We start from the raw sequence: 244,496 nt of genomic DNA on the forward strand, positions 1-244,496 counted from the left end.
TTGTTGGGTTTGCCTTGCAGATGCGGTACGGCGACAGCGTACGGTGTGGATTGTCGGGCACTCCTTCGTCCACTGGGCGGGAGAGCATGCCGCGATCCGGCCTGGGGGTCAGCACCTGGGTCTGCAGCACTTGGGCATTCACGTGTCCTGGTGGGGTCAGCGGGGCATGAGGTGGCATCAGCTGTTACCGTTGCTGGCTGACTTCTGTCGTCGTCCTCGTCGTCCGGATGTCCTGCTGCTGCATTTGGGTGGTAACGACGTGGATTCCCAGACGGGGAAGCACCTGATTGACACGATTCTGGGTGATCTCAGGATGGTATTGGAGTGGTTCCCGGGCACGACGCTGCTGTGGTCGGACATTATTCCTCGACCACGCAGGCTGGAGTCCCGGAGATGGACCAGGGGTCTGTGCAAGGTCAACCGTCAGGTAGGGCGATGGGTGGAGTCTAGGGGGGGGATGCAACTACGACACGACTGGGTGGATGTGTCATGTTTAGGTTTGTTTGCGAGGGATCGGGTACATTTGTCGGACGTAGGCTGGGATTTGCTGTTGGACGATTTCTCGTCGGGTTGTGAGCGTTGGGCGCTATCTTAGTCGCAGCTCTGTTCATTGGGGGGGGGGGGGCCTGTAAGGGTTTACAGGCCCTATGGCGGTATCTCGAGCTACTGGCTGGGCTCATCAGGGGATGAGCGGTGGGCCGGCTGGGAGCCGTGCCTGGTGGGTCAGGTGACCCGGGTTAGTGGGGCATGTGGGGGACATGCCACCCCCCAGATTCTTGCTTCATGGCGGGGTCGGGGGCATAACTTGTCTTTACAGTAGCTCGAAATAATTTGTGTTATAATGTTTATACTGTTTATGCATTGTTATGTTATTTAACAACCTGTTATGACCAATAAACAGGGCTGCGGCTATTTTCACCATAATTATTGTCGAGTTTTTGTGGGATAAGGTAAGGGAGGGGTTAAAGGTTTGAAATATATGTAGGTAGCGGGCCTATCCAGATTCCGCTGTTATAGGCAGCCCGAGAGCTCGTCTCGATGGGTGTACCTAACGTGGAGCTGGGAGGCCCGCGTGGTAGCCCGTCGTCGACGCGGGGCCGTTGGAGGGATCAGGAGGCAGGGGATTGGTCGGCAGGTCTTCCTGCCGCTGGGAAGACCTGCCATTGGTTAGTCGTGGCCGTGGAGGGAGTCGGGAGGGGGGAGGCTTTATAAATCGGGCCTCGGAGGACTAAGGGCGTTTCTGGTCCTCCGAGGCGGCTTTCCCGCCCGCCCACCCTTTGGCTTTTGGGTTGAGAAGGGTGAGTTGGGATATTTTGGCAGTATCTCGAGCTACTGGCTGGGCTCATCAGGGGATGAGCGGTGGGCCGGCTGGGAGCCGTGCCTGGTGGGTCAGGTGACCCGGGTTAGTGGGGCATGTGGGGGACATGCCACCCCCCAGATTCTTGCTTCATGGTGGGGTCGGGGGCATAACTTGTCTTTACAGTAGCTCGAAATAATTTGTGTTATAATGTTTATACTATTTATGCATTGTTATGTTATTTAACAACCTGTTATGACCAATAAACAGGGCTGCGGCTATTTTTCACCATAATTATTGTCGAGTTTTTGTGGGATAAGATAAGGGAGGGGTTAAAGGTTTGAAATATATGTAGGTAGCGGGCCTATCCAGATTCCGCTGTTATAGATTTGTCTACAATCTTAGTACACTCATGGATCACCAAAGTAAGCTTTGGAGGGAATAGGTAAGAAACCAACTATTACGTATTGTACAGTTTTTAAGAGATAAGGAAACGGTGCAATCTGAATAGGAATAAACACACAAAAAATAATAGCTGGATTTAATACATACAGACTTGAACGTCTTATGTCTTTAATACTTATTGTAGGTACATACCAGTGGAACACAGCAGACATGCTATTGGCTGAATATTGCCAAGGAATCTGTCACAATGGACTATATTGCAGGTTAATAGTATTAACCTAGTCCTGCCCTAGCCAGCTAATGTCCTCTTCTCTATAAAGAAAATAGGAAAGAAAGTTTTTAAAGAAAACAACAATAATTTTATCACTTACTATTCACGATTGGATTTATTTGTGCAAGTAATTAATTTAATACACAACTAAAATATATAATGTATGGCACCCTTCTTTCACAGAAGATAACTAAGCACCTCAAGAAGACCCTAAATGTACAGTGGTTGATCCTACAAAAGCAGAGGTGTGCAAAAAATTGAACACAGGAATAGATCTCCCCAGAATTAAGTTAAATATCTTGAACCATATTTTATTTTATTTTTTATTTTTTGCAGTGTGGGGAAAAATGCCACAGCAAAGGAATTTAGTAGAATAGAAGCCAATGTTAATTTCAGAAACTAGTCTTTGAATGATCACTGCAGTGAGGCACTATCTAACTTAAAGACAGTCCACACATGGCACCCACACACTGTTGCAAAGGCATTTCTCATCTTGGATCAAGGTGTAACAAGAAACCCCAAACTAAGTGCATGAAATAGTTACAGTTTAAGATCATTACTGCCCAGTGATTTAAAGCAACTTTCAAGATCTTCATCCGTTACTTCTTCTAAAAGAGCTGGTTTCCACTTTGGGTTCTGGTCTTTGTCAATCAGCACTAGAACAAAATGTAGTATGATTAGTAATAAAAATGAAATCTAAAACATACAAAATTTTAGTATGGTAAACTATCGGTTGTACAGGTAACTTCTTGCTTTACAGCAGTGAATCAGTATGCAAGAACATTAATTCTGGATCATACGAGCTGAAGCCACTTTAATCTATTTTGCCCTTGTCATGGTTGGACTATTTTTTTTTTTTATTGCTCTCATTTAATCTACCAATTAAATCAAGAAACTGTCCAAAAGGCTTCATAATACTGACACCCTATCTTTAGAGGTTCAATTGCTGAAGAGGCTTTATAATACTGATGCTGATACCCTTTCTAGCTTTGTGAAGTGGGTCCTGGGCACGCCACTGTTAGGTAAATGACCCACGTGCTTTTAGCCTTTGCATCCGATGCGGCGCTTGTACCTGTCCGCCAGCGTGCCAGCTTAACTGAAATTTTTAAATTGTCTGGTGGGCCAAATTGTATTACACTGCAGGCCAGATTTGGCCCGCAGGCCAGAGTTTGATATGTCTGAATTAAACAGTTTGTACTGGTACTTTATTGTTCCATGTTGTACACTATATGACATAATAAAATAATGATTTCAAATGTCATATTTTCTTGCTTCTTCCCTACCAGAGATCACTGCACTCATTTGGTGGCAACATTAAGAAGTACATGTCATACACTTTGAAACGTATATATTAGATTTCCAGTGTTGGCGCATTTTCAAGAGAAAAAAAAAATAGCTGCCATGACTTATGAATCAACCCTCATAGACTAAGGCCCTAAGGGGCAAATTCTATAAGAAGCGCCCAAAAGTTAGGCGCGATTCAAGTAAAACTGTCTTTGGAGGAGCAAACCAAACCACTCAATGCCCATTAGCCGCTAATTAAGTTATATGCAGAACTTAACATTGTGCATACAACTTTACGGAATTATAGGGAATATGTCTGGGTAGATAGATGAAGGTTTACAATGTGAGAAAAATGGTAGGGAATTTTGGTTTAGCCAATGCCTTTTCTGTTGTAGCTCAAGGTGAATTACATTCAGGGACAATAAACATGCTCCTGTCCTAAACAACATCACTCTGTATCTAAGAGAAGGGAGGGTTAAGTGAATTACCCAAGAAGGGAGAGGCAGGAAAATTGGTTCTCATTAGAATACTCCTGTTTTCTTTAAAGAAAAGAATTTCTAAAGTATTCCTCCTCATTCTGTTATACTGTTTCTATTAGCCCAGAGGACCAGAAACAAAGAGCAATTTGATAAAGGAAGCACTGCAGAGTGGAAGAGGCTAAAGAGTGGTGATTACAGAAACTATGGAAAAGCTGCCCGGGAGAAAACTAGGTGAACCACTTTGCTGCAGGTTAAGATGGAAGCAGGAGACACTCCCCATCTGTTACTAGAACTCCTCTTCCATGGGACCATACCAGTCTTGTGGAAAGTGAACCACTCAAGGTCAAGCAGTGGAGGCTGGAAAGGAGGCAGCAAGCATGCTAATAACTTAACTGAGGCTCTTCATTAGACTAAACTGAAAGGCTGGAAGAGAGAGAAGCTTGGGAAAAACAACCAACTTGAACTTTGAAAAGGAGAAGGCAGTCCCTGAAGATTTAAAATGACAGTTAAATAAAAAGGCAAGCTGTATCAAAGCCAAATGCCCTTACAAGGCTGAGCTGGGATGACTGGTATGTTCATGCTTTTCAAAGGAAAGCACCACTCTGAGAGAATTAGAGGCATAATGCCAGAGGAACTAGGCAACTGTGCCAGAGACAGTGACGGCAAAGCCATGGAATGCTGCCAAAAGAAACAGCAACAGAGGGACAAGGGACGCACCTTATAAGCTTCAGACTAGAATCTAAGGGCACTGACCTTGGGGAACCGCAGCTGGGTCTGGAAAGAACAAGTGCCAGTCATAGGAGGACTACAATGAAAAGGGGTGATCACATGTTGCTTTAACAGGCAACCTTATCTATTTTGGTGAATTCAATTTATTTTGTTTCAAATTATCAAACATGTTTTTTTTTTTTTTTTTTGGGGGGGGGGAGGGAAGAGGTTCCATACAACAGTACTGCAAGTTTAGCAGAGATCTTTCAGGTACAGTGCAATCCCTGATTATACAGAATGCAAGGATGTGGAGGGGCATAATTAAAAAATATATCTAAAGTCCCCTTTTGGCCTAAGGCCTTAAACGTTGAAAGTAGAAGCAGGGAAAATGTCCATTATCAAAAAAAACATCCAAAGGAGGGTCTGTCAAAAAGAACACCAGTTACAGAATCCACCCCCCCTACAACGATTCGGGCAGGAGAGAGCCCACGCCCTCCTGCCCTGGCGATCCCCAACTCCCCTTCCCCCCCCCCCGCCGATTACGATGGGGCCAGGAGAGAGCCCAAGCCCTCCTGGCCTGGCGACTGCCCACCCAGCCGATCCGATCGGGCTAGGAGGGAGCCCAAGCCCTACTGGCCCGGCAACACCCACTACCCCCCACCCCCACTAAAATACAATCAGGAGGGATCCCAGGACCTCTTGCCCTCGACGCACCCCTACTCCGACCCCTCGATCCCCCCCCCAACTTAAATCGGTGGCCGGACGGACGGGTGCCAAGCCCGTCCATCCAGCAGGCCAGCCATCCTTTGAATGGCTGGCCTTAGGGCCTGATTGGCCCAGGCAGTTCAAACCCCGCCCACAAGTGGGGGCCTGAGGTGCCTGGGCCAACCGGAATAGGCGGGGCCTTAGGCACATGGGCCGGGTTGGGCCCATGTGTCTAAGGCCCCACCCACAGGAAGGGCCTAAGCCAACTGGGCCTATTCCAGTTGGCCCAGGCGCCTCAGGCCCCACCTGTGAGTGGGGTTTGAGCCTTCTGGGCCAATTGGGCCCTAAGGCAAGCCATTCAACAGATAGCTGGCCTGCCGGATGGGCGGGTTTGGCACCCATTCATCCGGCCACCGATTTAAAGGTAGGGGGGATTGGGGGGGGATCGAGGGGTCGGGGTGGGGGTGCATCGAGGGCAGGAAGGCCTGGGATCCCTTCTGCCCGTATTTTAGTGGAGGTGGGGGTAGTGGGTGTCGCCAGTCCAGGAGGGCTTGGGCTCCCTCCTGGCCCCATCGTAATCAGCGGGAGGGAGGGGGGGGGAGAGAGTGTGAGGAGGGTTGGGGATCGCCGGGGCAAGAGGGCTTGGGCTCCCTCTTGCCCCGATGCTGTCGGGAAGGTCGGGGTGTCACCTGGCAGGAGGGCTTGAGCCCCCTCCTGCCCGATCATAATGCTGTGGGAGGGCTGATCGCTGCAGGAGAGATGACTCATCTCTCCTGCTGGCGATGGTGATCGCCCACCCCTTCTGAACTGCGGCACTTCAGGGTGAGGATCGCCGGCAGGGGAGATGCCCTGCCGCGATGCTCACCCCGAAGTGCTGCAGTTCAGAGGGGAGTGGGCGATCGCCATCTCTCCTGCAGCGAACATTGCAGTAGGGGGTAGGCAGGTTGCTGAGGCCGCTGAGCTGCAGCGATCAGCTCTGCGGCCCCTTTTCGGCACTTATGCCTGTTTTGACTTGGTCTAAGTCAAAACGTATAAGTGCCGATTAGGCAACCTGCCTAAAGTTTTGGTTATACCTGCTGCACGCCTAGGTCTAGGTCGGCCCACTTCCCGCCCACCACCCGCCCTTTCTCCTCCTCTAAAAATGCCTCTTTTTGCTCTATGCATTTAGAGGCAGGGGAAAGGCTTAAGCTGGTTTTAGATATGTCTAAAACCAGCTTTGATTATGGGTACTTGGACGATCAGGATTTTTGATAGTCCAAGTACCCATTTAGGCAACTTTTTAGATTTTTTTTATTTATTATTATGAGCCCCATACTGTATATACTGTATAATTGTGTACTCTGAATTCCCATCCTCAAGTAAAGCAGGAAGTTACCAGAAAAACACAAGCAGGACCGAAATCACAGTTATAAGGGTTTCCTTACCTGCTCGAACTCCTTCGTAGAAATCATGGCCTCTCTGCAGGATAAGAAGATACAGCACTACTTTAATAAATCACTGAGCACTAAACAGGGCTTTCATTTTATCCAGAATAATGCTGCTTTGCATTTCTAATGCCATCTTTTCCCAGTCCACTTGCAGTGGTGCAGAGGTACATATAACTTTCCCCCTCCCAATTCAAGGAGGAGACAGTAAGCATTATGAACTGGAAGCTAGCTCTATGGGACAACTTGAAATTAGTAAAAGGACTAGTGTTACCACCAGCTCAAAAGGTTAAAGGGCTCTCTTACTAAACCATGCTAAGAAAAGTACTTAGTGCATCCTTAAATGGGACTATCCCATATGATAAGCTCATTTTAGTGCAGCTGTCAAAAGATGCCTTCCTTAAAAAAAAAAAAAATTACTATGGCTCCTATGTTATGGATGCACTGACCAGTTAGCATCGTCGTAATGCCAGCGCAGTATGTGGTTAACGCATCCACACCCATTCTCTGACCTTGACATACCCCCTTCCAAAAAATATAACAAATAAATACTGCACTCCTAGTATATGTAGATGGAAAAACTAAGATGGATTTTTTTTTTTTTAGCTTAGTTAGGCCATTTTTGCTGAGTTAAGCACGCGACAGAGTCTAATGCAGATTAGTAAAAAGGACTCTAAGCAAATGGAGCTGGGGGCACATCTTTCAAGGCATAACTGCTTGTGAAAATGAACACACTATGCAGTAAACAGCTTCTCATACCTCCATGGACAGAACAGGCCTCTTACCATGCAAGCCTGGCTCAGGCGATATTCCATTGTCAGTACGTCTTGTAGCGTCATAGAAACACCCTCCTTGAGTTGTCTGAAAGTCATCTTTAAGGATGTGGGAGACATCTTTTTAAGAGTCTGTCAAATATATATAACAGTAGTTAATTTTTTTTTTTTCTAGGTAAAATTTGACAAAAAGCAAATTATTCCCTGTTCAGTGGACTATGGTTTCTGGATCACACGCTGGCAGCACTTCTGAATAGAAACTGAGCTACTAACTGTGCACTGGCAGCACCTACATTAGTTGGCCCAGCAGTTAGTTTTAGCTCCGTTGGGTTTCCAGTTTAATTGGGACTGGGATTTGGCAGCATCAGCCTTTATTGGCAACTATGGGGGATTTTCTTCCCCCTAATCCCACTACCAACTCAGCTCAGTCATGCAGCAATGATACAGCCACTTGTTGTCACTACTGCAATGAACACTGAAATTCTCTTTCCACAACATCCCCACCTTCAGCTGGCCCAGGGAAGAATGTAATTTAATTTGCACGTTTATATCTGTGTATCTAAATGTCCATTCAAAGTGGAGTACAATAATAATGAATGCATACTCTCAAAAGCACATCTACATACCTGAAAATTCAGATACTAAGGTCAAGCTACTGTAAAATATTTTGTAATTTTATTAAAGCTTAGTGTATGCTAATTAAAGAATGACACAGTGACAGAACTCATCACGGTTCCCGTTCCCACAGATAACCGTGTCATTCTTTAAGGAGAGGGGGAAGAATCAGAGTATGAACATTTAGTGCACATTTAATTTTATTAATTGGCTTAATCCGTCCTGTTAATTGAAAGTGCCATAAAAAAATGAATCAGCTGGTGGGTGCCTACCACTTTGAGGTAGGCATCTAATCCCAGGCACTACCAACAAGTGGACCTAATTAAAGGTGGATTCCAGGCATGGTATAACTTGGGCATCATTAGGGACTTGCAGGCAAATTCTATAAGCACCCAAAAGATAGGCGCCGAATTAAGCACTGTTCAGCGCAATTCAAGTAAAATTGGTGCTGTTTAATGAATCAGCCTAAGTGGCACCTATTTTGGAGGCGCCCAATAAATAGGCCAGCTCTAGGCACAACTAAAAGTTAGGTGCCTAAGTGAGCACTTAAGCACGCTTAACACCTAACCCGAAGCCATGCCCACGCCTAACGTGCATTGCGCCTATTTTTTTGAAGGCCGCCTAAATTTTTAGAGGCGCCTTATTGCAGAATCGCTCTCTTGGTAGGCGCCTAACTTTCAACTATTGCTGATTAAAAAGCTTAATTGAGCTTGTTAATCAATTTAGATGGGCTACAGTAACTTACAGTAGGTGTACTCATTTAGACCAAGAAAACTCTGGCATAAATTGAGAGTGCACCTACGGTTTCAATGCGTACTGGTACCTAAGACCATCTTATTGTAACTTTACATTGCTATTTATCCCCAAAATGGTCCTGTCGGACATTACCTACTAAAATGTACATATTACATTTTCGCTCAGCAAATTGTATTTCTATACTATTGCCTCCTGAGGTCTCTGATCTCTGTATTTCCTCTGAATATCTACTTATTGTATTTCGCTGAATGTCCAGCACTCTTGATTGTAAACCGCCTAGAAGTCGTAAGATTGTGGTGGTATAGAAGAATAAAGTTATTATTATTATTATTAGGCACTGCTAGGCACAATTCTATAAACAGCGCCTATCAGATGATTAACAATTGTGCTCAGTAGCGCCTAGAAGTTAGGCACTGTTTATACAAGGGTTGATTCATGTCATGGCAACTATTTTTTTCTCTCTCAAAAATGCGCCAACACTGGAAATCTAATACAGTAGATATATTTGAAAAGTGTGTGACATGTCCTTCTTAATGTTGCTACCAGATGAGAGAGGAGTGCAGTGATAGGGTGGAAGCAAAAACCATGACATGAAACCATTGTTTTATTAACAAGTAATAAATGTTAGCTGTTTCACTAAACCAAGCGCACAATCAGCTTGAGAGCGAGTATGTTTAACTTAACATCCTTCAAAGTCTCCCAACACTGTAAACAACTGTCTGCTGTGTGGGCTGTAGCACTGTCACGACCCAGGTGGTACTGCAGAAATGGCTTCTAATACTGTGCATTCACAGAGTGTCCTTCACGAACTGAAGAATACACAAAACCACCTGGGAGACTGCTTTGAAGGATGTTAACAGTTAAAGCAGGGGTGTCAAATTCAATCACTTAAGGGAGTCGAAATCTAAAACATAGGCTAAGTTGCGGGCCAAATTTTTAATTAGGGCTGCTTTTATTAAGGTACGGTAACCGATTTAGCATGCGTTAAATGTGTACCTTAATAAAAGGACCCCTTAGTCTTAGTAGAAGTATAGGGTTACAACCTGTCCAACCCATGCCGGCACTGTGATGTAAACAAAATAAATTTTAAAAAAGACTTTTCCTCTCTCTGTTAAATTCTAGCTCACGTTCGCAGTCTAACACCAGTTCTGGCAGGATACACATTTCAAATCTGACATAACTCAGTTGCCAGGGTCTCCTTCTTTCTTCTTCCCTCCCTCGGAGGTCTGGCATCTTTCCTTTTGGCCCAAGATTTGGAGGAGGAAGAAAATAGAGAAGGAAGATAACTAGGATGGAGGGAAAGTGAATGGGAGGGAAGGAGGGCAAATAGAAGAAAGCAGGTTGGATGGGAAAGAGAATCGGCTTCCAACAACCATCACTCATTCACACACAGACACAACCTCATTGGGGCACAAGCCACTAACTCAAGCCACTAACTCAAAAATCCATACATTGCAGTCACCCACCAACACAAACCACAGGTCACTAAACAAGTTTATCTTTGGTGCTTTTCAGGGTTGGGTTTTTTTTAGGGGGAAAGGGGAGGAACTTATTTGTTTCCTGGACTGCGCCCCACAATGAAGATGTTATAACTCAGTTCCCATTAGGCACCGACCATCTGCGTCAGCTATGGCTCCAGGGGATCCCAGCAGTGATGTGTGCCTCACAGCCTCCCCCTATCCTTTGTGTAGCTGCATTGAGTAATCCCAAATCAAGCAAAGGGGTGCCCGCGCATGCTTAGCACCCGGGGCGAGACGCCTGCGGCCCTGCTTTCCCGGGTACATATATAGAGGACGGGCTGGGCCAGCTGGAGCGTGTGCTGCAGGCTTGGTTATCATGGGCTTCGTGATTTCTCTGACTCGGGCAGATATGGTTTGCGGGCGCTGCTGGGGGGGGTCATCTTTGTGATGCAGGTCCTGGGCACGCCACTGTTAGGTAAATGCCCCATGTGCTTTCAACCTTTCCATCTGATGCGGCACTTATACCTGTCTGCCGGCGGGCCAGCTTAACTGAAATTTTGAAATTGTCTGGCGGGCCAAATTTTATTACACTGCGGGCCAGATTTGGCCCACGGGCCAGAGTTTGACATGTCTGAGTTAAAAAGTTTGTACTGGTATTTGTGTTGTTCATGTTGTACACTGTATGACATAATAAAACAATTATTTCAAAAGTCGTGTTTTCTTACTTCTTCCCTACCAGAGACCGCTGCACTCATCTGGTGGCAACATTAAGAAGTACACGTCATACACTTTGAAATGCATATATTAGATTTCCAGTGTTGGCGCATTTTCAAGAGAAAAAAAATAGTTGCCATGACTTACAAATCAACCCTCATAAACTAAGGCCCTAAGGAGCAAATTCTATAAGAAGCGCCCAAAAGTTAGGTGCGAAATAGGCACCGCTCAGCGCAATTCAAGTAAAATTGGGTGCTGTTTAGTGAATCACACTGAGCGGCACCTATTTTGGAGGCCAGCTCTAGGCACAACTAAAAGTTATTGTCATGCTCTGTGGACACCTGCACTGCAATCCCACAGGCTGGTAATCAATGTTAGAATTGCAAGCAAGATGTAAGTACCTTATCCTATGTGATTCACTTTTGTCCAATGGACCGTTCACTTTGCCAAGATGTTTGGCAAAAAATCTCTGCAATCTTGTCGACCACTACACCCCTTACTTTTAAAAATGTTATCTGGAAGTCTACTGGTGAGGTAGATGATGTCTCATTTGACAATTCCTATCTATTTGACCTTTTTATTTCCACAGCCCTGCATTAGACAGTAAGATAGTGAAAAAACTCTTCTCAATTCCATGCTTCCTAATGGTGGAACTCAATTTGTTTACTGAATAAATATAAATGAAAAGGTATGGTGGCCTTGTTAGGCCACACTTCAAGGTAATATATAGAAATAGAACAAACACATAAAGGAAAAATATAATACCTTTTTTATTGGACTAACCTGCCACTCCTCCCTTTTTATGAAGCTGCATTAGGGTTTCGTTGTTTTTTTTGCTGGCCGCAGCGGTAAAAACTCCAACACTCAGGATTCCTATGAGCATCTGATCTTTTACCACCACAGCCTACAATAAAAATCCCTAATGTGGCTTCAGAAAAGGGGTGGGTGGGAGTTAATGTAGCTTATGATTAGCTTTCAAAGGTAACCTCTTTATGATCTGAGAAGAAGAGATTACCTTTGAAAGCTAATCATAAAATACATGTTAGTCTAATAAAAAAGGTATTTTTTTTCCCTTTATGTTTTTGCTTTATTTCTATATATTACCTGCATAAATATGAGAAACTATTAAATCCTACTCTAAAGATAAGTTGAAGCTGGATTATGTTTCTCTGTAATTCGCTGTTTACATTGTATCAGTTGCTGTTGCTAGGTACTTGTTTGGTTTTCTGTGTTGTTACTTTGAAATCTTAACAAAAATTGCCAAAAAACAGAAAAAAAGTGGCAGAAAATTATGGACCTTATTTCTTTATGGGCGATTGGCAACTCTTCAACTAGTGGCAGGAGGCACTCGACAGCAATGGTTCACAAGGCTTTCACCAGTAGGAAGAGCTGTGTAGCAGAGCTAATAATAATAGTTCCTAGGTATTTAATATATATTGTTTGTTCCTCAGATATACATATTTCCATGATAGTGTGGCAGAGCAAACTTTGGATAGGAAGCAGAGCCAAGAGCCATTATTTATTGAAATAGTCCTATATGGATCTGAATCTCTTGAACCACCGAAGAGATTGTGCAACAGATCGCCCGAGGGTGCAGCAACTGAAAGATGATTCCTGGGCTGTACTTTCCTTTCAAGTGCTCTCAGCACATTATTATAAAGCTGGCAGCAGTAAGAGGCTTCTGGCCTTTCAAACACATCTCAGTTGTAAACACATTCCAATTCACAGCCTCACAAGCATATAGATAAATAGAGGTGTAGGCCCAAGCTTTCGGAATCAAAATGTTCTGGCAATAGCTCTTCCCTCCAGGTTCAGTCACAGCACAGCTTCTAAAGCAAAGTCAGATTTTCATATGGATCTCAGTCATGGTCATCTGTTCTCCCAACAAACCTTTGCTTATGCATTCACAAAGACATTCCCTTTGCTGTCATTATGTAGCATTTCTCCTGGCCTCAACTCTTCACCTCCACACAGCATGAGAACCTCTTTTCCTTCACTCTGCATCACACCTCTGGGTCTTGCATAAGCCTGTGGGCCTTGCTAGATCCAAGATGAAGTTCTCAATCTCTCACTTTTCAGATCTTCACCTTAGGAATCCTAGTGAAGGACTTGGGATTTAGCAAATGCTGCTCAGATCGTAGCATTTTCTACAGGAGGATTCAACCTCAAGTTAGACACCTCAATGCTATGAACTTTGTGCCAATTCTATGATGACATTTTGATGCCAAGATTGTCTTATAGAATAATAGTGTAAGTTGGCATCGACATACCAACTTTTAGGTGTGCTGTCATTTGCCCTTTAATTGTAATATTTACAGAAAAAGAAACTTGCATTCTATTTGCCAGAGTACAACAGAAAAAAAAGTACTCCTAAAAATAAAACAAAGGCATTGGGACAGTGCAGGACGTGAAAATGATTTAAATACATTAAAAAATAAATTATACATTAGTCCATAATTATGATCAAGACATAAAGCTTTGCCGTCCTTTGTGGACACTGCTAAGCCTGTGCACACAAGAAATGCTGCGTTCTAAATATTTTGCCATCTGCTCTTTGCTAATTGTGCTTCCTATATGCAGAGTTGTCAGTGTGTTCCCATTTTTGTCAGTGAGGTCACTGCTACATTTTAGTCCACATTCTAAAACAGAATAGATTTTCAGCACTAATTAACAATTACGTTACTGTTTAGGATCCATCTCACTGAACTCATGTTCTGCTGTTTTGGTTCACTGGCAGTACCCCATGTACCATGGTCATGAAGAAGCCAGTGAGGTAGCAGAGAAAACCAAAGTGACATCATACACATCGCTAAAAATCTATTCAGTCCCCCTATCTAGAATGACAGATTGTTATCCAGGTACTGCTCATTTATTTATTGGGATTTATTAACCACTTGTGTGAAGAGATTCACCCCAGGCGGTGAGATTCATTGAGTTCTGCCCCTCCCAAATTGTGGGGTTATGTTTGCTTTCCTTGGCTTTTGGAACTTAAGTACTTTTATCATATTCTAGACATTCTCATTCTACAGCTTTACCATCTGCCCAGATATTACAGATTCTGCTCCTTACTTTAGCGGAAATTTAGATTTGGCTATAGACTTTAGATTTATTGTTTGACAATTCTAAACCCAAGGCATTTCACAGAGAGAGCGTTTGCTCATGACATGATTTAACACTGCACTATAAATGTGACAGTGAATGGGTCAGATTTATAGACAATACTAGTAAGTGCAATGAGGACCTGACAGGTGTCATGTTCACTGATAAAACTCTGCCCCCAGGAAACAAAGATACTAAAGCCTTAGTGCAGCACATGGTATGTTAGAATAGTATGCTAAGCTGCACTGCAGAGAACTCTCCTGTGAATACTAAAAAAAAAAAAAATTAAATTCTGATAATGTAAACCAGGGCTCTCCAAAGTACGGCCTGCAATATGATTTTATCCGGACCGTGGAAGAATCATGTGGACTAATTTTCCAATGAGAATCCGCAAACACAAAACAAGGAACATGGAGTGTTGCTATATTTCAAATGCATTAATTAAAATTATGTTCAAAATATATTGATATTCCATATTATGTTAATATTATTCACAACTTTATTTAATACTTAATCATAATTGTACACTTCGTGGTATTTCTTTGTACTTGTTCGGCCTCGATTGACAGTGTCAATTCGCAATATTGTAGGTAGGTCTGTAGCTGTGACTAATCTTTAAATTGAATCTGGAAGTTCATTACTAGTTGTTTATAATATTTTCTGCTTTCAATAAAACTCATATCTAGAGTTAATCATCTTTTCTTTTTTTTTTTTTACTACGGCCCGCTGAAAAGTGCTGAAGTACCAAATGTGGCCCTCGTTGCAAAACGTTTGGAGACCCCTGCTATAAACTAAAAGCATGCAAATTACTGTAGCACTAAAAAGTGTGTGCAGACAGTGCACGGTGTTGTAATCTGCAGTGGTCTGACAAACTGCACAGATGTTTCGAAATCACAAAACAAAAAACATATCAATAAAAGTAGATTCCAGGTAATCTAACATGCTACTCGCATCTTAAAGTGCAAAAAAGAAGATGCTGTCATATTTTATCTATATATACACTGCTTCAGATAATCATTTAAGGACATAATTATCAACATGGGCTACCTGTATGATGTGTTATTTTACCACTAAGTAATGGGAAGATTGAAGGAACCAAGTGAAGAGCGCAACCTGCAATCAGATGGCTGGACACATTGAAAACCATGGAGATGACGCTGGAGGACCTTACCGGACTAGCACAAAACCTATTTCTTTTTTAGATCTGTAATTCATCAAGTCACTAGGACTCAAACATGAGTCAAAGGCACCTAACACTGCTAATTTAGCACGGGTCCTATTTTATGCAATAAGACCTCATTATTAAGGGTTCATACCGTATTTCTCCATATACAGGCTGCAGCCTATACATGGGTTTTACAAACCCGTGTATGGGGCGCGGCCTAGTTAAATGGGGTGGCCAATGCAATTTTAAATCATCCCCCCACCCCCAGTACCTTTTCCAATCATCCCCCCCGTACCTTTTTCAGAGCCCCCTCACTGGATGGCAGATGGAGCACGGCTCGAATCTCCAGCAGTGCATGGCAGGCAGCCGCGATCTCCTTGGCATCTGGCCGGTACCCGCACCGCTTGCTGAGTGGCTGACGTCAGTTCTCACAAGTGCCGCAAGAGCTGACGTCGGTCATTCAGCAAACGGTGCGGGGGCAGGCCGGATGCCGAAGTGATCGCGGCTGCCTGCCCTGCACCGCTGGAGACCCGAGCCGCGCGCCATCCAGTGAGGGGGCTCCAACAAAGGTATGGGGGGGAAGGGAGGGATGATTGAAAAAGGCAGGGGGAGGTACCGGATGATAATCCAAGGCTAATACCATGGGGTGGTTTATCTTCCGGTTTTTAAACATAGACCACCCTTTTCTGTGGCCTATGCAGAGGGGCGGCCTATAGGCAGGGAAATACAGTAATAGTAAAATAACCCATGTTAATTATGTCACTCCTAAGTTAATTATGTCACTCCTGGTTTTGAATAAGATTTCACACTGAGCACTCTAATATATATTTTATTATACACGTATATATATTTTTTTATTTTTTGATGAATAATTTACAATTACATTCACTTTATTTTGATATATTATAAGTTAGGTGAATTTATGAATATAATTTTTCTCCAATTTATTTATTGTTTTGAACTCCTAAGTCATCTCCATAAACCCCCTGCCTTCTGTAATGCCCCACAGCATTGCTCCTGTATGTGCCCCCATTTTCATTTAGGTGTTCCTCTTTTTTTTTTCCCAAAATCTTTATTCATTTTAAGAACCAACACAAAGTGTTGTCAAAATAGACAGCACTCAGTTCCATCAATTGCTATAACAAGTACTTATCCCTCCCTCAAGAGAAATACAAATGATCAAGGTAAACAAATTACAATTCAAAAATAAATTTACATATCCCCCCCACCTTTCCTGGATGTGTATAATCGGGCAAAACTAATGATCAATCTTTACAAAATTTTGTTAATGGGTCCCAAATTGCTTTGAATTTCTTATTGTGTCCTAATTGTATTGCACTCATACATTTAAATAGGTCTTCCTTTTAAATTTCTATTATAACCTGCTTGGAGCTAGGAATTTTCTTTCCTATTGTATTGGTAAGAATTGCATTTTTGTGCACCTAGAAATCACCTAGAAACTGACACCTAGAAACTGGTGCACCTAGAAATTGACAGTATTCAGAAATTTAAGACAACTCATTCCGATTTGATTCAAATGTACATGGAAATTCATTAACTTTGGATGACATTCTGGCTAATGTCAGGAATCGAAGTGCTAATGCCAAAATCCAAATTATTCTCTGAAAAAATTTGGAATTGTCAGTCACTCAAGTGAAGTTACGGCATTTGGCACCTTTCTCGTATGTGTTGGTAAAACGCTTCAGGACGCGCCTGGTAGCTCCTATGGTGCTAAAGCTCTGCAATATGCCTTCATTCAGGCTTCTGCCAGCAAAAACAAAGAGCAGTTTGTTGATGATCTTCAAGGTACTTTTTTTTTGCTGATTTTTGTCTGCTTCTTCGGTGTAATGTGCCTCAAAACCTTCTCAATTCTCCTGGTTTCTCTAGTTAGGTCCATGGCAATTTTAAAGTTTTCTTTATTGTAAAATGTTATTTCTAAAATTTGATACACTGCTCTTCTAAATATAAGACAATCAGAGTGGGCAAAGTGTAAAACTAGTCACACAAAATCCCATTTCAAATCCATTGATAACAGAAGTAGAACAAAATTGAGAAAAGAACATATGCCACCTGTAATAACCTTCCTCTAGCCCTACCCCACAGGAACTTGAAGCATAGAAACACAATAGCAGATAAAGACAATGCAGTTGAATTTTTACCTGAGACAAATATTCTATCAGGCTTGATTTTGCATCAATGCTTTGTCATAAAATGAGAAACTAGTCACGGCTCACCAAGTCTGCTTCAAATGCTCAGGAAGAGATTATGATTTATCCTAATTACAATTGTTTGCTAAATTTGTAAATTCAAATTTGGAAGGTTTCTAAGGGGTTCTTTTATCAAGGCGCGGTAGGGGTTTAACGCGCAGAATACCGTGCGTTAAACCGCCTGCCGCACTAGTCGCTAACGCCTCCATTGACCAGGCGTTAGTTTTTTTGCTTGCTTTTTGCTTGCCGTGGGGGTTTGCGCATGATGAAATGTCCGACGCGCTAACCCCACTAACGCGGCTTGATAAATGTTCTGACTTAACATGAAACTTTATTTTCGTACACATCCAGGAAAGGGTGGGGGGGGGCTATTTCTGTCCTAATTTGGTCTTTGAATATTTACATTTAGGATGGGTGGGAGGATGGGAGGAGATTACTAATTGAATAGGGTAAGGTTATTGGGAAAATCTATGCTTCTGTGTTTTATTGAATATTCATTGGGTGGGTGGGTTAAAATGATTGGTTATGTATATTTGTAAGTTAAATGTGCTTTCATTGACTTATTATTTGTGATATATTTGTGTATTGCACTATTGAAGTTTGGAATATCAATAAAGAATTTTAAAAAAGAAACTTTCAGTGCAGTAAACCATTCTGATTTCAAACACTTTGTGCCTGAGAGTAAGAAACTTGTCTGTGGGTCCCAGAGAAAGAAGGAATCACTGCTGCTGATTTTCAAAGCCTTTTTCTGTCCAAAGAAAGTTGGTTTGAAAGCTGCAATTGTATCACATATAAAACAAGGACATGTAAAAGCAGAGGGGGGGGGGGGTTGCATAGCCTTAATGTTAACACTAGGCGTGAAGGTGATGGATGTTTTCTTTTAAGATTTGAAAGCAATTCAACAAGCTGAATGCTCGGGATCCTTCCCTCCATGTTTAGTTTCCTCCTGATTTTCCTGGGTGATCCTTCCAAATCTCATCTCCGCTCCTCTAACCCATACACATTTCTTCTATCCCCCCGCTAATAATAATAATAATACCGCAATACCGTTAAGTTCTATGCGGTTTACAATAGATTAAGCGAGGTACAAATTGATTGAATTTAAGAGGGGAGAAGAGGAGAGTTAATAGGACCGAAAATGCGTTGTTGAGCAGAAAGAGATTAACAGGACAGAGGAAACACTATGGAGGAGAAAGAAGATGAGTGGGTCAGTTGTCTAGATACTTTAGGAACAGTTGAGTTTTTAGACATTTTCTGAATTCCTCATAAGTAGTGGGCGAAAGCAGTTGATCTAGGTCTTTACCCTACAATGCTGCTTGATGTGAAAGAAGGTGTTCATGGTGTTTTTTTTCAGTTTACAACCTCTAACTGGGGGGGGAAACAAAGTAGGAATGAGAGCTTCTCTTGTGTCTGTTGGCAGAGAAGGAGAAAAGGTCAGTTATGTATTTAGGGGCAAGTCCGTTTAGCGCTTTAAAGCGAATTTAAACTTTATGCGTGCTTCCATCAGTAGCCAATGTAACTGCCGGTAGTAGGGTGATACATGATTGAATTTCTTTAGTCCGAAGATTAGTCTGACCGCTGCATTTTGCATTAGTTGTAAACGTCGCATATTTTTTTGGGAAATGGCTAAGTAGGCGATGTTACAGTAGTCAAGTTGACTTAGTACGAGGGACTGGACCAGGGTTCTGAATGCCGATGTATCGAAATAAGCCTTAATAGATCTGAGTTTCCAGAGAGTGAAAAAACCCTTTCTGATTAAGGAGTCCACCTGGTCTTTCATGGTTAGGCATTGGTCTAGAGTTACGCTTAGTATCTTTATGGTGGGCTGGATGGGGTGATTAAGTTCATTGATGCATAGAGGTGTTTTGGTGTCAAACGGATGTGGTGAAGCAATGAAGAATTTTGTTTTTTCTGAATTAAGTTTGAGCTTGAAGTTTGTCATCCATTGCTCCATCATGTTTATGGCTTCTGAAGCCTTGGGAATAGTTTCCGAGATAGAGTCAGCAAATGGCTCCAGCTACCAACAGTAGGAAGTATTTGGTTGTACGAGGTAACATTTCAAAGCACTAATTAATTTGCATTATACAGATATTAGCAATACATAAATATAGCATGTTTGAGTACCTAAGGCCGGATGCTCTAAAACTGCCATTAAAATCCTGTGGGTTGCAGTAGTCCTGATAAATTGTCCAATTTGAAAATGGCGATTGATGTTCAAACAATTTCACATGTAAACGTCGTAATCCCCTCCAATCAGTGATTGGAAAAAGCAACTGACGCATGCGCAGAGCAAGCAGGGGAAGCCCAAACAACTCAGTGGCAGTGGAAATCCCGAAGCAGTCTCCTGCCACTCAGCTGTTTGGGGCAGGAAGAATAGTTTTTTAAAATTTAATCAGCACTGATGTGTATGTGTTACACATGTACATCTGTGCACGTTAAAAAAAAAAAATTCATGCCAGGACACCCCTATCCAACAACAACCCTCACCCCCCACCAAAACTTTAAAAAAAAACTCCCAATATTAGTGATACCCAATCCCACCTGCCAGCAGGCCCACCTCTTCAAAATGGCAGGCCTTCCTCATCCAGGTGAATCCTGGGATGCACTGGGAGGTGCCTAAAATTCTAATTGGTTCAGTCACCTAAGGACCCTCCCATCATCAACCTTGAAAACCATTTCCGGTTCAGGCAGATCTCTTACATCTTCTTGTGTAAAGACTGAAGCAATTAATTCATTCAGTCTCTCCTCTATGGCCCTGAGCGCCCCTTTATCATCCAATGGTCCCACGGATTCCCTCACAGGTTTTCTGCTTCCAATGTACCTAAAAAATTGTTATGAGTTTTTGTTTCTTTTGCAAATTCATATTCTTTCTTAGCTTTCTTTATCAATGCCTTTGCATCTAACTTGCCAGTGCTTGCGTTTCTTCTTATTGTTTTCATTCGGATCTGTCCATCTGGACTGGTCTAGCAGGATAACTTATAAAGTTACCCCAAATGATATGCACATAAAAAATATATGCAATGACTAGGTGATATATGCTTTTATGCAATCCACATGTGGTGTGTGTTTGGGGGCACAGTTTAGACAGAGCATGGGTGGTGTCATGAACTACATGCATATTTTATAATATATGTATATAAGCACGTGCTTCACCTGTGCACTTTTACACTTGCTCCTGAACAGGGGTAAATACACACAGCTGCATGATTTCAGCAGCTTTTGTGAGGATATTTCATATAGGCACATCGTATGTTTATAAAATAGGCATCTACTTGACCTCTCAATCTAGGTGGCTTATCAAATTACTCTTTTAAAGTTGCATGGTGACTGTTGACTCAAGAATGACATGGGGACAAATTTTTCCCCATTCCCGCAGGAACTCAATTTGCCCGTCCCATACCCGCAAGTTTTATCGCTGTCCCTGTCCCATTCCTGTAAGCTCTGCCTTAACCATATAAGCCTCGAACACTTATGATTTTAAAGTGTTTGAGGCTTATGCAGATGAGGATGGAGCTTGCAGAAATGGATCAGGGACAGGAAAAGAACTTGCAGGGATGGAATGGGAAAATGAGTTCCTGCGGGAATAGGGAAAAATAAGGAGTCACCAGGCTGTAGGCAGCAGGGTGGTACATATGAGTATTTGTCAGAACTCTAGTCAATCCTATATAATAAAACCCTAAGCGCGCATGCGCAATTAGGGTTTTGTGATACATGCCGCCGTGTTTTCAGATCCGTGGCCAAATTCTATTTTAGAACACGGCGGCAGGGAACAGCATGGCGAAGGAGAAGGGCAGGCAAAGGAGCAGGCAGGTCAGAGAGCGACAGCGACAGGATGAAGGCATTGGTGACAGTGCGCAGCTGGCGGTGCTTGACGATCACCAGGATGACGGCGTAGTTACCCAGGCTGGAGAGCAGGAAGATGATGAGCAGCACGAGCACCTGAGCCACCATGGCCAGTCCTTGCAGGAGGAGGCCCCCACCGCCAACCGCCAATGCCTTCCCGGTCTCCTGAGCCACGTACTCACTGCCCCGATTGCTGGCCGTGGTGGCCGCTACTGCGCTCAGGGTGAAACCGCCCAGTACTGCGTGGATCAAGGCTGGGCTCGGGGTCAGCTGTAGTGAGTGCTCCGTCAGGTTGGGCGGCGAGGCAAGGTGCACCTGCGACTCCATCGGGCGCGGTGACGGCAGGACGCGGGCGCAGGGAGGCAGCATCACACTCACCGTGGCGGATGCTCGCTCGCTGTATTGTCTAACTCCTCCCCCTCTCTTTCTTCCGGGTGGTTTGGACAACTGGCAACGTAGACAGCTGTTGCCAATGCAAACGAAGCTTCTATTACCGCAGGGAACTAGGGCTGGGGTGGGAAGGAAATTGGACCCAGATAGGAGAAGGCAGGAACTCAGTTCAGGTAGGTCGTTACTTCACTGCCTCAGGTCGATTAGTACACACTACTAATGCCGTAAGAGGGCTGCATTGAGAACCAACTCAGAAAAGGCTATTGTAACACCTTTACAAAAGTACAAGTATTGATTAAGGTTTAATAATGTATTGATTATCCTCTATATTAAAACCCTAAGCATGCATGCGCACTTAGGGTTTCATGTTCCCAGCCACCGTGATCTCTGGGTCTGTGCCGAATTCTGTTTTAGAACACGGTGGCAGGGAACACAATGGCAACTCCCCCCTCCCGACCTCACTCACCAAGCCGCTCCTCTTCAAAGCAGCCTGCTGAGGTTCGCCGGCTGGCTATAGCGAACCTCGCAGGCCACTCTCCACCTGGTAGCATGTTCCCTCTGACGTGATCACTACATCTAAGGCAAGGCAGATAATGGGTTGTATCAACAGAAGTTTTGTCAGCCGAAAGCCTGAAGTCATAATGCCGTTGTACAGGGCCATGGTGAGACCTCATCTGAAATACTGTGTGCAATTCTGGAGGCCACATTACTGTAAAGATGTGCGCAGAATTGAATCGGTTCAGCGGACGGCCACCAGGATGATCATGGGGCTCAAGGGTCTCTCGTACGAAGAGAGACTGAATAAATTGCAGCTCTACACTCTCGAAGAACGTAGGGAGAGGGGAGACATGATTGAAACATTTAAGTACATCATGGGATGTGTTGAGGTGGAAGATGATATTTTCATTCTCAAAGGACCCTCGGCCACAAGAGGGCACCCGCTCAAACTCAGGGGCGGAAAATTTCATGGCGACACCAGAAAGTATTTCTTCACAGAGAGAGTGGTTGATCATTGGAACAAGCTTCCAGTGCAGGTGATCGAGGCAAACAGCGTGCCAGACTTCAAGAATAAATGGGATACCTACGTGGGATCCCTACGAGGGTCGAGTTAAAGAAATTGGGTCATTAGGGCATAGACAGGGGGATGGGTAAGCAGAGTGGGCAGACTTGATGGGCTGTAGCCATTTTCTGCCGTCATCTTCTATGTTTCTATGTATTAAAGAAATTACAATTTTGCATGAGGTAAAACTCTTTATAGTTTATAAAACTTTCCTTTAACAGTTAAAAGGAAAGATATATAAACTATAAAGAGTTTTACCTGATGCAAAATTGTCATTTCTTTAATAAGACATTAACTATTTTTTCTGCGGCCCTCCAAGTACTCTATTTTTTCTGCAGCCCTCACATTTAAAATTTAATATCTTTTTTTTCTCAAAACTGGCACATTTCAGTCACTATATTGAAAATAAAATCATTTTCCCTACCTTTGTTGTCTGGTGACTTTATTTTTCTGTGCTTTCAACTATGTTTCCAGGGCCTTTTTGTCCTTTGACTGTTTTTCTCTCCGTCTTCACTTTCTGCCTTGCATCCATCTTTGGCATTAACTTAATGTTCAATTTTTCAGCTTTCTTTTCAAAATCTACATTTCCATATCTTACCTTCCCTTCCTATCTCTCTCTTCTTCCGTCCTATTTCCATGGTCTGGCATCTCTTTCCTTCCTTTCTCTCCCTCCCTCCTTCCTTCCTTTCCCCTGGTCTGGCATCTGTCTCCTTCCCTTCCCCCATGCCCTGGCATCTCTACCTCCCCCTCCATGGTCTGATATCTCCTTTCCTTCCCTCCCTCCCATGAACTTGGCTTCTTCTCTTGTTCCTCTCCTCTCCTCTCCCTTCTCCTTCCTTCCCTCTCTTTTCCCAATTGGGTGCAGCAGCAACAGAAGCAGCATTTCCCTTCCCCCTTTCCTGTGCAGAAGAGGCATTTCTCTTCCCCTTTCCCTCCCTCTTTCCCTGTACAGCAGCAGCAACAGCATTTCCCTAGGGTCCCCCTTTCCTATGTAGCAGAAGCATTTCTCTTTCTCCTTCCCTTCCGTTCTCTTCCTTGTGGAGCAGCAGCGTGTCTGGCCGGCTCGTTCCGTTCAAAGCCACGGGTGGCGGTTCCTTGCGCTGCGTCTGAAACCTCTCTGATGTTGTGACGTCAGAGAGGCTTCCGATGCAGGAGTGGATAGCGCGAGGAGCCGCCAACCCGCGGTTTTGAATGGAACGAGCCAGCCAGACACGCTGCTACTCCAAAAGGAAGGGAAAGGGGAAGAGAAATGCTGTTGATCGTGGCTAGACCGTGGGCCACAAATAAAACCTGGAGAACCACATGCGGCCCGTAGGCTGCGTGTTTGAGACCGTTGCGTTAATATAACGGGCTTAAACACTAGTTACAAACATAAGTAGCCCCTTAAGCACAGATGCGACTTCTTATTGAGTACTGATTAGCTGAAAAGTACACAACATGATTTGATGGGACATAGGCTGCCAGTAGGATGGAGTTTGGGCAGACATAAATCATACATAAATCATAGACTACTACTATAGAGCTGGTGTAAGCAATCATATCTTACATTTAAGTGTGTTTTGGGCCAGGTGCACTCATATTCTAAAATTAGAAGTAGGTGCCTACTTTTGTTTTTAGAATAGGCCCAACATAAGTGCCATAGCAGCACCTTTGGTAGGTGCCCTGTTGTAGAATTACTCTTATAAAAGCTTCACTCAATAGGTGGCAACCAAGTTTATTCTACCTGAGAACATATGAGCCTAACTACGGTAAACAAGACTTTTATTGTCTATCCAAAGGTAAAATATTCATTACATCCGGCTGGATGTAATCAACATGCGCAGATCCTTTTAAAAAAAACAAAACCCTGCATCATGCATTCTGTCTCTCCTTACTTATGCTGTAAAAAGAGAAAGTTTTCACATTTTTTTCTAACAGACTAGTAATAATCCCACTAACAGTGAAGGCCAGTAGCTGCTCTCTACAATATTTAGGGTGGAAATGGAAGGCGCAAGCCAAAATGGTTATTTGGCAAAGACTTGCAAAGAAAATAGCTCTAGTGTCAGATACCTCTTGCTTTTAGTCTCTTATGGGTTTCCCGATCCAAGGATTTATGACATAATACAAAAAAAAGTTAGCTAGGGGGAAAGAAAACCCTTGACTATATTATAAACTGGAACAAACAAGATCTGCAGGGCAGACTTTACCCTCCAAGAATTCCAGGAAAGCTGCCAAGTTCAGGTACTGTCAAATGTCTATACTTTCTCTGCTAACACAGGCTACCTGGAACACTTTTTTTTTTTTTTTTTTTAGTTTATTGTCTCCATTTTCTTAACGGTCAAATTAGCAACCTGCCAATGCAGTTACATCCATTTATAAATAGATCCAGAAATGCCTTCCAGCAAACACAAAAATCATATCAATGTTACAGCGCTGAACCCAGAAACCTGATTCTATAAATGACTGTGTTCGCAGCATATAATGCACTGCATAATTGATTTTTAAGTGCAAACCTGCAGATATTTTCCTGGAAGCATTTCATACTTCATGTGCTTCTTGTACGCTCACTATCTGTCTCTCTATTGGCCTACTTAGATTGTGGGTTTTGATTGGTATTAGGGGGGGGTAGAACATCACATGACAATGAAATACCTACAGACATGATCTGGAGTTCCTTTCTAGATCCAGAATGGAATACCTACACCAAACTCTACAACAAATACTCTAAATCTCACTGCATCCTAGATACGTGCCCTCCGGAGATTATGAAAGCGGCACCACCAGAATTCAAAATATCACTATTACACTACCTAACCCACAACCTAAAAAATGTGACTTTCCTCACTAACAACGGCCACATAATAATAACCCCCATCCCAAAAAATAGAAAAGAATCCTCAGCGCTAATAACAAATTACAGACCAATAGCATCTATCCCATTCATTGTAAAAATCATGGAAGGGCTAGTACACACCCAACTAATGGACTACCTTAATCAATTCTCTCTCCTGCATGAAACTCAATCCGGCTTTAGAACCCTATTCAGTACAGAGACAGTAATCGCTGCCATCCTAGACTATCTGCGCCTATTATTTAGTAAAGGCCTCAACGCCCTGATCATGCAATTCGACATGAGCTCTGCATTCGACTTGGAAGACCATGAAAAAATGATGCAATTCTTAGACGCCATTGGTATCAGAGCTGAGGTACTAAACTGGTTTCGTGGCTTCCTCACATCCCGTTCTTACCAGGTATGCTTTAACAACGAACACTCCGACACCTGGAGCAACTCATCCAGAGTGCCACAAGGGTCACCGCTTTCCCCACTGCTTTTCAATATCTACATGTCCTCATTAGGTGTGAAACTAACCCAACTAGGAATAAAACTATTCAGCTACGCAGATGACTTTACGATCATCATCCCATTCGCCAACTCCATCTTGGAAACCATTCCCAAGGCATCCGATGCCATAAATGAGATGGAACAATGGATGACAGATTTCAAGCTCAAGCTCAACCCAGAAAAAACAAAATTCTTCGTTGCCTCCCCTCACCCGCTTGACAATAAAACCCCACTATGCATCAATAAACTCAACTACCCTGTTCAGCCCACCATGAAAATACTAGGTATTATTCTAGACCAATGCCTAACAATGAAGGAACAAGTGGATTCCCTATTCAGAAAAGGTTTCCTTACTCTCTGGAAACTCAGAACCATTAAATCGTACTTCGATACGTCAACATTCAGAATTCTAGTGCAATCCCTCATACTGAGTTAGCTTGACTACTGCAACATTGCCTATCTAGCAATCTCACAAAAAATATGAGACGTCTCCAAATAATGCAAAATGCTGCGGTCAGACTTATCTTTGGGCTGAAGAAATTCGACCACATGACACCCTACTATCGGCAGCTGCACTGGCTACCAACGGAAGCCCAAGTAAGGTTTAAATTTGCCTGCCTCTGCTTCAAAGTACTATACGGCCTGACCCCCAAGTACATAACGGACCTTTTCGCATTTTCTAATAACAAACTCAAGAGAAACACACACCCAAAACTCATTTCCCCTCCACTTAGAGGCTGCAAAATGAAAAAACACCACGAACACCTTCTCTCTCACCAAGCAGTCCTATGGGGCAAAGACCTAGACCAACTGCTTTCGCCCACTACATACGGGGAATTCAGGAAACGCCTAAAAAATACCTGTTCCAGAAATACCTAAACAAATGACCCGCTCTCCCTCTCCCTCCCCCCTCCCTATTCCACCTGAACTTACAGCACTGTTATAAATATAATCTGTTATCTTCATCTTATCGTAACTTTACGTTGCTATTTATCCCCAACAGGTCCTGTCGGACATTACCTACTAAAATGTACATATTACATTTTCGCTCAGCAAATTGTATTTCTATACTATTGCCTCCTGAGGTCTCTGATCTCTGTATTTCCTCTGAATATCTACTTATTGTATTTCGCTGAATGTCCAGCACTCTTGATTGTAAACCGCCTAGAAGTCGCAAGATTGTGGCGGTATAGAAGAATAAAGTTATTATTATTATTATTGTTAATCAGAAGGGAGGCGACATGATTGGTGTGGCTGTTTTCTGTCTTTAGGCAAGCCAGTCATTTAAAGCGTCAGAGTATTGACTAATATGGAATATAGTACTGATTATTATTTTCAGGTGGATGAAATGCCTAATGAAAAGTATTGTATGGATATGATTTTTAGGGGTATGATGATTAATGCACAATCTGTTAAGACTAAGGTAGGCTTGCTGGCTACTCTTTTCGCCAATTTAAATTTAGATTATTTATAGGATAACTGAAACTTGAATTTTCCAGACTCTTGTGATTTTACTATGTCCTATAAATTGTGTTATTAGCACTGGCCCTCATAAAGATAAGTGAGGAAATGAAATTATGATTTTAACTAGGAACAATATAGTTGTACAGATGCATCAATTTAATTATTTGAGCAGCAGGGGGCCTTATTGATATCCTGTCAGGGGTGGAGTTTGTGGATGTTTTATGTCCCTCCATTCTTCATTCATTAGAGGATTTTATTAATGGCTTGGTATATTGGATCTGGCTTGTTGCCATGGGTGATTTTAAGTTTATATAGCAGGTAGTGCATGTTGGTTCAAAAAAGCCTGCTTGGTTTAATATACCTTCAGGTGTGCCTCAGAGCTCAACTCTATTTTTTCTTTTGTTCAATTATATGGGTCCATTTTGTGATATTCTGTATGTAATGGAAGTAAATTTTAGGATATATCCAGATATATTGGGATTTTCCCAATTATAGATCTTGAATTGTTTTTGACTGCAGTGAATACTTGAATATTAATTGTTTCTCCATGGCACAGGTTAGCCATTATTTGGGGAAAGTTTGAGGCAATCTAGAGACCTAAATGCCCTTTTTAGGGCTACGTAGTTTTATTCTATTTTTAGATACCCTCCCTTTTGTTCTTTCCCTATATGTTCTCTTTCTTACTTGATAAATTATAGTTCTATCCTTCTTCCCTTTTTTGTTCCTGTTTGTTTTGGTATTGTTTTAAAATGTTTTAAATAATGATTATTGTTTTAAAGGATGTATAGTTACCCCCATATATGTTTTTAACATAATGTTCACCACCTAGAAGGCCGATTGGGTGGTTTAAAAATTTTTTGAATAAACTTGAAACTTGCCTATTCTATAAAGGAAAATAGAAGTCTACTTTCATTTAAAGAATACTAGTGTAACAAGAAAAATACACATACATATGTATGCTGTGTGTGAGCCCTTTTGCCAGCCATAAAGATAATGTAATGCTCCTGCTCACATTGTTTAAAAAAAGGAATAGAGGGGAGGAGCCTTAGGGGTCTGAGCCAAACGATCCTAAGGCCCTGATTGCCAATCAGGGCCTTAGGCCCCTCCCTGTGCATTACATGATGCACCGGGAAGGGAAAAGCCTGCCATTTTGGACTGACAGGCCTCAGAGCAGGAGGAACAATATTCCTCCTGCTTTCAACTTCTAACAAAGGTACAGAGAGAGTTCAGGAGGTGGGGGGAAGTTTGGTGAGAGCATCTGGTATCAGGAGAGAGTGGGTCTCTCTCCTACCTTTTTATGGGGGGGAGGTAAAGGATGGATCATGGGGGGGGGTGCCTGGGGCAGGGGGGCCCTTCGTTGGCAGGAGGGAGTGGGCATCCCTCCTGCCATTTTTGCTGTCACGGAGGTGGGGGAGGTGGAGTTTGCCTGCCTCTCAGCTGTTCAGGCTTCCCCTGCCGGCTCTGCACATGTGTGAGAGTCGCTCTCACAGCGATTCATTGGTGGGATCGATGATTAAGTGGGCGATGATTGGTAGGAATGGTGATTAAGACCAACCTCCTCTCAAATCATTTGCATGCAAACTTGTTTAAGCATTGGTCGCTCTTTTGGAACTGGCCAAAAATTGGACTTCAGCAGACCCACGCGGTCTTACTGACCCTGTTTAGTGTATCTAGGCCTATGACACCATGTGATATACTGTGACGGAATCTGACTGAGGTTTTGGGATACCTACTAAGAATTTGGCACACTTCACACAAGTTGATTATTTACCTTTTGCTAAGAAATGTTACTCAATTACATTGAAGGGGCTTCCCCAGGAATGGACTGGTGAGCTGGGACAGGAGGGATCCCTCCCATCTCCTGTCCCAGCCGACTCTGACAATTTTTTTTTTACCACCCTCCTGCCTCCCTCTGAGTACCTTTATGAATCCCTGGTGGTCCAGTGGTGTACCGGGCAGGCGTGAGCTTTTAGCCTTTAGAGCCACTCACTAAATGGCTGCCACCAGTTCTCGTGGGACTCGTGAGAAATGGTGGCAGAAATTTAAGGAGTGGCTCAGGGCCAGGCGGGGGCGCAAAAAGCTCATTCCTACCCGGTACACCGCTGGGCTGCGAGAACTCGAGGCAGCCATTCAGGGAGGGGCTCAGTGTGGGACAGGAGTGCAGATAGCTCACTACTGCCCAGTACACTACTGCCCAGTACAGGGATTCAAAAAGGTACTTGGGGGGGGGAGGGGGCGGGAAGGAGGTAAAATATTGTCAAGTCAGCCGGGACAGGAGGAATCCCTCTTGTCCTATCACTGGACCACCAGGTCATACAGCAAGCTCGGTGGAGGCCTGCAGGACATCAGGAGAGAGAAGGACAGGGGGAAGATCCTGGCCAGGCAGGGAGGGAGGGACAGGACAGGGTGGAGAGCCTGGCAGGGAGTAATGGGGGCTAGGTGCAGAGCCTGGTAGGGAGTGAGGGGGAATGGGTGCAGATCCTGGCAAGGCAGATGAATATTAATATCTCCCCCCCTGCTTATATTCGAGTCAACTTTTTTTCCTCCTTATATTTGGATCGCCTTATATTTGAATATATACGGTAATCATTTCTATAGTACTAAGCCCCCAAAACATTTAAAGCAGAATTTTAGAAAAGACTAGGGCAGAAAGTTTAAGCCATGAAAATGTCTAGGACAGGTGGAGGTATGTTGGGTCAATAGAGGAGTGTGTCATGATTGGTGAAGAGTCCTTGACATATATCCCCAATTTCAGAGAGCATATCCATGTAAAAGCACTGCAAGATGATGTCCAGACTTAAACCATTTATAAAAGACTTGCGAGAGCCGACAGAGTCTAGGAGCCTGAATGCTTTGTCTACCAGGTTTGTCATCTCCAAATCTTCCTGTTTCCACATCTCCCACCTGCCCTCTGCTGCTCATCTAATATCCTGCTGCCTTGCATGCCCCCACAACCTCCCTGCTACACTTTCTCAAACCCACCAATGAGCCCTCTCTCTGATCCTGCCCCATCTGAGCTACTATCATTGTCTGCCCAGTTACCTCTCACTCCCTAGCCCCAAGTGTGCTTGCATAGAAACATGATGGCAGATAAAGGCCAAATGGCCCATCTAGTCTGCCCATCCACAGTAACCATTATCTCTTTCTCTCTTTGAGAGATCCCACGTGCCTATCTGAGGCCCTTTTGAATTCAGATATAGTCTCTGTCTCCACCACCTTTTCTGGGAGACTGTTCCATGCATCTACCACCCTTTCTGTTAAAACGTATTTCCTTAGATTACTCCAGAGCCTATCACCTCTTAACTTCATCCTAAGCTCTCTCATTGCAGAGTTTCCTTTCAAATTAAAAAGACTCGACTCATGCGCATTTACATTACGTAGGTATTTAAACGTCTCTATCATATCTCCCCTCTCCCGCCTTTCTTCCAAAGTATACAGATTGAGATCTTTAAGTCTGTCCCCATAAGCCTTAAGATGAAGACCACATACCATTTTAGTAGCCTTTCTCTGGACCGACTCCATCCTTTTTATATCTTTTTGAAGGTGCGGCCTCCAGAATTGTACACAATATTTTTAATGAGGTCTCACCAAAATCTTATACAGAGGCATCAATACCTCCTTTTTCCTACTGGCCATACCTCTCCCTATGCAACCTAACATCCTTCTAGCTTTCGCCGTCACCTTTTCAACCTGTTTGGCCACCTTAAGATCATCATATAAAATCGCACCCAAGTCCCGCTCTTCTGTCGTGCAAATAAGCTCTTCACTCCCTAATCTGTACCGTTCCCTTGGGATTTTGCAGCCCAAATGCATGACCTTGCATTTCTTTGCATTAAATTTTAGCTGCCAAATTTCAAACCATTCTTCAAGCTTCGCCAGGTCTCTTCATTTTATTCACACCATCCGGGGTGTCTACTCTATTGCATATTTTCATATCATCTGCAAAGAAGCAAATCTTACCTGACAACCCCTTCATCAATATCGTTTATAAAAATGTTAAAAAGAACAGGCCCAATAACAGAACCTTGAGGCACACTACTGGTAATATCCCTTTCCTCAGAGCGATCTCCATTGATCGCTACCCTCTGTCACCTTCCACTCAATCAGTTCTTGACCCAGCCCATCACTTTGGGACCCATCCTGAGGGCACTCAGTTTTGCTAAAATCTAAATTCACCACATCTAGTGCACATCTAGTGCACATCCAATTCTCCTGTCACCCAATCAAAGAAATTGATCAGATTTGTCTGACAAGACCTACCTCTAGTGAATCCATGTGAGGTAGTGTCAGAGTTCTGTTTGTGTTGAGTATTTGTGCTGTGTCACATGATCATATTCATAGTTTTGGTGGTAGGGAGGACACTGGATGTTGGTGTAAGGGCACTTCCAATGCCACCAGCCCTTGCCTTGGCATTTCTTCAGAGTTCCTGCTACTTGCACTTAAGGTCCTGCCCATTTGAGGGAGGAAAAATTTTAGATAGGTTCAAAGGAAAATTGAAAAGTTTCTTATTTAAAGATGCCAAACCTATATAACCTCCAGATTGTTTCATATCCTTGTTCTTTTTGCTTTCTAACTGACCTGTTCACTCCTGTTGTTTTTACTATTTATGTCTTACTTTCCTACAACTATTGTAGTTTCTCCCTCTTTCCACATTGTTCTGTAAGTCCATTAGTATTTTCGTCCTCGTTTATGTTCGTTTAATTTAAATTTTTGTACATTGTTTAGCAGTATGCTAAGCGATCAAATCAAATTTTAAATAATCTTGAAAACTTGAAACATCATTCAGGAGGTCACATATCCCAACCCATGTCTTCCCTTTGGTGTCATAGCTCTGCAACACAAAACAGACGTTTCTGTTGTTTCATCACCTCCTGCATAGGCATTTCAACCTCCTCAGGGGTAATGTTTCCTTTGTAGGTCACTAGCTTCTGCTTTGGAGCCATTACAATGGTCCTTCTACCACAACTAAAAGAAGATATGTTACAAGGACATCTAGGTGTGAGGGTAGAAAATGTTGATAATCAAGACATCAATGATTAAAACAAATTTTATGTTGATAGGAATAAGCAGTGGATTTTCCCAAGTCCATCTTAATAATGGCTTATGGCCTTTTCTTTTAGGAAATTATTCAAACCTTTTTTTAAACCCTGCTAAGCTAACTGCTTTCACCACATTTTTTGGCAACGAATTCCAGAATTTAATTATAAGTTGAATGAAGAAATATTTTCTCTGGTTTGAATTAAATTTACTACTTACTTCATTGCATATCCCCTAGTCCTTAGCTGGTATGATTACTTTTGAACATTTTCTGTTCCAAATATTTCCTGAATTCATTATTCAGCCATCTCTTTCCTTAGTCCAATAAGAAACACGGGCCAGAAATCAAGCTTAGGTCTAACAAAAAATTAATAAGATAGTTTCTACAATCATATTTTTATTATTTTTGTAGCTTTTCAAATTGTGCCATCCACTTGATAAGTAACCTAATTGTTTTTCAAGCCTCACAGAAATAACTAATGACAAAAGGAAAATATCTCAAAGCTCTTGAACTTTCAGTTGACATATAAACAGCAAGACTCATTTTTTAAACACTAAGAAGCATGGTGAACTTATCAGTGTAAAATCAAATGTACCCATACACATCAACTCAGTAGGTGCAGCAGGTACTTGAGCACCCAGAACATGACCATCCTAAGCCAGAAACGTGACCACACCCCCTTGAGCTCATATCCTACCCACTGACTCAGAGTCAAGCAGAGAAAGCAATAGACAGGACTCAAGGGGACAGGGGCTCCAAAATTGTGTCCTGTGCCCGCACATAGCTTGCTACGGCCCTGACCCATAACAATGAGTAAACTCCTTCACTGTATCCAGAAATGTTTGGTTGCCGATGCAGCAAAGAGTCCAATTCAAAATTATTTTCATAATACATCAGATTTTGTACCATGTCTCTCCTACTGTTTTTCTAAGGGTTTTTTTGAAATCTATCAGCCTAAAAGAAGTTTGAGATCAGAAAATAGTATGATATGTTCAGAGGCTAGGCTGGCAATCTCCCATATTAAGATGGGTGTGGCCATGTTGTCGGTAGCGGGTGTAAAGCTTTGGAATGCACTGCTAAGAATCTTGCGTTTCTGTACTGCAAGGATGCATTTTAAGAAAATGTTAAAAACCCAATTTTTGTTAATGCTTTCTTGTGTTGAGATTAAATTTTTAGAATGATCTGAAAATGTTTTCTGTGCCTGAATGCTTATTAAAGTATGGTAGATTTGTAATATTTGAAATATGTATGTTTTGTTTAACATTTTATGTCTGTTATTATGTAAACCGTATAGGTAATATATGGTATATAAATTTTTAAATAAATAAAATTTGGATACCCCACATTTCCAACAGGTCAACCCGGCTTACAAAATAAATAATTTGGCTCCTACAGATGTACCAAAGAGAAAGATGATCCTTCAAGTTAAAAAAAAAAAAAAAAATTACTTTTCCAAATAGAATAAAGAAAAGGGAGAGATCATCAAAAACATAAGTCAATTGAAGCTTATTAAACTTACAGTTTGTGTTACTAATATTAAGATATAAAACTGCAAACAGTACCATGGAGTTAAAAAAGAAAAAAAAAATCAATCTAGAGTAAGAATAAGTTGAAATGCTCCCTGTGAACTCTATTAAAAATGTAGTGTTGCAAACAAAACTGTTGCTGAAACAGTTATCTTAAGGTTAGACTCAGCGCAATTTCACAGCATAGTCAGAAACATTTCAACTTAAATCCAAATTTTATATAAAATGCTTACTGGTATTCGTATTAAGCAATGTATCAAGTTGAACAAAATACGTTGAAAGGCTTCAACAAATTTTTCAGGATTTCTCAGTATTCACCGAGCACTAGCAAAGTGTTACTTTTGTATGTGGTTTTACTGCTTGAGCCTGAATAAAGCTTCTGCTATTCATAAAACGTACGTCCAACACTGTCAAATGAATTTTAACCCTGTTCAGCAAACGTCAACTAAGAAAGAAAGAATGTTCTGTTTCCATGCAGATTCTCAGTCTTTACAAGCTAGACAGCACATTGTGATGGTGAGATATATTTAATCTGTTCTTTACAAAAATCACTTCTTTAAATTTGGTGACGCATTTTGTGAGAAGCTCAAATAAAGATCTGACACATTTTTTAACTCAGAGAAACAGGATTTATTATCTTCAAAAGTTAAGTTCAGTTGTATAAAAAGAAACAATCCTTAACCCTTCATTTTTGTTTTCACTGAATCCATTCAGGTCTCTGTTTTTTGTTTTTTTCTTTACTGGTTACCGAGCAACTACACATACTTACTAAGAATGCACAGGAAAAGCAGACTGTTCACTTTAGCCAGTGTTCAGTCCTCAATGTTACTAGCACAATACTTGTGAAAAGTCACAGGCAGACAGCAATGGAAACTAAGTCCTCTGCTCGGTGCAAAAACAGTAAGCTCTGAATTGTAGCAGCCCAAGCTCTCTCACAAGTCTTTCATATAATCAGCATGTTTTATCTGTATTCTAGAGGATCACTTTGATAAGAAATGATTGCGTTAAATTCCATAGCCAATCATTTTTTTTTTTTTTTTTTTTACTGAAGTGTTATTCCTTTTCTTCTTGCTAGATGTTCAAGGCCCAACTTTCAACCCTAGAGAAACTTATCTTTTAGGCTGATATCTGTTTGGCATCGGCAGTGCTTTCTCTGCCACAATATATCACACAGGGTAAAAACAAAGAACCTGATAATCATGTCTATGGCTCCCTCTATTAGTTTCAAGTTTTATTTAAAATTTTATTAATCGCTTAAATCATACTTCTAAGCGATGTACATAGCTAAAACTTTAACAACTTTCGGGGAACAGTACAAACAATATATACTTGACAAACAGGAATTACGCAACATAAGGGAAAAAGGGTAAGAAATACAATAAATGATAGAAAATAAGAGAAATAGGGAAAAAGACAACAGGGAGGGTGATGCAGAAGAGTTAAGGGAGATCTGAGGCCAGTGTTTGACGGAGCAGTCCAAGTGTGGTGAGCTAACAGTCAAAAGCATCTTTAAAAAGAAAGCATTTCAACTTGCTCTTAAATCGATCTAGGATGCGTTCCTTCCTTAAGTGAATGGGCAGGGAATTCCACATTTGTGAGCTGTGACAGAGAAGATGTATTGATGATGCATGTTGATGATTTTAAGGGAGATTGTAGTCCACAGTATCGAAAGCGGAAGAGAGATCAAGAGAACAGAATTATGGTGATCCAGGTGGTAAAGAATAGAAGTTGATATACCTATTAATGAGTGTTCCGTGAAGTGCTGTTGCCTGAAATCTTGTTTGATTTGGATGTAGAATGTTTTGTTTTTTTTCTATAAATTCCAAAATTTGATTGAATACAGCCCTTACAAACTATTCTAATTCTTATGAAATAAAATCAATCTGATTCTTTTACTAATCTATGTTGATATCTCTTTTCTATTTTCCATACTTTTGTCCCGTTACTTTAATCTCACCGACATTCTTCCTTTTCTTTTCTCTACTTTTTGTTGACAAGGTTTCTCCTACTCAATCTATCATTTAACATGCACTCAAAATAGTGTACTATGCAATAGATCCCTATCCTGTATGACTTATCAATTCTCTTTATTGAAATATTATATATATATATATATATATATATGTATATGTATATAAGAACTAGTATTTTAGCCCGTTACATTAACGGGTGCTAGCTGTCTGTCTTTCTTTCCGCCCACTTCCCCGTGCAGCAGCCATAGCAGCATTCCCTCCCCCTCCATGTCCCTGTGCAGCAGCATTTCCCCCACCCTACTTCCCTGTACAGCAGCATTTCGATCCCCCCCACTTCTCTGTGCAGCAGCCACAGCAGCAGCATTCCCTCCCCCACACCACTTCCCTGTGCAGCAGTAGCATTTCCCTTACCCCCCCTTCCCGCGGTCCCGCCCCCACACACACACAGTACCCTGTGCAGCAGCACCATTTCCCAGCCTTCCCTGTGCAGAAGCAGCATTCCCCCCATACACACACACTTCCCTGTGCAGCAGAAGCAGCATTCCCCCCATAAACACACACTTCCCTGTGCAGCAGCAGCAGCATTTCCCGACCTTCCCTGTGCAGCATCAGCATTTCCCCCCCACACACATACTTGCCTGTGAAGCAGCAGTATTTCCCGGCCTTCCCTGTGGAGCATCAGCATTTTCCGCCGCCCCCTTCCCAGCTGCCGCATTGAAATTAATAGAAAAGCGCTGCACCGCGCTACCGCTGGCTTCGGCATCTTCTATCCACTGCAGCCAACCCTAGCGGAAACAGGAAGTAGTCAGAGAGGGCGGGCCGCAGTGGACAGAAGATGGCAAGGCCAGCATTAGCGCAGTGCAGCGCTTTTCTCTTAATTTAAAGGCGGGTGAGCCAGACAGAAGGAGGAGGCTTTGGCGGTGGTGGTTTGGGCAGTGAGTGAGGGCAGGAGGGGGGAGTCGGTGGCTGTGCTGTTTTTCCGAGTTGTCTGGCCGCCGCATCCGCACTCCTGCTTGCCACGGACCTACTGATCACAGATCAGAGATCACTGAAGCATGCAGGTAAGTGCACATGCGCGGCTAGGGTTTTATTATATAGGATGGAAGATTAGATTCTTACCTGGGTAATCCTCTTTCTGTTAAAGGACATAGGAATCTGTACTCTAGGTGAATTACCTCTGGTTGTGAACGCTTGCAGAAGGATGTCAATCACATCTTTCAGCTCCTCCTCCTTCACCAGTGGAGTACTGTGCGCTCTTCAGTTTGTACCAAAGCAATTGATAAACAGAAGAAAGTAGAAGGAGGGGCACAGGGAACATCCCCCCAAAACAGTACATTTCTGTTCTGCTCTGTAACTCATGAAAAAGAATAATTAGCACAAATTAATAACATAGGTGTACCAACGAACCATCCTACTGTGTGCAACATGAACACATATGGAACTTAGGAACTCAATGACTTATTGCTTTATTAGCCATACATGATTACATGTTCTTCCAACTGACAGGAGAAACACTCCAGTTCTAGACTAGATTTATCCAAGGAAGGAAGCAGGTGCATTGGAAATTAACAGGGCGGGCTGTACAGACTTCTATGTCCTTTAATAGAAAGAAGATTATCCAGGTAAAAACCTAATTTTCTATTCTGTAGCAAGGACATACTGTCCTCGTTCAATCCATTATTCTTTCCAGACTGGATTACTGTAACTCCATCTACCTAGGCCTAACAAAGAAAAGCCTTCATAGACTCCAGCGGATTCAGAACACCGCGGCTAAACTAATCTTCACAAAAAGCAAATTCGACCACGTCTCTCCACTTCTGTCTAAGCTTCACTGGCTCCCAGTAATCCTTAGAGTTCACTACAAATGCGCCTGCCTAACCTTCAAGTCTCTATACGGCATCCTTTCTCCCCTTTTTCCACTATCTTGGAACTTCTCGAATTCCAACACCATCAGATCTACTCAAAAATTCAAACTATCCTTCCCCTCTTTAAAGGGCATATACCATGCAGGAAAATTAGGGACATCCCTCTTCTTCAGGATCACCGAACTCTGCAACAGCTTTACTATCCCGCTTTGGAGTCTGACCTCCCTCCAACTCTTCCAAAAACATTTAAAAACATGGCTTTTCTCTAAAATGTAACGATCTCTCCCTCTTCGATATACTAAGTCTCTCTAAACTTCTCTGTACCAAGTTCTTCTACTTTTCTTTGGAGTTCCTTTCTATATCAATTCCTTTAAACCGTGCCGAGCTCTACTTCTGTGGAGATGATGCGGTATACAAACTTAAGGTTTAGTTTAGTTTAGTTACTCTAGGTAACATACCAAAGCAGTGGCAGACGCATAAGGTGGGACAGATGAGCCTGCCCGCAAAACCGAGAACCTAAAAGTGGTGTTCTCCCGAGCCAATTCCACTCTGTAGAATCTTGTAAAGCTATAGAGAGTAGACGAGGTAGCTGCTCTACAGACCCCTTCAGGTGGCACTGCCCTGGGTTTCCACCCAGGAAGCCACCACACTTCTATTCGAATGAGTTTTGAAACAAATAGGCAGTTGTTTGCCACAATGTATAGGCAATGTATGTCAAAATCCATCTGGCAATAGATGCCTTGGAAGCTGGTCTGCCTCTTCTTGACTGACTGGTTAGGACAAAAGATGGCTGGAAAGACGAAAGTCAGTGTTCCATTCCAATTAGTGGAGTAACACTCTCCATACGTCCACTCTCTGCAATATCTTATCTTGTTTGGTCAAACCAGTAGACGGATTTCTTGGTTGAAGTGGAAAGTTGAAACAACCTTTGGTAAAAAGGAAGGTACCGTGCGTAGGACAATTCTGGACTCCATGTTCCTGAGGTATGATTCTCTGCAGGAGGGTGCCTGCAATTCCTAGACCCTTCTCGCTGAGACTATTGCCACCAGAAACACTGACTTCAACCTTGAGATCTAGAAGGGATGCCTCTTGAATGGGCTCAGAGGCTTCCAAAGTCCCTTCAGGATGATATTAAGATTCCATGTCAAAAAAGGGTGGTGTAAAAAATAAAATAATTTCTCCTACTGTTGTTGTCTCCCTCCCTCCATGCTGTGCCTTGCCTACTGGCCTGCCCCCCCGGTGTTATTTTCGGGCCAGCTCCCTCTTCCTCAGTGCTGCAGTGTACAAAGCTGTAGGCAGAGGCTCCTACGTGCGTCCCGCGCCTCATCTGGAAGTCTTCCCTCTGACGTTGCGATGTCAGAGAGGCGGCTTTTGGTTCAGGTGCAGGACGCATGTAGGAGCCTCTGCCCACGGCTTTGTGCACTGCAGCACTGAGGAAGAGGGAGCCGGCCCAAAAATAACACCGGCCCGAAGACAACGCCACATTGATTGCACCATGGACTGGCAGCTGAAGAGCACTGTCTGGGGACCGATGCACGTGCTGGCCCTGTGGACCGGCAGGAAATTTCTGTGGACCGGCACTGGTCCACAGACCGGCGGTTGAAGAACATGAGAAACCTCTGGATCTCTGTTCTGGTTCTCTCAGCAAGCTACTCCTTCACATAGACACCTATGAGGATATTTTATAATATGGACATTCCTTTGCTGTCACATAGATATTTTATAATATGGTCTGTCCTGTTCATAGTTTGCACATTTCAGTTTGTAAAATGGAGGTTCTAGCTGGACATAGCCAAAACTTGGACATTCATTTTCATGTATTTCAGAACAGGCTGTATGTCAGCGGACCCTGTTCTAAACTACATGAGACATGGATGTCTGTATCTGACATACAGATTCTGATATCCATATTTTGAGTTCAATGTCCTTTCTAAAATTCCATTCAAAATGTAATATGCACATTATTCCTTGATACATGTTGAAATACACATATTTGTTTGCTATAAGCAAAACTAGATGGAATGCTCACCGATGAGTAAGATTATTGTTATATAAACCCAAAAATCCCCCAAAATCGATTGACCCTCTCTGAAACCAATGTCTGATTCTGACTGCCACATACCAGAATGTGCACAGATGCATTTCTGACTACTCACCCTCTGACTAGAGGGGAAAATGTACAGGAAAAGTAGGGTTAGACCAAATGTTTTTCACATAGGAGGAAAGATGAACCAGAGATAAAAATAATTTAAAATTGTAAAAATAAAAAAAAAACAACCTCCCCCCCTAAATACTGACAATGGGACTCATTTTCAAAACATTAAGATGTCCAAAAAATGGCATAAATCGGCAATAATCGAACATTTCCCAAGACGTCCTGGATGGAACAGCTGTCCGGAGCTAAACCTGTTTTTAAAGCATCTAAGTGCAAAAAAGGAACCCAAACAGACTATATGACCGCTGCAGGGATTAAGTAATGACCCCCACACACTTCCCCAGTGGTCACTGACCCCTTCCCACCCCACAAAGATCTGAATGAAACAGTACATACCTGTCTGTAGAACAGCAGCACCTGGTATGGGAAAGCCTCATGGAGCAGCACATATGTATCTTAAGTAGTCTGGTGGGTGGGCTAGTGACCCATACAGAGGAGGTCCCAGATCCATAAGCCACTCTAACCACTACATTTATGGTAGAAAGAGTGAGCCCACCAAAACCCTACTATACTGCCATATAGGTGCCACCTACAGGCATAAGGACTATTAAGAATGGTAGACAGGTGGGTATAGTAGGTTTTGGGGGAGTTTTGGAGGGCTCACCATAAATTATAAGGGGGTTATGGTGAGATATACATCTGGCACCCTTTCAGTAATATTCACAGCCGTGCCCTCTAAGGTGCTCTGTTGGCACGTCTGTTAGGCCAGTCCATTACAATGTTGCCCCCCACCCCATGTCCACATGGTCTGGATTTGGGCATTTTTGTGGTCAAAAATGATTTTAAAAAAAATTAAGCTTCCTAAGGTTGGATGTCCTGACGGCCAGGACATCTAAACAGGCGATAAAAAAATATGGACATCTAGCGGTTTCGAAAAAGCAGGTTTTCAGCATTTAAATTTTGAAAGCACTTCTCAGGACGTCCAAACTGGACTTAGACACACTATTAAAAACGCCCCTCCATGCCTATATAATTGTGTCACTATACAGCTCAAGTTAGCCAGTTGGATGCTATAACGTCCACTAAAGAAAGGCACAATTAAGCAGATGAACCTGACACAGATCCATGTTTTGGCATGAGTGTCTGCCTCAGGAATCCCAGCCTCTAAGTCTTGCAATTACGGTAGATAAAAATACATAATTTCATTACGTCTCTTATATATAGGTCTGGTAATGTATTTATTTATTCAATTACTTTTTGATTTACCACTTATTGATTTAATTATATATTTTTCATTCACCTTAATTGCAAGACTTAGATGCTAGGACTCCTGAGGCAAGTAGTCATGCCAAAACATGGATTAGTGTCGGGTCTATCTGTTTAATTGTGCCTTCCTTATTATAAGATCCAATTGACTAATTATGCAATTCTTTGGTGGATGTTACTGCCCCCCTCTTTTACTAAGGTACGCTAGCTGTTTTAGTGCACGCTAAACGCTAATGCATTCATAGAATATAATGGATGCGTTAGCGTTTAACGTGCGCTAAAACGGCTGGCGCACCTTAGTAAAAGGACCCCTGTATTATATGGACACTGCCAGGCTTTAGGGTTTGTTTAGTTTGGTGGTTTGTTTGTTTTTTACAATATTTTGATGATTAAAACATTTTGATATAAATAATTTTTCTTCTTGTTCCTCTTTCCTCCTTTATGGATAACTTTAGGCCCATCCCTACTTTTGCTTTATTCTAGAGGAGAACACAAACAGGCAAACAGAAGAGTCCCTTGCCTTGGGATACAAGCAAAAACGACAAAAAAAAAAAAGCAAGGGGGATGTCTTAACAGCCAAAACAAGTCTATATTGAAAATAGTAGGTCCCAATAAAGACTTGTTTGGGTTGTTAAGACATTCCCCTTGCTTTTTTTCGTTGGTTTTGCTTGTATTCTAGAGAAGAAAATTGGACAGGAGTAGGAAATCCACTAACACTATGCTTGCATGGATCATCAGACACTATTTCTGGCCTATCAGTTTCCTTCTGCCTTTTTTAGCTTCAACTCAAATCAGAAATGGTCTCTTCTATAGCTTCAGTAAATGAAAAGTCCAAGGTCTAGGTTTTTCCCCTTCCTCACAGTGAAATACTTGGCCAGGAGCCACAGATCACAGCTTCCTGTGGAACCCAATAAACTAGCAGGCCAGTAGGGGCTTTTAGTGGTGTAGAAGTGGGGGGATAAGGGGAGGGCAGTCCGCCCCTGGTCCTGGCACCTCTCCTCCTCTCCACTCCTTCCCATTCTTCCCTCCCGCTGCACGTGTGCCTTCACTTCCCATCCAACGTACCTCTAGCTCTTCGCCAGTGTGAGCAGCAACTACCAGTGTCGGCTCTCCCTCTGATGTCACCTCTGGATCCCACACCTAGGAAGTGACATCAGAGGGAGAGCCGATGTGGGCAGCAAGTTGATGATTCTGCTCGTGCCAGGAAAGTTAAGGAGCTAAAGGGGGGGGGGAACGAAGGAAGGGAAAGAGCAAGGGGGGGGGGGGCAGGAGAGGCACTACCGCAACGGGCGCCTCTCACCCTTGCTATACCACTGGGTGCCTTGATGTACAGATGATAGTATTCCCTGCACCCCTCCACAACCATCGGCTCAGAGAACAGAAGCTAGATTTAAAATCCATATTTTAACTAAAAGCACAGTAGCTGTATCAGTTAAGTAACTTACCTCCAGCTGTTGAAGTGCGAAAGATGATCCATCCTTCTTCAAATTTTCAACTATATCTTCCACACTGTTGGCTGAGAATAGACTGACAGTAAAAGGAAAACACATATAATTAGACTGCTGAAATGTGATTAGCATATCTTCCGCATTACAGTGTCTGTACATTAACAAAGGATTTACAGAATTTGTTGCTTTCAAAATAGGCCATAGTATTCAATATCTATGTGAAAAGTACTTATTTTTACCATCTGAAGAAAAAGGATCTCATAGTTTCAAAATTTCAAATATATTATAGCTTTGGATAATATTTACACCGTTGCATAAAAGGTAACAACTTACAAATCCAGTTTTCTCTAGGACCATAAGAACTTAAGAACAGCTATACTGCATCAGATCGATGGCTACAGCAAGTACCTAGCAAACACCCACATTCCATGCTACTGATCCCAGGGCAAGCAAGAACGTCCCCGTGCCTGTCTCAATAGCAGACTATGGACTTTCCTTCCAGCATCTTGTCCAAACCTTTTTTAAACCCAGATATACTAACCACTGTAACCACATCCTCTGTTCTAAAGCTTAACTATTCATTAAATGAAAAAAGAAACATTTCCTCCTATTCATTTAAAAAGTATTACCATGTAACTTCATTGTGTCGACCAGTCTTTGCATTTTTTGAAAGAGTAAAAAAAATCGATTCATTTTTACCTGTTCTACACCTCTTTGAACTAGAGAGTTGCGCGGGGACAGAAATCCCACCCGTCCCCACCGTCCCCGCCAAAGTACCACCCATCCCCACCCGTCCCCGTGAGGAATCCCACCGTCCCCACCCGTCCCCGTGAGGAATCCCCTCCATCCCCACCCGTCCCTATAAACTACAGAAATTGTTATTTCATTTAATTATGCTACTAAATTAAAGGCTCTGGGAGAAACCCATTTACAAATAAGCAAAAAGACTTAATTAATTTGGAAATATTAATTGGGAAGAATACATACTTTGTAAACGGGTTTCTACCAGAGCCTCAAGTTTCAAGTTTAAGTTTATTTATATTTAATGGTTCGCTTAATAATTCTAAGCGAATAACATAACAGTAAATATTGGGATAAGAACAGTTAAAAATATTTTTACAACTTAAAAACATTATTAACTTAAAAATAAAAAAAACATGGTCATGACAAACTAACAATATAGACAATACTGGAATGGTTGGAAAAAACATAAGGGGGTAAAAGTTACAAAATTATTGTTTCCCCGCAGGGAAGAGAAGAAAACTGGATGGGGTAGGATGGAACACTGGGATTGGGGTATAAATAAAGTAAAACCTTTTCACATTTTGATTATTTTAAATTATCGAGGAAGAAAATTCCTCTTTAAAGATTGAAAGAAGCTTTAAAAAGAAATGTTTTTAGGTTGGTTTTAAATAAAGTGAGGTCTTTGATGTTTCTGATATATAATGGAAGAGTATTCCAAATAAGCGGGGCCTTGACTGAAAAAATATTGTGACGCCTAGTTCCTATTATTTTCAATGAAGGGACCATGAGTAGCTCCTGGGTGTTAGATCGAAGATGACGATTTGAAACGTGAGGGATTAATAGACGATTGATAAACTGAGGTTCATGTGTAGTTAATGTTTTGAAAACTAATAATGCTATTTTATATGTTATTCTTTGATTAATGGGTAGCCAATGAGATTCTATCAGATATGGAGTCACATGATCATATTTCTTTCCCTGATGTATTATTTTTATGGCGATATTTTGTATTATTTGTAAACGTCTTTGTTCCTTGTATGTAATGTTTAATAATAGAGAATTACAATGTTACTGTGCCTCCCTTTCTCCCCCCTTCCAAATTGGTCTGGCTCCCATCTTCTTCCCTCCGCTTCCCCCATAGTCTGGCATCTCTGTCTTCTTCTCTGCCAGCATCTTCTCCCCACTCTCTTTTCCCCATTTCCTTTCAGCGTCCTTCTCCCCCATCTTCCCCATGTCCTGTCAGCGTCCTTCTCCCCCCTCTGTCTTCCCCATGTCCTTTCAGCATCCTTCTCCCTCCCTCCATCTTCCCCATGTCCTTTCAGCGTCCTTCTCCACCCCTTTGTCTTCCCCAGGTGCTTTCAGTGTCCTTCTCCCCCCTCTGTCTTCCCTATGTCCTTTCAGCATCCTTCTCCCTCCCTCCATCTTCCCCATGTCCTTTCAGCATCCTTCTCCACCCCTTTGTCTTCCCCATGTGCTTTCAGCGTCCTTCTCCACCCCTTTGTCTTCCCCATGTCCTTTCAGCGTCCTTCTCCCCCCATCTTCCCCATGTCCTTTCAACGTTCTTCTCCACCCCTTTGTCTTCCCCAGTGCTTTCAGCGTCCTTCTCCCCCCTCAGTTTTACCTTAAGCGCCTTTTGTTCTCCACTCCACCTTTTCTCCCTTTCTCCCTCCCTGCCATTTACCTTTGTGGCGCTTACCCGCCCGACTGACAACAGAACAGGCCCGGTCCAACAAACCTCCCTGCCCTGTAGCTGCAAATCTAAATTACCTTCTTACAGCAGCTGAAGTATTGAAGCTGCTGTAAGAAAGTAATTTAGATTCGCGGCTACAGGGCAGGGAGGTTTGACGGACCGGGCCTGTTGTTGGTCGGTCGGGGAACCTGGCTGGCTATGCTGCACCCGGGGCGGACCGCCCCCCGCCTTGTACCACTGCCTTTTCCCTGCCTGCCCTGCCACAGCACACAGCCGACCGGAAGTCTTCACGATGTCAGCGCTGAAGTCGGAGGGAGGGAGGGCTTTGCTTAAGCCCTCCCTCCGACATCAGCGCTGACATCTGGAAGACTTCCGTTTGGCTGTGTGCGGCAGGGCAGGTAGGGAGACGAGCCTCGTGGCTGAATACATCCAGCCCCGCAGGAACCCCGCGACCCTCGGAGGCGTCCCCACGGGATCCCCGTGACCCGAAGGGTGAACCCGCAGAATCTCTGCGGGTCCCGCGGGATTCCCGTCGTCCCCGTTCCCGTGCAGCTCTCTACTTTGAACTCATTGCTGCATGCCTTTAATTTGTAACTCTCTGATAGAACTATATTCCTCAGCTGTTAAAAGACCTATTTTGCAACTGGATTTCTACTTCCCCACAGGATGCCGAGTCTCTTTTCTTCAGCATCTGCCTTTGATATCTGTAAAAGGATAATGAACGCAGCTAGATACAAGCTATCTCCCACTCTCCTGTACATTATCTTTAGTGAAGGCTGTAGCAGGAACCGTGCACTTGTGCTTCTTTTGTTAATTCTCACACAGATGAAATCAACCCACTATAATCAATTGTAGCACAATGGAACCTCAGAAGATCTGTGCTGCTAGAGCAGTTTTCTTCAACCTTTTTACACCTATGGACCGGCGGAAATAAAATAATTATTTTGTGGACCAGCAAACTACTATAACTGAAATTTTAAAAAAACCCGTCTCTGCCCCGTCCCCGTGAGCTCGGTCCCTGCAAACCATCTGATCCCATCCGCACAAGCCTCAAATAGTTATGATTTTATATTGAACGTATTTTATTAAAGTATAAAAAGAAACAATATATACAAATAATACAGAGCAAGGATCATCAAAACTCCTGTCTCCCCTCCCCTTCACATATATCCCCTCTATCAAGAAAACTGAATAAGCCAAATTATTACAGAATGCTACACAGAAATATCATGCTAACAGAATACTGCAGTCACACATAACAGGAATAGTGTTAGGGGAATGCAACTAGGGCAACTGTCCCCTGGTCAGAGAGAGCCCTATGCCAGCTGGAATCTAAAGAAGCACTGCCTGGGCTTTGCAGTCCCCAGTTATGTCTAACACCATTCTAGAGCTGCGATTACAGTGAATAGCGATATTTGTCACAAAATAATATTAATTATCTCCCTATTAGTAAGAATAGATAGAATTATTAAAACATAAGTTCAACAACAATAACAGAATATCACCACAAAATTATCTGCTACATTATCTACTGCAACTTATTACATTTTTAGACAGAGTTTCCTAGCTATGTCACTGCCATAGATTTATTAATATTGAAAAATGGTTAAATTTGCACAAATTTGGAAATGTGGAAAATAAAGCAGCTTTAATCATATTTGCAATATACATGCATTTACTCTTCTGTGTAAGTAATGGTTAACAGAACATTTGTTGCTTTATTTCATGCCAGTGCTACTGCAGAAAAAGATGACCTAAAGTTACTCAAATTCATTTTTCAGATTAAATGCAGAATACCAGCAGATATAACTTATTGCTCTAGCAAGTTGTGTCACTTCTTTTTAACTTTATTAATTGCAATGCCTCCTAGAACATAGAAGCATCTGGTGTTAAATTCTAATTTACCCATGCAGCCTACTATACAATGTCTTATGACATCCATCAAGGTCAACTTTATATATACATATTTTTTCTGTGTTATATTATTAGTTACTTAGGGGTCTTTTTACAAAGCATCACTAAAAAGTGGCCTTTATTTGATATATGATATACTGCAATTTTTAACAGGAAAAGTTAAGTCAAAGCGGTTTACAAGAAGTAAAAACAATGGGCAACGGTTAAAAATCAATAAGACGGGCAAGATAAGACGACGTAGACGAATGAACAGACAAGGGAAAGGTTTACAATATCAAAGAGGAATAAAATCCAAAACAGGAAAAAACAAAAGGTGAAGGGATTTTTTTTTTTAAAAGGAAGAATGAAAAAAAGAGAAAGAAGCTATAAGAAACTTAATTCAAATGCCATTTTAAAATAATATGTTTTTAATTGCACTAGGACATTTTAGTGCAGCAGTAAAATGGATAATTTTCAATTTTTTGTATTAATGGCCATGAGCTAATGTTGCTTTTAGTGTCTGGCCATTAAAAAAAAATTAGCACATCAGCACTTACCACTAAAGAGTATTAGGAATTGAGGTTGATGTTGGACAGATTTCTATAGTTTGTGTCCCACAGATGGCAAGAGACTGGAAGAAGATTAGCCAAATCCAGCACAAGAGAACTGAGGTCAATACTGGACAGACTTCTACAGTCTGTGTCCCACAAATGGCAAGAGACAGGTGAAGTTTCAACACCTCCAGTGTGTTAGATCAAGTGGGGGTGCTGTGTAGCTTAACGGCAAGGCATCTTGACTGGTAAGTTGAATACTGGTCACCAATACTGGAGTCTTGGTTATAACCATATACAGTTATCATCCCCATCAAATTTGGCTGCCTATATAGTTAGAATCAAGTTTCAAGTTTCAAGTTTATTCATTATTTGATTAATCGCCTATCATAATTACTAAGCGATTTACATTTACATAAAATACATAATAAAATGATTAACAATTATATAAAAATCATTTTAAAAAACTAGACAAATTTGAACAGGGAAACATTGGGATAGAGGGGGAAGAAATACAATTTATAATAGAAAAGGAGGGACCTATAAGGGTAAAAACACAAAGGACAAGGAAAACAAATAATTATTTGGAAATAGTATATATATATATATATATATATATATATATAGCTGACTAAAATGAAATGGAATGGTTGTGACTTCACAACTAGCAATTAAACATGGGTGGCATGGGCCTGTACAGAGTGGCAGGCATGGCTCTGGCCACTTTGCTAGGCAGACAAGATGGACCGGGAGGGTATTTTTCAGCCATCATTTACTATGTTGCTGTTTTGTATCCAAAAAGGGCTCACACGCTAATTACACAGAAATGTAGTTGTGCTCATTACCACAGATATGCCTACTCTCCATCCCCCAGCAGTAAAAATAAACATTTTTAGAGGGTGGTATGTGTATGTTAACAAAGAACTTACTGCAGGATGCCTAGGCACATCCCACAGTAAGCTCTTTTAAACTGCAGTAAGCATGCACTAGCGATTACTAGTGCTGCCCGATTCACGATTCGAATCGATTTAATAAAAAAAAAAAAAATCGGCCTCTCGATTCAATGACCAACCCTTCCTAATCAGGAGCGGCAGCGCTGCCTCTTGCTGGACGTTTGCTGCCGCTCCTGCTTGAGGGAGGGTCAGTCGGAAAGGCCTGCATGCTCCCCCAGCTTCCCTGCTCTTACCTTAAGCAGTTAATACAGCAGCCTGCAGGATCGCTGGTGCTATAGTGATCCCTGCAGCTGCCCGTCGTCCTCAGCAGCACGTTCTCTCTGCTACGGTCCTGCCCTTGCTCTGACGTCAGGGGCAGGATTGCGACAGAGAGAACGTGCTGCTGAGGACAGCGGGCAGCTGCAGGGATCGCTATAGCACCAGCGATCCTGCAGGCTGCTGTATTAACTGCTTAAGGTAAGAGTAGGGAAGCTGGGGGAGCATGCAGGCTTGCGGGGGGAGCAGGCCTTCATGGCGGGGAGGCAGGCCTGTGCAGAGGGAGGAGGAGGAGGAAGAGAGACTTTGCGGTGGGGAGGCAGGCCTGTGAGAGGGAGGAGGAGGAGGAGGAAGGAGTAAGAGAGGTGAGGGGAGATGCCAGACCTGGGGTGAAGTAAAGAGAAGAGAGAGACCAAACCAAAAAGAGGGGGCGTAAAGCAGAGGAGAGGTGCTGGACTAATGGAGAGAGAATTGCAAGACCACAAGGAGAAGGGTACAAGAGGGACAGATACTGCTCCAAAGTAGGTGGGCAGGGTGCAGGATGGCAGAAGAGATGGTAGGAGAAAGCCTGTTCCTGGGGAAGGGGATACAGGAGGTAAGGAAGAGAGAAAGAAGAAGCTGGATATGGGGAGAGACATGAAACAGAGATAAGATGCTGGGCATGGAGGGAGCATAAGAACAGAGACACAAGGGGGACACTACTGAAGAGGAGAATAGGAACAGGGACACAGAAGAAAGATGCTGGATGAGCCTGAATATGGATGAGAGAGCCTGAAGAGATGAAAATTAGGATGCCCAGAACCCTTGGAAGGGCGGGATCTATTCAAAGGCAACAACTCGGGCCTGTGATCCTCCACACTGGCCATAAGGTCATCCAGACCCTGGCTGAACAGCAGCTGTCCCTTAAAGAGCAATCAGCTCAAGTTCACTTTAGAAGAAGAATCGCCAGACCACTGCCAGATCCAGAGCATCCTGCGAGCCATAACAGAATATTTATTTATTTTAGCATTTATATACCACTTATAGCCTAAGTGGTTTACTTTCAGGTACTCAAGCATCTCTCCTGGTGGGCTCACAATCTACCTAATGTACCTGGGGCAAATGGGGGATTAAGTGACTTATCCAGGGTCACAAGGAGCAGCATGGGATTTGAATCTACAACCTCAGGGTGGTGAGGCTGTAGCTCTAACCACTGTGCCACACACTCCAGAAAGCTTAGCAAAGACTTTCAAAATGTCATACAAGGCATCAGCCATATAATCCAAGTTACAAAGCACCACAGTTTGGAATAGCATGCCCAAGCCACTAAGAGGCTGACGCCACCTGAACACCAGCGGCTACTAGATCAAACAAACGCTTAAGGACAAAACCCACACTGGGGAGAGAAGTGCGCTTGGTGATCTGTGCCAAGGAATCCACCTTTGGGGGAGCAAAGCGCTTGTTAAAGGCATCCACCAGAGAATAAAGCCGCACCATGGCACGAGCACAGCACAAGGGACCCTCAGGAGTATCTTTGATGTCCGTAAGAATCCAAACAAGGTCAGGATGATCAGGAAAAGAGGCAAATTGTGGCTTCAGGTCACTCATGAGGGAACATTCTGCAGTGACAGGCAGCTCAGACTGTAGCTTTAATGCCTGTAGAGAATCAGAGATCAAATCCACAATAAGCATGTGCTTGAAAAATCTGCCCCAAACTGGAGAACCGCCAGATCTGCCACAGCTGCGGCCGCCATGGTGCCCTCCTGCAAAAACAGAGATATGCAAAGTGAATCTGGAGCAACTGCAGGCAATTCCCACGTATCTGCTGGCACACCCTAGAGGAGGCAATAGAAAAGACCCTGGATCACAGTTGCAGTGGTCCCTGTGCACAGGACAGAGGCCAGCAGAAGGGAGACAGGCAAAGGACCCCCCCCCAAATTATGCCTGATAAAGCATATCAACAAAATCTGGGGAAATCCTTTCTCCATGGTGGGAGCCAACCCCTGCACTCCAGTTGAGAACTGTTTGGAGGATTTACTAGGTTTATCCTCGAGGCTCGCTTGCATTTCACCATAGCATCGCCTGTACACTCCCCAGGGCGCCCCCCCCCCCATGCCATTTCTACGGGAGTCAGGACAGAAGGTGCTAGAAACCCCTCCATGGAGAAGCTGAATACGGCTGTGCATCCGACAGCCATCCACTCAAATGAGGCAAGAATCCATGACATACTGCCATGGGGAGGTCATCTATGTGGTTTTCTTTCAAAAATGAAGCTGGCAAGTATAAAAAATAACTTTAAAATCAAACCTGGAAAAATACAAGATGGCCACCATATTTGATTTAAAATGAATAAAGATTTATTTAAAAAAAAAAATTGCCCTGGAAAACCAGAGAACCCTCAAAAAACAGCAATTTTAGGATTTATGAAGTGGGGGTAAGGCATGCAGGGAAAGCACTTAAAAACCCTTTTTTAAAGAAACCCCCCCTCCCCCCTAAAATCTCTGATTCAAGCTTTTAGCTGGTACTCAGAAACATGTGCTGATAGGAAAACACTGCAGATAGAGCTGACACAGCTCACAGGGAGATCCTGTGTCTCAACTTTCTGGAAAGCTTAACTTTGAATCTTCTGACTGCCCCACTGGCCTGACGTCCACAGCTAGTCACCTCCGCCATCTTTGGACACACCAAGCAGCGCACCTGGCAGAGGAACGCAGTCTGGCTCTGATCCCAGGCACGCCTCCTCGGAACCACCCTGCTGCGCTTGATCCATTAGCGGACAAACCTGGGGTGGGCTATCTCTCAAGGGAGCTCCAATCTGATGTGCACACTGTCCAGAGGGCTTACTGACAAGCAGGGAATCCTCCAGAAGCAGACTTTTCCCAAAGATCTGTGATCTCCCGTAGTTGGGAGCTGTCTCCGCAGGGAACTTCCACAGCATGAAGGCGAAAACCGCGAACACAAAGAGTGAAATTACATGAAATAAAAACACGAGTAGAAAAAACCAAGCTGGCTTGTAGGAAGAAAGACTGAGGTTACAGGGACAGTAATGAGGTAAGAGGGGGAGGGGTTTAAGTCTCTGAAGTTTGAGGTTTCCTACAAAGTCCTGGCAGGTAGACGGAAATAACCCCAGTGGTCCCCAGAATAAGTGGGATTGTACAAGAACTTTAGCATTTATAAGCCAGCTGTATACGTTTAGGCCTGCCATTAATTTGCCTAGATGTATGAACCTAGTGCTGAAAATCAAATGCTAAATTCCTAATTTTCTTAGCCTAAATCCACCTGTTGCCATTCACTTTATATGCTCCTAAATTTAAGTGTTTAGTGAAATTTTAAGTACAATGCTATGCACTCAGTTACAGCACATTTTCAAAGATGGCAATTAATGACCATAACTCTCAAAAGGATCCTTTTACTAAGCTACATTAGACACATGCCTAACATAGTAAAAACAAAAGCCTAATGTAGGAGGAGCTAATGTGCTCCGCATCAGTTTTGAGACATGCACACACTAGTTATTTTTATAGGCGTTTTCATTTTTTTTTAAAGTGTGTGTCTGAGGCAGAGGAGAATTCCTGTGCCAATCATGATTTCATAGGAGGTCCTTACTAACTGCTACCTTGATAATTTTTTTTTTTTTTTACATGGTCATGCACTAATGGCAACATTAGCACACAGCCGTTAATGAAATAAATAGAAAACAGAGGGGTTATAACTGCAGAAAAGTTGCTTTAGCAAATGGGAATGACCTGCATAACGTGCTAAGGCCATTTGTTACTACATCTTAGTACAAGGATCCCAAAGTTAGGAGCATAAATCCTTTGAATATCAAGGTCATTGTTTGTAATCTCAGATCTCAACAGCACAGGGACCTAGAAAATGCATCAGGTACCATACCTGTTTATCTTGTCCATGTGCTCATCAAGAATGAATGGCTTTCCTTGATCAATTTTGCTCTGTTATAAATACAATGTGAAATGGTTAAACTGTGCTTTAGACTCCATGAAAACCTTCAAAGCCTAAACTAGAGTGTTTATATTCCCTTATGACCCTGGGCAAATCACTTAACCCTCCATTGCCCCAGGTAAGATTTAGATTGTGAGCCCACTAGTGACAGAAAAAATACCTGCATAAGTGCCAACTGCTTTGGTGTACCTACAGAATGGCAGTATATCAAATCCATAACTTAAGAGGCAGTTAAATAACAGGATTTGGTTTTATGAAATAGTCCAGGATTTTAATTCAGAATTAACAGCATAGTTTCAGTTTATAGACAGCATTTACCTCATAACTAAGCAGTTAACCTAGTATCGGGGCATAAGGAACCAAGGTCAGTCTCAATTGGGGGCATCTTACCTCTTAGTCAATACATGGCTACCTTGATCAGAGGCCTAGTAACTCAGAAAAGTCATCCATCTATAAATCAAGACTGATTCAGAGGTTCAACAAGGAATTGCTGGGAAAACCAGTGTTCTTGGTTGAGCAGAGTTGAGCCACTGAACCTGAAGAGACCTATGAGTTCCTGTGTCTATGTATCTGTTTACCTATTCCTGTAAGTAGAATTGTTTAGTGAAGTTGGTTTAACTGTCAGGTGTTTCCTAGAAGACTGATGTAACTGGATTAACTGATCTGGACTGTTTTTGTATTCTCTATGCTATATAATTTTACTGTGCAAAAACATAAGTCAGGCTGCTGTCCTGGCTATGTAAACATCTCTAAAAAAGCCGTCTGTTTGTACTATAAACTGGTGTTGACTCATATTCTGCAGGGAACTCTGTATCAAAGGCCTCAGAAGTATCCTTCCTATAGCTTAAAGGATAAATATTTTAGAGCCCCTTCTCTAAGGTAGAACTCAGGACAGTATGATGCAAATGAGAAAAGGCTTCTTCATTAGTCAAAGCAGAGGAAATATGTCCTTTCACATTTTGAAGGGAAGTTTAAGGGATATAGAAGCACATACTCAAGGCAGTAGGAAGAGACCTGATGCCCAGGAGCATCTGTCCTACTCTTGGGGAACTCAAGTGCTGAGGTGGAGAAGAAGGACTCATTTCCAGGTACAGCTCTAAAAACAGGAATTGATGTCAGATACAGACTGACCTATCCACTCTACCCTATCCATTCTATCCACTCTATATGCACTGCTTCTAATTCTTTCTCATGGATATTAATTGTGGATATTCCAAAAACTTGACTGGCTGGGGTGCCTCCAGGATCAGATTTGTGAACCACAGAGCTAGCTGGGGGGTTTTAATGTGAGATTTAACACCTCTGTATCGATTCCCTGTATGTGGCCCTATTTTCTTCCTTGCTACTGGGGTTTGCAGTGTGGCATTCTCTTTTACTGAAGCAAAAACAACAACAAAAAAACTCAGCAGCTAATAACTTTAATAGCTTTATTTATATTCCGTCATACCTTTCAGTTCAAGATGGTTTACAACAAGAGAGACTGCATGAATGCAGCTAAGTTACATCATTAGTATGAAGTAGGAGGAAACACACAGGGGTGCAATGTAGTTATATATAACATGAGCATGCCGGAAGGCATAGAGGAAAAATGATTAAGGAAGTTAAACAAATTTGTTAAATAAATACGTTTTCAGCAATCTTCTGAATGATTGGTATGACAAATGGTTAAGGAGTAAGTCACTTAAGAGTATTGCTCCAGATTCCTGCTTGGAAGGAAAGTGTCTTGTCGAGAAATTTTTTGAATTTGCATCCTTTGGGAGTTGGAAAGGTGAATAGTAATGTTCTGCGTGAGAAGCGAAGTGTGTCTTGGAGAACAAACTGATTCAGAAGGTAGGTGGGTACCATGCCGAATAGTGTTTTGAAAAATTGTTATATCTGGCCGTGTATAATACAATGAAAATTCTTCACAAGGATCAGGTATCAATCAAGAATAACCCAGGTGATAACGTTTTTTTCACCCTTACTTCCCTGTGCACAAGAAAGAGCTTTTTCAACAAGTTTATTTGCCCTCAGAGATGCCACCAGAAGATCAACATATCATATCTACTGGCTTTATGCACCTAATCGTCATAGGGTCAAAACATTTAGTGTGTGTCTTTTTGTTTATTTTTAGTTTTTAGTTGTTTTAACCTTAAAACCATAAATATTTTAAAGAAATTTTTTAAGTATTAGAATACTTAGCTGGCTGGTGGTAGATGACTAGTAAGGGATTAATGAGCCAACATGTTTCACCCTTCGGGGGGGTTTCCTCAGGGCTACTATCCCTTATTTCTGCCAATAGTTCACGACATGACCACCCAGTCAAACTTGTACTGGGTGGTCATGTCGTGAACTATTGGCAGAAATAAATCAGTCGTATGGCTGTGTTCTGGATTGTTCTTAATCTTTTGGTAGTTTTTTTGGAGGATCCTAGGTAGATGATGTTGTAGTAGTCCAGTGAGCTTAGGATTAGTGATTGTATTAATAGTCTAAAGTTTCAAGTTTTATTAAATTTTAATATACCGACCATCAACAGGTATCTAGCCGGTTTGACCCTATGACGATTAGGTGCATAAAGCCAGTAGATATGATATGTTGATCTTCTGGTGGCATCTCTGAGGGCAAATAAACTTGTTGAAAAAGCTCTTTCTTGTGCACAGGGAAGTAAGGGTGAAAAAAACGTTATCACCTGGGTTATTCTTGAATAGTGTTTTGAAGCATGGGCAACTGAATTTGAAAATTATTCTGGCCTCAACTGGTAGCCAGTGCAGTTTTTTGAAATATGGGGCGATGTGGTCTGATTTTTTTTCAGGTTATAAATCAGTCGTATGGCTGTGTTCTGGATTGTTCTTAATCTTTTGGTAGTTTTTTTGGAGGATCCTAGGTAGATGATGTTGTAGTAGTCCAGTGAGCTTAGGATTAGTGATTGTATTAATAGTCTAAAGTTTCAAGTTTTATTAAATTTTAATATACCGACCATCAACAGGTATCTAGCCGGTTTACAAGTTAAAATAGGATAAAAATAATACTAATAAAAGTAATATTTAGAGTGGGGACGTGAACACTGAGACTTTGACTAGACATACTAGATAGTGATGGTTAGAAAAGAAGGGAAAGGGAAAAGTTACATTATTAGAAGTTTAAAAAAAAGAAAAAGAAATGAAGAGGGAGAGGATAAAACATTAGGGATGGGATCGCTTCTTGAAAGCGGTTGGCGTGTTTAAGAATAGGTTATATTCAAGAGCAAGAGAACGCATCTTGAAATAAGAATGTTTTTAATTTAGTCTTAAATTTATTGAAGTTGAAGTATGGTTTTATCGTACGTAGTTTTCATAGTAGGTAGAAGCATTTTTTTTTTTTTTACTAAGATGTCAGTGTGGGCGTCAAATGTCAGTTGCTGATCTAAGGTCACTCCAAGGATTTTTACAGTGGGGTTAATAGGAAAGTTTCTCCCTTGTAAGCTGAAGGATGGTTCTTTGTATTTGTTTGTTGGGGTGGCCATAAATATTTTAGTTTTTTTTCAGGGTTTTGTTTTATGGAGCAACATAAAATTAAATTGAAAAATCCTAATTTTGACAAAGAAAAGTTTTAGGGCTATTTAATATTTAGTTATAAGAAGCACAGATCCCAGTGAGCTTCACCTTCAGCCTCATAAAGTATCCAAAATGTCTGCATATTTTATCTACATTATTGAAGTACTTTAGATCCCCCAGGGATATTCCAGGGAATTTGCCAGAGATAGCCATTACTTTTATTTACAAGAAAAAAGACGACATATGATATTGCTACTGGCTTCTCTCTCCCTCTCTCATTAAAATCTTGGCTAACAATCTTCAGTTATAACTTGGAAAATTTATGTTTCTGTTGATCAATCCAGACCAAACTTGATTTATTGAAGGATGCTCTTCAGTTAATAATTCATAGAGGCATAACTGATAGTATGAAAATATTTTGATTACCTCTGTATTCTAATACTGATGAAACATCCTCTGGTCTTCTCTATTTTCTACACTCAAAATGTTTTAATACTTCTGAATATATATTTTTTTTAGATCAATTCCAGTGGGTGAGATTTTATTGCTGTTATTTTGCTCTAATCCACTCTGTACAATTTTAATAATTGAAAGTAGCAAACTATAAGCTTGAATATTAAAATTAAATTCTATATTCACAGCCAAAAGTTCACATTTTAACTAATGGCTTGCTCTCCCAATTTTTCCTATAAGTTGTGCCAGAAGCTCCAGTTCACTCACACATTCATCCATTTATGACCATCTTTGGGAGAAGATGACTAAAGTTACCAGAAACAAAAAAATGAGGTTTTAATGAATTCTATTAGAGCAAACAATTTGTGATGCAATAATCTAAATATCGGCCTTTTTAAGCGAAAAAATAAGTTCAGATTCAAACATGCAATTCGTTGACTGCTTACGAACCCATGACATGAAAAATCGGCCATTCCCAATGCTTTGGATCCACTACTTTAGTTACCTTTTCCCAGAGACAGTCGCATTTAATTCTCAAGGAGAGGAGAAAAAGATATAGCAACAGAAGCCGCTCTTGCCAAGCTGATTTCGGTGTGTGTGTGTTTGGGGGGGGGGTTAACAGTGGATGCTTTTTCTGCTGCTCTTTCCAAGTGAACATTTGGGGTTCCTTTTACTAAGGCACGCTAGCCAATTTAGCACACGCTAATATGTCCTTAAATATAATGGGCGCGTTAGCATTTAGCATGTGCTAAATTGTCTAACGTGCCTTAGTAAAAGGAACCCCAAATGTTCACTTGAAAAGAGCAGCAGAAAAAGCATCCACTGTTAACCCCCCACCCCCACAAACACACACACACCGAAATCAGCTTGGCAAGAGCGGCTTCTGTTGCTATATCTTTTTCTCCTCTTCTTGAGAATTAAATGCGACTGTCTCTGGGAAAAGGTAACTAAAGTAGTGGATCCAAAGCATTGGGAATGGCCGATTTTTCACGTCATGGGTTCATAAGCAGTCAAAGAATTGCATGTTTGAATCTGTAACATTTTTTCGCTTAAAAAGGCCGATATTTAGATTATTGCATCACAAATTGTTTGCTCTAATAGAATTCATTAAAATCTCATTTTTTTGTTTCTGGCAACTTTAATCACCTTCTCCCAAAGATGGTCATAAATGGATGAATGTGTGAGTGAACTGGAGCTTCTGGCACAACTTTGGTTGATCCTCACCCCAATCTATTGTTCGACTGAGTGCCCAAGGAAAGGAGGATCAGCAAGAACTGAATCCAGCACATTGTTTTCATCCCTACAAGATGAGGCGCACATTTGTTTGGGCAGGAAGAGAAAGGCATGGGTGGATACCGGCTCTCAACATATTCAGAAACTCCTCCCCCCTTTCCTCAATTCTCCCACAGAATATAAACAATGTGGCCCTTCAGCCAGAATATCTTCCATACACCTGGCCTACAAAATAAATGAGGAATCAGTCTGCTGGCCATGGAATTACCTTAGTGTGATAGGAGCTCAGGACATCAGCAACATCTTCTTTTGAAGGAGACTTTAATGATGTCAATTCTTTTTCCAAGGCAGGCACCTTGCAAGCACAAATATCAGGAAAAAGAAGAAAAAAAAATCAAAACAAAATATAATTTTACAAATTTCTTTTCAAAGTCAGAAGTAGAAATTGAAACAACTGCAGAACACACAACAGTGTAATTTGAGCTAGTTACCAGTAGAAATATATTCAACTGATCACACTATTTAAAGGGACAAGTCTGTTAAAGGGTGCCCCATTTTAAGCACTTATTCTATAACAACATTTGGACATGCCAATACTATTACAGAATAATAGCTTAAACCCAAATTTGTGCACCTAATTTATGCATGACCACATATGCCAGGTCAATGGGCACACTTGAGTGTGCTGTATGTGTAACTTGTAGTGTTCAACATAAGTAGCAAATTCCAAAATAATTCTATAAAGGAGCACCGTAACATACACACACACTTTATAGAATTATCTCCCTTCCTTTATCTACTGCTGGCAATGCAGACACAGTGAGTAAATGTTATTTGATTGATGGCAGTTCATACAGAAAGGAAGGGCATGGGAATGGCAGGAGGATACTGTACATGCAAGGACTGAGTGTGCATGGCCATCACTGTACTTGTGCTCCCTTGAGATTCTGCTACTAGTTTGTAGGGGACTCAGCTCGTGGAAGTCTGACCTCCAGCCGAGCTCCACACTTCATTCCATATCCTCCACTTCCTCTTGAGACCCATCCTTTACCTACCGATTTCTATTTAGAAACAGAAACATGACAACAGATAAATGCCAAATAGCCCAACCAGTCTGCCCATCTGCAGCGTCCCCTATCTCCTCCTCTCCCTAAGAAATCCCATGTGCCTGTCCCATGCTTTCTTGAATTCAGAGACAGTTTTCATCACCTACCACCCTTTCTGTAAAAAAGTAGATTACTCCAGCTCCTGACTGGTCTCCCTGCTAGAGCTTGGTCTCTACTCCTTCAGTGCAGCTTTGGGTTTGCTCTCCTTATTGTTTCTTTTCTATGCTTTGGATTCTGACTCTACTCCCCTCTTGTTCCAGCATCAGTCTCTCTGCAAGTATCCAGCCTTGCTCCTACGCCAGACTTCTTGATAAGTGTCATTGGCTCTTGCTACTTGCTTTCTTAGTGTCCAATGCTCCTCCCTGGGTCCCAACTCTCAGGCAGCGAAGATCTGGTGGCTGCCAGTACCAGGTGAGCTCAACAAAAAGGGAAAACAGCTGTTGCAGGCAGAGTGTGTGTGTGTGTGTGGGGGGGGGGCATATCAGTTGTGAGCCTTGTAATAGACTTGAAGCCTGCTTCTTACTCTTGATCTTTCTAACAGCGATTCATTACAGCTGCTGGCTACAGGCCCAAATGTGCTACAGCCCAAATGAAGAGAGGAAGCGTAAGGGAAAGAAAGAACATGAAAGATGCAAGAAAGGAACAGGACAGAAAGGAAAGGTCACATGAGAAGATGGAAAATTAAGGGATTATTGGGGGAAAAAAGAAGGTAGAGTGGGAGATGGGCAAGAGAGGGATGGGAAAAGTCAACCGGTAAAAGTGGAGAAAGCAGAGGAGAAAATGATGGGCAGTATTAGAAATTAGAAAGTCATGGGATAGAGGGTAATGGTTGAAAGACAGAAAACAGAGTGGGTTTAGATTGAAAATATTCTCAAAGGAGAAGGGTAAATAGTGAGGTCACCAGGGATCTGTATTGGGACCGCTGCTTTTAACATATTTATCAATGATCTAGAGATGGGAATAACTAGTGAGATAATTAAATTTGCTGATGACACAAAGTTGTTCAAAGTTGTTAAATCACACGAGGATTGTGAAAAATTGCAAGAGGACCTTGTGAGACTTGGAAGACTGGGCATCAAAATGGCAGATGCTGTTTAATGTGAGCAAATGCAAAGTGATGCATGTGGGAAAGAGGAACCCGAACTATAGCTATGTGATGCTGGGTTCTGTGTTAGGAGTTACTGCCCAGGAAAAGGATCTAGGTATCATTGTTGAGAATATGTCAAAACCTTCAGCTCAATGTGCAGCAGCTGCTAACAAAGCGAATTGAATGTTAGGAAATATCAGGAAAGGATTGGAAAACAAAGATGAAAATGTTATAATGACCTTGTATCGCTCTATGGTACGGCTGCACTTTGAATACTGTGTGCAGTTCTGGTCGCCATATCTCCAAAAAAAAAATAGCGGAATTAGAAAAGGTACAGAGAAGGGCGACAAAAATGATAAAAGGGATGGGACAACTTTCCTACGAGGAAAGGCTAAAGCATCTAGGGCTCTTCAGCTTGGAGAAGAGAAGGCTCAGGGATGATATATTAGAGGTCTATAAAATAATAATTGGAAAGGGTAGATGTGAATCGCTTGTTCACTCTTTTCCAAAATTATTAGGACTGGGGGGACATGCGATGAAGCTACTAAGTAACTAAGGCAGTATATCAAGTTTAATAAACAACAAACAAACCGGAGAAAACATTTCTTCACACAACATGTAATTAAACTCTGGAATTCATTGCCAGAGAATGTGGTGAAATCAGTTACCTTAGCGGGGTTTAAAATAAGGCTTGAGGACATCCATTGCTTATTCCTAGGATAAGCAGCACAGAATCTGTCTTGCTACTTGGGATTTAGCTCGGTGCTTGGGACCTGGGTTGGTCACTGTTGGAAACAGGATACTAGGCTTGATGGACTTTCGGTCTGTCCTACTATGGCAATTCTTATGTTCATCTTAAGTGTGAAGTACCTGCCAGATACACTCCAGCAATTCCATAATTTGACTTCCCTAAGACTTATGAGGATGTAGAAGCTCACCTTGCAAAACAGCAGGATCACCACTGACAGGGAGGAACTTAGATGAAACATTAATAAGATGGGGGTTTGATACAAACAGTTGAGGCAGGAGGGTACTAAACAGAGAAGACATGTAAAAAAAAAGAAATAAAGAGGGAAGAATAAAAGATCTGGGGGGGAGGCAGTTAAAGTGAAGGCTAGAACGACTGGAAGACCCGACAGGATGGAGGGCAGCCTCATTTCTGTACTTTGACATCTGGTTCTCTCTTTATTAATGATATCAAGATTGATCCAATGATGCTACAGCAATATAAGAAGACAGGTGAGGTGTAGATGAGGAGACAGACAGGGGACTTCTATGTTATTAGTATTAGAGGGTCAGGAGCCAGAGAAATGTGGATAAAGCCTACAAGGTGCAAGCAACCGATGCAAGGAGGGCAGGAGAAAGGACAGTTGCAAATACAGTAAAACCTTGGATTGCAAGTAACTTGATTTGCAAGTGTTTTGCAAGACAAGCAAAACATTTCATTAAATTTTAACTTGATATACAAGCAATGTCTTGCAATACAAGTACATACAGTATAGATGCGTCATATCATAACTGAGCCAATGGTTCTTCTCTCTCTGATGCTGCAAGTGTGTAGTGACTGTTCTAAACAAGCAAAGTCTTGCAATACGAGTACATACAATATACACGCGTCACATCATCATAACTGAGCCGATGGTTCTTCTCTCTCTGACGCTGCAGAAGTTTAGTGACTGTTCTAAATGAGCGAGATCTTGCAATACAAGTATGTATAGTATTTTGTATTAAAGGTTGTGGAAGAAATCGTCTGAGTTTCCATTATTTCTTATGGGGAAATTCGCTTTGATATACGAGTGCTTTGGATTACAAGCATGCTTCTGGAATATCAAGATAGGAAAAAGGTGTGATTCAAACGAGAAATGTCAATACAGCAGATTAGCTTTGGAGAGTATAAAGAGGTTTCAGGGTCCTAATGGTTGTCTTTTAGTGGTATGCCCGATAAACAGCTTAAAATACACACAATCATAGAGAAAACTGGATTCTCTGTAAGCCTGATACATTTTATTGGCACTTTTTCAGACTGAGCTTGATTAGAGACAAAAATAAAGCTACTTCCGCCCTGGCAACAATTTCTACATTGCCAAATACCACAGGCATTTATTTTCACATCATAAATTCATGTACCAGCACAACAGATCAAATGTTAAACTGGACTCAAATGGTGGTTGTTTTTGCCAAGTGTTGATAGTACTACATATTATACACACACACGGGCACAATTAATTCCTTCCACCATGCACCTAAATCTAAGTGGACAAGCAACACGTAGGAAGGTCACAAGCAAATATCTGCCACTGAAGTAAGACTTGAGCTTCCAGTCTTTTACTAGAACCAATAAGCCACAATGGACTGGCCTAGATACATTTTCATTTTTAGAAATTTATATTGCATAAATGTCTAAATTCCAATTTTACTAACCCAGGAAATACACTTCTAATGCTAAAAAACATACCTTGGGCAAGGAGCTTGGGCATGTTTTGAGTGGAACTAGGATGGGCCTAAGCAACAAAAGGTCAGTTCTATAATAGGACATCCACATTTACTTGTCAGTTGAATGTATAAAATGTACAGAATACCATTTTTGTCTTCACCATCTCTCACAGGAGGGTGTTCTAGGCATCTACTGCCTTTCTATGAAAAGGTCAGAAAATACTTTTTCACAGAAAGGGTGGTGGATGCCTAGAATGCCCTCCTGCAGAAGGCTGTGAAGACAAAAATGGTGACAGAATTCAATTATGTGTGGAATAAACACAGAGAATCGCTATACAGAAAAAGGAAGTAAAACTTAAATGGCCTCATAGCAGGCATGAGTTTTGACAGCAGCTTCAGAGGTTGGGAAGGCCAATGCCGGGCGGACTTCTATGGTCCAGGACCCGTAAATGGCAAACAAATCAAACACACACATAAAAAAACAACTCAAATTAGGATCAAGGCTGGAGTAAGCTTCAATAGCAATTCCATTAATTGAAAAGTAAGACCAGTGCCAGGCAAATTTCTATGGTCTGTGCTCCAAAAACTGGAAGGGAGAAATGAAGATTAAGTATACCTGTGTGTACACTTACCCATGAAAATGACAGCATGGAGTTTAAATGCTGTTCTACAAGAGTGTGATAACTGGCATAGTATGTACACACAAGGGAGGTTTATACAGTAAAACAATGGATTGCAAGTAACTTGGTTTGAAAGTATTTTGCAAGATGAGCAAAACATTTTATTAAATTTTAACTTGATATACAAGCAAAGTCTTGCAATACAAGTATAGTGGTACCTTGGATTACAAGCATAATCCGTTCCAGGAGCATGCTCGTAATCCAAAATGCTCGTTTATCAAAGCGAGTTTCCCCATAGGAAATAATGGAAACTCGCTTTGATATGTTCCCACCCACCACCCCCCGAGGCCAGCAGCGCCCCCCAAGAGAACTAGCATTGCTCCCCCCGAAGGCCCCCCCCCCCGTGAACCAGCACCCTCCCCCCAGCGGTCCGGCACCCCCGCCGCTGCCATCGGGCACACCCCTCTGCCGCGACCTGAGGTCCCCCAACCCACCCGAACCCTCTTCTTACTTTAGTGTAGCCTCTGCACCGGCACCGGCACCAGTATGTCCTGTGCGTTGGTGCCGGTGCCCGAAGATCTGCCTCCTGTGCCTCGAGGCCCAGCACAGGAGGCAGATCTTCGGGCACCGGCATCAACGCACAGGACATGCTGGTGCCGGTGCGGAGGCTAAACTAAAGTAAGAAGAGGGTTCGGGTGGGTTGGGGGACCTCAGGTCGCGACAGGGAGGTGCCTGATGGCAGCGGGAGGGTGCCGGATCGCGGGGGGGGGGGGGGGGCTCACAAATCGAGGCGCACTCGGTTTCCGAGGTGCCGATTTTGCGAATGTTTTGCTCGTCTTGCAAAACACTCACAAACCGGTGCACTCGTAAACCGAGGTACCACTGTACATACAGTATATACACATCACAACTGAGCTGATGGTTCTTCTCTTTCTGACACTGCAGGAGTGACTGTTCTAAATGAGCGAGGTCTTGCAATGTAAGTACGTATAATATTTTGTATTAAAGTTTTTGGGTTGTGGAACGAATCGTCTGAGTTTCCATTAATTTTATGAGGAAATTCGATTTGATACACGAGTGTGTTGGATTACAAGCATGGTTTCAGAACAAATTATGCTCATAAACCAAGGTTTTACTACAAGTGTAGACAATAAGTGGGACATATGCACTTAAGTGGGAGCTCTGCTTAACATACAGCATATTGTACGAGTCTCTCCCACATGTACACGACTGCAGTTATACCTATGACTGGTGTAAGTGCGGGCGCTTAAAGGTTAGGTGCATTGAAGCCGGGTTACAACAGTATTCTGTAGTGGAATCCAACTGCCCAGAAGCTATTACAGAAAAGGCTTTCTCCAAAACATGTATTCTCCATTTGAGAAGGGAATGTACATCAAAGGTGACATGCATGATACACTTAATTACTTGTACACTTTCCAACCATAAAAAAGAAAACAATTCTTCTCTCTCATATCAAGCTGCTTTATCTTGGAATTCTTTGGCATTATCTACAACACCTCTTAAAAATTATCAGGTGTTCCACAAGGCTTTTTAAACATTCCTATTCCATAAATATATCTTACTGAAGTCATAATTGTAGTTTCATTTTTTTTCTACTGAAGTGTAATTTCCATTATAATAAATTTATAGCTCTTGGTGTATTGTTTTAACCAGTTATTCTTTTGTAATCTGTACAGAACTTTTATAGGTAGTTGTGGACTATAAGCTTGAAGTAACATAACACAAACAAAGTATTCAGAAGTGGCGCCCGCCCACGCAGAAGCACTTGTGCACCACTGGCCCCGACATGCCGGTAATAACATAACATAACAGATTTATAGACCGCATAGCCATGAGTTCAATGCGGTTAACAAAAGATTATGGTATAAAAACAAAAACAAAGAATATTGTAAAAATGCGAGAATATCTAGTTGATCAAAAATTTAGAGAAGAGGAAAGTTTTCAATAACTTTCTAAAGTGTTCAGATGAAATGGATCTACCTAACAGTAATCGGAAATCTTTATCATAATACGCCGCCTGAATTATGAGGAGACAGTTTTTGGTTTTATTTGGTTTTGGGGTTTGCTTGGTTTTTGTTTTTTTTACCAAAACTGAATCTGTAGCCAAAATTCACTGCTTGATTTTGGCCAAAGCAATACTGGCCCTGGTCCTGAATAGGAAAAGCACCCATTCCCTCCATCCTCTGATGCACCCCCAAACCAAAAGAGCTCCCACTTCCTCTCTCCCCTCCAAAGAGAAAAGACGACCCCCTCTTGGACCCACTCTTAATACCGTGGTGGCAGCCAGCAGCCCTGCGAAGCACCAGCGACCGGCCAATTAGGGAAGTATCCGGGCCCAGGAATTAGCATGCTTGTGTGCTGCGGGCCCCAACAAGCAGCAGGCAGCCATCCACCGACCTCCAACATTTAAAAGTACTGCCGGGAGTGGGGTGGGGCTGGGACGGAATTTAACGGTGCTGGGGGCTGGGATTGAATTTAACGGTGCTGGGGGGGATATGTAAAAATGATGATTGATTAGGGGGGGGTGCTGGGTCAGAATTTAAAGGTGCTGGGGGCTGGGATTGAATTTAAATGTGCTGGGGGGTATATAAAAGTGATAATTGATTGGTGAGGCTGGGACGGAATTTAAAGGTGATGCGGGTATGTAAAAATGATGATTGATTGGGAGGGGGGGTGCTGGGTTGGAATTTAATGGTGCTGGGGGGCTGGGATTGAATTTAAATGTGCTGGGGGTATATATAAATGATGATTGATTGGGGGGGCTGGGACGGAATTTAAAGGTGTCGGGTATATATTAGTATACAATTTGGTTCAGAATGAGTTTTTTTCTTGCTTTCCTTCTCTAAATCTGGGGTGAATCTTATGGAGTGAAAAATACAGTATTTTGCTGCTACTGTGAATTTTCTTATTAAAATTAGACCAACCTGCCATCTAGTTTTAGGGATGCAAATTATAGATATGTCTGTAAGATATGGAGTTCAGCAGCTGAAATATGTACCTTTTCCGACTCCACAAAGTGGGTGGCAACTCCTGCTCTCTGCACATCTCGACCTTTCAGACGAAATCCTGTCAGTGCAAGGTAACAGCCAAGTTTTCCAGAGAGCCTGGGCAGAAAGTAACCTCCTCCCACATCAGGAAACAGTCCTGCAGTGCAAAGGCAAGAGAGCAAGAGGCTCATTAGCTTAAACCCAAGAAAATCAACACAAAGGTTTATAAATTATATAAAGGGTTCATAGACAAAACCGCGGAAGACAAAGGCGTGCGCCGACATCTGAGCGCAATACGGAGGTGCGCGCCGAAGAAAATGACAGTTTTTAGGAGCTTCGACGGGGGGTTTTGTCGGGGAGCCCCCCCACTTTACTTAATACAGATCGCAGCGGCGTTGTGGGTGGTTTGGGGGGTTGTAACCCCCCTCATTATACTGTAAACTTAACTTTTTCCCTGTTTTTAGGGAAAAAGTGAAGTTTTTAGTAAAATGTGGGGGGTTACAACCCCCCAAACCCCCCACAATGCCCCCACAACGTGGCGCGATCTGTATAAAGTAAAGGGGGGTTGCCCCCCCACACACCCCTGTCGGAGCCCCTAAAAACAGTTATTTTCTTCAGCGCGCACCTCCGCGCTGCGTTCAGTTGTCGGCGCGCGTCTTTGTCTTCCGCGGTTTTGACCTGACACCATATAAAGAGCAATATCTAGAAAACACCTCTTAAAATGGAGCTAGAGAAACTATTCATTTTATCTGCTAAGGAGCTACACCTTAAAAGCCCACCCTAGGCTTAAGGGAGAAAGTTTAGTGAAATTCAGTTGAAGAATTTTCTAAGCATGAGCTGCAAGCTACCAGAAGAAATGTTTAGGAATGCACACAAATTTTATGCTTGCATCAATGAGAACAGTGAGGTTCTTCAGAAAATTGTCTACTATCCTTAAATTTTAGACTCATTCACGTTCTAGGCGTACAACTGAAATGAGATATGATTCAGAAAAATCAATGTCCAGCACAAGAATGTGCTTTCTAAGAATATAGAAGTGATCCAATACATGTCAACTTCCAGATATACTTAAATTTTTTAATATTTAAAAAATTTTATCTCATGGCCTCAGATCCACCACTAATTACAGTCTTACAGCGGGAAGAATTACATGGTTTCTCATCATTGGCCAACTAATAATCTTCTTAGAGAATATCTTTTACTTATGCTCTAAAAAGACTATTAGTTGGCCAATGATGAGGAGCCACATAATTCTTCCTGCTATAAGACTGTAATGAGCGGTGGAGTAGTGGGTCTCAGGTCATTAGATATAATTTTAAAAAATTAAAAAATATAACTATATCCGGGACATTTTTGGTAATAGTTTTAGTAGTTCCGGAATTATTTGGGATTTATAAAACTGACATCAATATTTTGGACCTTCCAGATAAAGGCATACAGCTGACTGGAAACCCTTATCAATCTTTTTATGGCCACGACCCTAAGGTCACAGCCAAACAAAATTCTGTGCCTCCCCAGAGGTGCATAATAACAATACATGTATGGAGAGCCCACCTAATCCGTGATCCCATTTGGGGTTCTGGCCCTATTGAAGACTCTTGAACATGAGACATAAGAGGAGTATGTGGGTGTGAGCATGCACCGAAGATGGAGGGTACTATAGAAATGGATGTAAAGCCAGTAGTCAGGAGCAGCAGCATAGGTTATGGAGACTCTTCCTCTTTTCATGTTTTTTTTCTGTTTCAAAGTTGAGGTGTGGGGGGGGGGGGACTATTACTTCAGCACTACACATGTTCTGAGTTACCCTGAACTATGTCTCAGGAGGGAAAGATTGGGGGGTGGAGAAGGGTGCTATAAAAGATGGATGGAAGAAGAGGGGGAAGAAAGGCAGAGAAGAGAGAAGGAAAGAGTTAAGTGGGAACAGGCAACAGTTTCTTTTTATGGGTCCCCACCACCACCATCATCATGACAAATTTGGTCCTGTTCCACTAAATTTTCAGAGAGAGTTGCCAGTATTTTGACCCCAGAAAGACATTTATATATAATTTTTCCCCATCATCTGTAAAGAATAAAAAGTGCCCTTAAAAGCATAACATGGGGACTACAATTAATTAAAAGATAACACACTTTAGAGTTGGGCATCACCAGTGTGAATCAACTATAGAATCATGGTTGCATTAAAAAGTTTGTGCATATATGTATGTCTCCTAATAGCCAAACTACTCAGTTATCACCTTCTGGTGTATTTTACTATTGTGATTTTGTCCATTTTTTTGTTAAATTTTGTTTATCCTTTCATTCAAAATCATTACGTGCTGCATATGTTTGAGCCAGCAGTTTGTCTAAATTTCCTCATAGACATGGAATATTCTCAGAATAATGAGTGGCATATGTGTTTATTAGTAGACATTGTTCACATTTGTAAATGATTTCAGTTTTCAAAATATGCGATGTAGTTCCAAGAACTTGGGGGGGGGGGGGTTAATTATAGCACTAATGCTATCCAGAAACACAGATTCAATATTAGTTTGCTCACAATCCTCCCATAACTATTGAGATAAGAGGTAGCTTCTTAAGAAAACTTTAACTCTTCCTGAGCATAACTTTGCTGATTTAAACCATATGTGAATAAATGTAAATGCCTGCTAGACCCTTTTCCATCTTAGCTATTCATTAACATATCCTCTCAAGCTATTACGTGGCTGACTGCCTTACTTAATTTCTCTTTAGAAACAGGTCACTTTTCACATTCTATGGGCCAAATAACACTTTCCCCGCTTCTAAAAAAAAATGATCTAGATCCTACTGCCTCATCCAATTACCGTCCAATTGCTAATATACCCCTACTGACAAAAATATTAGAATCTATTTTTAACTAGTCAACTTACTGATTATCTTGACAAATTCTCCCTTCTCCAGCCATTACAACATGGCTTCTGCTCCAATTTTAATACTGAAACTTTATTGATTTCTCTTCTCTCTAAAATTCAACAAATCCAATCCCAAAATAAATATTCCATCCTACTTCAGTTTGACTTATCTGCAGCATTTGATGTTGTTCAACACAACATCCTTCTTCAGTTGCTTTCTGATATTGGTCTTCACCAAATTGTTTCCAATTGGTTCTCCAAATTTCTTCAATACCATTCTTACTCAGTATATTATAAAGGTAATACATCTACCTCCTGGCAATCTTCTTGCGGAGTCCCTCAGGGCTCCCCGCTTTCAACAATATTATTTAATCTTTACATGACTACTCTTAATAGCTTTGAGCTGTCCACCCATGAAACTCTACTTACTTATGCAGATGACATCTTTATTTTGATAGAGATAGAGCTGGATATTACTGACTTAGCCTCTAAAGTAAATCTTGAGCATCTCCAAAATTCAAATGTGGGCCCAATCTGTTCAGATGAAACTTAATGCGTCTAAGACAAAATTATTGTGGCTAGGCCCTAAACTTGATTGTAGCATTGATATCTAGCTCAGTAGCATTGATATCTGGTTCTCTCCTGCAAATCAAGTTTTCTGCTAAGATCCTGGGAGTTCTTTTTGACTTATCGCTTTCTTTTAAGGACCAGATCAGCTCTGTGATTAAGAAATGTTTTTTCAATCTACGCATGTTGAGAAAAGTTAGACACCTTTTCCATCAACACCACTTTTCAAGTTTCAAGTTTATTAGAAATTTGATGAATCGCTTATACGTGAAATACTAAGCGAATTACATTAAAATCCAAATTTATGCATACATTAAAATACAAAAGAATGATAAGAGCAAATCGAAAAAGGGGTTAGATCTACAGACTAACAGAAATAACTGGATGTGGAGGGATGAGGGGATAAGGTTACAATATTAATAATTTTAAAAAGAGGAAAACAATAAACATTTTGGTTCAATCGATTATTCTCTCTCATCTCGATTATTATAATGCCCTTTACCTTGGTATTACAAAAACCTGTCTCTCCAGATTACAATTGGTCCAGAATACTGCTGCCAGGCTGATTTTTGGGAAGTGTAAGTTTGATCATGTGACGCCACTGCTCTTCAACCTTCACTGGCTCTGGGTGTATTTTAAAATCCAGTTCAAGTGTGCCTGTGTTGTTTTTAAAATTCTTCTTGGCATTTTTACTCCCTTAGTTCCTTTATCTTGGAATCTATAGATTCTCTTTTGCAAGAGGCGATCAACAACTTAAGCTTTCCTGCCCATCTAGTAAAGGTATTAAAAGAACCAAGATTTTTGGCCTCTCTCTCTGTCCTTCAAGTTCACACAACTTTGGAATGATCTTCCACTTTTCCTGAGAAGTTCTGGTTCCCTTTCTTCTTTTTGTAAGGCTTTGAAAACTAGTCTGTTTACTAAACACTTTGGTAATTAATCCTTTTTGAGATCCATTCAATGTGTTTCTTTCAGCTTAATCTAACTATTTGAAACTGAGTCTAGCTCTCTTAGATTGAAGTCTTGGTATACAAAACCAAGTATTAGATTAGATTCATCTGAAGTCTTAATTATGTGTCTTTACTAAGCTACATGGAGCTGAAACTCTCTTGTATCTGTACAACACTGTATACATCTAGTAAATAAGTTTCTAAGGTTATTCGAGGCTTGATATACCATCCACTACCGTGCATATCTGAGTGGTTTATACTAAGTAAGCAAATTATGGTTTATAGTTTGAGGTAATTTCTACAATGCTGTTAAGTGTGATACAACAAAGTAGCTTACATGTTTTATAAAGCTAACATTTATAAAAGAAAAGAACTCCATAATTTGAAGAAGAAGAAAAGAAGCTAGAATGTATCAGATTCATGAACAAAACAAGACAAAGTGAATGCTAGCTTGAGAGACAAGGGCTGAAACTGTTCAGTGCTGAAATATCATAAGCCCATTGTATAGGAAAAGAATGCAAGGCTAAATTAATAAAATCAGGAAAATGAAAACAAAGCTACAACAATAAAAGACAACAGCTCCAGCATTATGGAACTCATTACCTTTGGCAATCTGTCGTTTTTGGGACCAATGGAGGGGCCGTCTGAATGCTGTGCTTCCTGGAATCTCTGTATTAATTTCCTTTTAGGTTTGTATGCGTAGGTCCTTAGTATGGCTGGTTCCAGTCTATTAAGATTTACATTCCTTTCTATTCTTTTAAGTTGTAGATTGTGCAGTGCTTTGATCTACTATCATAGATAAAGGCGGTATAGTAAGTCTGAAATAAAAACATAAGAATTGCCATCTCCAGATCAGACCCTGGGTCCATCAAATCCGGTGATCCGCACATACGGAGACCCCGCCAAGTCTACCCTGGCATAGTTTTAGTCCCCATATCACTATATGCTTCTCAAGGGAGATGTGAATCTAATTAACCCTTTCCCGTATCACTCTATGCCACTCTTAAGGAGAGGTCGTGGACGTGATGGGCCGCCGCGGGAGCGGACCGCTGGGCACGATGGTCCTCTGGTCTGACCCAGTGGAGGCAACTTCTTCTTATATGCATCTAGTTTACCCTTAAATCCTAGAACGGTGGATTCTGCAATTACTTCCTCTGGGAGAGCATTCCAGGTGTCCACCACTCGCTGCGTGAAACAGAACTTCCTGATATTCATCCTGGACCTGTCCCCCCTCAGCTTCAGTCTATGTCCTCTTGTCCGTGTCACATCGGACATTGTAAATAACTGCATTCCCTGCTCCATTTTGTCGAATCCTTTCAGTATTGTGAAAGTCTCGATCAGATCCCCTCGCAGTCTCCTCTTCTCAAGGGAGAACAACCCCAGTCTCCTAAGTCGTTCTTCATAGTCCAGGTTCTCCATACCTTTCACTAGCTTCATTGCTCGTCTCTGCAGTTTTATATCCTTCTTTAGGTATGGAGACCAATGCTGGATGCAGTATTCCAGGTGCGGTCTGATCATGGCTCTGTAGAGCGATATTATAACTTTCTCTGATCTACTCGTAATTCCCTTCTTTATCATGCCTAGCATTCTATTTGCTTTCTTCACCGCCGCCACCGCACATTGCGCAACGGTTTCAGGGTCCTATCTATCAGTACACCCAGGTCCTTTTCCTGTTCAGTCTTTCCCAGAGTTACACCTGACATACTATACTTGTGATCTTTATTTTTTCTACCTAAATGCATCATTTTGCATTTTTCCACATTAAAATTCATCTGCCATTTATCTGTCCACTTCTCCAATTGATTCAAGTCGCTCTGGAATTCCTGGCTGTCCTTCTGCGATCTGATTGCCCGGCATAGCTTTGTGTCATCTGCAAACTTGATGATTTCACTGGATGTTCCTTATTCCAGGTCATTTATGAAAATATTAAATAAGATGAGTCCAAGTACCGAGCCCTGGGGTACACTGCTAGTCACTTTTTCCCATTCTGAGAACTTTCCATTTATGCCCACTCTCTGTTTTCTGTTCTCTAGCCATTTGCCTATCCATCTTAGTATATCTCCCTCTATTCCATGGCCTTGTAATTTCCTGAGAAGTCTTACATGTGGAACCTTGTCGAATGCTTTCTGAAAGTCCAAGTGTACAATATCCAGTGGTTGTCCACTATCAATTTGTCTGTTCACTGTCTCAAAAAATTGACGAAGGTTCGTCAAACATGATTTCCCTTTCCTAAACCCATGTTGACTGGCTCTCATCAGGTCGTGTGTGTCTAGGTGCCGGACTATGCTATCTTTAATCAGCGCCTCAACTCTCTTTCCAGGGACAGACGCGAGACTCACAGGTCTGTAGTTGCCTGGCACTCCTCTCGATCCTTTTTTAAATATCAGTGTGACGTTCACTATCTTCCAGTCGTCCGGTATCTGTCCTGTTTTGATTGACAGGTTGGCAAGTTTTTGCTATAGTTTTCCGATTTCAAATTTCAGTTCTCTTAGGACTCTCGGATAAATTCTGTCTGGTCCAGGAGATTTATCACTTTTAAGTTTGTCGATCTGGTGGTAAATCTGGTCCAAGTCCACTTCTACTGTGGTGAGGCTGTCCTGTATGACTCCCTTGAACACTTTCACTGTGTCAGGTATTGTTGCAGTGTCTTCCTTTGTAAAGACAGACGCAAAGAAGGAATTCAGTCTGTCTGCAATCTGTTTGTTATCCTTGACGCACCCTTTTCCTTCCAGGTCGTCCAGCGGTCCCACCGCCTTCCGTGCGGGTTTTTTCTCTTTTACGTATCTAAAAAAGGGCTTGAAATTTTTGGCCTCTCGCGCTATTTTCTCCTCGTAGACCTTTTTGGCAACCCTCACCGCCTAGTGACATTTTTTCTGATCATCTCTATGTTTGTTCCAAGCTTCGGATATTTTTGTGCGTTTCCACGTCTTAAAGGAGTCCTTCTTTTCATTTATGGCTTCCTTCACCTCTTTGGTAAGCCTTGCTGGCTCTCTTTTGCCTTTGGTTTTCTTTACTTTGTTAACAGACAAGCTTATGTTGCTTACATCCCAAATCCTGCCCACCTCCAGCGTCCACGTGCCAGTTAGTAACTATTTTAGAGATAGGTAGCTAAAGATCAAATGCCTTAGGATTGAAGACACACTTTTTTACTATCTTATTTATTGGGATTTATTAACTGCCTTTATGAAGAGATTCATCCAAGGCTGTATACAGCAAGTACAATTCAATATTAAAAACGTACAATTTTGTTAACAGCATAACATAATAAAAAGACCAAATATAAACATAAATACAATGAACGAAGTAAACTAAAAAAAAACAGCAAATTGAAACTTAATAATAGAACTACCATAAAACAGATGCAGAAGTATACAAATAACAGCACTGAAATTCAAATAGCAGAGATATAATACGAGGGTAAATCAAAAAGTAAAGGCAAAATACATTGGATGGCTTTAATAAAAGTAACCGTGAGCAATTAAACAAGATGATGCATTTGTTGTATCATTCAACTAGCTTCTGCTTTTCTACAGAGAAGTTTTTCGGCTGCTTCCGAAGCCAGGTGAGCACCACTTACTTTACATGCATTGTCTTTTGTTCTTTGGGTCACAGTAATGCACCCATGTCTCATCACCAGTGACAATTCTCTCCAGAATACTCAGATCTTCTTTGTACCGTCTCAGGAACTGTGTCGCAACCTCCACAAGCTGGTGCTTACGTAGATCGGTAAGCTGTTTGGGAAACCATCATGCGCAGACTTTCCTTTATCCCAAGCCATCATGCATTAAGGCAAATGCAGATCCACAGCTGATATCCAAATCTGCAGCCAATTGAGACACCATTATCTATCGGTCTTCTCTAATCAAGGCATCCACCCTGTCAATGTGCTCTTGTGTGTGCAATGTTGATTATACCTGTTCTTCCTGCGTTAAACCTTTTGTATGCGCTGCTTACAAATTCAGGACCTGTCTGTGCAGCTACTGCTCCTGCCTCCCTCTGCAGCCCATAGGTCTGACATTCCTGAGGAAGCTTAGCCACCCATTAGGCTGCAGGTGAAAACAGAACTGAAGGTTGCTAAGCAAAGGCTGATGTACCATAACCTATTGTTCCAGTCTCTTTTGCAGCTTATTGGCTGCCTAAGGAAGAAAACTTGCAGTGTAGCTAAGAGGTTCTAAGAGAAATAGGCTGAAGGAACAGATATCCATTTTCTATAGAGAAAGCAATAATTGTATGTTTGTCACTGACTTGGATGAGAAAAATTGACTTACAACTTATAATGAAATGGGGTAAATTTTTGGTGCAAAAAACAGATTTAGCTAAGTCTGGAGTTCAGAAAAATCATTATCCCAGGACAAGCAGGCAGCCTATTCTCACATATGGGTGACATCATCCGCAGAGGCCGGATGCGGACAGCCTCGCAAGCAGACTTGCTTGTAGAAACGTAGAAGTTTCGAGTCAGCCAACCGTGCATGCATGAGTGCCTTCCCACTCAGCGCAGGGTGAGTCTCCTCAGTTCTCAGTTTTCCACGGAGTCGAGAAGTCCGTCTTTGACATTCTGCACCAAACTTTTCTTCTTCGTGCCTTCTCTCATTGCAGTTTGTGTTACTTTTCATCACGAATCGCTGTTATTTCTTTTCTTTCAATTAAAAACCTAAAAACTAAAGACTTTATTTTTTCTTTGTTTGACTGGCGTGGCAGGCCGCTTGGTCGCAGCCTGCGGGCTTCGACTTCACTGCGGCCATTTTTCCTCCTATGTCCCGGCCAACAATAGGCTTCAAGAAGTGTAGCCAGTGCCAGCGTGCGATTTCACTCATAGACCCAAACCGTTGGTGCCTCAAGTGCCTAGGGCCTGACCATAATCCTAAGTCATGCAAGTCACACCTTCGACCTTGAGTGCAGCCTCAGTCCCATCTTCCAACGAGGGTCCTCCTGCTTCCATGACTCCGACCTCGAGCTCATCAGACCTTCCTCATTTGGGATGTCTCTACCCTCGAGTAAACCTGCTATCTCTTCCCCTGAGCTTCCCTCAGGTCAGATACCTAAGCAGAAGGTTCCGGCGGTGGTCCTCAAGCTGTCCAAGACTTCTAAGTCGAAGCACATTTCCACTGCCACTTTGGAGCCTATAGCCACAGCAAGTGGTCCAGTTTCAGACACGGATCCACCTTTGTAGGCTTCCCTCCAGACCATTTTAGAGCAGCAGTTTGTTCAGTTACTGACCAAATTTGGGCCAACACTGTCTTCTCTAATCCAGCCTGGGTAATCAGCAGTCTCCCGCGAGGTCGAGCCTCTGCCTATGCCTCGAGCTGAACCTTTACACTCTATGCAAGGAGCAGAGTCTTTGCAAGTGTCTGGTCTGGCATCTACACACTCTATGCAAGAATAGATTCTTTGCGAGCGCCTCGACAGAAATCCTCACACTCTTATACAAGGAGTAGATTCTTTGGGAGTGCTTTGAGATTTCTCCATCAAACCTCCTGAGTTTCGATCTACTGCTTCTAGCCCTATCCATTCGCCTGTAGCATTGCCTACTTCCATCTGTAGGGTGAAGTCTCCTCAATCCCTGCTTCCACACACCACTCTCGTCGGCGATCGAGGCCTTCATAGAGACATCCATCCAGGCTTAGGTCTACTTCCAAAGAGCAATCTTCCTCGTCTAGGCCTCATTCCAGACCTTCCAGCTCTTCCAGACCACCAACTCCTCAATCGAGGTCTCCGCTTCCAGACTTCGAGGACTCAGCTGCTTCCTTTGCCTCATCCAAGTCTCCATATTCTTTTGATGGCCATTTCTCCAGAGAGGCTTCGCCTTTGACCCAGGCCACCTCGAGGTCCTTGAGTCCCTCTTGGGGCAAGGCCTTGGCAGATCAGCTGTCTTTCTCTGCTTTTCTTCGCCAGATGGCTGATGACCTAGAACTTCAATTAGATGCTGGTTCCAAGTACTCTAAGGAGTATCTCGAGGTCATGCATCTCCCTCAACCTTCTGCAGAGTCACTTAAGCTTCCTCTTCACAAGCTTTTGTCTCAGACTTTCATACGCTGCCTGGAGAGGATTCCATATACCATTCCTGCTGTTCCAGGCAAATTGGACTCCAGGTATAGAACTCTACATTGTAAAGGATTTGAGAATTTGCAGTTGTCTCATCAATCCCTTCTTGTGGAGTCCTCCTTAAAGAGATCCCATCCTTCCAGAGTCTATGCTACTGTTACTCCTGGAAGAGAGGGGAAAACTATGGACAAGTTTACTCGTCGTCTTTATCAAAATGCTATGATGTCCTCCAAAGTCCTTATTTATAATTTTAACTTCGTTACTTATCTCAAATTCCTCATTGATCTCCATCCCAAATTTCTCAATTTCCTGGATACACAGAAGCACTTCGAATTCCAATAAGTTATTAGTACTCTGTCATAACCCAGATTGCATCTTCTTCAGTCCTCTTATGATGCCTTTGAATTATCAGCCAGGGCCACTGCTTTCTCTGTAGCAATGTGTCTCTTGGCCTGGCTTTGCACCATTGACTTGGACCCTAATCTTCAGGACTGCCTGGCTAACATCCACTGTGCAGGCAATGACCTTTTGATGAATCCATAGAGGCAGCCACTAAGAAATTGTCTGAACATGAAAAATCTTTTGCTTCCATTGTCAGACCAAAGCCTAAGCAAGCTCCTGTGAAACCTTCACGCCTTCCTCCAATTTTCCAGAGGCGTTATACTCCAAGGGCGGCTCCTTACAATCGAGCACCTCCCAAGAAACAGCAGCAAGAGAAGCAACAGAAACCTCAGCCTTCTGCTGCACCTAAGGCTGCGTAGCCTTTTTGACTGTTTAAAACAGAGCATAACCGCCATCGTTCTGTCTCTGTCCTCTCTTCCCCCCATTGCAGGTCATCTCCATCATTTTTATCATCAATGGGAGACCATTACATCTGAGCTCTGGGTGCTGTCAATCATCAGGGAAGGATACTCTCTTCATTTCACTCAGGTTCCACCAGAGCTTCTTCCAAGAGAGTATCCTTCCAGTCCATCCCAGACTGCCCTTCTTCTTCAGGAAGCTCAAGCTCTGCTTCGTCTCTGTGCCATCAAACCAGTTCCTTTGGAACAGCAGAACAGGGGGGTTTTACTCCCATTACTTCCTAGTTCCGAAGAAGATGGGCGATCTGCAACCCATTATGGATCTCAGGGCTCTCAACAAATTTTTAGTCAAAGAAAAATTTTGCATGTTGTCCTTGGCGTCCCTTTACCCTCTTCTAGATCAGAACGACTGGTTATGCTCTCTGGATCTCAAGGAGGCTTATACTCATATTCCCATTTATCTGGCCTCCCATCAATATCTCAGATTTCGGGTGGGGAATCTATATTACCAATGCAGAGTGCTACCCTTTGGCCTGGCTTCATCTCCCAGAGTTTTCACCAAGTGCCTGGTGGTGGTAGCAGCACCTCTAAGGAACCATGGTCTTCAGGTGTTCCCCTACCTAGACGACTGGCTCATCAAGGATTCAACATCTAAGGGGGTTATTGTAGCGACCCAATGGACTACGTGGTTCCTACAAGGCTTGGGATTCAAAATCAACTTTCCCAAATCCCAACTTCAGCCCCCTCAGAATCTACAGTTCATCGGAGCTGTTCTGGACACTATCCAACTAAGAGCATTCCTTCCGCAACAACATCTGGAGGCTTTCTTCAACTCTGTCATGCAGTGTCTTCTTGCTCTTCAATCTCAGCGAGACACATGATGGTACTCCTAGGTCACATGGCCTCCACAGTACACATGATTCCTTTTGCCAGACTTCACCTCAGAATTCCTCAGTAGACTCTGGCATCTCAGTGGACGCAGGCTTGCGACCCACTCTCGACACATTACAGTCACTCCTTCATTGAGACAGTCTCTCCACTGGTGGATGCTCTCTTCCAATCTCTCCAGAGGCTTGCTGTTTCAAACGCCCCCTTATCAGAAGGTCTTCACAACAGATTCCTCGACCTACGCTTGGGGGGTTCATCTCGATGGTCTCCGTATTCAAGGCCACTGGACCAGTAGGGATTGTCAGTGTCACATCAATCTGTTGGAACTCAGAGCGATCTTCAATGCTCTCAAAGCTTTTCAACATTTTCTTAACGACCAGGTAGTCCTCATTCAGACGGACAACCAAGTCGCCATGTACAATGTCAACAAACAGGGAGGAACAGGATCTCTTCCTCTGTGCCAAGAAGCTCTGAAGGTTTGGGACTGGGCAGTCCTCCACAACACCTTCCTCAAAGCTGTCTACATTCAAGGGGAGAAAAACTGTTTGGCGGACAAATTGAGTCGTCTTCTGCAACCTCACGAATGGTCTCTCAATTCCTCACTTCTTCATCACATTTTTTTCGTAGTGGGAAATGCCTCAGATAGATCTCTTTGCAGCTCCCCACAACCACAAACTGCCCCAGTTCTGCTCCAGGACATATTCTCCTCATCACCTCAAGGCAGATGCTTTTCTACTGGAATGGACAAATCTTTTTCTCTATGCATTCCCTCCACTCTCAAGACTCTTGCCAAGTTGAAGAACTATCCTGCCACGTTGATTCTGATAGCTCCTCGGTGGCCGAGACAACCTTGGTACTACCTTCTACTTCAACTCAGCAGCAGGGAGCCATACCTTCTACCAGTTTTTCCGTCTCTGCTTACACGAAGTCAAGGATCTCTACTTCATCCCAACCTGCAGTCTCTACATCTGACAGCTTGGTACCTCTCAACATAACTCTAATTCAGTTTTTTCAACCTGTAAGAGAAAGCCTACCACTAGACAATGCTACCACCAAAAATGGACTAGATTTTCTACATGGTGCATCTCTCATGATAAGGAGCCTCAAGATTCCTCCTTATCTTCTGTTCTAGATTATCTTTTGCACTTATCCACCTCTGGCCTCAAGTCTACATTGATCAAAGTCCATCTCAGTGCAATTGCTGCTTTCCATCAGCCTATTGAAGGGAAACCCCTCTCTGCTCATCCGGTGGTTTCCAGATTTATGAAAGGACTTTTCAATGTCAAACCTCCTCTCAAACCGCTTCCAGTGGTTTGGGATCTCAATGTTGTTCTTGCTCAATTGATGAAGCCTCCATTTGAACCAATGTCTACGGCTCATCTTAAGTATCTTACTTGGAAAGTGGTTTTTCTCATTGCCCTCACATCTGCTCGACGAGTCAGTGAGCTGCAAGCATTAGTTGCTGATCCATCTTTCATAGTTTTCCATCATGACAAGGTGGTTCTCCATACTCATCCTAAATTCTTACCTAAAGTGGTTTCAGAATTTCATCTCAACCAATTTATTGTACTTCCAGTGTTTTTTCCAAGACCTCATTCTCATCCTGGAGAATCAGCTATTCATACTCTGGACTTCAAGCGTGCTTTGGCCTTCTACTTGGAACGCACCAAACCACACAGAACTGCTCCTCAACTTTTTGTCTCCTTTGATCCAAACAAGTTGGGACATCCAATCTCTAAGCGTACCATCTCCAACTGGATGGCTGCTTGTATCTCTTTCTGCTATGCCCAGGCTGGATTACAACTAGAGTCGAGTCACAGCCCACAAAGTCAGAGCAATGGCAGCTTCAGTGGCTTTCCTCAGATCCACACCTATAGAGGAAATTTGCAAAGCTGCTATCTAGTCCTCGGTTCATACTTTCACTTCTCACTATTGTCTGGATGTTTTTTCCAGACGGGATGGCATTTTGGCCAGAGAGCATTACAAAATGTATTCTCCTAAGTTGCCAATGCTCCCACCATCCCATTTCTGGTTAGCTTGGAGATCACCCATATGTGAGAATAGGCTGCCTGCTTGTCCTGGGATAAAGCACAGTTACTTACCATAACAGTTGTTATCCAGGGACAGCAGGCAGCTATTCTCACAACCCACCCACCTCCCCTGGTTGGCTTCTCTGCTAGCTATTTGAACTAAGGAGACTTGCCCTGAGCTGGGCGGGAAGGCATTCGTGCATGCACGGTACGGCTGACTTGAAACTTCTACGTTTCTACAAGCAAGTCTGCTTGCGAGGCTGTCCGCATTCGGGCTCCGTGGATGATGTCACCCATATGTGAGAATAGCTTCCTGCTGTACCTGGATAACAACTGTTACGGTAAGTAACTGTGCTTTTTGGGAGTGAACTAGGAGATTTTCCCAAAAGGCAGTGTCTATGTAGTTACTGCTCCTGCCTCTCCCTGCAGCCCACTGGTCAGTCACTCGTAAGGATGCTTAGCCAGCCAATAAGCAATAGGGAAAAGTGGAACTGAATGTTGCTAAGCCAAGTGTCTCTGTAGCTACTGCTGCCATCTCCTAACAAATGTCCGAGGGATACACTAACAGCACAGGATTTAAAAGGTTGATATCGCATAACTTATTGGGTCTGTCTCCTCTAACAGCACAGAAGCCAGAACAGCTGCAGTGTAGATAAGGGGTTGTCAGGGAAAGAGAGGCTGAGGGAAGAGATATGAGATGTAAAAGGGAGAACAGAGCTGAATGAAAACTGGGGGAGGCACGGACAATGATACAAAGATAACTGCAGCCCACTAGTTGCAGGGAATAGCAGCAAGGTTGATATCTCAGTTTATTGTCCTGTCTCCTCTGCAGCTTATTGATAATCACTCACCCCACTTTTCCGAGCAAAGCTCGGTATTCCAGTTACTTGCTATTAATTGCCATAAATTAGCACCAATTGGCATTTAAACATGTATACGCCTTTAGTTGTTATTTTATAAAGTCTGTGTGTTAAAGCTGGCATGCGCAATGGCAAGGTTGGAGTGGCAGTGGGAGAGGCATAGGCAGGCCAGGGGTAGGCTTGGATTAGTGCACGTCTAACCAGTATCAGTTAGGCACTCCCATTTACACCTGCCCTAAAGCAGGCATAAATGGGGCACCTAAAGTTGCACATGCTAATGCACACTTAAGTTAATATTCTATAAGAACAACTGCACACGCAATTTTCCTTTTAGACTTCACACTTAGGGATAGATTCACTAATCTCCTTTGCGTGCCTGATCCGTGGCCGATCCGTGCAAGCCTGACCAATTTACAAAACCAAAAAGTTAAAATGAGGGCGATCGGAGGAACACCCCCCTCCGACTGCACGGATTGCTACTGTGCGATCCCAACGCATGTGCATACCATCTGAAATTTGGGGCAGAGCACAAAATCGGGGCAGGAAGGAGACAGCAGGAGATCGGGGCTGAGACAGGGCAGCAGATCGGGGCAGAGAGCAGGGCTACCCTAGCTGAGATAATAATCAAGCACCTTTCTGACTTCATATGCAACTTTCTTTAAATGAGTCCCCTTATTTTCTAACTCCTATGTCTTACCTATCTTTAATGTTCCATCTTTGCTTACACCTAGTCAATGTTTTATTGTGTATTGTGTCACCAATGTTCTGTAGCATACTATGCCTTATTGCTATCTGAATATTTTTATTGCTTTGGCTATTGCCTATGTTTGATCTATTTTTGCTGTACAGTCTTGCGTGAATTCCTTCAAAAAGGTGGTAAATAAATCCTAATAAATAAAGTGCCACTGAAAATGACTGGTTAGGCCCAAACAGGCAATTAAACCAGACAGACAGGGTCCTTGTCTTCTTTTTATTTAGCAAGTTTTATGCTTGTGATTATGTTGAAAAATTCACAAATAATAATAATACATTAATTCTAGCATCCTCTCTCAGAAAACTGCCATAACATGTTACTTGGATATACCCAGCAGATCCTAAAGCAGTCCCCCACTAAACCCTACACCAGGGATCTTAAAGTCCCTCCTTGAGGGCCGCAATCCAGTCGGGTTTTCAGGATTTCCCCAATGAATATGCATTGAAAGCAGTGCATGCACATAGATCTCATGCATATTCATTGGGGAAATCCTGAAAACCCGACTGGATTGTGGCCCTCAAGGAGGGACTTTGAGACCCCTGTCCTATACCCTATTTACACCTTTCAGCACTCAAAGTGGTAATCCTGCCAGTAAATCATGGAAACAAACATGTTTTCCACGTTTTCTGAATGCCACTCATTCCACACATTATCCCATCTGTTTGCTTTTCTGATCTGCCAGAATAATTCCTAATATGTCATTTGCCTCATAGGACACTGCTCTAATACTGATCTGAGTCAACACACAATTCAGCTTTCTTCTTCTTAGCATCTTACTTATGGAACACATCCGTTTGGAACGTTCACCGACAAAATTCAAAGTTCTTTTGAAAACCCATTTTTTCAGCTTGCTTTTGGATCACTTGGAGATTGATGCTTGGTTCGCCTGCGTATTGATGCAACTCCAAGTTTGTCATACTGTTATCTCTCTCTTACTGATGAGTAGATGTATCCTATCCTATTTTAAATGGATTCATTTCTTGTGCGGTTTTTGGGGGGGTTTATGATTACTAATTTTTTTTATTGTTGTAAACTGCTATGATCCACGATCAGAAACAACAGTATATCAAAGCATGTCAAATAAACAAACTGATAGGTTCCATTTTCTGACTTCCTACTGTATTCCTATATATAGAACTGTACTTGTTCACTTTTAATTTCATCTCCTATTGAGATGCCCAATTCGCCACTCTTACAGGATCCTCCTGCGATTTCTCACAATCAGATTTATTTTAATTACTTGATAATACATCAGGAGAGAGGCACACAGAATCAATTATTTTTTGCTTTAACATACTGTACTTCCAACATACTGTACTTACAAAGTAATTGTAATCATATTATTAGAGCTATACAGCCATGAGCTGTATAGCTCTAATAAAATGATTACAATTACTTTTCAAAAAATGTCCATCTTACATATCCCAAAAGATAAAAAAAAATATAATTATCTACATCAGGGCTGCCCAAGTCCGGTCCTCGAGATCTACTGGCAGGCCAGGTTTTCAGGATATCTACAATAAATATGCATGAGAGAGATTTGCCTGCTCTGCCTTCTTGGTATGCAAATCTCTCTAATGCATGTTCATTGTGGATATCCTGAAAACCTGGCCTGCCAGTAGCTCTCAAGGACCGGACTTGGGCAGCCCTGATCTACATCTCTCCATTCTTGAAAAAAATCTAACATTCAAATCTAGAATGATTCATCTAGTTTGTAGAACCTGTGGGCAAGTTAAATGCATGCCTACTCAGCACTTGGGTTTCAAATAGTCATAAGAGGCCCATCAACCCCAATGGTCCTGGTATTTCATCCCGTTTCATGTTTCTGAAAGAAGCCCATGACAAAACAGATTATTTTTCAGAGAAGACTAAAGTTCCCTTCAGAGCTCTTAAAACGGATTTTTTTTTCCCACACAGGTCTTGAAAAGGTTATATTAAGTAAAGCCTTTTTTTTTTTTAACTAATGTATAATTTGCACTGTAGAAAGCTTCCCAGCAATCTTGTTTCCAAAACAGATTCCCATCCATTGAAAGCAGGGGAAAATAATCAGTACTCCCGCTCTCTACTTGCAGTTTTAAATGTTTTATGCAATGCATCTACTAGCATCTAACCCCAAGTTTCGGCTTTCTTGTCTTTCAGCTACTGTCTCTATCACATTTTCTACATTTTAATTTTGCCATATGCCATTGGCCATACTTGTAGAAATCAACAAAGTCATCAACAAGTGAAAACGTTTTGTTTTGGTTTTTACCTATGCCTGTCTCTGGCATTGCAAACAGTGTCTTCTCCGTCGCAACTCGGAAATGCCCATGGACTGACAGACCAACACCCTAGAAGAGATATATAGAAGGGGTAATATATTTGTTCATTCACTCTGTTAACATTTTGGAAGACAGACAGACATTGGGTCTCTTTTTGGACTGGTGCTCTTGTTTATCTGTCTATCTGGTCAAAAACATGCAGGGAGGATAAAGTTAGATATATGCCCAGTCAATGTGTAGGATAAAGGACAGTTAGGCTGAGAAGAGTGGATCCAAAGTTCTCAGTGTGGGAAACATAATTGAGAGAGAAAAAATAAGTCCTCCACATACTATTTATGAAGGGAATGATGTCTGAGACAGCCCTGGTAGAAAATTGCCCCTCAGAGTAGATAAAGGTATGTGTGGCCTTTCATAACACATGTACTTTTAACTTGATGAAAGACGGGAATTTAAAGGTCATGAAAAGAAAAAAAAAAAAATGAGCAAAGATTTTAATTTTCTAAAGTACATAGGCTATTGGGACCGCCCCAGTCTACTGCTCACAGTATCTAGTAAACAATTTTCACATGGAAATGATCCAAGTAGTAGAAATGTTTAATATTAAACAGTTATACTGATAAAAATGTTACATTGCCACTATGTATGACCATGCAGACCTAGACAGTATCAAACTGTTCTGAGCTATTCATGATTTTGTATGTCATAATATGCCCGAATGCTTTGACTGACACTGAAGTTGGACATATTTTTCTAATTATTTTGATCCAAGTATAGTTTCTGCTTTCCTCTTAACTCTTAACATTTTTTTCACTTCTCCTTTCTTCAATCTATTTTTGCCTCTCTCCAGATTTAATTCATTCTTTACTATTCAGTCTTTAATGTCCCTCTTTTTACTGCATCTACCTACAGGTTTTCATCTTTCCCTCACCCTGACTCTCCTATTCCTCTTTCTTCCCAGTCTTTCACTAACTCCATTGTTATCTCCCCTTCTATCTAGTGTCTCCCCCTCCCTAACCCTTCCATCCAACATTTGCCCTCTATAATTCTCTCTCCCTTCTATTCAGTGTGTATTCTCTTCCCTCCCTCCTGCTACTACTGCTGTTTTTCCAGACCAGCAGCTGTAGCAAAGTAATCACATGGCCACAATCTTCCAACACACGCTGTCAGTTTTTTCAGTCCCCTGCTTCCTCTAACATCAACTTCCTGTTCCAGGGCAGGAGACTAGCAGAGCAGACATGTGCAAAACTGCAGCCACAGGACCGATAAAAGTTTTGATGCTGCCGGTCTGGGGAAGCAGCAACCGCAGTGGAAATGGCATCAGGAGGGAGACAAGGAAGGTCCTATTCCTCACAGGTTCTCAACATGTTGTAGAGTTCATTGGGTGCCAAATACTTCCTGCAAAGGTCTTGTGTATCCCTTGGAATATGTGTACCACATGTTGAGAACCTATGACATAGATTGCCCAGCAGTCCGCTCCCACAGCAGCCCCTAGGTCAAAGACTAGTGCCCTAACTGAGACCAGCTCTACCTGCGTACGTTCTGGTTCAGCAGGAACTTGTCTAACTTTGTTTTGAATCCCTGGAGGGTGTTTTCCCCTATAACAGCCTCCGGAAGAGCGTTTCAGTTTTCCACCACTCTCTGGGTGAAGAACTTCCTTAAGTTTGTACAGAATCTATCCCCTTTTAACTTTAGAGAGTGCCCTCTCATTCTCTCTACCCTGGAGAGGGTGAACAACCTGCCTTTATCTACTAAGTCTATTCCCTTCAGTATCTTGAATGTTTCGATCTATATTAGAAGCAGTGTGGTCTAATTCATCACTTGTATCTTCATTATTATCATCATGCTGTCCAATTACAGAGAAGGCTATTTCTACTGGACAAAACAGTTGATCCATATCTTCACCAATTAATAGGTTTACAAGCTTGTGAAAAGTCACAACTGTGAACCTTCTACTCTTTACCAAACTATCACAAAGTCCTATAAACCAAGTGTAAACACCTTGCCAAAGATGCTCAGACTACAGAGATGTTTTTGAAAGTCTTAGGAAATTACCAGTGAAGCACCCTGTAAAACTTGCTGAAGGTGCACAACCTGTTGTGTATGCAAAATGGAATATTTAGTTAACATCAAGAATATTATTATTATTACTATCAAGCATATTATTATTATTATTATTATTACAGTGGGCGTCGTCTCAGACATAAGCTCTGTAAGGAAATGAGGAGATTGGCATCCAATGGTATTATAAAAAGCTGGAGGAACCCACAGACTAGGTAAGCTCCACAGTAATAATGCAAAAAAGATGGGGGACTGCAGATCTTCTTAGGCACAAGGGATCTAACTCCTTAGTTGGTTATGTTTAAGCCACGTAAATTTAAGCAAATTTTCAACCAGAAATTAAATGCACTTTATCCAGATAAGGGCCCTATTTACTAAGTATTTCCTCATCAACATAATATGGGAGAAAATCTTTCACAAACAGGAAAATATTCAGGTTGATTTGAAAATGTAGCCCCCTAACCAACGATTGTCATTTGCAATAATGGAAAATCCCTTCAATACTATATCATACCATACAATTTCTTATATCCTACAAATTTCAACAAGTATTCATTGCGGCTTGCAATAGGCGCCCTAAAGGTTACAGTACAGATACAGTAGGGTTCACTGAGTACAACTGAATATTAATCATACAAGTTATAATTACATTAAAATACATATCTAGACTTCAATACCTTCCAGATCAACGCAGTTTATATCATCAAGAGACTGTACATCTACAAGAGAAATATCATCTTCCTTACTTTCCTAAGAATTTTACAAAAAGAGAAGTCTAATAGTTTTCGGAAGAAGCATGTCTAACATTTTCCTAAAATGGTAGCAAGAAAAGATCCGATGTAGACATTTTGGGGAGTGTGTGGCGCAGTGGTTAAAGCTACAGCCTCAGCACCCTGATGTTACGGGTTCAAACCCATGCTGATCCTTGTGAACCTGGGCAAGTCACTTAATCCCCCCCATTACCCCAGGTACATTAGATAGATTGTGAGCTCACCAGGACAGACAGGGAAAAATGCTTGAGTACTTGCATACATTCATGTAAACTGTTCTGGGCTCCCTTGGAAGAATGGTATAGAAAATTGAATAAATAAATAATAGTAGGTTATTCCATATTTTGGGACCCCGAAATTTGAAGGTGGACTCCAATAATTTTTTTCTGGTGAACTTGTTGGAGAGCGAGAAAGGGTAGCTTGGCGCACTGTGTTGTTCTGGAGTTATACGGTCGAGTCACATTATGTCCACCTGCTAATATCCAGAATAACTGCTTCTGGCAACACAGAAGGCAGCCAGACACCGTGGGAGTGGCTCAGTAAGAATCTGGATGGTTGCTAAAGGTATTTTGAGTCCTGCACTCTACAATACATCTGACAGTTGCTGATGGATGCGTGGTAGTGGATCCTGTCTTCAAACATGTCGAATAAGGTGTTCCCAAATGTGCTCAATTGGGTTAAGATCTGGGGAATTTGGAGGCCAGGGAAGTAGCTGGAAGTCTTGGGCATGATATGTAAACCACTCATGAACAATTCTGAAGGTATAACATGTCACAATGTCCTGTTGAAAGATCCCATCTGCCATAGGGAAGACCATCATCATGCATGGGTGTGCTTGACTGGCAAGGATGAAGAGATACCCATATCGGTTGGGATCATAGGAGCCAGTTCTGTGGGTGCCTGAGCACCCCCAGTATTGAACAAACTCCTTCACTATGTCCAGGAAGAGACCATTTCCATTGTGTTTAGCACCCCCAATAATTTTGCAAAGTTGGCTCCTATGGTTGAGAGTGCCTTCCAGAGGTATCAAGGGACCCAGACCATACCAAGAAAACATTCCTCAAACCATAACGCTGCCACCATCATCTTGTGTACATCCAACAATGGTTGCTGGGTATTTGTTCTCGGTGGTTTCACACCTGACATGCCAATGTCCATCCATTCTCCAACTCAAAACATGACTCATCGGAGAACCCTCTGACAATCAGTGCAAGTCCAATGTCAGTACTCATGTTCAAACTGCAGCCATTTTTTGCAATGAACCCTCGTGAGCATGTGTACAGTCATCAGCTGTCTGCTCTGGAGCTCCATTCATTACAGGGTTCGCTGCATAATCGTTTTGGACACACACCTGGAAGCCCCCCCATTTTGTTTGGATGGTAAGCTGCTCTACGGTAGCATGCCGATCAGCCTGCAACAACCTGAGCAGCTGATGTTTACCTCTCACATCAATGGCTTGTGCTGCCCCATAGTTACCACATTGGGTCGAAAGGGTTCCATTCGTCCACTCATGGTACACTTTAACCACTTTAACCACAGCAGCCCATGAATAGTTCACAGACTCTGTCTTTTTTGAAATGCAGACACTCCTGGCCTGGTAGACGATGATCATGCCTTTTCCAATGTCTGAAAAATCACACTTTTTTCCCCTTGACAGCCACAGTTGCTCTATTGGCAACTTGCTGACATCCCACCTTATATACCCATGAAGTCTGCACATGATATGTGCATTCATTCATTGGCTGAGTTCCTGATGTCAGTGAATTTTTAACAAGAAACAACCACCAAATATGTCAGTGGAAATGATTCAACCTAATTACTATGAAGTGCTCAGAACCTTAGAAACATAGAAGATGACGGCAGAAAAGGGCTACAGCCCATCAAGTCTGCCCACTCTGCTTACCCACCCCCTGTCTATGCCCTAATGACCCAATTTCCTTATCTTGACCCTCGTAGGGATCCCACATGGGTATCCCATTTATTCTTAAAGTCTGGCACACTGTCTGCCTCGATCACCTGCACTGGAAGCTTGTTCCAATGATCAACCACTCTCTCTGTGAAGAAATACTTTCTGGTGTCGCCATAAAATTTTCCGCCCCTGAGTTTGAGCGGGTGCCCTCTTGTGGCCGAGGATCCCTTGAGAAAGAAAATATCATCTTCCACTTCGACACGTCCCGTGAGGTACTTAAATGTTTCGATCATGTCTCCCCTCTCCCTACGTTCCTCGAGAGTGTAGAGCTGCAATTTCAGTCTCTCTTCGTACGAGAGACCCTTGAGCCCCAAGATCATCCTGGTGGCCGTCCACTGAACCGATTCAATTCTGCGCACATCTTTACTATAATGTGGCCTCCAGAATTGCACACAGTACTCTAGATGAGGTCTCACCATGGCCCTGTACAACGGCATTATGACTTCAGGCTTTTGGCTGACGAAACTTCTATTGATACAACCCAATATCTGCCTTGCCTTAGATGAAGCCTTCTCCACTTGATTGGCAGTTTTCATGTCTGCACTGATGATTACTCCTAAATCTCGTTCTGCTGAAGTCCTAGTTAAAGTTTCTCCGTTCAAGAAGTACGTCCTGCATGGATTTCCGCTTCCGAGGTGCATGACCTTACATTTCTTAGCATTGAAGCCTAGCTGCCAGGTTGAGGACCAACTTTCCAATGTAAGCAGGTCCTGCGCCATATAATTCTGTAAACTGCATTCACTTACTATATTACATAGTTTGGCGTCATCAGCGAATAGTGTTATTTTACCTTGAAGCCCTTGAGTCAGATCCCTTATGAATATGTTGAAAAGGAGTGGACCCAGGACCGAGCCCTGCGGCACCTTAATGGTAGAGAGAACACAACCGGCGACACACCCCTAAATGCGCCTCTCTTAGTCTTTCACTGCATTTTATAATACTGTTGTACTTTAATGAAACAAATTTCCTGCGTGCGCTAAAAACGCTAGCGTACCTTAGTAAAAGGAACCCTTAATCTTAGTATCAGATAAAAGTCCTTGTGAGTTCTCTCCTTATATGGCCTTGTGGACAATGAAAGCAATCTTAAACAGAGTTCTACTTTTCATTGGCAACCAGCGTAGCTCTCTCAGTAGCTGACTTGCCCTCCCAAAGTGACCTAATAGAAAAATTAGTCTAGCCACTGTATTCTGGAGTACAGTGGTACCTTGGTTTACGAGCATAATTCGTTCCAGAAGCATGTCGTAAACCAAATTACTCGTATATCAAAGCGAGTTTCCCATAGAAAGTAAGGGAAACTCGCTTGATTCGTTCCCCCCCCCGAGGCCAGTGGCACTGCTCTACCCCCCCGAGAATCAGCATTGCTCCCCCCCGCTCACAAAGGCCCCCCCCCCCCGCATGATCCGCCATCACCCCCGCGATCCGGAATCCCCCCGCCGCAATCCGACATCCTCCCCGTATCCATCACCCACTCGAACACATCACTTACCCCCCAACTGGCACCTGGCTCTGGCACCAACGTACAGAACATGCTGGTGCCCGAAGATCTGTTGTCCTTTTTGCTGGGCCTTGAGCATCTGCGCATGCTCAAGGCCTTAGTTCCTGCTCTCTCCGAGGATGTCGGATCGTGGCGGGGGAGGTGCCGGATTGCGCGGGGGGGCGCTCGTATATCGAGGCACGCTCGGTTTCCGAGGCACTGATTTTGTGAATGTTTTGCTCGTCTTGCAAAACACTCGCAAACCGGTGCACTCATAAACCAAGGTACCACTGTAGTTGCAATCTCTTATATTCCTTCTCAGTGATACCAGAATACAAAGAATTGTAATAGGGAGAGTAACAGTCTGAACTTAGTCTATAACTAAGCTAGCTTAAAAACAGACCTAATTGTTCTTAATTGCCTTAGTCTGAAGAAGAATTTTTTTTTTTTTTTACCAAGGAATCAGTCTGGGTTTCAAAGATTAGGTAAGAGTTCAGAAGGGCTCCTGGAGCTTTGGTTGATGAAAAAGAATAGCAGATTGAAGAGCAGATCATGTGGTGAAAGACTCAAAGATAGTTATTATGACAAGTGATTCCATTATCAATGCAAATAAGCAGATGTTCTATTCCAATCTATTCTTTGAACAGAAGACATGGTATTAGCTAACACTTAGGTAAGGAAACAGACAAAAACTGACAAAAATCAATATTCTTCTTAGTAGTAGCATTATTCTTCAAGTGATAACACTGTGTTATAAATAAAACGACATCAAGCAGCTGGCACTTGCAAAGCTATAATGTACATCAGAGATGACAAGAGTATGCTAAAAATAGTTCATATGTAGTTTATACAAAATATTTTTCATTAGTGCACACAAACAAATACACAGCAGAGATATGTGACCGTCTCTGAAAAATGGGGACTAGAGTCTCTGATCTAAAATGTTGAGAATGGGCAATTTTTCACATCATGGGTCCATAAGCCATCTAAAACAGTAACAGGTTTGAAATTCTGTAATTATTATTATTTTTTTTATATAAAAGGATGGCGTTTGTACTGTTGATTATCAATTCTTCACTATAACAGATTCATTAAAATCTCTCTTTTTCTTTTTTTTGTTTCTAAAGACTTTAGTCACCTTTTTCCAGACGCTAGGCCTTCACAGCAGTGGCGTAGCCAGAATTTGATTAGGAAGGGTTTGCTGTATAAGAACTCAAATTAAGGCCCCCTTTTATCAAGCTGCATTAGGGCTTTTTATTGCTGGTTGCTGCGGTAAAAGCTCCGACCCTCATACAATTCCTAAGAGCGTTGGAGCTTTTACCACAGCAGCTGCTGATTTTTTTTTTTTTTTTAACCCCCTCTAACACGGCTTGATAAAAGGGGGCCTTAGAATTTTGGAGCACTATTAAGCTTTAACACTCCTGAATTTTTTCTCGCTTTCCCGCCTTTATGAAGAGATTCATCCATGATGCTTACTGCCAAAAAAAGGCACACAGGGTCTCCAGGGTCCATTAAAAATCCCTATATTTACTGGAGATGTGGAAATGAGCAGATTTGCCAGAACTTTTTTTGTGTCAAATGCTTAACAGCTTGATATCTCTAGTGTAGCCAAATTCATATTTGAGTTGGTGAATTCTAGTACTCATGTAATATAGTGTCTGGACACTAACCTTTGACCATTGCTCATGGAAATGCCACAATACTTATACCACTGGATAAACATAGTTATAGTAAAGAAAGGAGTCTAAGGAATCACTTAAAGGATTGACAGGGAGAATCTCTGATGTCTCCTGAGTTGTATACTTTTTTAAAAAGAAGTATCATACATTTGATTCTTAAGTGTGAAAAGCATCTTTAATAAAAAATTTTAAAAAAATCTGTTTTAAGGACCTCTATGTCGTTTGGCCTGCCACATAAGGATGAAAACTTTAAGAGCTTCAAAAATTGCCCCATCTCAGACCCTAAGCCATCTGGTGTCTGCTGTTTGGTCGACAGTCTGTAGCTTTTGCCATCAGGTTATCCAGACCCTTGCCAAATAGCATCTGCCCCTGAAAGGGAAGCCTGTTCAGCATGGTTTTAGAGGCAGAATCTCCTGCCCACTGTCTAATCCAAAGCATCCATCGATCAGAGATTGCAAAAGCTGAAACCTTTCTTATAACTCTGATAATATAGAGAGCGTCTGCTATATAATTCACCCCAGATAAGAGCATTTGGGGGATCCTCGTCATCCTCCAGGTCAGAAGCTTGAGACAGGCAGGTGTGACAAGCACATGCCACAGAGGAAGTCATGGTTGCCGCTTTAATCCTTAGGGCCAAGGCTTCAAATTGCCCCTTGAGGAGCAAGTCCACTTTAGGGCCCATAGAATCCTTTAAAAATCACATCTCCTTCACTAGGCAGGGATGTGCATTTGGTGACCTTCGCCACTAGCAAATCCACCTTCATCTGAACAAAGAGCTGCTGGAAATCTGAAGCCATCAGGTAAAACTTGGCCATAACCTTAGCCACTCGCAGAGACCCCTCTGGAGACTCCCAGTGGTCAGTGACAAGCTTTGTATTGTCTGAATGCAAATGAAAGCACACAGTCGGAACAGAGCTACTAGTAACTGAGCACTGGGACAAGGGAGCTAGAGGAACTTCCAGCTTCAATTTTCTTAGCGAGGTGGAAAAAATGCCCAAGCACAGAGGCCTTGAAAATCTAGGGCACTATGGGGCCTTCCCGTTAGTCCAGTGCCACTGCTGCTTTTTGACCACCACTCTCATGCAAAGAACTAAACTCTGCTAGCGAAACTTCATCCTTGAAGTTTTAAGTTTAATGATAATTTGATATATTGCCTATCATAATACTAAGCAATTATACAAAATGAAATAAAATCAGGAGATACATGTCAACATGATGACAAAGACAAACCAGACTGACATGGTACAAAAGGACTGGGGTTGAACTACAATGAAATATAGAAAAGAAGAGAGTACAAAAAAGGATAGGACAATAGGAGGGGAAGGGTTTCAAATCAAAAAGATGAATCTGAGAGCAAAGGAACTGGCATCAGTGTTCAAAGGCATCTCTATACAGAAGACTTTTTAGTGCTCCTTTAAATTTATCTAAGCTTGCTTCCTCCATAAGGTAAAGGGGTAAAGAGTTCCACATGATGGGAGCAGTAACAGCGAAGGAGGTCGTTCGGCGAGTACCAATGTCTTAAGAGAGGGCACGAAAAGTAGGCTTTGAGAAGAGAATTCTGACTGGAGTGTGAGGAATAAGTAGCTTGTCAATGAAAGCTGGTTCTCTGGATTTAAGTGTTTTAAACATAAGTAGCGTGATTTTAAAGGTGACTCTATGCAGAATGGGAAGCCAATGGGCATTTTTAAGTAAAGGGGAGACATGGCCTTATTTCTTTGAGTTTGAGATGATTTTGATAGCGGTGTTTTGGATAGGCTGAAATCGTCTGATTTCTTTTTGAAATATTCCTTTGTACAGGGAGTTACAGTAGTCAAGTTTTGAAATTACAAGAGAGTGAATTAAGATATTGAGAGAAGACGGATCTAAGAAGCTGGCTAAGGATCTAATCATTCATAGTTTGTAGAAACCGTTTTTTAACAACATCTATCTGTTGATGATAATTTAACCTTATCAATGATTACACACAGGATTTTAGTAGAGCAAACCTCATCAATTGGACAGTTATTGATACAAATAGCTGAGCATAAGTGAATGCCTTCCTTCCATGGGAATAAAGACAATTAGTTTTGAACAACAGTGGCATGGATTTTTCATCCTCCCAGTCTATCAGCCTGAAAGCACAGTTACTTACCGTAACAGGTGTTATCCAGGGACAGCAGGCAGATATTCTTGACTGATGGGTGACGGCACCGACGGAGCCCCGGTACGGACAATTTTAGAGTGATTGCACTCTAAGAACTTAGAAAGTTCTAGCTAGGCCGCACCGTGCATGTGCGAGTGCCTTCCCGCCCGACGAAGGCGCGCGGTCCCCAGTTAGGATAAGCCAGCTAAGAAGCCAACCCGGGGAGGTGGGAGGGACGCAAGAATATCTGCCTGCTGTCCCTGGATAACACCTGTTACGGTAAGTAACTGTGCTTTATCCCAGGACAAGCAGGCAGCATATTCTTGACTGATGGGTGACCTCCAAGCTAACAAAAAGCAGGATGGAGGGAAGGTTGGCCATTAGGAAAATAAATTTTGTAATACAGATTGGCCGAAGTGTCCATCCCGTCTGGAGAAAGCATCCAGACAATAATGTGATGTAAAAGTATGAACTGAGGACCAAGTAGCAGCCTTGCAGATTTCCTCAATGGAAGTGGAGCGGAGGAAAGCTACAGACGCTGCCATAGCTCTAACTTTGTGGCCCGTGACAGAACCTTCCAGAGTCAGGCCCGACTGAGCATAACAGAAAGAAACGCAAGCAGCAAGCCAATTGGATAGAGTGCGTTTAGATACAGGATGACCCAACTTGTTAGGATCAAAGGACAAAAACAGTTGAGGAGATGATCTGTGAGGCTTAGTGCGTTCAAGATAGTAAGCCAGAGCACGTTTACAGTCCAAGGTATGCAAAGCCTGTTCACCTGGATGAGAATGAGGCTTTGGAAAAAATACAGGTAGGACAATGGACTGGTTAAGATGAAAGTCAGACACAACCTTAGGAAGAAATTTGGGGTGTGTACGGAGAACCACCTTATCATGATGAAAAACAGTGAAAGGTGGATCGGCCACTAGTGCATGCAGCTCACTGACCCTCCTGGCAGAAGTGAGCGCTATAAGGAAGACCACTTTCCAAGTAAGAAATTTGAAATGCGCTGAGGCCAAAGGTTCAAAAGGAGGCCTCATTAAAGCAGAAAGAACCACATTGAGATCCCAGACCACAGGAGGGGGCTTGAGAGGTGGTTTCACATTGAAAAGGCCCCTCATGAATCTAGAAACCAAAGGATGAGCCGAGAGGGGTTTTCCATGAATAGGCTCATGAAATGCAGCAATGGCACTAAGATGAACTCTGATAGAAGTAGATTTAAGACCAGAGTCAGACAAGGAAAGAAGATAGTCCAACACCAGTCCCACTGCTAGAGACATGGGATTATGGTGATGTAAGAGGCACCAGGAAGAAAACCGAGACCACTTCTGTTGATAACACTGGAGCGTGGCCGGTTTCCTGGAAGCATCAATGATAGAGCGGACAGGCTGAGAAAGGAGTGAATGAGCCGAAGTCAGCCCGAGAGATACCAAGCTGTCAGGTGCAGAGACTGTAGGTTGGGATGCAGTAGGGTCTGCTGATGCTGAGAAAGCAGAGAAGGCAACAGTGGAAGAAGTATGGGATCCCTGGAACTGAGTTGAAGTAGAAGGGAATACCAATGTTGCCTGGGCCACCGTGGAGCGATGAGAATCATGGTGGCTCGTTTCCTCCTGAGCTTGAACAATGTCCGCAGCATGAGCGGTAGAGGAGGAAATGCATATAGGAAGAGATTGGTCCAATCCAGGAGAAATGCATCGGGTGCCAGACGGTGAGGAGAGTAAAGTCTGGAGCAAAACAGGGGCAGCTGATGATTGTGAGGAGCTGCAAAAATGTCCACCTGAGGAGTGCCCCATTGAGCGAAAATGGACTGGAGAGTCAAAGGGTCGAGAGCCCATTCGTGAGGTTGAAGAATTCTGCTGAGTTTGTCCGCTAAGGAATTCTGTTCCCCTTGAATGTAGACAGCCTTCAGGAATAAGTGGCGAGCTGTAGCCCAAGACCAAATCCGTTGGGCTTCTTGACACAACAGGCGAGAGCCCGTCCCTCCCTGTTTGTTGATGTAATACATTGCAACTTGATTGTCTGTGCAAATGAGAAGTACTTGAGGAAAGAGAAGATGTTGAAAAGCCTTGAGGGCATAAAACATTGCTCGGAGTTCCAGGAAATTGATGTGGTGCTTCTGTTCCTGGGCAGTCCAAAAGCCCTGAGTTTGGAATTCGTTCAGGTGAGCTCCCCAGGCATAAGGGGAGGCGTCTGTGGTGATAACAAAATGATGAGGAGATAGATGGAACAGTAACCTCTGGATAGATTTGAAGATGTCAACCACCAAAGAAGCGACTGTCGAAGATACGAGGTCACAGATATGTGTTGTGAGCAAGGATCCATCGCTTGTGACCACTGGGTCGCTAGAGTCCATTGCGGAGTACGCAGATGGAGACGTGCGAAGGGGGTGACATGCACTGTGGAAGCCATGTGCCCCAAGAGCACCATCATGTGATTGGCAGAGATGGTAATCTGTTGAAACACCTGCCGACAGAGATGAAGGATGGTCTGAAGGCGGTTGGATGGAAGAAACGCCCTCATCAAAACAGTGTCCAGAATGGCTCCAATAAATTTAAGTCGCTGGGTCGGAATGAGGTGCGACTTGGGTAGATTGATTTCGAACCCCAACAGTCAAAGGAAGTGAATGGTCTGATTGGTGGCAAGCAGAACCGCCTGAGGTGAATGAGCCTTGATCAACCAGTCGTCCAGATAAGGGAAGACTTGAAAGTTGTGAGAGCGGAGATAGGCCGCTACCACAATCAGACATTTGGTGAATACCCTGGGAGAGGAGGCCAGGCCGAAGGGTAGCACCTTGTACTGATAATGATGTTGATTGATGAGAAAGCGCAGATATTGCCTGGACGTCAGATGGATAGGAATATGTGTGTAAGCCTCTTTGAGATCGAGGGAGCATAGCCAGTCGCCCTGAGTGAGAAGAGGGTAGAGGGTGGCAAGAGAGAGCATTTTGAACTTCTCTTTGACCAAACATTTGTTGAGATCTCTGAGATCTAAGATGGGTCTGAGGTCTCCGGTCTTTTTGGGAACTAGAAAGTACCTGGAGTAAAATCCCTGACCTCGCTGATCTTGAGGAACTTCTTCGATGGCATTGAGAAGAAGGAGGGATTGAACCTCTTGAGCGAGAAGGAGAGACTGAGACTTGTTGGAAGCAGACTCTTTTGGGAGGCCGAACGGCGGAGGAGTCTGAAAATTGAGGGAGTAGCCGTGGGCTATGATCGAGAGTGAAAAATGGTTAATCGACCTCCTATGGGCTGTGGGAGAGGACAGGAGGGAGGAAGACTGGCAATGCCCTGGAGAAGAGAGTCAAAAGGGCTGAGTCGGCTTAGTCTGAGTGACAGGTTTTATGGCAGGCGGCTGTTGTTGGCGAGCCTGTTGTTGCTGTTGTCATTGCCTCCGAGGTTGAGGAGGATGAGGCTGAACTGGACGAGCAGAAAACCGCCTCTGATATGATGGCTGCTGTCTAAAAGGACGAGGAGGAGGAGGTTTCTTCTTATTTTTTAATAAAGTATCCCACCTCGTCTCATGGGCAGAAAGCTTTTGAGTGGTGGTATCCATAGAGTCCCCAAACAGCTCATCCCCTAGGCAGGGAGCATTGGCGAGGCGGTCCTGGTGGTTAATATCAAGGTCTGAGACACGAAGCCAAGCCAATCGCCTCATCGCCATAGACATAGCCGTGGCTCGGGATGTGAGTTCAAAAGTATCATAGATGGAACGGACCATAAACTTCCTGAGTTGCAAAAGACTGGAAGTGCATTGTTGAAATGCAGGAAGCTTGCGGTCAGGAATATACTTTTGAAAAGAGGCTACTTGCTGGATTAGATGTTTCAGGTAGAAGGAGAAGTGAAACCCATAATTACCTGAACGGTTAGCCAACATTGCATTTTGGTAAAGTCTTTTACCAAATTTATCCATGGCTTTGCCCTCTCTGCCAGGAGGGACAGATGCATACACGCTAGAGCCAGCAGATTTTTTGAGGGTTGGCTCCACCAGTAGAGATTCATGGGGCAACTGGTGCTTGTCAAACTATGGAATGGGAATCACTTTATAAAGCGATTTCAGCTTTCTAGGAGCTCCTGGAATGGTTAGAGGAGTTTCTAAATTTTTGTTAAAAGTTTCCCTCAAGATGTCATGAAGAGGTAACTTTAAAAATTCTTTAGGAGGTTGGTCAAAATCCAAAGCATCGAGAAATGCCTTGGATTTCTTAGAGTCAGACTCAAGGGGGATTGAAAGGGTGTCTGACATCTCCTTAAGGAACTTAGTGAAGGAGGAGTGCTCTGGCTTACTAGCAGGATCCTGCACCGATGGATCATCCTCATCTGATGAATAATCTTCGGTACCGAGGGGGTCATCGGAATCATCCCACAAATCAGGGTCCCGTACCGATAGGAGATGGCCCTGAGAAAGGGGAAGAGAAGATTCGGTATGCTTGGTTTTGCGTACCAACTTTCCTGACCGTGTCGACACCGTACCCGGTGACTGTACAGCGGTACGGGTGTCAGAGAACGGTACCAGATCAAAAGCGGAATAAGCAGTACGCCGAAGCGACTTCGGTTCCGCCGACAGAATAGGCATAGATACAGATTTGTGCGGTGCCGATAACGTCGATGCCGATAACATGGGCTGGTCGACAATCGGTGCCGAAGGCTCAGTCGGTACCGATACTGGAAGGCTCGGAGTCAGCAGAGCCGGGAGCAATTGTTGTAATTGCTTCTTAAGCTGGACCTGAAGGATGGATGCTATTCTCTCATCCAAAGACGGTCCCGATGGCACCGGTACCGCTTTTTTCTTGCTCGGTACCTGCGGTGCAGCTCGACGCTCAGGCGAAGTCGATGCCGATGAAGAGGCAGTAACTTCTATGGGAGTGGAGCGTTTGCGGGGCCGACTCGCAGTCTGCAGGACTTGGCTCACTGCTTGCTCGACTGGCGGCCCAAGGACAGTAGGGGATGGCTTCTTAGCCGGCTTACCTACAGGGTGTGACACCGAGGAAGGATCTTGCGGTGTCGAAGTCACCGGTGCTGATTTGGTGGAAGATGTCGGTGTCGATGTCGGGGGTACTTCCATGGCGGCACCGAAAAGAATCCGCTGTTGAATTTGGCGGTTCTTTAGAGTTCTCTTTTGAAGAGAACTACAGCGGGTGCACGTTTCTGCCCTATGATCCGGACCCAGACACTGAAGGCACCACTTGTGCGGGTCAGAGAGGGAAATAGGACGTGCACACCGCTGACACTTCTTAAAACCCGGTGAAGGGGGCATGAAGGGAAAAACGGCCGTAGCAAAATCAAAGCCCGAGGCTTCGATGGTGCCAACAGGCCCCGCCGGGGCCGACCGAAAAAAAGTCAAAAAAATAGACCTCTTTTTTTTTTTTTTTTTACAAAAGAAAGAAAACAAGAACGTGAAATGTTCACGAGGAAAATAAACGCGCGAGCGGGAAGGCGAGTAAAAATAGAAAAATTTTTCCAACAGCCGTTGGAACACGCATCTTCTTAGCTCCGTGGAAACTAAGAAACTGGGGACCACGCGCCTTCGTCGGGCGGGAAGGCACTCGCGCATGCGCGGTGCGGCCTAGCTAGAACTTTCTAAGTTCTTAGAGTGCAATCACTCTAAAATTGTCTGTACCGGGGCTCCGTTGGTGCCGTCACCCATCAGTCAAGAATATGCTGCCTGCTTGTCCTGGGATAACCTCCTGGTCCAAGCCTGTATCCTCGTCTGGCAGGGGCACATTAGGAGGAGAGCTCCCCCTGTGCCACTACTTCTGGGGTACTGCAAGCAGATGCTGAGGACCCTCAACAGTTCAAATAGGCATTCCACATGAGGCTCACAAAATCCGGGATGAAACCTTGTACTAGGTGGTCTGGAGGACCCTGGCAGGGTCCCCCCTACCAGTCCTCCTGGGCTCCAAGGCCCCCACATGTCTGCGCTTGGCCAATGCACCTTCAAAGGGCTCTGAAAAGGGACTCTTCCCCTGGGAATGTGCCTCCTGTGTATCCCCAGCTCTGGAGGAGGAGGCTGAGCCCGAGTATCCTGCCCCTCCTCCACATGCTCTGCTGCACGAGGGACATGGATGCTTTTCAGCAGGCCATCCAGCGCAAACCTGGCATGATATAGGGGTAGGAAGAGTACCAATGAAAAAAAGATAGACCTGGGATTATCATGACACATTTTTAATTATATGCAATATATAGAACCACCAATATAAGCCAAAATGACACTGAAGGTGATTATTTTTTCCTTTCTCTATTTCTCTCTTTTTTTATATAAACTTTGGCTCTGGATTTTTAAATTGAACACAATTGAACTCAATGGTCTAAACCAGTGGTTCCCAAACCTGTCCTGGGGGACCCCCAACCAGTCAGGTTTTCAAGATATCCCTAATGAATATGCATGAGAGAGATTTGCATACCTGTCACTTCCATTATATGCAAATCTCTCTCATGCATATTCATTAGGGATATCTTGAAAACCTGACTGGCTGGGGGTCCCCCAGGACAGATTTGGGAACCACTGGTCTAAACAAAGCTCCAGAATGGCAGCATTTCTATTGATTTTTTCAATTTTGAAAGTAATACTTGAGTTTTCATTTTCTAAAGTAGTTCTGTAAGTCTGAACACTGAAGATGGTTTCTGCAGTCTTTTTGTGCCTTCTTCTGTACCTCCTTAAGAATTGATAATGAGGCTTCAACACGTGTACATGCTGGACATCATGTCGTTTTTTAAGTAAAGTACTCCGCTCTATTCACTTGTCGCTCAGAACCGGCAGGAGTTTGTAGCCTAGATAAGGTTAAAATATGTGTTACAAGATGGTACAAGTATTTAGCTGGTCTTTTTAAAAGAGATAGTAACTGTTTGGCTTTTTATTTTCTAGCGTTGCTAAAAAGACTCTTCCCTAACGCAGTGAGGATGTTATTTGATCCCGTGAAACGTAGGCCATGTTGGACTGAGAGTAGCAAGCAACAGTCCTGGTTCTTAAAGAGCATAAGAGCAAAAGCTAAGTACTTTAAGTTCTAAGAGTTCCAAAAGTTTGAATGGAAACAAACAAAAACAAAACATTTATAGCACAAATGCATTTTTGATACAGCACTTTAAAGCAATAGTACACTTTTTTGCACTAGTGCACTTTCTGTCGGTTCTGAGTTTCTGAAATGAACTGTAAGGTTTAAATAGTTCTAAGTAGTAATGAATTATAAAGTTTTTTAAAAATAATTAAGTATTTAAAATAATCGAGTTTATTATAAAGTAAATAGTAAAGTTAGGTACGTTTTAGCATAAATTAATTGAAGATTGAAAAGCAATTGAAGAAATAAAGATTAAGGGCTTCTTTTACTAAGCTGCGCTAGCGGTGTTAGGGTGCGCTTAGCATGCACTGCATTGCCACGCGTGCTAGACGCTAACACCAGCATTGAGCTGGCGTTAGTTCTTGGCGTGCAGCGCGCGCTAAAAATGCTAGCACACCTTGGTAAAAGGAGCCCCAAGTCTATTGTTAGAATTAAGGTAGGGAGGATGGTTTCAAGCCAGTGATGTTAATATGAGTAAGAGAAAAGAATTGTCTTTCTCTTTGAAGAACCCTGAATGGGTGAAAATTCAGTAATCTGAGGCTTGTTCCCATTTATATGAAAAGAGAAAAAAAAAAAGAGAAATAGAGAAAGAAAAAAAAGAAAAATAATCACCTTCAGTGTCATTTTGGCTTATATTGGTGGTTCTATTTATTGCATTTAATTGATAGGTAACCATCAGGTTTTCTTTATTTTACATTTTTAATTATGCCACTGAACTGCTGGGAGATATGTTGATAAATAAGTTGAATAATTAAACTATAAACTTTCTTATCCAGCCCTTTGGGGGGGCAAGCCTTCTGTGGGGGTACAGGCCTTCAGGGAGGGTGCAGCCTTCGGGGCAGGGGGGCCCTGGTGTAGAATTACCCGGAGGGAGGGAGGGAAGGAACAGAAAGGGAGAGAAGGACACAAGGGATGGTGTGGAGAGGGTGGGGGATAGAGATACTAGATAGGAAGGTAGTTGGGAAAAGAAAGAGAGAGCTGGTGGACCCTGAAGTGGTGGGGAAGGTGAGAGAGAGGCTGGATGAAGGGTAGTTGAGAAAAGGAGAGATGGTGGATCTGGGGATGGTGGGTTCCATCATTGCAGCTGCAGAGATGGAGATGAAAAAAAGGAAAGATGCCAGACCTCTGGGGGAGAGAAGGGAAACGAAAGGGGAGGACAGAGATGGAAGATGGATGGTTAGCACGGTGAAAGAAGAAAGAAGGAGACCCTGATCAGCAGACAACCAGAGCCTGGGACCAACATGATTTGAATAATGACCAGACAATAAAAGGTAGTAAAAAATATTTTATTTTCTGCTTTGTGATTACAATATGTCAGATTTGAAATGTGTATCCTGCCAGAGCTGGTGTTAGACCACGAACGTGAACTAGGATTTATCAGAGAGAGGAAAAGTCTTTTTTGTTTATTTTATTTACACCATAGCGCCAGTGAAGTTAGGAGAGGGCAAAGGGGGTGAAGAGGCTATAAAATAAACTCACCAGGATGTCTGAAAAAAAACCCAACAACAACCAAAACACCCAATTGGGCAGGAAAATTGAATCAAAAAATTGATTCAATAGGCTGAAACGAATCAAATTTTTTTCCTAAAATCAGGCAGCACTAGCTACTAGAAATAAGCAGCACTGTACATCAAAACATAGAAGAGACTATCCCTGCTCAAAAGAGCTTATAATCTAGTCAAGACCCCCAAAATTTCCAATCAGGTATAAAAGGGACACTTAGGGAGGACAAGACCATAGAAGAGAGAGTGAATTCATTATTTGTTTTGGCCTTTACCAAAGAAAATGTAAGAGATCATCTTGTATCAAAAATGTTTCAAGGGTCTGTAGAGGAACTGAAAGATCTTGATGAACCTAGAAGATGTACTGAGCCAAAATGATAAATAAGAGTACTAAATCACTTGGACTGGATAGTATACACCCTAGAGTACTGAAAGAACTTAAACATGAAATTTCAGATCTGCTGTCATTAAAATCATCCATAGTACCTGAAGATTGTATGGTGGATAATGTAACACCAATTTTTAAGAGGGTTCCAGGTGTGATCTAGGAAATTAGAGACCAGCAAGCCTGATGTCCATGCCGGGCAAAATAATAAAATTACTGAACACAGACAGACATGGTTTAATAGGACAGAATTAACATGGATTTAGCCAAGGGAAATCTTGTCTCATCAACAAGCTTCATTTCGTGGAAGGCAAGAACATGTGAATAAAGGTAAGCTGGTTCATGTAGTGTATCTAGATTTTCAGAAAGCTTTTGGCAAAGTCCCTCTTGAGAGGCTTCTGAGAAAATTTAAAAAGACATATAGAAACATAGAATATAGTAGGCAATGTTCTGTTGTGGATTAAGAACTGGTTAATGTTTAGAAAACAGAAGGTAAGTTTAAATGGCCATTTCTCTCAGTGGAGTGTGGATAATGGCATGCCCCAGGAATCTGTACTTGGACTGAGGCTGTTTAACATATTTATAAATGACCTAGAAATGGGAATGATGAGCAAGGTGATTAAAATTTGCAGATAACACAAAACCATTCAGAGCTGTTGAAAACATATGCAGATTGAAAAATTGCAGGAAGACTTTAGGAAATTGGAAGATTGGGCATCCAAATGGCAAATTAAAGGCCTCTTCTATTAAACAGCGCTAGCAGTTTTCTAGCATGGGAAGCTGCACTGAATGGCCTGCGCTGCTCCCGATGCTCATAGAGTTCCTATGAGCGTCGGAAGCAGCGCGGGCCATTCAGCATGGCTCTCTGCGCTAAAAACTGCTAGCGCAGTTTAATAGAAGAGGGGGCAAATTTAATATGGACAAATACAAAAGTGATGCATATTGCAAAAAAATAATCCAAATCATAGTAACCTGATGTTAGTTCTACCTTAGAAGTCAGCACCCAAGAAAAATATCTAGGTGTCATCATGGACAACAGGCTGAAATCTTCTGCCCAGTGTGTGATGGCAGCTAAAAAAAGCAAACAAGTTCAGTAAGTTCATTTTTTAATTCTATTAGTACTCTGGGATGTATATCATCTGGTCCAAGCACTTTGCCACTCTTCAGTTTGTCAAATTGCCCCATTACATCTTGCAGTGTTACAGAGATTTGTTTCAGTTTCTCTGATCCATCAGCATTAAATACCATTTCTGGCACTGGTATCTCTCCCACATCTTCCTCGGTGAAGACCAAAGCAAAGAATTTATTTAATCTCTCCGTATGGCCTTGTTTTCCCTGAGTGCCCCTTTTACCCCCTTGATCATCTAGCAGTCCAGCTGATTCTTCTCCTAGATTCTTGCTTTTAATATACCTAAAAAAGTTTTTACTACATATTTTTACCTCCAATGCTGCCATCTATTCAAGGTCTCTCTTTGCTTTCCTTATAAGCACCTTGCATTTGACTTGCCATTCCTTATGCTATTTCTTATTTTTTCAACTGGATCCTTCTTCCACTTTGTGAAGGATCTTCTTTTAGCTCTAATAAGTTTCCTTTACCTCACTTGTCAATCATGTAAACTCATGATCAAAAGTTACTGCAAGACTTTTCATATAAGGTTTTCTAAAACTGCCACATGATATGAATCAGTGTGGTACTTTTTTTACCTAGAAAAAATAAATAAATTCCTTTAATTTATTGGATTTAATTTAGGATTAAGTTTCAAATACTCTGCAAACACAGAGAGCTTAGTGTTGAGAGACAGGAGATCCAGAGGGTTTGATGGAGTTAAAAATAATGGCCGAGTCAAACCAACCAATGCAGCAATAAAGATACTAAAGATAAATGCTAGGATTAATCACTGAGGAGCCTCAAAGCACAATGAAAAAGGAGCAGAAAGTGTATTCTGAAATTCTATTATACAAAGCCTATTTATTTAGAAATGGAACCAATCAAAACTCTCATTTACTCCAATATCAGATAACAAGTACTCGTAATACAACACAGTTGACTAAGTTGAATACTGCAACAACAACAAAAAAAATCATGTGAAATAATGAGCAGCCCTTTGTTTTTCTGATTAGGGATGTAGCTAGACCTCAAGTTTTGGGTGGGCCACTGGACATACTGGGTGGGCACATATAGTCTCCATATCTCCCCCAGGCAAACTCAAGTCCCACCAGCTGCAAGGATCTTCCAGCAGCAAGAACTTCTTCTCGTTCCAACCCATGGCTCTGTCTGTGTGCTGCTGCTGCCCTCTCCATGCATGAAACTGAGCGCATGTGATTGGAGGCAGCCAGTGTGATGCCAGTGCTTGGACAGTGCTTTGGGCTGAAGCTAGTGGGAGAGTGAGAAATTCTTGCTGCTTAAGGACCCTTGAAGCTGGCAGGGCTTAAAGATCCCCATCAGCCATAACAAGGACATGAGAATTTGGGATGGGCCTGAGCCTAAGGTGGGTGGACCCAGGCCCACCAATGGCTATGCTACTGTCCTGATCTAAATTAGCCTGAATAAAGGTGACTACCCCTAACAAAGCCATTGCCATGCTGTAAACCCATCATCTGAAACCAGTTTGATGTGAATGCAATACATTTATCTTCTCCGAGAACTCTGAAAATTGAAATGTTACTAATCAGCTTTGAGATAAGACAGATTTGACCACTGGTCAAAAATGTGATGTGATTATTCAACTTATTAGGGCTTTTTAATCAAGGACATTTGTATTTCCCATGTGTAGGAACAATACCATATTCAAAACTAGTGGAAAGCCATTACTCTTTAGACAGGGTACCAAAAGATTATGGGGAACAGGCAGTGAGTGACCAGTACATAATAGTAACAATGGCAGGTTTATCTGGCAAGCCATCAATTACTAGTATGATTACTTCCCTCTTTCACTTCATCTTTTTTTTTTCTTCCTATAGCAGCCCATTCAACTTGCCATTATTCATCTTTCAAGGACAAGCACAACAAGTTTATTTCCAATATCGTTTGTTGCTGTCAGGGACAAAATAGTATTATCTGATCAGGAATAACTAGCTTGGAAACTGCAAAGCTACTGCAAATGGAAATACATTAGAGAACTGCAAGCAGCAGATATCACACAGAGCTTTCAAGATGCTTCTAATTCCATTATATTTTTAAATGTTAACAAGCAGCTTAGGTTAACCCCATTCCATGCTCCACTACTTTCAATGCAAATTATTTTTAGCTGGAAATGATTTGTCATTTATTAGGCAAATAATTTTTGCTTAATGTTATGATGCTAGTTAGTGGACTTTTCAGGAAAGACCACACAAGGTAAAATTCTACCTTTTCTCTTCTTCAGTAGATTAATGGCCTCGAGTCTGCAGAAATTATTTGGTTCCATATGAAAATATGATTCATAATTACATCTCCCAAAAACACTAGAGTTAAAATAGCGGTCTCAAACTCAAACCCTTTGCAGGGCCACATTTTGGATTTGTAGGTACTTGGAGAATCGCAGAAAAAATGTCTTATTAAAGAAATGACAACTTTGCATGAGGTAAGTACCTACAAATCCAAAATGTGGATTATCTGAAATTATCAGAAGCAATTAAGGAAAGATTTATAACTTATAACTGTTATAGTTTATAAATCTTTCCTTAATTGCTTCTGATCATTTCAGCTATACACAGTTGAATGCATTGCAACATGTAGAAAATGAAAAACTATCAAAGTATCAACTGCAAGAGACAAGATTTTGGACCAACTATTTTGAGGCCCTTGGTATTATAAAGCAGTGTTCTTCAACCGCCGGTCCATGGACCGGTGCCAGTCCGCAGAAATTTTCTGCCGGTCCACAGGGCCAGCACCTTCATCGGCCCAAGAGATTGTTCTGTAGCCGTGGGTCCTCGGTGCGATCAATACGGCATCTTCGGGCCAGCTCCCTGAGTGCTGCAGTGCACAAAGCCGTGAGAAAAGGCTCCTACCCGCGGCCTGCGCCTGACCCGGAAGCCTTCTCTCTGACATCGCAACATCAAAGGGAAGGCTTTTCAGATGAGGTGCGGGACATGCGCGAGGAGCCGCTTCCCACAGCTTTGTGCAATGCAGCACTCAGGGAGCCAGCCCGAAGACCCTGCGTTGATCGCACCGTGGACCAGCCTAGAGCTAACACTGGGGGGCAGGCCAGAAGGCAAGGCACACGGAGGGAGAGAGACAACAACAGTAGGGGAAATGCTTTTATTTAGTGATTTTACATCTGCTGTCTGTTCAGGAAGAAATGCATTTGTTTGTTTTTATCTGGGGGTTGTACTGCTTGCAGAGTCCTGCATCTTAGGGTTTGTTTGTGAATATTAGTACTTTCAGTTTTTGGTCCTGCATTTGCATGAGGTTATCTGTTTTCTGGTAGGAATGAATGTTGAAAAGCATACAGTGTGCTTTGTGTATTTTAATTTTGTGGTTAGCCATTGTGTGTTATTAATACGATTATATTGTATGTGTGTATATATGTAAATGGATGGAAAAAATGGTGTTACAATTAGTACTATTATGGGGGCGGGGTCTGGGGCGGAGATTGGGTGGAGATGGGCATGACTTAGCCAAGTGTTCTTCAACTGTCGGTCCGCAAAATAATTATTTTTTTTCCGCCGGTCCATAGGTGTCAAAAGGTTGAAGAACACCGGTATAAAGAATGATTCTTTATGAAAAACTTGTGCCTTAAATGTCCGGCGGTCACGTTTGCAACCGCCTTCAGCTCTCACCTCCTCCAGCACCGGAAACATGCACAAGCTGCACTGCCTCCAATGGTTAACTTACATTCTGGAACGCCTGCCTGACTGCTGTAATCTCACGCAAGTGCTTTCCTGCGTCTATACGCGATTGTCCTCTCCACTCCACTTCATTCTGATTCTTCCCTCTCTCGTTAAAGAATGACACGGGGATGGTTTCCCGCAGTTATCCGGGGGGACGGGGATGAATTCTGTCACCGTGTCATTCTCTACTTGCAAGTTAGCTCCACCGAGAAACCTATGCAAATGCATTACAAGGAGCTCATTAGTATTAAAACAAACATTTCCGGCAGGTCTGCAGTTGTCAGCAACTTCCCCAATAGGAGTAATTTGCTTGAATTTGAGCAGTTTGTTTGAATTTTATAGTCTGATGTATGTGTGTCTCTCGTGCCCAACAACTGTGTCTAAAACAGACATGTAACAAAAAAAAAAAAGACTTCTGAACTTTTTGCAGAAAAAAAGAGGCTTCAGCTGAAGCTGGAAGGTTTTTTTTTTGCCCTTGCTGCTGCTTATTGGAGCTCCATGATCACAGCCCTGCACTGCACTAGGCCTGTGCACAAGAGCTGTGCCTAACACTCAGCTCTTGTGAACAAGCGCCAGACACAGTTCCTCCCCCCTTTCACTGCTGTATTCAACATAAACGGCATGCATATAATGTGCATGCTATTTGTGCTGAACATCGCCCAGAAAATGAAACTCGCTCCCAACCTGAATGCCAGAGCTCTGTGCATCCAACCCTATAGCCAATCCAGCTCTAAATATCTCTTAGCAATATCACCTACAACTATGAGGACTGTGGCTCTAAGGCGTTTACTGTACATTCAAGAAGCATTTTCCAAAGTGATAAACACTTTCACAAGCTTCAAGTGGTTAAACAGCACCGTTTGTAGTAAAGGAGTCCGGATATTAGCCACGTCGTCAAACAATTTACTCTAGTTATGCAAACATACACCCAAGCATTGCATACAAAGCAAGGTTTTACCAGAGCTAGAAAGTATTAAGATTGGCAAAATTGTGCTGATCTGTGTATGCCAAATCAAACACTTCAGAAAACTTGCTGGAAGGCAGCACTGCTATTGTAATAAGATTTTCATGATACATTACGGTTTGGTGGCAGGGTCCTGATGTTTAACACTGTAGTTTACCTGACGGACAATGCAGCATTATATTCATACTACACTTAGCAATTTACGACCAACAGAAAGTCATGTTTCCTACCTGACCCACATAATTTTAACAATGCTAATCAGTGAACTGTGGGACTACTGAAATAAATGTTACCTCAGACAAGAGATTTTCCCACAGAATACTCAAGGCCACAAAACCCCACTGCATTTGATAAAGCAAATCAAGTTTTGGCAGAAGAGGAGTTTAATTTGGATCAAACAGCTCCAGGGAAGAAATTACTCAAAAATTAAGGGCACTACACAGCCTACAGGCAGCCCAAGTACACACCTACCTAGTTTTTGATACCAATGTGCCTACCAACGGAAAACCATCATAGCAGCATTCAGTTCTCCATTAACCCAAAATCCAGGTGTATATATACCACATAGAGCACTAAAAAAAAAAAAAGCAGCCAAATATAACAGTGGAACAAATGTAAATTCGTACCAAAGTTGTAACAGCTAAAGTTAAGTAACCAGCACAAAATATGGAAAATAAGAGAAAGGGTTTTATCTGGACACTGCTCAAATTGTATTGAAAGTCCCAATGCAACAATGTGAGGTCAGGAAGGAAAGAAATCGGTCCAAAGGTTTAAAAGTCCAATCTGGTGTATGATCCAAAACACCACGTGAAAAACGCACAAAAATTGCTCAAAAATGTCCAAAAGAAATATGAAACAAGAAACCAAAAACAAAAGTTCACATCAAAGTCCAATAAATCACAAAGTATCTACTTAATTGTAGCTACACCACTGGTATGTTGGAGAAAGAGTACAGAGGTAGCATTCTGAGATTGAAGGAGAAATGAAAAATTGTTCAATCACTGAAGACGGGATGGGAGGAGGACTGGCCACAGTTGGAGGAAGTTAGGATACAATGAAAATGATATAAGGCAGATAGGCTGATGAAAGGGGGCAATATAACATAACATAACAGATTTATAGACCGCATAGCCATGAGTTCAATGCGGTTAACAAAAAGATTATGCAATAAAAACAAAAACAAAGAATATTGTAAAAATGCGAGAATATCTATTTAATCAAAAATTTAGAGAAGAGGAAAGTTTTCAATAACTTTCTAAAGTGTTCATATGAAATGGATCTACCTAACAGTAATCGGAAATCTTAATCAAAATACGCCACCTGAATTATGAGGCGATAGTTTTGTTTTTTATTTGGTTTGGGGTTGTTTAGTTTTTTTTTTTTGCGGAGGGGGGGTTTTACCAAAACTGAATCTGTAGCCAAAATTCACTGCTTGGTTTTGGCCAAAGCAATACTGGCCCTGGTCCTGAATAGGAAAAGCACCCATTCCCTCATCCTCCGATGCACCCCCAAACCAAAGGAGCTCCCACTTCCTCTCTCCCCTTCAAAGAGAAAAGACGACCCCCTCTTGGACCTACTCTTAATACCTTGGTGGTCTAGTGGTGAGGTAAGGTAAGAGTGATCTCCAGTCACTCCTGCCCATTCTACCTCCGTATTCAAAATGGCTGCTTCCAGAAGCAGTCTGATGAGATTGCCATGGGGGAGGATTATATGTGTCGGCATTACAGACAGTGTGCTAGCCTGACCAGAGTGGCAGCAAAGGCCTCTGGAATATTATATTTAAAGCCTTCCCTTCCCCACCATACTCACAGCTAATTCTCTCTCTTGCCGGCATTAGGGGAGAAGGTTGGGCTCCTGCAGTCCCTGCACCTCCCTTTCTTTGCTCTCTGTCTGCTGCTAACCTGGAAGCCTCTCCTCTGCCATGTCCTGCCCTGACAGAAACAGAAAGTTATGACAGAGGATCGCACATCTCCCCCTCCCCTCCACCGACAATTGCGGGTCCCCAAACCAACCTCCTCCTCCTGATAATGATGGCCGCCCCTGTGACAGTGACGCATCCAGAGAAACTGGAGGGATGTCCACTCACCTGCCTCAGCAACCCCACTGTGCATCCATTCCACTTGCCACCCCCCCCCCACCTCCCTGACTCTTCCACCGGCACTCCCCCACCTTACACGAAGATCCCCCACAAAGACCCCAAAAGACAGTCCTGGTGGGCTAGGTCAGCTCAGCACCCTTCCAGCCTCTCCCCCAAACCTCATTGTAGAAGCCAGCAAGAGGGATGTCCACTCCCTTTTGCCAGCAGGCTCACCTCTTTGAAATGGTGGGCCTTCCCCTTCCCTGTGCATCCTGGGATGCACCAGGGAAGGTCCTAAGGCCCTGATTGGCCTGCATACCTTAAGGCCCTCCTATGGGAGGGGCCTTAGGTATCTGGGCCAATCAGGGCCTTAGGCCACGTTCCCAGTGCAGACAGGAAAATACACTGGGGAGGGGCCTAAGACTCTGATTGGTTTGGGTACCTAAGGCCCCTGCCTAACAAAAGAAGCTTTTAATCATACACAGTAAGTGTTAATGTTAATACTATTAATTCAAGAGAGGAAAAAGGATCTCAGAAAACTGCTCAGTCTGATATGGAATTGAAATAGTCAGACTTATCAGTTCCAGATTTCAATCATTGATCTATCCCAAACCTCACTTACATAAAATATTGACAGTACAAGCCTTAAAAAAACAAGAGGGAAAGATGAGTAGGACAGATTACAATACATATCAAGGGCAGTAAAAGGGAGAGGAAAACAAAATTTTATAAGAGGATTAAAATAAAGAAACTAAAAGGCTAGGAACTAATCTTCAAATGCTAACAAGAAGTAAAAAGCTTTTAACTGAGAGGAAGCAAAGGTGAAATTTCAAGCATCCTCTACCACTGGACAGCCCTGGGCATTTTGCCAGACTTGCTCAGTGGTAGCTATGCCCCTGATTTTGAGACAGGTCACCAGACTTCTCCCTCATGCACTAAAATGAACTGCTCACTTATTATTAACTGTGGGAACAAGTGTACCATATGCACAACAGAAATTTGTAACTTTACTCTCCCTCTCTTATCTTCCTATTGGCAGCAGGAAAGCAAGATTTCCTTCTATTTGTTTCATTATCACATGTGATACTCCCTCCCAGAAATCTGTCAGGATCCTCCTGTTTAGTTGCTGAATTGCAACCAGCAAGTTTAACCAAATAAATGCAAAATCATATAAAAACCCAAAATCTAGATAAAAAATCCTGGTGAAGAATTAGCAGACAAACATACCCTAGCTTTTCTCTTAATTTAACTCACACTGTCAGTGGTAGCTTTTTACCAGCTATACCTGAATGTATTTTCCTGTCCCCAGAAGGCATACAATCGAAAGGCAAAAATATTATTAATACATATTATTAATAAATAGGTCTCCCTGCATAAAAATGGACTTGTGGTAAATATCGTGTTAGCATGCATAACACGGCAGCATCTTTTAAAGTTTAGCCCTTAGTTTGTACCTTATGCGTGACAAGACACAATCCACAGCTTTTAACTTCAAAAAAGGAAGATACGACAACATGAGGGACATGGTAAGAAAACGTCTCAAAAATAGGATAGCTGAAATAGAAACGGTAGAGCAGGCATGGTCTCTACTAAAAGCACAGTTACTTACCGTAACAGGTGTTATCCAAGGACAGCAGGCAGATATTCTCACATGTGGGTGACGTCATCTACGGAGCCCCAGCGCGGACAGCTTTTCAAGCAAACTTGATTGAAGTTTCAAGCTTGCTATGCTGCACCACGCATGTGCATGCCTTCTCCCTCCACTAGAGGGCGCATCCCCACCTCGTGGTCCTCAGTTCCATAGCCAGCAAAGAAGCCATCCCCGGGGAGGAGGGCGGGTTGTGAGAATATCTGCCTGCTGTCCCTGGATAACACCTGTTACGGTAAGTAACTGTGCTTTATCCCAGGACAAGCAGGCAGCATATTCTCACATGTGGGTGACCTCCAAGCCAACCAAAAAAGGGCAGGTGGGAGGATGGCAATTTAGGAAAACAGATTACGCAAAACCGACTGGCCAAACCGGCCGTCGCTTCTGGACAACGTATCCAGACAGTAGTGGGAGGTGAAAGTATGAACCGAAGACCAAGTGGCAGCCTTGCAGATGTCCTCCACCGGAGTAGACCGGAGGAAAGCGACAGAAGCTGCCATCGCTCGGACTTTATGTCCCGTGACCCGACCATGCAGCGCGAGACTAGCCTGAGCGTAGCAAAAAGAAATACAAGCAGCCAACCAGTTGGACAAGGTGCGCTTGGAAACAGGACGTCCCAACCGATTAGGGTCGAAGGACAAAAATAATTGAGGAACCTTCCGATGAGACTCAGTGCGTTGAAGATAAAAAGCCAACGCCCTCTTACAGTCAAGCGTGTGAAGCGCCACCTCGCCAGGATGCGAGTGGGGCTTCGGGAAGAGCACCGGAAGAACAATGGACTGATTGAGGTGGAAATCAGACACAACCTTTGGCAAAAATTTAGGATGGGTGCGAAGAACCACCTTGTCATGATGGAACACAGTGAAAGGCGGGTCCGCAACCAAAGCCTGCAGCTCACTAATCCGACGAGCGGACGTGAGCGTAAGTAAAAAGATCACCTTCCAAGTGAGAAACTTAAGAAGAGATTTGTCAATAGGCTCAAAAGGAGGCTTCATCAGCTGAGCCAAGACCACATTGAGATCCCAAACTACAGGAGGAGGTTTCAGAGGAGGATGAACATTCAAGAGACCCCGCATGAAACGAGTCACCAGAGGATGAAGAGAGAGAGACCGACCCTCAAGATGCCGATGGAAGGCAGCAATAGCACTAAGATGCACCCGAATGGAAGTCGTCTTCAGCCCAGATCTGGACAAATGCAACAAATATTCCAGAACCGGAACCGAACTCGGATCCAGATGGTGCGAGGAACACCAGGATGAAAATCTGGTCCACTTCTGGGAATAACAAAGCCGAGTCGAGACCTTGCGCGAGGCTTCCAAAACCTCCCTGACCGACTGAGAAATAGAAACCGAAGTCAAGGGGAAAGGAACCAAGCGGTCAGATGTAAGGACTGAAGATTGGGATGCAACAGCGAACCCCGACTCTGAGACAGCAGAGAGGGAAAAACAGGCAGAAGCAGAGGCTCCCTGACACTGAGTTGAAGGAGCAGGGAGAACCAGTGTTGACGAGGCCAACGAGGCGCAATGAGAATCATAGTGGCTCTGGTCGACTTGAGATGTACCAACGTCCTCAAGATCAGAGGGAAAGGAGGAAACGCATAAAGGAACTTCCCTCCCCAGTCGAGAAGAAAGGCATCGGCCTCAAGACGGTCCGGGGAGTACATCCGAGAACAATAAAGGGGCAGTTTGTGAGTCTCTGGGGAGGCAAACAGATCACCTGAGGAGTCCCCCAGCGGTCGAAGACCTCGTGCAGAACTCGGGAGTTTAGCGACCACTCGTGCGGCTGGAGAAGACGACTGAGTTTGTCGGCCAGACAATTCTTCTCTCCCTGAATGTAAACCGCCCGAAGGAAGATGTTCTGGGAGACCGCCCATTCCCAAAGGCGCAGGGCTTCCCGGCACAGGGACCAAGAGCCCGTTCCCCCTTGCTTGTTCACATAGTACATTGCCACTTGGTTGTCCGTCCGCATGAGGACTACCTGATCGTGCAGCAAGTGGCAGAATGCTCGAGCCGCTAGAAAAATGGCACGAAGCTCCAACACATTGATGTGACAAAGACGGTCCTCCGCCGACCATAGACCTTGAGTCCGCAGACCGTCGAGATGAGCCTCCCACGCGTACTCCGAAGAGTCCATGGTCAGGACCTTGCGATGCGGAGGGACGAGAAAGAGCAAACCCCCGGAAAGATTGGAAGAGTTGGTCCACCAACAGAGCGAACGTCTCAAGGAAGGAGTCACTGTTATAGGACAGGAGACTGGATCACGATCCTGACGCCACTGGGAGACCAAGGTCCACTGAGGAAGCCTCAGGTGCAAGCGGGCGAACGGAGTGACATGGACCGTCGATGCCACGTGGCCGAGAAAAATCATCAGGCGCTGTGCCGATACTGAGGGCAGCAGCGAAACCTGGTGACTCAATCAAAGCAGGGCCTCCAACCGCGGCGGTGGGAGGAATGAACGGAGGCGAACCGTGTCCAGCACGGCCCCGATAAACTGAAGGGATTGAGCCGGGCACAACTGAGACTTGGGAAAGTTCACTTCGAACCCCAGACGTTGAAGGAAGATGATAGTCAGTCGGGTCGCTGAGATAACCCCCTCCCTGGAAGAGGCCTTGATCAGCCAATCGTCCAGGTAGGGAAAGACCTGCAGACCCTGAGAACGCAGGGCCGCCGCGACCACCACCATGCACTTCATGAAGACTCGAGGGGACGAAGCCAAGCCAAAGGGGAGGACCCGATACTGAAGGTGCCATTCCCCCACCTGGAACCGTAGAAACTTGCGGAAGGCGGGATGCACCGGAACATGAGTATAAGCCTCCTTCAGGTCCAGAGAGCACATCCAGTCCCCTTCTTCCAACAGTGGGTACAGGACCGGAAGCGACAACATACGGAACTTCTCCCGGACAAGGAACTTGTTGAGCTTCCGGAGGTCCAAAATGGGGCGCAAGTCCCCGGTCTTTTTCGGGACTAGAAAATAACGGGAGTAAAGCCCCCGTCCCCGTTGATCTGGGGGAACCCGCTCCACCGCCCGAAGGCTCAACAGGGCCTTGGCTTCCAAAAGAAGAAGGGGAAGCTGTGCTCGGTTTGACAGAGACGCGTCCGGCGGATTGTCCGGCGGCGTAGTCATGAAGTTTAGCGAGTAACCCTCCGAGATGACACGGAGTACCCAAGCGTCCGAAGTGATCAAAGTCCAGGCTGAATGAAAAATCCTTAACCGACCCCCGATGGGGAGCGGGGTCGGTGAGAGCGCGGAGGGGGCCCGCCCCCATCCGCTCAGCACGTCAAAAAGACGGCGCCGGCTTAGACGCCCCTTGCGCCGGAGGCTTCTGGTGTGGTGCCCTGGCCTGCTGAGGCGGACGCCTGGGAGGAGGCCTGGAAAACGCCGGGGTAGACTTTTGCGGATACCGCCGCTGCGGAGGTCTATACGGCTTCGGAGCCAACTTGCCCTTAGGGTGGACCAAGGAGGCGAGAGAGCGCTCATGCTCAGATAGGCGTTTAGTCGCTGCCTCCAGCGACTCATCAAAGAGTTCCGAGCCGACGCATGGCAAATTGGCCAGACGCTCCTGCAAATTCAGGTCAATATCCACAGTGCGCAGCCACGCAAGACGGCGCATTGCCACCGCAAAGGCGGACACTCGTGACGACAATTCAAAAGCGTCATAGATGGCGTGAAAGAGGAACAAGCGCAGCTGAGACAAGGTCTCCATAAATTCACCAAAGTCTTTCTTATGCGAATCCGGCATAACCCCGTGATAACGTGGCATCGCCTTCACCATCTTGCGCAGGTAGGAAGAGAAGGTGAAAGCGTAGTTAAGCACGTGGTTAGCCATCATCGAATTGTGATAGAGGCGGCGCCCAAACTTATCTAGGGTCCGCCCCTCACGCCCGGGCGGGACCGCAGCCGAAACCCGAGAAGGCTGGGACTTTTTCAGCGCCGACTCCACCAGTAAGGACTGGTGGGACAGCTGCGCCTTCTCGAAGCTCTTACAGGGGACCGTGCGGTACTTTGACTCCATTTTTGAGGGAACCGCCTTGACCGCATAAGGGGAGTCCATGTTCCGCAAGAATGCCTGATGTAAAATCTTGTTTAAAGGCAGACGTGGAGACACACGTGGGGGATATGGCAAATCTTGCTCCTCCAAAAACTCCTTTGAGTATTGGGACCCAGACAAAAGGTCGAGGACCAACGCCTTCCCCATGTCCATGACAAATCTCGAGAAAGAGGAAGGTCTCGAGGTCGGGGAAGGAGAGCGAGAGGCCCGGCCCATTAAGAAAGATGGAGAAGCCTCACGGGAATACCTGGGTTCCCGACCGGTACCAGACTCCGAGCCCCACGAAGCCACACCACCGGACTTCGTCGGGGTTGGCGACCTCCGATGCCCCGAGAAACCCCTCGGGGAAGCCCCTGGGATACGAGGCACCAAAGCAAGCTCCATCCTCCTCGGGGAGGAGTCCCTCGATCCCCTGCCCTCCGAGGAACGCACAAGCCTCGGGTTGTCCAGCCGGAGCTCCGAGACCGGGAGAGCCTTCGATTTCCTCGCCGCCGAGGCAACCCCCGAGGACGCTTAGGCTTACGGGAACGATGCTTCGCCCGAGGCCGACCCGAGGCCGAGGATCCCTGGGAGGACCTCGACGAGGAAGAAGAAGAGGAAATCCGTCGAACCCTGCGTACCTTGTCCCGAGGCCGCACACTCCGCTCAGGCTGGTCGACTTCGAGGTCGAGGGCAAGGTTGGGGTCGAGGTCGGGACCCCCGGAGCCGAGGCCGAGGCTGCTGGGGCCGAAATCGGCTGCAGATGGGCCAGGGCACAGGACAGCTCCGAGGCGATCATCGCCCGGAGCATGTCCTGAAAGACGGGTATTGCCATCATAGATGGCATGTCCGAAGTTGGTGGGTGCTCCCTCGAGGGCGACCTCGGCAACGAGTATTCCCGTGGGGCACCCGACTTGGACACCCGGGGCGGGGCCGAGGACGACCCACCCGCCCCCGTCGAGGATCCCGAGGAAGGCTTCTTCGAAGACCCTGGAGCTGAGGAAGGAAGCGAGGACTTACCCATTGACAGCTTCGAGGTTGACTTTGAGGAAGAAGTCGGCCGCGGCGAGGTCAAGGGAGTCGAGGCCGAGGTCAAGGCTGGGGCCGAGGCCAAGGCCAACGTCGAGGCCTTCCCCGCCGCGGGATCCACAGCAAAGAGCTCCGCCATACGGGCACGCCGGCGGCGGAGAGCACGAGGTTGAAACGTTGAGCACCGAGTGCAGGAGTCAGTAGGGTGATCTGCACCCAGGCAAAGCAGGCACCACCGGTGGGGATCAGTAATAGAGAGCAACCGATCGCACCGGGTGCACTTCTTAAAGCCCGTCAGGGGACGGGACATGTACTCAAAAAACGGCCGGGAACGAGCGAGGTCCCACGGCCGCGGCTGCCAGGAGCCCCCGGAGCCGAAACAAAAACTTTTTTTTTTTTTCCCGACGATAACGAACACACGAACTAATAAAAACAACAAATCACGCACAGCGACCGAGAAAACACACCCAGCCGCGGTGTCAGAAGGCAAAAGGCACGGAGCTCAAATTCCACAGGGCTTCTGGCTCCGCGGAAAAAACTGAACTGAGGACCACGAGGTGGGGATGCGCCCTCTAGTGGAGGGAGAAGGCATGCACATGCGTGGTGCAGCATAGCAAGCTTGAAACTTCAATCAAGTTTGCTTGAAAAGCTGTCTGCGCTGGGGCTCCGTAGATGACGTCACCCACATATGAGAATATGCTGCCTGCTTGTCCTGGGATAAAAATACTATCATCGAAGCTCAGAATTTATACATTCTGCAGATAGTCAAGGGAAGGAAACATAAAGGCAAAGGAGAACCAGCTTGGCTAACCAAAGAGGTAAAAGATGCAATAAGAGAAAAAAAGAGCTCATTTAAAATATGGAAACGCAAGAAAGCAATCGAGGCTTGGAATAGCCACAAGGTCGACTAGAGGAAGTGTCACAAGGTAGTTAGTGAAGCCAAAAGGAATTACGAGGAAAGGATAGCGCAGGAGGCCAAAAACTTCAAACCTTTCTTTAGATACATAAAAGGGAAGAAACCGGCCAAGGAGGCAGTGGGCCCTCTCGACGATCAAGGAAGAAAAGGATACATCAAAGAGGACAAACAGATTGCAGACAGATTAAATTCCTTCTTTGCGTCGGTCTTCACCAATGAAGACACCACATCAGTACCTGAGCCAGTGAAAGCATTCAAGGGAGTAATAGAGGAGAGCCTCAACACAGTAAATGTGGATCTGGACCAGATTTACTATCAGATCGACAAACTAAAAAGCGACAAATCCCCTGGCCTGGATGGAATTCACCCGAGAGTATTAAAGGAGCTAAAGGTAGAAATCGGAGAATTACTGCAATCGCTCGCTAACATGTCAATTAGAACTGGAAAGATACCAGAAGACTGGAGGATAGCAAACGTCATCCCAATCTTCAAAAAAGGATCAAGAGGAGAACCAGGAAACTACAGACCTGTGAGTCTCACATCAGTCCTTGGGAAGATGGTTGAAGCATTGATCAAGGATAGCATAGTCCAACATCTGGATACCCATGACCTAATGAAAGCAAGTCAACATGGATTCAGGAAGGGAAAGTCATGTTTGATGAATTTACTTCAGTTTTTTGAGACGGTGAACAAACATACTGATAGCGGAGAACCGGTGGATATAATATACTTGGACTTCCAGAAGGCTTTTGACAAAGTTCCACATGAGCGACTTCTCAGAAAATTTCAAAGTCATGGAATAGAAGGGGACATACTAAGATAGATAGGAAAATGGCTGGAAGAGAGAAGACAGAGGGTGAGTGTAAATGGAAAGTTCTCGGACTGGGAGAAAGTAACTAGTGGAGTGCCTCAGGGCTCGGTTCTTGGGCCCATCTTGTTCAATATTTACATAAATGACCTGGAAGAAGAAACAATAAGTGAAATCATCAAGTTTGAACAAAACTGAGTCGGGCAATCAGGTCACAGACGGATTGCGAGGAACTCCAGAAAGATTTGAGACAATTGGAGAAATGGGCAGAGAAGTGGCAAATGAAGTTTAACGTAGAAAAATGCAAAGTGATGTACCTGGGCAGGAAAAACAAGGAGCACCAGTATACCTTATTTGATGCAACTTTGGGCAAAAGCGAACAAGAAAGGGACCTGGGGGTAATGATAGACAGGACCCTAAAGCCGTCAGCTCAATGCGCAGCGGCGGCAAAAAAAGCAAACAGGATGTTGAGCATGATAAAGAAGGGTATCATGAGTAGATCTGAGGATGTAATAATGCCGTTATACAGAGTGATGGTGAGACCACACTTGGAATACTGTGTCCAATATTGGTCTCCCTATCTAAAGAAGGATATAATACTACTGGAGAGGGTGCAGAGGAGAGCAACGAAAATAATAAAAGGTATGGAAAATTTGAGCTACAAAGATCACCTCAGAAAACTGGGACTTTTCACCCTCGAGAAGAGGAGACTGCGAGGGGATCTGATCGAGACTTTTAAAATACTGAAAGGATTCGACAAAATAGAACAGGAAACACCTTTATTCACATTGTCGAAGGTGACTCGGACAATAGGTCATGTACTGAAGCTGTGGGGAGACAGGGCCAGGACAAATGTCAGAAAGTTCTGCTTCACACAGCGAGTGGTGAATGCCTGGAACGCTCTCCCAGAAGAGGTTGTGTAAGAAACCACCATTCCAGGATTTAAGGGCAAGTTGGATGCATATCTTCTTGAAAAACACATTGAGTAACTAAGGTATTCGCCAGGGTAGACCTGGCTGGGCCTCCGTGTGTGCGGATCGCTGGACTAGATGGACCCATGGTCTGATCCGGTGCTGGCATTTCTTATGTTCTTATGTTAACATAAGAATGGCAATACTGAGTCAGACTGATGGTCCATGTAGCCCAGCATCTGCTTTCAGCAGTGGCCAATTCAGATCACAAGTACTTAACAGAATCCCAAATAAAAACAAGATTCTTTTTTATTTATTTATTTATTTATCATTTTATAAATAATTATCAAGTATAACTTGTACAGAAAGCAAAAATTTAAGTTTAAGGATACAAAGCCATAATCATCATATTAAAGTCCAAAAATCAAAGAAACAAATGAATAATACATATCCATATTTCAGAGAAAATAAAAAGAAAACTCCATTATATTACTTAAATTTTAACTCAAGTCCACTTTGAAGATCAAGATGTACAAAGGACAGTTTAAATTAAGAAAGAAAAACAAATAATGCTGAAATTAATCTAAGCTGAGCTCAAAGTTCCCTAATAACTTCCCATCTAGGGCTAGATCTTATTGTCCTTTTCTTTTTCCAAGCGAGACAGCGACAGGAAGGTCACCAGCTATGAAGGATCAAAAAAGACAAATTTCTGAGAAGAATAATACACTATGCATTTACATGGGTGACGTAAATAAAAAGTTGCCCCAAGGGCCAACACCCCTGACTTTAATAGTAGAAATTCTTTACGACGCCTCTGGGTTTCTCTGGCAAGATCAGGATACATTTGTATCTGCATTCCTAAAAATGTTTTCATTTTATTTTTAAAGAAAAGTCTCAGTAACCAGTTTTTGTCCGGGGCCAATGCCACTGTTAATAAGGTTGCTGGGACTGCCTTTTCAGTATTCGAGGATTCCAATATAGTGGACACATCCAAATTTTCCTGTTCAACCTCTTGCTGTTGTTTCCGTTGATTAGTAGGAAGATAGTAAACTTGTGTAAATGGTGGTATCATATTTTCAGACAAACTCAAAATTTCCATTAAATATCTTTTCAGCATCTCCCGAGGTGTAATCATCAAGACCTTAGGAAAATTAAATTTACCAATCTTAAATTATTTCCACGGGAAAAGTTTTCCAAGGATTCTAACTTTCTTCTAAGATTGGTATTGTCCTTAATTATTGTTTCATAAATTTGTTTGGTCTTAATTGACTCCTGGTTAATGCTGACAATCTCTTTTCTAAGCTCTGTTGTTTCCTTTTTTCCTTCTTTTATTTCTTTATCATGATGTTTTATTTCCCCTTCTATTTGATTTAATTGAGGTTTTAACAAATTAGGAATATTAGCAACCAGGTCCCAGATAGTTTCAAGTGTTACCTCTTGGGGTCTCTGAAGATGAAAAGAAGAGGCTGCAGACTCTTCTCCCACTGGTGAAACTGCCTGTTGAGCACTCTCCTGGATCTGTCCGCTCTCCTCTGCTGTCGACTCCTCTGTTTCTTCAAACAGACTCTCTTGAAAATGTGGAGAGTCTGGATCCCTGCTCCCTCCATGATTGACAACGGCCTCCAGGGCTGAAGATACTCCTTCTTTGGAGAGTTCCCCCTCCCGCAGGGAGCTGGTAACCTGAGGGCGTGGAGGCGGAGCCCTTGTGTCGGGGCTTAGCGTGGTCTCAAGTCCCTGAGAGATCGCCTCCGTTCTGCCCGTTTGGGGCGTCTCTAGCAGGAACGCCTCCGACTGCAGGGAACTCTGCATGCGGCGAAACAGCTCCTCAATGTTTCCCAAGCTGGGTCCGACGGAGCTCCGCGAGGCCCCAGCCATGCTCCGACCCCTCCGCTTGGGCATTCTGCCGAAAATTCAACGCGGAATCAAAAGTAAGTGAAGAGCTCACCAGCGCGTGACGCTCAGCTTAGAGGTTCGGCAGCCATCTTGATCGCAGCGGCAATTCTTATATTCTGTAGGCAGGGTGTTCAGAAAATCCCACACTTCTTCCAAAGGATCGCCAGCCAGACTCTCTTGTATCCACTTAGTTCAAGATCCCTTTGCTTCCAGCTCAAAAAGGTCTTCCACTTGCCAAGGAGATGTTCACAAGCTCTTCCTTGTATCTTCCTTTGCATTCAAACAAATATTTTTACATACACCTGCTGGATTGTATGGCTGCATTCTAAGGTAGACTTTCTTCAAGGTTTGTCTCATGAGAATACTAGCCTCAACTGTCTTGAATCTGGAACACAAGTGACCTCAGTCCATCTCCTCCTCATCCCCTAATTTTTAAAAATTTTTAAAGATTTTTTCCAAGCTACCAAAAAGGTAATTTTAAAACATTTTTCCCCTTCTCTTCCCTTCTTCCTCACCAACCGAGCGCCCCTTCATCCCGCTGTTGTTTTCCCTTTCGCCGTCTCTTACAGGTCACTCCGCCTCTTCCTGCCGTCTCCTTTCAGACCGGGGTATTTAAAAAAAATTTTTGCAGATTTTTGCAGGTACCCCTTGGCCACTGATAGAGGCTCTAGACAGCCCCTACTTTCTTCATCTCCGACTATACTGATGCACTCAGTCATTACTCGAAAATGGCGCCGAAAGCGTACAGCTCTTCATTCATGCTACCAATCCCAGGGAAGCAGTGGCTTTCCCTATGCCTTTCTTAATAGCAAATTATGGACACTTCCTCCAAAGACTTGTCCAAATCTTCAAACCCAGATATGCTAACTGCTGCTGCCATATTAACTATTCATATAGGCCAAACTCATCTGGAGACACTACCCTGAAAGAGACCTGGGGAGAATTATCATCTTTGAGAATCACAAGGTAGCCAGTCACTGTGCCAAAGCAGCTGGGAAAATTATTAGCAAGTTGTATGCAAAGAGAGAATCACTAGTAGTGCCTCTGGCAAGATCCCCTTTGTGTTCTATGTTCAGTTCTAAGGACCATATCTACTATAGGTCACCGATTAAATAGAGGTTATTCAAAGAAGGACCAATAAAATGGTGCATGACCTGCACTACAAGACTTATATAAGACAGAAGGATACATTCTGTACAGGAAAGATCAGAAAGGAAGATAATTTATTTATTAGGTTTTATTTACTTCCTTTGTGAAGAAGTTTATACAAGGCAATGTAAAGCAAGAAAAAGCTTTACATATTCACACAATTACAGAAATGAACATTCAAACAACAAAACACATTTTGGTATTGTATGCCACTAACAATGTCAACACATTAAAAGAGCTTAATAGGCAGCATAGGGTATAAGCTAAGGGGCTGTTTTATTAAAGTGCACTAAGAAATGGACTTAATGCATAGCCATTAAAAAAAATATATAATGTTGAAGCTCTTATCACCTCCTAGTTAGAGGCAGTAAAGGCTCCTGTGTTAAAGTCTGTGTTACTCTCTTAGGGGCTGATTCTACATGTCCCAATTGTAGGCGGCAGTGGTAGGCATCCTAGAGCCACGACAGGACGCCTGAAATATAGGCCAGCAAAATGCTAGCCTACATTTCAAATCTGAAAAGTAGACGCGGCTAGCTGAGCTGATTGTGGCACGGGAATCCCCGATCAGCTTAGCTGGCAGGACTCCCCAAAACCACGGCTTTGGGGAGTCCTACTGGCTGAGCTGATCGGGGGTAAGAAACACTAGACATGATCTCAGCTAATCATGGCAGGTGTTTCTTACCCCTGATCAGCTACACTGGCAGGACTCCCCAAAGCCATGGTTTTGGGGAGTCCTGCCGGCTCAGCTGATCGGGTCCCTTCAATCCCGCGATACCTTACCCCGAACCCCCAAACACCTCCTTACATCCTACCCCAACCAACCCCCCTGTATCTTTTGAAGATTGCCAAGAGGGATGCCCAGTCCTACCTGCCAGAAAGCCCGCCTCTTCCAAAATTGGGGGCCTTCCCCTTCCTGGTGCATCCTGGTATGCACTGGGAGTGGCCTAAGACTCCGATTAGCCAGATACCAAAGGCCACTCCCATGGGGATAGGGTTGGATGACATTGGGTGTTAGGCTGGAGGGAGGAGGCATCCCTCCTGCCGAACATGGGTGTTTGGGAGGTAAGTGTTGGCGGGTGTTAGGCAGGAGGAAGTGGGTGCTGGGGAGGTCCTCTACCACAGCCGGATCAACTGATTACATCAGGGGTATTTCCCCCCGATCAGCTTAGCTGGCAGGACTCTCTGAAGCCATGGTTTCAAGGAGTCCTGCCGGCTCAGCTGATCAGAATTCCTGTGCAGGAACGACAATGGAAGTAGAGGGAAACCAGAAGATGAGCTTTCCAGTGTTCTGCACAGACTGTCATATGTATGACTACCTCCCCTCGGGGAGACAGTCATATGTATGCGGTCGGTGTCAGGAGCTGAAAATCTTGAAGAAGGAAGTAAAGCGACTAGAGGACAAGATACAGGTGCTAGAAGGACTCTACACTACTGAGGACCCAGTCAGGACAGCTGAAGACTTCATGAACGAGAGACACATTGAGGAGGAAGTCAGGGAACTCGAGAAATTCATTGAGGAAGCCTACAGGAGGAGGGTGGAAGAGAACGAACTTCAGATGGAAGATGAAGTTACACCAACACCAACATGGAAGGGAGAAGAAGAAGCAGATGACCTCAAAGAAACACCCACAGAGGAGCATCACACGAGGGGGAGAAAATGGCTGGTCGATGCCTAGTAGAAGAAACAGCGAAGCACATCGAAGACATAGAAGAAGAAGCAGCGAAGTACTCCAAGGACATTGACCTGAGACCGAAGCGAAAATTAAAGAAGGGAAAGTCAGCGATCCTAGTGGGAGACTCGATCCTGAGGCATGTGGACAGCCATGTAGCAGGAGGGAGAGAGGATCGACTGGTGACCTACCTCCCAGGAGCAAGAACCAAGGACATCGTAGACAAAATTGGAAAGATCCTGGACGGAGCGGAGATGGAAGAGACCACAGTATTGATCCACATTGGGACGAATGATGTCAGCAGGAGAGACTACAGAAGAAGCACGCTGATTGAACAGTTCAAGATTCTGGGAAGGAAGCTGAAGATGAGGACTCAGAAGATAGCATTCTCAGAGATCCTACCGGTACAGAGGGCAGATGTGAAAAGACAGGAGGAACTACAATCAATAAATGCGTGAATGAGGAAATGGTGTGAGGAAGAAGGATTCCACTTCGTGAGGAACTGGACAACGTTCTGGGGCAAGAGCAAGCTCTACAGGAGCACCTGAGAACGGCGGGAACTAGACTTCTAGCAAACAACGTCAGGAGAGGAATAGAACAGGCTTTAAACTAAGAAGAAGGGGAAAGCCGACAGTCGACCAACCGTTGACGATTCGGAAGAAGGTATCCCATGAAGATACTAAAGGGAAAAAAGGCTGGGAAGAAACAATGGTCAAATTACAGGAGTTGACTAATACAGAAGAGGAGGTTAGAAGTATTGTAGCACAAGAGAATAAACTAAAGATCGAAGCACAGGGAAAGGAAATGAAGACAAGAAAATACCAGGATCTAAATTGCATATATACTAATGCAAGGAGCCTAAGAAACAAAATGGGGGAATTGGAATCCATGGCCAATGCAGAAGACATAGACATCATTGGAGTCTCTGAAACGTGGTGGAATGAAGAAAACAAATGGGATACAGCACTGCCAGGGTACAAGCTCTATCGCCAGGACAGGTCAGGACAGAAAGGAGGTGGAATAGCCCTATACATAAAAGAAAGCATACAATCGACAAAAATGGACAAAGCAGAGACGACCAACAACCTGGAATCGCTATGGGTTAAAATACTGGGAAGGAAAGGGCCAGAAATAAAGATGGGTCTATACTATCGTCCACCCGGGCAAACTAGAGATATAGATGAAGAAATGGAAGACGAGATGAAGCGTGAATGCAAAAGCAGTAACACGGTTATTATGGGAGACTTCAACTATCTTGGGATAGACTGGAGTCTTGGAAGCTCAAAATGCGCTAGGGAGACAGAATTCCTAGAGGCTATACAAGATTGCTTCATGGAGCAGCTTGTAAGAGAACCGACGAGAGGAAATGCCACTCTGGATTTAATCCTAAATGGGTTAAAGGGACCTGCAAAGGAATTGGAAATAGTAGGACCGTTGGGAAACAGCGATCATAATATGATCAAGTTCAAGGTCGAAGTAGGAATACCGAAAGGAAATAGAACCATAGTGACAACTTTCAACTTCAGGAAAGGAAACTATGAAGCAATGAGGAAAATGGTAAGGAAGAAACTTAGGAACATTTCCAGAAAATGGCAAATGGTAGAACATGCCTGGTCTTTTTTCAAGGACACTGTGAGCAAGGCGCAAAATCTGTATATCCCCAGATTCAGAAAGGGGTGCAAAAAGAGTCGAACAAAAGACCCGGCGTGGATAACTAAAATAGTGAAGGAAGCAATAGGCAATAAGAAATATTCATTCAGGAAATGGAAAAAGGACAAAACTGAGGACAACTGGAAAGAGCACAGGAAGTATCAAAAAGAATGTCACCGTGTGGTTCGAAAAGCCAAAAGAGAGTATGAAGAGAGGCTAGCCAGGGAAGCTCGAAATTTCAAACCGTTCTTTAGATATATTAAAGGGAAGCAACCAGCCAGGGAGGAGGTGGGACCGCTGGACGATGGAGACAGGAAGGGAGTGGTGAAGGAAGAGAAAGAAATAGTAGAAAGACTTAACATGTTCTTTTCGTCTGTATTTACAAATGAAGACACATCCAACATACCGGAACCTGAGCAAATCTTCAAGGGAGATCAAGCAGAAAAATTAACATCCATGGAAGTGAGCCTGGAAGACGTACGCAGGCAGCTAGAAAAACTAAAAACTGACAAATCCCCGGGTCCGGACGGAATCCATCCAAGGGTTCTGAAGGAACTAAAGGAGGAGATAGCGGAACTACTGCAGCAAATTTGCAATCTATCCCTGAAAACAGGCGTGATCCCAGAGGACTGGAAGATAGCCAATGTTACGCCCATCTTTAAAAAGGGATCAAGAGGTGACCCGGGCAACTACAGACCGGTGAGTCTGACCTCGGTTCCAGGGAAAATGGTGGAAGCACTTATAAAAGACAACATTGACGAACATTTTGAAAGAAACAAACTTCTGACAACCAGTCAACATGGTTTCAGCAAGGGGAGATCGTGCCTAACTAACTTATTGCACTTCTTCGAAGGAATTAACAAACGGATGGACAGAGGTGACCCCATAGACATCATATATCTAGACTTCCAAAAAGCCTTTGACAAAGTACCCCACGAACGCCTACTTCGGAAACTGAAGAACCATGGGGTGGAGGGAGATGTACATAGATGGATCAGAAACTGGTTGGTGGGTAGGAAACAGAGGGTGGGAGTGAAGGGCCACTACTCGGACTGGAGGAGGGTCATGAGTGGTGTCCCGCAGGGCTCGGTGCTTGGGCCGTTGCTATTTAATATATTCATAAATGATCTAGAAACAGGGACGAAGTGTGAGATAATAAAATTTGCGGACGACACCAAACTATTTAGTGGAGCTCGGACTAAAGAGGACTGCGAAGAATTGCAAAGAGACTTGAACAAACTAGGGGAATGGGCGACAAGATGGCAGATGAAGTTCAACGTTGAGAAATGTAAAGTACTACATGTGGGAAGCAGAAACCCGAGGTGCAGCTATACGATGGGAAGGATATTACTGAAGGAGAGTACCCAAGAAAGGGACTTGGGGGTAATGGTGGACATGACAATGAAGCTGACGGCACAGTGCGCAGCGGCCGCTAAGAAGGCAAATAGAATGCTAGGCATAATCAAGAAGGGTATTACAACCAGAACGAAAGAAGTTATCCTGCCGTTGTATCGGGCGATGGTGCGTCCTCATCTGGAGTACTGCGTCCAATATTGGTCGCCGTACCTTAAGAAAGATATGGCGTTACTCGAGAGGGTTCAGAGAAGAGCGACACGTCTGATAAAAGGGATAGAAAACCTTTCATACGCTGAGAGATTAGAAAAACTGGGACTCTTTTCCCTGGAGAAGAGGAGACTTAGAGGGGATATGATAGAGACTTACAAGATCATGAAAGGCATAGAGAGAGTAGAGAGGGACAGATTCTTCAAACTTTCGAATAATAAAAGAACAAGAGGGCACTCGGAAAAGTTGAAAGGGGACAGATTCAGAACGAATGCTAGGAAGTTCTTCTTTACCCAACGTGTGGTGGACACCTGGAATGCGCTTCCAGAGGACGTAATAGGGCAGAGTACGGTACTGGGGTTCAAGAAAGGATTGGACAATTTCCTGCTGGAAAAGGGGATAGAGGGGTATAGATAGAGGATTACAGTCCAGGTCCTGGACCTGTTGGGCCACCGCGTGTGCGGACTGCTGGGCATGATGGACCTCTGGTCTGACCCAGCGAAGGCACTGCTTATGTTCTTATGTTCTTATGGCAGGGGCTCTCTTAGCAAGGATACGTGGCCGAGCCACCCATCTTTGCAATCAGGCAGATGCAATTCTCTAATTGGCGTCAGATGACATAGGTGCCAGTTAGAGAATCGGGGGGGGGAGGGGGGGTTGAGGGTAGGGCATCTGTCCTTTCAAGTACACACAATTCTGTATAGATGTTGGTATGAGATTCTCAGCCACTTCTTAGGCAGCCGACGAGACTAATGTCCTATACAGAATCAGGCCCTCAGTGCACACAAATGTCAGCGTGCTTAGCTGAATGGCACAAACGCCAATTCTCCATCTGTGACACACCCCTTCCCAAAAAAGTTTAAAGAAATACTTACTGTGCAATTAAGGCACCTGGATAGCATGTTAGGTGTGCTTCGTGCCTAACATAACTGAGTAATAGGACCCCATAGACACTATGAAACCAACATTCAAAATGGCACATCTAGCCAGCCAATCAGGTTTTAAGGATTAAACTGTGGTAATCCTGAAAAACTGGCAAGCGCCTCTAGGAGAGATGTAAGAAGCGCTTATCAAGCAGGTTTCACTAAAGAACCAGAAAAACATTTTCCACAAAATGAAACACTGAAGGCAAGGGGTCATCATATGAAGGTGAAAGGAAAAGCTGAAAAAAATGATCATGGAAAAATACTTTTTTATGGAGGATGACAGATAAGGTAAGAGTTAAACATTGTGAGAGGAAAGAGGGAGAAGATCATAAAACAGAATAGAATTTGAGGGCAGACCGAGTGAACCCTCATCTGCCGATATCTACAGTTCAACACCAAAACATCCACAAGCCACACCTTCTGAACCTCTCCAAATAACTCTTGATTCATGCTCATACTCTTAAGTGGAAATACATTATTCATATGTTCCATTCTCACTCCCTGCTCTGCCCAGCAATATTTTATCTTGACAACTGTTTGTCTCTGCACTGATCTGTTTTATTCTGGTAAATATGACCAGCAGCAGCTCCTAAGACAGATGGCAGAAACAAGATTAAAAACAGCTGTGCATGCTGAGGCACAGATTTAATAATCTCATGCCCAAAGATTCAAAACATCGTTAGGCAAACTTCTACTTCTTGTAAATGCTGTCACTTACTGTAAATGTTTTGCCTAAATGAAGTACTTATAATGAAATGATACACCCTTTACTCTATTTTCTCTCTGATTCCTGAAAAGGATATTCATACATGCTGCTGGGGCCCCCCCTCTTTTTTTTTCCATTTCTGTTGTGATTGAATAGTGAAAAATATAGTTTTCTGTACTACTTTAGCTACATACCATGTTGGAAATCTCCCAGCATAAAAGGGAAAATATCTATTGTGTACATCCATCGTTCTTCCTGTACACTGCCTTGGGCAATATCTTCTTTTTAAAAAGGTAATAAATAAATCCTAATAAATAAATAATATGCCACAGCAATGATGGCATAGTATGGCTAAAGGAGAATGCTCATACCAGTTCTTGGAGTTTTAGGTCAACTAATAGAAATCAGTAAATGTGAACTTTTGACAAAGATGTTTATTTTAGATACTGTTTATTTTACATCCTGTCCTGGAACCACAGTTTCCTTGAACTACAAATCTATAGCTTCCACTAATAAGTCTTGGGGTCTTTTTATTAAACTCCACAGAAAAGCAAATTAATGAAGGTCTATCTAAATGTGGAGGATAGTGTCTCAGAGCACCACTAATGGGATCATGATGGCTTTCACTCTTAATTTATGTGGTGATGATTATCTTTCATCGACACGACCCCCACACTTATTACTAATCTATTGTAGCTAATTCAGAAAGGAAGTAAGTTCTGGGCCAGTCAATCGCTGCCTGGATGGCCTGGAACTTCCTCTCAGACATCAGAATTGAAGTCGGGGGGGGGGGGGGGGGAGGATTGTGGGCCTGGCGCTTGTACGTACCAGACCTGACTTGGGGAAGCAGGGAAAAATCAGCATGGTGGCTTGAGGGGGGCAGGGAGAGAGAAAGAATTGGGAAGTGGAGAAATTGGCACGATGGCTTGGGGGGCAGGGGGAGAGAGAAAGAAAGACAGACAGGCAGGCAGGGGGAAAGAGAAAGAAAGGCAGAGGGAGAAAGAAAGAGAAATAAAGAGGGGGCAGGGGAAGAAAGAGGGAGACAGAAAGAAATGGGGGGGGGGGCAGAAAGAAAGAAATATTGGATTTACAGTCAGAAGAAGGAAGTGCAACCAGGGACTCATGAAATCATCAGACAAAAAGGTAGGAAAAATGATTTTATTTTCACTTTAGTGATCAAAATGTGTCCATTTTGAGAATTTATATCTGCTGTCTATATTTTGCACTATGGCCCCCCTTTTAGTAAACCGCAATAGTGGTTTTTAGCGCAGGGAGCCTATGAGCATCGGGAGCAGCGCAGGGCATTCAGCGCAGCTCCCTGCGCTAAAACCCATTATCGCGGTTTAGTAAAAGGGGAGGGGGTATATTTGTCTATTTTTGTATAGTTGTTACTGAGGTGACATTGCATATTTTAAAGTCATCTGCCTTGACCTCTGAAAAAAACCCCGAATACAAATGATGATTAACATTTTCTCCGTGTACAGTATGTTTTTTAAAATTTTATTGTTGGTAGATCATTTTGACTTGGTCATTTGAAAAGTAGCTCGCAAGCCAAAAAAGTGTAGGCACCCCTGCCTTACACTCTAATAGCTAGTGTTACCCCCCTTTGGCTGAAGTAACTGCAGTGAGATGCTTCTACCAGTCTGACATCAGTCTGAGGAAAATTTGGCCCACTTCTCAATGAAGAATTCTTTCAGCTGTGAGATGTTTGAGGGTTTTTTTGCATGTACAGCCTATTTCAAATCACCCCACAGCACCTCAATGGTATTAAGATCAGGGCTTTGACTTGGTCACTCCAGTACTCTCCATTTCTTAGTTTTCAGCCAGTTCTTGGTGGCTTTACTGGTATGTTTTGTGTCATTGTCGTATTGCAGGGTCAGTTCCGCTTCCGCTCTAATTTTCTTACAGATGATCTCACATGTTCCTCAAGCACCTTCTAATACACGGCAGAATTCATAGTGGATTCTATAATGGTGAGCTGGCTAGGTCCTCCTGCAACAAAGCATCCTCAAACCATGACACTTCCACCTCCATATTTCACAGTTGGTATGAGGTTCTTTTCCTGGAATTCTGTATTTGGTGTACATCAAACATGTCCTCTTTTCTGGTGTCCAAATAATTCCATTTTAGACTTATCTGTCCATACTCTATTCCAAAAGTCCTGGTGTTTGTTTATGTTCTCTCTGGCAAACTTCAGTCTGGTCTTGATGTCTCTCTTAGAAAGCAAAGGCTTCCTCCTTGCACACCTCCGATGCAAGGTAAATTTGTGCAGTCTCTTTCTGATTGTAGAGGCATGCACTTTCACATCAACAGTAGCAAGATTCCACTATAGAGCCCATGATTACATTTTAGGGTTTTTGGAGACTTAGCATCTTGTGGTCTGCTTGGGGGGGGGGGGGAGGGAGGTCAACTTGCTTGGACGGTCAGACCTGGGCATGTTGGCAGTTAATTTGGAAAGTCCTCCATTTGTACACTGTTTTCCGGACCATGGAATAGCTAATATCAAATTCTTTCAAGATCTTTTTAAATCCCTTACCAGACTTATAAATTGCTACAATCTTCTTTCTGAAGGCCTCAGATAACTCTTTTGATCTCACCATGGTGTTCACTCTCACCGCAGCAGTCAAGAGCATACCCAACAAACTGTCTGAAATTTAAGTAGAGCAAACATTAAAAATGCTGAGTAATGATGTTCTAATCATGTGCACCTGTGATATACCTGTGTGTGATTTGAGCCACTTTTAAGTGGGAGGATATGAGGGGGTGTCCTAGTTTATTCCTCAATTAGAATATACATTTTTGTGGATATCTTTTGTTTCATGAGAAAATCAAGGAAAATTTTTGTTGTTTGCCTGCAACTTTATTTTACAGAGATAAATAATAATAAAAAAAAGATTCAACATTGATATGTGAACATTTCTGAATATTTCATTGGGTGTTCTAATTTTTTCACATGACTATATATATGGTGAAGGCATATGCTGGAGGGCTGCACTCGTCTTCCTTGGGCCTCCCTAACTAGGCTGTACTCAGGAATTTTATCTTTCCTGGACCATGACCTCCCTGCTCTGTATGATGGGATAAGTTGGTTCTGTAACTTCCTATACACTTCCTCAAGAGGGTCTTAATAAGAACATAAGCAATGTCTCCGCTGGGTCAGACCTGAGGTCCATCATGCCCAGCAGCCCGCTCACGCGGTGGCCCAACAGGTCCAGGATCTGTGCAATAATCCTCTATCTATACCCCTCTATCCCCTTTTCCAGCAGGAAATTGTCCAATCCTATCTTAAACCCCAGTACCATACTCTGCCCTATTACTTCCTCTGGAAGCACATTCCAGGTGGCACACGTTGGGTAAAGAAGAACTCCCTAGCATTTGTTTTGAATCTGTCCATTTTTCAACTTTTCCAAATGTCCTCTTGTTCTTTTATTCTTTGAAAGTTTGAAGAATCTGTCCCTCTCTACTCTCTCTATGCCCTTCATGATCTTTTAAGTCTCTTATCATATTCCTTCTAAGTCTCCTCTTCTCCAGGAAAAAGAGACCCAGTTTCTCCAATCTCTCAGCATATGAAAGGTTTTCCATCCCTTTTGTCAAACGTGTCGCTCTCCTCTGAACCCTCTCAAGTAACGGCATATCCTTCTTAAGGTACGGCGACCAAAATTGGACGCAGTACTCCAGATGCGGACACACCATCGCCCGATACAACGGCAGGATAACTTCTATCGTTCTGGTTGTATACCCTTCTTGATAATACCTAGCATTCTATTCGCTCTCTTAGCGGCTGCTGCGCACTGTGCCATCGGCTTCAAACCAATTGCCCTTAATATACAAACTAATCTTTACTGCAAATTATGCCAGCTCACAAGCAGTGCACTGGCGATAAATTGTAAATTCTGAATATTGTTTTTCTATTAATACAGTATTTTCTACAAAACAGTCTTTACTGCTATCGCCTAAGTACACTATACAAAAGGAAACAAATAAAGCAATGAATTTTTCAATGGATGAATGCATTAATCATCACAAACATATGGGTGATATGGCAGACCTTTAAAAACCATCTTGGTTTTAAATTCAGACTTCATTTGGTTACAATAAGGCATATCTGCCTAAACGTCCATCTGATATTAAATTCAGGCACCAACTTTGTAACTTTGATCAAATGAACAAACCTTCATAGTAGCCTCACTAAAAGAATAGTTTACTTACCCCTCCCATTGTAATCCCATCAATAAGAGCCACATATGGTTTTTTGCATGTACCTAGCACAAACATAGGTTATAGTCAGTTACACAACATATAAAGTCTGTCAATTTTGACATTTTTAGTGTACTTGTGGGCAAGTAGAGAACACATTAGGGGTGGGTGGGACTTATTTATTCTATTTAGTTAGTTTTTTAGCCTGTCCTCCCCAGAAGCTCAGAACAGGTTACAATGATAAGTACATAGTAGTTTTCAGGATCAATAACATACATGACATTTTACAGCAGGGGTAGGGAACTCTGGTCCTCGAGAGCCGTATTCCAGTCGGGTTTTCAGGATTTCCCCAATGAATATGCATGTGATCTATGTGCATGCACTGCTTTCAATGCATATTCATTGGGGAAATCCTGAAAACCCGACTGGAATATGGCTCTCGAGGACCGGAGTTCCCTACCCCTGTTTTACAGGAAGAATAGTGAGCTACATGATCAGTACACAAGCGTTACAGAAATTGTGACGGGACACGCTAATACACATGTTATGGGGAAGCAAACAACACACATGTCTTAGTGAATCTAAGGGCTTCTTTTACGAAGCCGCGTTAGCGGTTTTGGCACACGCAGCTCTTTAGCGCGTGCTAAACCCGTGCTATGCGGCTAGAGCTAACGCCAGCTCAATGCATCTGTTAGATGTCAAGGCAGATGACATACACATCTGTTATATGAAGTAACTAGCATTCTACACAAGTGTGTCAGCTGTTGCACAAATAAATTATATCAATTTTCAAAGCAAATTCTTTACACAGGTTTGTTTTGAAAATTACACAGAATTATACCTGTTACTTGTGGAGTAGTTTTGTTATTAAATTTACACATTCACACTTTAAAATCTAAAAGTATGTACATGAATTACAGTACTGCCCTTCCCTACCTCCTATAACAGTGTTACTTAACACAGGATATACGAGCCTCTTGTTGAGGGTACATGACACTGCACGGGTCTTCCTCCTTAATGACCACCGCTGAGGATCCCATGCACTCCTTATTGCCTGCCCCCCTCCACTGAAGCTGCTACCGCCACCAGGAATTCCATGCCTTCCTTCCTGCCTGCCCCCCTCCACTGAAGCTGACCCAGGTGGCTTCCCTCCAATGTCATAGCCATCGTCGGAGGGAAGCCTTCTGGGTCAGCAGGGGATCCCATTTACCTCCTTCCAGGTAGGCTGCTCCTTGCTGCCTTCAGCGGCACTTGTTGCAGGGACGCATCAGTGGCTCTTTCACGCTGCATGTGGCTGATCCAGAAGCCTTCTCTTCGACGTCAAAGGGAAGGCTTGTGGGTCAGCCTGTGCAGCATGTAAGAGCTGCTGCCCGCGTGTCCCTGCAACATATGCTAATGAAGGCAGAAGGAGCAGCCCAGCTGAACGGCCCTGAAGGTAGCGAGTATGACCCTGGAGTGAGTAAGTAAGGGAGAGAGGGGACATGATCTGGGAGAAAGGAGGAGGAGAAGGAGCGCATTGGGACATGGGAGGAGCATGATTTTAAGACAAATGCTGGAAAGCAAGAGGCGGGGCATGAACTGGGGACACAGAATAGAGGGGGCACTAAAATTGAGCATAGAGAGAGGAGCAAGGTAGAGATGAATGGGAAAGAGTATAAGAAGGAGAAATATTGGATATGGTGGAAGAGAGAGAACAGAGGGACAGATTGAAGGGGATGCAAGGGGGAGGAATGTTGGACATAGTGATGGAGGGACAGATGTGGCATGGTGCTGGAGAGGGGTGATAGAAGGAGAAATGGGCATGGGGGCTGGTGGGCAGTGGTGAAAATGCTGCACATGATCTGTGGGATGAGAGGAGGAGAAATATTGGATGTGGCAGAAGAGGGGGTGGGAGAGATGGACCCTGGATCTCTCTCTCTTTTCTTCCCATTCCCTTTGCAGCAAGAGAGAGAATGAAAGAAACACAGATGGACAGTGAGAGCAAGAGTAAGACATGTTGCCAATAGGGGTGGAGGAGAGAGGAAGAAAAGTTGGACTCATAGAGAAACAGAGAGATGTTGGTTGGGGAAGGAAATGCGTGCAAGAGGGAGAACGAAAGAAATATTGGATGCACAGTCAGAAGGAAGTGCAACCAGAGACTCATTAAATCACCAGACAACAAAACTATGAAAAATGATTTTATTTTCAATTTAGTGATCGAAATGTGTCAGTTTTGAGAATTTATATCTGCCGTCTATATTTTGCACTATATTTGTCTATTTTTCTATAGTTGTTAATGAGGTGACATTGCATATTTTAAAGTTATCTGCCTTGACCTCTGAGAAAACCCCCCAAATATAAAAGATAATTAACATTTTATCTGCGTACAGTATGTGCTTTGTGTTTTTTTTATTTTGTGGTTACCATTATGTATTAATAAGAAAAATGTGTATATGAAAAATGAATGGAAGAAATTGCATTACAATTAGTGCTAGTATGGGGATGGGTTCAGGGGCAGAGCTTGGGCGGGGATACTCGGTTGATATTTGTTAGACTTAGGTGGTACTTGGCTTGAAGAAGTCGAGAAACACTGCTCTAGAACACCTCTCCCTAATAAATATAAAAACTGTTGGTCTTATACATATTGGAGGTTATTAATTTATTGTGTTGGTCTTACACACACTTACATATTAGGAGGTCAATTTTATAAAAGCATATTTCTGTAGTTAAAGCACCCACAAAATGACTTATTAAATTATACAAAGTTACCTGGAATGCGTTTCCGGAGGTTGTGATAGGACAGAGTACACTACGGGGTTTTAAAGAAGAATTGGATAAATTCCTGAAGGATGCGGGGATTGAGTGATACAGATAGAGGTAGAGATGGGATTATGAAAGGGTATAGATAGAAGCATAAAGGGGAATAAAGGGTTTTAGACAAGGATCACCTTACAGGTCATGGACCTGATGGGCCGCCGCGGGAGCAGACTGCTGGGCGCGATGGACCTCTGGTTTGACCCAGCGGAGGCAACTTCTTATGTTCTTATCCATAGGGAATGTATAATCTATCATAAATAAAACCCTAAGCGCGCATGCGCACTTCACACTCTGTGATCTCTGCGTCTGTAATCCGTAGCTCGGTGGCTTCGCATGCGCAGTAGAAGGAGTCGGCGGTGGTTTCTTCTGCACATGCGGAAGCACCTTAAGCATGGAGGCGGTGACCACGGAGGTGACTCCTCCTTCCCGCCCTTACAGCGGTCTCAAAATCACAGCCCCCCAAGTACTGTTCTGCAGCCCGCGATCTGGCTGGCTTTTTTACAGTCCCTTGCTGAAGTTATTTTTAAGTTCAAAGCCACTGCTGCGGGTCCTCTCACGAGCTGCACCTGCGTTGGAAGCCTCTTTGGCATCATGTCAGAGAGAAGGCTTCCGACGCAGGCGTGGATCGTGAGAGGAGCCGCGGCAGCAGCTTTAAACTCAAAAATAACTTCACCAAGGGACTGTAAGGGAGCCAGCCAGAAACAAAGAGAAATGCTGCCGCACAGGGAAGGGGGGAGGAATGCTGCTGATGCAGCTGCACAGGGAAGTGGAGGGGGAAGAAATGCTGCTGCTGCATAGGGAAGTGGGGTTGGGGGAGGGAAATGCTGCTGCACAGGGAAATGTAGGGGGAGGGAATGCTGCTGCTGCACAAGGAAGTGGGGGTGGGGAGAGGAAAAGGGGGCCAGGGAGTGAACTTGCTCTGCTTTGGGGGGAGGGGTGTGCTGGGTGCAGGGAGCAATCTTGGTTTGCTTTGGGGGGGAGACAGAAGGGGGCCATGGAGAAAGACAAATAAAGGCAGGGGGCCACAGAGAGAGAGAGAGAAAGAGACAGAAAGACAGACAGCGGGAGGGAGAGAGACGACAGAAAGAAAGACAGACAGCGGGAGGGAGGGAGAGAGACAGACAGAAAGAAAGACAGACAGCGGGATGGAGAGAGACAGACAGACAGAAAGACAGCGGGAGGGAGACAGACAGACAGAGAGAGAAAGACAGACAGCGGGAGGGAGAGAGATAGACAGACAGACAGAAAGAAAGATAGACAGCGGGAGGGAGAGAGACAGACAGACAGAAAGAAAGATAGACAGCGGGAGGGAGAGAGACAGACAGACAGAAGAAAGAAAGACAGTGGGAGGTAGAGACAGACAAAAAGAAAGAAAGACAGCGGGAGGGAGAGACAGACAAAAAGAAAGATAGACAGCGGGAGGGAAACAGACAGAAAGAGAAAGATAGACAGCGGGAGGGAAACAGACAGAAAGAGAAAGATAGACAGCGGGAGGGAAACAGACAGACAGAAAGATAGACAGCGGGAGGGAGAGAGAGACAGAAAGATAGACAGCGGGAGGGAGAGAGAGACAGAAAGAAATAAAGATAGACAGCGGGAGGGAAACAGACAGAAAGAGAAAGATAGACAGCGGGAGGGAAACAGACAGAAAGAGAAAGATAGACAGCGGGAGGGAAACAGACAGAAAGAGAAAGATAGACAGCGGGAGGGAAACAGACAGAAAGAGAAAGATAGACAGCGGGAGGGAAACAGACAGAAAGAGAAAGATAGACAGCGGGAGGGAAACAGACAGAAAGAGAAAGATAGACAGCGGGAGGGAAACAGACAGAAAGAGAAAGATAGACAGCGGGAGGGAGAGAGACAGACAGAAAGATAGACAGCGGGAGGGAGACAGACAGAAAGATAGACAGCGGGAGGGAGACAGACAGACAGACAGAAAGATAGACAGCGGGAGGGAGAGAGACAGACAGACAGACAGAAAGATAGACAGCGGGAGGGAGAGAGACAGACAGACAGAAAGATAGACAGCGGGAGGGAGAGAGACAGACAGACAGAAAGAAAGACAGCGGGAAAGAGAGAGACAGACAGACAGAAAGAAAGATAGACAGCGGGAGGGAGAGAGACAGACAGACAGAAAGATAGATAGACAGCGGGAGGGAGAGAGAGACAGACAGACAGACAGAAAGATAGATAGACAGCGGGAGGGAGAGAGACAGACAGACAGACAGAAAGAAAGATAGACAGCGGGAGGGAGAGAGAGACAGACAGACAGAAAGAAAGATAGACAGCGGGAGGGAGAGAGACAGACAGACAGAAAGAAAGATAGACAGCGGGAGGGAGAGAGACAGACAGACAGAAAGAAAGAAAGATAGACAGCGGGAGGGAGAGAGACAGAAAGATAGAAAGATAGACAGCGGGAGGGAGAGAGACAGACAGAAAGAAAGAAAGATAGACAGCAGGAGGGAGAGAGACAGACAGACAGACAGAAAGAAAGATAGATAGCGGGAGGGAGAGACAGACAGAAAGATAGACAGCGGGAGGGAGAGAGACAGACAGAAAGAAAGAAAGAAATAAAGATAGACAGCGGGAGGGAAACAGACAGAAAGAGAAAGATAGACAGCGGGAGGGAAACAGACAGAAAGAGAAAGATAGACAGCGGGAGGGAAACAGACAGAAAGAGAAAGATAGACAGCGGGAGGGAAACAGACAGAAAGAGAAAGATAGACAGCGGGAAGGAGAGAGACAGAAAGAAAGAAAGAAAGAGACAGTGGGCGGAAGACAGACAGACAGAACGAAAGATAGACAGCAGGCGGGAGACAGACAGAAAGACAAATATTCTAGCACCCGTTAATGTAACAGGCTTAAACCATATTGTCTAATAATCTCCTCCCTCCATATCAGGGCTGGAAAACCCCTTAATTTAAGTCTTACATCTGAATTTCGATTCCCACAATAATCACCCACCCTCAGAATTCATGGTAACTCAGAACTGCTCTCCTACACCCTCCGCCTCCATGATTAACAGATTTCTCTGGTAAGTTAGTTACTTCTTCCATTAAAGGCCAAAGTGAAGAGTTAAGCTTTCACCTGCTTCCTGCAGTAGAGATAGTCATGTGTTAAGTAAAGTCTTTTAGGAAGTGCATGCCAGAGGGTGGGGGATACTGCGGAGAAGATTCACTGGCAGATATCCTATTGAACAGTGAGCTTGTAAATTAGAAAGGAACATTCAACCTATTTGGACTCATGATGAACTACATAATGTATTATTTTATGCAGACAAATCTCTGCTTTTTGTTGAAGTCACAAAATATTCTCTCCCTGCTTTATTGGGGGAAACGGATAACTTTGCAAAATTTTAGTGCTGTAAAATAAAGATAAAACAGAGGTAGATATGAGCAAGGCAGATATTCCTCATAACTTTCCCTTCAAAATTGCCCACACTAGATTCCAATATTTAGGTATTTGTATTTCAGATAATTTAAATACACTACAAGGATAGTTCAGATTCATAAGCTGTTTGATGGATGGCATCACTTAATACCAACATGATGCATAGAGTGGCATTTGTAAAGAAGATTCTTCTACAACTTTTATTTTAATTTGCCCAGCTCCCTTTTACAATACTGCAAAGTTACTTTGTGGCACTCGATAAAATGCTAAGTTCCTTTATTTGGGTAGGAAACCTAGAGATGCCTTAAACAACTTAAGCTATTCCCTTTGCAGTGAGTTTTCGGGCTGCCCAACTTAATTCTTCACTATCAATAAGTAGTACTTAAAGCTCTGAAAGACCATCAGGGTCACCATGCACAGACTTGTTTCAACTCGCTTGGTACTTTCTTTCATTCTCAGGTAGATTATTGAACACCCCTTGTAACTATAAACAAAATGCAATACAATCTGGTATTTAGATCATACTGGATGCACATGTGACAAGATCTGGCAACCATGGTGGCTGCTGTTGGAGGGGGTGTGGGGGCACTGGAAGCTCTGGAACATCTATGGTGGAATTGTGAGAGGAGCAAAAAATTTTGAAAGCAGTTTGGGGATAGATTCAGGGGTCGACGATTAACCAATGGCATAATTCCCCTCAACTCTGTTAGGATCTGTCCCAGAGGGGTTTTTTGAGGAGCAAGGCCAAGGATCTAAAATATTAAGTGTGTGGCGCAGTGGTTAAAGCTATAGCCACAGCACCCTGAGGTTATGGGTTCAAACCCACGCTGCTCCTTGTAAACCTGGGCAAGTCACTTAATTCCCCCATTGCCCCAGGTACATTAGATAGATTGTGAGCCCTCCGGGACAGGGAAAAATGCTTGCCTAAATACATTCATATAAACTGTTCTGAGCTCTCCTGGGAGAACGATATAGAAAATTGAATGAATTAGTAAATTATTAACAGCTAAGATGACCATTACCAATGTCTGGAGGGATGCACAGGATCCCTTGGTGCATAAATGGAAAATGGTTTAAGATGATTTTCAGAGTTAAAAGAATGGCTGTTGTAAGAGGTTAGAGACAAATATGAGAATTTTCCCAAAAGTCTTCTGGCGTAGACCTCATACCATTTTGGTCACTTTCTTCTGAACTGCTTCAATTCTGTTTGCTCAGTGAGAGATATGGCCTCCAAAACGGAACACTGTTTTCCAAGCAGGGCCTCACTAATTACACGTACTGGCGCATTATCACCTTCTCTCTTCTGCTGGTAATGCCTCTTTCTATGAAGTCTAGCATTATTTTGGCTTTGGTCATCACCATGTAACATAGTTGTTTCACCATTTTGAGACCCTCAGATACTATCGCCCCAGGTCCCTCTCCTGGTCTGCGTTCAGCTGCTCTTTCCTCTCATCTTATACATCTCCTTTGAATTTCTGCAGCGAAAACTTAATCACTCTGCATTTCTTCACATTAAAGCTTACCTACAAGCATTCTATATTTTTGTAAATCACTTCTTATATCAGCTCTCTCTGGGATATCTACTCTGATCATTTACAAAAATGTAAACTCTTCCTTCCAACTCTTCAGCAATATTGCTCACAAAAGACACTTACAGGGGCATAATCGAAAGGGACGTCTAAGTCAGTTTACGTCCATCTCGCAAGTCGTCCAAAATAAAAAACAGCTTAAGACACATTTTTGAAAAATACGTCCAACTTTTTTTCCATTTCAAAAATCGTCTAATTATACGTCCTGCCGATCTGATCGTCCAAGCCGCTAAATCATCCATCTTTATACCACATAAGCATAACATAAGAACATAAGCAATGCCTCTGCTGGGTCAGACCTGAGGTCCATCGTGCCCAGCAGTCCGCTCAAGTGGCAGCCCAACAGGTACAGGACCTGTGCAGTAATCCTCTATCTATACCCCTCTATCCCCTTTTCCAGCAGGAAATTGTCCTATCCTTTCTTGAACCCCAGTACAGTACTCTGCCCTATTACGTCCTCTGGAAACGAATTCCAGGTGTCCACTACACGTTGGGTAAAGAAGAACTTCCTAGCATTCGTCCAACTTTTCAAAAAAAGGGTGCCATGTCTTCTCCTCCCTACAGCTCCCTTATAGGTTACGGTGAGCCTCCCCAAACCACCTCCAGAACCCCTAGACCCACTTATCTACTACTCAATAGCCCTTATGGCTGCAGGAGCCACTTATATGCCAGTACAAAAGGGTTTTGGGGGTGTATAGGGAAGTGCACATGTTTAGGTATCAATGCAGTGATTATAGGGGCTTAGGGACATGGGTCCTCCTTTCTATGAGTCCCTAACCCACCCCCAAGACGACTTAAGCTGCCTCTGTGCTGGATGACTAGGCTTTCCTATGCCAGGCGGCCAGGTGATGATGGTCTGGAGGCGGAATTTTAAAGATGTGATTAATAATTTTATGGGGGTGGTGGGGGGGGGGTCGGTGATCACTGGGGTAGTGTGTGGGGGTCTGTGTTATGTGTTTTCAGTGCTTATCTGGTGGGTTTAGGTGGGTTTTTGTGACTAAGTCACAAGTTCCGTCGATCGTGGGCTGTATAACTTTCGGTTATACATGCTGTATGACTAAGTCTAAGACGGCACACGTCCCGCCCAACTCCCGCCCTCGACACTCCTCCCAAAACGCCCCGTTTAGCTTTGGTTGTTCAGTGGCACTATGAAGGCCTAGATCATTTAGAAATACATCCAAAACCCGTTTTTAGTATTAGCACTTGGACGTTTTTTGAGAAATGTTCGTCCAAGTGCTGACTTAGGCCGGTTTTTGGACGTATTTCTCTTTCGATTATGAGCCCCATAGTAAACAGAATTGATCCCAGGACAGATACCTGAAGAACTGCACTCACTCTTTTTTTATTTTGAGTGAATTCAATTTGCCACTACCCTCTTACCTGTTAATTAGGCAATTTCTAATCACCTTGAGACCTATTCCTAGGCCGATCGGTATATTCATAAGCCTCCTATGAGGAAAAGTATCAAGGCTTTCCTGGAAACCAACTAGATCACATCCAGTGCATGATGCCCTCATTCTAGTTTTCTGCTCAGCCAGTGGAAGAAATCATCTAATTTGGTATTTGTGCATTGCGCTATGCCTACAAAGGTTCAAGGCAACTTACAGAAGAAATGGAGAACACCTTGGAACACTGCAGAAAATCTAAAAACATTGCAGAACATATTTTGGCATGATCTTCCTTTGTTAAAATCACATTGCCTCAGAACACTCAAATTCTAGAAAGTTCACTCTTCCTTAAGCAGTGTCTCCATTACTTTTTCTACCACCAAGGCAAGGCTTATCAGGCTGAGATTTCCCTCCTCTTCTTTGTTTGCCACTTTTGTGAAAAGGGACAATATCAGCTCTCTCAATCCTGTGAAAATTCCCCCATCTCCAAAGAAATGTTAAACATAGCCTTTAGAGAACCCCCCTCCCTCCCGAAACTCTCAGAGCAATCTCAGTATCCTAGGATGTACTTTATCCAATCCTCCATGGATTTTCCCAATTAGTTTTTCCAGTTGTTCAAGAATACCTTCTTCTATGAATGGGTGTGATTATCTACTCCATTCCCATGTGCATCTTTGTCAATCACAATTTTTTTCTAGAAACACAACAGATATTACTTGTTCAGCATGTCTGTTTTTTATTTTGTTACTCTCCACACAATGCTCATCGGAATCTGACTTTTTTTTTAATTCCACCTCTGGCCTTCCTCCTCTCCTCAGTTTTTGTCACTTCATTTAGATCTTTAGCCATATTTTGATTCAGCATGTTATTTTGCCACTCTGATTTCTCTTTCATCTTTATCCTTGTACTTTTCCATGTTCTTATGATAGATTTTTCACTCCATCAAAAATTAGAAAGACTAGGGAACACGCAATGTAACTGCAGGGAAATACTTTTAGAACCAGTAGGAGGAAATATTTTTTCACTCAAAAATAGTTAAGCTCTGGAAAGCGTTGCCAGAAGTTGTGGTAAAAGTGGATAACGTAGTTGGTTTTAAGAAAGGTTTGGACAAATTCCTAAAGGAAAAGTCCATAGTCTGTTATTAAGACATGGGGAAAGCTTCTGCTTGCCCTGGATTGGTAGCATGAAATGTTTTGGCCAGGTACTAGTGACCTGGATTGGCCACCATAAGAACGAGCTACTGGGCTTGATGGACCATTGGTCTGATCCAGTAAGGCTATTCTTATGTTCTATATTTTGTGAACTCTACCCTTTTGCCTTTATTTTTGCAGGCTCTTCTTTAGAGAACCTTTCTGGTGTTCTTTTCCTCTTGCTTCTATTTTCCTTGTTTAAGCTTCCATTGCTCTTTTTATAGCCCCTTTAAAGTTTAGCCCACAGTCTTGACTTCCTTATCTCCTTTTACCCTACCAGCTCTTCTCTTTCAGTTACTTCTCCATTTTACTTTAAGTTTGGTGTGACTGGACTCTGCCCTAGCTTTGCAAATGGACACACACCCAGATATTAGACACACCATGTACTAGAACTAGTGTGGACCCTTCTCTGGCAGATTCTGACATACGTCTGAGCATAGCCCCTTGCAAGGCATCTATCTTTTTTACTTCTTTCTACGATTTACAGATGGAATATTCTGAATCTACCAGATGTGAATTAGAGTATCCAAGTACTATCACCTTTCACTTCACTCCCACCAGTATCACAGATCTGATCCCTGTCTTGCTCTGCTAAACATTTTGAAAATTAATCCTCTTGTATTTTAGCTTATTTTTTTAACTTATTGTTAACAGCGTCGAGCTTCCTCTGGTTGAAGACCCGGTATATAAAGTTAAGTTTTAGTTTAGTTTACTATTTCCTCTTTCGAAGATGATCCAAAGTGCTTACTCTTTTCCCAATGCCCCCTGCATTTTAATTGCTTTAATATAGCTTTTGACACAGACTTGCTCCATATATACTGTTTTGCCCACAAATGTAGGAGCTTCACCTATGCTTCTACTGCAGGTTATATGAGCACATCAAAGTTTTTCTAAACTTATTTATATCTAAAATGCAACAGAGATCAATGTAACAACTTGTGCTGTGCAACCATAAAACCAGATGCATCTGTACATCTGAAGAGAATCCAAGAATTCTACAATAAATCAAAGAAAACTAAAGGTGGACAAATATTTATTTTTTTGAAGGATTTATATTCTGCACTATCAGTCAGTTTCTAGGTGGATTACAGCTTTACATACATAATTTGAGATGTAATACAACATATATTACAGGATTACAAATCTGCATGTACAGTATACTATTCAGGATTACAGTTCTTCACATATAATTTATTTAAACTTATCGAGTTTCTTTCGTGTCACCATCTCCCCGGCAACCGAATAGCAAGCTCGGCGCCGAAAACAGAACCGCATCGGAAGCCAAAAAACTCTTTTCCTCTTCAGCCCCTCCGGAGCTCTTAAATCAGGCAGCCATTCGCTAGGATGACATCACTTCCCCGCTGCACATATAATTTAAGACACATCACAACATTGTTGACAGGGGTAGAAGATACAGTGCAAGGTGTGCTGTAAAGGGCTACAAATTATTTATTTATTTATTTATTTAGATTTTTATTCCGTCCTCCCAGTAGCTCAGAACGGCCTACAAGTAAACATTCATAGTGGAGTACATTTGGACAATACAAAGACTATACAGTAATTTTAAATATAAGGACTTTACAGCAATTTAAGTAGAAGTTTAGAATGGAGAAGAGAGGGGAGAGGGGGTTTAATGGGGGTGAGGCGTAGACTGTGGGTGAATTTTAGTTGAAGAGTAAGGTCTTACCACTTTCAGGAAGGTCATCAATGAGTTCTGTAATCTGATTTGTGGGGGGAGTTGATTCCAGAGTTGGGGGATGAAGTGGCTGTAGGAGCGTTTGCAGGCAGTTTCTGACAGGAGGGACTTTCCTGAGGGGATGCATAGGCATTTCTCCATTTCTGAACGGAGGGGGCGGTTGTGGGTGTACAGGGTTCGCTTGGATTTTATATAGATAGGGGTGGTGGCGTAAATTCTTTTATGCACTATTACCAGGGCCTTGAATGCACAGCGTTGGTTAATTGGAAGCTGGGAGACAATTGGCTCAAACTTTTAGACTTACTCTTGATTCTGTTCAATCACTTCTGTTTGGGATATCCAGACATGTTAATGGGTGGGATAAGCATCTTTAATGAGGTTTTGAATGTCTTGAGGTCAGTTATCAATGTATTTGTTCTGGAAGTTGTTTCCACCACTGGGGTACTTTAATGTAGACGATGAAACTCCTGTGTACTTTATTGTGGATTGCTCCAATAGAGGGTATGTTGAGGAGCTTAGCTCTTGAGGACAGTAGTGGCTGAGTAGGTTGATGGATGTGTAAGTGTAGAATTCAGTATTGGAGATAACATACCTGACAGTGCTTTGAAAACCAGCATCACAGTTTTATTTCAGATGCAATATTTAGACACCAGCCACACTATCAAAGTGTTTTGCTCTATTCCTCTAATTGTGGCGTTTTTCCTTTAGTTAATTTTGGGACCCTTTGCAGATTGTTTGGAAAGTTTTTTCTTTTACACCATTTCATATCCTACTGTGTTTTCTTCCTTGCCTCCCTAGCCTCTTCTTCCTTTACTCATCCAGTTTCTCTCTCCCTCCAGCCTCTTATTCACCTTTCTTCACCAAGTCTTTCGCCACCAAAGCCATCTTCATTTACCATATCAACATGTCCGGCACATCACACTGGACTATGATGGCACCAACGCCAACATCTCTTCTTCTTGTAACCCGACAGCAATAGTACTAGAGCATTTTCCTCTAGCAACCCTACACTAGTATGCCTTTTGCAACAAGGGACCAAATGCCAGACTACATTAGCACATTCCATTCTTTTCTCCCCCTTCATTGGCAGTCTAATGCAAGCATGCTTTCCTCATTACAGCCTGGCAGGGTCCACAATAGTTAGGTGCCAGCAATTTATTCACTCAGGCAATAAGTAAATTGAATTTTTTCCACTCCTGAACGGATTAAACTTCCCTAAGTTCCAGGATAATTTGGTCTGATAATAGTCAACTTTAGTCTTCTCATTTCAACACAGGGATACTTATTGCAAACTGAAATATGTTTTGATGCTATTAATATAAAAAGGAAGTTTTGTGGTATGAACCCTTTGTAGTATGAACCCTTAAAAAAATCCTCTCTATCAAAGAAAACAAGCATAAAATACATATAAAACCAACTCGCCGCTTCTTCCCAAAAAGCAAGAGCTCTACAATAAAAGAATAATCCAAAGAAATTATAATACGCTTGAGCTATAAATTGAGCTTTCTTCAGGAAATTCAGTTACCCAACACTGAACAAATTTTAAAAAATATATTCTTTTTATGAATGCAAACTGGCTAAAAGATGAGAAATAGAAGATTAAATGGCCACTTATTCACATGGATAGTGGGTACCCTATGACTCTGTACAAGTACTTATACTGTTTAACATATTCATAAAAGGTCTGGAGATAGGGGTGACAAGTTATTCAACACCATTTGAACTGCACAAACTGCAAAGATCTAAAGAAAAATCTTGAGAGAGTAGGGGACTGGACATCAAAATCAATGTTTCTCAACTGTAATCAGATCTTCATGATTACTACAAAAAATATCCACAACATAGATTGGCATATGTTTGAGAATCATGGTTTGCATTAAATTTTTTAAAATTAAGATATTTTGCTCAATCCCACTGTTTGAGGGTTTTTTTGTGGGTTTTTTTTAATTTCTCTGTTGCTTTAAGCCAGTGATTCCCAACCCTGACCTGGAGGAACACCAGGCCAATCGGGTTTTCAGGCTAGCCCTAATGAATATGCATGAGAGAGATTTGCATATGATGGAAGTGATAGGCATGCAAATTTGCTTCATGCATATTCATTAGGGCTAGCCTGAAAACCCAATTGGCCTGGTGTTCCTCCAGGACAGGGTTGGGAACCACTGCTTTAAGCAACTGAAAGAGAGACAATCACCTGTAGTTACCAAAGGTCAAGAAAATGGAGTTGGATCAACAGAAATCAGACATAGTGTGGCATACAAACAACGACTTTACTGAATCCTGATAACCTGAGGCAACCACATTTTGGTCATCACCTGAATATCTGTATGACATTGGAAACAGACAAAAATCACTATAAATAAACATTATGATAAAATTAGATGGATGACATACTTATATCTAAAAGACATAATGTAGCCATATCAGTGGCATAGCTCTGGGAGGCCTGGACCCTGGACCCTTCCTCTTTTGGCTAAGGACCTCTCCACAACTGAAGTACCTGTTGAATGGCTAGTGGTGATGCTTAATTCCTGCCAGCTGATGAGATCTGCTGCCAAAATTGCCCCATGTTGCCTTAGCCTCCTTACCTCCATGCACGAACCAAGCATGTGCAAGAAGTGCTTAAGTCAGCAGCTAAAACAAAGCCCACCAACTTCTTTGTTGCTGAGACAACACTGGGGCAGTTCAGGAAGCAGATCTCATTGGCTAGTGGAAACTGAGCATAAGATTATTAATGTGGCAGCATCTGTGGCAACAGCAGGGCAGGGAAGCAGAGAGGAAATGTGTTTCCATCCCCACAAACTGAATGAGCCATACTGCATTCCTTTAATACATCTCAAAATTAAATAACAAAATTTAAAATAAATACAAATCACTAGATGTGAAGAAAACAAAAAAAGAAAAGGAAAAAACCTCCAAACAAAAAAAAGTTAACTCTTGTCATAATATGTGCAGTGGTATAGCGAGGGTGAGCAGCGCCTAGGGTGGTGGAGACACTCCCCGTACTTTTTTTTTTTTTTTTAACTTCAGCGCAAGCAGCTACCAACTTACTACCCGTATTGGCTTCAGCGCTCTGATGTCATTTTCTAGGTTCGGGTCCTGGAAGTGACATCAGAGAGAGCGCTGAAGCTGATGCATGCAGCAAATTGGTAGCTTAAGTCAAAAAGCTACAGGGGAAGGGAAGGGGTGCATGCGCAGCAGGGGTGGGAAAGGAGGAGAGGTGCCAGAGCAAGATGGCATCCAGTTCAGACTGCCCCCCCCCTCTTAATACGTCAGAATTATACGCAAAACTAACCCCCCTCTTACTACGTCAGAATTATACGCAAAACTAACCCCCCTCTTACTACGTCAGAATTATACGCAAAACTAACCCATTTAGTGAAATTACGCCCCAAAAAACAACGCAAACAAAAGAATTAACCCAATGATCTCCACAGACAAATCCAAGAAGAAACAAAAACCAATGTGGAGAAATGATGTTCCTGAGATGGGTCCAAAGCTTTTCAGCAAACTGTGTCCTAGAGGTTTTGATGTGGTTTGCCAAGTTTTATTATTATTTTAATATTAATAAAGTCCATCTCAGGAACATCATTTCTCCACATTGTTTTTTGTTTCTTCCCCATAAAAGAACACCACACCTTCATTTTACTATGTAAAAGAAAAATCAGAGATGGCCAAAAGAAAATATGGGTGTCTCAGGAGCCACATTACTGGAATCATTTCATTACGGCGACCCAACACAGCTGTTTCAGCATGTGCCTGCCTCAGGGGTCTTTAATACTGTGCAATTTAGCAGTGCATTGAGGAATATTCAGAACGATGTATGATCCCAAGAACAGCTATCATGTCTGTTCCATGTACCATGATAGATTAATAAACTTTGCAGGAAACAAAGGATCACAACTGGTAGTAATCTGTCAAACTTCCCGAAGCTCTTACAAAAATGACAGCAGCTTAATTGAAAAATATTTTAACTATTCTTTGGAGAGCCACATCAGCATTTTTAAAAGGTACTGCTCATGTAGCTAATGGGCAGACTGGATGGACCATTCAGGTCTTTATCTACCATCATTTACTATGTCACTACGTCATATTACTATGTCATTGAATCTATGAACAGTGTAACTACGTCAGTAAGTTTATAAATACAGGAAACAACAACACAATATGTTGTTGTTTTAAAGTATTATGTATGTGGATATACTGTAAACCGCCTAGGAACTAGACGGTATAGAAATTTTTTAAATAAGATGCATATATATTAACTGTATTTATTTTTATATATAATTTATATACTACTGATATTGATCATGATGAATTATACGATTTTTAAGATCAAAGGAAACACATTTTAACATACATAATATCATTTGAAGATTTTTGGTTTTAAAAGTGATGCACATAATTGGGTTATTAGTTTTATTCACATTCAATGTTTTGTATTATTTGTTTTTAAACATGGATTTAATTTTCAGATGTACAGTCAAACCTCGGTTTACGAGTACCACGGTTTACGAGTGTTTTGCAAGACGAGCAAAACATTTTGTAAAATCTGCAACTCGTAAACCGAACTTGACTCACTATACGAGCGTGTCCCAAAGTAAGGGTGTCCAACCTGCTGCCCCGTGCAGCCCGCTCAAGGGCAATGCGTTTGTTCCCTCTGCCGCCCCTGAACGATTGCCTTCTTGCCGGCTCCCTCCTCCTTGCTGTGGTGTTCACTCGGGGCAGTGGGCGGCAGCTCCTGCATGCCTCCTGCGGCTGGCCCGGCGACGTTCCCTCTGACGTTGCGATGTCAGAGGGAGGGCTTCTGGGTCGGCCGCGGGGGGCATGCAGGAGCTGCCGCCCGCGGCTCCAAGCGAACAGCACAGCAAGGAGGAGGGAGCTGGCAAGAAGGCAATCATCCAGGGGTGGCAGAAGGAGGGCTTCCGGGTTGGCCGCAGGGGAGCACGTGGGAAGCGCAACCCGCGGCTTTAAACGAGCACTGTGGCAAGAAGGAGGAGAAAGCCGGCACGAAGGTAGGCACCCACAGCACAAAACGAACGAACAAGAAGGTTGGTTGGTTTGGCTGTGGAAAGAGCCCCAGTGCCCCAGAGCCCCAGTTCTGTCATGTTTATGTCAGTCGCTGGCAGCCGTAGCAACGAATCGTCTGAGTCTCCATTATATCCTATGGGGAACTTTGCTTTGATAAACGAGCGTTTTGGATTACGAGCATGCTCCTGGAACAGATTATGCTCGTAAACCAAGGTACTACTGTATTAGAGTAATGCAGTATGGCTACAGTATTTATGTTTTTTTAAATGTTACATAACAAATCTGTCATCTATCTAATTTTATCAATTTTAAACTAAATTGTTCTTATATATAGGGGCTCATTTTCAAAGCACTTAGACACACTAAGTACCATAGAAACCTATGATATTTTGCATGTCTCAGTGCTTTGAAAATGAGTCCTTTTTCAATGTCATACAGTTTTGGATATATCCCTGATGCAGACTGTGGCCAAAACATGATTATATCAGACTATGGGCCTGTTTTACAAAGCCGTGCTGCAATAGCCCTGAGGCCCTTTAAATCTCTATGGGCTTCAGGGCCGTTACCGCAGCGGCCTGTGCTAAACGGCTTCGTAAAAGAGGCCCTATGTGATTTCAATAAAGTTCTTTGTATGTGTCGTACTGCATCCATTTGTAAATGAGCTAGCTCTATTTTCTTTACTCTGTGATTCCGACGTTTCAGCTTGTTTGTTTTCCATTAGAAAATACATACCAATAGCATTGTTCAGGATGTATTCTTCTCTGAAAAAATCTTGTGCCAATCTCTGTCCAGCCTTTCCTGCATCTGTGACAGCTATTGAAGTCACAAAATAGAATTAAAAACTGTTAGATCTATAAAAACCAAACAGAGAAACTATTTTGGAAAAATAAAATGGTAAATATTAATGCAAATTAATTTCAAAAATACAAAATGACAAATAATAAATATGACTTGACAACCAAGTCTGACATAAAAACAAATTTCAACTCTTGATGCTCAACTAAAACGTTTTTCAGCAAGGGAACTTGAACTCATGTCAAGATTTCCATTAATGAACAATGCCATTCTTCTTGGCAATGTATAGATCTGCCAGTAACAATTGGCAACCATTCATTAAACGATACCTCTATTATTCTCCTGTATTATGACTGAATCTTTATCAAAGTACATGGTTTTCAAATTTGTTTTGAATACCAACTGGTATCAAGCCTACAACTAATCTCTAGAAGCAAGATCAATAATATATCTAATATATTTTGGAAACACTACTACATTCTGTAGCCCAGTGTTTTTCAACCTGCGAGATGTTGCATGGTGTGCCGTACGGTGCAGACACTGATTAGGCCTCAGGCCGGGTCCCGCACGCGCTCCCATGAGACTCCCCCGGTCCCCGCTGCTGTTCAGTTTCGATCTTCTGCTCTGACGCAACCGGAAACAGGAAGTTGCAGCAGAGCAGAAGATTGAACACTGAGCAGCCACGCGTGCGCGGCTCTTTGGGAAAGCGTGCATGTCGCCGAAATACAAAACCTACAAACTAAGGTGAGGCGAAGGGAGAGAGCTGGCTAAACAGTAGGATCAATTGGGCAGGCGAGTGGTGGCTGCGGGGACCATGCGATCGCTCGTGTTCCCGGCTCAAATTGGAAGGAGGGAGTGAAAGGGAAAAGGATTCTGGGCCAAGGGGATGAAGACGGAAAGAAAAACCCACAGCAGGAAAGAAAGGGAAGGACAGGCAGGTGAGCCAGATGCTAGAAGCAGGGGGGGGAAGAAAGAGGGAAAAAAGCTAGATGGGGTTGAAAAGAAGAGACACACTGGTATGGAAGAGGAAGATAAGGGAAATCTGGACACAGGAAGGTAACAGAAAGAGGGGAAATTATGTGCATGGGGCATAGGGACAGAGACATAAAGGGGACATGCCATGGGGATGGTATATGGACACGGGGGGGGGGGGGCAATGACAGATACATAGGGGAGATATTAGAAATGGAGAAAATAGGAGCACAGAAGCGAGATGGTTTGTGGGGATGGGACAGGGACCGAGCTCGCAGGCTCCAGTGGCTTGCACAAATTACATTGTAACGTGCCATGAAAATAAGAGGGAGGAAGGTAGATAGATAAGCCACGTGAGAGGAGCTGAAGGGTTGTAGAAAGGAACAGATGGTAAAGGAGGGAGGGAAGGGTGGTGGTGGAAAGGAATAGGACAGACATTGAAGGAGGGTGGAGAGGAACAGACCCCGAAGGGAAATGTGGAAGACAGAGTGGGAAGAAGACAGATGCCAGACTATGGGGGAGCGGAGGGAAGAAGATGGGTGCTAGACCAATTGGGGGGGGGTGAAGGGAGAGGCACAGTAACAGCAAATGGAAGACGCAGAGAGAAGACACACAGTGGATAGAAGGAATTGAATGAGAAGATGTGGAAAGCAGAAACCAGACAACAAAGGTAGAAAAAAAATTCTATTTATTTATTTATTTTTTGCTTTAGGATAAAATAGTATATTAGTTGTGTTGATAAAAATTTATAAACAAAGCCCTGCCAGCTGAACATCTCTTTCTCTAGTTCAGCAGCAGAAACTTTGATTTATAAGAAAGGAATAAGCTAAATATTACAGTACTAAGGCTTATATGGATGCAGCGGGGACGGTGACGGGGCGGTGAATGGGATGGCAGTGGCGGTGACGGGGCGGTGAAAGGGATGGCGGTGACGGTGACGGGGCGGTGAAGGGAACGGCTGTTGACGAAGAGCTACGTGTGTGTCTTTCTTCGATTCCAACCAGAATATCAGCTTTGTGTTCAGGCAAACAGGCCCAGGTTTCGCACTGAATAAAGTATTTTATAATTTTTCACTATTCTGTTTACTTAATATTTCATAATAAAGTAATTATAAAATACTTTCTTTGTGTTTATTTGATTCCTATTCAAGAGAATTACTTTATATATAGTCAATATAGGCACAGAGTTAAATTTTTTAACATTTTCTAATGGTGGTGTGCCTCGTGATTTTTTTCATGAAACAAGTGTGCCTTTGCCCAAAAAAGGTTGAAAAACACTGCTGTAGCCTAACTGAAAAGATTGGCGAGTCAATTGTGTTTTAGTCTTTCAGAATGGGAATCAGTTTTCTGTTGTAGGGCAGATATGTCAAAGGATTAAGAAAAAATTTGATTGTTTTCCATTATATTTAAAAAAAAAATATTCATAGGCTTTACGTAACGATTCAAATTGTCACTTTTACATGATAAAGTTTGGCCAGAAGATACACAAAATAGAAGTGTCATCCTCTATTAAAAATGGGAGCTGGGATGAACTAGCTGACATAGTCATAGTACTACTAGAGAGACCTGGGTTTCAATTTCCAAGTTCAGTTTTTGCATCTCAAACATCCCTGACGTCATTGGGTCCGTCTCTTGAGCTTTAAAATCAAGCCGCCGCCGCGGCTGAATCGGGAGCTTTGCCTGACTGAGTGGAGTACTGCCCGAGGGGATTTTCGCCGGTTCCTGGCCTCCTGCAGCAGCGGTTTGCTGAGCATTTTCTTTGGCTGACAGGCACTTGCAGAGACGGACCCCCTGACGTCATCGGGTCCGTCTCTTGAGCTTTAAAATCAAGCCGCCGCCGCGGCTGAATCGGGAGCTTTGCCTGACTGAGTGGAGTACTGCCCGAGGGGATTTTCGCCGGTTCCTGGCCTCCTGTAGCAGCGGTTTGCTGAGCATTTTCTTTGGCTGACAGGCACTTGCAGAGACAGACCCCCTGACATCATCGGGTCCGTCTCTTGAGCTTTAAAATCAAGCCGCCGCCGTGGCTGAATCGGGAGCTTTGCCTGACTGAGTGGAGTACTACCTGAGGGGATTTTTGCCGTTTCCTGGCCTCCTGCAGCAGCGGTTTGCTGAGCATTTTCTTTGGCTGACAGGCACTTGCAGAGACGGACCCCCTGACGTCATCGGGTCCGTCTCTTGAGCTTTAAAATCAAGCTGCCGCCGTGGCTGAATCGGGAGCTTTGCCTGACTGAGTGGAGTACTGCCCGAGGGGATTTTCACCGGTTCCTGGCCTCCTGCAGCAGCGGTTTGCTGAGCATTTTCTTTGGCTGACAGGCACTTGCAGAGACGGACCCCCTGACGTCATTGGGTCCGTCTCTTGAGCTTTAAAATCAAGCCACCGCCGCGGCTGAATCGGGAGCTTTGCCTGACTGAGTGGAGTACTGCCCGAGGGGATTTTCGCCGGTTCCTGGCCTCCTGTAGCAGTGGTTTGCTGAGCATTTTATTTGGCTGACAGGCACTTGCAGAGACAGACCCCCTGACATCATCGGGTCCGTCTCTTGAGCTTTAAAATCAAGCCGCCGCCGCGGCTGAATCGGGAGCTTTGCCTGACTGAGTGGAGTACTACCTGAGGGGATTTTTGCCGTTTCCTGGCCTCCTGCAGCAGCGGTTTGCTGAGCATTTTCTTTGGCTGACAGGCACTTGCAGAGACGGACCCCCTGACGTCATCGGGTCCGTCTCTTGAGCTTTAAAATTAAGCCGCCGCCGTGGCTGAATCGGGAGCTTTGCCTGACTGAGTGGAGTACTGCCCGAGGGGATTTTCACCGGTTCCTGGCCTCCTGCAGCAGCGGTTTGCTGAGCATTTTCTTTGGCTGACAGGCACTTGCAGAGACGGACCCCCTGACGTCATTGGGTCCGTCTCTTGAGCTTTAAAATCAAGCCACCGCGCGGCCGCAGGGGCGTTCCCTAAGGGGCACGCCAGGCCCCTTGGGAGCCACGAGGAGCCACGAGGAACCCGGGAACTGGAAGCCGGTTGGTAATATATAAACTCTTTCTATAACTTTTTACATAAGTTTAGAATATGGGAAAAAGAAAGATAAAACCTAAAAGTTCTACACCAGTGGTATCGGGTCCAATGGACAGACATTTATTACTACTTTCAGACAATCCACCAGTGATACCACCAGATGTAGATTCCTCCTTGTCAGGAGCCTCAATAAGTCCTCTCAATCGCACTCCTCCCCTTCATCCGGTACCCAGTGATGGTGGGAATATAACCCCCACCATATCTGATGTTCAAGTGATTTCATCCACCCATTTGAGTAAATTAGTATATGCTGAAATACCTAAATCTTTAACATTTTCTGGTGGAGTGGATGAAACCACACGAACAGAAGAAACACAGGATATTACCTTAAAAAACTTATGGTTAGGTATATCCAGAGTTGAAGGGTTTCTCAGGACAACGATGAAGCAAATGGGAGATTATTCTCAGTCAGTTTCTTCTAAATTAGAAAATGTGGATGCTAATTTAGGTTGTTTAGACAAACAACTAAATGTGGTGGAAAATCAATGCAATAATTTGCTAGCTGTCTCTGTATCAGCTGTTAAAGATTCAACAGTAATACACTCAAAAATTGAATCTATGGAGAACATGAATAGAGTGAAAAATCTACGCTTGGTAAATTTTCCAGTAACTCATTTATTGTCATCTGAGATTTCATTAAGGAAATTCTTTAAAGAAGTACTGGGAATGACCAATGCAGAGAATTTTCCAATAAATAATTATTATTATATTCCTCCAAAAAAACTTGAATCTGCCCAGGGGGAGGACCATCTGACCACACCAGAGGTAAATTTGACTGAATTTCTAGAGGACACACAGGATGTGATTCAGACTCGGTCCACCCTGGTAATAACATGCATGAGCGAGATGGATAAAATGTTGATAATGAGACTTTATTTCAAAAATAGGTTAATGAAATTTTGTGGGGATTTGGTCAGGATTTTTCCGGATGTATCCAGAACCACACAGCTGAGGAGGAAAGAATTTTTGAAATTGAAGGATAGAGTGCATCCTTTTACCTGAAATTTCCCTGTAAATGTATGATTAAACTACAAGATATTGAATATTCTTTTTGGGATCCAATACAACTACAACAATTCTTAATTGCAAGAGAAAAGAAATAGAAATGAGATTTGTTTCACCTTACTGAGAAATATGAGGAGAATAAATATAAATAGTATTCCAGTTTTGGGGAATGACTCCGGGTTCATTAACATGAACCAAGAATCATTATCCTCTATATTTCTTGAATTTATTTTATTAGAAAACAGCAAGATAACTCCCCATTAATGTGGGCTTGAAAGGAGCTTTGTATGTATGATTTGATTATGTATTGTTTTATGTGATTTTCCTTTTTTCTTCTGTATTATTGGATATTGTAAAGTATTCAAAATTATAAATAAAAAAAAAAACCAAACTCAAAACTAGCAATAGCTGCAAAGTTCCAACTGTCTCTTCTTGTACATAAAGGTCATTTTTATAAAACATATATGCCACTTATAAAAATGTACCCATATGTAAAAAGGAGTAAATTTTATGTGATCCAGGTGCAAGCCATACGTTCAGTAATAGGACTGGCTCAACGAGCTACTGATGAGTCAAAGCTGAACTGCTGTTTCTCCAATCTGCATCATACTAATAAAATGACAGCCATTTCCCCTGCATTAATGTTGACAACATCTCCTGCAAGTAGCACTTTAGTCATGTCAGCAATACAATCCAAAAAAGTATAACCCTATGGACACAACAGTTGCCAATACGTCCAATGTACAAAACAATCTATAATTGGCTAGACTGAATAAATTTTCAGGGGGACTGTTTAACCTTGAAAAAAGAAAAATGTGAATTTATGGAAAAATATTAGCGGACATCAGTATGAGCTCTTACGCTGTAAATGAGGAGTTTTCTGAGCTCAGGCAGAAACTCATGGGTGACCAGCAATCCAATCCAAAATGTTCAAGATATTTCTTATTTCAAAATGAAAGTTTATGCATGTAGACATTTCTAAATACTTCAGGGGACAACTCTACAAAGGGTCAGGTTATGTGCCAAAAACATGTGTGCCAAGATAGTATTCTATAATGGCATCTTAAGTTTAAAGTGTGTGCCTAAGTGCAGTTATGCACCTAACTGCTTTTACCCCCATTTTGGAGCTTTAATTCTATAGAATGCACTAAAACAGAAGTTGTGGGAAGATGATCGTGTATGGAATGATTAGAAATAATACCTTTAGGACAAAGGAAAAGATTAAAAAAATAAATAAAAACCAGCAGCAGCCATGAATCACCTCAAAAGCACACTGACATTCATTAGAATTCATTCATCTTAAGACGTTCCCTTTTTCTTTAATATAGAATACTGTACTTTGTTGTACCATTTTCTCACTGCACTAACCTAGAAATCATATTAATCAAATGAGGCTTAGTACAATAGAGACCATTGCTGCTACACAAAAAGAGGTCAGTTATATAAAGAACAGAGCAGCTTCTTCAAGAGGGCTGGACTTCCTGATTGGCTGCTAAGAACACTTGAGAGTATGTTCACAGAATCATTCTCGGAGTAATTGGTTCCTGTGGGGATACAGGAGAATGGAACTTTGAGGAATCCGATTCATTCAGCTCAACATGTAATACTGGGACCAGACGTCACCATGTCAGTAGTGCACCTGATATTTTGGCATGCTGCCACACAGAAATTCTGTATAGTCCACTGAAGCACATTACAACTACATACAATTCCTGTCCCTTGTGTAACACGAAGGTTCCTCTAGCACTGTAGTGTTAATGAGTCACACTGAATATTCTTCTAACGGCTCATAAGGTTTCTGTGTGGAAGGGGATGTTCAATGGGCATAATGAGGGTAATTTCTTAATAGGGTGCCTATCTCAAATGCCCATAAAAGCAGCAAAAGTGCCCATGTGCCTTTATAAAATAAGCTATATTACACTATAGTAGCTTCCACCCGTATAAGTTAAAATACAACTTGCCTATTGGGCAATTCTTGCGGATTCGCAGGATTTGCTCTTCGATCATTCAGTATAAACTTGAAGCTAGAAAATTAGGGGACAGGCTATGGGTGAGGGGTTACCCTGACAGTTCAATTAGACAGGCATACATAAGAGCGAGGTACGCACAGAGGGATCTTCTTTTGTTACAACCGAGAGACACTCCCCAAGGAGAGTATAACCAACTTACCTGTGTTTTGCCTTTTTCCAGGGCAACCTCAACCCTGGTAGGCATTTTAAAGAAATATTGGTATATACTCCAGGGCCATAAATCTTTGGAAAATTTCCCCTTAGTCGCCTATTCTCGGGGGAGATCATTGGGTCAACGCTGTAGTTTTCAAAGATATGGGAAGAGACAGTTAATGATGGGGGGTCGCCACGGCAGTTGTGGTAGGTGCCAGTGGTGCCCTCTCACCATTCAGGGTGACAGTTGGCAGGTCCCGGGGAGAGATCTGATTTTGAGATCTAGAACGGATACAGATTGTAATTCTCAGGGGGTGGTTTATGCAATAATTTGCCCCTGCGATCTGGTGTACATCGGCCGCACTAATCGTAAGATCAAGTTACATCTCAATGAGCACAAGTCCCGTATCATAAACAGAATAGCCCAGGCTCCTTTAGTTGAGCACTGGGCAAAACAAAACCATTCCATGGAGGACTTGAAATGGCGGATTATTTATAAGAGTAGTGGGATTGGGGGTGAGGGGGATGTGAGACAGTTAAATGAAGAGGAGCAGAGGTATATTTTTAAGGTAGATACAGTGGAACCCAGAGGGTTAAACAACATGATCGAATGGAGTTCTGTGTCATGAACTCCTTAATAGTTCGGCCAATAAGCTGCAGGGGGGCGTGAACTTTGAAGGGAGAGGGAAGTATTTAAATTTAGTTCCGAGGACGCCGGCGCCATCTTATGCTCTTTGAAGTTTTGGAGTCGGATGACGGCGGCGACCTCGGTGAGGCACTCTTTGATCAATTTAGGTTTTAATGTTATAATCTGTGATAGGATGGAGACTATACACAATTGTACGTTTATGACTCCATTTTTTTACATATTTTTCTAGGGAGACCCTTGAGAAAGCACAATTCTTGTGCGAAACATGTCGGGTCTGACTCCCCAGGGTTGGCTGAGATAAGTACCATGTTAAGTTGGTTTATCAGCAACAAATGCATTATAACTATAATATATTTATGACATAAGTAGTAAAACTATAGAAAAACAAATAAAAAGTATTGAGTTAATAACAAGTGTGAAGTGACAGCCAATGATGAAGCACCACAATATGCTTCCCGCGATTTGAGCGACTTTTTTGCGGTGGAGTGGTGGGGCTGAGGCGTCATTTTCAATATCATACAATTACCATTAATATTATTGAATCCAGACCATTCAGTCGAATACTGATTTTATAAAATAAGCTGGCACAATACCCCCAAATAATGTACAAAACCCATCAATTTACCCAGCTCTGATGGTAGTGTAAATTTGTGCTGCGGCACATTTGATATGCGGTGGGAAGAAATTTCAGCATGACTAATGGACATACTGGATGAAGACTGTTCAGGTCTTTATCTGCCATCATTTACTATGTTACTATGACACACTATGGTTGAAGAAACTTCATTGGTTGCCTGTTCAATTTTGAATCATCTTTAAAATCCTTGTGCTGGTATTTAAAGTTATCCATTACAATATTTCTTGGCACTTGACACAAATAATGATACTCCATCAGCCTCTCAGATCTTTAAGGTCAGAGGGGAGGCGATGTGATTAATGAGTTTTCACATTTATGTTATGAAAATACAAGGGTATCTGCAATCTCAATAGTAGGGGTGTAATTGTGGAATAAATTGACAGGGCCATTAAGAGCACCTTTGGATTTCCAGAAATTTAAGAAAGTACTGAAGACTACTTTGTTTGTGGAGGTGTTTAACTGAATGAATAGCAATATTCTATGAAGATATTGAGACTGTTTTATGTCGAATGTTTAAATACTATGATTGTATTTTGTGAGCCACTTAGGTTTAAACACGTAAGACATATTTTAAATAAATAAATACTTTATGCAAGAGCACAGTACTTTATAAAATACCCATGCATGATACAACTCTAACCTAGCCTAGACCTACTGAGAATGTCTACTGTTCTGCACGGATACCTTTCCAAAACCTACCACGATCCCATTAGTTTCATGCCTCCAGTTTAGCTTTGTTTTCTGGTTAAAAGATCTGAATCTATCCTGATGTAACAAAATCTACACAAGATAAGAGGAAATTGTTTTAAACCATAAGGGAGGAAGCTAGGTTCCTGGGAGTTATGTTCTTGTTAGCCTACCCATGTAAATGTAAATGGTAATTTAAAAAAAAAAAAAAAGTAAATGTGTTGTAAGATATTTGGTGCTGAACCACAATATCTAAAAACCTTCCTTGACACGAAGATCTTAGGAGGTAAAGAACCAGCTAAAGAGTGACAGAAGAAGTTATGGGCTCCTTTTACAAAGTCGCGCTAAAATGCCCTGCGCACTAGCCACTATGGCCTCCTCTTGAGCAGGCGGTAGATTTCGGCTAGCACGCGCTAATCCGGTGTGTTAAAAACGATAGCGCACCTTTGTAAAAGGAGCCCTATGTTATCAGTCTATTGCATTTACCTTAAATGATTTTTCCTAATTTTCTCCTGTGGATTTAACAGTCCCTTTCTCTTATTTGAGGTCTAAGGAGGAATATTTTCTTTTCCTTACTTTTCTCTCTTATATTGAGAACAAGTATATAGTATGTTTCCTGTTAAAGATTTATCTTTCCAAGTTACTGTATCAAGTGTTAATGCTTATAACTTATCATTAAACTCATAAATTAACAAGATTTTTTTTTTTTATGACTATGTGAAAACGGGAACAGTCTTGCAGTGATCCTACCATTACACATGTGTGCCGGTACTCAATTTTATGAGTCACTTTCCATGATTAAAAATTGTTCTACATCTGGGGCATGTTTGGTGGACTTGTATGGCCTTTTGGAAGAGCATATGATTTCAGATTCTTTGGATTTCAGGACTGAAAATACTGGGACTCTGGGTTTCTTCTACTTAACAGGGACATACCAGGATTTCAGAAGACTTGGATCATATTGGTCAGACATTTACTAAATGCAACCAAACTGGCTTTAGCGACTGCTTGGAAGGATTCAGGAGAACTCTTGTTTAAATAGCAAGCTAAATTGTATCATGTTTATAGAATGGAGAAGTTGACCGCTATATGACGTAATATTGTTGGGAGATACTAGAAAATGTGGGATTCTGTACATAATTTGAACTTTTCTGAGTAAGGGGTGCTTCTCTTGACTTTACTCCATAGGTAGTTGCAGTTATGTCCCTGCTTGCCTCCTTTTTTCTATTTTTATCTTTACTTATTTGTTTTCATACAAAAAAAGAAAAATAGTAAAATATTGAGGTTCCATAAGGTTGGATTTATTTGGGGCACCTTCTACGAATGTGCGCTAAGCGTTTTAGTGCATGCACCAGATTAGTCCGCCTGCTCAAAAGGAGGCAATAGCAGCTAGAGTGCGCTATTCCGGTGCACGCGCCAAAGCGCTGGACGCTAGGTGCGCCTTTGTAAAAGGAGCCCTTGATGTTTTTTCATATTTTTTTATATATGTTTCATTGCTATTTGCCTTTATTTTGTAAAAAGGAGGAACGGAGGAAAAGCGTCAGAACATGTGTCCAATTTCACATACCAGCCCACTGGCCGTTCAGCTGATATGGACAACAATTTCAATCACTGGCCTTCCTCCACCACCCTTTAATTAATGTGCAAAATTTATGCTGTGCAAATATCAAGGTTGTAAACACCACTTATCTTGATGATGTGAAAAACTCGTTATGATTCTGATGAGCTTGTTTCGCAATATCTTCCTCAGAGAATCAGAAAAGCCATGAAATACTTATAAGAATAAGGCTACTTCCCAACAGCTCACAAAGCCCATATCACCTTACTTATCCTTAATAATGGCATCTGCTCAGCTCACTAACGCTGCCTTAAGTCCGGCCACTCCCGATTCAGAACGAGCCTTGTTTCATGCACAGCATGAATTTTGCACATTAATTAAAGGGTGGTGGAGGAAGGCCTGTGATTGAAATTGTTGTCCATATCAGCTGAATGGTATGTGAAATTGGACACATGTTCTGAGGCTTTTCCTCCATTTCTCCTTTTTGCAAGAGTCTCTAACTCTGCTCAGGATATATGAGATAATCGACATTTATTTTTTCAGTTTTACATGTATAGTTTTTTGACTTTTTGTTTTGATTTTTGTAACAAATAAGTACATGATCATTAGCGTCTAGGCCCTTTCCACTACCCATTTTGTAGGTGGCAGGAGCTTCCATGCTAATCCTGTACTAATCAGCATGTGGAAATGCCTATACAAAAATTCCAGAAGTGGCATTAGGCCTTTTTAAAGGTTTTTATTTGTACATCCATATAACTCCCCTGGATGTAGATTTTTTTTTTTTTTTTTTGGGGGGGTGATTTAACCAAAATACTTGTTGGCCATTAGTGTGAGTGGTTGCTCCAAGTAGCAGTGCTGCTTTAAGGTAAATAGAAAGCAGATTTAATGAATAAGGATACAACCACCCAGACAAGCATTATTCTTTGACATGATTGGTCCTTGAAAACTGATGGCAAGTCGTTTTAGTTTTAAAATATTAGTTATCCTAACTTGAGCAACAAAGCAATCAAGGCTTTGTTACTGTTTGGATCTTCTTATCTTTGCAAACTTGGATTTTCAGCTCTGAAATAAAATTTAAAAAAAAAAATATAACTGTAGATGGTGAATGATGAAATGTGTGTTTGCTTGTCAACTATCGAGCTGGTTTTGAGTTAATTTGCACTCAAAAACAAGCACATCTATCGCATTGATTAGCAAGTCTATCTACTTTAGTTTCGCCGTTGTTACAATTGCCCATACATAGCTTAACGAACTTTAAATAAATGACTCAAATTTAACCCCCCCTTTTTTTACAAAAGCATAGAGCAGTTTTTAGCACCGGCCGCAACAATAACAGCTCAAACACTTAAAGGAATTCCATGAGTATCAGAGCTGTTACCGCCACGGCCAGCACTAAAAACCATGCTATGGTTTTATAAAAAGAGGGAGGGTTAATTTTTGGTTGGTTTCGCAATTTTATAATTTCAATTATAATTTGCCACGAGAAAAATTTGCTCCATTTAGTGTGCCAGAGCTAAAAAAAAAAGTTTGAGAGACACTGCTTTATGTTGTAGGAGATCCTATAACCTGTTTAAATTAATAGTGTCTTCCCCTCCTTTTTCACGTTTCATATTGATAGTTTTAAGTGCAGGTTCTTTTGAAGATTTAATAATCAATAAAGTTGGTTTATACAGTTACTTATGTGCTGCAGAACATATTTTTGCTTTGATTTAAAGGCAGATATTTAACTAAATAAGGGCTCCTTTTACGAAGGCGCGTTAGGGCCTTAACACGCGGAATAGCACGCGCTAAAATGCCCTGCGAGCTAGCCGCTACTGCCTCCTCTTGAGCAGGCGGTAGTTTTTCGGCTAGCGCATGCTCATCCGGTGCATGCGCTAAAAATGCTAGCGCACCTTCATAATATGAGCCCTAAGTGTGGCAATAGACCAAATTCTTCAACCACCCCCCAAGAATTTAAAAGTGCCTGAATATAATTGGGTTAGAGTGTTAATGCCCCAATCCTGCCCTATTCTGAGTGAACAGTTCAGGAGTTGCATCTGTTGTTCTATAATAACATTGGTCTGACCCAGTGAGGCTATTCTTATGTTGAGAAAACCAGAAGGAAATTAAAGAATGAGCAGGATATTCAAGAATGAGGGAATTTCTGAAAAGAAAATCTGATAGGTCAGCATTAATAGTTACTCCTGGCAGAATTCTACGCAACTGTGCAGCACAGAATCAGTGCAAATAGAGGAGCAGAGCCGCTACTGCTGCCCGTCTCATCCTCTCCAGGGATAAGCTTGTGCAGCAAGACAAGGAGGAAGTGAACTGCTGCACAATGGGTCACGTCCTCCTCCTGTGTTGGCTTAGACCAGACTGTTTATGTGAACCGTGATCCCAGTACGAGACACAAAAAATAGAACAAAGTTGAAGGACACAGAAGGATTTCTCGATCACATTAGAAATCTCTAAATCAAATGAGGAGTGACTATCCAAAATTATCCAAAGAATTTTAATACATTAAGTTGATAGGGTAGGGGTTCCTTCCAAACAGGGAGGGTAGGGAAGAATATCCAGGCAAGCCCTTTGACTTGTTGAGATTATCTAACAAATTCAGACTGAAATCAGGTACAATATCTAGTTTGCTAAAAACATCTGGAATCATCTGAGTGTCCCACGAATCAACTACCAATACAAATGGAAATTTGGCAGAGCTGCACTGCTTTGCCTTCAAGGCTTCTGAAGCATATTTAAACTGGTTAGGGAACATTTTCCTGCACAAACCTCTACAACCACCACTACATAAAAGCCTCTTCAGACACCACAATGGGCATATTCTGAAAGAGGGACAGTAATTTTGGAAGAGCCATCATTTCATCAATTTAATCCTCCAGAACAATTAAATGGGTAGCGCCACCATCTTTCCAAACCCTTCTTTATCAAATAGGAACTTGCAAATACCTAACAAAACTTCTAGACATTTAATTCAAGGTCATCTAATACTTAATGGCCTTACACAAGGAAAATGTCAGCTATGGCAGAGATTTATCCTAACTGATCTTTAAAAGTCAAGAGAGACTATAACACTGAGTGATCCCAATCATTGTGGGACTGAAGTCGTTGGATTTTGTGCACACATAGAAATAAAATCAGCAAATTACTGTAATAACACTGATCAGCAAACCTTTTGTATAATGTCTGTTATTTTAGGAGCCTTTTTACAAAGCCCTGCAAATTCTGAGCCTAGCACATGGTAGCACGCACTAAACCCAGATTTAGCAAAGGACTTTCTCTTTCCTTTTTTGTTTGTTTTTACAGATCCCACACTAATTTTTCTATTAGTACGCAGCACTTGCAAAAGAAATAGTGTGGGAGCAATTAAATTAGAGTTATTTAGTTAGCAGGATTGACGAGACTCGGCAAGATCTCCGTAGCATCTTAGATTGACACCAGGCAGACATCATACCTCCTTAGACAAGTCTGGATGCCTCTGTACCCCTCAGAAGGGAATCACTAACTAGTGCTGCCTGATTCAGGGAAATTTTTTCAATTTGATTTGGTCTATTGAATTGATTTTTCGATTCAATTCAATTTACTTTTCCTGCCCAATCAGGTGTTTTGTTTTTTTTAAACGGCCTGGTGGGTTTATTTTTGTAATCTCTTCACCTACCCCACCATCCCCTTTGCCCTCGCCATCCCCACACCGGTGCTGTGGTTTAAACAAAACAAAAAAGACTTTTCCACTTTCTGTTAGGTCCTAGCTCATGCTCACTCAACACCAGCTCTGGCAGGATACGCATTTCAAATCTGACATACTGTAATAACAAAATAGAAAATAAAATTAATTTTTGCTACCTTTTGTTGTCTGGTCATCCTATTATTCAAATTATGTTGGTCCCAGGCTCTGGTTTCTATTTGTCTTCTATTAACTCTCCCACCAGGGTCTGCTGCCAATTTGACGTTTTCTTCTTCCCCTGTGCTCACCATCCATCTCCCATCTCTATACCTTCCCTTCCACTGCCATATCCAACGTTTCTGTTTCTTTCCCACTGTCTACCATCTATCTATCTCTCTCTCTCTCGCTCTCCCTGCCTTGTGCCCTCTCTATTCTCCTCCATGCAGCATCTCTCCCTTCTTCCCTTCCATCATCATGTGCAACATTTCTTTCTCTCTTCATGAACCATCTCTCCCTACCCTCCACCCTATGTCCAACATTTCTCTCTCTTATCCATGCATGTTCCCTCCCTTCCACCATATGCAAGATTTCTCCTTTTCACCCCTTTCTACCTCTGTTTACTCCTGGCAGAATTCTCTGCAAAAAAATTCAAAATTCTGCACAAAAAATTAGCAAATTCTGCAAGTTTGTCAAAAATTAAACAATATTTTTGCTATTATCCATATTTGCATATTATTTAAAACATTTAAAATAAAATGTTTTTCTTCTACCTTTGCTGTCCGGATGTTTTATTTTTCCATCATGTTGGTTCCAATTTCTTTTTCTATTTTTCTGTTGTCTGCTAATTCTCCTTCAAGAGGCTGCTATCCATTTGTCTTTTCTACTCTCTCCTGTCTATTCCCTCACTACACCTGCCTCAGACATATTGATCATTCCTTTTTAGTTATTTTCTGCCTCTTTCCTACCCTTCTCCTCTTTTTCACTTTTCAGCTGCCTATCAAATTTCCATCTTCTCTCCCATTCCCCATCTCATTCCATCCTCAGCCCTCCATTCCCTTTCATCTTCACTGTACCTCCATTACCATATTTCTACCCTCTGTTATATCTATCATCTTATCCATTTCCTTGCCACCCTCTCCTCCCTTCTCAGGGTTCTACCATTCTCAGCATCTTTCTTCCTCCATCCTTATGGCCCAGGATCTCCTCCCCACCCTCATAGCCCGATATCTCCCTATCTCTTTCCTGCTGCACTCTCCCACATGGTCCAGCATGTCTTCCACTCTCTTCCCTCACTCCCCATTTTCAGGCATCTCTCCATTACTCCGTTCTGCTTTTGGATACAGCTCCTTCTTTCTCTCCTTCCATCTGCTGTGTATCTCTCTCTCTCCCTCATCTACCTCCATGTCCAACACTTCTCTCTCTCTCCCTTCCTTGTGCCCTAGGTAAAATCTCTCTATCCCTCTCCATACACCATATCTCCCTTCCTCCTCTCAATTATATGCAATTTCATCCTCTCCCCTCAACATGCATGTCTCCTTCAACTCCCCCTGTGCCACCAACTTTCCTTCTCTTACCTCTTCCCTCCCCCTGTGTCACCAACTTTTCTTCCTCTCCTCCCCTGTACTACAAGGTTTGCTTCTTCGGGTCAAGGTATCAGCAATGACTCCACATGCTGCCTGCCACTAACCCGGAAGTCTCCCCTCTGCCACAGAAAAACTTCTAGGTCAGTGGCAGGCAGCGTGTGGGAATTGCTGCCGATACCGCGACATGGAGAGATTCTATGCTGATACGGCCAGCATGGCGAGATTCCTCCCTCCCATCCCCCTGTGTAGTAGTTTTCCATCTCTCCCTCCCATCTCCTGTGCAGTTTCATATATATGAATGCTGCAACATATTCAAACAAAGCAATGCAAAGTATATACCTGTTTGCAGTATATACCTGTTTGCTTTCAGCTTTAAATTACTCCTGGTCATTATTGCTTACCTCGGATATCGCCCCCTGCACAAAAAGCCTTTCCTCCTGTTCCCTTTATAATTATTACAAATGTTTTGGGATCTTCTTCCCATACCTAACAAAGAAACAAAAAACAGAATGTCAAATTACACAGAAAGACAGTAATTTTATAGTAAGCTGTTAAATTTATGAAGTCAGTATGTATATACTTTCATTTTGAAAATACATCCATAGAAAGTACTCGCATTTATATCTAGTATTTACTATGTACAAAAATGGCAACTGTATGTAACTAGGCCCCTTAAATGTGTAACTGCAGAGAAAAGTAGTGCTTATATGGATAAGTGACCTAAATACCCTAAGTATTACACTATAACATAACAATCAGCTTATATACCACAAGACTGTGAAGTTCTATGTGATTTACAAAAAGTAGGATGTACAATTAGATGGAGAAATGAGTTACCCAAATATCCGACAAATAAGTATGTTTTTAAAAACCACCTAAATTCCAAATAAAAACTGGAGGACATGATCAAATGATCCAAATCCTTTCCCCATAAAGCCACCTGCTAAGACAAAAGATGTTGGTGATTTTAAGTTTACAACCTTTTACGGGCGGAAAGGCAAAATTCAAATGTGAACTTCTCCTGTGTTTATTAGTTATAAAAGAAAAAAGATAAGCTAAATATTTAGGGGTAAGACCAAACAAAACCCTGTTAAAAAAAAACCAACAAAAAACAACCAAACTTAGGGCTCCTTTTACTAAGCTGTGTTAGCGTTTTTAGGACATTCAGCATTTTAGCGTGCAATAAACCCGCGCTACGTGGGTGGAGCATGGGTGGAAACATGGACAGGCTCCCATTTACACATGCAACTTACAGAACACTTTAAGTTATGTGCATCCTTGACACATTTAAGTGCTCACAGTTACCCGAGGTCTGTGGCCAGTGTACCAGTTGATGCTTAAATGTAAGGTACACCGATGCCAGGTTATGTTAGCATCTATAGTGCAATCTGTACACCCAAATTCCATTACAGAATTGCACCGTATCTGGGAACTTAAATGGAGGTGCATATGATTAGTAGTAGTAGTCTCCAAAAATTTACATGCATATTTCGGAAAATCAAGAATCTGCACACATGTCCAAACCTTGCCCACAAAAATGACTTTGCTCATCATATAAGTGCAAGATAGCATTACTTGCCTACTTTCACCCTCATATGTTGCAGCATCCGCTATAATAATTCCCTTAGTGTGTGTGCGTGCGCCATAGCTCCGTGGCCGGTAGAATGTTAAAGAGTGCGTGCAAGTTCGGAGCTGACGGCGACCGAGCTACAGGAGGGAAGGCCACAACCACTGCCGATCCCCGGTCGCACGGACCTTCTCCTCTGCCTCCACTCTCCCCTCTGAGTCAGAGCACTGTTGCAGCTCTCAGGAGCTGTGCTCTCTGTCTGCCCAGCAGTGAACCAATACCCCTTACCTCTGAATTTCAGTTCTTTGGGCGGGTAGAGGATGAAGATTTGGAGAGAGAGAGGGGGAGAGGAAGAGGGGCCAAGGAGAGAGACAGAAAGATAGTGGCAAAAGAGAGAGAGAGAAAGAGACAGAAAGACACACAGACAGCGGCCAAGGAGAGAAAGAGACAGACACACACACAGACAGCGGCCAACAAGAGAGAGACAGAAAGACAGCGGCAAATGAGAGAGAGAGAGAGAGAAAGAGACAGAAAGACAGACATACAGCAGAGAGAGAGAGAGAGAGAGAGACGGTGACAGAAAGACAGACATACAGTGGCCAAGGAGAAAAAGAGACAGACAGCAGCCAAGGAGAGAGAGAGAGAGAGAGAGAGAGATACAGCGGCCAAGGAGAGAGAGAGGGAGAAAGAGACAAAAAGACACACAGACAGTGGTCAAGGAGACACACAGAAAGAAAGACAGACAGCGGCCAAAGAGAAAGAGAGAGAGAGACAGACAGTGGCCAAGGAGAGAGAGAGAGACAGAAAGACAGACAGTGGCCAAGGAGAGAGAGAGAGAGAGAGAGAGAGAGACAGAAAGACAGACAGTGGCCAAGGAGAGAGAGAGAGAGAGAGACAGAAAGACAGACAGTGGCCAAGGAGAGAGAGAGACAGAAAGACAGACAGTGGCCAAGGAGAGAGAGACAGAAAGACAGACAGTGGCCAAGGAGAGAGAGAGAGAGAGAGACAAAAAGACAGACAGTGGCCAAGGAGAGAGAGAGAGAGAGAGACAGAAAGACAGACAGTGGCCAAGGAGAGAGAGAGAGAGACAGAAAGACAGACAGTGGCCAAGGAGAGAGAGAGAGAGACAGAAAGACAGACAATGGCCAAGGAGAGAGAGAGACAGAAAGACAGACAGTGGCCAAGGAGAGAGAGAGAGAGAGACAGAAAGACAGACAATGGCCAAGGAGAGAGAGAGAGAGACAGAAAGACAGACAATGGCCAAGGAGAGAGAGAGAGAGAGAGACAGAAAGACAGACAATGGCCAAGGAGAGAGAGAGAGAGAGAGACAGAAAGACAGACAATGGCCAAGGAGAGAGAGAGAGAGAGAGACAGAAAGACAGACAGTGGCCAAGGAGAGAGAGAGAGAGAGAGACAGAAAGACAGACAGTGGCCAAGGAGAGAGAGACAGACAGACAGAAAGACAGACAGTGGCCAAGGAGAGAGAGAGAGAGATAGAAAGACAGACAGACAGTGGCCAAGGAGAGAGAGAGAGAGATAGAAAGACAGACAGACAGTGGCCAAGGAGAGAGAGAGAGAGAGAGAGACAGAAAGACAGACAGTGGCCAAGGAGAGAGAGAGAGAGAGAGACAGAAAGACAGACAGTGGCCAAGGAGAGAGAGAGAGAGACAGAAAGACAGACAGTGGCCAAGGAGAGAGAGAGAGAGACAGAAAGACAGACAATGGCCAAGGAGAGAGAGAGACAGAAAGACAGACAGTGGCCAAGGAGAGAGAGAGAGAGAGACAGAAAGACAGACAATGGCCAAGGAGAGAGAGAGAGAGAGACAGAAAGACAGACAATGGCCAAGGAGAGAGAGAGAGAGACAGAAAGACAGACAATGGCCAAGGAGAGAGAGAGAGAGAGAGACAGAAAGACAGACAATGGCCAAGGAGAGAGAGAGAGAGAGAGACAGAAAGACAGACAATGGCCAAGGAGAGAGAGAGAGAGACAGAAAGACAGACAGTGGCCAAGGAGAGAGAGAGAGAGAGAGAGACAGAAAGACAGACAGTGGCCAAGGAGAGAGAGACAGACAGACAGAAAGACAGACAGTGGCCAAGGAGAGAGAGAGAGAGATAGAAAGACAGACAGACAGTGGTCAAGGAGAGACACAGAAAGACAGACAGACAGATAGTGGCCAAAGAGAGAGAAAGACACACAGACAGTGGTCAAGGAAAGACACAGAAAGAAAGATAGACAGACAGCAGCCAGAGAGAGAGAGAGACAGAAAGAAAGAAAGACAGTGGCCAGAGAGAAAGATAGCAATACTGGGTCAGATCGATGGTCCACCTAGCCCAGTATCCAACTTTCAGCAGTGGCCATTTCAAGTCACAAGTGCTTGGTAGAATCCCAAATAGCAGCAGCATTCTATGCTACTGAACTCATGGCAAACACTGGCTTCCCTCACTTCTATTCCAATAACAGATATGGAATGTTTCCTCCAGGAGCTTCTTCTGTACGTGTTGCCAAGGGTGTTGTAAAAGTTGTTTGTGTTGATTATAAAATTTACTAATTTATATGTGTACTTCCAAATTCTACATGCTAACATTTACACCTGCTCTCAGATAGGTGAAACATCTGCCTCCAGTGAAGGTACTGTTGCTGACAGATTTGTGTGCTTTATTTTTTGAAAACAAAAACAACCCAACAATACTAAGGTTAATTATTTTATTTTTATTTATTCAATTTTCTATACCGTCCTCCCAGGGGAGCTCAGAATGGTTTACATGCATTTATTCAGGTACTCAAGCAGTTTTTCCCTCTCTGTCCCGGCGGGCTCACAATCTATCTAATGTACCTTGGGCAATGGGGGGATTAAGTGATTTGCCCAGGGTCACAAGGAGCAGCGTGGGTTTGAACCCACAACCTCAATCACCGTGCTGCCTGATTAACCTAGACATTGTGTTATAGAACTGATCTTATGATCCAGGCAATTTTTTTTAAACATATTCTACATATAGGACCCAATTCTAAAAATGGTGGCAAAAAAAAAAAACCACCACAGGCTGTTGTAGACAAGAAAACATTAAATGGTTTCAAAGAAGGTTTGGATAGATTCCTAGAAGAAAAAGGGATTGAGGGGTATAGATAGGTATAGACCATTGCTCAGGCAATGGGCCTGATGGGCCGCCGCGGGAGCGGACCGCTGGGCAGGATGGACCTATGGTCTGCCCCAGCGGAGGCAACCTCTTATGTTCTTACATGCTAAGCACTATTCTATAAACAGCGCTAAATGGTAAGTGCCTAACTTTAGGCACGAGCATTCATTCCAACTGAACATTGGTGTAAATCCTCATACCTAAATTAGGAGTGGATTCCCAGCATGCATAAAATGCAGAAATGCCTATTATCCACCCATGACCCCTCCCATGGCCACACCCCCTTTTTGGAGATGTGTGTAGAATTTAAAGCACAGATCCCAAAGCCTAAAATTATGTGCATAAATTTTAAAAGTTAATGCCAATTAGCGCCAATAATTTATCAGCACTAATTGGTTCGTTATTCAATTAAACTATGCATGCAAATTGGGCATATGGGCACCATATATAGAATTTAGGGGATAATGTTTCATTTTGTGTGCATAAATGCTTTAAAAAAATAACCCACAAAGGCAACATGAAAGAAAAAACTATCAGTTTGTCTCCTAACATGTTTAATGTAATGCCAAATACATAAAGGAAGTTTTTTTTAACTTTTTTAAAACTTTTATTAAAAATTTGATAGATCGCCTATGCAGTTTCAAGGCAGTGTACATAAAAAATAAGTAGGTTTTGTACAAAGACCTACACATAAAAGGTCATAAATAGACATACACTTATCCCTCCATATTTGCGGTTTCAGCAATCGTGGTTTCGATTATTCACTGTTTTTAGTTTGCTAGCTCCTCCCCAAAATTACATCAGCTTGCATAGAGAAATCACTTATTCCAAGTCTTTACAGAGAAAATCGCTGATTCCCAGCATTCTCTTCACCGTGTTTTTGCCTCTCCTTCAGGAACAGGCCAGGTCTCCCACCATGTTATTTGCGGTTTTACCATATTCACGATGGTTTTTAATAGAAAACAGCAAATAACACATGAAAAAGTTATTCACGGTTTTTCTGTATTCATGGGTCTGTTAATCCCCTATCACAGCGAATACAGAGAGAGAAGTGTATAAACTTACAGATACAATAGGAAAGAGAAAAGGAAGAACCACAATTTCAAAATAGGAAAGAAAACATAAAAGGTAAAATCAAAAGGAAGGGTAGAGTTAAATTACTTAGTACTATTAAAAGCCTATCAAAATAGCAAGTTGCTAATATACTATACTATCCAAGACACAGACATTGGAGGTTTTTTGGCCAATGATTGAAGCTAGATCTGGGGCAGTGATTCCGCTATATGATTAATTTCAGCGGTCTGTCCCTTTTGCTGAGGTCTTTTTCCTCCATTTCAATAAATAAAAATGATAGTATCCTCCGATATATTTATAAAGTAACAAGTGCATTGGGACTGCTGGGTTTCCACTATAGATGTGTATAGCAATATATTCTTGTGGATCCCATTCCCTTTTGCGATTTAGAATTTTGCAAAAGCCAGAGAGAAGCTGGGAAAGAAGGTTAAGTGCAAAGCTTTTCTAAATTTCAGTATGTACTTTGACTAAAAGTATCGTGATTGACATGTAGAAAAAGTTCAATCATCAAATTGTCAGTGGGTTTTTCTGGACTAAGTTAATATATTTGCATTTTGGAAAACACCATGATTGGTCTCTACTTCTGGGATATTTCAAAATAATTAACACAAAACGTGTGGGGGTATTTTTACTTTATTTATTTCTCTGAAAATATCCACAAAGATTTGCACCTTCTTTTTTTTTTTTTTGTGTAACTCTTTATTTAAACACTGCGAGACATGTACAACGTGTACCATGTTGGCAAAACCACACAATCAGGAATACAGTGTATACATTGATATACCCCCCTCCCCCCCACACAACATGTCCCCTTCCCGTCCCACCCCACCCCTACTCCCCCCGCCCCCCCCCCACGACCCTCTGTATTACTCATCCCCCAGTAACATCTAAAACCCCCCCCCACACATGGAATAACAGAAAGGAAGAAGTAGCAGGACATAATCCTAAAATGAAAACTCGGCAATGGATGCCCCACTTCGGAAAAGCACCTTCTAAGATTGCATTACAAATTACTCAGATTTTCCCTCCATCTCTAGGAACCTTCCCCATAGGTCCTCAAATTGTTGCCTTTGGCGCGTAAGTAGAGCAGAGAGCCTAAATTTCTCACACACCCATCCCAATTTCACTCGCATCATCGCCACCGTAGGTATCGTATGGCTCTTCCAAAGAGATGCCAGTACAAGTCTAGCAGCTGTAAAAGCCAGTCTAGCCAACCTGTCCTGCGTGGCCTCCACTGTCCCAGGGAGTACCCCCAGCAAAGCCGCCCCCGCTCCAAACGGTAATTGACATTGCAAGAGACTCCCCACATAACTGAACACCTGAGTCCAATAGTCCACAAGACGAGGACACTCCCACCACATATGCAAAAATGTACCCCTCAGACCACACCCTCTCCAACAGTCCCCCATGCATGAGGCATTCATCTTCGCAAGCACCACAGGAGTAACATACCATCTCACTAGGAGCTTAAGAGCATTTTCAACCAATTGTGGAGCCACCGCCACATGATGTATGCGCAATGCTATTTGTTCCCATTCCTCAGTCGTATAGGTAATCCCCAAATCTACCTCCCAAGCCCGCATATAGGAAGTCTTCCGATCCGGGTCAGCCAGCAGTAAGCGATATAATTGAGAAATGCAGCCCCGACGCACTGGGTCCCCCAACATTAACTCAAACCTCGAGCGCTTATATGCTGTAGGGTCCCCCGCTTTAAAGCGCATAACATAATCCTTCACCTGTAGATAGGGGAATATATCACGCTGCTCCAAATGGAAAGAGGCCTTGACCTCAGGAAACCCACGAATACGCTCCCCCTCCAGCAGCTGGCCAAACCATCTCAGCCCACCTCGCTCCCATCTACAAAAGACTCCACCCTCCCTACCCGGCACAAAATCCTCCGCATACCGAATAGGCAAAAAATGGAGACCCCGTATCCTACCCACCAGTTTTCTACACGCCCCCTTCCAGATCCGAAGCGTCCATCGTATAAAAGGGTTAGAGATAGCAGCAATATCCATCTCCCGCAAGCCCACCCACGGTAGATAAGACATAGCCGGTATACCCCTAGGATCCCCCAATAGGCCCAATTCCACCTGAACCCACAATTTAGCCGGGTTCGCATGCCAGTCCACAACCGCCCTAAGCTGCGCCGCCCTATAGTAGAGTTCCAAATTGGGTAATCCCAGTCCCCCCTCCTCCTTAAATTTGAACATGGCATATCTCGCAACCCGAGGACGCCTACCCCTCCATATAAACTGCAAAAGCGTCCTATGCCAGCGAATAAAATAGGCTTTAGGGACTTCAACCGGAAGCACTTGAAAGAGGTAAAGAAATCTGGGCAGGACCATCATACGTATCACCTCCATTCTGCCCATCCAGGAAAGGTACAGAGGGTCCCATCTATCAAGATCCCGTCGCAATGTCTCTCCCAAAGGGAGATAGTTAAGGCGGAACAGGGTATCCCACTCCACCCCAAGCCATATCCCCAGGTATTTAATAGGGCCCGTCACCCACCGGAAGGGTACCCCCTTTTGCAGTTCCAGGGCCTCCGCCGCTGGTACCGAAATATTCAAGATCTCCGTCTTAGACAAATTAGCTTTAAAGCCTGATATCCGCCCATAATCTCGCATCAAATCCCGCAACACCAGAAGCGACCTCTCCGACCCCTCCACTATGGCCAAAATATCATCTGCGAAGAGGGACAATTTATGTTCCTCCCCCTGCACCCGCACCCCTTTCACAAGCCTAGACAGACGGATACTTTGAGCCAAAGGCTCGATCACCAAAGCAAACAACAGCGGAGAAAGCGGGCACCCCTGCCTCGTCCCTCGATGCAATTCAAAGGGCTTGGAATAGACCCCATTAACTTTGACACAAGCCATCGGGTTGTGGTAAAGCGTAAGAATCCAAGAAATAAAACGCGACCCGAATCCCATCTGGCGGAGAACCGCCTCCATAAACGTCCAATCCACCCGGTCGAACGCCTTTTCGGCATCCACCGCCACCGCCACCCACGGAGATCCTGATCTACGAGCCGCCCACACCAAGTTCAGCACCCGCCTAACACCATCAGCCGCCTGACGCCCCCCAATAAACCCCACCTGATCCGGGTGGATCAGGTCCGGCATATGAGTCGCCATCCTATCGGCCAGAATACGGGCCATGATTTTTGTATCTATTCCTAATAGAGAGATAGGTCTATAACTGCCACACAAAGACACATCTTTCCCTGGCTTAGGAATTATCGTAATCCCTGCCAAGCGCATATAGAAAGGTAAACGCTCTCCCTCATTCAGAGAATTAAATAATCTAGTTAGCAAGGGTGCAACCAATGGAGAAAGTTTCTTATAGAACAGCCCCGTAAACCCGTCTAGTCCGGGGGACTTTCCCGGCTTCAAATGTCTAATAACATGTAGCACCTCCTCCACCGTGATATCCCCCTCCAGCCCCAGTGCATCCGAGCTAGATAGGGTAGGCAACCCCAAATCCCTCAAATATGCTTGGCTCTCTACCTCCGAGCCCTTAAGCTCTGGGGTATAAAGCTCCTGGTAAAACTCCCGAAACCGCCGCTGAATGCCTACCTCGTCAGTAATTACCGTGCCGTCACGCTCCTTAATAGCCAAAATATTACTCCTAGACTGCTTCAATTTGACCCTTTGAGCCAAAAGTTTGCTAGCCCGATTTCCTGATTCAAAATATTTAAGCCTCAGCTTCTCAAGATTAAACTTCATCTTCCAACTTCCCCAGGGCCATTCGGGTTTCCTGAAGCCGAAGCCTCAACTGCGGGCCCCCCTGTCCCCTCTTATGTTGATCCACCAAAGTGCGTAGCGTCTCCCGGAGCTGCAATTCCTCCTGCTGCCGGGACTTTTTCTTATAGGCAGCTATAGATATCAATTCCCCCCTTAACACCCCTTTTAAACTTTCCCAGATCGTCATGGGGGAGAACTGATCCACATTGTTAAACTCTAAGAAATCATAAATCCCCGTTTCCAACTTTTGCACTATTGTCGGATCTCCCAGCAGGGCATCGTTCAGTCTCCAATACGTATCTCCCCCCCGAGGACCTCCCCATTTCAGATCCACCCAGAGCGGGGCATGGTCTGACCATCCAATGGTATTAATCTTGGTATCTATCACTCTACCCCCCCCCACCCTTTATCCACACATAGCAGATCAATGCGAGTGTATACCTCATGCACAGGGGAGTAGAACGTGTAGTCCCGCCCCATCCAATGTTGAACCCGCCACCCATCCTCCACATTAAGAACTTCCAGAAATCTCTCCAGACATTTTCTATCCCTCTTAAGTTTATCACCCCCCTTGCCCGTGGAATCCCTCTCTGGGTTAAGAACCAAATTAAAATCCCCCCCCACCACCACAGGCCCCACCTTAACCGCCAAAATTTTAGACAGGAGGAGGTCAAAAAAGTGACCCTGTTGAGAATTAGGTGCATACAAATTAACCAACGTTACCCGAGTTCCATCAACAGTACCAGTCCAGATAAGCCACCTCCCACCTTCATCCCTCCATTCCCTGTCTGGGACCACCCGCAACCTATGGGAGAACAAAATCCCCACCCCCGCCTTTTTCCGCTCCACCCTATTGGAAGCCCAAACCCTCACAGGATACTCCCGAAACTGTACCAGCTTTTCCCCAGCTTTTACAAAATGAGTTTCTTGAATAAAACAAATATCAAAACGTAGGCGCTTAACCTCTTTCAACAACAATTGCCGTTTACGTGGCATGTTAAGCCCCTTAACATTCAAACTGCCCAATCTAAGCACATTATCCCCCCCATCCCCCACTAAAGACAGCACACCCATCACCCCTGCACCTCCCCCCACCTTCTCTCTTCGTAACCCAGTCCCCCCCCTCCCAGTCCCACCCTCCCTCCATCGTCCCCCCATCTCCCCAACTCTCCCCGCCCCCCTCCCCACCAAACCCACACTCCCATTCTCCCCACTCCCTCCAAGACTTCAAGTGACTTCACCACCCCCCCATGTCGCCTTTGTGATACCTCCCGTCCCCACATCCACGCTCATACTCAACATGTCCCCCCCCCAAGCACTCCCCATACCATCCCCCATACATGCCCAGTCACACTCCCAAAGTCACCACTAGTTCAGCATCAGAGTCCAAGACCCAGTAACGGCTAAGCGCATCCGCCCTCAGCCAGCCGCTCAGGTGTCCGGGGCCGCAGCTGCCCTCTGCTCGTCTGCTCCTCCCTCCTGTCGAGCGCTCTGCCGTCCTCTCCGCCTCTGGGGCACCGCTTTCCACTGATACCGCTCCAACTTCTGCGCCGCCACTTTGCTCAAAACAGAATCTCCCATTTTCACCAGGCCCTCCTTCAGAAGCACCGCCTGCAGCTCCGCCACGGTCGTCACCCGCTTATGCACTCCATTGAAAGTAACCAGTAGCCCAAACGGGAACAGCCATCTATATCTCAAGTTATTCTGCTTCATCACGTCCAGCAACGGGCGAAACTCCCTCCTCTTCTGCAAAGTGATACTCGAGAGATCCTGAAATATCTCCACTTTCAAATTCTTCCAAGAGATAACGCCCAAGTCTCTAGCTTTCTTCACCAGACGATCCTTATCGGGGAAGTGGTGGATGCAAGCAATAATATCTCTTGGGTAATCCCCAGTCTTCGGACCCAGGGTTCGGTGCGCCCTATCTACTCTCAGGCTCCCAGTAGTGTCGTCAGGGGCCCCACCATCCGCCAGCAGGAACCGGCTGAGCTCCTGCACCACAGCCGCAGCGTCCCCATACTCAGCTGTGTCTGGAACTCCCCGGATCCGGACATTATTCCTTCGGGATCTATTTTCCAGGTCCTCCACTTGAGCACAACAGTCCAGAAGATCTTTTTGGACTGCCTTCACCTGGGTTGAGAGTCCCAGAACCGACTCTTCCTGCTCCCCCAAGCGCTTTTCAGTGTCCTCCACTCTGCCCAGCAAGTCTGCAAAGTCCTGCCTGATCTCCTTTACGGCCTCTTTAATTTTGCCTTTTACAGCCGCCACCTCCTCTTTAATTTCAGTGGCCCACAGTTTCAGGTCGGCTTTTGTAACCGCCGCCGCCGACCCTGCTCGCCGTAGCCTCGGGGAAGCACCGCGCTCTGATTCCTCTTCCGACGCGCTGTCTCCCGACTCGCGCGCGGACATGCCCGAGGTCCCGCGCACGTGGCGTTGGCCTCCCTGCTCACCGCCACGCTCCGTCGATCTGCCGTACTCCACTCGCTTTTTGGTCGGCATCCCTCAAGTGCCCCGGGCTTCCCCCACACTCGTCCAACCTCGGGCGCTCTGAAATCAGCGTCCCGCAACGGGAAAGTTTTGCACTGTAGCAGGGAGAGTCAGAGCAAAGTCCCTAACCCTCCATCTTGGGTCGTGACGTCACCGGAAGTCCTTTTTTTTTTTTTTTTAAAGGCAAGCCGAGGTGGGTAGTTTAAGTGCCTCTGATCAAAAACCTGCCCCAGGAATTTCTCTACACATGCTTAGGTAAAAAGTACCAGCATTAGCAGCCAAAGTGCACATGCTGAATTAAGTGTTACTCGTTCAGCACAGGTGTGACTCAGGTAAGAGATATTACCTTTGCTGGCAGAAATGCCAAGTCCAGCAGCCGAAACATTTTATTGCAGTGGGCGGCCACAGCTGCAAGGGGAAGGGAGGGGAAAAAGAATATCAGGACCCCCCTAAAATAGACTTCCAGCTACACCCCTGCTATATGGTAAGCAATAATTGAAAACTCCACCTCTACAAATAATAGCATTTTATCCATGGGTATGGGGAGAAGCGCTAGATGGACTTTAGCAAAGCTTCTGACACGGTGCAGCATAGGTGATGATAAATAAACTGAAATTATGTGATACAGACCCTAAAGTGACAAACTTGATTAAAAGCTGGTTAAGTGAAAGACAACAAAGGGTAGTGATAAATGTACAGAGTGGTGCACCTTTTTCAAATGAAGGAAAACTCTGGAATGAGAGGGCATGGGATGAAGTTAAGAGATGATATATGCTCAGGAATAATGTAAGAAAATACTTCTTTACAGAAAGGGTGATACATGCGTGGAATAGTCTCCCGATTGAGATGAAGACTATATCTGAATTCAAGATAGCACGGGACAGGCATGTGGGATCTCTTAGGGAGAAGAGATGGTGAATGCTGTGGAGGGGCAAACAAGATAGCCCATTTGACCTTAATCTGCCGATGTTTCTATCTTTCTATTATTGCCCTCTGCAAGTTTAAAAAAAAAAAGTGAAGATGGAAGCAATGTGTCTGGGCCAATATGCTTAGATGTCCTTTTAATTATATTTGGTATAGATAATGCTTGATATACCGTCTTTCTGTGGTACAACCAAAGAATCTTACAATATATGTTATATAAAAGGTACTCTCTCTATCCTTAATTGGCTCTTAATTTACATTTTTGGTTCGTTGTTTTTTTTTTTTACCTGGGGCAATGGAGGTTTTAAATGACTTGTCCAGTTTCACAAGGAGCTACAGTGAGAATCAAGCCCTGCTCTCCTGGTTCCGAGCCCACTGCACTAACCATTTATTTAAGTGCTAGAGGGAGAAGCATGAGAACGATCAGGGGGAGAATAAAACAGCAAACACTAAAATATACAGTATTAAGAAGATTATATGAGGTAATGAATTCCTATTGCTCTTATGGGTTGTCTTCATAATGTCTGACCATATTAACTTCAAATAACTTGCAGTCACTCTGCATCTTCTAAGCAAAGTCTGTGCACTCTACCCTGGTCCATTATGTCAAGAATATGAAAAGGAAACAAAGTGAACAAAAATATACTGAAATGCTTCCACCAAAAAACAATGTTACTTACCGTAACAGTTGTTATCCAGGGACAGCAGGCAGCTATTCTCACTAGTGGGTGATGTCATCCAACAGAGCCCCTATACGGACGTCTCACAAGCATATTTTGCTTGAAGAAACTCAGAAGTTTCGAGATGCCCGCACCGCGCATGCACCAGTGCCTTCCCGCCCGATGGTCCGGGCGTGTCTCCTCAGTTCAGGTAGCTAGCAGAGAAGCCAACCCAGGGGAGATGGGTGGGACGTGAGAATAGCTGCCTGCTGTCCCTGGATAACAACTGTTACGGTAAATAACATTGCTTTATCCCAGGACAAGCAGGCAGGTATTCTCACTAGTGGGTGACCTCCAAGCTAACCTCAATGGGATGGTGGGAGAGTTGGCAACTTAGGAGAATAAATTTTGTAACACTGTTTGGCCAAACTGTCCATCCCTTCTGGAGAAAGTATCCAGACAATAATGAGAGGTGAATGTATGAACCGAGGACCAAGTGGCAGCCTTACAAATCTCCTCAATCGGTGTCGATCTGAGGAAGGCTACCGAGGCTGCTCTGACCTTAAGGGCTGTGACCTTACAGGGAAGGGGTAATCCAGCCTGGGCATAGCAGAAAGAGATACAAGCCGCCATCCAATTGGAGATGGTGCGCTTCAATACAGGTCGTCCCAACTTGCTTGGATCAAAGGAGACGAAAAGTTGAGGAGCAGTTCTGTGTGGTTTGGTGCGATCCAGGTAGAAAGCCAAAGCACGTTTACAGTCCAGAGTGTGAAGAGCTGATTCTCCAGGATGAGAATGAGGCTTGGAAAAAACACAGGAAGAACTATGGATTGGTTGAGATGAAATTCAGAGACCACTTTAGGCAGAAATTTCGGGTGAGTGTGGAGGACCACCTTGTCATGATGGAATACTGTGAAAGGTGAATCCGCCACCAAGGCTTGAAGCTCACTGACTCTGCGGGCAGAAGTGAGGGCAACCAGAAAACAACTTTCCAAGTGAGAAACTTCAGCGGAGCCTTGTTGAGAGGCTCAAAAGGAGGTTTCATAAGTTGAGAAAGGACCACATTAAGATCCCAAACCACTGGAGGAGGTTTGAGAGGAGGATTGACATGGAAAAGTCTTTTCATAAATCTGGAAACCACAGGATGAGCAGAGAGAGGTTTCCCTTGTAGAGGCTGATGGAAAGCCGCAATAGCTCTCAGGTGGACTCGTATAAATGTAGACTTGAGACCAGACTGAGACAGGTGTAGAAGATAGTCCAATACAGAAGACAGGGAGGCTCGCTGAGGCTCCTTATGATTTGAAACACACCAGGAAGAGAATCTAGTCCACTTCTGGGAGTAGCATTGTCGAGTAGCAGGCTTCCTGGAAGCCTCCAGCACCTCCCTCACCGCCTGGGAAAACTGGTGAGGAGCTACGTTGAGAGGAACCAAGCTGTCAGGTGGAGAGACTGCAGATTGGGGTGAAGTAGAGATCCCTGATGCTGAGTAAGCAGTGAAGGAAATACTGGTAGAAGGAATGGCTCCCTGCTGCTGAGTTGAAGAAGAAGGGAGTACCAAGGTTGTCTGGGCCACCGAGGAGCTATTAGAATCATGGTGGCATGGTCGGACCTCAATTTGACCAGTCTTTTGAATGAGAGGAAATGGAGGAAACGCATACAGAAAGCGAGTTCCCCAATCCAGGAGAAAGGCATCTGCCTCGAGACGATGCCTGGAGCAAAACTGAGGCAGTTGGAAGTTGTGGGGAGCAGCAAAGAGGTCTATCTGAGGCGTTCCCCACTGAGCAAAGATCTGATGAAGGGGGTTGTAATGTAGCGTCCATTCGTGAGGCTGGAGGAGACGACTTAAGTTGTCCGCCAAGACATTGTCCTTCCCCTGAATGTAGACAGCTTTGAGGAAGGTGTTGTGGCGAACCGCTCAATCCCAGACTCTGAGAGCTTCCTGGCAGAGGGAGGCCGAGCCCGTGCCCCCCTGCTTGTTGACGTAATACATGGCGACCTGGTTGTCTGTGCGAATTAGGACCACCATGTCGTGAAGCAGATGTTGAAATGCCTGAAGAGCATTGAAGATGGCTCTGAGCTCCAGAAGATTGATTTGATGGAGTCGGTCCGCACTGGTCCAGAATCCCTGAGTGCGAAGACCATCCAGATGAGCTCCCCACGCATAGGTCGAAGAATCGGTGGTGAGGACCTTCTGGTGGGGAGGAGTGTGAAACTGCAAACCTCTGGATAGATTCGAAGAGGTCATCCACCAAAGTAGAGACTGCCGAAGAGCAGGAGTGACTGTGATGTGCCGAGTCAAAGGGTCGGACACCTGAGTCCATTGAGAAGCCAGGGTCCACTGAGGAATCCTGAGATGAAGTCTGGCAAAAGGCGTCACATGAACTGTCAAGGCCATGTGGCCCAGGAGCACCATCATGTGTCTCGCTGAGATGGACTGGCGAGAGGACACTGACTGGCAGAGGTGAAGAAGAGCATCCAGGCGCTGAGGAGGAAGGAATGCCCTGAGCTGAATGGTGTCCAGAACCGCCCCAATGAAGGGGAGAGACTGGGCAGGCTGCAGGTGAGATTTGGGGAAGTTGATCTCGAAGACCAAACTCTGCAGGAACCGAATCGTGGACAGGGTCGCCGAGATGACCCCCGGAACCGAGGGGGCCTTGATGAGCCAGTCGTCGAAGTAGGGGAATACCTGAAGACCTTGGTTCCGGAGTGCAGCGGCCACTGCCACCAGACACTTCGTGAAGACTCTGGGAGACGAGGACAGGCCGAATGGAAGCACTCGATACTGCAGATGCAGATGTCCCACCCGAAATCTGAGGAATTTGCGAGAGGCCGGATGAATGGGAATATGAGTGTAGGCCTCCTTGAGATCCAGAGAGCATAACCAGTCGTTCTGCTCAAGGAGGGGGTAGAGAGAAGCAAGGGTCAACATGCGAAATCTCTCTTTGACTAGGAATTTGTTGAGGGCCCTGAGGTCCAGAATGGGCCGTAAGTCGCCCGTCTTCTTCGGAACAAGGAAGTACCGGGAGTAAAACCCCCGGTTGAGTTGGTCCACCGGGACCGGCTCGACGGCCCGAAGCCGAAGCAAAGCCTGAGCTTCCCGAAGAAGAAGGGCGGTCTGAGTCAAGTTTGAAGGATACTCTCTTGGAGGGTGGTCCGGAGGTACCCGATGGAATTGAAGAGAGTACCCCTCCCTGATGATAGTAAGGACCCAGAGGTCGGTGGTGACAGCCTCCCAGCGATGATAAAAGTGATGGAGGCGCTCCCCGATGGGAAAAACTGGGGGAGGCAGAACGAGGTTGGTTATGCTCTCTAAGAGACAGTCAAAAAGGCTGAGGAGCCTTGGGGACAGTAGACGGCTGAGGTTTTTGGTGAGCTTTCGGAGGAGGCTGCCGCTTCGTAGGTTGCCTCGCAGGTGGAGCTTGCCTTGGCTGATAACGCCGTTGATAAATCAAGGGCGGTCGAGAAGGTCGAGACTGCTGAGGCTTAGGCTTCGGCCGAAGAATGGACTGAAAGGACTTTTCATGATCAGACAATTTCTTCGTGACTGTCTCGATGGACTCGTCAAAAAGATCCGCCCCAGCACAAGGAACGTTAGCCAGTCGGTCCTGAAGATTCGGGTCCATGTCAATGGTACGCAGCCAGGCCAAACGGCGCATCGCCACAGAGCAGGCAGCAGCCCGGGCCGAGAGCTCGAAGGCATCATAGGAAGATTGCATCAACTGAAGACGAAGCTGGGACAGCGAAGCAACTACGTCCTCAAACTCAAAACAAGCCTGGGACTCGATGTAGGGTGTAAACTTCCGAAGTACAGGAAGAAAGAATTCCAAATAAGTGGCAATGTGGAAATTATAATTCAGAACTTGGGACGCCATCATAGAATTCTGATAGATGCGTCGTCTAAACTTATCCATGGTTCTGCCCTCGCGGCCCGGAGGCACCGAAGCATACACCTGGGCAGGATGAGACCGCTTGAGAGAGGATTCGACCAGAAGGGACTGATGCGAAAGCTGAGGTCCCTCGAAGCCCTTATGATGCACCGTGCGGTACCGAGCATCCAATTTTCCAGGGACCGCAGGGAAAGAGTAAGGAGACTCAAAACATCTCATGAAGGTCTGGTCGAGGAGCTTATGCAGAGGCAGGCGCAGGGACTCGGCTGGGGGATGAGGTAAGTGCATGGTATCGAGGTACTCCTTGGAGTATCGAGAACCAGAATCGAGGGTAATGTCCAGGTCATCCGCCATTTGTCTCAGAAACGAGGAAAAAGACAGCTGGTCGAGAAGGACTGGAGGAAGTCGAGGCCTCGGGCTCTACAGAGGCCTGCGAACAACAGGGTGAGTGAAAAACATTGGGGTCCTCGAACTCCGGTCCCGGAGGAGGAGACCCAGCCGAAGCAGAGTACCCCATACGAGGCAATTTCTTTTGAGGAGAGACAGTCGAGTGCCGAGAGGAATGCCTCGAAGAGTGCCTGGATCGATGCCCCTCTCGATGCCTGGAGGGGGATTGAGACCACCGGTGAGTATACTGATCCCCAGAAGCCTCCAAAGAGCAGATAGGACTTGAGGCCGTAGATCGGAGTGGCGGAAGATTCGACACCTCCCGAGACGCCGCCCAGGCTTGATAGGGGGTTCGGAAGAACTCGTCCTGTTTCTTGATATGCCCAGGACTGGGAGGCCCCAAGGGTGGATGCCACACTGTGTCATGGGGAGGGGTAATAGGCTCCAGGGGAGGCAAGTCACTAAGGGAGGCCTTCCTCGAGGGAAAAGGCTCCAAGGGAGGCATGTCACCAATGGAGGCCTTCCTCGAGGGACCGGTCACCGACCGCCGCTCCTCCTCGCCGAGCAACGAGGTCGTGCGGCGCGGAGGAGGAGGAGGGTGCGGCCCGCCCCTCGGAATCGGAACTGGGAGGTCACCCTGGATCATGGCAATCAGCCGGGGTCCCATGGTGGTCATGAGTTCCACAAACTGAGCCTCCAAAATGAACCACAACGAAGCCGATATGGAGGGATCCGCACCAAAAGGGGGCCCTTCCGCACGGTCTCCGCGCTCTTTCGGTGCCGAGTGCTTCTGCTTGCCAGCCTTCGGCACTTTGAGCACCACCGGTGGAACTGTAGGGGTCGGTACCTGTTCCGAGGAGACGGAGGAAGGTACCGGCGCCGAGGTCGAGGCCGACACCGGTGTAAACGATGCCAGTTTCAGAAGGCCCGAAGCAGCAGGGGAGGCAGAGGGCTTCGCAGACGGAGTCGAAGCACCAGTCGATGTCGAAGCCGAAGGATCCAACACAGCTTCCATCTTGAACATCGACTCCCACAAAAAACAGCGGCGCTTAAACGCTCGCGCTGTGAGAGTGGAGCAAGGCTGGCACGATTTCGGAAAGTGGTCCGGACCCAGACACTGAAGGCAGCGTCGATGCGGGTCCGTGAGTGAAATCGCGCGCTGGCACTTGCTACACTTTTTAAAACCGGTGATCGGCCGGGACATAGGCCGGAAAAGCTCCGCCGCAAGGTCGAAGACGCGGGGCCCAAGACACGCAGCCGACCCAGTGTCGGAAGGAAAAATTTTTTATTTTTTTTGAAAAAGAAATCAAAGAAATAAACAAACGCATGGCAAGAGCAAAAGAACTCAAACCGCGGCGATGCAGAAGGCGAAAAAATGGGTTCAATAGGCACAGAATTGAAGTAAACTTCTCAGCTCCGCGGAAGAAAAAGAACTGAGGAGACACGCCCGGACCATCGGGCGGGAAGGCACTGGCGCATGCGCGGTGCGGGCATCTCGAAACTTCTGAGTTTCTTCAAGCAAAATATGCTTGTGAGACGTCCGTATCGGGGCTCTGTCGGATGACATCACCCACTAGTGAGAATACCCGCCTGCTTGTCCTGGGATAAAAGGAAATTCATTCTACCATTACAAAAAGGATCGACGATACGAGTACAAGAAAAAAACGACAGACAAGTTTATATCTGACAGAACATGTAGTCTAGAGACTGGATAAAGCAAAAACAAACCTTTATCTGTGGATATATCAGCTGAATCATGGACAGGTTTAATGCATTTAGCGCCTTTGGTCTGTTCAGGGTTATCACTCCAGCACAGCCCGCCTTTTCCAGGAGAATTTCTGCTTCTGAACCGCTGTGTGTAGCCATACCCTGTCAGCACAAATAGAGAGCACAGTTAAAGCCAGCGAGATCTGAATCATATATGCCCCCAATGAAAAGTTTAAGTATTAGAACCTGCAACACATACCGCATAGTGCCACACACGAATGCAGTAGTACAAGTTATTACACTGGCTGGTTGATATTCAAAGCAATTTAAGTGGTCAGGAGAAGTTCCTGACCACTTAAGTTGCCCATGAGGAGCTACTCACTGATGTTCAGTGGCACTTAACCGGTTAGTGCCACCGAATATCAGAACTAACCATTAACCTGAAAGCCAGCTATTTTGCGATGGTATGGGGCAGAATTGGTATTTGTGGTTGTGTCAATATTCATCACTTACCTTTCTACATTAAATGGCCAAGTCAGACCACTTGCATATAAAATAACCAGCCTCATAAACCCAGATGATCAATGCCAATGCCCGACATGGTTTGGCATGAATATATGGGGATAACACTGGCAGCAGCTATATTTAAAAAAAAAAAAAAAACACAAAACGCTCATCGCTGCATCTGAATACACTTTATGAGACCATTGACCATCTTAGTAGCCACCCTCTGGCTCACCAGACACTTAAACAGAGGTCTTATTGCTTCCTTTTTCCTACAGGCCCACTTCCTATGGACCCAAGCATCCTTCTTGCTTTTGCCATTACCTTTTCTACATATTGGCCACCTTAAGATCTGTAAATATGATCACCCCCAAGTCCTGCTCTCCTTTCATGCACAGAAGTTGTTCATCCCCCCATACTGTACCACTCCCTTGAGTTTTTGCAGGCCAAACGCATGACTCAGCATTTTTTAGCATGAAATCTAAGATGCTAAATTCTAGACCATTTTTCAAGTTTCACTAGATCCCTCTTTCTGTTATTCATACTATCATGGATATCTACCCTAATGCAAACCTTATTCACCAAGCAAGCCTTTTGCAATATTGTTTACAAAAATGTTAGAGAACAAGACCAAGAACTGATCCTTGCAAACACCAGTTGACATCCCTTCCCTCAGAATGAATTTACATTACATTAGTGACTTCTATTCCGCCTGTACCTTGCAGTTCTAGATAGAACATTAGCTGAAAGGGTCTTCAAATGTTTATATATATATATTCTCAAACCCACAGACCTCGGAAGAACCGTGCTGTATGTCTAGTTTCTTCAAAAGGCATACAGACTAATTACGGCAAACATGGTCGTCATAGGTCTCTATAGCATTTTTTGTTTTTTTATTTTTTGTTTTTTTATATACTTTTAATTATTTGACTTAACAAGTACTTATCTTTTATCTACGCGGGTGGGGGTAAGCACTCCGACATAGACTATGTTTCGCCCCGAATGGGCTGTATCAAGGAATCCCCCTTATATCAAGCGACTCATGCTTCCCGCTATAGATTTTTCATCAGCTGATGAAAAATCTATAGCGGGAAGCATGAGTTGCTTGATATAAGGGGGATTCCTTGATACAGCCCATTCGGGGCGAAACATAGTCTATGTCGGAGTGCTTACCCCCACCCGCGTAGATAAAAGATAAGTACTTGTTAAGTCAAATAATTAAAAGTATATAAAAAAACAAAAAATAAAAAAACAAAAAATGCTATAGAGACCTATGACGACCATGGTTGCCGTAATTAGTCTGTATGCCTTTTGAAGAAACTAGACATACAGCACGGTTCTTCCGAGGTCTGTGGGTTTGAGAATATATATATAAACATTTGAAGACCCTTTCAGCTAATGTTCTATCTTTTGATGTTTAAAGAGGTCTAAAACTTTTGAGTCTGATATAATAGCCTTGCAGTTCTAGGCAGATTACATCAGAAGATAACTGGACATTTCCAGGAGAGTTACAATTTAGGGGGCTTGTTACATAATTGAGTCTTTGAGGAGAAATTGTAAGAAAGGTAGAAGATTACATCAGAAGAAGACTGGACTTTTTCAGGGAAATTACAATTTAGGGGGCTGATTACATAATTGAATCGTTAAGGAGAAATTACAAGAGGAGTAGGAATTTAAGGGAGAAATTATCTAGGGAGGGGGGAGGACGAGGGGGAGAATTAGGATATCTAGATAAATTTTTTAAATAGTAAGGTTTTGATTTCTTTTTGAAATGATTTATAGTCGCTTGTTGTTGTCAGCAGGTTAGAGATAGAGGGGTCTAGTTTCGCTGCCTGCGTCGCTAGGAGGTTGTCATACATCTTCTTGCGTTGAGTACCTTTGAACGGGGGGTAGGAGAATGGGGTCTGCGTTCTCCTTTGTCTGGTTATAAGGTTCCGATTTAGGCAATTGTTTAGGTAGGTGGGTGCAATACCGTTTATTGCTTTAAATAATAGACAGTATAATTTGAATTAAATTCGAGCTCGTATAGGTAGCCAGTGAGAGTCTAGGTAGGCAATGGTGATATGGTCAAATTTTCCAAGTGAATAGATCAGTCTGAGGGCTGTATTTTGTACAGTCTGTAGTTGTTTTATCAAATTTGTGGGGCATGGTAGGTAGAGGATATTGCAGTAGTCCACTAGACCTAGGACAAGGGATTGGACTATGATCCTATATTGCTCTTTCTAAAAGAATTTTCTTATTTTTCGTAGATTGCGCATGGTTAAAAATGTTTTTTGAGTAGTCTTGTTGATTTGGACCTACATTGTGCAGCATCTATCTATCGTCACTCCTAGGATTTTGAGTGTGGACTGTATGGGGTATTTGGTGGCATTTATTTCTAATTCTGTTATGGATGGGGTTTTGTCCTTTTCAAGCAATAGAAATTTTGTTTTGTCCAAGTTCATCTTCAATTTGTGGTCTATCATCCATTTTTCCACTGCTTCTAGTGTTTTTTTCAGGTTGTCTGTTGAAGTGGGATCTGGTGTGTCGAAGGGAAGGAGTATGGTTATGTTGTCTGTGTAGCTGAATGATGTTACTTTTAGGGTCTCCAGAGTGGTACCGAGGGAGGATATGAAGAGGTTGAAGGGCGTGGGCGACAGTGGTGACCCTTGTGGTACTCCACAGGGGTTAGACCCGGTGTCTGATTTAAGGTCGTTTGTCTTTACTCTGTATGTTCTTGTTTTAAGGAATCCTTGGAAACAGTTGTATACCCCACCTGAGATCCCTATGGCTTCTAGTATCTGAAGTAGTATGGTGTGGTCTACCAGGTCAAATGCAGCAGAGAGGTCGAGATAAATTATCAGCATCCTTTTTCCTTTACTGAGGTGCTGTTGGGCTGTATCTAGTAGAGTTGCTAGTAGTATCTCTGTGCTATGGTTGGTTCTGAACCCTGATTGTGAGGGGTGAAGTAAATTGTGGTCTTCCAGATAGTTGGTGAGGTATTGTGCAACTAGACCTTCTATTAATTTAACGTATAATGGAATTGAAGCGATGGGTCTATAGTTGGAGGGGGCATCTATTGGGCCTTTATGATCTTTCAGTGGTGGGGTGATTATGATCTCTCCTAGTTCTTGTGGGAATTGACCTTCCGTGAGTGTGGTTTGTATCCATTGCATGATGCTGGCTCTAAATTTGGGGGAGGCATTTGTAGGCAGATATGAGGGACAGTTGTTTAGGTCGCATGATGCTTGGCTGTATTTTTTGTAGAGTCAGTTCATGTCAGACCATTGTACTGCTGGGAAGTTGGTCCAGGTCCTATCGGCTGCTATGGCTTCTTCTATTGTAGGGTTTATTATTATCTTGTCGAGGTGGGTTATTGGGTTGTTGAAGGTGGTTCTGATTGTGGTGATCTTGCTTTTATAGTGGTCTGCTAGTTGGGTGGCTGTTGGTGTCCTTGTGTGGCTAGGAGTGGTTTGGTATCAGTGAGGTTTTTTACTAGTTTGAAAAGTATTACCTTTCTTACCTTCCATTCAACAAATTTCTCATCTGCTACCCCTTCCACTTGTTCTTCCCCTCCCCTGTCCTTTTCTATCAAAATATCGTAGTTTTGCCCAGTTACCTTTTGTACCAGTAAGTCATGGTTTGTCAGAGTGTAAGATTGTTGTTGTATTGAAATCTGTTTTTAATGTATTTTATATAGTTTCTTTTTTATACTATGTAAAACCGCTTTGATATTTGATAAGGCAGTATATCAAATTTTAATAAACCTGAAACCTGTAGTAAGTTACTTTACTTTTGGCTTCCCTGGACCGCATTGGCCGAAAAAAAAAATGTTTCTGGGGCTGCGCAAACTCTGCAGCAAGATAGAGGAGGGAGCCGGCAAGATGGTAAACACCCGGGGGCAGCAGAGGAAAATACTGCATCGCCCTCGACCGGGGCCGCAGGATGGACTCCCCTGCTTTAGAGCCATACTGAAAACACTATTTATAAATTGCCTATGTGGAACTGCAATAAAGACTGTCAAAATCTAAATACATACTACTACTACTACGAAAGATTAAGTTCTTACCTCTGCTAATCTTCTTTCTTGTAAATTTCCCCTGGAGGCTGAACTCAAGGGTTCTTGCATCTACTCTAGCCTTGGCTGCAGAACTTACAAACAAATCCACCCCCCTCTCCAAGATCACCCCCCTCTCCTGGACACATAAGAACATAAGAATTGCCGCTTCTGGGTCAGACCAGTGGTCCATCATGCCTAGCAGTCCGCTCACGCAGCAGCCCTTAGGTCAAAGACCAGTGCCCTAACTGAGACTAGCCTTACCCATAAGTTCTGTTCCAGTAGGAACTTATCCAGCCTTGCCTTGAATCCCTGAAGGGCGTTTTCACCTATAACAGCCTCTGGAAGAGCATTCCAGGTTTCTACCACTCTCTGGGTGAAGAAAAACTTTCTTACATTTATACGGAATCTTTTCCCTTCTAACTTCAACGAGTGCCCACTCGTTCCCTTCACCTTGGAAAGGGTGAATAGTATCTCTTTCTCTACTAAGAAAATTCCCTTCAATATTCTGAATGTTTCAATCATGTCCCCTCTCAGTCTTCTCAAGGGAGAAGAGGCCGAGTTTCTGAAGCCTCTCGTTGTACGGCAATTCCTCCATTCCCCCAGTGACCTCGGAGAGGGGGATGGATTTGTTTGTAAGTTCTGCAGCCAAAGCTAGAGTAGATACAAGAACCCTCGAGTTCAGCCTCCAGAGGAATTGTACAAGAACTTGTCATTTCTATAGTGCTACTAAACATACAGAGCACTGTACATCAAAACATAAAAGACAATCCCTGCTCAAAAGAACTTACAATCTAGTCAAGACAGAAACTGGACAAGAAGTACAGAGGGAATAATAAAGACAGATATTGGTACTTAGCAAGTGTGTGGGAGTTTGGAATTGAAGGCAGCTTCATAGAAATGGTCTTTGAGTCTGGATTTGAATACTGCCAGAGACAGAGCTTGACGTACCAAGTCAGGCAGTTTGTTCCAGGCATACATCAACCTAGCATCCCCTTGACCCAACTCTAGGTCATCCAGCCAAAGAAATACATCATATTTGTCTGACAAGATCTATCACTAGCAAAATCATGCTGCTTTGGATTCTACACTGAATTCCAGAAACCTCACTATCCTCTGTCTTAGAAGTGTTATCATTAATTTATCTATTTGGTAGACTGGATGGATTGGAAGGACCGTGCAGGTTTTTTATCTACCGACATTTACTCACCACAGAGGTCAAACCAACCCACCTGTACCGTGCAGGTTTTTTATCTACCGACATTTACTCACCACAGTGGTCAAACCAACCCACCTGTACCGTGCAGGTTTTTTATCTACCGACATTTACTCACCACAGTGGTCAAACCAACCCACCTGTACCGTGCAGGTTTTTTATCTACCGACATTTACTCACCACAGTGGTCAAACCAACCCACCTGTACCGTGCAGGTTTTTTATCTACCGACATTTACTCACCACAGTGGTCAAACCAACCCACCTGTACCGTGCAGGTTTTTTATCTACCGACATTTACTCACCACAGAGGTCAAACCAACCCACCTGTACCGTGCAGGTTTTTTATCTACCGACATTTACTCACCACAGAGGTCAAACCAACCCACCTGTACCGTGCAGGTTTTTTATCTACCGACATTTACTCACCACAGAGGTCAAACCAACCCACCTGTACCGTGCAGGTTTTTTATCTACTGACATTTACTCACCACAGTGGTCAAACCAACCCACCTGTACCGTGCAGGTTTTTTATCTGCCGACATTTACTCACCACAGTGGTCAAACCAACCCACCTGTACCGTGCAGGTTTTTTATCTACCGACATTTACTCACCACAGAGATCAAACCAACCCACCTGTACCATGCAGGTTTTTATCTACCGACATTTACTCACCACAGAGATCAAACCAACCCACCTGTAGCTCCCCAACTTCTCCTTACTTCCACTTTTATAGGAACCACATTAGCCCTTCTCCAGTCCTCAAGGACTTGTCCAACTCTAAAACACACACTGAAAGGTCAGGCAGCAGAGCCACCAGAAATGCAAGTTCCTTCAATATCCTTGAATGTATCCCATCCAGTCCCAGTGCTTTTTCTGCCTTCAGTTTAGGTAGACCCTCATGAACACAGTCTTCTGAAAACTGTCCAAGGTCTATCACACTTTACCCACATTTAATTACACTGAATTAGCAGTTCTGAATGAAAGCTGGAGTAGCCCTATCACTGACAGAATTCAACGTATAGATTTACATACTTACTATATGCTGAAGAACCACATGCAACCTGTGAAAATGCTTTGGCCTGAAAGAAAAAAAAAATGGCATCAGAATCAAAACACCTAAACCAGTGAAATAGCCAGGCTCTTAACAACTTAATAGACAGGTTCCTCCATTATTAGCATGCTTCATAGAAACCCCATTCTAGCCCATAGATTCAACTCAAAACAAAAAGGTATTGTCCGCAAAAAAACATCAACTCCAACCAATATGGTTTCTATTAATATGCATAACAGATTTGCATTCCTTGGGAGAACTACTACATGCAGTGTCTCCTGTATATTCAGTAGATACCCTGAAAATCAGATCAGTCAAATGTGTTTCCAGGGTACAGTTAAAGAACCAAATCATTTAAGACGCATCTGCTCTGCAAGCAGAGAAAGGAGCCGATAAACCTCTTTTGTTTATCCTACAGCCAATGAAGTGCCACAACACAGCTTATCCCCAGGACCTTTTAAGTAGGCATGGCACCTGACTGATTTTATGACTACAGTAATGTGAAAAAATTAGGACACCCCATGAAATATTCAGTTCTTTCTTAAGAAATGTTCACCTATTGATGTCAAATCTCTTTTTATTTATCTCTGGAAAAGAAGTGATGTAATTGCAGGTAAACAAAAAATTTCCTTGATTTACTCATGAAACAAAAGATATCCACAAAAAGGTGTATTCTAACTGAGGAATAAATTAGGACACCCTATACCTTAATAGCTAGTGCTACCCCCTTTGGCTGCAATAACTGCAGTAAGACGCCATCTGCCAATCTCCGACATCGGTCTGAGGAAAGTTTGGCCCATACCTCAATGCAGAATTCTTTCAATGAAATGTGTGGGTTTCTTGCATTTCAAATCACCCCACAACATCTCAATGGGATTAAGATCAGGGCTTTAACTCGGCCACTCCAGGACTCTCCATTTATTAGTTTTCAGCTAGTCCTTGGTGGATTTACTGGTATGTTTTCGATCATTGTTGTGTTGCAGGGTTCAGTTCCGCTTCAGCTTTGATTTTCTTACAGATGGTCTCACATGTTCCTCAAGCACCCTCTGATACACGGTAGAATTCATGATGGATTCTATGATGGTGAACTGGCTGGATTAAAAACTGGTTGGAGCATAGGAAACAGAGAGTGGGGGTAAATGGACAATATTCGGACTGGAAGAGCGTCACCAGTGGGGTGCCGCAGGGTTCGGTGCTTGGACCCGTGCTCTTCAATATCTTTATAAACGATCTGGACATAGGTACAACGAGCGAGGTTATTAAATTTGCGGACGATACAAAGTTATTCATAGTAGTGAAGACGCAGGGGGATTGTGAAGATCTGCAATGTGACATAATCAGGCTCGAGGAATGGGCATCAACATGGCAGATGAGATTCAACGTGGATAAGTGTAAAGTGATGCATGTCGGTATCAAAAATCTCATTCACGAATACAGGATGTCTGGGGCAGTACTTGGAGAGACCTCCCAGGAAAGGGACTTGGGAGTTCTGATTGACAAGTCGATGAAGCCGTCTGCGCAATGTGCAGCGGCGGGCAAAAAGGGCGATTTATGGTTTTTTGGGACGTCTTTGTGTTTTGAAAATGCCCATAAAATTGCATTTTGAATATCTTAGCAGTGAAACATATCCACCCAAATACTTGTCTGGTTTTTGAAAAATTTTAAGAAGTTTAAGAGTAAATCAAATCCAAATTTCTTCTAGACATGAACCCAAAATATCTCCCAATTACATTCTTGGGATAATCAATTGCACATCAGCAGTAAAAATAGAAAGGATACTTTTGACTCACTTAAATTTTTTATTCTGATATCAAGTATGAATTAAATAAATATCAGGGAGATGACCGAGCCTTGGAAAATCATTGCATTCAGATCTAGAACCAAAAATATTCAAGCTTACCGATAAACGCCCATCTATCAAAATAAACTCAAAATCAACTTTAAGAACCTACCATTCCTCCACTAATGTTTCAACTGTACTAGTGTGGTGGTGTTGCTCCCTGGCTGCATGTTAAAAAGAGGCTGGCACATCATGCCACACCTTGACAGCCCAATGCTACTGGGTGATAAATTTTACCAGCTATACCCATTACATAGTAATGAGCTGCTTTACGTATTTTTGCCTCTTATTACCAGGTTACACAGACTATCCTAAATAAGACTGTTAGGTAACAACAACCAGTATTATTTGCACCTTAACACTTGTTAAAGGGCTCTAACCCAGACTAATGCCCTTAACGCAACTCAATAACTACTCTTCCCCTAATGCTGAAAGACAAGAAGGGAAATGCAAAAGCACCTTCAACTAGCTGCTGCCTTTTTAACCCTATCTCCCATGGTGACCAGGTAATTTTGTGACGTTTCTCCACCGCCACAGAATCTTGGGACTCGGGGGGGAGGGGCTTGCTGAAAACCCTGATGCATTGCTGAAATATACAGTATATGTATGTATAGGATACTTAATGTGCTGTGTTTTACAAGCCATTTCTTTTCAAGTCCTGCATTAGCTCAGAACACATAGATGTCCTAAAAGGTTTTTCTATATTTTGTATCCATTTAAAGAATACTTAGAACATAGACTTCCAAAATAGATATCAGCATATACTACTTTCACTCCTGAAGTAAATATGTAAAATATACTTCTTAGAAATATTGTTTTATTAATTTTGAAGTCACTATATATGGTACTACAACTGCATCAAATACTGAAAATATGATAAACAGCAAGAAGTACCACAAGGGGGCAGTAAAACACAGCTTAATAAGAAGTTAAGAATGATAACTATTAAAACAGCTGGCAAATATTTCAGACCAGTTTTTGAGAGGTACATTTCTTTCACTAATACAAGTCACATTCTATTATTAGTTTCATATACCAATCTACAGAAACAATATTCTGTCTATTTTCAAAGTCAAAGAAAAATGGTTCTTCAAAATTTAAAGATGTCTGTACTAGAATATTTTCATTTTTAACAGATGATGAATAAATTGCAAAGGAAAATGTAAATTTCACTCCCAAGAAACAAATCTGCCTTGCTGCTATGCAATTGATGAGAGGTTTAAAGCTTGCTCTATATACTGTCCAATCTAAATAAAAAATATACATGTATATATACGAGTCATGGTATGGTGAAATAGTGGGGAAACAAACAGGCATAAAACATTACAGGCCCCCAACCTCAAGAGGTCTACAAGAAAATGATGAAGACTGAGCAAGGGATCTTACTATATGAGAGAGATCTGAAGAATAGGCATGGGGGAAAATGTACACTTAAATAAGATGCACTGATAGAGAAAAGACAGAGAAAATAAGATGGCTCAGAAAACTAAGCGATCCTGTTACAAATTGTGGTAAAAATTGGCCTTAGCATGCCCTTATATGGGTCAACAAAGTCAGAAAGAGATAGTATTTTTAAAAACTTATTTTTATTGTTATTATTTTATTATTTTGAGGAAGAGAGCCTCAGAACATGGAGCCAGCTTTACCCACAACAGGTTTTTTTGTAAACGTTATTCACTTGCTCCTGCTTACGTCACCGGCTCTCTTCCAACCTACCACCTAATGTATATGAATTCTTGAAAATCATATAATTTATACTTAAATATCTTAATTTATTATTTATTTATTAACTTGTTCTCCATTTAGAATTTAAAATTTTTTCAAAACTGTGAAACAGCTCTATCAATGAAGTAATATCCTCCTGAACTGCTTTGCCCATAAACGGCAGCTACCCTGTTTTCCTGAAAATAAGACCTATCCCAAAAATAAGCCCTAGCGTGATTTTTAAAGATACTCCTAATATAAGCCCTACCCCAAAAATAAGCCCTAGTTAAGATCAACCCCCGAAGCACTCCCCCCCGAATGTCCCCGACACCATCCCTGACATTAGTCCGATTCGCAAAAAAAAAAAAAAAATCAATTCAGCGACCCCCCACCCCAGTGAAACTTGACATACCTCCACCCCGAGGCCTCCTAAAGCAGCAGTGGCGGTAGCGCTCTGAACAAGCTGCTTTGGGGTCTTCCCCGCTGGGGCTTTCACTCTGCTGCTTAACAGTAGGAGGGCTAGTGGGGTTCTGCTGCACAGGGGGATGGAAGGAGGAATAGATAGATGCTGCAGAGGGCAGGCCCGGCCCTGGCGGGGAAGACCATGAAGCAGCCCGTTTAGAGCGCTGCTGCCACTGCTATTTTTGGAGGCCTTGGAGTGGAGATATGTCATTCTCACGGTGGGAGGTGTCAGTGGGGTTCTGCTGCACAGGGGGGATGGGAGGGTGGGATAGAAAGATGCTGCATAAGGGGATTGGTGAGAGGGGAGGAAAAATGCTTGACATTGGTGGGGGGAGGGAGAACGGAAAGAGGAAGAATTGGAGTGGAGGAGAGGAAGGGAGAGATGATTGACGTACATTAAAAAAATAAAATAAGACATTCCCCGAAAATAAGCCCTAATGCATTTTTTGGTCCCAGTATTAATATAAGACACTGTCTTATTTTCGGGGAAACATGGTACTAACTTAAATTTCATTCAATTTCATTTGACAAAGAGTGGAAGTTGTTTTATCTTTCATTTTGTGACAATTTCTTTAATCACTCTCTGCTATTTTGAAACGCCGTTGCTTGCTGCATCTATTCTATCTGACGCAGCCTGTGTTTCACGGGATTACATTCACTCCCGCTGCGTCAGGGATTCGAGAGCAACAAATATTATTCTTGTGATGCTAACTGAGCAGCACCGGTATGCTCAGTTAGCATCACAAGTATAATATTCCATTGCTCTTGAATCCCTGATGCAGCAGGAGTGAATGTAATCCCACAAAACACAGGCTGCATCAGATAGAATAGATGCAGCAAGCAATGGCATTTCAAAACAGCAGAGAGTGATTAAAGAAGTTGTCACAAACTGAAATTGAATGAAATTTAAGTTAGTAGCTGCCGTTTCTGGGCAAAGCAATTCGTGAGGATATTACTTCATTGATAGAGCTGTTTTACAGCTCTGAAAAAAATTCCAAATGGAGAACAAGTTAATAAATAAATAAGATATTTAAGTATAAATTATACGATTTTGAATCCACACTTAACCAGTATATCCCAAGGGCCTGAGGAACTGAGAGCACATTTTCACTACTCTCAGTGGTGATAACTACTTTAAAATTAACACCACCAGATTAATTAGAAGCTGGCAAGTTCAGTGTGTGAAATATACTGATACACTGTTGACTGGTCTCTATTACAACAGATCATGATTCCTCCCAGGCATGCGACAATATCAGTCTTCCACACCAATGTCTCTTCTGGTGCAGAAGCCAATTCCAGGAGATCAGGCTGTGCTCAAACAAGAGATTTAACGTGGATAAGTTTAAGGTGATGCATGTCGGTAACAAAAATCTTATACACGAATACAGAATGTCCAGTGCGGTACTTGGAGAGACCCCCCAGGAAAGAGACTTGGGAGTACTGGTCGACAAGTTAATGAAGCTGTGCGCGCCATGTGCTTTGGTGGCGGTGAAAAGGGCGAACAGAATGCTAAGAATGATTAAGAAGGGGATCACAAACAGATCGGAGAAGGTTGTTATGCTGCTGTACCGGGCCATGATACGCCTTCACCTGGAATACTGCATCCAGCACTGGTCGCTGTACATGAAGAAGGACACGGTACTACTCGAAAGGGTCCAGAGAAGAGCGACTAAAATGGTTAAGGGGCTGAAGGAGTTGCCGTACAGCGAGAGATTAGAGAAACTGGGCCTCTTCTCCCTTGAAAAGAAGACTGAGAGGGGACATGATTGAAACATTCAAGATACTGAAGGGAATAGACTTAGTACGTAAAGACAGGTTGTTCACCCTCTCCAAGGTAGGGAGAACGAGAGGGCACTGTCTAAAGTTAAGAGGATAGATTTCGTACAAACGTAAGGAAGTTCTTCACCCAGAGAGTGGTAAAAAACTAGCACATTCTTCCGGAGACTGTTATAGGGGAAAACACCCTCCAGGGATTCAAAATAAAGTTAGACAAGTTCCTGCTGAACCAAAACATATACAGGTAGGGCTCAGGTAGGGCACTGGTCTTTGATCTGGGGGCCGCTGCGTGAGCGGACTGCTGGGCACAATGGACCACTGGTCTGACCCAGCAGCGGCAATTCTTATGTTCTTATGATTTTCAAGAGTGCATATATATTAGGTGGTAGGTTGGAAGAGAGCCAGTGACGTAAGCAGGAGCAAGTGATAGGTGTTCACAAAAAAAACCATTGTGGGTAAAGCTGGCTCCATATTCTGAGGCTCTCTTCCTCAAAATAATAACAATAAAAATAATTTTTTTAAAATATATTTATATCCCACTTTCTGACTTTGTTTTAAATACGTGGGCATTTTTTGTTTTAGTATACGACACTTGATTACCACGGTCTTTATATTTATATGTGCTAATGTTGCCATTAGCATATGATCATTTTCAAAAAAGTTACCACATAAGAACAGTCACCCAGAAGCACGTTCAAGGACTTAGCTGGAAAAAAGACGATTTAAGCTCCAACGCTGTCCATGAACGTGCTTCTGGGCGACTGTGCCCTTTTCTAAACCTAAGCTATTTTGTGAGGAAGGATTTTTTGCCTGTGACAGTACTGAAAACAGTTTGTTCTGTACCTTCGGGTGTATGTACTGCTACGTTAATCTGAGGCTTTTTTCTCCCTCTTATTTTGGGTGCATGCTGGGTTTGAATCGGGGTGTCTCTTAGTGGCCATGGTCATACACTTTTTTGCATTTATGAATATATTTTGTGTTGTTATCCTCATTGTATTTAACACAATAATAAATGTATAGTGTCCATTTATACATTTTTACAAGATTGTTCTGGGAGGGGCAAGATGATCATAGTTGTTCAATTTATCAAAATATCAAGAGAGTGCTTTGGGGCTCGAAATTAATTGGAGCGGGATGGAGATACAAGATTGAAAATTCACCTAGGGCAGTGTTTCACATCAGTCCAAGAATACCCCTTTGCAAATCAGGTGTTCAGGATATCCACAATAAATATGCATTAAACTGATTTGCATACACTACCTCCATTATATGCAAATTTCTTTCATGCCTATTCATCCTAGATATCCTGAAAACTTGATTAACAAAAGGAAATTCCAGAATGAACTTGAGAAACACTGATCTAGGGCACCTAATACCCTCACACCAGCACTGCCAACAACCAAAGTTCTAAAGCAAATTACAGTATTAACGAAGAAATAAAAATATACATAAAACATTTACAATACAAACAAAATATGATCAAATTAGCACAACAATTTAAAACACCATGCTTTAACAACTTTGCCAAACTTTAACTAAGAAGGGACTTTATCAGATCTAGAATAAGAACATTACAGGGGCAATTTATAAACTGGTCTGCAAGTGCAAGCAGGGTTTCTTTAAAGCTATGTAGTCACTCTAGCCACCTTAATAGGTAGATTGAATAGTCCATACCATCATTATCTGCTGTTGTTTATTACGTTAAGTTAGACCTGCAAAATAAGACAGGATTTACAAAATACGATTCAAATGTATTGCTTGCCAGTAGTAGCTTTCCCCTTTGCAGCGAAAATAAGAAGGGGGAGAGCATTTTCCACCACCTCTAAAACTATTGTACTTTAAACCCCTGACCTCCAAGCACATATTCTTGGTGCTTTTCAATTAGGAAGTCAAACATCAAAAATGGGTAGGAGTTGCAAAACCTTCGATAAAGTCGTCCAAAAGCTTCCAAGCAAGGCCGTATTCAATACGAGATTATTTGCTTTCGGCATAAAGTGAAGAAAAATCCTGTCTTAAAATCTACAATGTTCTACTAGTTTCTAGAGTAGGCGCCCCCAGTTGTTTGTTTTCTTAAATGTTGGATGTAGAGAGATTCGATGTGCAGAAACTCTGAATGGCAATAGCTCTTGCCAGCCTCAGATAAACGCCGATATGGATAAAGCATATGGTTACCATAAAGCAGGATCATAGGGGCTGCCCAAGTAAGAAAAACCTAAAGAGTTCCAGCCTCATACACGGTATGAACACTCGCTGCTACCCTGACCTACCTGAGGCGGACACTGAATAAGGTCGCGTTCATGATTACCACCAGTAAGACTGAGCAAGCGTGTCCAGCCCACACACCGGCTAAGAGATAGGTCCAGGCTGCGTCACCCAGCCGCGTCGACCCAGCGCCTTAGAGCGGGCGAAGGATGATGATGTAATGGTCTTCTACCTCTCTGTGTGGGTTACTCGTCTCGCATTAAGAGAAGGGCGCTCTGAGTCGTTTAACACATGGAAATTTTCAGGGTAAATGAGAAGTAGGGTTTGGTAGTATTGTAATAATTGCTGTCAAAAGCTTTTTATTGGACAAAGCCATAAATTTAGGCTGTAACGCATCCGTGTTCTTCAAGGGTCTGGGTAAAACCAGGATTTGACGGATTTTCCAGGATCCTGATCCACCTTAATAGCAGACCTCCTCTTTTTTTGATTGCCACAGCTGCTGCTATGCATTTACTGGAGTCCCCTACAACGCCGTCTTCTCCTTCTCTGCCGGTCCCGCCCCTTATGACACGCTCTTCTCTTTCCGTGTAGGCGGACCGGCAGAGAAGAAGACGTCAACTCGGGGACTCCCTGCAGAATGACAGCCAGAGGGGCAGTAAAATAGGCTACCTGCAGAGTGACAACCAGAGGGGCAGTAAAAAAAATAGGCTATATATAAAAAAAAAGAACAGCAATACTTTGGATTTAGAATTTCAGTAACCTGGTCAACCTTATTGAAACTAATAATTCAGATTTATTAAATTTTTTTATATTGTTCACCCAGGGGAGCTCTGAATGGTTTACATCAGGGGTGCCCAAATGGTCGATCATAATCGACCAGTAGATCGCAAAGGCAACGCGAGTTGATTGCATTGCCTTTGTGATCTTTTTCTCCCTGCTGCTTCTCCAAGCCAGGCTTGGTGTGTACAAGCGCCGGACTCACGAGACTTCACCTCTGACGTCAATTCTGACATTGGAGAAGAAGTTCTGGGCCAGCCAATCGCTGCCTGGCTGGCCTGGAACATCCTCCCCAACGTTAGAATTGACATCAGAGGTGAAATCTTGTGGGCCCGGCTCTTGTACACACCAGGCCTGACTTGGAGAAGCAGCAGGGAGAAAAAGATCGCAAAGGCAACGCCAGGCCTGGCTTGTGGAAGCAGCATGGAGAAATCGTGTTGGTGGTTTGGGGGTGGGGATAGGAAAAGAATCGGGGAAGTGGAGAAATTGGCACGATGGCAGGGGGACAGAGAAAGAAAGGCAGAAATAAAGAGAAGGGCAGGGGAAGAGAGAAAGAAAGGTATGCAGGCAGGGGGAGAGAGAAAGAAAAAAAGAAATATTGGCTTTACAGAAGAAGGAAGTGCAACCAGAGGCTCATGAAATCACCAGACAAAAAAGATAGGAAAAATGATTTTATTTTCAATTTAGTGATCAAAATGTGTCCGTTTTGAGAATTTATATCTGCTGCCTATATTTTGCACTGTGGCCCCCTTTTACTAAACCGTAATAGCAGTTTTTAGCGCAGGGAGCCTATGAGCGAGAGCAGCGCAAGGCATTCAGTGCAGCTCCCTGTGCTAAAAAATGCTATTGCGGTTTAGTAAAAGGGGAGGGGGTATATTTGTCTATTTTAGTATAGTTGTTACTGAGGTGACATTGCATATTTTAAAGTCATCTGCCTTGACCTCTGAAAAAAAATCCGATTTCAAATGATAATTAACATTTTCTCTGTGTACAGTGTGTTTTGTGTTTTTTAAAAAATTTTATTGTTGGTCATTTTGACTTGGTCATTTTAAAAGTAGCTTGCAAGCCAAAAAAGTGTGGGCACCCCTGGTTTACATGAATTAATTCAGGTACTCAAGCATTTTTTCCTGCATGTCCTGGTGGGGCTCACAATCAATCTAATGTACCTGGGGCAATGGGGGGAGGGGTTAAGAGACTATCCCGGGGTCACAAGGAGCAGCCTGGGTTTGTACCCACAACCTCAGCGTGCTGAGGCTGTAGATTTAACCACAGTGCCACACGCTCCCCTAGTCAAGTTAATATTACTGTCTTTTAAACAGTGCAGCAGGATGTAGCTCCTCTTCCTTCCATTAATATTTCTAAACCTGCAGCAGGAGATCAACACCTTCTGGATGGACTAAAGTGTGACACTGTTGAAAAGGTGGAATCTGTCTTCTACCAGAAAATGCTTGGGTTCAAAATTAACATGAATCCAAGGTGTACTATAGATTATTGTCCTCTCCCCATGTTTCTTGGACGTGAATTTTTTAACTTTAACCCAGAATGTAAATTAACTTCAGACATCCTGTAAAAGAAGTGCAAAACGCTTCTGCCTGCAGTTACACCAGCTGCAACACAATTTTGCTTTTTGTATAGCTTTGAGGGATACCTGACTATAGGGTTATGAGACATCCATGTTTCCCCAGAAATGCCCTCCTTTTGAGAACGTCTGGAGATCCGGATGGCTTTTGAAAACCAGGCAAGCAGTGTGAGCAGGGTTAGGGTGGGATTGGCAGCGTGATTGGGACATGATGGGACAGGAATGGGTGGAACTGGGTGGGTCTAGGGGGTCTGGATTTCCAAATGGGTAATCTAGTAACCCTACCTGAGTACACCCCAGCCCTCTCATTCTGGCTCTAGCAGTGCCACCTGGCCTCCTTTAAATAGTATCCAAAATTGGTTGACAGAACATGCTGGAAGTAAGAGCAGACTGCCCTCTTAAACATAGAGGGCTAGGGCAAGGTGCACAATATTCCGTACCAGGATATTGCAATTCAGACCCCAGGAAGGGCAGCATCTATCTGGTTTCAAAACCCTCAACCACCTATAAGGCAGGGAACATCCATTCCATACACTTTTTCCCTATCAAAAGCACAGGATATGCTAGGATGTGTCGGTATGTACCAGGATCCTGCAATTCTGACCCCAGGAAGGGCTGCATCTATCTTATTTCAACATCCTCAACCACCTATAAGGCAGAAAACATCCATTCCATGCACTCTTTCACCATCAGAATCACAGGATATGCCAGGATTTGCAGGATATCCAGGATCTGTCAGGATCCTGCAATTCTGACCCCAGGAAGGGCTGCATCTATCTGATTTCAACATCCTCAACCACCTATAAGGCAGAAAACATCCATTCCATGCACTCTTTCACCATCAGAATCACAGGATATGCCAGGATTTGCAGGATATCCAGGATCTGTCAGGATCCTGCAATTCTGACCCCAGGAAGGGCTGCATCTATCTGATTTCAGTACCCTCAACCACCTATAAGGCAGAAAACATCCATTCCATATACTCTTTCCCCATCAGAAGCACAGGATATGCCAGGATTTGCAGGATATCCAGGATCTAGCAGGATCTGTCAGGATTCTGCAATTCTGACCCAGGAAGGGCTGCATCTATCTGATTTCAGTACCCTCAACCACCTATAAGGCAGAAAACATCCATTCCATACACTCTTTCCCCATCAGAAGCACAGGATATGTCAGGAGGTTCCAGGATCCTGCAATTTTGACTCTAGGAAGGGCTGCATCTATCTGATTTCAGCATCCTCAACCACCTATAAGGCAGAAAACATCCATTCCAAACATTCTTTTCCCATCAGAAGCACAGGATATGCAGGATTTGCAGGATATCCAGGATCTAGCAGGTTCTGTCAGGATCCTGCAATTCTGTCCCCAGGAAGGGCTGCATCTATCTGAATTCAGCACCCTCAACCACCTATGGCAGAAAACATCCATTCCATACACTCTTTCTCTATCAAAAGCACAGGATATGCCAGGATGTACCAGGATCTTGCAATTCTAGGAAGGGCTGCATCTATCTGGATTCAGAACCCTTAACCACCTATAAGGCAGGAAAACATCCATTCCATACACTCTTTCCCCATCAGAAGCACAAGATATGCCAGGATCCTGCAATTCTGACCTCAAAAAGGGTTGTTTACACCTGGATTCTGTATCTTTCACAACCTATTAGTGAGGAAACATCTATTCCCTGCACTCTTTCACCATGAAAAGCATAGGACCTGCTAGAATCTTGCTGGATATGCGAGGGTTCTTTAATCCGAATCCAGCTTTCTTCCTTCAGCACATCTAGGGCTGGTATTAGGGGAGGGCATTCATGAAAGCTGCCCAGTGCCCCTGAGCTCCAGGGGACCCACAGTGAGGGCATCTCTTCCCTTCATCAAGCAATCTCCCTCCCTTTCCATCACCTTTATGGGCGCTTTTCAGGATCAGTTTTCTCTCTCCGAGGGGCCCGGATGCTGCAGCCATTCTCACTAGTCGTGCACGGCTACTCCAAAGCTTCTCCTCTGACATAAGTCGCCCAGGCGGAAACAGGAAATTGCATCAGAGGAAAAGCTTTGGGGCAGCCATGAGCGACTTCTGATAATGGCTGCCGTGTCCGGACCCCTCTGAGAGAGAGAACTTTGATTCTGAAAAGCGCTTGCCAAGGTGACGGGAAGGGAGACAGATGGCTTGGTGAGGGGAAGAGTTTGAGTGGAGCTGAAGAGAAGTGAGGAGGGGAGAGAGAGGGGAGCATTCGCTGAAAAGAATTGGAGATAGAAGGTAGAACAGTCACTGGATGGATATGGGGAAGGGAGAGAGGGGAACAGACACTGAAGGGAAGTGGGGAGGAGAGAAAGGGGAGCTGACTCTGGATGGGAGGGGAGCAAGAGGGGAACAGAGGCTGGATGGAAGTGGAGAGGAGAGAGAGGGGAGCAGACTCTGGAAGGAATTGGAGAGGAGAGAGAAAGCATATACTGTATGGAAGGAGGGGATAAAGAAAAAAGGGCGCATGCTGGATTGGGGGAAGAGATTAGAGTTAGTGAGATACTGGAAGGGGTGAGGGAAAGAGGTGGCAAGTTGTAGGTAAACACAATAAAAGGGAAATTGAGGACTGGAAAGTAAGTAGATAAAAGGTAGAAAACAAATTGAGAAGGAAGAGCAGAAAAGGAAAGGAAAGGAAAGGGAGAAGAGAGAGAGAGAGATACCAAGGTAGGAAGGAGGAGAGAAATGCTAAAACCACCTGGGGGAGGGTGGGAGAGATGGAAGGGAAGAAGACAGAGATGCCAGACCATGGGGAGAGTGGAGGGGAGAAGATGGGTGCCAGACCAATGAGAAGGGGGGGGAGGCAGACAGTTTCTTGAAGAGGCATAGAAAGAAAGCAGATGTTATATGGAAGAGGCAAAGATAGGGCAGACAGTGGATGGAAGGAAGAGAATGATGAGATGTGGAAAACAGAAACCAGACAACAAAGGCAGAAATAAATTTCTATTTGTTTTATTTGTTTATGGAAATAAGGTGACCCTGTTTATTGGACTAATTTTATTACATTTTTTACTAATTCACAGACCATAACTCCTTTCCTCAGGACAGGACAGGGATACTGTATAGTTTACTGACCTGAAGAAAGAGGTTTTAACCTATGAATGCCAATTGAGAAATGTATTAGTCTAATAAAATAGCGGGCACTAAATTTTCTTCCTGCCATGTCCCATGCCTCCTACTCAAATGCAAAATATAAATTGGTGGGCTTTCCAAAGCGCTGCCAGCTGAAGATCTCTTCCTTTAGGAAAGAAGGGGGGATTTATTCAGAGGTGTTTGGAGGTTGCATAGAAGAAAAACTGTACACTGGCACTGGTATGGTAATCTTTGTTATTTGTTTTGAATTTTAAAATAAAAGTAAAAAATAAATAAAGTGGAAATAAAGAAGTAAATAAGAAAATGGGTAAGTACATGGGGTGGGGCAGAGGGCCTTGACAAATTAATCCTGCCCTGGCTGGGGGTGTGGGAAGAGGGGAATTTGTTATATGGAGTGGAGGGAATGGTTAAGAGAGAGAGGGAATAAGTTGGATTTTGAATTTATAAACTAGTAAGGGAGAAAGGCAGACATACTGTACAACATAGAGAGGCAGAGGGAGAAGAGAGATGTTGTGGATAATGGGAGGAAGGCAGGGCGGATATTTATGAGACCAACAAGTGCATAAGAAGAACAGACATGCTGGACATCAAGGGATCCTGGAAAAAAGATGCAGGAAATTGAAGAAGGGAATGGAGAAGAGACATAATGGAGATCATGAACGAGAGAGAGATGCATCCCTCAGAGAGAAAACTTTGATTCTGAAAAGCACCTGCGAAGCTGATGGGAAGGGAGGAAGATGGCCTGATGAGGGGAAGAGATGCCCAGACTGTGGGACCCCCAGGAGCTATGGTGCCCAGGGCAGCTTCCCTGTTTGCCCACCCCTAACGCCGGTCTTGGCTGTGCTGAGTGAAGACAGCTGGACTCAGATTATGGAACCCTGCAAGATTAGTACTGTGACTCCACCTGCCCTGGAACTGAAGAACCGGTATATTACCCTGGAAGAGGAGGAGATGAGAGCATCCCAGGGAGAGTAAGGACCAAAGCTTGAAATCCCCAAAATTGCTGGATCCGTGACCACTAGGAGACGTAAGGTGGTGGTGGTTGGCAATTACCTTCTGAGGGTTCAGAACATCCATATGCAAACCAGACATGATGTCCCAGGAGGTACGCTGTCTGCCTGGTGCTGAAATCCAAGATGTTACGGAGAGTTTGCCGAGACTCATCAAGCCTCTTCAAGACTATTATCCGATTCTGCTCATCCATGTTGGCACTAATGAATATACCAGGTACCCCTGTAAATGTATCAAAAGTAACTGTATTTCTGGGAGAGAAGATGAAGCAGTCAGGTATGCAGGTGGTATTCTTGTCCATCCTCCCTGTCAAGAGTAAAGTCCAGGGCAGAGAAGCTCACTTCTCGGAGATGAATGCGTGGCTATGTGGATGGTGTTGGAGAGAGTTTTGGCTTCCTGGACAATGTGATGGTTTTCTAAGGGCTACTAAGCAGGGATGGTATGCATCTATCAAAGAAGGGAAGAAGTGTCTTCGGCAGCAAGCTGGCTAATCTACTGAAGAGGGTTTTAAACCAGAAGCAATGGGGCAGGTGCTCAGAGCTCTGGGTGAGTATAAGCCCTCAGGTAAGTAAACCACTGTATACCTCTACACCAATGGTCTCAAACTCGCGGCACAGGGGCCACATGCGGCCTGCCAGGTACTATTTTGAGGACCTCAGTATGTTACCATTGTTCTGAAACATTGTCTGCCTCACTGCTGTAACCTCACGCAAGCACTTTCCTGCATCTGTATGCAATTGTGAGGTAGAGTGGAGAGGACAATCGCGTACAGACACAGGCAAGCGCTTGTGTGAAGTTACAGCAGTGAGGCGGGCAACGTTCCAGAACGTAAGGTAACCATTGGAGGCAGTGCATCTTGTGCATGTGTACGTAATCTCGTGAACTCTTACAAAATTTGGCACCTCTCCTTGCGGTGACTGCTTGATGTAAGATGGTGGTTGTGTCCCGGTACTGGAGGAGATGAGAGCTGAAGGCGGTTGCAGATGCAACCATCGGACACTTAAGGCACAAGTTTTCCAGGCACAAGTCGGATATTGATTCTCCCTTCTACAAAAAATCCTAGAGGACTACACCAAAATCTTGTCTCTTGCAGTTGATACTTTAGAATCTAAATCACAATTTTACATGATTTAAAAACTCTTTATAGTTTATAAATCTTTCCTTAATTACTTCTGATAATTTCAGCTATACACAGCTGAAAGCAGTGCAACATGCAGAAAGTGAAAAACTCTTTAAACTTCACTTTCTGCATCTTGCACTGCTTTCAGTTGTGTATAGTTGAAATTATCAGAAGCAATTAAGGAAAGATTTATAAACTATAATGAGTTTTAAATCATGCAAAGTTGTCATTTCTTTAATATGACATTAACTATTTTTTCTGTGGTCCTCCAAGTACCTACAAATCCAAAATGTGGCCCTGCAAAGGGTTTGAGTTTGAGACTGTTGCTCTACACGGATGGGAAAAGGGGGCAATATCTGGAAAGCAGTATATACTAATGTTTGAAGTATGGAAAACAGGATTCTGGATCTAGAAGCTGTGATTGAAGAAAATGAGTTGGATATAGTGGTGATCACGGAGACCCATGACTGGGATGTAGTTATACTGGGCTATAATCTGTTCAGGAGAGACACGGTAGGAAGAAAAGGAGAGGGAGTAGCATTATATGTTAAAGATCTTATTAAAGCCACACAATTGCAGGATCTGCAAGGCAAGGAAGAGGCAGGGCAGGATTAATTCTTCGAGGGCCCCTAGGCACACAAGTACACTTGGCCCCCTATCCCTGCCCAAGCCCCACCCATGCCCTGCCCCGCCCCCAAGGAAGAGTTAATCTAATCATTTATTTGGTATAACTTATGGGCAGACTGGACGGACCGTTCAGGTCTTTATCTGCCGTCATTTATTATGTTTCTATATATATATAATATGTTACTATATATATGTTACTATATATATATATATATATATATATATATATAATATGTTACTATATATATATATAATATATATATTAAACACGACATCCCCATCTACCACCCCATCTGCAGCCAGCATTCCCTAGACAGGAGGATCACCTACCTGCCTGCAGCTCCCGCCCTCCCCAGATCCCATGACACAATCCCTGGGCAGATCCTCACTTACCTGCAGCTCGCCTTGTTCTCCAGGCTGTAACCAGCCAAAGACACCACCGCAGGATTTACTTTAAAATCTCGTCCTCCCCAGAGCAGCCCACGGAACTGCGCCCTGTGCCACTTCCAGCCACTGCCTTCTCCTCCTTCTCCTGCCCTGCACGGCAGCCACTGCCCCCTTCTCCCTGCTGCCAATCAATGGTATTGCTATTTATTATTTTTAATTAGTAGCACAGAGGGAGAGAGAGGGGAGATGTCGATGTGTCATTTTTTTTCCAAGGGAAAAAGCAAAACCTCAGCACAGTGGCCTACCCAGCATATGGGACACCCGGGGCCCATAATTTTTTTGATACCCCCATCTGTATGAAAAACATGATTTTTAGAAACAATCCACACGTCGCACAAGAGTGTACCTAGAAAAACTGCAGTGAGCAGTACAACATCAGTACACCCATTGTAAAACTAAACAAGCTAGACTAGTACAGATCAATCCTGCACAGTCAATCCTTTTTTTTATTTATTTATCAATTTTCAAATAAACAATCAAGTATATACTTGTACAGAAAGGAGAGGCATTAAAGAAAAATACACATTCCAAGTAAATATTAATTATAATCAAGGCAAAAATAATCATAATCTCCTCCTCAAATCCTCAATTCATAAATCCAAGATGTAAAGCAGTGAGCCAATAAGAAAATCATAGTAATATAAAGAAAAAGGAAAAACAGGGATACTGATAGCTGAGGAAGTGACCAAATCAAACAATGAGCACTCATATAGTTGTTGTTGTTGTCCCAGCTTTCAGGTGTGCAGCTGACAGAAAGGTTGTCAGTTGTATAGGATCAAAGAAAACATATTTTTGCTTTTGATATAATATCACACGTTTGCCTGGGTGTGTTAAAAAGAAGGAGGCTCCAAGAGCAATAACTCCCGGCTTCATAATCATAAATTAACGGCGATGCTTCTGGGTGTCTCGTGCCAGATCCAGAAATATTTTTTATTTTAAATCCCAAAAATTCCTTTGACTTGTTTTTAAAGTAAAGTCTCAGCAACCAATTTTATCTGGTGCCAAGGTAACAGTAAGAAGTAAAGTTGCAGGTGTCGCAATTTCCTTATCCGACTGTTCCAACATCAATGAAACATTTAAGTTCTGTTGGACCTCTGATGATGATTGTTGTGGTTCTTGATGTTATCCTTCAACCCTTCGTGTGGGCAGATAATAAACCTGAGCAAAAGATGGAAGCAATTCTTCTGATATACCCAATATTTCTATCATATACCTTTTCATCATTTCTCTCGGAGGTATTGTTGCTACTCTAGGGAAGTTAATTAACCTGAGATTATTATTTGCGAGAAAGATTGTCCAAAGCTTCCAATTTTCTTCTCATATTCATATTGTCTCTCATTAATGTTTCATTAAGTCAATCCTAACAGAAAACCATGTCTTTCGAACACACAGAACACAGAAAACACCTTCACCTAGTATGGAATATGCAATCACAAATTAACCCCTCCCCCTTTTATAAAATTGTAGTCTGGTTTTTAGCCTTGGTGGTAACAGCTCAGATGCTCATAGAATTCTGAGCGTTGGAGCTGTTACCACCACGGCTAGCAGTAAAAAATGCTCTATGGTTTTGCAAAAGGGGGGATAAAATATTAATACATTATTATTCTTTATTCTTATATACCGCCATACCCAGTGAGTTCTAGGCGGTTTACATCAATTAGCAAATGATCTGCATTGACAAGCAGATTTACAACAAAATTAGAAGCAGATTTACAGCAAATTACAAGCAGATTTACGATAAATTACAATGATTTACAGCAGTCAGCAGTGAAATTACAGTGATTTACAGCTGTCTGCAATGAGAGGAAGATTTACAACAATATAACAGAAATTGCAGGTTTGATCGAACTAGATAAGGGAAGTAGAGAGTGGGGAAGGGAGGGTCTGGTGAAGGAGGAAGGGGGCAGGGGTGGGGCAAGTGTTATGTGGGGTGAATGGAATATTAAGGGTCGTGTTTGCTGAATAGGTAAGTTTTTAGTAGTTTTCTGAAGGCAAGGTAAGTGGGGGCCTCGAGTATCATCTGGGCTAGCCATGGGTTCAACTTGGCTGCTTGGAAGGCGAAAGTTCTATCGAGGAATCTTTTGAGAGAACAGTGTTTTGGCGAAGGGAAGGCGAACAGTTGAATTCTGCGTGATGTCCTGTTGTTGCAATAAAGGTTAAAGTGGGTATTTATGTAACTTGGAGAAGAGCCGTTAACCGATTTGTAGCAGAAGCATGCTGATTTAAAAAGAATTCTAGATTCAAATGGTAGCCAGTATAGTTGGTGATAGAAAGGGGTGACATGTTCCCATTTCTTTAGGCCGAAGATGAGGCGTACTGCGGTATTTTGGATTATTTTTAGTCTCCTGGTAGTTTTCTTTGTGGCGTTAAGGAAGATGATATTGCAATAGTCGAGAATGCTGAGGATGGAGGATTGTACAAGTAGGAGGAATGCAGTGTCATTGAAGTATTTTTTTGTGGTGCGAAGTTGAGGTCGGTATGGTTATTTAGGGATAGGTTTTTGTCCAGCGTGACTCCCAGAATTTTTATGGTCGGATCGAGGGGGAAGGTCATTCCTTTTAGTTGAATTGTGGTTTCCTTGATTTTATCTTTGGGGGAGGCTAGGAAAAATTTTGATTTGTCAGGGTTTAATTTCAGTCTGAATGAAAGCATCCAGAGTTCTATCTGGTTGAGAATGTTTGTGATGTGGTCGAGTAGTTCTTGTGAAAAGTTGGTTAGTGGGATGGCTATTGTGATATCGTCTGCATAAATGAAGAATTTGAGATTTAGGTTGTGTAAGAGTTTACCTAGGGAGGCTAGGTATATGTTGAATAGGATGGGGGATAGGGGGGAGCCCTGCGGGACCCCACAGGTGTTGTCCCAGCAGTAAGAGAAAGAGTTATTCTTGAGTACCTTGTATGATCTATTTTGTAGGAACCCCTGAAACCAATTGAGGACCTGGTCTGAGATGCCAATGTGAGCTAGGCATTCAAGGAGAATGGTGTGGTCGACCAGGTCAAAAGCACTGCTCAGGTCGAGTTGTATGATCAGGGCACTTGAGCCCTGACTGAAGAGCGTGTGGAGGTGGTCAAGAAGGGAGGCTATGATGGTTTCAGTACTGTGGTCCGCGCGAAATCCTGATTGGTTGTCACATAGAATGTTGAATTTTTCAAGGTATGCGGAAAGTTCCGCCTTTACCAACCCTTCTGCTATTTTGGTGAATAGGGGGATGCTGGCGATCGGCCTATAATTAGATGGGGAGTTAGGTGGTTCTTTCTCGTTTTTTAAAATTGGGGTAATCATTATATGACCTTGCTCCGGCGGGAAGTTTCCTTTGGATAGTAGGTAATTAACCCATGTCATCATTTTTGCTTTAAAATGGGGGGGGGGGGCAGTTTTCATGATATTTGGTGGGCATGTGTCCAGATGGCAGTAGGAGTGAGTATACTTGTTGTAGTAAGTATTGAAGGTTTGCCAATCGGTTAATGCGAATTGTTTCCAGCTAAGGTCGACTCTGGCTCCAGGATCTGGGTTTGATAGATTCATGTCTGTGAGGATGGGGAAGAGCTCGAGGGGGTTGGGGCTGGCGGATAGTGTTGTTCTTAATTTTTGAATCTTGGTATTGAAGAAGTCGGCAAGGGTGTTGGCGGTTAAGGTGGATTCTTCGTGTAGTTTTGTGCAGGTTTCTATGTTGTATAGATCGTTGACCAGTCTGAAGAGGTTACTAATATTGGTTTTAGGATTACCGATTTTGTGGGAGTAGAAATTTTTTCTTTTTTCACTAGTGAGGGTTTTGTACTGTTTTAATTTTTGTCTCCAGGCCAATCTGTGTTCTAAGGTTCCGGATTTTTGCCATAATCTTTCGGCTTTTCTGAGATCCTTCATGCATAGCAGCAGTTCAGGATCGAACCAGCCCTCTTGGTTAGGGGTTCTTATTCTGCGGGTTTTTGTGGGGGCAATCTCGTTTAGTATGTTGGTACTATCTTGTATCCAGGAGGTCGTGATTTGTTCCGTATCTTCTATTGGATTGGTGTTGATTTCGAAATGGGACCAGAATTCCATTGGGTCAATCTTTCCTCTGGTAGTGTGGGTTTTGATGATTCTTGTTTTGCCGCTTTTAGGAGGTTTGAGTTGGCATCCAATGGTGAAGCTACATAGGCGGTGGTCGGACCAAAGGGAGTCAGACCAGCTGCCTTGTTTCCAATAAAAAGTGGGATTGGCCTGTTCCTTGGAGGATAGAGTTACCAGGTCTAACTGATGTCCTCTTTGGTGGGTTTTGATCGGGGGGTGTTTGTCAAAGCCTAGTTGGGAGAGCAATGACCAGAAATCTGAGATTTCAGGTTGGTCAGTTTGCTCGAGGTGTATGTTGATGTCCCCACACAGTAGGTTGTATGGGCTTGTTAGAGAATTGGTAAGTAGTGATTCAGCGAAGTCGTCTTTGGTCGTGGTCCATTTTTTGGGGGGTATGTAAAATAAAGTGATGGTTAGTGAGGAGGGCAGAGATGTTGATGCTAGGGCGATGGTTAGAATTTCAGAATTGGGCGAAGAGGTTGTGTTGAGAATGGAAGCATTGAGGTGGTCTCGGAAGATTATTGCTAGTCCTCCTCCTCTTCCCCATGTTCTGGCTAGGGAGAGTATCTTAAATCATGGTGGTAGACAATCTTTAATGATGATGTCTTTGTCTGAAAGCAACCAGGTTTCTGTGAGAAGGACAAAGTCGGGGTTATTTTCGGTCAGCCAGTCTTTGATTAGTGTGGATTTATTCCTCATTGATCTGATGTTCAGGTAAAAGCCCTGTAGGGACTGGTGGTTGGTGTGATTGGGTGGGGAGTAGTGGGAGTACGCCAGTTTTTTTAGAGTTCTTGGTTTTTTTACATAGACAAAGGTTAAATTGAACCACCAAGAAGCTGAACTCTGCAAAAAATGCAACACCACAGAAACAGCGATGCATCTCCCCTATAGCAAAAAAAACAAAAAAACATTTTTTCTATCGTGTCTTATCTGGTTTCTGCTTTCCTCATCTTCTTGTCACTCTCTTCATTTCATCCACTGTCTACCCACTTTCTGCCCCTTCTATATGGCATCTTCTCTCCCTTCACCCCCATTGGTCTGGCATCCATCTTCTTCTCTTCCCTGGCATCTCTTTCCTCTCCTTCCCTTCCCTCTTCCACACCCCCAAGGTCTGGTATTTCACTCCCTCCTCTCCCTTCCCCCCACTTCATTCAGCATCTGCCCCCTTTCTTTCCCTCCAACCCAATTCCCTCCAATATCTTTCCCCCTTATGTCTCTCTCCCCTTTACCTACACACCAATTCCATCAGCATCTGCCCCCTTTCTCTCCCTCCACCACCCTTCCATGCTCCTTTCTCTCTCCCTCCAAACAAATGCAAGGTCCCATGCTTCCGGCTCTGTTCTCTGAGCTCCTTGGCAAAAGGCAGCCCGAAAGCAGAAATCATTAGAACAGCTGGCAGCATGGACAGCAACGCGGTCGACAATGCTCCAGGAAGGTCCATCATCTTCCGAAATCACTTATTTGCTCCGGAAGAAGTGATATCGGAAGGGGATGGACCAGCCGATGCAGTCATCGCGGGACCTTCCTGGAGCAGAGCCGACCGTATTGCCGTTGACACCGGGGGGAGGGGCTGTCACCGTTGATGTCGCGGGGGGGGGGGGGGAAGAGTCATTTCTGTTTGAAAAAAAAAATTGCAAGGTGAGTTGACTTTTTACTTTACCTTTAGTGCCCCCCCCCCCCGACAGATTTGGGCCCTAGGCACGTGTGTACTGGGCCTACCCATTAATCCAGCCCTGGGAAGAGGCAATGCGGATCAATTTGGAAAGAGGGAATGGTAAATATAATTACATTAATGGGAGATATGATAGAGACATTTAAATAACTATGTGGCATAAATGTGAATTAGTCAAGTCTTTCATTTGAAAGGAAGCTCTGGAATGAGAGGGCACAGGATGAAGTTAAGAGGTGATAGGCTCAGGACTAATCTAAAGAAATACTTTTTTACAGAAATGCTGGTAGATGTGTGGAACAGTCTCCTGGAAAAAGTGGTGGAGAGAGAGACTGTGTCTGAATTAAAGAAGCGTGGGATAGGCACGTGGGATCTCTTAGAGAGAGGAAGAGATAATGGTTACTGCGGATGGGCAGACTGGAATGGACTTTTCGACCCTGATTCTACAAAGTGCTCCCGAATGTAGGCAGCTGTCTAATCAGCCAATCGAGAGGCACTTTTCCTAAAAAAAAAAAAATGCTCCCCAGGCAGGCCGCCTATATTGAAAGCGCCTCCAGGGAGCCCAGAGAGGCCCGCAAGCCCGCCTGATTGGTCCAAGCACCTAAGGCCCCTCCCACTATAGGAGGGGCCTTAGGCACTTGGACCAATCAGGCCCTAGGATCCTGTGGGTTGGGCAGGGGAGGGATGGGCCCGCCTCATTTGGATGGAGGCGGGCCTGCTGGCTGGACGTGTGAGGAGCCTTCTGGTCCAACTTGCAGGTAAGCCCAAGGGGGGTTCCGAAGTGGGGGGGGGTTCATTGGGTGTTCCGGCAGGAGGGGTTGGGTACCCTCCTGCCGTGATTGTTGGGGGGGCGGGTTCTGTCGGCAGGAAGGGTTGAGCACCTTCCTGCCGGTGATCTTAGGGGGCCGTTGGGGGGGGGTCCGGGGAGGGGGGTTGGGCATGTTAAACCTGATTCTGTAACCAGCATCTGCAACATGGACATCGGTTACAGAATCGGGTTAACTTTGGGCGGGTGTAGGCCCGATTCTGTATAGGACGCCCAGAACTGGCATCCTATTCAGAATCCGGGCCTTGGTCTTTATCTGCCACCATGTTTCTCTGTTTCTTGCAACCAGAGGATTGTTGCAGCTAGTGGGGCTTGGGGATTCCCACAAGCTCAGGTATTTAATTATTTCAGTTGACATGGATGGTGGGGACTAAATGTGCCCACCAAGTTTGCCCAGTGCCCCAACCAAAATCACTCAAACTTCCTCTGTGATGTCCAGCATTTCTATCCTTCCCTCATCCCTCTCATGATGCCTAGCATTCCTCTCTTACTCTCCTCCTCTGAACTCCTTCTTCTCTCTCCTTCCTTCTCCTTACCCATCAGTTTCAGCATCTCTCTCCTTCATGATCTTCAATATGCTCTCCTTCATTCCTCACCTCAGTTTCCTGAAACTTTCTCTCTTGATTTCTTGTAGATTAGTGTGCCTTTTCTTCCTGTCCTGTTTCTTGATCTCATAAATATCTGCTCTACCTTCCCCCCATTATCCATAGCATCTCTCTTTTCCCTCTTGCCCCCCCCTCCAACTGTCCAGCATGTCTGTTTTTCCCTCTTACTAGTTTATAATTCCACTATCCAGCTTATTTTCTATCTTTCTTAACTCTTCCCCCACCCCATGTAGTTGAGGAGATCTATGCAGTTTGCAAATAGTAAGCCAGTGCTTATTTGCAGTCCAGAGAATGAAGAGCTATTTCACCAGGATGAGAATGAGGGTTAGGAAAAAAATACTGGAAGAACAATCGATTGAGATGGAAATCAGTGATGAACTTTGGTAGGAACTTCAGATGAGTGTGAAGCACAACCTTGTCATGATGGAACACTATGAAAGGTGGATCAGTTACTAACAATTGAAGTTCACTTAATCTTCGAGCAGAAGTTAGGGACAAGAGAAAAACTACTTTTCACACAAGGTATTTTAAATGAACCATAGACATTGGTTCAAAGGGAGGCTTCATCAATTTAGCAAGAACCACATTAAGGTCCCAAACCACTGAAGGTGGCTTAAGAGGTGGTTTAACATTGAAAAGACCTTTCATAAATCTGGAAATTAATGGATGAGCAGAGAGAGATTTTCCATCCACTGGTTGATGAAAAGCATTGATAGCACTGAGATGGACTTGAATGGAAGTAGATTTGAGGTCAAAGTCAGAGAAGTGAAGCAGATAATCCAGTATTGAGGAGACAAAGATGGATTTTGGATTCTGCTGATGCAGGGTACATCAAGAAGAAAAACTTGACAGTTTTCTGGAAGCTTCTGAGAAGAGGTGAACAGGCTGAAAAAAATGGAGATCAGCTGAGCTCAGCCCGATAGGTACCAAGCTGTCAGATGTAAAGACTGAAGATTGTGATGCATAAGAGATCCTTGACACTATGTTAGAAGAGAAGAAAAAATTGGAAGAGTTATTGGCTCCATGGAACTGAGTTGAAGGAGAAAGGGGAACCAAGGTTGTGTGGGCCATCGAGGAGCTATAAGAATCATGGTGGCCGATTCCTGTTTGAGTTTGACAAGTTTGTTGAAGACCAGAGGAATGGGAGGAAATGCATAGAAAAACTGATGTGTCCAATCCAGTAAGAAAGTGTCCGCATCCAGGTGATGAGTCGAATACTGTCTGGAGAAGAAGTGGGGCAACTTGTGATTTTGGGGAGATGCAAACAGGTCGATGCGAGGCATTCCCCATTAAGAAAAAATCTGATGAAGAACAGGAGAGTTGATTGTCCATTCATGAGGTTGAAGAACTCTGCTGAGTTTGTCTGCTAATGAATTCTGCTTTCCTTGAATATAGATTGCTTTGAGAAAAATGTTCCAAGCAATCGCCCAGTACCAAATCTTCTGGGCATACTGACAAAGAAGAAGAGAGCCTGTTCCTCCTTGTTTGTTTAAATATTACATAGCCACATGATTGTTCATGCGGACTAGAAGGACATGACCTGAGACTAAATGCTGAAAAGTCTTGAGAGCATTGAAAATCACTCTGAGTTCCAGTAGATTGTGTGACAGGGAAGCTCCTGGCCCAGCCAAAAGAACCACGAAATCCAGCATGCACTCTGCCCTGGTCCCAGGAAAACCCGGCATGAAGCCGGGACAGCCGGCACAGCCCGGAAGGGTAGAGAAAAGACAGGTGATAGCTCAGCCTAAGGATCAGAGGGGGAGCGCACTAGAACCTAATTATTCCCCCTATTACTCCTTTCTTCCCTCTCTGAAACCAAAAACCAAGCCAGGAGGGGGTTAGTCCCCAGGATGTGCCGGGGAAAAAGCCTCAAATACAAATTATAGAGAGACAGCAGGGAGGCTCAGCTGTGGCTAATCCCAATCAACCTTGAGCCAGGAAGGATTGCAGCTACCACGGCATGCCTGAGCCCCAGCCTAGAACCTTGGCCCAGAGGCAGTCCAGCAGGAGGGAAATTGGAAACCCTGGGAGGTATCTCGCCGGGCCAGACAAACCCTGGGAGGGTGATCCAAGAGATGTGCAAGGAAGAAGTCAGGTTAGCCAGGAGCTAACTCACAGGCAAGGAGGGGGCTGGGAGGAACAGCCTGAGGTTACCGGGTGGAGAGACAGCCGGGGCTACGGGGCTAATGACTGGGAAATGAACAGTCTTACTGGAGAGAGTGAACCTGGGGAGGATATGGATGTAGGAGAGAGTAGGATATAGTAGGGCCTGCTGACTCTCCCAGAAATCCAGACCAGGTTAATTAAAACCCTGAACACAAGCAGGCCTTGAATCAGGGCAGAGGCAGTCCTGTCCAATTCTGAGAAGTCACTATAAGAAACTTTAAGTTACCTTACCTCCAGAGGATTTGTAAAAGGAAGGTAATTGATTTTGTTTTTCTCTGGGGACGACTTCCAGTGACTGAAGCATATGACAGGAAGCTTGGCATTCCCAAATCTTTTTGTTTTCCTCTTTTTGGTTTTGTGTGAGCTTGCTTTGTTTATTGGACCTGGAAGCTCCAGGCAGGACAAGGACTTGAGCATATACTTGGCTCTGGAGAGTGTGCAAAAGTAACTACATGTTCTCAGTTGTTTTTTTTTCTTTTGAAAACTTTAATAAAGCTGAATCCAGTTCCTAGACAATCCGTCTTCCAGGTTTGTCGTTTCTCCAGCCACATAAAAGGCGCTACAATAAATCTGCCTGTGTTCTGAGCTTGGCCTCCCACCTACTCGGGGACGGGCCCGGCCACAATTGATATGATGGTGCTGGTCCCGGGAAGACTAGTGACCTTAAATGTGAAACCCTTCCATATGAGCCCCCCAAGCATAAGTGGATAAGTCCATGGTGAGAACCTTCAGATGTGGAGGTGAGTGGAATAGCAGTCCTCTAGGAAGATTGGAAGAGCTCATCCACCACTGTAGCAATCGTCAAAGAGACAACATGATTGTAATGTGCTGCAAAAGAGGATCAAGGGCTTGAGACCACAGAGATGCCAGAGACCATTGAGGTGTCCGGAAGTGAAGCCTTGCAAATGGAGTTACATAGACTGTGGAGGCCATGTGTCCCAGGATGACCATCATTTGCCTGGCTGAGATGGATGGGAGTTAAGAAATTTGCTGGCAGAGCTGAATCAAAGCATCTTGCTGCTGCTGGGGAAGAAACGCCCTGAGCTGAATAGTGTCCAATTGTGCCCCTATGAACTGGAGCGTTTGAGAGGGCAAAGTTGTGACTTGGGAAAATTGACCTCGAAGCCCAAATGTTGATGGACGAGTATTGTCGATGGGTCGCTAAAAGGAAGCCCTGAGAAGAAATATCCTTGATGAATCAATCGTCCAAGTAGGGAAAAACTTGAAGATCCTGAGAGTACAAGGCTGCTGCAACTACCACCAGGTCAGGTCCTTCGTGAACACCCTGGGAGAGGATTCCAGGCCAAAAGGTAAAACCTTGATAATGATAGTGTGCCACCTGAAACCTGAGAAACTTCCTGTAAGCTGGATGGATAGAATGTGAGTGTAGGCCTCTATGAGGTCCAGAGAGCATAGCCAATTGTTGCGATCCAAAAGAGGATACAAAGTCGCCAGGGACATCTGAAACTTTTCCTTGACTAGAAATTTGTTGAGGCCTTTGAGATCCAAGATCAGTCAATGACCTCCCATCTTCTTTGGGACAAGAAAATAGCGGGAGTAAAATCCTTGGTTCTTCTGTGCTGAGGGTATATTCTCGATGGCATTGAGAAGGAGAAAATAATCTATTTCCTGAAGAAGAAGAGATGTCTGATAAGGGTTTGAAAAAGACTCTCTTGGAGGATCATTTGGAGGAACAGTGAGGAAATGAAGAGAGTACCTCTCCTGAATGACCCTTAGAACCCAAAAGGGTATGGTCATCAACTCCCATTGCTGAAAATAGAGTTGAAAACGACCTCTGATTGGCTGTGGGAGGGAATGAAACAAAGCAACAGTGGCTATGCTCACTAGAAGCCCATCAAAAAGACTAAGTGAACTTCAGAGGAGCTGCTGGTTGAGATTATGGGGTACATTGTGCTGTTTCTTCTGCTGCGGTCTAACAGGAGCAGAAGGTTTAGTTGAAAAATGCCTCTGATAAGAACAGGAAGGTTTAAAAGACTTTATAGTAGCTGGTCTTGTTTTGGATTTGACCAAAGCATTCCAATGTTTCTCATGGTCAGTGAGATTATGGGTGGCATTTTCAATAGAGTCCCCAAAATGTTCTTCCCCCAAATATTAGGGATATTAGCCAATCTGTCCTGGAGATTAGTATTAGAGAATGACACGAGGAAAAAATCTGTCCCCGTCACTGTCCTATCACCGGACCACCGTCCCCTTCACCGCCCCGTCCCCGCCATCCCCTTCACTGGAAGTTGCGTTAGAGGAGAAGCTTCTGCCCACACACACGTGACTGCAGGCACAGGTAGGCTTTGCCGACTTCAGTAAGTTTCTTTTCTAAAGCGCCGCAAAGGTAAGGGGGAGGGGGGAGGGAGATAGATTTGGCCATAGGTAGGTAGGGAGCCGCATGCGATCGTTGACCGCGTGTCTTCCCTCCCTTAACTGCGGGGCAAGGCCATTCACCGTTCCATGGGGCAGTGGATGGCCTTGTCCCTGTGCCCACAGTGAGCACTACCCCCCCACACCGTTTTGGTGGGTTGCCGCGGGTAATTGCTATCATGTCATTCTCTAATTAGTATCCATATTTGCCACTTGAAACCAGGCTACAGACATGGCAGAGGCCCTGGAAATTCAAAAGTATCGTAAGCAGTTAGGACCATATACTTCCATAGTTGAGTGAGAGTGTGAATAATGGACTGAAACTCCTTCAGATGTTTAGTAAGAAGATATTTCTTAAAAGAAGGAAATTTCTTTAGAAAATGTTTCATGTAACAGGAAAAATAGAAATTGTAATTAATGACCCTGTTTCCCAACAGGGAATTCTGGTTTAAACTCTGGATGGATTAGACTTCTTTAAAGTAGATTCCACCACTAATGATTGGTGCTGAAGCTGTTGCTTGTCAAAACCTGGAATACAGACGATTTTGTAAAGAGAGTCCAACTTTCTGGGAGCCGCAATATAGTGAGAAGGATCTCCCAGTTCTTATGAAGAGTCACTTTAAGGATTCCATGCAATGGGAGTTTTAAGAGCTCTTTAGGAGGCTGATCATAATGTAGCATCTCTAATAATTCAGCACTATATGCAGAATCAGCCTCAAGTTTGACAGAGAGATATTTACCCAATTGTCTAATAAATTTGGTGGCAGAAAGTCTCTCAGTGGGAGATTTCACTCTAGGAGGAGACCGGCATGGAGATTTTTCCTCAGACATTTCACAAACCTCAGTAAAGGAAATGGAGAAGTCAGTGAACGGACACGTATCAGAACTTTAGTAAGTGTCCTTAGGCATATGTTGTTTAAAGATGCAAAGGTAGGCCCTGTTTATCTTTCCCTTCTTTGAAGATGGTACAAGGACATAAATGTTTAAACAGATATGTAGTGAAGTGAATTCAATTGTTTTGTTAAGCCGTATTTACAGACAGATTTAGATTAGAAGCTCTGCTGGTTAAGGCTTTTTCTGACCCTCTTTGGACTTCAATCTCCAGATAGGAAAAATGCTGATGTGTTTAAAGTTTCATGTGACCTTCCATATATGGTTTGTATTTACGTCACATGCTGACACATGCTGGCAAACCTGATTCGTATAAAAGATGTGAAACTCATAATAAACTTTGGACATGTTTTGGAAGACGATTTCTGGTCTTTAAGATGTGTCCCCAGGTACCTGACTTACAAATGACAGAGAAAGTATGGGGCGGGAATTGGGACCTGAATCCTTTTCAGTTGGGGGCTCGTCCGGGATGGGCAGATGATATCACCAATATTTTGTGAGTATTTCTGAATTTTTTCTGTTCTTTAATACTCACTGGGTAGTGGTGACCTGTACCCACCCTTTATTTTAAGTTCAAGCTTTGGGTTCTATTATGGAGTTTTTTTGGGAAAAATCTAGGGGTACTTTCGGTAAGCACCCCTCATAAATATAAGCAGCTGCCATTCTTTCGGAAAAAATGAAATTATTTATAGAACCCCCCTGCCCACTCTGTCATTTGTAAGGTTAAAACTTTTATAGAGTATAAGATTTTATTGTCTCTTATTACTGTACCTCGCTTATAAGGTAAGATAAGCGAATATTTTTGCATTGTTATATTGGCTTTGTAATGAGTCATAAAGGCACTTACTCCTAGACAAATGAGACTTGTACGGCTGTGTGTATGTATGACATTTTTCCTTCAGCTCCCATCTTTCTGTGTCACCAATGTTTACTACTGAGGTAGGACATGCTGTTATGTGGAATGAAGTGAAAGCGCCGTTTGAATCAGTCTAAGATCTTTCCCTTGTAGTTTGTACACAAGCACTATTTCTTGTCTTCCTTTTGATCCTAATTTTGTGCGTTTCTTCTACGGATGCTTCCTTTGTGTTCTGTGCTGGATCATAAACAAAAAAGAAACAAGAAAAAGAAAAAATTCCGTTTTAGAGGTTTTCTTTCTTGTGCAGAGCAAAGCTAATCTGTTCTTTGCTTTCATTATCAGGATCCGTGTATGAATGTTTTTGTCCCTTCCCCCAGACTTCTCTGTTTGGGCTTCCACTGACCCCCCTATAGTGCTTCTTTGAAGTTACTCATTCTTGGTTTTATCAAGCAGTAAGGTGAGATTCCACTGCTTGTCTCTTGACTTTTCTCCGGCATTATCAAAACCACCATCTCTTCTTATAATACGCCCATTGCTCTTGTTGTCAAAGCTGATGGCATTCCCCGTTTCGTCCTAGATTTAGGGCTGTTAGTGTTTTGGTAATTCTCATTGCACTTATGTTTCTTCCACCATTCCACCGGCAGCCAATGATTTTTTTCTGTCATTGTCCTAAAGAATGTTTTATTTTAGTCCCTGTTGGTGAAGCTTTTCAGCTCTTTTTTTTGCTTTCACCTTTAAGCAACAGTATACCTAGTGTAGAATTGCCCTTCAGGCTATTCTACAAAGTCATGCACTGCCCCTCATGGTCCTATTCTCATTTTGTACAACTTTTTGCGTTCCATAATTCAGGAGACCTGTCAGGCTGATAGTTTGCATCTTTTATAATGGTTGTCTGTGTGTGGTCACAAGGTGTCACGAAATAAACTGCACTGGTGTACATCTGAAGTGAAATACCTGGGTTTTGTCCTGTCTCATGGTCAGAGGAAAATCTGCACTTTCTGCATTGCTGCTGTTCTGGGTCTGCCCCGCCCAGCTACCAAGAAAGACATGCTTACTTTTCTTGCTATGATTGGTCACTGCCGCCAATGGATCTCTGCTTGTTCCTTCTATGACCAGATTTTGAGACAGACCCTGGTTTCTGAAATGACTGCTCTTATCAGATGGACTTATGAAATGTTGGACATTTAAGATGTGCTTTGGTTTCTAGCTCAAGTCTGGGTTTTCCTGCTTATGCCCACATGTTTTATCTCTTTGTTTGGAACTATTGTAACACCATGAAGGGAGAACATGGCGGTAAGTTACGCTCTGTTGCCTTTTTTTATAGTCACTCCTGTTCAAGAAAGCCCTGGCTGCTTGTGCTATGGTGGTAGAGATGGTTACTTCTCTGACCCTAGGTCACCTCATTACCCTTCACACTCTTCACGATGTTCAAGCCCTTCTTTTAAATGGGCTTTTGGGTCTCACGGGTGAACAGGATTCTCTTCCTCTCTTTTTTCACAGCTTCCTCTGAATTTGATGCCTGGCGTTTGGCAGGTGCCCAAAGCCGCCCTTTTAGACGGACTTTGGTGCAAAGAGGGGAAACCCTGGATACCAGCTGCTAGCTCTCCCTTATTCATTGCCCAATATCATGGTATTGGTTATCGTAGTGCTCGCTCGACATTTTAACTTCTTGCTAGTGATATCTTCATTCTTGACCTTTTGCTCCTTGATACAGAGATATATAGCTCAATAATTACAGCTGGCACGGTTGTGAATTGAAAATAAATTGGAAAATACAATTCCTTTCTATTGTTTTAGCTGAAATTAGGATGTTGCTAATTTAAAATGTTTTTTCCGGATTTATACATAGCCATCCCAGATCAGTTTTGGCACAGATATTTCTAATGTTTTCCACGGGTCCTCTTTATCACTGCAGAGATAGAGACGCTCCAAAGAGACATTAGCTTTATGCCTTTTTCCAAATATGAGATGGTTATGATATACATTATTTGTAGTTTTGGTTTTTTTATATCAATGTGTTTATTTGCAGAGTTAAATTCAGCCCTGCACACTTGACAGATGGAGTAATAGCTCCACGCTTAAAACTTTATGTTTTGTCTGTGTCATGTCTACTTGTTTTAGTTTAGTGGGTACCCCAGGATACATAATATTGGCCATTTCTAGAGCTCTTTTTCCACTTCTTACTAGCCTAACTGCGCAATGTTCTTTTACTTATAGCTTTTATATTTTGAATATAGTTTAGTTAGGGGTTATATGTTTAAGAAAAAAGCTTTACTTTATACAGCGTTTATTTCGTGGTGTTCCCTACATATGATCCATTCAGTATACATTTCTGAATACATTCAGTACATCAGTATGGTCTCTCTGAAGTGCATAATAGTTATATGCAGCACGAAAAAACATATCTTTTTGGATTGTTCAATTAAGAACCTTAAGTAAGTGAGTATTGTCTCTCTTTTGCAATAGCTATATCAAGTACATGAATTGGTATTGTTACATGTTGCCACATTCAGTACAGGCAACATGGTTTCTCTTGTTTTCTATCTCTTATTTGGATCACATTGGAGTACAGCTGCTGAATGATATTTGGAATGCTTTCCAAGCATTTCTTTTCAAGTATCTCTTTCTGTATGCACAGACATCTGGCTGCTCTCCCTTTGAGATTCTCACGGGATGACCTTTCCCCGCCCCATGGGTAGATTTTCCCTTGATACAGGAGGAATACGTCTAAAAGCTAATTGAAATATTAGGGCTTGTTCAAAGAAACGTGTCTTGCACTTCTCCTTTCTCTCCACAGATTCCTACCCATTTTTTCCAGCCTGGTGATTATCCAGCAGCTTTCCAAGGATCGGAAGCAGACGGATTTCCCCTTTGGCCTTCCCACTACTGTGATCGCTGTGACCAGGCCCGCTGCACTCACTGAGGAGTTTCCTGTTTGGATCCACACAAGTCGCTTGAAGAGGGTTAACCTAAAACCCCAGAAGCAAGTCTTCCCTGCGCAGATTTCACCTCCTCCAGTGGAACAACATAATGATCTCATTGCAGCATTCTACCAACTTTATCATTCTCTTACTGGCACCGCTGCTGCTAGTTTTTCTCCCTGTATGGATCATTTCTAACTGGGTCTACAGGGATGATGTGTTCTGGGTCCACGACACTTTCTGCCCATACACATCTGTAAATGACACTCCTGCTGTAAACAGCACCCCCGACACCTCTTTGCGAACACGATATCAAGCTGGACTACTCCCTCGCAAAGGCTGTCCTTCAATTGGAATCCAGAAAAGACCGATGCTACCCTTTGGTATAATTCCAGCAGTGTGCAAGTTGCCACCTTCTCCTTTGAGTATTGTGACATTGTGGACTGTTCATCAATTGATATCCCAAGGCTGTGCCATTGGTCCTCAGAGATTCCTAAAACTAAAGACATATATATATATATATGTTACTGACTCACGTTGGGGGTTAAGTGTGCATTCTGGGGAGTGGTAGGGTGGAATATTGATACTGACTGGGTTTATAAACTAGAAAATACCCTGAAAAACAGTGAACCAAAATGGTAAATCACTGCTTACTTGTATGACCCTTCATAAGGTTGGACACTGTTATAGGAAAAGTGTTCCTGCACAAATTATTAAGCTTTCTCTTACTATTGACAACCCTAGACCTACTGATGAAGGTATGTACATTATGGACATGTGGTTTAAGGGTGGGTCTAGCTATCCGACCCATCAGTTTTCTTACGGGATCTATCTACCTCCACTCATCCTCTCCCGCCATTTTGTGGGGGCCCCAAAAAATACTAACTCACTGGCCCCTACATTCAATAAACTTACTGACATGATGGCTATTGCCAATCCCACTTTTGAAGATATTGTGGCTGTTGAGGTAGGGTTTTCAGAACGTAACCTTTGGTTAGAATGGATGAAATTCACTGCTGATCAACATAATAAGAGTAATTGTTACATATGTGCTCAAGCTAGACCCCATCTAGGAACCGTACCTCTGGACCTCCCTCCTGGTATCCAACCATGCTTTTTTGGGTTATTTACCTATCCCCTTTGTGCACTGCAGTGTTCTAAATACCCTTTGTTGCCAGGACAGCAAAAGCTTGATATTGCCGTTACCATCTATAAGGGCAATTACACATGTCATGTTTCTAATCTGACACAGGGTAGTTTTGTAGGTAATTTATCCCCAGGTTATTGTTCTGTCTTGGCTCATAGGTATGCCCCATTGTTGCTGCATCAGATTTGATATTTACTGGCTTTATGGAGACTTTTGGCTCCCTGTTAAGCTACCCAGCCAGTGGATAGGCCAGTGCACTTTAGTTAAGGTTACTATGCTCCTGCATATTTTTCTGAAAGGCATCCTTCCTATTCACATGGTTTTTCCTTTTATTTGTCTTGATATAAATCTGATCACATGTATACATAGATGCTATAGGGGTCCCAAGAGGGGTCCCAGATGAATTTAAGGCCCGAGCTCAGGTTAAGGCTGGGTTTGAGTTCCTTATTCCCTTTATTACTATTAATAAGAATGTTGATTGGATTAGTTAAAATTATTATAATCAGCAACGCTTTTTGAACTATTCTAGGGACGCCTTGCAAGGTATTACTGATCAATTAGGCTCCACTTCTCAGATGGTTCTCAAAATCATATGGCCCTAGATATGATTCTAGCTGAGAATTCTGTTAAATTCTCCTCAGTATTTTATGCTGTTGTACTTTTCTTTCTGACAATATAGGTCCTCCTATGGACATTCAGAAATTAGCAGACCTCTTTGCTGAGTTCAAATGTAACTCTGATTTATCTAATTCTTGGGATCAGCACTTTAGTTGAATGCATAATCTCTTATTATTTGCACTCTTGTCTTGACTGCTCATGTACTGTGTTATTCGTATTACAGCTCCTAAAAGACCCCTCCTTGAGAGACATACCTAGGGTATCACTCCCTTCCAGCTCATGCTGTGTATTTGTGACGTCATTTACATGACGTAAGAGGGGAATTGAACGGACACGTATCAGAACTTTAGTAAGTGTCCTTAGGCATATGTTGTTTAAAGATGCAAAGGTAGGCCCTGTTTATCTTTCCCTTCTTTGAAGATGGTACAAGGACATAAATGTTTAAACAGATATGTAGTGAAGTGAATTCAATTGTTTTGTTAAGCCGTATTTACAGACAGATTTAGATTAGAAGCTCTGCTGGTTAAGGCTTTTTCTGACCCTCTTTGGACTTCAATCTCCAGATAGGAAAAATGCTGATGTGTTTAAAGTTTCATGTGACCTTCCATATATGGTTTGTATTTACGTCACATGCTGACACATGCTGGCAAACCTGATTCGTATAAAAGATGTGAAACTCATAATAAACTTTGGACATGTTTTGGAAGACGATTTCTGGTCTTTAAGATGTGTCCCCAGGTACCTGACTTACAAATGACAGAGACAGAGAAAGTATGGGGCAGGAATTGGGACCTGAATCCTTTTCAGTCAGCATCTGAATCAAACTGAAGATGCGGACTTCTTCTCCATACGGTTGTGAAGATGAATTGTTTGCACCGATACCCATCAGATGATGAAGTCGAAGCTGAAGTTGCGGACTGTGAATGTTTAGAAGCATGGTCAGGAGGATGCTTCTTTTTGGACGAAGTCAGTGTGGAAGACTTGGTATGTTTAGAAGCATGATGAGAAGAGTGATGTTTCTTGCATGGGATCAGTGTTAGAGACCTGTGACATTGGGAAGCATCTGCAAGAGAATGGTGTTTTCTCTTGGAAGAACATTTGCTGGAATGAGAAGGCAATGATCGACGATGCCTTGATGAACTTGAATGACAAGTAGATGCTGTGCAGTATTGATGAGATGATCAGTGTTAAGAGGTGCTTCGATGAGATACCGAAGAGCCAGATCTCACAGTGTCATGCTCAGGCTGAGCCGGTACCAGAGCAGTCAGTGCAGAGGTCATAAGGTGAAACATGTCACCAAATTCTAAGTTGAAAAAACGCATCCAGCTTTTCCCAAAAAGACAGCACCAGTACTGTCAGCTTTTCTGCCGGTACCAAAGGTGCCTCAGCTCGCCTCGGAGAAGGTAACTCCGATGGAAAAGAAGCGAGTCTTAAGAAAGGGTATCACTTGCCCGGCATGATTGGACTCGATGCCATAGTGGCCTGCGACACGGACCGGGAAGCTGGTGGCTTCTTAACAGGCTTACCAGAGGAAGTGATGTCCTCTGACACCAGTGTTGGTTTTGATGGCTGGGAAGTTTTATCAACGTTCAAGCTGGTGCCAAATAACTTTTCCTGCTTTAATTTGTGGTTTTTGATGGTATGATTCTGAAGCAATGAACAACATGCACAGAACTCAACATGATGTTCTAGGCCCAGGCACTACAGACACCAACAATGTGGGTCGGTGAGAGATATGGGGTGTTGACACCTGCTACACTTCTTATAACCCATCAATGGATGGGACATCGATGGGAAGAGCATCTCAGGCAAATCAAACTCAATGACTGAGATGAACATGTGACACTCTGCTCTCTAGACTAGCCCACAGTTTCTTCCTTGTTCCTCTTCCTCCTTCCATTGTTATGACTCCCTTACTCCCCCTCCTACTGGTATTAACGATCCCCAATCTCTCCCCAAGTCCCTGAATCCCTTAACTCCTTACCACTCACTCTTTAAACCCATTGCCTCTCCCTTTCTCTTATCCTCTTCTCCACTCTAAAGATCCAACACTTTCTCCCTCTCATTCGATCATCCAGTCTCTTCCTGCTTGAACTTCACCCACGTCACAGCAGCAGGTGCCCCCTCACTTCTCCTACTCTCACCCATACCACTTTCACCCCCTCTAGCTCTCTGCCTGCAAGAGGAAAAAAATAACCCCCGCTTTATTATTTTTTTTAAAGAAAGAAAAAAAGGGAGAAAAGAAAATACACGAGAGCGGGAAGGCAACAAGGCAAAATTGAATGACATTCAAAAAATACAACTTAGCTCCGTGGAAAACTAAAAACTGAGGAGTCACAAGCCTAGGTCGGGCAGGAAGGCACTCTCGCAAGTGTGGTGCGGTCAGTCATGAACTTTTTTAAAATCTTAATGTGGCAATAACTTTTTAAGCTGTCTGTACCAGGGCTCCAAGGATTACGTCACCAACATGTGAGAATATGCCAGTGTTCTCCCCAGATATTTTTTCTAGCTGGGTGGCACGAAAAACTAGCCGGGTGGGACGGGACGGGGAAATATGTTGGTGCAAATTTGATGCTATGCAAATTAACCCTCCCTGCTTACAGTGAAGGAGCAGGAGTGGGGAAGAGAGTTGGCCCACGACCTGGAATGCTATGAAAGTTACCCCTCCCTGCTCACAGTGAAGGAGTAGGATAGGGGTGTCCAACCTTTTGGCTTCCCTGGGCCGCACAAGCACCAACACTAGCTGATGAGCAAAAAAAAAGGCTGAGCAGGTCCCAAATTTGCAATCACTAATTTAGAAGATGTACGTATCTAATAATAAACCTTCATTAAAAGGACACTGTGGAGAGGAACCCAAAAAAGCAGTAATTCTTACCCTGACTGAATGATCCTCCACGTACACCGCTGACAGTGGGAGCAGCCACAGGCTCCCGCATCCCCACTCTGATGAGCAGGGATGCGCGTTCCTGGTTCTCCCATTCACTTCTATTACAGCTATGGTGAGCCTCTTCAGAGGTGAACCTCATCAGAGCGGGGATGCTGAATCAGCTGTCAGCAGCACACGTGGAGGATCGTTTAATCGTGGTAAATATTACTGCTTTTTTGGGCCTCCTCCCTGCCCCCCCCCCCCCTTGGTTTTCATGTATGTATGAAAGCAGGGGCAGCTTGAGGATATTGCCTTTGGCTGCAAAGCTTGGAGATTTTGAGTTGCCAGACTGGAGGAAGATGTCTTCAGTTGGTAGGGTTTGGGAATCTCCACTAGCTCAAGTATTTATAAATTGAACTCAGTCAGGGAGAAGCTTTGGTGCTCCACCACTAATTTTGGGCTCCAGTCCCTCCCCCAAATCAGCTGTATATGACTACGCCACTGAATACAAAAATAATTGTGATGCACATTAGAGAATGACACGGGGAAAAAATCTGTCCCCGTCACCGCCCCGTCACCGGCCCACCATCCTCTGCACCGCCCCGTCACCGCCGTTCCCTTCACCGCCCCGTCACCGTCACCGCCATCCCTTTCACCGCCCCGTCACCGCCACTGCCATCCCATTTACCGCCCCGTCACCGTCCCCGCTGCATCCATATAAGCCTTAGTACTGTAATATTTAGCTTATTCCTTTCTTATAAATCAAAGTTCCTGCTGCTGAACTAGAGAAAGAGATGTTCAGCTGGCAGGGCTTTGTTTATAAATTTTTATCAACACAACTAATATACTATTTATCCTAAAGCAAAAAATAAATAAATAAATATAATTTTTTTTTCTACCTTTGTTGTCTGGTTTCTGCTTTCCACATCTTCTCATTGAATTCCTTCCATCCACTGTGTGTCTTCTCTCTGCGTCTTCCATTTGCTGTTACTGTGCCTCTCCCTTAACCCCCCCCCCAATTGGTCTAACACCCATCTTCTTCCCTCCGCTCCCCCATAGTCTGGCATCTGTCTTCTTCCCACTCTGTCTTCCACATTTCCCTTCAGGGTCTGTTCCTCTCCACCCTCCTTCAATGTCTGTCCTATTCCTTTCCATCACCACCCTTCCCTCCCTCCTTTACCATCTGTTCCTTTCTACCACCCTTCAGCTCCTCTCGCGTGGCCTATCTATCTACCTTCCTCCCTCTTATTTTCATGGCACGTTACAATGTAATTTGTGCAAGCCACTGGAGCCTGCGAGCTCGGTCCCTGTCCCATCCCCACAAACCATCTCGCTTCTGTGCTCCTATTTTCTCCATTTCTAATATCTCCCCTATGTATCTGTCATTGCCCCCCCTGTGTCCATATACCATCCCCATGGCATGTCCCCTTTATGTCTCTGTCCCTATGCCCCATGCACATAATTCCCCCTCTTTCTGTTACCTTCCTGTGTCCAGATTTCCCCTATCTTCCTCTTCCATACCAGTGTGTCTCTTCTTTTCAACCCCATCTAGCTTTTTTCCCTCTTTCTTCCCCCCCCCCTGCTTCTAGCATCTGGCTCACCTGCCAGTCCTTCCCTTTCTTTCCTGCTGTGGGTTTTTCTTTCCGACTTCATCCCCTTGGCCCAGAATCATTTTCCCTTTCACTCCCTCCTTCCAATTTGAGCCGGGAACACTAACGATCGCACGGTCCCCGCAGCCACTACCTGCCTGCCCAATCGATCCTAGTGTTTAGCCAGCTCTCTCCCTTCTCCTCACCTTAGTTTGTAGATTTTCTTTTTCGGCGACCCGCACGCGCGGCTGCTCAGTGTTCAATCTTCTGCTCTGCTGCAACTTCCTGTTTCCGGTTGCGTCAGAGCAGAAGATTGAACACTGAGCAGCCGCGCGTGCGCGGCTCTCTGATAGTGTGCGGGTCGCCGAAAAAGAAAATCTACAAACTAAGGTGAGGAGAAGGGAGAGAGCTGGCTAAACACTAGAATCGATTGGGCAGGCGGGTGTGAGCTGCGGGGACCACGCGATCCTTCATGCCTCACTGCGGGGACAAGACCATTCACCGCCCCGCGGGCGGTGAATGGCCTTGTCCCCGTCGCCGCAGCGACTGCTAGTTTTCTTCCCTGTTTTCGGCGGGTGACCCGCGGCTAAAATGCGGTGGCCGCGGGTAAACCGCCACCGTGTCATTCTCTAATGCACATATCCCAAAGCTAACATATTCCAGTTAATAAATTCATAATAAAACAATTTTTTCTACCTTATTGTCTGGATGTTTTGTTTTTCCATCATTTTAGTCCCAGTTTCTCTTTTTGCTTTTTGTCGATCTTCTACCAATTCTCTTTCCAATGTCTGCTGTGCAGTTTTTCTCCTCTTCTCAGTACTGTTCCATTCTTTCCTTATGCCTGTCTCCAACATATTGATTTTTCCCTTTCAGCCTTCTTAACTTTTTCTCTTTTTTGCCTCTGTCCACTCAAATCTTGCCTTCTTTCTCACCCTTCTTCTTTATAAATGTTCAGCTACCTCTCAATTCTCCATCTTCTCTCAGTCCCTAGCTCTCCCATTTCCCATCTCACTCCTTTCACAGCCTCCTATTTCTTTCTATCTACTCCCCATTACCACATTTCTACCACTGTACTCACTGCTCTCTCACTCATCTTGTCATTTCCCTTTTGACCTCATCCACATGGCTCACCACTTTCAGAATCCCCCTCCCTCTCTCCACTGGTCAGGCTGTAACTCCCTGTCCCTTTCTTTTCATCTCCTGCCTAGCATCTTCTTATCCCAGCTCTCTTCCCTCCTGCCCTCTCATGGGTCCATCTCTCCTCCTCTATCTCCATGGTCCAACATTTTGCTCCCTCTCTTTTCTGTTTTCTTCTTCCCTCCCCCTTTGATGCTGAACAATGAAATGGAGGGGAAAAAAAGAGAGATGCTGCATCTCTGCCTTCCATCCACAGACCTAACATTTCTCCTTCCTTCCCATCCCAAGTTCCAACTTCTCTCCCTTTCTCTTCCCAACTGACCCCATCCCATCTCTCCCCCTGCCTGCCTGCCTGCCTCCCTTCCCCAGGTCCACCATTTCTTCCTTTCTCTTCCCAAAAGTTCTCCCTTCAAATATCTTTTTCCCTCTTCCTCCACACCAATGCTATAAATTCTATGCAGGGTATCAGGATTAAGCAGGTAAGATGAACTAGACCATTTCTAGAATGCTTTTGAAGAGTTATCAAATGTATCTACAATTGATCTGGATCTCTAGAGCAGTGTTCCTCAACCTTTTGACACCTATGGACCGGTGGAAATAAAATAATTATTTGTGGACCGGCACCAGTCCACAGATCGGCAGTTGAAGAACACTGGGCTAAGTCATGCCCATCTCCACTCAATCTCTGCCCCAAACCCCGCCCCCATAATAGTACTAATTGTAACACCATTTGTTCCATTCATTTTTCATATAAACACATAATATAATTGTATTAACAACACATAATGCTTAACCACAAAATTAAATACACAAAGCACACCGTATGCTTTTTAACGTTCATTCCTAAAACAGATAACCCCATGCAAATGCAGGACCAAAAACTAAAAGTACTAATATTTACAAACAAACCCTAAGATGCAAGACTCTGCAAGCAGTACAACCCCAGACGAAAAGAAACAAATGCATTTCTTCATGAACAGACAAATCAATAATTAAATTTAAAAAAAAAAACAGACAAATCAATCACTAAAAAAAATAAATAAAAGCATTTCCCCTACCGTTGTTGTCTCTCTCCCTCCATGTGCCTTGCCATCTGGCCTGCCCCCTGGTGTTATCTTTGGGCCAGTCCACTTTGCGATCAATGCAGCATATTCGGGCCGGCTCACTGAGTGCTGCATTGCACAAAGCTGTGGGCAGCAGCTCCTCGCATACGTCCCACACCTCATCTGGAAGCCTTCCCTCTGATGTTGCGATGTCAGAAAGAAGGCTTCCAGTTCAAGCGCAGGCCGCGTGAAGGAGCCTTTTCCCATGGCTTTGTGCACTGCAGCACTCAGGAAGCTGGCCCGAAGACGCCGCGTTGATCGCACCGTGGACTGGCGGCTGAAGAACGCTGTCTTGGGCCCGATGGATGTGCCGGCCCTGTGAACCGGCAGAAAATTTCTGCGGACTGGCACCGGTCCACGGACTGGCGGTTGAAAAACACTGCTCTAGAGCACCTGGTTTTGGGCATTTCCACCAGCTGTGTGCAGTGAACTTTTATCCCTCTACATGAGGAACTATTCTCTGTGAATAATTTTTAGTCTTCTTCCTTTTGGATAGACTGATTGTCATTCAAACAGTCATAGCTGCCAGTGCAGAAATTAGAAATAAATTTAAAGAAATGGGTCAAGTTATTTTGGTCTGTTCCCTTTTTGTACTGTATATGAAGGTTTCAATCCCTTATACAAAGTTCTGAGTTTATTCAAGACCATATATATGAAATACCCCAAAATACTCACCAATTTCACCAATTAATAATTCAGAAACTCCAGTCAGAGTCTCAGGACTCCTACAGTCACTTTGGTTCTTGGGACACATTTTTTTTGCAAGCCCCACACCAATCCTCTTCCCTGTCTCTACTCCAGGGGTGTCCAACCCGCAGCCCAACAAGGAGTTTTGTGCAGCCCAGCTTCTCTCTCCCTCCGGCGGTAGTTTTCTGGCTGGCTCCCTTCTGCAGTCGGCTGCGGGTGGCATCGGCTCCTCGCGCGCGCAATTTATGGCTGATTCGGAAGCCTTCTCTCTGACGTCGTGACGTCAGAGGGAACACTTCTTACACAGCCACAGATCGCGTGCGAGGAGCTGACGCCACCCGCAGCCGACTGCAGAAGGGAGCTGGCCAGAAAACTACCCGCCGGAGGGAGGGAGTAGCTGGGCCGCACAAAACTCCTTGTCGGGCCGCGGATTGGACACCCCTGGAGTAGGGACAGGGAAGAGGATTGGAGCGCGGCTTTGATGCTGGTGGTGCAGATGCAACATGACAGCCGGGCACTCACCTAAATTAACTGGGCGCAGCGCCCAGCTAAAACACGTTAGGGAGAACACTGTATGCTGCCTGCTTGACTGGGATAATGGATATTTCCTGTCTTATAGGTGGTGAAGGGTGCTGAATCCAGATAGATGCAGCCTTTCCTGGGGTCAGAATTGTAGGATCCTGGTACATCCTGACACATCCTGGCATATCCTATGATTCTGATGGGAAAAGAGTGTATGGAATGGATGTTTTCTGCCTTATAAGTGGTTACGGATGCTGAAATCAGATAGATGCAGCCCTCCCTAGAGTCAGAATTGCAGGATCCTGGTACATCCTGGCATATCCTGTGATTCTGACGGGGAAAGAGTGCATGGAATGGATGTTTTCTGCCTTATAGGTGGTTGAGGATGCTGAAATCAGATAGATGCAGCCCATCCTGGGGTCAGAATTGCAGGATCCTGACAGATCCTGCTAGATCCTGGATATCCTGCAAATCCTGCACATCCTGGCATATCCTGTAATTCTGATGGGGAAAGAGTGCATGGAATGGATGTTTTCTGCCTTATAGGTGGTTGAGGATGCTGAAATCAGATAGATGCAGCCCTTCCTAGAGTCAGAATTGCAGGATCCTGGTACATCCTGGCATATCCTTTGCTTCTGATAGGGAAAGAGTGTATGGAATGGATATTTTCTGCCTTATAGATGGTTGAGGATGGGGGAGTCTTTTGCAGGTGGGAGCGAGGCGGGCTGAGGTGTTTTGGCCAGCTGTTGGAGGGGGAGAGCATTCGTGGGTTTCCTGAGGTACAAGCTTCTTTCCATCTGGAGCAGCGTGATTTATTCCCCTATCTACAGGTGAAGGATTATGTTATGCGACTCAAAGCGGGGGACCTCAACGCTTATAAGCACTCGAGGTTTGAGTTACTGTTGGGGGACCCAGTGCGTCGGGGCTGCATTTCGCACTTATATCGCATATTGCATGCCGACCCTGGTCAGCAGACATCTTATATGCGGGCTTGGGAGGAGGATTTGGGGCTCACCTATACGACAGAAGAATGGGAACAAATAGCAATGCGAATACACCACGTGGCGGTGGCTCCACAATTGGTAGAAAATGCTCTTAAGCTCCTTGTGAGATGGTATGTTACTCCTGTGGTGCTTGCAAAGATGTGTACCTCATGTGCAGGGGAATGCTGGAGAGGGTGTGGTCTGAGGGGTACGTTCTTTCATATGTGGTGGGAGTGCCCTCACATTTTGGACTACTGGACTCAGGTGTTCCATTATGTGGGGCGCCTATTGCAATGTACTTTGCCATATAGAGCGGAAACAGCTTTGTTGGGGGTACTCCCAGGGGAAGTGGAGGACACGCAGGACAAGATGGCACGTCTGGCTTTTACAGCTGCTAGGCTAGTACTGGCCTCTCTTTGGAAGAGCCCCACGCTACCCACGGTGGCGATGATGAGAGTGAAACTGGGCTGGGTATGTGAGAAATTTCGCCTTTCCGCTCTACTTACCCGCCAGAGGCGACAGTTCGAGGACCTGTGGGGTAGGTTTCTGGAGGTGGAGGGAAGTTATGAGTTTCCTGTATTGGAGGCTTAGTAGGCTTATTCCCGTATTGGGACCTCCTTTGTTTCCTGGGCTTCTGTCCCGCTCCTTCTCCTTTCTGGTGCTTATTGGGCAGGGGGGGGATCTTGCTGCTACTTGGGGATGGGTAACTTAGCTGGTTCTTTGGGGGGGATGGAGGGTGGGGTCTGGGAGGGGGTGGGGGATGGGGGGGTTTGGTTGTGGGGGGAGGGGTGTTTCATATTGTACACACTGTATTCCTGCTTTTTTTTTTTGTTCTGCCATACTGATGTACTTGTTGTAACTGTGGACACAGTGTTTAAATAAAGAATTACAAAAAAAAAGAATTGCAGGATCCTGGTACATCCTGACACATCCTGGCATATCCTGTGCTTCTGATGGGGAAAGAGTGTATGGAATGGATGTTTTCTGCCTTATAGGTGGTTGAGGGTGCTGAAATCAGATAGATGCAGCCCTTCCTGAGGTTAGAATTGCAGGATCCTGACAGATCCTGCTTGATCTTGGATATCCTGCACATCCTGGCATATCCTGTGATTCTCATGGGGAAAGAGTGCATGGAATGGATGTTTTCTGCCTTATAGGTGGTTGAGGATGCTGAAATCAGATAGATGCAGCCCTTCCTAGAGTCAGAATTGCAGGATCCTGGTACATCCTGGCATATCCTTTGCTTCTGATAGGGAAAGAGTGTATGGAATGGATATTTTCTGCCTTATAGATGGTTGAGGATGCTGAAATCCGATAGATGCAGCCCTTCCTGCGGTCAGAATTGCAGGATCCTGACAGATCCTGCTAGATCCTGGATATCCTGCAAATCCTGCACATCCTGGTATATCCTGTGCTTCTGATGGGGAAAGAGTGTATGGAATGGATGTTTTCTGCCTTATAGGTGGTTGAGGGTGCTGAAATCTGATAGATGCAGCCCTTCCTGGGGTCAGAATTGCAAGATCCTGACAGATCCTGGATATCCTGCAAATCCTGCACATCCTGTGATTCTGATGGGGAAAGAGTGCATGGAATGAATGTTTTCTGCTTTATAGGTGGTTGAGGATGCTGAAATCAGATAGATGCAGCCCTTCCTAGATTGCGAATTGCAGGATCCTGGTACATCCTGGCATATTCTGTGCTTCTGATAGGGAAAGAGTATATGGAATGGATGTTTTCTGCCTTATAGGTGGTTGAGGATGCTGAAATCAGATAGATGCAGCCCTTCCTGGGGTCAGAATTGCAGGATCCTGACAGATCCTGCTAGATCCTGGATATACATTACGTTACATTAGTGATTTCTATTCCGCCATTACCTAGCGGTTCAAGGCGGATTACATTCAAACTAAAACCAAGAATTACATTCAAATTAAAAGGAATAGAATAAGCGATGACATAGAATTTTTAAGGTAATAAACATTGGGTAAAGAGTTACCAAAGGGAAGTGGAGGTCTTTAGAAGATAAGAATAGGGTGAAATTATGGGTTTTAGATAACGTTTGATAGATAAACAGTATTAGAGAGATCTAAGGGTAAATAGAGTGTTAGATATTTGGTTGGGATTGGTTGTGCTGGATAGGTTTTATGTGTTTTTTGAAGAGTATGGTTTTAATATCTCTCCTGAAGGCTTTGTAGTCTGAAGTCGAAGATAACAGAGTAGTGATTTGTTCAAATATTGGCTTGGCAGTACTCCAGTTACTTGGGGTTAATTAGCATAGTATGCATGTGAGTGTTCCTTTAAGTGATGTGCTTGAGAGTTGACATGCAAGTAAATCCATGTATTGGTTTGTTATTTTGTCTAGTAGGTGTATGTTTAATGTGTCTCTGGCTATGATGGCAATTCCTCCTCCTCTCTTATTTTCTCTGCATACCAGTGTCATTTTGTGGTTTTTTGGACAGACTTCAGTTATTCTGGGGTCTGTATCAGAGGTGATCCAGGTCTCTGTGAGGAAAAGGCAATCAAGGTTATCTTCTTCTATCCAGTTTTTTATGCGTTCTGTTTTAGGGCCAATAGATCTGATGTTCATATATGCGCATTTGAGAGGGATGTATTCTATTGGTGAGTTGTGAGTTGTTTTCAGGTATATGAGTGATCTTTGGTGGGGTAGTATTGTGGTATTGTATGGATTTGTTGGTTTTCTAGTTGTTAATTTTGGGGAGGGTTGATATGTGAAGGGCAGATAGTATGTGTTTCTGTTTAATATGAGATGCAAGTTTGGCTGGGTAATTCCTCTGGAGTATGCTCTGATGGGTATTGGATATATGTTGTGTGCAGTTGTTTTCCAATCTGTTAGGAGCAGGAGTATCAGAAGGATTGCTTGTATATAACTTAAAAGTGTGTTTCTCATGGTGGTGCAAGATGCAAATCTCATTGTACCTAACATATCTAATATGGTATAGAACCCTGCTGAATCGGGGGAGGGGTGGAGCTGTGCTCTTAAGTCCCCGCCGCTGCTTCTGCTGTCTGCCGCTGGTTTTGGTACGGCCTCGGCGTCTCCTTGTGCTCACTGTTATCCCCTGCTGGATCGGGGGAGGGGCAGAGCTGTGCTCTTAAGTCCCAGCCGCTGATTCTACTGCCTGCCGCTGGTTTCGGTGCAGCCCCGGCGTCTGCTTGCGCTCACTGTTGTCTCCTACTGGATCGGGGGAGGGGCGGAGCTGTGCTAATAAGTCCAGCCGCTGATTCTGCTGCCTGCCGCTGGTTTCTGAGCAGTCCCGGAGTCTCCTTGTGTTCATCTGTTACCCCCTGCTGGATCGGGGGAGAGGCAGAGCTGTGCTGTTAAGTCCCTGCTGCTGATTCTGCTGCCTGCCGCTGGTTTCTGTGCGACCTTGGTGTCTCCTTGTGCTCACCGTTATCCCCTGCTGAATCGGGGGAGGGGCGGAGCTATGCTCTTAATTACCCCGCTGCTGCTTCTGTTGCCTGCCGCTGGTGCGGCCCAGGCGTCTATCTAGTTCAGGCACTATTCTGTTCGTAGGTATTTGTGTTGATTTTCAATTAGCAGCTAGATAAAGATTTCAGAGTGGGAGAGAAATGTATCTGGCTGGAAAAAAATAAACATCAACAGCCAGTTCACCAGTCACTGTCAGTGCTCCAGTCAGCAGATAACAGCCACATAGCCCCCGCTAGTTCAGAAGATGAATGGATCAAATTGATTATCTAAAGAAGCAGGCTCCTTCTTTTCTTGTGCTAATTTCAAGTTGCTGGATCAGAGGACCACTGTCAGCGATTCAAAACTCAACTGTCAATAACTTACAATTAGCCAAATCGTACTTCTGATCTACTTCTTAATGGCAGGGAGGATTAACCAGCAATCAGTTCTCATACTTTCTCAGCAAAAAACCAGAAAAAAGGTTTTAAAAAAATCGTTGCTGATGACTATTAGAAGAGCAGGGATAGGGAGAGCACTGATCGTGCAGCCATTCTCTCAGCAGCTACCTGCAATACCTGCAAATCCTGACACATCCTGGCATATCCTGTGCTTCTGATGGGGAAAGAGTGTATGGAATGGATGTTTTCTGCCTTATAGGTGGTTGAGGGTGCTGAAATCAGATAGATGCAGCCCTTCCTGGGGTCAGAATTGCAGGATCCTGACAGATCCTGCTAGATCCTGGATATCCTGCAAATCCTGCACATCCTGGCATATCCTGTAATTCTGATGGGGAAAGAGTGCATGGAATGGATGTTTTCTGCCTTATAGGTGGTTGAGGGTGCTGAAATCAGATAGATGCAGCCCTTCCTGGGGTCAGAATTGCAGGATCCTGACAGATCCTGCTAGATCCTGGATATCCTGCAAATCCTGCACATCCTGCCATATCATGTGCTTTTGATAGGGAAAGAGTGTATGGAATGGATGTTTTCTTGCCCTATAGGTGGTTGAAGGTGCTGAAACCAGATATATGTAGCCCTTCCTGGGGTCAGAACGACTCGCCCCATACGGGTCCGTTTAACAGAGCACAAATCGAGAGTACATACTCACACAGAATCGTCTCCGTTGGTCCGTCATTGGATCAGGCATGGGCACACGTTAAAAGACCTTAAATGGAGGGTGTTGGATCGGATTACAGTAGGGTGGGAGGGAGGTAACACTGTCCGGAGGCTCAATCGCTGTGAACTCCGTTGGATGTTTGTGTTAGATTCAATGTCCCCTAAGGGGTTAAATGAAACGTCCGATTGGTTAGCTCAAGCTGATCTTTAGGCTTGCCTGTTTTTGAGGTAGTGTTTTAGGTAGGGTCCCTTTAAGAAAGTTCTTTGGGCAGGAGGGTGTTCCCCGGATGAGCTGTCCAGGTGGGTGGTATTTAAATCCCAGAGTGAGTCTGCCTCGGCGTGCGTTTGCAGCCAGTTGGTGGTATACAGTGTATGTTCAAACTTAAATGTAAGTAATCTAAGTTTTTGATGAGGGGTTATCTGAATTAGATATGCAGAGTTCTCATTTTTGTGAGTATAATGGTTTGTTTTTTGATTTTCAGCTCCCCATGTCGCCTTGATAAAGGACATCGAAATGCGTTGGCGTTCAGGGGAATGATTTTTAAAGCTGAAAGCTAAAGCTAAGTAATGTTTATTTGATATACAACACAGCAATTCAAACAGCTATAACAAGCATTAAAGAAATGAGCAATGTAGCCAAGCAAAACTTACCATAAGTTTGAAAAAAATATAAAATATATAACTAGGTGGTGGAGGTTCCGTGGGGTTATATGAGGAATTGCTCCCAGCACTCTATTCTTGTGTGCCGGCTGTCTGATACCCCTTCCGGTCCTCTTTATCACTCGTTTTTTCTCTCTCTGTGGATTTTGGTATCTGTTTTTCATTGAAAATATCTATGCAATAAGAGTGTGGAGTTGTTATGACATTGATCAAAAGACATGATGTGAGGCATTGTTGCAAGGAGGTGAACAGCATTGCAGGCTTTATCCTATCTCAAGAAGACATTGAATGCTTGAGTGTTTGGAATGCCATTGATAGATGACTACACCAAAGTGTATGTGTTTAGTTATTAGGGAAGTATGTTAAATTTCTGTAATTTTCCACAGTAAAGTGCAGATATTGAAGGTTCATTTAATAAAATACTGCTAGATTTTTTGCATAAAATGTCTATAGCAGGAGAATGTTTTCCTATTCTTTTGTGGTTTTAACACTGTATTAGTAGGGTTCTAAGGAATCCGACCCTACTTATTACAATAAGCATATTGGAGACTCTGGTGCTATTTCTGTTATTTATTGTTCTTTTTCAATAAAACAGAATTTTCATAAAATGTCTTTTTATCACTATGGGCCTATTTTACAAAGCCGCACGGCAACAACCCTGAAGCCCTTTAAATTTCTTTGGGCTTCGGGGCTGTTGCCTTGCAGCAGTCACTAGCATAGCTTTGTAAACAGGCCCTATATTGTTGCTGAGTGTGAAAACATAAAACGTTTTAGCTTTAATACCAATAAATTTGCTCCATTAAGCAAAAATAATAGGAAATTTTAAGAAAAACAGAGCTTTATGTATATAATCAGTGGCTTGGGACCCCAGGATAGGCTTTTAAAAATTGTTTAAAATTATTTTCTGATCAAGCACAATCAAATTCATGGGAAAAGCTTCAATTCGCACAGTTTTTACAAATGTAGTTTTTTTTCTGGACAGCCCTTTTCTGGACAGCTCTACTGTTTCATACTTAAAGGCTCTCACATCCACTTACCTTTTAATCACAGAACATTGTTAATACTTTCTAATAAATAATCTAGTGTGACTCAGCAAAAGAAATGAACTAATAAGGATTTTTTTTTTTAAGTAGCCTCATTAAGGCAAGTTACCTAGTGCGAATAGTCTCCATTTTGTGCCAGTGATGTCAGCATGTCTCACAATGGGATGGCTTTGTTGCTGGTGTTGCTACCCTG

General features: G+C 43.5%; 1 protein-coding gene across 3 annotated transcripts; it reads right to left on the reverse strand.

The window, feature by feature from the left end:
• Window positions 1-1,833: 1,833 nt before the first annotated feature.
• On the reverse strand, window positions 1,834-202,872 carry HIBCH (3-hydroxyisobutyryl-CoA hydrolase). 3 transcript variants are annotated; one of them, XM_033946046.1, is made up of 14 exons: window positions 202,446-202,868; window positions 194,379-194,421; window positions 187,605-187,745; window positions 168,409-168,493; window positions 151,974-152,054; window positions 134,177-134,229; window positions 84,202-84,280; window positions 66,204-66,349; window positions 58,207-58,293; window positions 52,672-52,730; window positions 42,710-42,791; window positions 7,359-7,478; window positions 6,574-6,607; window positions 1,834-2,629 (listed from the first exon to the last, which is right to left on the reverse strand). In XM_033946046.1, exons 1-14 carry the CDS (start codon window positions 202,475-202,477, stop codon window positions 2,514-2,516), a joined length of 1,158 nt encoding a protein of 385 aa, XP_033801937.1. In that variant the 5' UTR covers window positions 202,478-202,868; the 3' UTR covers window positions 1,834-2,513. The 3 variants fall into 3 exon arrangements, with proteins under 3 accessions (XP_033801937.1, XP_033801938.1, XP_033801939.1); XM_033946047.1 differs by lacking the exon at window positions 194,379-194,421 and having other exon boundaries at window positions 202,446-202,871; XM_033946048.1 differs by lacking the exons at window positions 84,202-84,280; window positions 134,177-134,229 and having other exon boundaries at window positions 202,446-202,872.
• Between the last annotated feature and the right edge of the window lie 41,624 nt (window positions 202,873-244,496).

Source organism: Geotrypetes seraphini, chromosome 5 (genome assembly GCF_902459505.1).
Source record: "Geotrypetes seraphini chromosome 5, aGeoSer1.1, whole genome shotgun sequence".
NCBI classification, from domain to species: domain Eukaryota; kingdom Metazoa; phylum Chordata; class Amphibia; order Gymnophiona; family Dermophiidae; genus Geotrypetes; species Geotrypetes seraphini.

Bases quoted from the DNA above. Each gene is read 5' to 3' on its own strand.
- HIBCH (XM_033946046.1), bottom strand. From the start codon at position 202,477: ATGAACGCGACCTTATTCAGTGTCCGCCTCAG. The intron at 84,281-134,176 runs GTAAGTAAACTA...TATCTCTTCTAG, and splicing joins ATGGGATTACAATGGGAGGG to GGTGTTGGTCTGTCAGTCCA. The intron at 7,479-42,709 runs GTAAGTTACTTA...TATATTTGACAG, and splicing joins TCGCACTTCAACAGCTGGAG to ACTCTTAAAAAGATGTCTCC.